Source organism: Oncorhynchus clarkii, chromosome 20 (genome assembly GCF_045791955.1).
Source record: "Oncorhynchus clarkii lewisi isolate Uvic-CL-2024 chromosome 20, UVic_Ocla_1.0, whole genome shotgun sequence".
In the NCBI taxonomy this organism is placed as follows: domain Eukaryota; kingdom Metazoa; phylum Chordata; class Actinopteri; order Salmoniformes; family Salmonidae; genus Oncorhynchus; species Oncorhynchus clarkii.
The window spans coordinates 29,562,883-29,819,649 of NC_092166.1; the positions used below are offsets into that span (position 1 = coordinate 29,562,883).

General features: G+C 41.3%; 5 protein-coding genes across 7 annotated transcripts; 2 read left to right on the forward strand and 3 right to left on the reverse strand.

The window, feature by feature from the left end:
- Window positions 1–10,493: 10,493 nt before the first annotated feature.
- On the forward strand, window positions 10,494–184,600 carry LOC139377376 (acid-sensing ion channel 1C). Its single transcript, XM_071120402.1, has 9 exons — window positions 10,494–11,087; window positions 172,752–172,902; window positions 173,316–173,443; window positions 179,158–179,308; window positions 179,505–179,561; window positions 183,371–183,524; window positions 183,771–183,862; window positions 184,239–184,318; window positions 184,520–184,600. The coding sequence occupies exons 1-9, from the start codon at window positions 10,533–10,535 to the stop codon at window positions 184,598–184,600; spliced, it is 1,449 nt and encodes a 482-aa protein (XP_070976503.1). The 5' UTR covers window positions 10,494–10,532.
- Window positions 184,601–193,836: 9,236 nt separating this feature from the next.
- On the reverse strand, window positions 193,837–208,018 carry LOC139376191 (cyclin-dependent kinase 5). Its single transcript, XM_071118474.1, has 12 exons — window positions 207,355–208,018; window positions 206,733–206,821; window positions 206,303–206,370; window positions 206,074–206,134; window positions 205,808–205,864; window positions 201,050–201,145; window positions 200,850–200,924; window positions 200,639–200,735; window positions 196,717–196,786; window positions 196,463–196,523; window positions 196,176–196,256; window positions 193,837–195,480 (listed from the first exon to the last, which is right to left on the reverse strand). Exons 1-12 carry the CDS (start codon window positions 207,389–207,391, stop codon window positions 195,394–195,396), a joined length of 879 nt encoding a protein of 292 aa, XP_070974575.1. The 5' UTR covers window positions 207,392–208,018; the 3' UTR covers window positions 193,837–195,393.
- Window positions 208,019–209,728: 1,710 nt separating this feature from the next.
- LOC139376173 (mitochondrial potassium channel ATP-binding subunit-like) lies at window positions 209,729–215,589 on the reverse strand. 2 transcript variants are annotated; one of them, XM_071118445.1, is made up of 5 exons: window positions 215,247–215,589; window positions 211,215–211,309; window positions 210,914–211,042; window positions 210,568–210,704; window positions 209,729–210,302 (listed from the first exon to the last, which is right to left on the reverse strand). In XM_071118445.1, exons 2-5 carry the CDS (start codon window positions 211,300–211,302, stop codon window positions 210,186–210,188), a joined length of 471 nt encoding a protein of 156 aa, XP_070974546.1. In that variant the 5' UTR covers window positions 211,303–211,309; window positions 215,247–215,589; the 3' UTR covers window positions 209,729–210,185. The 2 variants fall into 2 exon arrangements, with proteins under 2 accessions (XP_070974546.1, XP_070974544.1); XM_071118443.1 differs by lacking the exon at window positions 215,247–215,589 and adding an exon at window positions 211,405–212,688.
- Window positions 215,590–215,666: 77 nt separating this feature from the next.
- On the forward strand, window positions 215,667–237,203 carry LOC139376174 (autophagy-related protein 9A-like). Of its 2 annotated transcripts, none has more exons than XM_071118447.1 (15): window positions 215,667–216,019; window positions 216,295–216,429; window positions 217,111–217,154; window positions 219,637–219,701; window positions 219,826–219,996; window positions 225,760–225,901; window positions 226,122–226,870; window positions 228,202–228,355; window positions 229,000–229,179; window positions 229,495–229,740; window positions 229,985–230,226; window positions 230,447–230,540; window positions 232,785–232,872; window positions 232,990–233,168; window positions 233,634–237,203. In XM_071118447.1, exons 2-14 carry the CDS (start codon window positions 216,321–216,323, stop codon window positions 233,148–233,150), a joined length of 2,445 nt encoding a protein of 814 aa, XP_070974548.1. In that variant the 5' UTR covers window positions 215,667–216,019; window positions 216,295–216,320; the 3' UTR covers window positions 233,151–233,168; window positions 233,634–237,203. The 2 variants fall into 2 exon arrangements, with proteins under 2 accessions (XP_070974548.1, XP_070974547.1); XM_071118446.1 differs by having other exon boundaries at window positions 215,695–216,019; window positions 216,298–216,429.
- Window positions 237,204–250,992: 13,789 nt separating this feature from the next.
- LOC139377377 (uncharacterized) lies at window positions 250,993–253,050 on the reverse strand. Its single transcript, XM_071120403.1, has 4 exons — window positions 252,840–253,050; window positions 252,478–252,600; window positions 252,244–252,360; window positions 250,993–251,972 (listed from the first exon to the last, which is right to left on the reverse strand). Exons 1-4 carry the CDS (start codon window positions 253,017–253,019, stop codon window positions 251,757–251,759), a joined length of 636 nt encoding a protein of 211 aa, XP_070976504.1. The 5' UTR covers window positions 253,020–253,050; the 3' UTR covers window positions 250,993–251,756.
- Between the last annotated feature and the right edge of the window lie 3,717 nt (window positions 253,051–256,767).

The window sequence follows — 256,767 nt, forward strand, 5'->3', positions numbered from 1 at the left end:
CAAGACTCCTGAACATCTAATCAAATGGCTACCCAGACTATTTGCTCCCCCTTTTACACCGCTACTACTCTGATATTATCAATGCATAGTCACTTTAACAACTCTACCTACATGTAAGGTATTACCTCAATTACCTCGACCCCGCACATTGACTCTGTACCGGTACCCCCTGTATATAGTCTCCCTATTGTTATTTTACTGCTGCTCTTTAATTACTTGTTCCTCTTATTTATTATTCTTATTCGTATTTTTTAAACTGCATTGTTGGTTAGGGGCTTGTCGGTAAGCCTTTCACTGTAAGGTGTACCTGTTGTATTCAGCGCATGTGACTAATACAATTTGTTTTGATATCTAACTTGTGTTATTTTGTTATATAAAACAATGGTTGTTGATGTGTATAATTGCATTTCAGATGCATTTTTGTATATTACCTAGGCCTAGTGTTTGAGCGAGCGGAGAGAAAGAGAACTGCTCATTTTCAGCCACTCACAAGGCTCATTTGAATTTCCTGATGCATCAGGAAAATTCTCTGCTACAAAAGGGTGATCAAGTTCAGATCCAACATCTGTACAGTGTCCAGTTTTTAAAGCAGAGTTTTGGGGCTGTGGAGGTAGTGTCACCATAGTCAAACAGAGGGTGACTTCTTCAAATCAAGGCCTTGCAAGCTGTTCAGGATATCCTCTTCAGAGACAGGAGTGAAGGATCTGGTGTGGAGGGTGGGTAGGGGGGAAGGGCTGGTGGGTGTGGGCACAGGAGGAGGGCAAGGGGCAGACAACCTTCGTGCAGAATTTGAGGAAATCTCTACGATATAGCTGGCAACCGTGAAAGTGCTCATTAAAGATCCACAAAGCCTGTATGGCTGAGGTTGTAACCACACCTCTGAAGGTGGGAGAGACTGGCAGCTAGGGAGAGGGTATGCTATTCTGCATGGATTTCACAGTTTTCCAGAATTCGGATGGCTTACTGATGGTTACGGCAAATTGTTTATGAAATAAGATAAGCTACTTCGGTATGTCTGATGGTTTGAGAGCATTTGTTCCTGATTTGTCTGAAAACTAACCAGTCTTAAGGAAGGTTGGAGTTTCTGGCCTTTACCCATGCGTTGTTCTTTTGGGTGATTAGCTCAGAGAGGTTATGGGAGAACCAGGTGTTGGAGCGAGTTTATTGATTATTTGCGTGAATGTGTTCTTGAAGTAGGACCAGGCATCTCCAACAGAGGGTATCAGACTCTGCCAGCTAGTGTGATCGCAGTCATGCATAAAGGCTTGCTCGTCAAAACGTTTGTAGCCGCGTTTGTGAACTAACACTTCTGATGCAGCCTACGAGACAGTGGTCACTGAGCTCTTGGGAGAATACACCAGACTTACGGTGGGAGGGGCAGCTGGTGAGAGTGATGTCAATGAGAGTTGGGCTCTTTGAGAGAGATATGGGTGGGATCTTTGATGCTCTGACTTAGGCTTAGGGATTCCGGTTACAGGGAGACAGCATCGGGGAGGGAGAGCATGTTCCAATTGAGGTCACCCAGTAACAGGAACTCAGAGGAGAGGAATGGAGAGGCGATAGGAGCAGGCTAAGTTCATGATTTTTTTTGAACATAAGGCTAAGGGTCAGAATGTCAAAGTTCCTAGGGACAGATTTAGCCGGAGATATAGATCAGGGTAGGTCCTCTTTGACATGGATTGCAGCTCAACCACCTCTGGGAGATCTGTTAGAGTGAAACACATTGTAACTTGGGATAACCTGGGGATTACCCTTCTTTATAAGGTGTGTGTTTTTTTGGTTTAGTGCTTACTGTAACGAAAAGTGTTGATGTTTGTGTAAGATGGTGATTACTGATTGATTGACAGCATTACAATGCAAACAAGAGCACCTGTTACTCATGGTTAGAGTACGGACACTAGCAATCTACATCCGATTTATGAGTCCATTAAAAGTATGTAAGAGGTTTTGATACTCAGTATTAAATAGAAATGTCTCAATCATATGGACTTGTTATTGTAAATGTAAAGAGACAATGGCATTTTATTTCCTTTCATGAGGAGGAATTGAATGATCATTGTCCAGCAAATGTTCTGAGGCTTACTATTTGATTTCTTCCTGTAAGTATTCAATATAAATTAGGAACCCGATAATTTCCTGACCATGCTTGGCTGTTATGACAGCACAGATGGGAGCCTGTCTTTGGATTGGTTTTTGACTGAGAGGATGAGTTTGCAAATGCAGATAATGACAGACCTGGAATTTGAAAAGAGGAATAGTGATCCATAGAAGATTCCTTGGCTGGTGAGCTTAGATTTTTACGATGCCTAGCAAGCCTAAAGATCTCGCTGTAGTAGTACAATATGTGAGACACCAATCAGGGCTCCAGAGGAACATATTATTTTGTTCAATGGAGATGAATTTGTCTACATATTTATGTCCATTAATATCATAGGCTAATTTATTTGGGGCTAATTCACCACCTGAGTAAGTGGGAACTTAACCACATTAGCTAGATTGCTAACTGTAAACATAATACCCAATGCTGGTAGCCATGTATTAATCTAACACTAAATTCAATGTCCTTAAAACAACTTTGCAGTTGTAGCCTTCTACCCAATGAGTCCTATGCACTCAATGGCTATGATGTTAAAGTGCAGACTGTCAGCTTTAATTCGAGGGTATTTTCATCCATATCGGCTCAACCGTTTAGAAATCACAGCTCTTTTTGTACATAGTCCCCCCATTTTAGGGGGAGCAAAGGTTTTGGGACAAATTCACTTACTGTATATGTGTAGTAAAGTAGTAAAAAGTTACGTATTTGGTCCCATATTTATAGCAAGCAATGACTTCATCAAGCTTGTGACTCAACAACTTTGTTGGATGCATTTGCTGTTTGTTTTGGTTGTGTTTCAGATTATTGAGCCACATTGAAATGAATGGTAAATAATGTAGTGTCATTTTGGAGTCATTTTTATTGTAAATAAGAATAAAATATGTTTCTAAACACTTCTACATTCATGTGGATGCTACCATGATTAGGGATAGTATTACATGAATCATGAATAATGATGAGTGAGAAAGTTACAGATGCACAAAATATCACTTTTAAAAGTTAATATTCTGTTTCTCATACTCAAATAATGTGGTAAACGTGTCCTATACTTGTCCTATTTTTTGCCAAATCATAAATTTGAGTAATAAAATAAAATGTAAAAAATAAAATAGGCACCAATTATTTTAATACTCCAGCACCTTCCCCGTGCGAGGATAACGACACTGACCCTTTTTCCAAAATATTTTTTGAGATTGGAGAACACTTTGGAAAGGACCTTAGACCCAGATAGCAACAAGCATGCGGCCCTCCAAAATGATTTGTCGCACGGCGATACAGCTGCCAGTCAAGGGCAAGCCACTTTTTTCAGAGTCAAACCAGCAGCTCCCTGTTGCCGTTTATTTTAATATATTTATTGTATGGTCAGATGACATGACAATAGTGCTCTGTGTCCACACACACCAGGGGTGGGTTTGGTGTCCAAAAATGGAAGCATATGCAGAACGTACCTAATATCTACTGTAAAATATGATGGTGGATCGTTGATGTTATGGTGCTATTTTGCTTCCACTAGTCCTGGACCCACTGTTAAGGTCAACGGCATCATGAACTTTACCAAGTACCAGGACATTTTAACCAAAAACCTGGTTACCTACGCCAGGAGGCTAAAACTTGGCAGCAAGTCGATCTTACAGCAAGACAATAAACCAAGCACACTTGATAATCTCCAAAGAAATGGATTAGTGACCAGAAAATCTACATTTTGCAATGGCCATCTCAGTCTCCGGACTTGAACCTTGATAAGCACATCAGGTGCTGCCTATTATAGGTGATCGTCAGTGAGTGTCCTAGCTGACAGAGTCGTGAGGCTGTTTGTTTTGTTTGGTGGCAATGAGGCCTTTTGGTTTGTTTTTGAGTCTTTAATTTGGGCATGCTGTTGTATTTTTTCCTTTCATAAATATTTATGTAATGTCACTATCTGAACAAATAATCATCTGCTTGGACAGGCCGGCCAAGAGGTCAAGAAGGAGCTGGCCCTGGACCTAGTAGTACACGTTTACTTCCCACATTTATGCACACATCACATCAGGTTACAGACCATGTGTATGCGCCTAAGACCCCTAGATATAACAAGTTCAGTGAGATCAGTATGCTGGTTATTGGTTTCGTAACAATTTTAATGATTTGTTTTATAGTCTTTTTTTGCCATCTTTATCAAGGGTACCAATCATTTTGGTGACTATCTTATATTGAGTATGCCACACGTTACAATTTATTGGTGTTGTGAGGCTATCTTGGTTAACTAGCCAACAAACCTTCACCACTCCATCTGTATAAAGTCCAATAAATCATTATTTGTTGTATTCCACTAGGCCCTTCAGCTATGCAGAGTACTGGACATATAGGCTGTATCATTTCAGCTGCTTCCAATCCTGTTCCTTGAATACTGAATTGACCAAGTCAATACGAGGATGACTCCTTGCATTTACAAGCATTTCTCTGAGCTAGTAGAAAATATGAAGACATTTGCGTGGCGCATTGTGCGATATGAAGCCCTTTCTTTGGTGTATTGTGCAGTATGAAGACATGTTATTTGGTGCATTGTGTGTCGGAGCGAGACTTTTGTTATGTTTAGGTTTGGCTATAGCAGTCAGAGCCACATAACTGTGGCTGTACTTACTGTAGTTATTGACAGGCATACACATTCAAAAAGCCCAGCATAAAGCAAAACATTTATATAGCGCTTAAGGAATAAGTGCTTAATATTCACTGCATTATGCCGTGTAAACCACCAGCTACGTGAAAGCCAATTACTAAGGAAAAGTCCTACAAATGTTCCTCTGCAATCTGTAACAAGCAGGCATGGAAGAATTGCAGAAGAAAATGCAAATAATTGCATAGGCCACAAGTGTGTTAGTTGTTTGAATTTATTTTGATTAAATATGTGGAGTTTAAATTATTTATATGAAAATATATGCGAAAATGATATGAACAACTTGAGTTACTTTATTGATTAGGCCCCTATGTCAAACTTAGACACCTACTGTCTGGACATGTCCATGTGGTACAGAAGTAATGTAATGATGGATTGTAATAATGATCATGCATTGCACATTTTGAGCTTTTCAAAGCACCTTACATCAAAAGTGAAGGACAGACCTTACTTAGGGAGGGAACGTTATTTATGCAGGAGTTTTTGAAACGCACAGGGCAAGGGCTTTACAGACCACCATGGACAAGAGTAAGGGTGGAAAGATCTCCATTATAGTAAAAGCATTGGGGTGGCAGGTAGCCTAGTGGTTAAACCAGTAACCGAAAGTTTGCTGGATCGAATCACCGAGCCGACAAGGTAAAAATCTATCGTTCTGCCCCTGAACAAGGCAGTTAACCCCACTGTCCCCCGGTAGACCATCATTGTAGATAAGAATTTGTTCTTGCCTAGTTATTTTTTATTGCATGAATCTGTCATCATATTTGCAAGGCCAGGAAGGTTTTTTCTTTTATAAACATTTTATGCAATTCAACGTAATTTGACATATTAGGAGAATATTTTTTAATACCACTCATTATCGAAATTACAGGCAAATAATATACAGCTTAGAATATACATCATACCTGTTCATCTTATCATATTTCTCCAATGCCAAATCAGTGTGTCTTGTAATGAAGCGGTCCCTGTTTGCAAATAATTGAATCTTAGACAAAAGTGTTCATTTAAGTCGGGAATTCACAACACCCACAATGTAAAGGAAAAAATCAATTCAGGTGTTGATCATTGATCCAATGTTGATACAGTCCCAAAATGTTTTGCATGTCAGCAGTCAAGTTTTTGAGATATTGGACTTTGAAGAAGCAAAGTGTCACTTGTCACATCATCATGATGAGTTATTGGCCTCACAATAAAACAGATGAGAGTAACTCACATTGTGGTGCTGAAACTTGACGCAGTAGTCGTGGCACAATCAGAAATGGACAGCTCATGGTTCTGAAAGTAGGCAAATTCGAGTAGGCATAATTCATTTCAACGTCTTAATTTTGTTTTTAATATGTCGTTTTTCCGTGATATCCAAATGGTTGTTACAGTCTTGTCCCATCGCTGCAACTCCAGTACGGACTCGGGAGAGGCGAAGGTCAAGAGCCATTCGTCCTCCGAAACACGACCCCGCCAAGCCGCACTGGTTCTTGACACACTGCTTGCTTAACCCGCTCAACAGCCGCACCAATGTGTCAGAGGAAACACCTTACAGCTGGCGACTGATGTCATGGTGCATGCAACCTGCCTGCCACAAGGCGTCGCTAGAGCGCGATAGGACAAGGACATCTCGGCTGACCAAACCCTCCCCCAACCCAGATGACACTGGGCCAATTGTATGCAGCCTCATTGGTCTACCAGTCACGGCCGGCTGCGACACAGCCTGGGATCGAGCCCGGGTCTGTAGTGATGCCTCTAGAACTGCAATGCAGTGCCTTAGACCGCTGTGCCACTCGGGAGGCTCAATGTCTTAATTTTAATTACAACAATTTCTTCCTCGATAAGAAATAAGAGGTAGGTTTACCTGTTAGACAGTCAAAAGTAGGCTATATTCTGCTATGTACATAGATTTGTTGGCCAATTCCTCCACCCACCATGCACTCTTTAAATAACAGCCCTTCACTGGAGGTAGGCTAAGTTAAAACCAGGACTCGAATTGAGGTGTGCCATAGGCCTACCTTTTATTAAAGAAAATGGCAAAAAGCACAGGCCTACCCATTATTAGCTTGAAGAAAATAAAACAGATCTGGTAATATAAAGTGATATTTAACAGCACTTTGGTCCGCAACGCTTTGTTCTAGAAACAATGCATATGGGGATAGCATTGGTTTGTTTCTTTGTCATTGAGGCTGATCTACAACCTTCTATAGCAGAGGAAACAAAACATGTACTTTGCTCGGAAAGTAATCTAATTCTGTCACTATCAATTGATTAAGCTATTCACTTTCTGTACAATAGAAGATGTTTAAACCCAGACAGCTTTGAGGGAAACACTTGTGACCTTGTCTCATTGGGCTACACCACAGTAGAAACAGTAGCCAGCAGTTAAAGCTTCTGCATCGGTAGTAGACCTACTTCCAGGCTTTTTCTTCTTTGGACTTTATATGGCGATTTGCATCTAACTTTCATAGTTACCACGACGACCGACCGAACTCAGTTCATATTTCAATCACCCACGTGGGTATAACCAATGAGGAGATTGCACGTGGGTACCTGCTTCTATAAACCAAAGAGGAGATGGGAGAGGCATGACTTGCACCGCGTTCAGCGTCACAAATTGAACTGACTTTTATTTTAGCGCTTGGCAACGCAGATGCTCGTTGGCGAGCGCGAGCAGTGTTGGTGCAATAATTGAATAACATGCATGTTTACATTTATTTTGCAACGCTTGCGCACGCGACATGAGCGGTGTGGTCAGCATGTTAGGGAACAACACATGTAGGGTGTAAAGCCTTATTTGCATATTTCCCAGGGTGCCTTTCGACTTACCCACCCATGACTGTATTTGTTAGTGAGAGAGACATGTTTTTTCCATTGATTAATTTTCTGTCCTGAGGCCTTCACCAAGTGACTGCCTAAGTGAATGTGTTTAACTTTAAAAGTAAACCCTTTGTGACCATATATTATACTTTTCAGTCTTTAGTTATGGCCTAGTTTTCCCCCAACATTGTGGTCTGAAAATCGTGGCTCATGGGCCATATCAGACCTGCAAGTCACAATTTGCTGGCTTGTGAAGTCATTTGAAATTCCTATTAAAATCCAGCCATAGGGAGGCTTTTCAACCATTTAAACGTTTTATCACCCACAATCCGCATTCAGAATGATTGCCATGGTGAAGAACTTGTCAAACATGTCTACCTAATCCATCTTAACTGGAATGGCCATCTCAGTGACAGGTGCAATAAGTCCAACCAATTACAGATTGGATTAGTTTAGAAAAATGTCCGTTATTTATTTTAGATCAATCAATGTGCAAGGAAAAACATAGATATTAAAGCAAACTATTCTAAAAATGTGAAATACGATGTGGCCCCTCCCGTGTCTTTTATTCAGGTAATTAATGGAAATTAACTCAACACATTCGAGTAACAACAGCACTGGTGTAAATGTAAATCCCACTGGCGTTAAACCCACTAGAATCGACTCTCAGATATAGCACTCACAAAACTTTTCTCATCAACACTGAGATTTTAACACCCGCATATTTGCTGTGCACGGATCATGTTGTCTCCTTCACTGAGTGTTTCCAGTTAGCCATTTCTATGACGCCAATATCAGTTTGACATTGCTTTCTTCCACAAGTTGATGGACGAGTATTTTTAGAATGATCTCAAATCACACAACAGACAACGTTAGTATCGCCACTGGGCAAGGGTTGGTTGCTATGCTGTGAGTGTGAGCTCTTGGTTAGCAGGACGCGATATTGATTTTATCCTCCCGGGTTGCAGTCATATCCTTGGTAATGTTTCTATTGTTATGATAATGAGGCTTCTCAGGGCGAGTCAATGAGTGTTAATCTTGTTTGCTCTTAAAATAAATAAAAGGTTTCTCTTTAGGATAAGGTGGAGTTTCAACCTTAATGAAAAGGCTGAGCCCATTATTATTGGTAAAGCCTGGAAACCCTAGATCACATTTAGTGAAACAATCAACAGAGAATGACACCTCCAGGGGTTGGTTGGTTCCTTGGCCCGAAGGTGACAATGAGCTCTGGGGATATAGGACACTTCAATACTAACCTATGTCTACACTTTAGAAAAAAAAGTGCTATCTAGAACCTAAAAGGGTTCATCGGCTGTCCCCAAAATAACCCTTTTTGGTTCCATGCAGAACCCTTTCCATAGAGTGTACTACATGGAACCCCAAAAAGTTCTACCTGGAACCAAAAAGGGTTCTCCTATGGGGACAGCCGAATAACTCTTTTGGAACCCTTTTTTTCTAAGAGTGTAACAGAAAGTAAATGGCAACCAATGTGTTTGGTTCGCTATCCTATTATAAGAAGAGACCAAAATACTATTTTAACCAGAAGAAGATCAATGGATTCAGTACTTCAATGTGTGGATCGTTTGTTTGACTCGTAAGTGAAAATTATCAAATCGAGACACATTTACATTCGCCTTGTAAAGATTTAGGCTCTTGCAACCACATCCCCACTACAGATAATTCATTCTCTTTGTGGTTATGCATTTTACATCCATATCAACATGCAACCTGTGGCATTCCCATAACACAGTAGGAGCTATCACTTGATCACAGATGACAAACGCAGACTGTTAGAACGCATTAGAAAACCATAACACAGTGAAGTTAGCAGCAGCACAGAGTGAGAGACTCCCCCTGTGCACACAGAAACTCAGCCAAAGCAGCCATTCGGCAGAAGGATGAATCCTGACTACTAAAGAGGTAGGGAGCGGGGGCGGGGGGAGAAAGAGAGCGAGAGAGAGAGAGAGTGGTGGGAGGGAGCAACAGCAGCAAGCAAGCGAGCTCGGGAAAGAGAGGAAAAGGCTGGCAGACCGCAGAATATAAACCTGTGTGTTGAGATCGGGAGAAAAGCTAGTGGTGTTGAGCAGGTTTTAGATGCTAGACTGGCATCAAGAGGTGCATGGGCTTCCCTGCTAATTGTGGATGAGAGCGGAACAAGGTAGATACCGTGGAGGCTACCTACAAACACTGGGCTTGTCTGTAAACCACACAGGAGAGGTGGGTTAGTGGGAAGTCAATGACCCCCCTCATCATTTTCATCTGGGGAAAAGAGAGAAGAGAGTGACAGAGAGAGAAAAGAAAGAAAAGGAAGGTGGCAGTGAGGGATAGGGGGCCATCGCTCTCTCTCTCTCTCTCTCTCTCTCTCTCTCTCTCTATTCTTTCCCCCCATTCACAAATTCATTGCATCCCATTATCACTGCGATGTAGTGGCGTTCATGCCAATTGGAGGAGGAAGGGTCCCATTGACTGTTGAGGCTGAACCCCTCTTCAGCCCTACGCAGCCTTTTCATTACCAATCCCCATCTCTCCCTCTCCTCTCCCTCACGCCCGTCTGCTGTTTTCTCCCGGTTGTTCTTTTCATTGTCCATTTCACACTGCTCAGAAGGCATTCCCTTTTGGGTAAAAGTGGGTGTTTCTGGAGCTCATTGTTTGGTTCTGCTACAAAGACAGCTGAGCGGGAGCGAGAGAGAGAGAGAGAGCGCCACAGAGAGAGAGAGAGAATAGAAGAGGAGCCTGAAAGAAAAGGGGGGACCTGGGACTTACATGGAAGAACTGACACCCACTGGAAGAGACATTTTAAAAGCATCTGCCAACCATTTTAAGATAGCGGTTAGAATTTTCCGCTTGCCGCTTATTGTTGGAATAAAAGCCACAGGCTGCGGAGCCAAAGCATTGGCGACTGGTTGGTTTGTGCTACATTCTGTTGCTAAGCAAGTCTCTCTAACCTGAAGTTCTTGTTGAGGATCACTCACCCAAACTGCAACCATGAAGGGGGACTCGGAGGAAAGCATCGAGAGCATCCGGCCTTCCAACCTGCAAGCCTTCGCCAACATGTCCACTCTACATGGCATGAGCCACATCTTTGCCTACGGGCACATGACGTTTCGCCGCTTCCTGTGGACGCTCTCCTTCCTGGGCTCGTTGGCCTTGCTTATGCTGGTGTGCATGGACCGCGTCTCCTACTACTTTGAGTATCCCCACGTCACCAAACTGGATGAGGTGGCAGCACCCAACCTCACCTTCCCTGCTGTGACCTTCTGCAACCTCAACGAGTTCCGCTTCTCCAAGATCACCAGGAACGACCTGTATCACGTGGGGGAGCTCCTGGCCCTCCTGAACTCCAACTACCAGATAGCCAACACTCACCTGGCTGAGCCTGAGGTGCTGGCTGCCCTCAAGGATAAGGCCAACTTCCTCAACTTCAAGCCCAAGCAGTTCAACATGACAGACTTCTACAACCGCACGGGCCACGATATCAGTGACATGCTGCTGCAGTGCACGTTCCGGGGATCGGAGTGTTACCCATGGAACTTCAGTACCGTGAGTCTCTTCAAATCATGTCTGGTTATCCGGTTTGGGGTTTGTTGTGCGTCATCTCTCTGGGTTTATGCTGTGTTCTTTTCCAGACTTAACAGAGTTTGGATTTCAATGGTTTTAGCTATGCAGTTTCTATGTTAATTGAGGCTTGAGAGGAATACCTCAAATCTTTATTCAGGGAACTTTGAACTCATTTGCCCTCCCCATAGAGGCGGAAGTGGACAAATGAGTTTTTGCGTTGACCTATTGTGCTCTCAAGATCCACATAAGGCTACTGTTGAGTGTAGAAATGGATTGTCACAGTAACTTTAGAATGAAACCAACACTTTGACGCTCGTGTTACAGACAAGGTACAGTGAATTCACACTGGACCTGCCGGGGTGTCGCTGTGCTGAAAGTTGTACACGTTTAAAGGTGATCCAAAGCCTAAAGGGGAATCCAGAATTGGACATGATGGTCACATCGATAACATCGTATAGATAATTTAACAATGGCTAGGTGTAAATGCTATTATTTTGTACATGGTAGGCTACTGTGAGAGAATCATTGGTTGTAGTTCAGGCAACTCTAGTGGCCTCGGTAAACAACAAGGTGAGTGGAAGATGGATGCCTTGCAGACAGTATCTTTCATTCCTTTAAGCTGTGGTTTCTGTGAAGGGAAGGAAGGATACATCACTTTTCCCATATATTTTAAAAGCAGGAAACACTGAAACCTTGGGCAGTGATACAGAAATTGCTTAAAATACTCTGCCCATGAGGTGCAGAGTATCAATCTACACACATTACCCCATAATGACCAAATGAAAACAGTATTTTTAATCTTTCTGGTGAAGTCCACAAAGCAGATATTGCATGTAAATAACAATTACATGATCTGCAGCATGGTCAAGCAAGTTGTTTTCAACGGTTTACTAAACAACTACTGATTCAGAACCACTGAGTTACTGCAAGTCAGCAATAAGACAACAGGAGCACTGCCTCCTCTATTCCAGCACCATTTAAACTTAAACGTTTAAACATCCTCAAATCAACAGTGCTATATACAGTGCATTTGTAAAGCATTCAGAACCCTTCCCTTTCTCCACATATTGTTACAGCCATATTCTAAAATGGATTATTTTAATTTTATTTACACACAATAACACATGACAAAGCGAAAAGAGGTTTTTAGAAATACCTTATTTACATACGTATTCAGACCCTTTGCTATGAGACTTAAAATTGAGCTCAGGTGCATCCTGTTTCCATTGATAATCCTTGATGTTTCTACAACTTGATTGTAGTCCACCTAATTCAATTGATTGAATATGAGGCACACACCTGTCAATGTAAGGTCCCACAGTTGACAGTGTCATGTCAGAGCAAAAACCAAGCCATGAGGTCAGAGGAATTGTCCACAAAGCTCAGAGAAAGGATTGTGTCGAGGAACAGATCTGGGGAAGGGTAGCAGAAAATGTCTACAGCATTGAAGGTCCCCAAGAACTCAGTGGCCTCCATCGCTCTTAAATGGAAGAAGTTAGGAACCACCAAGACTCTTCTTAGAGCTGGCCCCCAGGCCAAACTGAGCAATCGGGGGAGAAGGGCCTTGGTCAGGGAAGTGACCAAGAACCCAATGGTCACTCTGACAGAGCTCTTGAGTTCCTCTGTGGAGATGGGAGAACCTTCCAGAAGGACAACCATCTCTGCAGCACTCCACCAATCAGACAACCTTTATAGTAGAGTGGCCAGACGGAAGCCACTCCTCAGTAAAAGGCACCTAAAGATTCTCAGGCCATGAGAAACAAGATCATCTGGTCTGAAGAAACCAAGATTGAAGTTTTTGGCCTGAATGCCAAGCGTCACATCTGGAGGAAACATGGCACCATCCCTACAGTGAAGCATGGTGGTGGCAGCATCATGCTGTAGAGATGTTTTTCAGGGACTGGGAGAGTAGTCAGTATCGAAGGAAAAAGATGAACGGAGCAAAGTACAGAGAGATTCTTGATGAAAACCTGCTTCAGAGTGCTCAGGACCTCAGACTGGGGCGAAGGTTCATCTACCAACAGAACAACAACCCTAAGCATACAGCCAATAAAACACAGGAGTGGTTTCAGGACAAGTCTCTGAATGTCCTTGAGTGGCACAGCAAGAGCCCGGACTTGAACCCAATCTAACATTTCTGGAAAGACCTGAAAATTGCAGCGACGCTCCTCATCCAACCTGACAGAGCTTGAGAGGATCTGTAGAGAAGAATGGGAGAAACTCCCCAAAGACAGGTGTGCCAAGCTTGTAGCGTCATATCCAAGAAGATTCTAGGCTGTATTCGCTGCCAAAGGTGCTTCAACAAAGTACAGAGTAAAGTGTTTAAATACTTATGTAAATGTTTTAATATATTTGCAAAAAGTCTAAATGTGTTTTTGCTTTGTCATTATTGGGTATTGTGTGTAGATTGATGAGGGGGGGGGAAATTATTTAATCAATTTTATAATAAGGCTGTACAGTTGCAAAATGTGGAAAAATTCAAGGGGTCTGATTACTTTCCAAATGCACCGTATATATGCAAAGTAGCAGACACTTTTATCCAAAGCAACTTAGAGTCATGTGTGCATACATTTTACGTATGGGTGATCCCGGCAATCAAACCCACTATCCTGGTGTTGCAAGTGTCATGCTCTACCAACTGAACTACAGAGGAGCTCATAACAATGTAGATATTGGATTAAATAGTGCATGTGCCCTTGGCAGCAACTCCCAATAGCATTGCCATTGGGTATTTTGTAGTTGTGTAACCTAACCAATAGTAAGTGGTGATTATTATGTACTTTTTGACAACTGGCTAAATGATTTATGGAATATTTGTTTGAGAAATTCTGATGTAAAAACATTTACACTGTGACCAAGATGAGCATTATTTTACTTAAAAATGTTTTGTCATTGATGACAGCTACTCTGGTACATGTGATACATATAGCAGGGTCCAAAAGTATTGACATCCTTGATAAAGATTACTGATACTTTTCAATACCTCACCTTGCGTGGATAATGGCACTGAGCCTTTTTCTAAAATGTTTTATGAGTGGGAGAACACATTGGGAGGGACATTAGACCATTCCTCCATATAGAATCCTTCCAGATCCTTGATATTCTTTAGTCTGTGCTTCAAACCACAGGTTTTCAATGGGTTTCAGAGGTTGGAGCCTTGCTGGAGTTGAGGCAGGAAAATAACCTCTCCTTCAACGAAACCCTCCCCCCCCCAATGTAAACTACGCTTTTGTCCTGGGAATGAAAATGGCATACCCATACTCCAATTTTTCACAATAAAGCCTTACGATCTGGGGGGCGGCCTTTTGCATCCCCGCAATGGTCCAAATGTGGAATCCGTGCCCTTACCGATATCATGGACAGTAATGGTTTGAGAACATTCCAAGATTTGAAAGATGCACATTACCATTCCTTATTTACAAGATAGCTGACCTATGAAGTTCCTTTGGAAACCCAACTACCGAACCATCCAATGATATGATTTAGAAATAATTGAACTGGGCTCCCGAAAGGACTGATCTCTATCTATCTATCTATCTATCTATCTATCTATCTATCTATCTATCTATCTATCTATCTATCTATCTATCTATCTATCTATATATATATATATATATATATATCTATATATATTTTAGAAAGCTCATTCTGAGCTAGCCCTTAAAAACGTCTAATTGACTCTGAACAACCCTTTAACTGGAGCAGAATATGGACAAATATTACCTTAGCATCCCGTAATCCGAACAATTAACATATACATTTTAAGTTTGTTCACAGACTGTATTTAACACCAAGGAAACATTTTATAATGAAATTGGCCCCAACGGTTCACTGTGTAACCTAAATCAGATAGGCACATGATTTAATATGATGTGGGAGTGCCCTGCAGTTAAATGCTTCTAGGGCAAAGTTACAAAATTAATTTCAAAGTGTATGAATTTAAAAATGCAATGCTATGCATCTATTATGTTTCTTAACAGTGATAGGCCTTTGAATCTCTCAATCAGAAAAGATTACTGGCCCAAGATGGCAGCCACCTCACTCCTTCCCATTTAACCAGTGGATACAATTACTATTGGAAGTTATTATAATAGAATTAGGGTTGGGAGGCATGGAGGCATTGTTTCTGGGTGCCTGCTCTCCAGGACATGTATAAGCACTCGGTGTCAAAGGAAGGCCAAGAAGATCATTAAGGACCTCAGCCAAAAGTGCTCTATTTTCATGTGTATCATGAATGGTCCACCATCCAAAGGGCGTACAGCCAACTTGATACAACTGTGGGAAGCATGGGAGTCAGCATGGGCCAGGATCCCTGTGGAATGCTTTTGACACCTAAAGGGGGTGCAACTCAGTATTAGGAAGGTGTTCCTATTGTTTTGTACCCTCAGTGTAACTCAGTATTTCAGTTATTTATTTTATACAGTCATTTTTGCTCATCTTCATCCAGGGTGTCAATAATTTCAGGTCCCACTGTATGTATGAAAATAAGGATTTGTGATTCATTACATTGGAAATGTTTTTTGCATTTAAAATGCCTCATCACACATAGGACCAACTTTACAAAATACAGCCAAAAAAATACAACGAGATATAGCAGAATGTCTGCGAGTTAAAAATCCCTTTCCACTGTTACTATGACGCATTGTATTTCAATCTTGCTTGTATTGATATTCCGTCACATTCCATTATCCTATACCGCCTACCAATAACACGGGTACTACTTTGTTCCTTTTTTTTAAAATGATGGGACTAAGTTCTTCTATTGAACACAGTTCTCAAAGGAGTTTATTTTGATCCGGTGTGAATGAAAATAACTCTCACCCCAAGTCAGTAAGCTCATGACTTGAGGTGTCCTAAATTTCATTTATTATTTTAGGCCAAATATAAGCACCCATTTAAGTCAAAATAAAGCTGAGATCTCACCAGATGATACTTTTAGTACCATCAGATGGTCCGGAAATGGAGACAGCGATGAGATGGGTGATGGAAAAGGAAATTAAATTGAAAAAGCTTAGCTTACAATTTGGGGCCTAAAATGATTTTATATCATTTCTCGATGATGCCTGCATATTATTACCTGGATTTAGGATAATCATAGTGCTACAGAAATGTAATAGTATGGTTCCTTATTGATTTATGTTGTGTTGGTGCTGCCCCTCTATGCATCTGAGGGAGAACTGAATGAGGAGTTGAAACAGAAACCCTCTATATCAGGCCAGATGATATAATAGAGCTGTAGACCCAGTAGTTGTATTTACAGTAGGCCCAGTAGCTGTATATACAGCAGACTGTGGATCTGTATATATAGTAGACCCAGTAGCTGTATATACAGTAGACCCAGTAGCTGTATATACAGTAGACCCAGTAGCTGTATATACAGTAGACCCAGTATCTCTATATACAGTAGACCCAATGGCTGTATATACAGTAGACCATGGAGCTGTTGTCATGACGCTGGCCTCTTTGGGTATAGCAAGCCCCATCCCCCTCTCCCTGCCTCCCCCTTGCCTCCAACTAGGTTGCTGTGGTCAGAGAGACGTCGTAAATTCCTGAGGATCTCCTCATGGACACACAGTATAGAGAGAGTACATTTTCATAGAGAACAAAGGAAATCCTTCCACCTCACAGAACTTGAGGTACGAACAAATTTCATGTTCCGGAGAAAGTATAAAAGATCGGTGTAGAATCCAGCTATGAACTGGTCCGTTTGTTACAACTTGGGGAAGCTCATGGGAGACGGTGTGGCCCCATTACCATAACACTGTTTATGTAATAGCTTCAGATATGAGGTTTACATCTAATTGTTGTATAAGATGAATGAGTGAGGATGATACTGTTTGTATAATTGTGCAATATGATTTTGGACTGTTTAATGAAGAAAAATACAATTCCCTTTTGATTTGAACTAAAATCAGAGGACCGCCCCTGAGCCCAGTTAGGGCCAGACATCCTGGACCGCCCCTGAGCCCAGTTAGGGTCAGGCCTCCTGGGACATCCCTTTTTCGGCCCTTCTGAATAAAACCCCCACTCGGGTTTTCGATCAGCAGACCGAGGTTACCTCAATTACGAGACGGCTAAAGGTTGCAGACCATGTTTTTCTCCATTAGGGGAGGACAAAGGACCATTGCTGAATCTTTTAACCATACCACATGGTTAAACTCTTAGACTATCGATACCGACAGAATAAGAACAAGTCTTTGATATTACTTACTAAGCTGTAGCTAGGAATTCGGCATCATTGAACGCGAAGAACGACAACCACTGAAACATCCATTCTATAATGAAACTAATGAATGTCACTCTGAACAATCCACTCTAACCACAACCGAGAGAGAGCTAGAGAGAGACGGACAATTCTTCAAAAGAAAAACTTTTCACCAGCGATCAAGACGACACACTGTGCGTAAATATATATATATTGATTGCAATTGTTCCCGAATGAGTGAGTGTTCATGTGCAAAATATTAATATTTCAATTGTTATAATTATCACTCTGTAGTGACTTCTTAGTCGACTCCCACTTCTCTTTTGTCTAACAAGCCGCCATGCCGGTTTAGCCCACTAGGGCACATTCTCCTATAATTTCTTGTAACCATATTTACTGTTTGTTTATGCATTTCTGTGAATTACTTAGTAATAAATAAATGATTTAAGACAATTGATGTATGGATGACTCATAGTGAAGACTGGGTTCGTGCAGATAACCAACAATTTACGACATTTGGAATGAGACTAACGTGAGGTAAAGTAAATAATTCATTAATTCGAAGACTAATTGATCAGATAAAATATCTAAAAAGTTATTTTAGGAAATTATAACTTTGTCATCTGAATATTTTTCCTTGGTGCCCCGACTTCCTAGTTAATTAGTTACGTGATTAATCAGTTGATCGCGTAATACTAATTACAGAGAATCTTTGATAAAAACTATGTCTTCAGTTTAATGATAGTAAAGACACGACACTGTATATACAGTAGACCCAGTAGCTGTATATACAGTAGACCCAGGAGCTGTACATTCAGTAGACCCAGTAGCTGTACATTCAGTAGACCCAGTAGCTGTACATTCAGTAGACCCAGTAGCTGTACATTCAGTAGACCCAGTAGCTGTATATACACAGTAGACCCAGTAGCTGTATACACAGTAGACCCAGAAGCTGTATATACAGTAGACCCAGTGCTGTATATACACAGTAGACCCAGGAGCTGTACATTCAGTAGACCCAGTAGCTGTATATACAGTAGACCCAGGAGCTGTATATACACAGTAGACCCAGTAGCTGTATATACAGTAGACCCAAGCATAGGGTTTTAAACTGACATCTACATTGTTAGTACTTTAAGATAATGTGAATAGGGTGGTGATGTGAGGTGTTGGTTCAGGGAAATTCTCAGTTTCTCACCCAATAGTTTTGATCTATAGTACATTGCTAGGCTACAATAAGCTGCACAAGTTTTAAACTTAAATGGTTGCAATTTAGTACTGTGCCTATTCGTCCTGTTAAAAACCTCTCATATTGATGGTCAAATTAAAATATTTACAAATAAAAACTAAGTAGCTGAACAACGACGAGATGGCCTACATGGAGGAGGTGAGGGCCCTCGGAGTGTGGTGTCAGGAAAATAACCTCACACTCAACGTCAACAAAACAAAGGAGATGATTGTGGACTTCAGGAAACCGCAGAGGGAGCACCCACCTATCCACATCGACAGGACAGTAGTGGAAAGGGTATTAAGTTTTAAGTTCCTCAGCATACACATCACGGACAAACTGAATTGGTCCACCCACGCAGACAGCATTGTGAAGAAGGCGCAGCAGCGCCTCTTCAACCCCAGGAGGCTGAAGAAATTTGGCTTGTCACCAAAAGCACTCACAAACTTCTACAGATGCACAATCGAGAGCATCATGTCGGGCTGTATCACCGCCTGGTACGACAACTGTTCCGCCCACGGCCATAAGGCTCTCCAGAGGGTAGTGAGGTCTGCACAACGCATCACCGGGGGCAAACTACCTGCCCTCCAGGACACCTACACCACCCGATGTCACAGGAAGGCCGTAAAGATCATCAAGGACAACAACTACCCGAGCCACTGCCTGTTCACCCCACTATCATCCAGAAGGCGAGGTCAGTACAGGTGCTTTAAAGCAGGGACCGAGAGACTGAAAAACAGCTCCTATCTCAAGGCCATCAGACTGTTGAACAGCCACCACTAACATTGAGTGGCTGCTGCCAACATACTGACTCAGCTCCAGCCACTTTAATAATGGAAATTGATGGAAATTGATGTAAAAATGTATCACTAGCCACTTTAAACAATGCCACTTAATATAATGTTTACATACCCTACATTACTCATCTCATATGTATATACTGTACTCTATATCAACTACTGCATCTTGCCATCTTTATGTAATACATGTGTCACGTCCTGACCTTAGTTCCTTTGTTATGTCTCTATTTTAGTTTGGTCAGGGTGTGAGTTGGGGTGGGCATTCTGTTTTTTTTCTTCTATGTTTTGTATTTCTGGTTTTGGTCTGGTATGGTTCCCAATCAGAGGTAGCTGTTAATCGTTGTCTCTGATTGAGAACCATACTTAGGCAGCCTGTTTTCCCACTATGGAGTGGGTAGTTGTTTTCTGTGTTTCACCATACAGAACTGTTTCGTTTTTGTTTCACTCTCTTTGTTATTTTGTTTAGTGTTTCTGTTCTAATAAATAACATGAACACTTACCACGCTGCGCATTGGTCCGATCCATCCTATTCCTCATCAGAAGAGGAAGACAATCGTTACAACATGTATCACTAGCCACTTTAAACTATGCCACTTTATGTTTATATACCCTACATTACTCATCTCATATGTATATACTGTACTCAATGCCATCTACTGCATCTTGCCTATGCCGTTCTGTACCATCACTCATTCATATATCTTTATGTACATATTCTTTAGCCCTTTACACTTGTGTATAAGGTAGTAGTTGTGGAATTGTTAGGCTAGATTACTCGAGGGTTATTACTGCATTGTCGGAACAAGAAGCACAAGCATTTCGCGACACTCGCATTAACATCTGCTAACCATGTGTATGTGACATATAAAATTTGATTTATAACTGGCACTTTTCCCCAGGCAAGGCCCTCCTTATTGGATTGCTTTGTACTGTTATTTTGACAAAAATACCATCAAATGCACCTGCAAGAGCTTTAACGATTAGGACTGGCTTACATTAATACTGGTACCATTCCAATACATTTCAAGTAGTGCTGCAAAATGTAGCAGAGAAAGATTTTAGTCAAATAGTCTTGAAGCTATTTGATTGCAGAGCAACAAACACATGTTTTGAAGGTTTATTAGAACACTCTTTCGCTCATAGCATTTATTCTCCTATCGTGAGTGCTTGACAGCAATGGATGGGAATATGAATTCTCTCTTTGTTTGAGAGTAACCTGGTCTATAACCTTGTCCGTTATTTGTTGAATCCCTCTAAGCCATTTTTATGCTAATGGTCAAAAGTAAATTTGGGATTTGACTCTCAGTAAGTACACCAATTATACAGTGTGTAGTTTTCATGAGGTTTGCAAGAATGAGTAGACACTTTATATTGACAGTAATTTACCACCAAACTATCTAGCATATCAGAAGAGAAGGCAGCAAGTGGTATGCTTATCCTAATGTTGGCCCGGTTGGGTTCCTTTTCTCACACTGAAATATTTAATATCAATTGTATCACTCATCACTTTCACAGATTATGGCAAGAGATGTGCAAACTCACCCATGTAATGTTTGACCATTGACAAGTGAGTTCAAGTGCCGTTCATGTGAACCAACTGCTTGTGGTCATCCAGAAGGAATTGTGTGTCTTGAACGTGTTAACATTGTGCTCTCTGTAGAACTTGAAAGGGTAACTTGGCACATGGCTTGGCACATCGCTGTGGGTTTATATGATTAATCCGGGACTATGATTTGGTATTCTGGTGACATTTAACTGAAGTCCTTCATTGGTCGTGAAGTAGTCAACTGTCGTTTCAATTGCTTGTTCCTTTTTTTTGTATGAAATGGAAACATCTTTATTTCCATGTTTGTTGCCAAGCAACACTCTATGCCTTGGAAAAAGCAAATAATGGGTAATTGCTATTGTAATGCTTGATTGAAAACACTTGCCATGAAAAAAAAAGCGGGTTAGGGTAGTTCCCACTTAAGCACATCTTTGTGAATGCACATTTCATTGGGGCTGGTGGTTGAACGCACCTGTGCAATTACACATTCATTCTCAGTCACCATATCTGATCATGAATGATTGTGTTGAAGCACAAAACACCAGGCAAACAAACAATATCAAACACACACCAGAAATCAGGTATTGCTGTGTTTTTAATGGAGTGAGAGAATCAGCACACTGTACCAACATCATGCACCCCCTGTGAAGAAAAGCATTTGTCACTGTTGGTCTGGATGTCAGAAGAACTACGTACTGTACTGGTGCAGCAGTGAGCCGAGTGCTACATTACATCCATCCCCACCCAACAAACCTTAGCCATTAACCCTCCATGGGGGAACAGCTCTGTTGATAACCTGCTGTATTGCAAAAACACTGATTATGCTCAGAACTGTGCATAACTCATGGGAGTCAGTCATGATTAATTATGAAATGATTTACTTCATTTCAAATCAAATGTTATTAGTCACATGCGCGGAATATAACAGTGAAATGCTTACTTACGAGCCCCTAATCAACAATGCAGTTAAAAAAATACAGATAAGAATAAGAAATAAAAGTAACAAGTCATTTAAGAGCAGCAGTAAAATAACAATGGCGAGACTATAAACATGGGAGTAACCGGGTCAATGTGCAGGGGGCACCGGTTAGTTGAGGTAATATGTATATGTAGCTAGAGTTATTAAAGTGACTATGCATAGAAGGTAACAACAGAGAGTAGCTGCGGTGTAAAAGAGCGGGGGGGCAATGCAAATAGTCTGGGTAGCCATTTGATTAGATGTTCACGAGTCTTATGACTTGTGGGTAGAAGCTGTTTAGAACCCTCTTGGACCTAGACTTGGCGCTCTGGTACCGCTTGCCGTACAATTTTTGGGGCCTTCCTCTGACACCGCCTGGTATAGAGGTCCTGGATGGCAGGAAGCTTGGCCCTAGTGATGTACTGGGCCATCCGCACTACCCTCTGCCATCTGCACTACCCTTGCGGTTCGACGCCGAGCAGTTGCCAGCATTTGAATAATCCTGGCCCTGCGGCCTTGTGAATTTTGACCTGTTTAAAGGTCTTGTTCACATCGGCTGCGGAGAGCGTGATCACACAGTCTTCCAGAACAGCTGGTGCTCTCATGGATGTTTAAGTGTTATTTGTCTCGAAGCGAGAATAAGAGTAGTTTAGCTCGTATGGTAGGCTCGTGTCACTGGGCTGCTCTCGGCTGTGCTTCCCTTTTGTAGACTGTAATGGTTTGCAAGCCCTGCCACATCCGACGAGCATCAGAGCAGGTGTAGTATGATTCGATCTTAGTCCTGTATTGAAGCTTTGCCTGTTTGATGGTTTGTCAGAGAGCATAGTGGGATTTCTTATAGGCTTCCGGGTAAGAGTCCCGCTCCATGAAAGCGGCAGCTCTAGCCTTTAGTTCAGTGCAGGTGTCGCCTGTAATCCATGGCTTCTGGTTGGGGTATGTACGTACGGTCACTGTGGGGACGAGGTCATCGATGTACTTATTGATGAAGCCAATGACAGATGTGGTGTACTCCACAATGCCATCGGAGGAATCCCGGAACATATTCCAGTCTGTGCTAGCAAAACAGTCCTGTAGCTTAGCATCTGCTTCATTTGACCACTATTTTCTTGATCTAGTCACTGGTGCTTCCTGCTTTAATTTTTGCTTGTAAGCAGGAATCAGGAGGATAGAATTATGATCAGCGTTTCCAAATGGAGGGCGAGGGAGAGCTTTGTATGCATCTCTGTGTGTGGAGTAAAGGGGGTCCAGAGTTTTTCCCCTCTGGTTGTACATTTAACATGCTGATATTTACAAAAATACATAGTCCGCTGCCCCTTGTCTTACCAGACGCTGCTGTTCTGTCCTGCCGGTGCAGCGTATAACCAGCCAGCTGTGTCGTCGTTCAGCCACGTCTCTGTGAAGCATAAGGTATTACAGTTTTGAATGTCCCGTTGGTAGTTTAATCTTCTGCGTAGGTCATCTATTTTATTGTCCAAAGATTGCCCGTTTGCTAGCAGAATGGAAGGAAGTTTGGGTTTATTCAATCTCCTACGAATTCTCAGAAGGCAGCCTTTTTCTCTGCTTCCTTTTCACGCAAATCACGGGGATCTGGGCCTGTACCCGAGAAAGCAGTATATCGTTTTCACTTCGGCCTTGTCAGACTCGTTAAAGGAAAAAAAGGATTCTGCCAGTCTGTGGTGAGTAATTGCCATCCTGATGTCCAGAAGTTATTTTTGGTCATAAGAGACGGTAGCGGCAACATTTAAGTACAAAATAAGTAAAAAAACAAGTTACAAACAACACAAATAAACAAACAAAAAACACAAATCGGTTGGGGGCACGTAAAGCGCCTGCCTTCTCTGGCGCCCTCTTACATTCATTGCCTATTTACTTCAGTTGATGCGTTTGTTTTCATTGGTATAGATGTGATTCCCCCCCCCCTATAAAAATCTGTATTCAGTGTCATAAGGTTTATAGACGAATATTTAGAGAAATACCACTTTTGATTATTCAAATGCCCTCCGAGGTCTTGAGAGAGAGATTTACAATGCAAAGGATTGTGGGAGGGATGAGCTTTGACCTTGAGTAAATGAGGACGGAATTCCATTAAAGACTGGAGCGTGATGTGATGGCGCTTGGAAAGCATTCAAGTTTACCTTAAAGTAAAAACAAACCACAATTTTCATTGCCAAACTTTCTCCACCCATCATACAAACTTGCTATATATTATATACAACACACAAAATAGTGGCCCTGACATCCAAGTAAGGTGACTCTTTCAGTCCTGTTTCCTCCATCTATATTCCCCATAGGGTTTGGCTAATAAAAGGAGGGAAATTGAAGCTGTGCTGGTCTGCAGGGCTAGTCTGGAGAGGAGCGCCTCGCCAGTTCACAGGTGAAGGCTGCTGTGCACAAATCGATTTGCTTTGGCTTTTGTGACCTTCCTCTTTTCACTATAATGTTATTTCTGAGTTTAATCCAAGTATGTCCTAGAGCTGTTGTTGAAGAGCTGTCGGTTAGTCCCTCATCATGTAATCTCTATGCAGCAATGTATTCAATGTATGAGTGCTTATAGTCCATCTTATGCCACAACATTCTCAAGAACCAGAAGTGCCACTAACTCAGAAAGGCCAGAGCATTAGTAGGTCTGTGGGTTACAGTACCTTAAGTCTCATGAAGGCCGTAGCGATGCTAATTTAGCCATCCACTACACTTTCAAATGACAAAATCCCATTGGCTATGGCTGTGACATTTTTATGAAGATGTCTCCTCAATACAAATCAAAATTAGTTTCAATTTGGATCATATTCATCATGTCCACACTCCGGCGGTGTGGACATAATAGCATGGAGCCCATTGAGAAATGTAACAAGTGAGAGCCTAATACGCACAGCGGAAGTACCTTGTAACTAGGTAGGACAGTTGAAAACAAGTTCTCATTTACAACTGTGACCTGGCCAAGATAAAGCAAAGCCGTGCTACACAAACAGAGTTACACATGGGATAAACAGTCAATAACACAATAGAAAAATCTATATACAGTGTGTGCAAATGTAGTAAGATTAGGGAGGAAAGGCAACAAATAGGCCATAGTGGCGAAATAATTACAATTTAGCAATTAAAACACTAGAGTTATAGATGTGCAGAAGATGATGTACAAGTAGAGATACTGTGGTGCAAAGGAGCAAAAAAATAAACAACAATATGGAGATTAGGTATTTGGATGGGCTATTTACAGGTGCAATGATCAGTAAGCTGCTCTGACAGCTGATGCTTAAAGTTAGAGAGGAAGATATACGTCTCCAGCTTCAGTGATATTGCAATTCGTTCCAGTCATTGGCAGCAGAGAACTGGAAGGAAAGGCGGTCAAACAAGGAGTTGGCTTTGGGGATGACCAGTGAAATATTCTTGCTGGAGCGTGTGCTACAGGTGGGTACTGCTATGGTGACCAGTGAGCTGAGATAAGGTGGGGCTTTACCTAGCAAAGACTTATAGATGACCTGGAGCCAGTGGGTTTGTCAACGAATATGAAGCGAGGGCCAGCCAATGAGAGCATACAGATCGCAGTGGTGGGTAGTTTATGGGGCTTTGGTGACACTGGGGCACTGTGATAGACTACATTCAATTTGCTGAGTAGAGTGTTGGAGGCTATTTTGTAAATGACATCGCTGAAGTCAAGGATCGGTAGGGTAGTCAGTTTTACGAGGGTATGTTTGGCAGCATGAGTGAAGGAGGCTTTGTTGTGAAATAGAAAGACGATTCTAGATTTCATTTTGGATTGGAGATGCTTATTGTGAGTCTGGAAGGAGAGATTACAGTCTAAACAGACACCTAGGTATTTGTGGTTGTCCACATATTCTAAGTCAGAACCGTCCAGAGTAGTGATGCTAGACGGGCGGGATGGTGTGGGCAGTGATCGGTTGAAGTCCAATGAAGGGCCAGAAGTACACAGAAGGGTGTCGTCTGCATAGAGGTGGATCAGAGAACCACCAGCAGCAAGAGCGACATCATTGAGGTATACAGAGAAAAGAGTCGGCCCGAGAATTGAACCCTGTGGCATGCCCATAGAGACTGCCAGAGGTCCGGACAACAGGCCCTCCGATTTAACACACTGAACTCTATCTGAGAAGTAGTTGGTGAACCAGGTGAGGCAGTCATTTGAGAAAACAAGGCTGTTGAGTCTGCCGGTAAGAATGCGGTGATTGACAGAGTAGAAAGCCTTGGCCAGGTCGATGAAGACGGCTGAACAGTATTGTCTTTTATCGATGGTGGTTATGATATTGTTTAGGACCTTGAGCACGGCTGAGGTAATCCTGAATACATTTTCTCTTCTAGATCAATGGAAGAGCTACACAGTGTTTAGGATTTTTATAGAATTTTACTGCAAGGTTTACCAAAGGTTTACTCAGTTGAAGAAGTGGCCTATTCCATAATACTTACACTATGCTAACCCATTCAATGACAATTGTCCTTCTGTGGCTTATAGAGTATGGTGAAATGATCAAGTTTCCTTAGTTGTATGTACGGGACGTACATGCTTTAAATTATGCAGTATTTAGCTATCACAATAAGAGTCTGGTAGCAGCAGGTGTGTGTGTGTGAATGAGTGTGAATGAGTGTATACAGGTGCTTTCAGAAAGTAGTCCCACCCCTTGACTTTTCCCAAATGTTGTTGTGTTACAGCCTGAATTTAAAATAATTGAAGGTAGATTTTGTCACTGGCATTCACATAATACCTCATAATGTCAAAACTGGAATTATGTTTTTACACATATTTACAAATTCATAAAAAATGAAAAGCTGAAATGTCTTGAGTCAATAAGTATTCAACCCCTTTGTTATGGAAAGCCTAACTAAGTTTGCTTAACAAGTCACAAGTTGCATGGACTCTGTGTGCAATAATAGTGTTTAACTCCCTCTGTACCGCACACATACGAATCTGACCTTATCTGTAAGGTCCCTTAGTCGAGCATTGAATTTCACACACAGATTAAATCGCAAAGACCAGGGAGGTTTTCCAATGCCTTGCAAAGAAGGGCACCTATTGGTAGATGGGTAAAAATAAAAAAGCATGGTGAAGTTATTATTTACACTTTGGATGGTGTATAAAGTCACTACAAAGATACAGGAGTCCTTCCTAACTCAGTTGCTGGTGAGGAAGGAAACCGCTTAGGGATTTCACCATGAGGCCAACGGTGACTCTAAAACAGTTACAGAGTTTAATGGCTGGGATAGGCGATAACTGAGGATGGATCAACAGCATTGTATTTACACCACAATACTAATCTAAATGACAGAGTGAAAAGGAAGAGGCTGACATACAGTTTGGAATTGTTTAAAATGGTCACACTACTATGGACCCTTTTAGGTATTAAACAAATAAATAAATATATATATAACAATTTGATAAAATTTTGAATTTGGACTTTACTACTATAACCCAGAGGAACGCATTGAATAACACATTTATAAATGATGAAAAAGACAAGGTTTTGAAGTGTTTGTCCTATATCTAGGAGATAAGGATATATGAAAGCTCAGGATATATATATATATATCTCATTGATATATCACACACACATAAAACATTTACACATCCCCTTTTTTGGGATAATTTACACATACCCGTTTTTTGCATAAAACAACCTACATACTTCCATACATTTTTAAAGCCAGTACCGGTTACTTTAAGGCAGTCCCGTGACACTAGTGGCAGTCATAGAGGCAAACGGAGAACAACAGCATGTTTGTGAGAGTCTTTCCATAGAGGGGTCATAATAGTTTTCTAGGTCAAACCGTTCTGACATTTTCTTGAGAAGACCAATTTTCGGGATGTCTTATGGTCTGACAAACACCACTCTAGCTCTGCCACCTTTCACCGCAGATGCAAAAGTACGACAGCGCCGGATGTGGTGGATTGAGACTCATCCAAAACATATCTCTAGCTTAAATTGACGTATTTTGTTGGGATTTTTTTTATTATGTTACTTGGATTGACACGCCTGTGCGTCAATCGACTTTAGGGGGGTAATATACAGTTGCTTACCAAGACGACATTGAATGTTCCCGAGTGGCCTAGCTATGGCGTGAAAATCTATGGCAAGACTTGAAAATGGTTGTCTAGCAATGATCATCAACCAACTTGAGCTTGAAGAATTTAAAAAAGAATGTGCAAATATTGTACAATCCAGGTGTGCAAAGCTCTTAGACACGTACCCAGAAAGAATCATAGCTGTAATCGCTGCCAAAGGAGATTCTAACATGTATTGACTCAGGGGTGTGAATACTTAATGTAAATGAGATATTTCTGTATTTCATTCTCATTGTTGGGTATTGTGTGGGTGTGAGTGCATGTGTGTTAAGGTGCAGAGAGTCAGTGCAGGTGGTCAGTCCAGTTCAAGTGTTCAGCAGTCTGAAAAAAAATATTGCTGTTATCGATGTGATTGGCTAGCCACGTTAAAGAGTCTATGCCCAGTAGAGCATGTTAATTGTTTCTCACTCTTTGATGGACATGCCAGCTATAGTGAGCAAGAAGTTGATTATCATAATCTTATAGTGCCGAGGTAATACTAGAGCCTTTAGTCTTGACAGGTCCCTCTAGGGTACAGCCTGCCCTTGCATTTTCACACATACAGTGCCAGTCAAAAGTTTGGACAAGATGTCATCGAGGCAAAGGGTGGCTACTTCGACGAATCAAAAATGTATTTTGATTTGTTTAACACTTGTTTAGTTACTACATGATTCCATATGTGTTATTTCATAGTTTTGATGTCTTCATTATTATTCTACAATGTAGAACATGGTAAGAATACAGGAAAACCCTTGAATGAGTAGGTGTGTCCAAACGTTTGACTGGTTCTGTAGATCTGTCTGCGAATTAAACAGAATCACTATTCATCTGTGTTTTTCAGAAACTTGCTGAAACTTCTTGAAGACCTGGAATAGCCATTCATCTTGAGTGTTCTCTGTGACAGCAGGTGTTGAGGGGGTGAGACGTACAGGAGCTGTGAGACGTAGATAGCTGTTATTACTAGGATTCAGAGGCTGATTGACATGATGCTATGTCTCCTGGATTTAGCTGGCACCCACTGAGCATGTGAAGCTAAGAGATCCTAACAACACTCTGATATGGAACCCCATTCCTTATACAGTAGTATAGGTACTTTACTTAACAAGGTGCCATTTCAGAGGAACCCGTGATATCATATAGGACTTTTTAAAATTTGTATCAAACAAGACACTCCAGTGAGTAATTGATACATAGAATAAGCATGAATGCTGTTTTTGTGAAACAAGCAACTAGTTATTGTTATGGTGTAGTCGGTCAATGGAAAAGCAAGGATTGTGGTAGTATACCCCTCCATTTGCACTAGTGCCTTTTTTCCTATTAAACTACAGCAACAAAACAAGGGTAGCTCAAATGAATGTCGCTCTGAAAATCGATTCTGCGACCTTCCTATGCGTTCTAAATTATTATTAAGGCTAGTCCTCATAAAACCTCTCCTCAATGCACCATCACACACGGAGAAACTAAACTAGCAAAAGTCATTTCACCTGCCACTGACTTGATGCAGTCTGTTTTGCGTAGTCATAAGCAGTGCTGCGGTTCCCCCGAGTCATTTCAATTCATTGCCTGCAGTTAGGTTTATCTTTATCACTGGCCACAACGACCGGATTACTGAGGTTGAGGCCAAATAACCATAAAACAGGTTCTACTGCATGTCCTATTCATGAAAGTAGTCAATCTAGTCCGAGGCCCATTTTCATGCAATGAGAAACTGAATGATGTTGTTAGAAGACTGTTTCTTACAGTCACTGTAAGTGGGCCTTCTAGTCTGCTACTAGGAATTAATGTGATTCAATATTTGGCTTCCAGCAGTATGTACTTAGGTCCCCACTATTTGGTTCAGAAAGACCCCAGTATTTCCAAGGTAATGGGTTCTTATTTTAAGAAGCCAGTTGTCATTCTGTGATGTGATCCAGACAGTTCTGTTCGCCTACTTCATTTGCTGACTGTTTATGCGGACTGATATAAATGTTGTAAGCAGCTTTATTTGCATTTCATGAATATTTAAGACCCTTTGTCTACCGAGAGATACAGTAGAAGACAAAGGATCAAAAGAACCTGCTACAGATGTTCCCGATTATAGACCCATTTAACGTTTGAACAACAATGCCAAAGTGTTTTTAAACATATGTTAGCTGTGTAATCTGAAGACTTGGAGGAACAGAGGAAATGTTTGCTTCCACCAACATCTCAACAAAGTGTTCTGATGTAGCGTCGATGCAAGGTCTTAAAGGTCCAGCGCAGTCAAAAACACGATTTTGCTGTACTTTATACACTGTATATTTCCACAGTATGAGGTTGGAATAATACTGTGAAATTATGAAAATGAGAATGCCATTTTAGTGTAAGAGCAGTTTGAAAAGACCACCTAAAATGTCAGCCTGATATGGCCTCCCTGGTGACATCTGCCTGGTGACTTCACCAGGCGAGAAATTAGTTAACAGACCTATCAGAAAGAGTTCCAAACATCTCAAATAACAGGTCATTTTCAGTTTCTCTCCCCTCTCACACCACTCCCAGACAGTCCTATCAAAGTTCTTGCTTGAGAAATGTATATTTGCCAAGAAGCTATTTTTGTTTATTTTGGACCATATTAATTGAAAACAATGACAGTAAGGAACTTAATTGTTACCCGTAAATGATTTGATATTGAGATAAAAAGGCTGCATCAGACCTTTAACTTCTGGGTGGGGTGTAAACAAAAATAAATGTTATCATTTGACGATAATGCCACCTTTTTCCCTCAGAACTGGATGCAAGTTCCAAAGTTATTTTTAATTGGTCTGTCATGCCGTTTCATCTTCTAGACGAGCGATTCTTCACGAAACCAGGACAAATAAAGACCATGATCTTTTAGATTCTCACAGATTTTATTCCTTGGAAAGGTCCTTTGGAGCTTTTTTTTTGGGGGGGGGGGGGGGGGAGATTGTTGACATACAGTATATTTGACAATTTAATATAAAAACATAGTTGAGAAATAATGTATTCGAAGTTGCCATATGACATTTTGGCCTTACCCAGGCCTCCTTTTAAGACTCCATCATGTTTAATCTGTAAGTGCTACAAAGCAAAAATTGGTGTCATATAAGGTTTTAGTTTACCGCTTGCCAGTAATGGTGCGTGGGTAATATCACTGAGGAAACAAAAAAAAAGAGCCATATTATTGTGATAATTGCGTTGTTTGCTCTATAACCCATTAGTTCATACGCCACCGCACCATGATATACAATAAGGCGGTGAAAACAAAAAGACAACAGTGGCGGAAGAAATTCAACTGCACATATGTTTGTTTCAACACAAAACCGAAGAGCAACATCTGTCCGAAGTCCACAAAGCAAATATTGCATGTAAAAAATAGTTATTTGACCTGCAGCATAGTCAAGCAAGTTGTTCGCAACAGTTTACGAAACACCTACTGATTTAGAACCACTGAGTTACTGCAAGTCAGCACTAAGACAACAGGCCACTGCCTCCTCTATTCCAGCACCATTTCAACTTAAACGTTTAAAATCAACAGTGCTATATACAGTGCATTTGGAAAGCACTCAGAACCCTTTGCTTTCTCCACATTTTGTTACGTTACAGCCATATTCTAAAATGTATTAAATCATTTTATTTCTGCACACATAGCCCATAATGACAAAGTGAAAACAGGTTTTTAGAAATTTTGGCAGATGTATTTGAAATAAAACAGAAATACCTTATTCAGACCCTTTGCTATGAGACTTGAAATTGCATTCTGTTTCCATTGATCATCCTTGAGTTGTTTCTCCAACTTGATTGGAGTCTGTCTACCTGTGGTAAATTCAATTAAATGGATATTATTTGTAAAGACACACATACCTGTCTATAATATAATGCCAATGCTACGTGATGGTGCATTGAGGAAAGATTTTTTTGAGGACTGGCCTAAGTTGCTCCTCTTAAGAGCTTCCTGCACCAATGAGTTATTCGTTTTTTTCTGTCTGAGACAAAATCATTTAGAATGTGTAGGAAGGACGCAGAATTGATTTTCAGAGTGACGTTCATTTGAGCTCCCCTTGTTTTGTTGCTGTAGTTTTTAATACATTTGACATTTCTAAAAACCTGTTTTCGCTTTGTCATTATGGAGGTATTGTGTGTAGATTGAAGAGTAAAAAAATGATTTCATCCATTTTAGAATAAGGCTGTATAAAGTAACAAAATGTGGAAAATGGGAAGGGTTCTGAATACTCTCCAAATGCATCCTCTGCAGCAGAGGTAACTCTGGGTCTTCCTTTCCTGTGGCGGTCATCACGAGAGCCAGTTTCATCATAGCAGAGGTAACTCTAGGTCTTCCTTTCCTGTGGCGGTCATCACGAGAGCCAGTTTCATCATAGCAGAGGTAACTCTAGGTCTTCCTTTCCTGTGGCGGTCATCACGAGAGCCAGTTTCATCATAGCTCGATGGTTTTTGTGACTGTACTTGAAGAAACTTTCAAAGTTCTTGAATCCAGAAACTTGGTCCAGAAACCAATGGGTTGGGCCAGAGCCAGAACACAAGTGGGTAGAGTGGCAGTTTGAAATGTATTATTGGCTTTGATACTCTGATTGGTTAGAGACGATCCAATCGCTGAGGACTTTGCTTTGTTTTGATGGTAGTGGTGCCCCTTGTCGCCACAAATAACTCCAATGATGGCAGTCTCAGACTAAAGTACGTAGCGAATGACAGAGCAGTGGAATAATTTAGTGTGAGTCGTCAGGCTATGACTGCACAAAAATTGTCATAATATGGACTTGGTTTTTTACCAAATAGGGCTATCATCTGTATACCCCCTACCTTGTCACAACACAACAGATTGGCTCAAACGCATTAAAAAGGAAAGAAATTCCACAAATTAAGCTGGTTGAGAGAATACCAAGAGTGTGCAAATCTGTTATGAAGGCAAAGGTTGGCTATTTGAAGAATCTCAAATCTATTTTGATTTGTTTAACACCTTTTTTGGTTTCTACATGATTGCATGTGTTATTCCACAGTTTTGATGTCTTCACTATTATTCTACAATGTAGAAAATAATAAAAAGTTATGAAAGACCTTTGAATGAGTAGGTGTTCTAAAACATTAGACTGGTAGTGTATATTATTTAGTATATGTAAAGATACGATTAAATCAAGAATAGTGACAATGTTAGCCTATGCATTGTGAATGATATATTATCACTTGTGAATGACGCCCAGCATAAGAAACAATGCCTTTTTGGGGGGACTTTTTCTAATCATGTAGCCTAGGCCATAGGCCATAGGCCTATATGTTTTGATAAGGTTTGTATCACAACTAAAGCAACCAAAGAACTTCTTATCTTCATTAATCCGAGTTTCAAAGTTTGGGGAAGATAATTTTCACCATATAAAAGCATTAAATGCATAATTGCGTTTGCAGTCACTTTTCATAGCAGTGTTTTCCTGCTAATGGAACATTTTCACTGCCATGTGCGCATTGCTGAGCTTATAATGTGAAGAAATAGTTCATCAACATTTTAAGATACATGTTCTGATCTGTTGCGTCAGCCAGATTAAGTAAACATGTTTTTGATGGTAGTGGTTGTATTAATTTGGGCTCTATCGCAACCCACAACTGTCCCAGACTATGTTTGTAATATTTATTTCTGGCACAGAATAGAATAGGTTGACTTTTGTACAATGGGAATAGTAGATTGACATAGGCTAGTGCTTTTGCTGTTCGTTAGGCCTACTCGTCTTGTTATCTGACGAAAAGTAAATGTCGACAGTTCTTCCAATATCTTCAATATGCACCTCGGAATTGGATAAAGATGAGAGCAGTTGCATCCCCGATGTGTCTGCCTTCACTTGTAGCCTGTGAGAAAGACCGATGGAGAGCCATGTGATGGAGAGCCATGTGAGTGAGAGGTGCACAATACAGCACTCTGGGCCAAGGGCACAATGGCCACTTGCCGCAAAAGGCATGTTTTTTTTTTGAGGGTGTACTAATGCCACTCAAACAGGATGCCGGAGTGAAATGAATGAGAGACTGAGTGTGTACAGCCTGCGTCTACTCCCGCTCCCCCTCCTCCGGCTCTCGACTTCGCTGGTCTACCAACCAACGGTCCTGGCAACCTGGACTCCATCACTACACTGATTACTTCCCCTTTATCTAGCACTCCTTTGTTATCACCCACCAGGCAAAATGGTTTATGTTTCCATGTAAGACGCTTCCCTTGTTTTGTATCGTTCCATCTTTGGATTAGGCATTTTGCTACACCAGGAAAACCCACAGTTGAGCTTAGCTCAATGCTGATTGTGTCATGTCCTGACCATAGAGAGCCATTGTTTCTCTATGGAATAGTAGGTCAGGGTGTGAATAGGTGGTTACCTAGTATTGCTATGGCTATGTTGTGTTCTAGTTTCTTTTCTATGTTGGTGTTTTGTATGATTCCAAATTAGAGGCAGCTGGTAATCGTTGTCTCTAATTGGGGATCATATTTAAGTCGTTATTTTTCCCACCTGTGTTTGTGGGATCTTGTTTATGTTTAGTTGCCTAATAGCACTTCATTGACTTCACGTTTCGTTCTTTCTTTATTATTTTTGTGCGTTTCACTAAATAAATATGTGGAAACCATATCACGCTGCACCATGGTCTGATGATTCTAATAAAAAAAAATAATGAAATAATTAGCCAAGGGAGGCCAAATACTTACTGGCATCAACCAATCAAATGCAACAGCGGCAACATGTCATACTCTTTTGTTCCAGACAGCATTAGATACATGGGCTACACTGAGACCGAGGGGCACTGTTTCCCTCGCTCGGAAGATTTCTCCCATGAGATTCAGACACTTGCGAATCAATGGAAAATTATGAAAACACAGACAGACGAAAGAGACAATACAATTTTTAAAAATGTATTGGTCAAATATTTGGGAAGCCTGGCTTCCCTTGGCATCCATGAATATACGCCACTGCCACATTCCCTATAATGAGCATTTTGATTTCAATGTTTTTCTTTACATTAATTTATTAATATAAAAAATATAAATATTGAGAACACCATTTTTGATTTGGCTAATTGTTCAATATATTGTAGAACATAATATAATCTAGGGGCATATTTAAGTTCCAGAGTGGGATCTATTTTACTTTTAGTGAAAGTGAAAATGGATTCAAAATGGTCACTCTCTGCTGGTGATTTGCAGGATGTGCAATCATACCAAGTAAAAAGTTACATTGCCTACTTTGCTAATTTCTCTGTATACAATTTTTTAGGGTCATAAAACTTTTTAGGTCATCAAATACCCATGATGAACCATATTAACCGTTGTATTGATATCTTAAAAAAGGAAACTATTAACAATTCACTTTTTTGACTATATAACGCTACTGCTACTTCTTAAGGATCTGCCCCTTTTTAAAAATTTTAGCCTAAAATTACATACCCAAATTTAACTGCCTGTAGCTCGGGCCCTGAAGCAAGGATATGCATATTCTTGTTACCATTTGAAAGGAAACACTTTGATGTTTGTGGAAATGTGAAAGGAGTATAGGAACATATAACACATTAGATCTGGTAAAAGATCATTCAAAGAAAAGAAAAACGTTTTTTGTATTTACTTTGTACCATCATCTTTAGAATGCAAGAGAAAGGCTATCATGTATTATTCCAGCCCAGGTGCAATTTAGATTTAGTCCATTAGATGGCAGCAGTGTATGTGCAAAGTTTTAGACTGATCCAATGAGCCACTGTATTTCTGTTCAAAATGATATATCAAGACTGCCCAAATGTGCCTAATTTGTTTATTAATAACTTTTCTAGTGCAAAACTGGGCACTCTCCTTTAACAATAGCATTGTATACTTTCACTGTAATAGCTACTGTAAATCGGACAGTGCAGTTAGATTAACAACAATATCAGATATGTCTTTGTCCTGGGAAATGTTCTTGTTACTTACAACCTCACGCTAATCACATTAGCCTACGTTAGCTCAACCCCGTCTTATGGGGGACCCACCGATCCTGAAGAAGTTTTAAAATAGTCATGCAAATCTTCTTCTCATGGACTGAAAGTCAGATTCACTCAACAGGTGGTCGGTCATTGGACTCATCACAATAGTCCCTAAAGAGTTTAAGAAAATAATGTTCATTTATTTAAAGATGGCCACATTATGTAGATGCAAAATAGCACATACACTAACATGCTAAAATATGCAAAAAAAATAGTTTGTTTCTGGGGCGGGACATCTGTTTTTGGGAGATAATGGGTTATCACATATCTGGCCCCAAAATGTCCTTTTGTAGGATACCTGGGTGCAAACTAATTAATATCTGTTGCGTGATCAATCGGGACAGTTTCCCTCGCCTCGGATCTGAAACCAGTAGTAAGTACCAACTTCAATTACAGTTAACTTAAAATTAAAAGACCAATCTAACATTCCCGCTCCCAAATAACATCATTGCTGAGAAGGGGGTTGCTACTGTTGTTGCTTGCAATGTTTGTAAAAAACAAACAATCAATTTTTTAAATATATATTTTTGCAGACCCCCTGCCGTATGGAGCCCAGGTTGATTATCCCTGCCGTAGGGTACTAGAGCAGTAACAAGTATATAACTAGCAATAATTAATAACTGATCTTGTGTCCTTTCTGTCATTGTGTGAACCCGATTCATTGCTGCTCACATCTATATTCTTTGTTTATGTTTTTTATATTTATGTAAAAATGTATTTAATGAAATCCAAATACTACTCATATTAGAGCAAGTGGTAAAGTACCATATGAAATACATTTTTTACTGGTTACACCTACAGATGAAACATTATGGAGTCTAAAGAATTCCGCATACATAGGTTTGATTTACTCCTAGAGGAACTCAGCTAAGTGAAGTGAACATCTGTGCTCGCATATTGTCTTGGAAATTCTACACAGGGACACTCAAAGTCAATCTTAAATGAATCATCGTTTATTAACAGCCTGCTTGAGAGGTCACAGTCAAACTTAGATTAATAAAGTACCGATCTGAAGTGAGCTCTCCCAGGGTAGTTCCATTAGTTCTCTTATATACTGCTTACACAGACATTTAATATTTGCATGATTTAGATTTTTTATCATTCATAATTAATTGATCATTAACGTTTGGTTCATGCATGTGACCGACCAATACTGGTTCATGCATGTGACAGACCAATACCTCACGAGGCTTCCTCTCTCCAATCTGAAACCTTGAAACTGAGTTATCCCTTTCATTCTCAAAACAAGGTTCTGGGTGTAATGCCAAATTGCAGGTACTGATAGTGAGGATTCCTCCCAGGCATGTTCAATCAGTCACTTGAACACATAAATTGGTTATGAACACACATGAACACAGAAATTGGTTATTAGAAAAACAATGTGCTCCCTTGAAATACCTTCATTTGAAGAAACTAGAATAAAGCGTCAATATGACTATTTGTCCCTCTTAAGACATTGTAGCAACAAGTACACTTCCTCAAAATAGTCAGAATTAATCTAAGATAACTCAAGAAATCTGTAATTAATTTGTCTTTGGTCTTGGTCGTGCAATTTGACATCTAACTAATACGTTTGGTGCAGTATTTCTCAAGTGAACAAAATGTGCATGAAAACTAGTCTTCTGTCGTTGAATGACAACAAACACTTCAGTGAAGATTACCTACCATTGACTCTTCACCAATGAAGGGGCGTAGACTTCGGCTACTGAATGCTGCCCAACAACAAAACTAACAAAAACATCACAAAATGTTGACTTAATATATGCCTAAACTGTTTCGACTGGGAAGCATAGGGTAAACTTTAAAGGAGGCCTGGGTAAGGCTTGCCTCGAGAACCTAAGGCATTCTCCAAAGTGTTCACAGCTGTGAGCACCAGTTACCGGTAGGACCATGTGAACTACAACCCGACACACTGTTTTAATGTTTAAAAACATAAATCATTGCTTGCGATACGGTTATCTTTCATATCAGCGAGAAATAATATTTCAAATAAAAAAATATACTTACTGTAGGTTTGCACAGATCCATACAGCTGTGTTCCTCCAGTTGACGAGCTACACTTCCGCTACACTTCCTCCCCGGTTACGCTTACACATTAGCTAGATAGCTAATTAGCACAGGTGGTCGCTTCTGTCTGTCTGCCGTAAACAAGTGCTGTTACATGGAGAGATAGCTGTGTGAGAATGCAACCCTATAAAGGTGTGTAGTAATTCAACCTTTTTTTTATTTTTTCCCCTCATATGTAAGATACATTCCTTATGTTTTCAAAACCATACCACAAGCGATACATGTTAACATTCAGAACAAGTGTCAGGGCTCTTAACCTCTCTGTGCACCGAACCCGTTAGCGGGATGAAATTTGACAACATACAGTGATCGCCACATAAATAGTCATATTAAACATTCATGAAAATACAAGTGTCTCACATGTTTCGAAAGCCTAGAATCTTGCTAATCCAACGGCGTTGTCAGATTTAAAAAAGGATTTACTGCGAAAGAATACAATGCGATTATCTGAGGATAGAGCCCCATAGAAAACAACTATTTCAACCAGCACAGGCGTAACAAAATCACAAACTGCAATAAAATAAATAGTTTACCTTTGACGATATTCCTCTGTTTGCAATCCCAATTCTCATTGTTACACAATGAAATGGTCTTTTGCTTGATAAAATCCATTTTTATAGCCTAACACGAAATATTTTGTGAACCGCTTGTGTCGTGAATTTTGTCTCATTCCATTTTCGACGACACATTCGATGTAAATACACACACTAAACATGTTTGGTTTCATTGCAATCAACTGTTGTTTGTAACACAACCAAACCTGATGGGTCATTTCGCGGGACGTATTGACTGAAAGAAACTGTTTTGAAGATAACAAGTAATGACATCATTGTGCACCAATGATATGACCGCTGTTTCGTTGATTGATTGTATTTTAACCCAATGACCACTGATCGTCTTGAAATCTAGCTGGGTAGATAGCCGATGAGCTGTAATGTTTATGTGTTGGAAGACCAACCCATGTAGTAAACTCCGGCATAAAGAGGTTCATTTGCCATTGAAGATTCATACCGGAAGTAGCCACGCATGTTACGTACAGCGTTGTTTTGGTAAAGCGCTTCTTCAGCTGTTTATATATCAAATCAGTATGGTGACTAAGTCAGGGAAAGCTAAATCTAAGTCTAGATATACAGATGTACACACAATTTTAGAAGAAATTGATCGGGAAAGTGAGACAGAGATTGTTGGACGACGATTAATTTAGCGATTCCAAATGGAGGAATATTTTTTGAACAGAGAGGACATCGTTTTGGACTGGTAAGTTTTTTTCATGCCAATGCCGTTGTTTAAAATTAATAATATAATATTATTTGTGAAATGAAATAGCCTATTTGAGGCTGTTGAGGGGAGGGCAGGTCCACAACAATGGCCAAAGTGAAATGGAGACAGTAGATACAGCCGGTCTGTTGTAATATAATAAAGACAGTAGATCTAGCAGGTCTATAATATATATTCAACCTTATGTTCCCTGTACTCATATATATATATACATACATACACACTGCTCAAAAAAATAAAGGGAACACTTAAACAACACAATATAACTCCAAGTAAATCACACTTCTGTGAAATCAAACTGTCCACTTAGGAAGCAACACTGATTGACAATACATTTCACATGCTGTTGTGCAAATGGAATAGACAACAGGTGGAAATTATAGGCAATTAGCAAGACACCCCCAATAAAGGAGTGGTTCTGCAGGTGGTGACCACAGACCACTTCTCAGTTCCTATGCTTCCTGGCTGATGTTTTGGTCACTTTTGAATGCTGGCGGTGCTTTCACTCTAGTGGTAGCATGAGATGGAGTCTACAACCCACACAAGTGGCTCAGGTAATGCAGCTCATCCAGGATGGCGCATCAATGCGAGCTGTGGCAAGAAGGTTTGCTGTGTCTGTCAGCGTAGTGTCCAGAGCATGGAGGCGCTACCAGGAGACAGGCCAGTACATCAGGAGATGTGGAGGAGGCCGTAGGAGAGCAACAACCCAGCAGCAGGTCCGCTACCTCCGCCTTTGTGCAAGGAGGAGCAGGAGGAGCACCGCCAGAGTCATGCAAAATTACCTCCAGCAGGCCACAAATGTGCATGTGTCTGCTCAAACGGTCAGAAACAGACTCCATGAGGGTGGTATGAGGGCCTGATGTCCACAGGTGGGGGTTGTGCTTACAGCCCAACACCGTGCAGGACGTTTGGCATTTGCCAGAGAACACCAAGATTGTCAAATTCGCCACTGGCGCCCTTGCGCTTCACAGATGAAAACAGGTTCACACTGAGCACATGTGACAGACGTGACAGAGTCTGGAGACGTCGTGGAGAACGTTCTGCTGCCTGCAACATCCTCCAGCATGACCGGTTTGGCGGTGGGTCAGTCATGGTGTGGGGTGGCATTTCTTTGGGGGGCCGCACAGCCCTCCATGTGCTCGCCAGAGGTAGCCTGACTGCCATTAGGTACCGAGATGAGATCCTCAGACCCCTCGTGAGACCATATGCTGGTGCGGTTGGCCCTGGGTTCCTCCTAATGCTAGACCTCATGTGGCTGGAGTGTGTCAGCAGTTCCTGCAAGAGGAAGGCATTAATGCTATGGACTGGCCCGCCCGTTCCCCAGACCTGAATCCAATTGAGCACATCTGGGACATCATGTCTCGCTCCATCCACCACAGACTGTCCAGGAGTTGGCGCCACCTCATCAGGAGCATGCCCAGGCGTTGTAGGAAGGTCATACAGGCACGTGGAGGCCACACACACTACTGAGCCTCATTTTTACTTGTTTTAAGGACATTACATCAAAGTTGGATCAGCCTGTAGTGTGGTTTTCCACTTTAATTTTGAGTGTGACTCCAAATCCAGACCTCCATGGGTTGATAAATTTGATTTCCATTGATCATTTTTGTGTGATTTTGTTGTCAGCACATTCAACTACGTAAAGAAAAGAGTATTTAAAAATAATATTTCATTCATTCAGATCTAGGATGTGTTATTTTAGTGTTCCCTTAATTTTTTTGAGCAGTGTATGTTTATTATACCTGCTGACGCAGGGCTCATATGTGAAACTATTCTTACTGAACATTTTCTTTCACAGTGACACTGACTCCGAATGGGAGCCCCCAGTGCCAAGGCGTCCATCCCCCACTGAAGCTAGTTCATCCAGCTCCTGCCACAAGTGGTGTTCATCTGCCCAAATTTATTTCTGCAGGCATGGATGTGCCTCAGGGCCAAAAGGGCACAGCATGGAGGTGTCGCTGTGTTCTTTGCAAAATGAAGTCCCCCATCACCTGCACCACATGCTTGGTGACCCTCTGCTTTACAGCAGAAAGAGACTGCTATGGCACCTGGCATCAGCAGCACAATATTGTGTAGAGGTCTGAGGGTCTTCCAAATATTGAAAGTGTTATTTTGTAAATGTATATATATTTTTTTCATGTTTTTTTCTCCATTATGGGGGAGGGGGGGGGTTGTTAGAATACCATTTTAGTATTTTGTATATAGTCATATATGTCATGTAGCACACTCATTTTGGAAGTTATTATCATGAAACTTTGCACAAGTACTGTTGCCCTCTTATGTGTTTCACTGAAATTGTCCCCATCATCCTATCTGAATGTTTGTTTTGTCTTGTTCATTTTAAAGATGATACAACAATAAAAATGAAAAAACGTATGGTTTTTTCATTGTATTATCTAAACCAGATCTATTGTGTTATATTCTCCTACATTCAATTTACATTTACACAAACTTCAGAGTGTTTTCTTTCAAATGAAACCAAGAATATGCATATCCTTGGTCCTGGGCCTGAGCTACAGGCAGTTAGATTTGGGTATGTCTTCAGGCGGAAATTGAAAAAAGTAGGGGGGTAGCTGTAAGAGGTTTAACAAAACTCCCCCGGCCAGAAGATACTTCAGCTTCTATTCATGAAGGTGTCATAAATATGCAAACTTTTATAAATTATTTCTCAATGCAAAAAATAAATTCTCCATGCTTTTGGATACAAATGTCAAGTATGTGTCAACAATCTTTCCTCCAAAGAATCATTCTATAGATACAATTTTGTGAAAATCACCAAACTGCTTTCACGAGGAATCACTAGGATGTGAGTCTTGAAAAACATTTATCATAAAGCGTCAATCAGCAGTTGAAACAATAACTAACAAAGTGGACTCCCCACCACTGTTTTGGTAAAACGCAGGGGGAAGGGGCTGGAGAAATGTAACTACACTCAAATTCAAAGACAGAGCTATGGATGCAAGGACTGACCATCCATGATATTAAAATGATAGTTTTAACCATGTTTTAGGCTGTATATGGTTTGTTTACATTGTTTATAATCATTGGAGCATATATTTTGGGTTCTGATGGGGTACCACAGTTGAACGAAGCTCATAAGGCCTTATCTAAGTTATATTCTTCAAGAATCAATGGGTACATATCATTCATTTTTAAGTCCCAAAAAAATGATGTAGCAACTACGGATTACCCCTTTTATGAAATGAATCTCTGCGAGAGAAACTGGTGTGTGTGTGTGTGTGTGTGTATGCCTCTAGCTTTTCAGTGGCTCCGTTGACATTAGGCCACCACCAAAATGTATCTTGTTTGTTCTGGGTACTGACTGGCTTTGCTCTGTCATGCATTATTGCCTCTATCACACGAATCTGTGCTCAGTACTATAGTGGTTTTAAGTATTTGTTTCAGACCTTCCCTGCATGCTCTTTGTATAGCGTTTTCATATTGAGCGCAATATCATGCCCTAGGGTAATATGCATGGCACGTTGCATAATTTGCAGTGCCGTGTTGTAATGTCAGCAAGCTTACATTGAACCCCCCCCCCCCTCCCCCCTATGATCCTGTTACACCAATGGAACTCAGTGGAGTGGGTGTTTGTAAAGCAACTAACTGTGAGAAGGCTTTCCAAACGCAGTCGCAGCAGCAATCATGCAGTCAAAGAGCACGCTGCTGGAGTGATACGCAGAGCTGTTTGATAAAGCGAAACACACTATCCTGTGACGAGAGTATGAGGTCATACGCTGTAGTTTCAGTCAATGTTTGTGGGCAGGTTAACAGACCATTCGTGTTTTTGTCCCCGTAGATTACCTTATGGCCTGTAGATGTCAGGCGTTTCTATTGAAACCACATTGCAACAACAAAAACTTAAGGGATAGGCAACCACGTTTCACAAAGGACACTCCTTTTATTATCAACTGCATTTAATTGTTTAGTTTGTTGGGTCTCTTTACTGCAGCTTTAAAACGTTTGTATTCATCTCGGGGGATTAAGAGCGGGTTCATTCTTATCGATTTATTTTCATTTCTTGCCGTCAACAAAAACAAATTAATTAAGTACCAGCGAAACAAAGAACTTGTGCAAATAGACTGACATCATCAGTGGAGTCTAATTGGAACCAAAATCCTATTTCCACACACACACACACACCACACACACACACATTTGTACTCAGAGAATACATTTATTATTTATAACCTCCAATCAGAAGTAAACCATAATTTAATCCATAATCTATTGACCACATGTCACACCCTGACCTTGGAGAGCCTTTTTATGTCTCTATTTGGTTTGGTCAGGGTGTGATTTGGATGGGAATGCTATGTGTTGTATTTCTTTGTGTTTGGCTGAGTGTGGTTCCCAATCAGAGGCAGCTGTCTATCGTTGTCTCTGACTGGGAATCATACTTAGGTAGCCTTTTTTCCCACCTATGTTGTGGGATCCTGTCCTTGTATTGTTGCTGTTGAGCCTCGTTAGTTCTCTTTCTGGTTTTTCTGGTTATCGTTAAAGATAATGATTAACCTACCCCATGCTGCATCCTGGTCTAATTCCCCCAACGACGATCGTTTCACCACATTTCTTATTTTAGCTGAAAATAAACAAATCTCCTGGGAAAACATGCAGGCATAATCAGTTGAGAGTATAATTCTGAAATATTCTAACCAAACAATTTTCAAATTAAAGAAAGTACAACCCACAATGCACTGCAAAGCTTTAGATGCATACATACTCATTACATATGTACTTTCCTGTGCTGCTGGTCTACCTTGAACCCTTCCCCTTCATAGTCATTCTGTATGTATATATTCATGTATGTATATATTCATGTATCTATATAAGGTAAGTGGAATGTTGGGTCAGTGTAGCCATGGATTCTATCTGCTCTATCTAAAGTGTGGTATTGGCATGTTGGATTTTCATAAATAGATTTGTTCAAGGTGTTTTTCACGGTCCAGCCTGTTCTGTTGCCATGGCAGTAGCAGTGTCTTCTGGGATGCATGGCTCCTCTGGCATTATCAAAATCAGAATAACTTTGGATTAAGCATAATTAAACCAAAGATGGTTAATATGAAGATGCCTAGAAACTGCTTCTCCAATAGAAATCCCCAATCAGGCTTGTAAGCTATGTCAGGAGGAAGTTAGCTAAGCTCATGCACAGAAACATCATCGGGTCTAATGGTCGTGTCTCTCAGAACTGCGCATGTGCATGCCGGCACTCCTTCGATATATAAAGATTTTTTTAACAATAATGTAACTTTCACAAGGTTAAGACATTGACTCGAATGTAGGTTGTGCCTTTAGAAATAGAGAACATTTACAACTAAGGAAGAATTTTTCACTTCTCTCATTGACTTCCCATACCCCCGTCTGGTCTCTCGAGTCTGCTTCACAAAGCGTTCCTGGGAAGTATCGCGATGTCGGGACTCTGGGTTTAGAAATTCTGCGATTAAGTAGATCGTTCTTCCCTCTCCTCTCCACCAGCTCTTTAAGACTCAGAGCGGAGGCCCACTCCATTTGGATAACATGCATATTGGGCAAAACGGGGAATACTTCAATTGACACTTTTCTTTAGTTAAAGCCTGTAAGATTTCTAGGCATACTCAATAGAATTCCTGTTCCATTGTCTGATAACTTTCTTTAATTGTGTAGACACAGTCCTGTATGGTTCAGTTGGTAGAGCATGGCGCTTGCAATGTCCGGGTTTTGGGTTTGATTCCCAGGACTACTAAGTCACTTTGGATAAATGGGTCTGCTAAATGGAAATAACTGTGCCTTCAGAAAGTATTCAGATCACTTGACTTTTTCAACATCTTGTTACGTTACAGCCTTATTCTAAAATGGATTTAAAATAATAATAATTCTCAGCAATCTACATACAGTAGCCCATAATGACAAAGTGGAAACAGGTTTTGGGACATTTTTGCAAATGTATACAAAATAAAAAACAGATACCTTATTTACATAAGTATTCAGACCCTTTGCTATGAGACTCGAAATTGAGCTCAGGTGCATCCTGTTTCCATTGATCATCCTTGAGATGTTTCTACAACTTGATTGGAGTCCACCTGTGGTAAATTCAATTGACTGGACATGATTTGGTAAGGCACACACCTGACTATATAAGGTCCCACAGTTGACAGTGCATGTCAGAGCAGAAAACCAAGCCATGGGGTCGGAGGAATTATCCGTAGAGCTCTGAGACAGGATTGTGTCGAGGCACAGATCTGGGGATGGGTACCAAAACATTTCTACAGCATTGAAGGTCTCCAAGAACACAGTGGTCTCCATCATTCTTAAATGGAAGAAGTTTGGACCACCAAGACTTTTCTTAGAGCTGGCCACCAGGCCAAACTGAGCAAACGGGGATATGGAAGTTGGTCAGGGAGGTGAGCAAGAACCCAATGGTTACTCTGACAGAGCTCTAGAGTTCCTCTGTGGAGACGGGAGAACCTTCCAGAAGGACAACCATCACTGCAGCACTCCACCAATCAGGCCTTTATGGTAGAGTGGCCAGCCGGAAGCAACAACTCGGTAAAAGGCACATGACAGCCCGCCTAAAGTACAGAGAGATCCTTGATGAAAACCTCAGGACTGCTCAGGACCTCAGACTGGGGCGAAGGGTCATCTTCCAACAGGACAAGGACCCTAAGCACACAGCCAAGACAGCGCAGGAGTGACTTCAGGACAAGTCTCTGAACGTCCTTGAGTGGCCCAGGCAGAGCTTGGACTTGAATCCGATCAAACACCTAAAAATACCTGTGTAGCAACGCTCCCCATCCAATCTGACAGAGCTTAAGAGGATCTGCAGAGAAGAATGGGAGAAACTCCCCAAATACAGGTGTGCCCATCTGAGTAAAGGGTCTGAATACTTATGTAAATGTGATATAAATTAGCATACAAATCTAAAAATCTGTTATGCTTTGTCATTATGGGGTATTGTGTGTAGATTGATGGGGAGGGGGAAAAACAATTGAATCAATTTTAGAATAAGGTGGTAATGTAACAAAAAGTTGGAAAAAGCCAAGGGGTCTGAATACTTTCCGAAGGCACTGTATATTATAAATTCTAAGGCATACTGGACTGTAATAGCTCCTTTCAATTCACATTGTCCTCGAGGGAGACAGTGGAAGTCTAGTCCTAAATGGTACACAGCACAATGAGGTTTGGAAAACATTTTCAAATACAAGAGAACACTTTTTGTACTTTGAAAATGTGAATCAATACTCTAGTCCCAAGGCCTCAGTAAGAAATTGGACTAAATAATCATTTCCACTTCTTTCAATGTTCATTATATCCTTCAGAGAGATCAGTGAAAGGATAAAGGGACATTTGTTTTGGTTCATGGTTCCTCAACATTTTACTCTGTTAATAAACAGAAGTAATTTAAATTGCCTTTTGAATTAAATGCATACTATACTGTATACGTTAATGGTGCAGAAGGCACATTGATAAGAGCTCTTGAAATCCCCCCCCCCAAAAAGCATTGGTAAAAAAAAAAAAACGTTAGTAACAGCTGATGTCATGTCATTAATGCAGCGTTTCCCAAACTCTGTCCTCGGAATCGAGTTTGGAATCGCTTGATGATTGGTTGATGATTTGAATTAGCTAGCGCAAAAAAACATGACTTTGCGAAACCCTGCATTAATGTAACGCGATTGGTCATGGCATCTCACCGCGTAATCAAACCATATCTACAGTAAATGTATTTGTTGAATTTCAGTGGAAAACAGAAGTCATTTGGATTTCTATTAGATTTTTATCAGAATGCCTGGTTGGTCCATGAATTCAAACCATTCACGCTTCTCAATTTGCAGAATTCATGGTAATTAATGTTATTGTATAGTGTAAATTCAATTAACCGATCTAGACTGGTCAAGGCAAGACAGACTGCCTTGTCACTACTCAAGAAAATGTGCATTTCCTGATTGACATGTAGGCTAAAGCTACCTCTGATATGTGCCTTGTGTAGAAATTGTTAATTTTCCTTCATTTCATTTTAAGCTTTTACATGAATAGAGTTAAGACGTCATCATTGACTTATTTGCATTTGCCATGTATGGAAATTGCTTTGCGTTATGATAACGTTATACACAGGCCCTGCTATTCGCCATCATCCTCTGTCAGGGCCCAATTCCAGTCCTGGAGGTCCTAAACAATTCTTGTTTTCATCCGCTCCTTCCAATCAGGGACTAATTCAGACCTGGGACACCAGGTGAGTGCAATTTAACTGGCAGAAGTGGCTACGCCCTCCAGGACCGGAAATCGGCACCCCAACCCAGTGTTTGATTCACAGCAGGTCAACTGTAACAAGCTACATTTTATTACTGAAATGTCTTCCTGTCTCCCTTTGTGTTTGGAGGAAGACGATGCCTCTTTAAGCCAGCCCTTCCTCGAGACTCATTATGACTCTGAAACTGGAAGATATAAAATAATGGCTTCACAAGAGACTTGAGCCTCTCAAACCCACGCCACGTCTTTGAATTAAGAGAGGATGGTAAAATCACATCCCGATCAAGGTGCTCTGTCTAGATCTGCTGTCACAGTGTGGACACTTGAAAGGCATGTCTGTATGCATGGTCGCAGCCATAGCACTTTACAAGCAGCCACCTCATTATGGTACATGCGATTACGGTGTATATGGTTGGTGGGTTAGGTTTGGACGTCAGAGTGAATACTGATGAGAATCTCCCTTCAGGATGTCAGTGGTCAGTCAGTCGTTGTGTGTAGAATCACGATTAGACCTAAGGTTATTACCAGCGTTGGGCTAGTAAATGGAACGTTGAGTACCCAAAATATGGTGTAAGTGTACAGAACCACATTTGCGTGATGACATGGATTGAAAATACAGGTGGACCTACAGTATCACTACCTGCCTGTCTCCCAACTCTCCCTTCTCAGACTGTGAATTGGTGTGCAGAACAAAACATTGAGACAGCACTTGACTTGCAGTCTCTTTACATTTTTGCGTAATATTATTGCTTGACTGACAATTAGTCGATTATGGATGTGGGGGGAAATGATTTGCGCTTCCTTTTTTTGTGTGCACACTGCTTTCTCCCTGAATCAGGGAAAGGGTATACCTAGTCAGTTGCACAACTTAATACACTCAACCAAAATGTGCATTTAACCCAACACCTCTAAATTAGAGAGGTACGGGGGACTGCCTTAATCGATGTCCATGTCATTGGCGCCCGGGAGCAGTTATTGTTGGGGTTAACTGCCTTGGTCAAGGGCAGAATGGTAGATTTTTCTACCTTGCCGGCTTAGGGACTCAAACCAGCGACCTTTTGGTTACTGGCCCAACGCTCTTAATCGCTAGGCTAGTTTACTGAATGTATGACGAGTCTATCACAGAGAAGAAAGAAGACATGTTCACCAAATCATAGTCTTCATAACTACATATATTACTGCATTAGGCACAATTAGACAATTGCACCACTTTACATTTTTCAATAAAACACTAATTCCATGTGTATTGAAGTAAAATTGGGGTATTTAATAATTAAATCGCTATTACAATGAGATTTGGGCTGCCTGGGAAAATAGAGATTAATACGATAATGTAGTGCGGCATTTACTGTAGTTAACTATCCTCTTTGCCTTGGAAGTTGAACCAATGCAGCGGTTCATATAATTAATGTACCTCAGGACATTTCAGGGCGACCCAGGGGAATCTCCCCTCAGTAAAGGCTGCTCTACACTGTCCTCTCTCTCTGTCTTATCTGCCAATAGATAGAGCCTGTTAGGGACTCTACATCTCACAACCACATGGGGGTGGAGTGCATTCTGAAGAGACTTTAGTGCTGCTGAACAGTTATTGAGGAACAAACCGTTTGGAGTGTTCAGCAGGGACCGTCTCTGATGAATGGGTATGCGTCGTGTTCCTCCAGAAATAATCACATAATGTTACTCTTTGTATTAACCTGCTTCATACCCAGTTCTATCTTACAAGCAGTTCGTGTGTAGGCCATGATGCTAAGAGGAAGTCTTATCGGGATAAAGTGATGCTACATGTCGGTCAAGGCAATTCTGAGCCAATTTGTGGGCTAAAGTAGTGGGTCCAATGCTAGCACCACCTGCGTTGTGTGTTTGATTCTTGTATGTGCCACCTTCAGTGAATAAATGTGTCACATTGAACTGTAAGTCGATTTAGAAGATAAGTGTCCTCTTATTTACCTACGGTATGAGCTGACCAGAGTCTTTCCAGAATGGATGAGGTGCTGATCTCGTCTCCCCTCCAGCCCCTGTCGATATGAGTGTGAGAAGGGTTGCTGCAGACAAGTCAATGTATCTCTCCCATTTCCTCTCTCTATCCCACCTCTTTATCGCTCTTGCTCTCACTCTCTCCCCCCTCTCTCTACCCCCTCCTCTCTCTCCCCCATTCTCTCACCATGCTGAGTCAGGTCCAACACGACAGAGGGAGATCACTTCTCTGACTGCATTTACCTACCCAGACTCCTTGCTCTGGCCAAAATATACGCCACACCCATGGATGTTAGTTTCTTCTCCGCGATGAGTCTGGATCTGAGTACCTCTCTGACCCTTCACCGAATGCAAACACATTCGGTGATTGATTGGTCCAGAAACCGACTGGTTGGGCCAGAGCCAGAACACAAGTGGGTAGAGTGGCAGTTTGAAAATGTATTATTGGCTTTGATACGAGACGATCCAATCGCTGAGGACTTTGTTTTGTTTTGTACAATGCCCCCCGTGCCCCTTGTCGCCACAAATAACTCCAATGTTGGAAGTCTCAGACTAAAGTATGTAGCGAATGACAGAGCAGTGGAAGAATTTGGTGTGAGTCGTCAGGCTATGACTGCATTATAAATTAAAAGAGATTGTCTCGTCCACGCTTTGTTATCTGCTGCTCCACTGAGTGCTTTTTCAAAACTTCTCACAAAACCTTGCCAATGCTCGCTTCAGGGGCCAATGGCAGATTTGAACTCATTCACGTTTCATGCAGAGCAGGGGATGAGTAATGACAATGTGAGGAGAGCATCTGTTTTGATGGGCGGTGTTGCAGTAGGTGAAATGACTACTGGTGATTCACGTTGGACCCACTCGTGTTTCATTTTCATAAACAATCTTGTGTTGTTGACACTTGGAACATTCTGCACACGTGTACAGTACAATATGTCTTCTTTGTAGTAGTAAACAATGACTCGTTCTTCGTAGCCCATATCAGTCATTAACCATTTTCTAAAGATTTTCTTTTAAAGATCAGGGAACTTCAATTCCTTCATGGACAATAATATTAAGCAATTGACTTTTGGAAAAGATCAGTCATTATTCAGGCTAAATGTTCCTGTTTTCAGAGCTCTATAACATGCTTTCCAATGGCAACTAGCTACAGTATTAGGGCAACACATGTTGTTTACAAGTAGTGGCCATGGATTTTAGCTCCCCAGTAAGTGGTTGGTATTTCCAACCCCATGTCTTCTCTGGGCCAATGTGGCGAGTATTATCGGATCAAACCATTTCTCAGACTGTTGGGGTTTTGCCAATCTAAATTGCTCGGGTCAAAACTAATACAGGACTTTAAGATAGAGAATACATCAGTCTCGGCTATTTCCCCATTTTAATTGAGTCATTATAGGGCTGACAATTTACTTCCTTTGGTCAAGAGGATTGGAAAATTGTGTGAGAATTATTAAAGATTATAGCATTGAGGTTCCTTAAAGGTGGAATCCGAATGAGGGGAAGCGGCGTCACTGTCCGCCCCAGCATCTTTATTATTGTTTTTGTTTCGTGGACAAAACTGAGGTGAAGGGAGTAGAGCAGTGTGGTTAAAAAAAAATGGCAGTACATATTCTGCAGTTCTGTCGCCCGTGCAATGACGTACGAGGGGGGGGGGGACACGACGACAGTGTTTGTTGTTTGCAGAAACGTCTTTGTTGTTGTAAAAACCCGAACGGACTTGGCACTTTCACTACTAAGGATTCCAACATTAATTGTTTTCTCTATTTCAATAACTAAGAATGTCAGGAACTGAGTTGTATTGATGATAACTGTTGTTATCAGTAGTGTTGTTTGTTAGTTGTTGTCTCAGTAATGTTGACAGTGGCACAAACTAAGGGCATGAACCAATACATAGACGTGATTGTGAGTTGCTATAACTTGTTTGCATACTACTACCAGAATAGTACCACTTTATTCAGTGCTGTAATGTGGAGTCCGATCTAGATGTACTGTACATAGTCTACCAAAGGCACGTACACCAATTTGGGCCCTGAGCCATGAATGCAGTGTGGAGTGCCAGTTCTAATATAATATGGGGATACTATTCTCATCTGTCTGTCAGACTCCCAACGTGCTGGTGTGTGGTTAGGCGGAAGCGGCAGCGCCTGCTCGGCATTCTGATAGAGTGTGTGTGTGTGTATGGGTTTATGTGTGCGTCTCACTGGCTGTTATAGACCCGTCTCTCTCTTAATTGGCTGGGTTAAGGCTGACCTCGTTCAGGCTCGTCACTGACGATCTCCGCTCCAGACCCTTTAAAGAGGATTTTCACTCAAATCTCCCTGACCCTCACCACCCCTCATGTCATTTACCATACCAACCTCCTCTACTTGTCTGGAAAGAGCAAAAATGTTTAATGTCTTGTCTCAACCATGTACAGTGGGGCAAAAAAGTATTTAGTCAGCCACCGATTGTGCAAGTTCTCCCACTTAAAAAGATGAGAGAGGCCTGTAATTTTCATCATATGTACACTTCAACTATGACAGACAAAATGAGAGAAAAAAATCCAGAAAATCACATTGTAGGATTTTGAATGAATTTATTTGCAAATTATGGTGGAAAATAAGTATTTGGTCAACTACAAACAAGCAAGATTTCTGGCTCTCACAGACCTGTAACAACTTCTTTAAGAGGCTCCTCTGTCCTCCACTCGTTACCTGTATTAATGGCACCTGTTTGAACTTGTTATCAGTATAAAAGACACCTGTCCACAACCTCAGTCACACTCCAAACTCCACTATGGCAAAGACCAAAGAGCTGTCAAAGGACACCAGAAACAAAAGTGTAGACCTGCACCAGGCTGGGAAGACTGAATCTGCAATAGGTAAGCAGCTTGGTTTGAAGAAATCAACTGTGGGAGCAATTATTAGGAAATGGAAGACATACAAGACCACTGATAATCTCCCTCGATCTGGGGCTCCACGCAAGATCTTACCCCATGGGGTCAAAATGATCACAAGAGCGGTGAGCAAAAATCCCAGAACCACACGGGAGGACCTAGTGAATGACCTGCAGAGAGCTGGGACCAAAGTAACAAAGCCTACCATCAGTAACACACTACGCCGCCAGGGACTCAAATCCTGCAGTGCCAGACGTGTCCCCCTGCTTAAGCCAGTACATGTCCAGGCCCGTCTGAAGTTTGCTAGAGAACATTTGGATGATCCAGAAGAAGATTGGGAGAATGTCATATGGTTAGATGAAACCAAAATATAACTTTTTGGTAAAAAACTCAACTCGTCATGTTTGGAGGACAAAGAATGCCGAGTTGCATCCAAAGAACACCATACCTACTGTAAAGCATGGGGGTGGAAACATCATGCTTTGGGGCTGTTTTTCTGCAAAGGGACCAGGACGACTGATCCGTGTAAAGGAAAGAATGAATGGGGCCATATATCGTGAGATTTTGAGTGAAAACCTCCTTCCATCAGCAAGGGCATTGAAGATGAAACGTGGCTGGGTCTTTCAGCATGACAATGATCCCAAACACACCGCCCGGGCAACGAAGGAGTGGCTTCGTAAGAAGCATTTCAAGGTCCTGGAGTGGCCTAGCCAGTCTCCAGATCTCAACCCCATAGAAAATCTTTGGAGGGAGTTGAAAGTCCGTGTTGCCCAGCAACAGCCCCAAAACGTCACTGCTCTAGAGGAGATCTGCATGGAGGAATGGGCCAAAATACCAGCAACAGTGTGTGAAAACCTTGTGAAGACTTACAGAAAACGTTTGACCTCTGTTATTGTCAACAAAGGGTATATAACAAAGTATTGAGATAAACTGTTGTTATTGACCAAATACTTATTTTCCACCATAATTTGCAAATAAATTCATAAAAAATCCTACATTTTGTCTGTCATAGTTGAAGTGTACCTATGATGAAAATTACAGGCCTCTTTCATCTTTTTAAGTGGGAGAACTTGCACAATTGGTAGCTGACTAAATACTTTTTTGCCCCACTGTATGTGAACGTTTCTTGACATGTTTATGTTTTGCATATTATAGGCTCCATCTAAGAAGTTAGAGTGAGAAATTGGACGAGAGGCTATAAATAGTTTCTGACCAGCTTATCATCATGAGGCTCTCAGGACATAAATAGAAGCCTTTAAAACGCCTGAATACCAGCTTTCATAACATAGAGATCGCCATCATCCCTCAGAATTGGAGAAAGGCCCACATTGCCTGAGGCCTGTGTTTGTCAGGATGGAGGGCTTCAGCTTGTATCTGGCTCCCTCTGCCAGATATTTCATGTTCTCCTCCCCTCCAGTCTCGCTGTGTTACACCCCCTCCCCGCTAAGAGCCCCCTGCTAAGAGCCCCCTGCTGTACAGCCACCTGTCTCTCTGTAGAAGGCCTCCTCCCACCCACCATCCATCCATAAGGGAGCCATAGATGCCCACCATGATGCAGGACTCCCACCACTAGGCCTCAAACGTCCCAATACTGACAAGACTGTATGCTGTGACTTGACAGCAATGCAGTGTTCCGCAAACCTAGGTTGTGTTCAGTAGTGAGAAAAAAAGTTTTTAAAACAGTGAAACTGGGAAGTTCTACATGAATTTGTCGAACTAGAATACCGATTTTCATTTTCCTTTGAAAATGTTTTGCTATGGTGTGCTCGTCTATTGAACACGACCCTGTTTTTTGCCAGTACGCTATAAAAACTACATGAAGTAATGAGTGGTTAAATTATTGATCACTGTGCATGCCACTGACTGGCCACTGACACTACCTTCTATGTTGCCAAACAATGTTGCACTTTGCATTGGTAAAGTCAGAGATTTTTGAAGAGATTTCAGTTGATTTTAAAGCATTTAAAACTAGAGGCCAGTGAACCACAGGAACATGGAAAACGCATTTAATAATTCAGTGTGAGGAGTGTTGGTGTGGATGCTGACCTTTTTAGATGGAATTTTCCCTATGAGCCAATCACCAGTGACCAAATTTAAGGTCTTCAATCTTGTAGATGTAAACTCTGACATTCAGAGCCCTTCTGTCTGTCTCATTGATTTGGCAAACATCAAGCACCAGAGCCTCGCAAGCAAATTCCCCTCGCAAGCTGCAGTCCCCCACCATGCCATTTCCCAGCCTCTCTTCTGCTTCCCATGGATGCAGAATACAAATGATGTGTGGTATTTAAACGGCTGTAACATTTGCTTAAATCAAACAGTTGTTGTCCCGGAGCAGGTCGGTCAGTCGGTTCGTCTCCCCACAGCATTTAAAAAAACATGCAAATAGAATATTAGTAATTTGCCCTGCTGTCTGTAGGACGACTACAACACATTAGCCTTATGCTAAGATGTACCAAGTCTGCTGCCAGGGGCCCTCTGCACAACCAAGCCTCTATAGCCAACTGTTGCTGATTTATAAACTACTCACTCACAGAAATAAAGTCAAGTCAATATTGCAGATGCTTCAGTTGAGATTTGTAAAAATACCAGCTACAATTCAGGAAACATTGCTTTTGCATCAGGATCTATAACAGAATCACAGATTGAGATTAATTCATATTAAACTTCCAGTATAATTGAGCTTGACATTAACTTATTTAGTAGGGCTGATTTAAAAAAAAATACTTGCCTGAAAGCTCAAGTCAATTGTCCCCCCCCCCCCCCTCCCAAAAAAGGTCTAACACCATGGGCCAAAATGTGAATGACAATTGTGTTGTGTGATTCAAGGAACCACTTCACAAAATAAAATGTATTGACAATGGAAGGCTGCTGGTCTCCGTTCCCATGTACACTACATGGTATGTGTACACCTGCTCGTCGAACAGCTCATTCCAAAATCATGGGCATTAATATGGAGTTGGTCCCCCCTTTGCTGCTATAACAGCCCACACTCTTCTGGGAAGGCTGGCTTCCATTCAGCCAAAAGAGCACTGATGTTGTTCCAATTCATCCCAAAGGTATTTGGTGGGGTTGAGGTCAGGGTTCTGTGCAGACCAGGCCGATATCAACAAACCAATTCTATCTGGACCCCTCTTTGTGCACGGGGGCATTGTCATGATGAAACAGGAAAGGGCCTTCCCCAAACTGTTGCCACAAAGTTGAAAGTACAGAATCGTCTAGAAAGCCATTGTATGCTGTAGAATTAAGATTTCCCTTCACTGGAACTAAGGAGCCTAGCCAAACCATGAAAACCGCCCAATACCATTATTCCTCCTCCACCAAATTTTACAGTTGGCACTATGCATTCGGGCAGGTAGCGTTCTCCTTGAGCCAATCAGTTGTGTTGTGACAATGTAGGGGTGGTATACAGGAGATAGCCCTATTTGGTAAAATACCAAGTCCATTTTATGGCAAGAACAGCTCAAATAAGAAAAGAGAAACGACAGTCCATCATTACATTAAGACATGAAGGTCAGTCAATACGTAAAAATGTCAGAACTTTGAACGTTTCTTCAAGTGCAGTAGCAAAAACCATCAAGCGCTATGACACTGGCTCATATGAAAACTGCCACAGGAAAGGAAGACCCAGAGTTACCTCTGCTGCAGAGGTTAATTTCATTAGAGTTAACAGCCACAGAAATTGCAGCCCAAATAAATGCTTTAGAGAATTTAAGTAACCGACACATCTCAACATCAAATGTTCAGAGGAGACTGCGTGAATCAGGCCTTCATGGTTGAATTGCTGCAAAGAAACCACTACTAAAGGACACCAATAAGAAGAAGAGATGCAGAGTAGGTGAACGGATGATGTGTGGGTCCCACCGTGAAGCATGGAGGTGGTGTGATAGTGTCACCAGCAAAGCCACACTGTCAGTGATTTATTTAGAATTTAAGGCACACTTAACCAGTATGGCTACCACAGCATTCTGCAGCGATGCGCCATCTCATCTGGTTTGCGCTTAGTGGGAGGATAATTTGTTTTTCAACAGGACAATGACCCAACACACTTCCAAGCTGTGTTAGGGCTATTTAAAAAAGGAGAGTGATTGAGTGCGGCATCAGATGACCTGTCCTCCACAATCACCCAACCTCAAGCAATTGAGATGGTTTGCGATGAGTTGGACCGCAGAGTGAAGAAAAAGCAGCCAACAAATGCTCAGCATATGTGGGAACTCCTTCAAGACTGTTGGAAAAACATTCCAGTTGAAGCTGGTTGAGAGAATGCCAAGAGCATGAAAAGATGTCCTCAAGGCAAACGGTGGCTACTTCGAAGAAAATATATTTTGATTTGTTTAACACTTCTTTGGTTACTACATGATGTGTTATTTCATAGTGTTGATGTCTTCACTGTTATTCTACAATGTAGAAAATAATACAAATAAAGAAAAACCCTTGAATGAGTAGGTGTGTCCAAACTTTTGACTGGTTCTGTATACGCACCACACGCATACTGGACACAAATGGTGGAGCCACTCTTTTTCCGTAGAAGGGAAAAGTGGCAGGGAGAAAGCCACAAGCTCCAAGGCGAGACAACTGTAATTGCCACAGATCTTATGCACAAAGGCAAATATTTCTGTTCGCTTGGGTCAGCAGATCGCTGCTCTGCTCCACAGCATAATCCTGACAGATAGTCTGTGTAAGAGCAGGGAGCGAGTGCCACCCTGGTGGTTGATGTAAGCCACCACCGTCATGTCGTCGGTTCTGATAAAGACGTGACAATTCCGAATGAAGGGTCGAAAGTGTCCCAGAGCAAGAAACACTGTCAGCAATTCAAGGTAATTTATGTGAGCAATGCAGAGTTGTGGGGTCGACACTGCTTTTGTTGCATTCTTCTCGTGAACTGCACCCCAGTCTGAGAGTGGCACGTCGTCACCACTATCCTCATTGCCACTACCCCAGGAGAAGTAGCAAGAACGAGGATCGAGGAGCTCTTCCAGTGACGGAGCCCCGAGAGACATGAGGTCACCTTTATCAACGATTGAGGTGACACTGTGTACACAGACGCTGAAGCATAGCTCAAGAGGGAAGTTGTGTCTCGTATCGCTTACTCTTGGGATGGGAGAGCAAAGCAGGTAATCGTCTATGTAGGCGGAGACTCTCAGCCCCTTGTTTCTCAGAGGTGTGAAAGCTGCGTATATACAGTTGTGGCCAAAAGTTTTGAGAATGACACAAATATACATTTTCACAAAGTCTGCTGCCTCAGTTTGTATGAAGGCAATTTGCATATACTCCAGAATGTTAAGAGTGATCAGATGAATTGCAATTAATTGCAAAGTCCCTCTTTGCCATGCAAATTAACTGAATCGCCAGAAAACATTTCCACTGCCTTTCAGCCCTGCCACAAAAGGACCAGCTGACATGTCAGTGATTCTCTCGTTAATACTGGTGTTAGTGTTGACGAGGACAAGGCTGGAGAGTACTCGGTCATGCTGATTGAGTTTGAATAACAGACTGGAAGCTTCAAGGAGGGTGGTGCTTGGAATCATTGTTCTTCCTCTGTCAACCATAGTTACCTGCAAGGAAACACGTGCCGTCATCATTGCTTTGCACAAAAAGTGCTTCACAGGCAAGGATATTGCTGCCAGTAAGATTGCACCTAAATCAACCATTTATTGGCTCATCAAGAACTTGAAGGAGAGCGGTTCAATTGTTGTGAAGAAGGGTTCAGGGTGCCCAAGAAAGTCCAACAAGCTCCAGGACCGTCTCTTAAAGTTGATTCCGCTGCGGGATCGAGGCACTACCAGTACAGAGCTTGCTCAGGAATGGCAGCAGACAGGTGTGAGTGCATCTGCACGCACAGTGAGGCGAATACTTTTGGGGGATAGCCTGGTGTCAAGAAGGGCAGCAAAGAAGCCACTTCTCTCCAGGAAAAACATCAGGGACAGACTGATATTCTGCAAAAGGTACAGGGATTGGACTGCTGAGGACTGGGGTAAAGTCATTTTCTCTGATGAATCCCCTTTCTGATTTTTTGGGGCATCTGGAAAAAAGCTTATCCGGAGAAGACAAGGTGAGCGCTACCAACAGTCCTGTGTCATGCCAACAGTAAAGCATCCTGAGACCATTCATGTGTGGGGTTTCTTCTCAGCCAGGGGAGTGGGTTCACTCACAATTTTGCCTAAGAACACAACCATGAATAAAGAATGGTACCAACACATCCTCAGAGAGCAACTTCCATTCAGGAACAGTTTGGTGACAAACAATGCCTTTTCCAGCATGATGGAGAACCTTGCCATAAGGCAAAAGTAATAACTAAGTGGCTCGGGGGAACAAAACATTGATATTTTGGGTCAATGGCCAGGAAACTCCCCAGACCTTAATCCAATTGAGAACTTGAGGTCAATCTTAATTCTGACAAACTCCAAGCATTGATTATGCAAGAATGGGCTGCCATCAGTCAGGATGTGGCCCAGAAGTTAATTGACAGTATGCCAGTGCAGATTGCAGAGGTCTTGAAAAAGAAGGGTCAACACTGCAAATATTAACTCTTTGCATCAACTTCATGTAATTGTCAATAAACACATTTGACACTTATGAAATGCTTGTAATTATACTTTAGTATTCCATAGTAACATCTGACAAAAATATCTAAAGAAACTGAAGCAGCGAACTTTGTGGAAATTAATATTTGTGTCATTCTCAACTTTTGGCCACGACTGTAGCATATTAACACAGACAAATAGAGAACAGAGAAGAGTGCCTCTGGTGGGTGGCCCTCTGAGTGCCTGGCCGGTCGGCCGGCTGGCTGGTGTTCTAGCAGCGGGCGGTGCTGTTATTGCAGCGTTGATCCACAGTCTCTGAAACAGCAGTAATTACCCGGTGCTCCTATCGCTGGAATTATGAGAGGGTAAAAATAGTACAGCAGACCGCAGAAGGGAAACAGAGGAGAAGATACTCACGCACACAACCTAAAGCATGGGTGTAAACATTTGGAGCTAATGTATGTGATGGAAGCAGACAGTGCCGCCAGAGTGTGTGTTTGTCTGTGCATGCGTACATGCTTGCTTTCATGCAAGCTTGATCCGTAATGGGTTGAAATGTGAAAGAGTGCAGAATCTCTCTCTCCACCACTACATGCTTTTTAAACACACTGCGTCCGAATGTTGATGCACTGTCGTGATGTGGTTATGATGGATTACTAGCGGGTTGGGTCTGTGGCCAATGGTTTGTGAAGTCAATCTGTCTTTAGTTTCAGCTCTGTTTACAGAGGTCCTATGAGGTTACTTCAATCACTGACCCCCCCAGCAAACTAAAATTGCTTCTGTGAATGTTCCCCAAACATTCATTAGGTTGCCCCAAAGGTTCTAATAATACAACAACTGTCCAGTTGTGCTGATGATAATACAAATGTTTGTACACTTAACACAAATATAAAACAACAGTGTTGGTCCCATGTTTCATGAGCTGATATACATTTCCAAGAAATGTTCCATACAGACAAAAAACATATTTTTCTCAAATTGTGCGCACAAGTTTGTTTACTTCCCGGTTAGTGAGCATATCTCCATTGACAAGATAATCCATCCACCTGACAGGTGTGGCATATCAAGAAGCTGATTAAACAGCATGATCATTACACAGGTACACTGTTTTCTAGGGACAACAAAAGGCGACTCTAAAATGTGCAGTTGTCGTCACACAACACAATGCTACAGATATCTCAAGATTTGAGGGAGCGTGTAATTGGCATACTGATTGCAGGAATGTCCACCAGAGCTGTTGCCAAAGAATTGAATGTTCATTTCTCTACCATAAGCCGCCTCCAACGTTGTTTTAGAGAATTTGGCAGTACGTCCAACCGGCCTCACAACCGCAAACCATCAGTTGTTTGCTGATGTCAATGTTGTGACCAGAGTGTGCATAAGCGACAGACAATTTGAATGCACAAAGATACCATGACGAGATCCTGAGGCCCATTGTTGTGCCATTCATCTGCCGCCATCATGTCATGTTTCAGCATGATAATGCACGGCCCCATGTCACAAGGATCTGTACACAATTCCTGGAAGCTAAACATTTCCCAGTTCTTCCATGACCAACATACTCAACAGACATGTCACCCATTGAGCAAGGTTGGGATGCTCTGGATCGACGTGTACGACAGCAACTTCGTGCAGACGTTGAAAAGGAGTGGGACAACATTCCACAGGCCAGAATCTACAGCCTGATTAACTATATGTGAGGGAGCTGTGTCGCGGTGCATGAGGCAAATGGTGGTCACACCAGATACTGACTGGTTTTCGGATCCACGTGTATTTCCAGTTCTGTGAAATCCATAGATTAGTGCCGAATGAATTTATTTAAATTGACAGATTTCCTTATATGAACTGTAAATAAGTCAAATCTTTAAAGTTGTTGCATGTTGTGTTTATATTTTTGTTCACTATATAAAACATTCACCTGATGTTGCTATAACGTTCCCAGTACCCATTTTGTTATTACATTACCTGGAAACCTAAGAATAACCTTGATACAGATGCTGTGCACAACATTTTAGTGAATGTTAGGAAAACATTCCAAGGATTTTTCATTTAAAACATTTTGTTATGAAAAGCATTATTTGAATGTTATCATCCTAATGTTAGATACAACCCTAACTAGAACTTAAAGTGAATGTTAGCTAATGTCCTGCAAATGTTCCCGGTTTGCTGGGCCACGGCTTCTCTCATCTTCAACACCCCATCCCGATGTTGTCGTCAGACTGCTTGTAACGGCATTCTTCCTCTTCGTCTGAGGAGGAGTAAGGATCGGACCAAAGTGCAGCATATAGGTGTTCATGATGATTTTAATTAAAGAAACCACTGAACACTGAATCAAAACAATAAACAATGACGTGAATTTACAAAAACCGAAACAGTACCGTGTGGCCCAAACACTCACACGGACACAAACACCCACAAACCAAAAGTGAAACCCAGGCTACCTAGGTATGATTCTCAATCGGAGACAACTAACGACACCTGCCTCTGATTGAGAACCATACTAGGCCGAACATAAAAAACCAACATAGAAAAACAAACAGACTGCCCACCCCAACTCACGCCCTGACCATACTAAAACAAATAATAAAATAACAGAACTATGGTCAGAACGTGACAGTACACCCCCTCCAAAGGTGCGGACTCCGGCCGCAAAACCTGAACCTATATTGGAGGGTCTGGGTGGGCGTCTGTCCGCGGTGGCGGCTCTGGCGCGGGACGTGGACCCCACTTCACCATAGTTTGTGTCTGCCTCCTCAATCGCCCCCTTGGCCTCTTGAGTGGCGATCCTCGCCACCTACCTCGGACTGGGGACCCTTGCCACGGGTCCCGAATGGACGGGAGACTCCGGCAGCGCCGGACAGGCGGGAGACTCCGGCAGCGCCGGAGTGAAGAGCGATTCCGGCATCGCCTGGCTGGCGTCTCTAGCGGCTCCTGGCTGGCTGGCGGCTCTGGCGGCTCAGGATAGATGGGAGACTCTGGCGGCTCAGGACAGACGGGAGACTCTGGCGGCTCAGGACAGACGGGAGACTCTGGCGGCTCAGGACAGACGGGAGACTCTGGCGGCTCAGGACAGACGGGAGACTCTGGCGGCTCAGGACAGACGGGAGACTCGTGCGGCTCAGGACAGACGGGAGACTCGTGCGGCTCAGGACAGACGGGAGACTCGTGCGGCTCAGGACAGACGGGAGACTCGTGCGGCTCAGGACAGACGGGAGACTCTGGCGGCTCAGGACAGACGGGAGACTGACGGCGCTGGGCAGGAGGAACTATGGTCAGAACGTGACGCTGCTGTTGTTTTGATGTTTTGATGTTAGGAGATGGAAATGTCTGATCCATCTGAAGCTTGGATGCATCTCAGTAGTCTAAAGTGGTTTCCTCTCCTCACCTCCTTTCCTTCATTTTCAGTGACTTTAAAGTTGAAATTCAGGGAAATTCCTGGTAGGCATCCTTCATATTGCTTTAATATGGCCTGTGTTATCACATTGGTGTAGAATGGAGAGGAGATGAGTAGGGGGAACCACTTTAGAGTATTGAGATTCACTAATGATCTGTTGTCATGGACAGCAGAGCTTATATCAAGGTGAAGTGGGGTTAAAAATGGATTATTGGACGATCATTATAAACACACAGCTTGTTGGGGCTAGGAAGTGGTTGCCATAGCAGCATTCCTAAGTTATTCTATTCACCATGGAATTTTCTTTTTTCACGCTTGGGGAAAAAGACATGACAATGAAATGGAATGTGTTATGCACCATTTCATGATTGCTGCGATTTTACCAAATTGAAAATGACATGAGTGTTACAGTGGAGAGCCTTGACATTTTAATGCAAATCACAGCTACTTCACAATCAAAGAGGACTCCTAACTTTGATAAAGGTCTGGTTACACAGAAGAAAAAGACACGCCTCGTTCAAACCATGAAGCAAGGAGAGAATGCAGCCTACAAAGTTACAATCATAGGGTAGCAAATTTGATTTTGAAATATAATAGAGCCTATTTTCCATTTTTATAATTAGTAGGCTGACTCATATACAGTGACTTCAGAAAGTATTCACACCCCTTAAAGTCAGTTGGAGGAAAAGCGGAATGTCAATGTGCTTGGTGTGACTACACTTTTGTTATTCCTCATACTTTTCATGATTATTTGGTTTCTTCACTATTTGTTGTAAAATATGTAGCCTACTCACTGTGGTTGTTGTTCAAAAGGCCAGTATTAAAAATAATGACAATTTAAACAATTATTGCTAAATAATTGTTAGTAGCATAGTCCTGCACACTATAGCTTTATTTTGTCATCTTAAGGCAAGATTCTCAAGGTAGGCTACAGTAGAATGTTTTTTGTTGAACCAAAACACAATTACATGATGTATGGAGTGCTGTTCTTTCTTTCTATTAATCAAATTTGGTCTACACAACAACAAAATATGCAGGCTGTATACAAGTAGCTCGTGATTTTTTTTGTATGAAGTAGCCTTTAAAAAGTTGGAGACCCCTGCTCTAGCCCGAAAAAAAAGTTTAGACAAACCTACTCATTTAAGGGTTCATTAATATAAATGGGCATATTAAAAGACACTGTCAGTAGTGATGTAATTTTGTAACTGCTATGTGGTGATATTGTTTAAAAAAACGTGTTGCAATGTATATCCTTTAGTATGTTTAATTAATGGAAAATGTAGGTTTGACAAGGTAATTGCTTAATTAATTGGTGTTAATTGTTCTGAGGGGAGGGGCTAGCCCTACAAAAGGAGCCTCTCTTTCAGTTCATGGAGAGGCCATTTTGGATTGAGCTGTGAATGTGGCAGCATTGTTTTTAGCTGTCCCATAAGGTATATGTTTGATGGCAGTACTGTTGTTTTTGTTCCGGAATCACTTTGTAAATAAACACCCTTGCACAGAATAACTTTTGCGGCTCAGCCATCTTTTTATTTTTGATAGAGGTTAGGTTTGCCAGTATAGCCTTCTGGCCTACTCTACGTGACAATTGTGTTTTGCTGCTGTTTGTCTGATATTCAGACTCTGTTGACCATGAGAGCATTTTGCCAAGAAAATGGGTTGAGGCAATCTATTTAGGCTTGGTATGACATGTGGCCCACTGTTTACCTGGTCATCAATGATATATGGCCCATTGTTGGCAACGACCAAAGGTAAGCAAGCTCATGAATATAATGTAAGCTCCCCTCCCTCTCAGCCTGTTCTTTCAGGCTTCCTGATAGTTAGAGATGAGAGAAAGTAACCTTTCTTAAATCTAGAGCACTTTAATAGTGTACAAATATTATGGATGACGTTTAGGATGACTGTGTGGGACTGTTAAGAAACTAGAAATGTCAGAAAATAAAAAAATGCAAACATGATCAGGGGGAGGTCCCCCAGGCGCTGGGTGTTATTAATCTCCCAAGCTCTGTTGTCTTTAACTTCTATTCCTATTAATTTCACTTCAAATTAAGCTTTTCTATTGCTCTCTTCCAGTCTCAAAGGATTATTCTGCTTTTTATTTGTGCATTTATATTATCTACTAAGCATCAATGACTAGTGCTCTGCCTGTTGTTTTCATTCTCATGGCACATTACAACCAAGTGGCAAGGGGATTATGGGTTATTTTTACTCAAGGATTCTTACATCCCCACTTCCCCATCTCCCATGTGACTGTGACTCAGGGATTTGGGGCTGTGTGTGTGAAGCAATCAAAGATCAGAAAACATGATGAGGAAGTTGGCAATTACCTGCATGTTGCAAACAGTTCAAGGCATGAGGAAGGGGAGAAATAAATGTAGACCTAAGACCAATGTCTGTATGGTAGCTTTACAGTATTATAGGCTGGCTAAAAGCAGATGTACACTATTCCTTTCAAGGTACTCTATGCTCTGGTTTGCCTTATTTAAGGTTGTAATAAAACAAGCAAATATAGTGTAGAGAATTATTGTACCATCTAAACTGCAGTGAAAAATGTTTTCCATAACCAAAATATTGTATTTTCAGCTGTTTGAAGTTGGTGTACTGAACCGAATGTAAAAGACTCAAAAACAAAACTTAAAAAGGGAAGAAAAAACCCCCACAGCAGATAGAACAGATCTACTGCTTCTTAGATTTGCGTTCAATGAGAATAACAGATCTTATAACTCATATTCCTACGTGAATTTTGGCAGGTTGCCCAACAAGTTACATATTGTAGCTTTAAATGTATTTTTGCTAGACATATATTTTTTCATATGGTTGCAGGCAGTGGTTTGAAAGACATCAGGAAATGCACTTTTCTCTGGTGGCAAAAGATCTGCCGCCTCGCGTATCTTGCTATTATTCCAAGACTAACTCCTTCTCACAGAAGAAACTGCTGAGCAGGCAGCTTTACATTTGGTTCGGGATTTTAGCCCACATACTTAACAGATATGCAGTGGAGATTTTAGAGTTTTTTTCCCCCTGTCCTTCATTGTCTCATTTTTCGTTCCAATTTGAAGCAAACTCCCTAGGTGGCAGGTGTATTAAATTGGAAACACGTTCGTCTGCCGGCAGGGTTGAGGTCAGTTCCATTTCAATTCCAGTCAAATCAGAAAGTACGTTTGCTAGCAACCGAGCTACATGCAGTTTAAGGCACGCCCCATTTATACAATGGTAGAGGAAACGCTTATTATACCACACCTTCTTGGTGTGTGAGGCGCGTATCAAGGTGAAACCTGGAGGTTGTGAAAAGAAGTGAACTGACTCCCCATGGCTTTAGTTTAGGGAGGGTTTTTTTCCATCACTGACTAGTGATGAAAGGGAATCTCCAGAGCTTGTTAAAGAGACATTTGACATGGTCATCATTTAGCAAAGACAATTCCATTCAAATGGATGTGCTGCTCAATTCTCAGGCATTGTTCATTAACTATTTTTTTTTGACCTTTATTTAACTAGGCAAGTCAGTTAAGAGCAAATTCTTATTTTTTTTACCTTGGGGAATTGATCTTCCAACCTTTCGGTTACTAGTCCAACACTCTAACCACTAGGCTACCTGCCACCCGAGGGGAGAAAGGAGTAAGAAGTAAGGGAGAAAGGAGTAAGGGAGAAAGGAGTAAGAAGCAAGGGAGAAAGGAGTAAGAAGCAAGGGAGAAAGGAGTAAGAAGCAAGGGAGAAAGGAGAAAGGAGTAAGAAGCAAGGGAGAAAGGAGTAAGAAGTAAGGGAGAAAGGAGTAAGGGAGAAAGGAGTAAGGGAGAAAGGAGTAAGGGAGAAAGGAGTAAGAAGTAAGGGAGAAAGGAGTAAGGGAGAAAGGAGTAAGAAGTAAGGGAGTAAAGAGTAAGGGAAGGAGTAAGGGAGAAAGGAGTAAGAAGTAAGGGAGTAAAGAGTAAGGGAAGGAGTAAGGGAGAAAGGAGTAAGAAGTAAGGGAGAAAGGAGTAAGGGAGAAATGAGTAAGGGAGAAAGGAGAGTGAGGTGGTGGGTAGGTGGTGTGTGTGTGGAGGGTGATAGCAGTTGTGGCGAGAAGGCGTATTTCACTCTGAGGCAGAATGTAGAGGGCCAAACGCCAACCCATACGGGGAAGGAAGATTTGCAGTAATGTCATCTCTCAGGGACTATTGCAAGCCATGTCTGTAATTGTGGTGCAACCTGAGGGGTTGTGAATTGCATTCAGTAGATAAAACGGCCCCATAAATCAGCCATTCCATTCAGTAAAGTTTTAAAAAAGCAGAGTGGAATTTTGACTGAGACATCGCAAGCACAACAGGTATTAAAACACACTTGTCCACTCTTCGTCTCTTAATGTCTCTTCTACCATGGCAATCAGAGGTTTCCTCTCCAACGATGGTGTTGCATTTGAACCATAAATAGACCCAGTTGATTCGATGGAGGCGGTTGGCTCTGCTGACCTGTCAAGAGGAAGTTGAAAAGGTCATGCTGTAGTCTGACCGTAATTTGTTTACCCTGGCAACTAGTATAAACAACCACAACAACAACAACCTCCCAGTGTAGACAGACAGAGGATGGAGCAGTGTGTGGGCCTGTCATTATTAATGCAGGATCCTGGGGTTCATTATTTCTAATGTGGGTTACATCCACAGGCAATTTACACCATTGCTGAGAGGTGTGTGTGCACATTGAATACATGGGCTAAATGCAAAAGTGCTTTTTTAATAGATCAGGCTTAATGGGTTGTGTTTAGCAACGATGTTTGGATTTGAATAGGTCAGTCTACCCTAACTTCCCTAATTGCATTAGCTACTGTTGAATATGGATGATCGCAAATGCTATCTATTAGCACTGTCATAAATACAAACACTCTTTTACTAAAGGTATGAAATTGAGCATTCTACCACTGCAAACTAAACAGGTTCATTCACAGAGAGTAGGGGAGATTATTTCGAGTCTCTTTTGTAGATTAGTGGTCAGGTTCAGGCGGAGGGCTAGGGTTTTGGACAAGGATGATATTAAGTTAGTTTCCCTCAGGAAACGTTCACAGTGCATGAATAGAGCTGCCAAGGGAGCATGAGAAACGAGCGAAGATAATTGATCAGAGTCAGAATTTTCATGATCTTTCGTCTGTTTGAAACTGGCGACTAAACTGTGACACACACCTGTGACACACACACACAACCTTAACCAGAGTCCTGAGCGTTTATGTAAAAAGCCAACCTGTCTTTTAAGACTGCATCAGAAGCCCTTTGAAGATTTGCTCTGTTCTCTCCATAGAGTTTAAAGGAAGCAGCTTGTCTCAGATACAATTAAAGAGAAAAATCTAAGTTTTGTGCCTTAACTTTATTTGGACTAGCAATTACAGTGATTTGACTTATCAACACTGCACCTGCTATGATGACTTAATTTTGCCATTGATGTTCAAATGTTATTGATGTGGTTTGTATGTGGTTTAAATGTCTCACATTTGTTGAAAAAAGGGACAAATGGGCATCAACTTCTGGCATCGGATAGCCTAAGCAAGGAATACAATTTAAAAGTGATTCTCTAATTCAATTCTGTCATCAATAATGATAACTTAACCGAGATTTACTGGGATTTATGTAACCAAAACCACTACCTTTTCCCGGGATAAATAACTGCGAGAAACTGGTAAATTATAATCAATTATTTATATGATCAGCATGGCGTGAAATGGAACTGTTAAATGATATGCGCTGTCTAAATCTGGCTTCTCTACGGCCTCTGCATGATGAATCAACGCTCAGGGGGGGACAGACAGCCCATCAGTATGGAGCAGCAGTTCACAACGCATGTAGTAGACCTATCATTTCATCGTGGTCACTTTTTTTCTTGAGACTGGCAGGCCTACACTTGCAGCAGAATAGCCTACACTACAGTAACATAAAGACTGAATGTGCGTCTGATTTACCAATCTCGATTTTGCTTTGGGGGGGGTCAGTCTGTTTTTAAATTGTAAAGATTTTTTTTATTTATTGCAGCTCCAGAGTTTTAAAACAGCCTATCACTCGAATATCATTGCTTGAAATCAGTGCAGCCGCGAGCACTCTTGCAGTATTTCTCTCTCTCCATCAACTCCATTCAAATTGCATCAATTAGATAATTCTGTTTCAGATTGATATATAGCCCAAAATACGTATACAGTGCCTTGGAAAGTATTCAGAACCCTTGACTTTTCCACATTTGGTCACATTAAAGCCTTATTCTAAAACAAATTACATTGTTTTTTTTAGCTCATCAATCTACACACAATACCCCATAAGCAAAAACAGTTGTTAGATTTTTTTGCTAATTTATTACAAATAAAAAAACGAAAATATCACATTTACCTAAGTATTCAGACCCTTTACTCAGTACTTTATTGAAGCACCTTTGGCAGCGATTTCAGCATCAAGTTGTCTTATGTATGATGCTACAAGCTTGGCACACCTGTATTTGGGGAGTTTCTCCCATTTTTCTCTGAATATCCTCTCATGCTCTGTCAGGTTGGATGGGGAGCGTTGCTGCACAGCTATTTTCAGGTCTCTCCAGAGATGTTCGATCGGGTTCAAGTCCGGGCTCTGGCTGAGCCACTCAAGGATATTTAGAGACTTGTCCCGAAGCCACTCCTGAGAGGTCTTGTCTGTGTGCTTAGGGTCGTTGTCCTGTTGGATGGTGAACCTTCGCCCCAGTCTGAGGTCCTGAGCGCTCGGGAGCAGGTTGTCATGAAGGATCTCTCTGTACTTTGCTCCGTTCATCTTTCCCTCGATCCTGACTAGTCTCCCAGTCCCTGCCGCTGAAAAACATCCTCCCAGCAAGATACTGCCACCACGCTTCACGTAGGGAAGGTGCCAGGTTTCCTCCAGACATGACGATTCACAGTCAGACAAAGAGTTCATTCTTGGTTTCATCAGACCAGAGAATCTTGTTTCTCATTGTCTGAGAGTCTTTACGTGCTGTCAAGCGGGCTGTCATGTGCCTTTTACTGAGAAGTGGCTTCCGCCTGGTCATCTACCATAAAGGCCTGATTGGTGGAGTGCTGCAGAGTTGATTGTCCTTCTGGAAGTTTCTCCCATCTCCACAGAGGAACTCTAGACGTGTGTCAGAGTGACCATCCGGTTCTTGGTCAACTCCCTGACCTCACCTCCCTCCCCCGATTTCTCAGTTTGGCCGGGCGGCCAGCTCTAGGAACAGTCTTGATGGTTCCAAACTTCTTCCATTTAAGAAAGATGGAGGCCACTATGTTCTTGGGTCCTTCAATGCTGCAGCCATTTTTTGGTACCCTTCCCCAGATCTGTGCCTCGACACAATCCTGTCTCGGAGCTCTACGGACAATTTATTTGATCCACGTGGCTTGGTTTTTGCTCTGACATGCACTGTCAACTGTAAGACCTTATATAGACAGGTGTGTACCTTTCCAAATCATGTCCACTCCATTGAATTTACCACAGGTTGACTCCAATCAAGTTGTAGAAACATCTCAAGGATGATCAATAGAAACAGGATGCACCTGAGCTCAATTTCGAGTCTCATAGCAAAGCGTCTGAATACTTATGTAAATAAGGTATTTCTGTTTTTTATTTTTAATACACTTGCAAAAATTTCAGAAACTGTTTTCGCCTTGTCGTTATAGGGTATTGTGTGTAAATTGATGAGGGAAAAAGTCAAGGGGTCTGAGTACTTTCCGAAGGCACTGTAGATGTCCTATCCTACCACTTTCAGGTAACACATTCAAAGCATTATTAGCCTTATATTTACCTAATTAATGAAGGTTTATACATGATAAGCTTATATTGTATAGCCTCTGTCTCTTGCGTAATACGCAAGCACCTGTGCTTCGCTTGCCTCTCCCTTTAAAAAACGCTCCTTAGCTCTTGGAGTCCCATGCAGGAAAAGCTAGACTAGAATAGCTTGCTGGACATTATTTTGTCATGTTGTTGCTGAATGTGAAATACAGCAGCCCAATAGAACTCACAGGTAGGTTGAAAGAAGAGTGAACACTCAATGGCGGTAGGCTATAGCAGTTCTTTATTCAGACCAATAACCATTCAATCTTCGAGAAGTGAAAGCATTCTGCATCTAATTCTAGTCCTATATTATTCAAGGATGTCATTAGAACGATAAAGGACAATGAAACATATTTCATTTAACTGTTGAAAGCCAGGAAGGAATGAAGCAACAATCGAGAGAGAAAAAGGAGGTAGGCTAATAACATTAGGGGAAATTTTAGGAAAGGTATATATGCGTCAGCCTACTAATTTTACAAATAGGCCCTATTATATTTAAAAATCTAAATCAAATTCGCTAGCCTATACTTAACCTTGTTATCAGCATGCACCAGAATTGCAGAATTGCATGTTTTCTTCTGCTACATCATGGTTTGAACGATGTGCGTAATTCCAGTCCATATAATACAGTATAATACAGTACAGTTGTACAGGTCATATTCAAAAAGGTTAGCCTACTGGAGCTAGTTTCATTTATTTACCAAAGAGAGCATATGACCATATGACATGACCTTCTCCCATTCCTCCTCTGGATCATCCAGATGGTCATTGGCAAACTTCAGACAGGCTGGATGGAGCAGGGGGACCTTGCGTGCGCTGCAGGATTTTAATCCATGACGGCGTAGTGTGTTACTAATGGTTTTCTTTGACTGTGGTCCCAGCTCTCTTCAAGTCATTGACCAGGTCCTGCCGTGTAGTTCTGGGCTGATCTCTCACCTTCCTCATAATCATTGATGCCCCACGAGGTGAGATCTTGCATGGAGCCCCAGACCGAGGGTGATTGACAGTCATCTTCAACTTCTTCCATTTTCTAATAACTGCGCCAACAGTTGTTGCCTTCTCACCAAACTGCTTGCCTATTGTCCTGTAGCCCATTCCAGCCTTGTGCAGGTCTACAATTTTATCCCTGATGTCCTTACACAGCTCTCTTGTCTTGGCCATTGTGGAGAGGTTGGAGTCTGGTGGAGAACAAGTCTGTAAGATTCGGAATTCTTACTGGTTGGTAGGTGATCAAATACTTATGTCATGCAATAAAATGCAAATTAATTACTTAAAAATCATACAATGTGATTTTCTGGATTTTTGTTTTAGATTCCGTCTCTCACAGTTGAAGTGTACCTATGATAAAAATTACAGACCTCTACTTGCTTTGTAAGTAGGAAAAGCTGCGAAATCGTCCGTGTATCAAATACTTGTTCTCCCCACTGTAGCTAGCAACGTCTATGGGCTTTTATGTTTTTCTGTTGTGCGTAATAGCCTATAGGCTATGTAATGGATAATGGCACAATCATTTTTTGGGCTTAGGCTCATTAAATGTCGTTAATGTAAGGCTCATAATATATATTTAATATATGTCTCATCAGGCTCAGGTAGCATCAGGTTAGAATTTTCAAGTTGATCAAAGCTCTAATCAAACCAGACATACTGTATTTATGTGCTTTATAATGCTTTTGAATTTTACTTCTGGTTTTGGCAGGAAATACCGGGGTACCTGGTAGAAAAGTGATTTATTCTCAGGATGGAACATTTGTAAAATACCAGGAAAATATTCAACCTTAGTACAGATAGCTTTTCAAACCCCTACTGAATGTTCCACTGAATGCCTGTTAGGTTAGGCTAACTTATTATCTGTTCTCTATACTCTATTCTCATGAGGAGCTTTGAATTACTTTGAAATATTGCCATGAAGTAGCTCCTTTTGAGGTACAGATAATAATGGTCTTACATTTTTAGCTTTTGGCCTCTGGAGTGGCGCAGTGGTCTAAGGCACTGCATCGCAGTGCTAGCTGTGCCACTAGAGATTCTGGGTTCAAGTCCAGGCTCTGTCACAGCCGGCTGCAACCGGGAGATCCATGGGGTGGCGCACAATTGTCCCAGTGTTGTCTGTGTTAGGGGAGGGTTTGGCCGGCAGGGACGTTCTCGTCCCATCGCGCACTCGCGGCTCCTGTGGTGGGCTGGGCGCAGTGCATGCTGACACAGTCACCAGGTGCACAGTGTTTCCTCTGACACATTGGTGCAGCTGGCTTCCAGGTTAAGTAGGCATTGTGTCAAGAAGCAGTGCGGTTGGGTTGTATTTCAGAGGATGCACGGCTCTCGACCTTCACCTCTCCCGAGTCCGTACGGGAGCTGCAGCGATGAGACAAGACTGTAACTACCAATTGGATAATACGAAAATGGGTAAAAAGAAACATTTAAACTATTGATTTTATGACCATCTTAATTTAAATTATTTGTATTATTCTGGGTTTATTAGTAGCTTTGATTTGAACCTTGTATATTAACATATTTGGCAGCAACATGAATGACCAAATCTGGTCATTTCTATCCATTTGTTTTGGCAGTGAAGTCTTCAGTAAAATGACACTAACTCCTCTACTGTGGCTAATATGAAACTGATGGGCCTTTCAATCTGATTGGCCAGTGATTTATCATTTGTCTACCAATCAGTTTATAATTTGTGTTCTGATTTGACAGCACGGGTTCAGAGACTGAGATTATGCTCTTACCATTGTCGTCCCAGCTCACCTTAACATTCACCCGTCTTTCCGTAGCTGAGGCGAACACAGAACAGAGCAGCGGCTCAATCTGTTATCTGTTTTAAGCAGGAAAGTCTCCTAATAAAGTGCTGTGTAGCCGGGACAGGTCCACATTAATCATTTTAATTCAACAGCTCCACTGAAGCCTGCTGGAACCAGAGCAGACCAGAGCTCCACTGTTGCGTTGGGGTGCATTATGAGTCCTCTCCTCTTCCTTCATTCTCAAAAACGGATTGCTACCTTTTCTACTGTTGATATTCCACAGCACAGTTAATATTTTTCTCTCAGTTCACCTGCCACAGTTTTTGTGTTGTGCTGCATCGTCTCATTCCTTTCCTTCATTTTCAAAAATGGAATGCTACCTTTTCAGTTGATATTCCCCTGGAACATTTATTTCTTAAAAAAAATATTTGTTAGCCTGCCACAGTTGTGAAGCAAAATTGAAAAGTTTACATTCATCCATAGCTGAGTTTTATTGTGCCTTCAATTATCTGTTTCTAACCCAAACAGCTGGAATCCATGCCTCATGTGTTGATATTTTGTCACATTTCTTTCACTGAATGTCTCAAGTTCTTCCCTAGGGAGTAGAGAGCTAGAAAGCTGTGGTTCCCCATGGGTCTGTTTTGATTGATGCAGCTTCTCTCTGCTGTGTGTGTGTGTGTGCCTATGTGTGATGTGTTTGGTGATGCAGTGGTGATGGAGTAAGAAAAGACTCCTGGCGAGTTCCTGTTGCAAGCTGATCCAGTGTTTTGGCTCTTGTTCCACGCTCACGGTGACTTTTCCTCCAGTTTTTCCTCCTCACACCTTTTCTCTATCCTCATTTTCCTTATCCTCCTTTTCCTTCCAAAAAAAATACCCTGGGGGATGGTTTGTTGGTATAGTTGGGGTCCCCATTTATCCTATTTCTCTTTTTCCCCTAAGCCTTAGAAGTATACACATGGGAAATAAAGACAGATGTACAGTGCATTCAAAATGTATTCAGACCCCTTTACTTTTTCCACATTTTGTTACGTTACAGCCTAAAATGGATTAAATAGTTTTTCCCCCTCATCAATCTACACACAATACCCCATTATGACAAAGCAAAAAAGTTTTTTAGAAATTATTGCAATTTTAATAAAAATAAAAATGGAAATATCACATTTACATAAGTATTCAGACCCTTTACTCAGTACTTTGTTGAAGCACCTTTGACAGCAATTACAGCCTCTAGTCTTCTTGGGTAAGACCCTACAAGCTTGACACACCTGTATTTGGGGAGTTTCTCCCATTCTTCTCTGCAGAACTTCTCATGCTCGGTCAGGTTGGAATGGGGAGCGTTGCTGCACAGCTGTTTTCAAGTCTCTCCAGAGATGTTCAATCAGGTTCAAGTTCGGGCTCTGGCTGGGCCACTCAAGGATATTCAGAGACTTGTCCCGAAGCCTCTCCTGCGTTGTCTTGGCTGTATGCTTAGGGTTGTTGTCCTATTGGAAGGTGAATCTTAGCGCTCAGGACCTCAGACTGGACCTCTGGAGCAAGTTTCCATGAAGGATCTCTCTGTACTTTGCTCCGTTCATCTTTCCCTCGATCCTGACTAGTTTCCTAATCCCTGCTGCTGAAAGACATTCCCACAGCATGATACTGCCACCACCGGTATTCACCGTAGGGATGGTGCCAGGTTTCCTCCAGACGTGACAATTGGTCATTCAGGCCAAAGAGTTCAATCTTGGTTTCATCAGACCAGAGAATCTGGTTTCTCATGGTCTGAGAGTCCTTTAGGGCCTTTTGGCAAACTCTAAGCGGGCTGTCGTGTGCCTTTTACTGAGGAGTGTCTTCCGTCTGGCAACTCTTGTTTTTTTTACCCCTTTTTTTCTCCCCAATTTTGTGGTATCCATTTGGTAGTTACAGTCTTGTCTCATAGATGCAACTCCCATACGGACTCAGGAGAGGCAAAGGTCGAGAGCCGTGCATCTTCCGAAACACAACCCAACCAAGCCGCACTGCTTCTTGACACAATGCCCACTTAACCCAAAAGACAGCCGCACCAATATGTCAGAGGAAACACCGTACACCTGGTGAACGTGTCAGCGTGCATCTGGCCCACCACAAGAGTTGCTAGTGCACGATGGGACAAGGACATCCCTGCCGGCCCAACCCTCCCCTAACCCGGACGACGCTGTGCCAATTGTGTGCCCTTCCCATGGGTCTTCCGGTTGCGGCCGGCTGTGACAGAGCCTGGACTCGAACCGAGAGTATCTAGTGGCGATGCAGTGCCTTAGACCACTGCGCCACTCGGGAGGCCACCGTCTGGCCACCCTACCGTAAAGATTTGTTTGGTGGAGTGTAGAGGTCGACCGATTATGATTTTTCAACGCCAATACCGATATCGATTATTGGAGGACCAAAAAAAGCCGATACCGATTAATCGGCCAATTATTATAATTTTTTTTACAATAATGACAATTACAACAATACTGAATGAACACTAATTTTAACTTAATATAATACATCAATAAAATCAATTTAGCCTCAAATAAACAATGAAACATGTTCAACTTGGTTTAAATAATGCAAAAACAGTGTTGGAGAAGAAAGTAAAAGTCCAATGTAAGAAAGTTCCTTGCTCAGAACATGAGAACATATGAAAGCTGGTGGTTCCTTTTAACACGAGTCTTCAATATTCCCAGGTAAGAAGTTTTAGGTTGTAGTTATTCTAGGAATTATAGGACTATTTCTCTCTATACCATTTGTATTTCATTAACCTTTGACTATTGGATATTCTTATAGGCACTTTAGTATTGCCAGTGTAACAGTATAGCTTCCGTCCCTCTTCTCACCCCTACCTGGACTCGAACCAGGAACACAACGACAACAGCCACCCTCGAAGCAGCGTTACCCATGCAGAGTAAGGGGAACAACTACTCCAAGTCTTAGAGCGAGTGACGTTTGAAACGCTATTAGCGCGCACCCCGCTAACTAGCTAGCCATTTCACATCGGTTACACCAGCCTAATCTCGAGAGTTGATAGGCTTGAAGTCATAAACAGCGCAAGGCTTGAAGCATTGCGAAGAGCTGCTGGCAAAACGCACAAAAGTGCTGTTTGAATGAATGCTTACGAGCCTGCTGGTGCCTACCATCGCTCAGTCAGATTGCTCTATCAAATCATAGACTTAATTATAACATAATAACACACAGAAATACGACCCTTAGGTCATTAATATGGTCCAATCCGGAAACTATCTTTTCGAAAACAAAACATTTATTATTTCAGTGAAATACGGAACCGTTCCGTATTTTATCTAACGGGTGGCATCCATAAGTCTAAATATTGCTAAATAATACTCCCAGATTCATGAGGTGCCTTTGGAAAGTCTAAAATAAAATATATATTTTTCTTCATCAATCTACATAGAATGTGCAATTTATCTTCAATGCGTCTGGGAGATAGAGATACATTGTCTAGATTTATTAAAATATTGTCTGCCTATAATGAGATTAAGTGATCAGTAGATTTGAGTAAAATTGGTGTTATTTCCTTTAATTGATGAATTGCCTGGGCCAAGGGTTCCATGGATGATAAAAATAGCAAGAGACATTGGATCCCCCTATCTGCTGCTTCTAGTGTTTCTGAATGGAGCATAGCAGATATTGCCTGTTACAACTATGGCTGAGGGATTGGTATATAGCATTTTACTCATATTAATGAAATTGGAGCCAATTTCCATATGTTCCAAGACAGTCCTGAGTTTTTTACCATTTTAGCCCATCAAAAGCTTTTTTTTGCATCGAGAGATAATACTGCCCAATTAGCTTTTTCTGATGAAGCATTTAAGATATGTAATAGTAGACAAAGGTTATCCGAGGATAAAAGTTTTTTAACAAACCTGCTTTGGTCCCTGTGGACAAATTTGGGTAAGTAAGTCTCGAGACAGGACGGAAAACAGTCTAATATCTGTGTTTATCTGTACTGAAGACACTGAGTGGCCTCCTTACCTTTTATTAATAAAAGCAAAATCAGCGCTGTATTCACATCTCTCCCAAATTAACCTTTGTGAATGGCTGTGCTAATCATTTTGAGCAATAGTGGACCTAAAAGACCTTTTGCACAACGTAGCAACACCCACTTCCGCTCAACTTTCTACTCGATACATAGCTTCTGCAAAGCAGCCGCTGTGGTTAGCCAATCTAAACAATGTACTTGAAACCACCTGAAATTAAATAATTTTATACAGTCAACGTGTAATAGGATGTGACCAGCTGCAAACTACTATACTGGCTATTAGGGAATACTCACCTAATCCCTCCTTCTGCCATGCGCTTTTTGGTGGGCTTGGTGATGGTCATTTTGCCTATGGGACCAGGTTGCAGACCCTGTAAAAAGACACAAGGGCACTATTCTAAATTTAATTATGAGACGATTTAAGTTTTCATTATGTGGTATAGCTATTAAAACATACCATAGCCATTGGCTCATGCCACTGCTGCTCAGCCTCTGTGCAGCTGTGCACAGGTGGGACAACTGGTGTTTCCATCTGGGACTAGTGTGCAGACTGGAATAGTAATGCAACTGTGTGGTTGCACAATGCAGTGCCAGCAACACATGAACAGTGATGTTGTGTCATTGTTACTGGCTCAGAGGGCTTCAGTACAACCTACGTGGGGATATAAAAATAAAATGATTAGACTATAAAAATCACTCAACATGTGTCACGACCAGCAAACAGAAGTGACTGGCGCAACATGCAACAGCCGCTAAATTCATTACAGCAATACGGGGTTAAAAAACTTTGCTATTAAGAGTATGTGCCCTTGTTAAATTGAATCTAATGCGTCCAACATAGAGCTTACAGAAACAGCAAGGAAGACAACTGAACAATTACTTCACTAAGAACGGTTTCATAGACATGGGTTAAGCCTAGTCCGAGACTAAGCAATGCCTCTTAATGCAGATCTCCATTGACAATAACTTCTTAGTCTAAGACTAGGCTTAATCTCTGACTGTGTAACAAACAGCTGACTTTTCACCCTACACTCAAACTGTGTGGTTTCTCATTTTTCCTCATGGAGCTGTAGCAGCAAGCCCTTATGCTGACCTCTCCTGTCACTTTGTCCCTATTCGAAACTGTTTGGAATAAAAAGAAGGCGCAATCATAATGTTAGCTAGCTACTGTAAAAGGCATGTCTTAAACTAGGTTACAGCTTTGAGTAAACGTCCTTGTCTGGTCAGATAGGCAACTTGGCTATACTTACCTTTATAGTTGAAAAGGTAACTTAAGACAGAATGTAAATCCTTTTTCCAACTTGGAGGTCGGTGCTTTGCGACTTGTCTTGGCCAGACGATGTATATCCATTGCTGTTATCTTTGGCAGTTCTTGCAAGCGCCTTGAGTAAAACAGTGCCATGGTTGGTAAGGGGGGGGGGGGGGCTAATTGCTAGCCACCTTACTAGTTAGCACATTAATAGCTAGCTAGCTAAGAGACAAAAAAAGACACAGAACACAATAATCGAATTACAAAAATCACTAACTGAACGGATGAACAAAATGTTCAACCAGAATGATAAAAAAAACTATCGAAATATGATTATATTAATATGCTGAGATAATGATAAAATTAGCGACTTCGAAGCTAATATGGCTACAATCAGGCTGACCGAACGTGATTGGGAGAGGAAGCTATGTTTCGGGTAGGAAGTTGAGCGGAAGTGGGCAATGCTACGTTGTGCAAAAGGTCTATCGATTCCAAAATGTTAAATTGACCTCAGGAGGAATAATGTCCCATTTTGAGTTCATTGAGAGATATTTAGGCTCCCATCGAGGTGGCTTCCTCAGTTGAGAGAAGATGACTTATTAATTATTTTAGAATGGATTTAGTCTTGCTTGGTGTGGATTTACTACAATCAGAGGTGTCAGAGAATTAGAGAATCTTTGATTGATTCATTTGTTTTCTGATAGTACTGTAATTTCCCCTGTTTCAGATTTAATAGTTGCTATATCAGCTAATTCATCCTTACTGCGTAGCTTGTCGGCCAGTAAATGACTGGGACGATTGGACCTTGGAAGTAATGGTTGAGTCTAATTCTGCTCTCTAACTTAAAACCTGTTGATGCCAGGGGATCCTAGAGGAACGCCCCCCCCCCCCCCCCCCCCCCCCCCCCGTTCAGCTCAAACCGTGGCGCATGGAATGCAAAAATATTCTTAGAAATATTTAACCTCCACACATTAACAAGTCCAATAGCTCAAATGAAAGATAAACACCTTGTTCATCTTTTTTTTGAAATGTTTTACGGCGAAAACACACCACATATTTATATTAGACCACCACCGAAACCAAGACAAGAGGCAGCCATTTTGTCCCAGAAAATATAACATTATAAAAGCAGGATTAAAAAATAAATCATTCACTAACCTTTTGAAAATCTTCATCAGATGACAGTAATAGGACATGTTACACAGTACGTTTTTTTTTTTTCAATAATATGCCATTTATATCCATAAATGTCCATTTACATTGAATTCATGTTCAGAAAATACTCAAAAATGTCAGCAGAAAATGTAGGTAGCGCCGCAAGATAACGTAAATAGACATCATAAACTTTGACTAAATATACATGTTCTACATATAGTTAGAAAGATACACTGCTTCTTTATGCAATTGCTTTGTTACATTTATTTTTAACGTTACAGAAATCGCACACTATTCAATATTCTGAGACGGCGCTCAGATATAAGCTACATTTCTCCGTAATGTTGGAGTCAACAGAAACACAGATTTCAGCATAAATATTTCCTTACCTTCGATGGTCTTCGTTCAGAATGTTCTGGAAAGGTTCATACTTACCCAATACATCGTTTGGTTTCAAGTCTTGCGTCTTTGTATTAGCTACTGCTAATAACATCAGCTGAAATGCACCCAAAATGTCCTCTGGTCCGGAAAAGTTGCGCATCAAAACTTCAAAATTACATATTATATGTCGACTAAACAGGTCAAACTAAGTACAAAACCATGCTTTAGGATGTTATAGACATACAAAACAATTTTCAATTCAACCGGTCATTGCTTGTCCTTCTTCTGAGTACTGGAGCAAAGGAATGGCTGTGACCAATTCGCGCCCTAATGCACAGGTTTTTTCTCGCTGCACTTACTCAAATCACTCCCATAGGGCCAATTCTCGCGGGATTTGAACGATTAAACGCTCTACAGAATGAGGACATCTAGTGGAAGACATAGAAAGTGTCCCCAGATCCATAAGTGGTTGGGAAGGGTGGGGGCGATGACGTCAAAGTTGCTCCAACTTTCATGACCACAAAACTAGTTTGGAAGAATGCCTGCCCTGTGAGTTCTGCTATACTTACAGACGTAATTCCAACGGTTTTAGAAGCTTTAGAGTGTTTTCTATCCAATAATAATTATTATATGCATATATTAGCAATTTTTGACAATTTTTTTTCAGTTTACTAGGGGTACCCAATTCCTCCAAAGGGGGCATAAGTCAGCCATATCCTCAACAGGTTTTAAACAAATTCAGTTCTGTCTTGACTTTGGAAAGAGTAATAGCTACCTGGTCTGAAAATAGTTTGTTGAGAATGCTCTAATGCAGTTAACAACATGTCAAATTCTGATATCGTCTTTAATTGTGATTTATTCAATCTAGATGCAAATGCAGTTGCATTCTTTTTTATAAAACCTTTGGTGGCATCCCATAGAATCCGGGGGTCATCGAGTTAATTTTTATTGATTATAATGCATTTATTTAGTTCAATTTCAAATTGATCACAGAATATAGGATTTTGCAGTAGTGAAACGTTGAAATGCCATTTTTGGGCTCTTTTTATAGGAGATTTGACGTTGGTGGTAGTAAGTGTGGTGGTCAAACAAACTCACAATATGTCGAATTTCTATTTTCTTGCCTCAGACGGATGTTAAGCTCCCATGCCTCAGCCGGCTCGCCAGGCTCTCACGCTCCTTCCGGTTCGTTGGGCTCCCACGCCCCAAACGGCTTGCCCAGCGCCCATGTCTCGGCCAGTTCACCCAGGTGGGACGCTGGGTGGCGCCCCAAGAGGGGTACTGTCATGTCTGCTTCCCTCCTCTGGCGCGTTGAGGGCACCAGGCTGCCCTGCATCATGCACTCCTCTCATCAATTATGCACACCTGCCTTCCCTCGTCACTCGCATCAGCGATATTGGACTCACCAGGACTCACTCACTCATCTGTTTATTTCCTCCCCTATATTTGTCAGTTCCCAGCTCTGTTCCCCGCTGATGCATTAATTGTTTTTGTTTCCTGTTTGCTGACGCTGTTCCTGTCTCGTTCCATGTCCGTTATTTATTAAATGTCAGATCCCCCGATTCCGATGTGCGGCGACCAATTTGCCGTTTGACTTCAAAACTGTGGATTCGTACAATCATAGGTAACCGGTGTGAAATGGCTAGCTAGTTAGCGGGGTGCGCGCTAAAAGCGTTTCAATTGGTGACGTCACTCGCTCGGAGACCTTGAAGTAGTAGTTTCCCTTGCCCTGAAAGGGCCGCGGCTTTTGTGGAGCGATGGGTAACGATGCTTCATGGGTGGCTGTTGTCAATGTGTGCAGAGGGTCCCTGGTTTGAGCCCAGGTAGGGGTGAGGAGAGGGACGGAAGCTATACGGTTACATTGGTGCCGTGACCCGGATCACTGGTTGCTGTGGAAAAAGGGGGTGAGTGTAACCGGAGAGAAATGGTTAGCGGGATGTGCGTTAATAGCGTTTCAATTGGTGACGTCACTCGCTCTGAGACCTTGAAGTAGTTGTTCCCCTTGCTCTGCAAGAGACGCAGCTTTTGTGGAGCGATGAGTAACGATGCTTCGAGGGTGGCTGTTGTCAATGTGTGCAGAGGGTCCCTGGTTTGAGGCCAGGTAGGGGCGAGGAGAAGAACGGAAGCTATACTGTTACATTGATGCTGTTGACCTGGATCACTGGTTGCTGCAGAAAAGGAGGAGGTCAAAAGGGGGGGTGAATGTAGCCGGTGTGAAATGGCTAGTTAGTTAGCGGGGTGCACGCTAATAGCTTTTCAATTGGTGATGTCACTCACTTTGAGACCTTGAAGTAGTTGTTCCCCTTGCTCTGCAAGGGCCGTGGCTTTTGTGGAGCGATGGGTAACGATGCTTCGTGTGAGGCAGTTGTAGATGTGGGCAGAGGGTCCCTGTTTCTTGCCCAGGTAGGGGCGACAAGAGGGACGGAAGCTATACACTGTTACATACACCAGGATCTGTTGTGGAGAGTACCCATGCGGGGCACAATGTTTATCAGCGACATGGGACCCAGCTTCTCCTGCCCAAACAGTTCATAGAAAATATTGGTCATGAAGGAAGTTAGGTTGCCCGCCTCCACACCAATTTCAAGTCCTGTGACCCGCACATTGAATTTAGGGAAAAGATTTTTGACTGATTCTGTTTTATTTTTTAAGAGCTTGATTTCACCTTCTAGTTTAGTTCACGATGTTTCCAGGTCATGGAGTTGTCACACTGGCCACTGTCTCCAAACTTTTTACTTTAGAAGTGAGCAGTGCAAGAGATACATTTACCAGTTTTAATTGCAAGTTCAGGGCAGAGGTCATTTCCTCATGAACAATCTCTTGGATAGTAGTGGCCAACTCTTTCTCTTGTCGGTGTTGAGAGCCGCCATGTTCCCACAGGTGAATTGTGAACAGACAGATAATGCCACCTGCTGGAGCGAAATAGAACTGCTAGCTGTTCCTTTTAATACAATGACGCCTTAATGTGGTGTTATATGTTGAGAATTAGTTTAAAATAAGTGTTAATTCACAGTTATTTGCAAAAGATAGCCACACATTTAAATGCATGCCACAAGAGGGGGGAATACACTGCTCGTCTCTCATTCTCTGACACGTTGACTGATAGTCTCTGGGATGTCCCGAGGTCGCAGAGTTCTGTGGTTGTACAGTTAACTGAATAAAAAGGAACATGTGTTGTATTTCATCCTTCATTTACTGTCTCTAGCTGGCTGAACATTGCAATGTGAGGAATGGGAGATGGAACTGTCTAACCTAATAGAACAGGATAAAGGGCTTCTGTGCGATTCCAGGAAATGATAGAACATTCAGGAAAAACCCAACTCTATAATGTATCTTAAAGATTCATGGTGCAATACACAATATTCTCTCTCCTTGTTTGTATGTGTATTGTATCCCTCCTAATTTGCATTGTCTAGGCCTGTATACCCGTATTGGGATGCATCATCATACCTGAGAAGGCTTTGAGTCAACCTCCTCTTCAGCAAATCTATTTTCTTTTCCAAGCAGATTCTGACTTGAACATCTGATTGTAACCAGACTCAAAAAACCTTTGAGATGTAGATAGCTACAGTGAGTGTACAAAACACTAACAACATCTTCCTAATATTTAGTTGCACCTTCTGCTCTCAAAATAGCCTCAATTTGTTGGGGCATGGACTCTACAAGGTGTCGAAAGCATTCCACTGTTGTGTCAAGTTGGCTGGATGTCCTCTGGGTGGTGCACCATTCTTGCTACACACGGGAAACTGTTGAGTGTGAAAAACCCAGCAGCTGCCATTTTTGACACAAACCGGTGCGCCTGGAGCCTACTCCCATACCACATTCAAAGGCACTTAAATCAATGGCGCACATCCCCAATCCATGTCTCAATTGTCTCAAGGCTTAAAAATCCTTCTTTAACATGTCTCCTCTCCTTCATCTACACTGATTGAAGTGGATTTAACTATTTACATCAAAAGGGGATCATAGCTTTCCCCTAGAGTCACCTGGTCAGGCTATACCATGGAAAGGTGTTCTTAATGTTTTGTATACTCAGTGTACATGTGCAGTGAGACACAAGTGTGTGTGGGTGTGCTGGCCTGTGACATGAGCGAAAATCAAATGTGCACACTCTCCATTAGTATTGACTTGTGGTTGTACATGAACTTACTTTGCAAATAGCTTTTTATTAACATGAAAAATTCAAAATGTTATCTCTGCAACCATCTTGAAGTCAAAGGTATTTCCAGACATAACATTTCTGCTCCATTTTAAGTACACCTTTTTCCCCCCTTTTCTCGGAATAGACACAGCTATATGTCCGTTATGTAGCCGACACAGATACAAATGAAATACTGTGTGTTCCTTACTGTGACTGTAAATGTTGAATTCAATCAACTTTTAATTGCTACAATGCGATTAAGCCAGTGCTCTCCTTCAATGTCATGGAGTAAATGGGGGTGCCATTTTAGGTTGCGTCAGAAAATGTTATTATCTTCAGTCATGAATGTTGAGTGAACTGTCGAGACAAGACTACACCTGGGTGTATAATTAGGAGCTAAAGAAACAATTTCTTCAAAATTATAGGGAAAATCATTATTCTAATAAAGGCCTAAGTAACAGTGACGTCACACTTATTATTTTTGCTGAATTTATAGGCCTACAATTAGGGATGGTACAGTGACCATAATTACTGCCACACCGGCAATCATGAGCGCAGTAAAAGTCCACGTGACCGTTGAATCACAGTAATCTCCTTTTCTGCACTCTGGACATGATTTGGTACTACCCAACTTGCTAACGATCATCAGTTCCTAATGGCCTGTTACTCAGGCCTCTATTGTCCCTCTAGTCACTCTGACATTAATGCAAATGCAATCGAAAGTCACATCAAACACTTATCGAAACTGTATCCTGCTTTTAAAACTCACCTCTCTGTGATGATCAATTTGAAGAAAAGAAGTTCAACAGCAGATGTCTTTGGTATTTAATTGGTTTAGCCTGTACTCCAAAATTAAACAAATGAGGGTAATCATCTTTGAGTGTGGACTGTATTATTAGCATACTGGATGGACTACCTTATGCTACACGCCAACATTTCTATCCATGAGTCTGGGAGGGAACATATAGCCCTAGGCGATGATGTTGGTTCATTGATTGTGCAGGGCGGTTTACAGGCAGCCTACAATTCTAGTGAATTTGTGTTTGATTTTGAATAGCCTAATAATAGGGATTTAAAAATATAGATTTTCATAATTAATTGGGTGGAACATTAACTTTGGCTATACAGAATCTCTCACCACCACGCGTTTCCATCTCCTCCTCTCTCTCATGTATATTCCTTTCTTGAGCGAACAGAGGAGCTGTCAACAGTTTAGTGAAATATGTTTCGTTGCAAAAACAAGTTACTGTCGATGTTCCCCAAAAGAGTTCACTTGGTTTCTCAAATTAAACACTGGGTAGTTGCTAGAACAGGGTTGGAGAGCTCGTGGCACACAGTTTGGGCGGAATATCACCTGTCGCCCAGCGAGAGCATGCTCCTCCAACAGTGATATCACCTGTCGCCCAGCCAGAGCATGCTCCTCAAACAGTAATATCACCTGTCGCCCAGCGAGAGCGAGCTCCTCAAACAGTGATATCACCTGTCGCCCAGCGAGAGCGTGCTCCTCAAACAGTAATATCACCTTTCGCCCAGCCAGAGCATGCTCTTCCAACAGTGATATCACCTTTCGCCCAGCCAGAGCATGCTCTTCCAACAGTGATATCACCTGTCGCCTAGCCAGAGCATGCTCCTCAAACAGTGATATCACCTGTCGCCCAGCGAGAGCGTGCTCCTCAAACAGTAATATCACCTGTCGCCCAGCCAGAGCATGCTCCTCAAACAGTGATATCACCTGTCGCCCAGCGAGAGCGTGCTCCTCAAACAGTAATATCACCTGTCGCCCAGCGAGAGCGTGCTCCTCAAACAGTAATATCACCTGTCGCCCAGCCAGAGCATGCTCCTCAAACAGTAATATCACCTGTCGCCCAGCGAGAGCGTGCTCCTCAAACAGTAATATCACCTGTCGCCCAGCCAGAGCATGCTCCTCAAACAGTGATATCACCTGTCGCCCAGCGAGAGCGTGCTCCTCAAACAGTAATATCACCTGTCGCCCAGCGAGAGCGTGCTCCTCAAACAGTGGTTGATGCGTGGAGTGAATTAAGTGTTATATTTATTTCTCAGCTGCTCATATTAAGCACATGTTCCGCTATAAAACTGAAGTATCCTAATAGGTATCATTGAGAAAATGGAACGGCAGGAAAGCACACAGCCTCCATTCACTATTCGAGTGCATACAGATGATGTGACTTTTTCCCCTGCCCCTGTTCCTGCCCATTTGATAATGGACCATTCCATATTGAAACTAGTTTTACATATTATTACATTGAGTTGTCAACTTACATCAGATAAGTTAAATTATATACTTCTTACTATAAAATCATATAACATAAAAAAAATGGCCCGAGACTTATAAGCATATCAGCTAAATGAACAAGCCTACAGCCTGCGGCATGGAGCATGCAGCTTGCATGCATGAAGGCCTGGAGAATCTAAATGTGTTTATGTTAATTAATGGTCAATTACAGTGAGGCCTGAAGGCTTTTGCATGACAATATCCGGTTGACAAAATGTAATGACCGCCACAGCCCTACCTACCACAATACAAAACCATATAATACATATAACACAATATAGTTTATATGCAGGGTTGGGTAGTATACTTTCTAAATGTAATCCGTTACAGTTACTAGTTAACTGTCCAAAATTGTAATCTAAGGCAGTAACAATCTGATTACATTCAGTTACTTTAAGATTACTTTCCCCTTTAGAGGCATTAGAAGAAGACAAAAATGTATGTTACCAATTGCAGGATAAATCAATGTTAAAGTTTACATAGCTGGCCATATATGGATGTTTAATTTCACTTTATGGGTTGGCCATGTAGGCTTCTTCTAACCCATCGCTTTCTTCTATATATAATAATATGATTCAATTATATCATTGCATTAAAAACAAAAGTCTATCAGAATTCCTGTCATTCCAATACAAGAATAGGACTTGGAAATATGGAAGTATAGATTAGCCAAATAGTTTTAAGTGAGGATAACCCCCAAACTAAGGACTTATTAGCCAGCCCTACTCTGTTGTTTATGACTTTGTTGTCATGGAGGTCTGATTGGGCCCAGCGTCGTCTGGATTAGGGGAGGGGTTGGCCGGGCTAGGCCGTCATTGTAAATAAGAATTTGTTAGTAACTGACTTGCCTAGTTAAATAAAGGTTAAATAAATAAATATAAATAAAATTGTTCTGAGTTGAAAATAAATGCTGCGCTCATGGAATGGCATGCTTTGAGCACTATTGAAAAGTGCTATTTACATGTGAAAAATGAATGCCATATGCTGCATTTATTATAGGCCTATTGTTTACCTTTTTGTTGGTGACACTTTGATATCTTGATAATATAAAGGGCAAATCCACAGATGAAACAATAACAAAACGGACGCCCCGCCTCTGTTTTGGTAAAAAGCTGAGGGATGGGCCTGGAGAAATGTAACCACTCTCAGATTAATAGACAGAGCTATGGATGCAAGGACTGACCATCCATGATATCACAATTATTGTTTTAACCATGTTATGAGGCTATACCATGTTTATTTATATTCACAATGTTTACAAACATTGGTGAAAAACAAGCTTATATTTTGGGTTCTCATGGAGTGTGACAGTTGAACTAAGCTCATGAGGCATTTATAAGTTCTATTCTTGAAGAATCAATGCATATATACTGTAATCGACATTACAATTATTTTGGAGCTCTACGAACAGTTTTTGGGACTTCCTGGTATAGTTTCTGCTCTGAAATGCACTGTCAACTGTGGGACCTTACAGTGCCTTCAGAAAGTATACTTATACTTTAACTTATTCCACATTTTGTTGTTACAGACTGAGTGTAAAATGGATTAAATTGAGATTTTGTGTCACTGGCCTACACACAATACCCCATAATGTCAAAGAGTAATTATGTTTTTGGACTTTTTTTTAACAAATGAATTAAAAATGAAAAGCTGAAATGTCTTGAGTCAATACGTTTTCAACCCTTTTGTTATGGCAAGCCTAAATAAGTTCAGGAGTAAAAAAAATTCTTAAGTTACATCAAAAATTGCATGAACCTACTCTTTGTGCAATAATAGTGGTTAACGTGATTTTTTAAATGACTACCCCATCTCTGTACCCCTCAGTCGAGCAGTGAATTTCAAACACAGATTCAACCACAAAGACCAGGGAGGTTTTACAATGCCTTACAAACACGGACACCTATTGGTAGATGGGTAAAAATAAAAAAGCAGATATTGAATATCCCTTTGAGCATCAACACACCCAGTTACTACAAAGATACAGGCGCTTTCCAAACTCAGTTGCCAAAGAGAAAGGAAACCGCTCAGGGATTTCTCCATGAGGCCGATGGTGACTTTGAAACAGTTCCAGAGTTTAATGGCTGTGACACGAGAAAACTAACTTAAATTACAGAGTGAAAAGAAGGAAGCCTGTACAGAATAAAAATATTCAGAAATATGCATCCTGGTTGCAATAAGCCACTAAAGTAAAACTTCAAAAAATGTGGCAAAGGGCCTCCCGGGTGGCGCAGTGGTCTAGGGCACTGCATCGCAGCTGTGCCACCAGAGACTCTGGGTTCGCGCCCAGGCTCTGTCGCAGCCTGACGCACAACTGGCCTAGCATCGGCCAGATTAGGGAGTGTTTGGCCGGTAGGGATATAGTTGTCTTATCGCGCACCAGCGACTCCTGTAGCGGGCCGGGCGCAGTGCGCTAACCAAGGTAGCCAGGTGCACAGTGTTTCCTCCGGGTTGGAGGCGCGCTGTGTTAAGAAGCGGTGTGGCTTGGTTGGGTTGTGTTTCGGAGGACGCATGGCATTCGACCTTCGTCTCTCTCGAGCCCGTACGAGAGTTGTAGCGATAAGACAAGATAGCAATTACTAACAATTGGATACCACAAAAAGGGGTTAAAACAAAAAGAAACTTTAACTTTAGGTCCTGAATAGAAAGTCTATTTCGGGGGCAAATCCAACACAAAACATCACTGAGTGCCACTTCATTTTTTCAAGCATGGAGGTGGCTGCATCATGTTATGGGTGTGCAAGGACTGAGGAGTTTTTGTTAGGATAAAAAGAAACAGAATAGAGCTAAGCACAGGCAAAATACTAGAGGAAAACCTAATTGTTTGCTTTCCAACAGACTCTGGGAGACAACTGAACCTGTCAGCAGGACAATCACCTAAAACCCAAGGCCAAATATACACTGGAGTTGCTTACAAAGACGACATTGAATGTTCCTGAGTGGCCAGTTCCTGAGTGATCAGCAATAAACTTGACACGAGCTTGAATCATTTTTTTAAGAATGATGGCCAAATATTGTACAATCCAGGTGTGCAAAGCTCTTAGAGACTTACCCAGAAGGACTCCCAGATGTAATTGCTGCCAAAGCTGATTCTAACATGTATTGACTCAGGGGGCTTATCTAATCAAGATATAGTGTTTAATTTTCGATAAATACATTTTAAAAAATCTAATTTTTCTTCCACTTTGACATTACAGAGTATTTTGTTTAGATAGTTGACACAAAAAAAATCAATTTTCATCCCATTTTATAACACAACAAAACGTGGAAAATATCGAGGGGTGTGAATACTTTCTGAAGGCACTGTAAGTGAGAGAGAGAAGGAGAGAGAGAGACTGCCAGTTTCTAAATGTTTTAATGGCTACTGTACATTAAGGAACTGGCAGTAACTCGCACTCCCTTCATCTATTGGATTCAATATACAGTACAACCTTCTGTGTTTATGTGGATGCAGATAAATTTCCAGCTTTGTGCTTCGTTTTGACAGTGCTGAGCACGTATGCATATTTTTCTGCCAAGAAGTTACAAAGTGATGGGCCTTTCAGTGAATGAATTAAGTGGGAGATAAGGAGCACTTTCCAGCCTTCAGTGCAATGGCTATGTAATGTAATCCAACACCAGAGTCACTTGTTACTACAGTTTGAGGTTGACCAAAGACTAGGGCTGTGGCGGTCACGAAATTTCGTCAGGTGGTGATTGTCAAGCAAATAACTGTCGGTCTCACGGTAATTGACCCTTAATTAACATAAACACATTTAGCGTCTCCTGGCTTCCACAGCCATTTTTAAAAAGTCTAATATATTAATGTAATATAGCCGACACCTCCACAATAAATCCATTCTTTATTTTAGACAGGTTTAAAGGAGCATGATATGAAGAAAATGTAGTCTATTTCAGTAGAAAAGAACAGCATACTCTGAGTTGTCATATTAGCTCATGTGGGCTACATTACAGTAGTTCATTCAGCAGGCAAGATTTGCTTACAATTCCGTCGCATTATTTTATATTATTTTATAGTATGAAGAATAGCTGAATAAAATATAAATATTTTCTCCAAATGATTTGAGGGAGTGCTCACATGCGGCTATTCTGTTTTGATAGGTTCTCCTATATGCTTAACCTAGAGTTATTCATGTAACTTTAGTTGTTCTACAACTAAAGTTACAGGCTGTACACACTCCAATAGTCTCTCATTCACAATTTGACAATCACTTGATAATGCCTCGAATTTCACGACGGCATCCCCTTTGTGGCCGTAACGCACCCTAAAAAAAGTCCATGCCTTTTGTAGCCTGGGGTGCTGCGTTGTGCCCTCTCCCAGAGCGTACTGCACAATCCGAAGCAACTCTCACTCACATGGATCTCTGTCATGTGATCGGGTCTTTCTCACAGGCTACAACTGAAGACAGAGACATCAGGGACGCAACTGCGCGTGTATTTATCCAGTGCACATTGAAGATATTGGAAATATTGACCGACGCAACAGGTCAGAACGTTGAGCTTAAAATGTTGATAAACCCTTAGGCTATTTCTTCACATTATAAGCGCAGCAATGCGCACGTGTTAGTAGGCTATAAGATCGAATGTTCCATTAGCAGAAAACACCATTATCAAAAGTGACCGCAAATGCAATTATGCATGTAAAGCTTTTATTATAAAGGTGTATTTTTTATGGTGAAAATTCTCTTCTCCATAGTTGAAACGCAATCGCTGCTTATATATACTACCATTCAAAAGTTTGGGGTCACTTAGAAATGTCCTTGTTTCTTAAAGAAAAGCAAATTTTTTGTTCTTTAAAATATCATCAAATTGATCAGAAATACAGTGTAGACATCCTTAATGTTGTAAATGACTATTGTAGCTGGAAACGACTGGTTATTTATGGAATATTAACATACTGTAGGCTACAGAGGCCCATTATCAGCAACCATCACTCCTGTGTTCCAATGGCATGTTGTGTTAGCTAATCCAATTTTATCATTTTAAAAAGCTAATTGATTATTAGAAAACAATTTTGTAATTATGTTAGCACAGCTGAAAACTGTTGTTCTGATTAAAGAAGCTATAAAACTGGCCTTCTTTAGACTACTTGAGTATCTGGAGCATCAGCATTTGTGGGTTCGATTACAGGCTCAAAATAGCTGGGAACAAATAACTTTCTTCTGAAACTCGTCAGTCTATTTTTGTTCTGAGAAAGGAAGGTATTTCATACTAGAAATTTCCAAGAAACTGAAGATCTCGTACAATGCTGTATACTACTCCCTTCACAGAATAGCGCAACCTTGCTCTAACCAGAATAGAAAGAGGAGTGTGAGACCCTGGTGCACAACTGAGCAGGAGGACAAGTACATTGGAGTGTCTAGTTTGAGAAATTGACTCCTCACAAGTCCTCAACTGGCAGCATCATTAAATAGTGCCCGCAAAACACCAGTCTCAACGTCAACATTGAAGAGGTGACACCGGAATGCTGACCTCCTAGGCAGAGTTGCAAAGAAAAAGCCATATCTCAGACTGGCCAGTAAAAATACAAGATTAAAATGGGCAAAAGAACACAGACACTGGACATAGGAAGATTGGAAAAAAGTGTTATGGAAAGACAAATCTACACTTGAGGTGTTCGGATCACAAAGAAGAACATTCGTGAGATGCAGAAAAAACGTAAAGATGCTGGAGGAGTGCTTGACGCCATCTGTCAAGCATATTGGAGGCAATGTGATGGTCTAGGGTTGCTTTGGTGGTGGTGAAGTGGGAGATTTGTACAGGGTAAAAGGGATCTTAAGAAGGAAAGATATCACTCCATTTTGCAACGCCATGCTATACCCTGTGGACGTCGTTTAATTGGAGCCAATTTCGTCCTACAACAGGACAATGACCCAAAGCACTGCTCCAAACTATGCAAGAACTATTTAGAGAAGAAGCAGTCAACTGGTATTCTGTTTATAATGGAGTGGCCAGCACTGTCACCGGATCTCAACCCTATTGAGCTGTTGTGGGAGCAGCTTGACCGTATGGTACGTAAGAAGTGCCCATCAAGCCAATCCAACTTGTGGGAGGTGCTTCAGGAAGCATGGGGTGAAATCTCTTTAGATTACCTCGAGAAATTGACATCTAGAATTTCAAAGGTCTGGAAGGCTGTAATTGCTACAAATGGAGGATTCTTTGACAAAAGCAAAGTTTGAAGGACGCAATTATTATTTCAATGAAAAAATCATTATTTATAACCTTGTCAACATCTTGACGATATTTCCTATTTATTTTGCAACTCATTTCATGTATGTTTTCATGGAAAACAAGGACATTTCTAAGTGACCTCAACCTTTTGAACGGTAGTGTATGCTGGTTCGGCTCTAAACCCGTTTGTAAAGTGGATGAATGTGCTTAATTTTAAGAAGTTATTTGGCTATTTTAGTTGTGATACAAACCTTATTAAAACATATAGTCCTATGGGCTAGGCTACATGAGGTGTGCGTCTATGAAAAAGTCGCCAAAAAAAGGCTTTGTTTCTTATGCTGGGCATCAGTCACAATTGATAGGCTAATATTGTCACCCATCAGACTATTCTTGATTTAATCTTGTCTTTACATATACTAAATAATATATGTGTGACATTTGTTTTGATTTAGAATGGACCATTATCATGCACCTGTCTCGAAACAGTGGCAACGGTAAAAAATACATGTCATCTATGCACTTAAATAGCAAATGGAGGACTCTCTTACCCGTGGTTTATTTTCATGCCAGCCACGTAGGCTATACTCCTGTTGTAATACAAGCAAAGTGCTTAATATTAGGAAAGTAGAGACATAAATATTGTAGGCCTAGCCTATAGAAAGCGGATGAGATCCTCCTCCTTTTATTAGCGGCCATCACTCTGTTTTCTCCCACAATTGCATAGCCTGTAGAAATGTTGCACAACATGAGCTCATGGGCTCTGATGAAGTGTTTGATTAGATTTTCTAAACTATTTGCATTAATGTCAGAGTGATTAGAGGGACAATAGATAGTCAGTTCGCAAGTTTGGTAGGCTACTATTGACCAGCAGCAGCACCAGAGCTTGGAGAAGCCTAATTAGCTTAACTAAGCGGTCATGTAGAATTTGACAGCCTTCATGACTCGTGACCGCCGGTGTGGCGGTAATAAGGTCACCGCAACAGCCCTAACTACAGCTCTGGGCTGAAGAGACTGAGATTCAAAAGTTAATAAACATTGATAGAATTATTAAAATACACAGACAGTCTCCGAATGTACCTTTAATGTAATACATGACTTGTGTTTAGTATAATGCACTTTATACATGTCTAGTAGATGGCTATTGCATTACCTATGTGTTATAAAAGCCGATTTAACAACTTGTTAGGCTATATTACAAACAGCCTAGTGTCTAAATGCTCCCCCAAATCCCGCTTCCCTTTTTACCCTACTATAGTAGGTATAAAAATATACTTCATACAATATACACCCACAAATGATGGCCTAACTGGCAGTACTAGGATACATGATTTGTGTCAGTGTGTGTGTGTCTTTCTCGGTTTTCTTCCTACCTTGAATACACCACAGCAGATGTAATTTCTCACAGACACAGACCTCGGACCAGCAGAACCAGAACTTTTAGCAAATAAGTCTGTTAGCTTCACACATTTAGCAGCGCTGGCTTCAAGAGCCTTTTTTGGTCTCTCTAACTTTTCAGCACAGCCCTTTTGTTTTTCTGTTTTGAATGAGTAATTGGGAGAGTCAGAGAGGGTCTCACTCTATTCGATGATACGCATTTGTCTCAGAATGTTTTTGTTGTTGTTACTAGCCCACCCTAATAAAAGATGGTCCAGCCCTTCTGGCATTTACCAAAATTGCCATACGGCCAATCCGCACATGACACGGTGTAAAGGCTTGGTTATGAAACCAAGTCTATTTATAGTAGCATGACAATGGTTGGATAGGAATGTGATTTATGGCAACACAGTGCCAGTTCCCTAGAGTAAGATTAAGTAGGGTTTCATGGGTTCAATGGAATTTCTTAGCTGCAGAGAGGGAGACAGGGAGAGCAGTTCTTAAACTCATTGTAGTTTTGGTTGGTTTGTATGGTCAAGCCATGTGTATAATTCTGCTCAAAAATAGAGAAAAATACAGAAATGTGGTTGGTTGGTTGGTTTGTATGGTCAAGCCATGTGTAAAATTCTGCTCAAAAATAGAGAAAAATACAGAAATCATGTAACTATTTTGCTTAGTCCTCACTCACATTATGATTACCATAATGTAAACATGTTTAATAGTTTCTTAAGCTACTGTTTGCTTCATGTGATAAAACGAATCTCCAACATGGGAATAGAAAATAACAAAACAATAAACTGTCAATAGCTCATCCCTAACATCAGTATATTTTCTTAATTTCGTGTAAAAATGTTTGACCATATTCCTTAATTATTCAGTCTATAACCTACTAATCCTCACAATAGAAGATACATTAGTTTAACACAGAGAACACCATTTCCCCAAATCTTCCCTGCTGTTAATCCGTCCAAAGCTTAGTCATTATGCAGAATTTATGACTCATTAAATTGACACTCATCTCAATTAAACAATGTGCATTCCTCATTGTTAACATTGTTTTCATAAACAACCTAATTTAATTTCCCCCTTCTCCTATCTGTTGTAACTCAAGGTTAATGGGTAAACCCATGTTTAATATGCATCTGATGGCAGTCTCAGAGCAGCCAATCAAACTTCCAATGTTAGTGTATTACGGTGTCCGTGTGTGCGTAACGCAGCACTGACACGGTAGTATCTGATAACTGTCAGAAAAACAATGAATCTCATTTACATGGAGGTAATACAACAAACGGGGGCACTCCAAACACTATTAGAATGGGCGTAGTCAAGCACGATGTCCCAAAGACGTTCTGGCAACGTCACAGCAAAACATGACATTGTCTTCATGTCACACTGTATAAACATTATGGTTATCTAAGAATGTTGCTACACTGCTACACTTGTAAGAGGTTAGACTACAAAAATCACAAGCAAAAAATCACAAGCTGTGGAAGTTTTTCCAAGGAGATTATCCTCTCAAACATCCTGGCCGACATTGAGCGACAAAATTACACAGTGATTATACACATACTGTCTTATGATATCATCATACTCCATGGTAAGCTAATAGCAAAGTTCTACGTGCACAGTGCAGTTCTACAAACAAACATCAACCAGGCAACTTGATAGAAAAACATAGCTTTGCTTATCTTCAATCAATAGACCTAACATGAATAAGCTACCAGTAATTTACTGTGTCATTCGAATGTGTCAATGTAAATACCATGTGGCTACTTTCCTCCAAAGGGTTGACAGAGGCAAGATCGTAACAATAGTGGATTTGTTAGGAACACCATTAGGGGTGTACACTCCCAGTAGTAATCAATTGTTCATCATGATTACTCTACTGCACCTGTAAGAAATGAAGTGCATGCAACTTATGACAGCTGAGCTATTTTGCTTTTAATTCCTTTGATAATCTATTAATAGAATTGAGTACACACAAAAAAACGAATCTAGGAGGAAAAAACATTTAAAGCTTTCTTTCTCCAATCAAGGGCAACAATCAATAGAATTAATGAGGTGCATCCCTTAGGGCTCTATCATCAACCAACCCATTTTCTAAATCACTTTATAGTAGCAAAAAGAGGCGAAGCAAGAACTGTGACCAAAGGCTTGATTTGTACACGCTGCAGCTAAATTTTATTTGTCACATGGGCTCCCGAGCTGCGCAGAGGTCTAAGGCACTGCATCTCAGTGCTAGAGCCGTCACTACAGACCCTGGTTTGAATCCAGGCTGTATCACAACTGGCAGTGATTTGGAGTCCCATAGGGCGCAGCACAATTGGCCCAGTGTTGTTAGAGTTTGGCCGTGGTAGGCCCCTATTGAAAATAAGAATTTGTTCTTAACTGACTTGCCTAGTTAAATAACGGTAAAATAAATTTTTTTAAATACACAGAATACAACGGGTGTAAACTCGAAATGCCTTGTATACGAGCCCTTCCCAACAATGCAGAGTTAAACAAATATATATTTGTTATATATATTATAATTCTTTATTGTGGGGAAAAATAGAAATAGCAATACAAGATGAATAAAATACACAAAGATGAAGCTAACAGTGACAGTATCATATCACTGTCCAGGGGTACAAGGTATGTAAGGTAGATACAGAGCATTCGGAAAGTATTCCGACCTCTTGACTTTTTTCACATTTTGTTATGTTACAGCCTTATTCTAAAATGGATTAAATTGTTATTTTTTTTCTCATCAATCTACACACAATACCCTATAATGACAAACCAAAATAGTTTTTTAGAAATTGTTTAATTAAAGTTAGAAAAAAAGGAATTATCTCATTTACATGAGCATTCAGAGTCTTTACTAATTACTCTCTTGAAGCACCTTTGGCAGCGATTACACCCTTGAGTCTTCTTGGGTATGACGCTATGAAGCTTGTTACACCTGTATTTGGGGAGTTTCTCCAATTTTTCTCTGCAGATCCTCTCAAGCTCTGTCAGGTTGGATGGGGAGCGTCGCTGCACAGCTATTTTCAGGTCTCTCCAGGGACGTTTGATCAGGTTCTGATCCGGGGTCTGGCGGGCTACTCAAGGACATTCAGAGACTTGTCCCGAAGCCACTCCTGCTCTGTCTTGGCTGTGTGCTTAAAGTCATTGTCCTGTTGGAAGATTAAACTTTGCCCCAGTCTAAGGTCCTTAGCACTCTGGAGCAGGTTTTCATCAAGGATCTCTCTGTACTTTTCTCCGTTCATCATTGCTTCGATCCTGACTAGTCTCCCAGTCCCAGCCGCTGAAAAACATCCCCACAGCATGATGCCGTCACCATGCTTCACCGAAGGGATGGTGCCAGTTTTCCTCCAGATGTGACGCTTGGCTTTCAGGCCAAAGAGTTCAATCTTGGTTTCATCAGACCAGAGAATATTTTTTCTCATAGTCTGAGAGTCCTGTAGGTGTAGAGGGCTGTCATGTGTCTATTACTGAGGAGTAGTTTCCGTCTGGCCACTACCATAAAGGTCTGATTTAGTGGAGTGCCACAGAGATGGTTGTCCTTCTGGAAGGTTCTCCCATCTCCACAGAGGGACTCTGGAGCTCTGTCAGAGTGACCATCGGGTTCTTGTTCACCTCCCTGACCAAGTCCCTTCTCTGCCGATTGCTCAGTTTGATCGGGCGGACAGCTCTAGGAAGAGACTTGGTGGTTCTTTAATTTAAGAATGTGTTCTTGGGGACCTTCAATGATGCAGAAATGTTTTGGTACCCTTTGCCTCGACAAAATCCCGTCTCAGAGCTCTACGGACAATTCCTTCGATCTCATGGCTTGGTTTTTGCTCTGACATGCACTGTTAACTGTGGGACCTGATATCGACAGGTGTGTGCCTTTCCAAATCATGTCCAATCAATTGAATTTACCACAGCTGGACTCCAATCAAGTTGTAGAAACATCTCAAGGATGATCAATGGAAACAGGATGCACCTGAGCTCAATTTTGAGTCTCATAGCAAATGGTCTGAAATCCTCTGTTTTTATTTTGAATACATTTGTGACAATTTCTAAAAAACTATTTTTGCTCTATCATTATGGGGTATTGTGTGTAGATTGATGAGGGAAAAAACAACAATGTTTAATTTAATCAATTTTAGAATAAGGCTGTAACGTAACAAAATGTCTAAAAAGTCAAGGGGTCTGAATACTTTCCGAGTGCACTGTATGTACACGAAGGCAGGGTAAAGTGACTACGCATCAGGATAGATAATAATACAAGTTAAATAATGAATAGAGTAGCAGAATATGATGAGTGTGTGAGCATGTGTGTGTGTGTGTACGTGCGTGCTTGGGTGTGTGGGTGCATGTGTCAGTGTAGTGTATGAGTGAGTGAGTGTATATGTTTTAGTGCCTTCAGAAAGTATGCATACCCCTTGATTTATTCCATATTTTGTTGTGTTTCAGCCTGAAATTAGAATGGATTAAATCTATTTTTTCTCTCACTCATCTACACACAATACCCCATAATGACAATGAGTTTTGTAAATCTACTGAAAATTGAATACAGAAATCTAAAGTATTCACACCCCTTTGCCATGACACTACAAATTCAGCTCAGGTGCATCCAATTTAATTTGATCATCTCATTGAGATGTCACTACAACTTGTGGCCAATTCAATTGTTTGGACATAATTTAGAATAAAGTACACCAAATTTTATATAGTGCCTTCAGAAAGTTATTTGTTGTGTTACGAAATTATTCAAGCACTTTCAAGTTGATTGTCGATAATTGTTAAACAGCCATTTTCAAGTCTTTTCAAGCCAATTTAAGTCATAACCGTAACAAGGCCACTCAGGAACATTCAATGTCGTCTTGGTAAGCAATTCCAGGGTAAATTTGGCCTTGTGTAATTGTCCTACTGAAAGGTGAATTTGTCTCCCAGTGTCTGTTGGAAAGCAGACTGAACCAAGTTTTCCCCTAGGATTTTACCTGTGGTAAGCTCTATTCCATTTATTTTTATCCCAAGAAAAACGCCCTAGTCCTTGCTGATGAAAAGCATACCCATAACATGATGCAGCTACCACCATGCTTGAAAACATGAAGAGTGGTACTCAGTGATATGTTGTGTTGGATTTGTCCCAAACATAATGCTTTGTATTCAGGACAAAAAAGTACATTTCTTTGACACATTCTTTACAGTTACTTTAGTCCCTTATTGCAAACAGGCTGCATGTTTTGGAATATTTGAATTCAGTACAGGCTTCCTTTTTTCACTTTCTTCTTGATGTTAGTATTGTAGAGTAACTACAATGTTATTGATCCATCTTCAGTTATCTGAAATTACAGCCTTTGAACTCTGTAACTGTCTTAAAATCACCATTGGCCTCCTGGTGAACTCCCTGAGTGGTTTTCTTCCTCTCTGGCAACTGCTTTAGGAAGGCAGCCTGTATCTTTGTAGTGACTGGGTGTGTTGATACACCATCCAAAGTAACTTGATTTATTGAACTGCATTGTTGGTTAAGGGCTTGTAAGTAAGCATTTCACCGCCAGGTCGTGAATACCTGTCGTATTCGGGGCATGTGACTAACATTTGATTTGATTTGAATTAATAACTGCACCATGCTCAAAATGATATTCAAGGTCTGCATTTTTTTATGATTTTCTTCATCTACCAATAGGTGCCCTTATTTGTGAACCATGGGAAAATCTCCCTGGTCTTTGTGGTTGAATCTTTGCTTGAAATTCACTGCTCGACTGAGGGACCTTACAGATAATTGTATGTGTGGGGTACAGAGATGGTGTAATTATTTTAAAAAGAATGTAAAACACTATTATTGCATAAAGAGTGAGTCCATGCAATGTATTATGTGACTTGTTAAGCACATTTTTACTCTTGAACGCATTTAGGCTAGCCATCACAAAAGGGTTGAATTTGACTTTAAGCATTTCTAAAAACATAATTCCACTTTGGCACGATGTGGTATTGTGTGTCGATCACTGACACAATCTAAATGTTATCCATTTTAAATTCAGGCTGCAACACAACAGCATGTGGGAAAAGTCAAGTGGTGTGAGTATCTGTATCTAAAGTGGGCAGGGGGGAACACTTGAAATGCACACATTTGAAATATGTAGTTAGCCTGTTATAAGGTATTATATAAGCCAGTGGTCATCTAAGGCATCTATTCAGTGATTTCACTACTAGGATGGGGAACACTTTATTTTAAGGGTCCGTAATAAACCATTTATAAGGCATTTATAAATTGTGTTCACCCTTTATCACCCACATTAATAAACAATTTGCTGGTCATTAGCAAAGTATTTTTGCAGTCCATTTTCTAAAGTGAGCGCTACTTATACTATATAAATGTTTTGAGTGACCAGTGTAATTTCTCACAATAAGATTGACATGCCATTGGTAGACATTCCTGCAGTACCTGGTAAAAGAACAAAAACACAACACAGGATGAGTAAGGAAATATATATACATGTGTGACAGCCAAGCAATATAAGTAGTTAGGTTTTCATAAGGTATTATGAGCTAGTGGTCATCTATTAAGCATTTATTCAGTAATATTTATTCTTTATCTAATAAATGTGTTTATTCATTTACAACTAGCATGTTGCTGGGCCCAGCACAGGCAGTGTGGCCCCCTGGTCATCTGGTACCAGTGCTGGGAGAAAGGATGCTAGGCTTAGCAGAAACAGCTCAGAGGTGACTGCAGTTGAAGTTGGAAGAAAACATAAATACTCAGATGTACTGGCAGTTCCTTAATATGTTGGCTCTATATGTCATAGCAATTAACACTTAGGAGTGGCAGACAGACAGAGTGAAAATGAGAGCACAAGGAGAAGCAAAGACGGACGGGGTGACAGGGAGACGGAGGGAGAGCAGAGAAGATGCAGAGACAGACTGCCAACATGGAGGCAACAGAGGCACAGTTATTGTGGTGGGATGAATCGCCAGCGCTGCTTTTACATGTTGTATTTCTCTTAAACATGAGCTGGTTAAAAAGTCCTGGTTAAGAAAGGAGGAAGACTATGTTTCACTGGTCACTGGTACAGTAAAAGTTGAGAAACGCTATAGTTGCCTGTGTTATGTGTCAGTAGGGGGGGGGGGGGGTGCTGGTGTGGCTGGTGTGGCTGAAATGCCAGGGCAGAATATTTCTCCCAGTTCGCCCTCCACTGTATTGCCTGGCCTAAAACCGCTCGTCTGTATGGCATTGTGCATGTGCATTGCTTTCACATGACTACAATAGAACGTAACCCCGTGACCTGGACTCATTCAAAGTCTTCATCAGCCTTTTTTCCCCCATTCTAACCAGACTTAGGAAGCTGCATGGGAGGGAGCAAGCACGCTCATACAAAACATGGTTAGGATTTTGTATGAAATGCCACATCCTTCGCTAGAGTGGTGTTTGGTGAGGAGAAGGCATTGGAGTACTTTAGCAGATTGCACATTGAAACCCAGTAGGTGATATTGTTCTTCTAGCCCCTTGCCAATAAAACACACAATATTCATCTTTACTTATCAAATTTTAATGTTAGGTAATAAAGGCTAATTTGGGGTAGCTAATCCTAAAGCAACAACTATGTCATACATTTTTACACACAGCATATGAGCTTATATTTTTTTTCATATTTTTTTATATATAGCCTACCTAAGTAAAAAAACATGGCTAGGATCACATTTTATCTCCAAGAGCAATCACAATTGAGACGTGTTCAATACAATGAGAGCATTGCCTCCGGCACTTGGTTGTATTGTATTGATTTGGGGAAAATCAAGTGGCATCCATTGGGTGGGCTGGGGGAATGAAAAATAAACATTCACTGACTCATAGGGTATTCACTTTTAACAGCAGACGAAGGAAAAGGAAATTCATTTACAACCCCTTCTTCACCAGCAAAGAGGATTGTTCTTGAATTACCATCCCACGAGACATCTTTCCCCCTATTTAGAGGAAATCCAACATCTATTTTATCACTGAAATGATCAAACGTTTCCAAGCATCGCGATCAAACAGTGTGTGAATTTAACTTCTATCATTGAACTGTACAAATGACTTCAGACTGAAAGCTAGCTTTCATTTGCATACACTGTCAATGTATCAACAACCACCACACTGTCTACACTGGCAGCTGTTTTATTGAATGCTAATCCCTATTCCACAAGCTATGGATTACTTCTATGTGAGTAGGTGTTGTGTTTTAGTTGGAGTGCTTCAGCATACAATACCCGTATGTATTATAATGATGATATGGGTGGGTGCTACACATTGTATAGGATGAGGGGAGATACTTTTGTGCATATTGTGTATGTGGACACCCCTTCAAATGAGTGTATTTGTCTATTTCAGCCACACCCGTCGCTGAGAGGTGTATAGAATCGAGCACAACGCCATGCAATCTCTATAGACAAACATTTGCAGTAGAATCCAGGCTGTATCACCACCTGGCCATGATTGGTAGTCCCATAGGGTGGCGCACAATTGGCCCAGTGTCGTCCGGGTTTGGCCGGTGTAGGCCGTCATTGTAAAAAATCATTTGCTCTTAACTGACTTGCCTAGTTAAATAAAGTCAGTTCGTCAAATTTCTGCCATGCTAGAGCTGCCCTAGTCAACTGTACTGTAAGTGCTGTTATTGTGAAGTGGAAACGTCTAGGGGCAACAACGGCTCAGCCGTGAAGTGATAGGCCGCACACGCTCACAGAACGGGACCGGCGAGTTCTGAACTGCATAGAGTGTAAATATTGTCTGTCCTCGGTTGCAACACTCCCTACCGAGTTCCTCTGGAAGCAACGTCAGCACAAGAACTGTTCATTGGGAGCTTCATGACATGGGTTTCCATGGCCGAGCAGCCACACACAGCCCAAAATCACCATGTGTAATGCCAAGCGCCAGCTGGAGTGGTTTAAAGCTTGCCGCCATTGGACTCTGGAGTAGTGGAAACATGTTCTTTGGAGTGATGAGTCACGCTTCACCATATGGCAATGTGACAGACAAATCTTGGTTTGGCTAATGCCAAACCAGGAGAACGCTACCTGCCCCAATGCAAGTGCCAACTGTAAAGTTTGGTGGAGGAGGCCCTTTCCTGTTTCAGCATGACAATGCCCCCATGCATTTATGTCTGGAGATCCAGACATAAATGGTTTGTCAAGATCTGTGTGGAAGAACTGACTGGCCTGCACAGAGCCCTGACCTCAACTCCATCGAACACCTATGGGATCAATTGGAACACCGACTGCGAGCCAGACCTAATCACCTAACATCAGTGCACAACCTCACTAACACTCTTGTGGCTGAATGGAAGCAAATCCCTGTAGCAATGTTCCAACATCTAGTAGAAAGCCTTCACAGAAGGTTGGAGGATGTTATAGCAGCAAAGGGGGGACCAACTCCGTATTAATGGCCATCATTTTGGAATGAGATGAGATGTTCGACGAGCAGGTGTCCACATACTCTTGGTCATGTAGCCTATACTAAAGCAATTTGAACACCTGAAAAATGACCACTGTCTGAAACTAATCCATTATGCCAATTATTGCCCTACTACTGGAGAGGATAGTGTGAGTCAGAAATGCCCATGATAATTAATGCAGAGTAAAGTAAACTCTGTTGAGTCATGCCAACACACTTTCTCAGGTGGTGAGCAACCCTTAATGATGAATAACGCCGAACAGGAATTAAAGAGAGTGCAGGTTACAGTAGCGCAAGTCTGTTTCTTCCCTGCTAGGCATATCCAACTCAGATGTGTACCTCTGTTTACATATATTTAATCTACTTTACATAGTGACTGCAGCATTAAATGAGACCTTGGTTCGACACTTGAAGCCCACACACCTTGCTGCAAGCGTAGGAGTGGGATCCGATGACAAATCCAGGATAAATCAGCTTGGACTTAAAACTTTTATAAAAATCCAGTTGGTTGGTTGGTATTCTTCATCTGCATTTAAACAGTCACATTTGTAAAGCAAGATTTCAACTGTGTATGCGCATAGAATAAACTCTGTTTGTGCATGGAATTGTTTAGCGTAGTTGACAGTCTAAAAGCTATGCATGAATAGTTGCCATCCTTTAAACACAGCTTATTTTTACACGGCTGTGTTTTGACAGCTACTAGATAGATGAGGGGCTTTCCTTGCGCTGCATCCCTTCGATCTCTCGCCCTTCTTCAGAGACACAAGAGAGGGTTTTCCGCTAATGATCCCTCACAAATTAAAAAGCTTCAGCCCTGAAACCAAATCCGTTTCATTTCCTATCCATCAGAGCTTGGCACATCAGTGGTCTATCTGTATTAAAAGCCCACTCCTTGTTTTGGAAAAACAACAACACGGCAGCCCTGCCACTTGGTTTGTTAAAGAAGTTGTCCATTAAAGTAATGATTTTTTAACAATGATGATCATATATATTTTTTTTAACTATGGCACTTATATACCAAATCCTAGACTGTTTTCTAATGAGAATCATGAACGTTGAGTTGTTGAAAATATTTTTGTTTCATTTTTTTCCCTCTTTTTTTCTGTAATACTATTAGCTACATAGCAATTTTATGAAGTTGGCTTTCGCTCGCCCAGACAGGTTCCCGATCTCCCAAAGCTACCAAGATGCCATTTCAGGCAATCAATCAAGCTAGAGTAGCGAACTTGTCTAACTATCTTAGCTGGCATGTGTGCTGGCAAGGTTGACGGACTTTACAAAAGCAAGCAATTACTAAATGTACTGAATAAGACTCACATTCCTTACAACATTCCTTTCAATATTTTACCCAGAGTTCAGCAAAGATGCAGAAAATATTTTGTTTCTTACAAAAAATAAAACACCATTCAGGAGGACATAGACGCACATCCAGAGGTGGCGCTCCTAATCGCTGGGGACTTTAATGCAGGGAAACTCAAATCAGTTTTACCTCATTTCTATCAGCATGTTAAATGTGCAACCAGAGGTAAAAAAAAAAAAAAAACTCTAGACCACCTTTACACACAGAGATGCGTACAAATCTCTCCCTCGCCCTCCATTTGGCAAATCTGACCATAATTCTATCCTCCTGATTCCTGCTTACAAGCAAAAACTGAAGCAGGAAGCACCAGTGACTCGGTCAAAAAGAAAGTGGTCAGATGAAGCAGATGCTAAGCTACAGGACTGTTTTGCTAGCACAGACTGGAATGTGTTCTGGGATTCTTCCAATGGCATTGAGGAATACACCACATCAGTCACTGGCTTCATCAATAAGTGCTTCAAGGATGTTGTCCCCACAGTGACCGTACGTGCATACCCCAACCAGAAGCCATGGATTACAGGCAACATTTGCAATGAGCTAAAGGGTAGAGCTGCCGCTTTCAAGGAGCGGGACTCTAACCTGGAAGCTTATAAGAAATTCCGCTATGCCCTCCGACAAACCATCAAACAGGCAAAGCCTCAATACAGGACTAAGAATCGTACTACACCGACTCATGTGGCAGGGCTTGCAAACTATTACAGACTACAAAGGGAAGCACAGCCACGAGCTGCCCAGTGACACGAACCTACGAGACGAGCTAAATTACTTCTATGCTCACTTCGAGGCAAGTAAAACTGAAACATACTTGAGAGAATCAGCTGTTCTGGACGACTGTGTGATCACGCTCTCCGCAGCCGATGTGAGTAAGACCTTTAAACAGGTCAACATTCACAAAGTGCGTAGGGCCCAGTACATCACTGGGTTCAAGCTTCCTGCATCAGGCAGTGTCAGAGGAAGGCCCTAAAAATTGTCAAAGACTCCAGCCACCCTAGTCATAGACTGTTCTCTCTGCTACCGCACGGCAAGCTGTACCGGAGCGCCAAGTCAAGGTCCCGAACAGCTAATCAAAGGGGTACCCAGACCACTCTTTTACCCTGCTGCTACTCTCTGTTTATAATCTATGCATATTCACTTAAACTCTACCTACATGTACATATTACCTCAATTACCTTGACTAACCGGTGCCCCCGCACATTGACGCTGGATCGCTACTCCCTGTATATGTGACAGGTTAAAGGAAATATTCATAGCCTGTTATACATTAAAAAGTATTAGTAAGTTCATAGTATGTGAGGATCTATTTTTTACCTACTTCTTTTTTTTATTTTTCTTAACTTCCTAAAGCATTGTTGATAAGGGCTTGTAAAGTAAGCATTTCACTATAAGATCTACACCTGTTGTATTCGGCACATGTGACAAATAAAATATAATTTGATTTGATTTAGACCAGTCAAGAGTTATACTGAGGTATGCAGAGAAATAAACATATTTTTGACCTAGAATGAAGCATAATGATTATGGCTCTAGATTTCAGTAAAAAGTAAAAAAAATTCTCTAACTAGTCCCCCTCCCGACCATCCTTTAACTATCCTCACATTATTTGTGCCCCCTAAGATGTTTGGGGTGCATGACGCCCGGGCTGAAGAACTGGAGAGACACTTAAATTCATAGATGGATCTATGTATCTAATGATGGGTATACATAATTAATTTAATGTAACATATAATATAATAATACTGTATATATGCCATTTAGCAGACACTTTTATCCAAAGCAACTTCACCATGCATATAGTACAAACATCCAAAATGTCTGTGAATATGAAGCACATTGCGTTGCATTTCATATCTGAAATGTGCTGTATAAATAGAGCTCGATTTGATATGATATCATAGACTGGTTAAAACAGGGCTGCTATTCCTGTGTATTCTCTCTCTAACATGCTGTCTGACAACCAACAGCTGGAGCCTCACACACACGATCCATTTGAAGACAAAGAGATCAAAAAGCCAATTGATCATTAACATGAACAGGCATGGTTGGAAATGCATGTCATCTTTGACATTTACTGTGTGTATATGAAAGAGGCTATATATATATATGTATATATATATATATATATATATATATATATATATGTATATATGTATATACATACACTAGGGAGCAACCAAGATATTGACTGCATATGATGGCAGCGGTATATTGATGAAATGGCTTATTGCGTAGCCTATCATGCACAGGAATCTTTAGCTTAGCTTAGCGTTGTATTATATTAAATTCCATTCTCTCTCGGTTTCACTCTCTCCTCGACAGTGACAAGGACAAAAGAAAAGATGATGATAGCCGTTCAAATTGCTTGCAGTGTTGATGTGGAGGCAGTAAATGGCAGCTACTGTCTGGCAGACAGGAGCAGGCGCAGCTTTTCCCTGAGAGTATTTATCAAGGCTACACAGGCTGGTTTTCCAGCCTCTATGGTATTGGTCATGGAAGCTTGGGAGCAGGCAGGGGGATGCATAGCCCTTACACGACACTCCCTCACAAAACTGTCTTTCATCCTTTACTGCATAGATCCACTGTGTCTGTTCGTTTTCACCTCTAGTGCAGTCAAAAGCCTAGCACCAAGCAAGGGATATCTTGTGAAGTAATATTTTATGCATCTACACATCACCTGATCGAACAAAATTGGGCCCTTCGTCTCAATGCTAGCATACAGGGAAAATGCATTACAAGTAAGGCTGGAGGAAAATACAGCTTTCCCTAAATATAATCCCACTAATTAGCCATCCAGACCAAAATCATTTATAAAGGATTGAAATACTCTATATTTGCGTAACCTATATTATCTGGATCAGAGAAGGACATGCTGTGTATGTGAGCAGAACTTCTGTCGCTAACATGGCTTTTCAAGAGGATGAGCAATCTGCTGATAATTTCATTTGAATGCCAACTCTTGATACATGTCCCGAACAAAACCTGCCTTCGAGACAGAAACTCAGTTCCCTAATACCCAGGTATTAGAAAACATTGTACCATGAAACTTTTTCAAACCATTAATCAAGCTAAAATGCTCTGGGACCCTGGTTCCAAGGTATATTGGGAGGTCATCTGAATATTCATAGCATTATTTCTAAGAGTGAACAGGTGGAACATTTATTGAATGACTCTAATCTAGATTTTTTTCTGTTTCTCTGAGACATGGCTGAAGAAATCTTCTCCTATTTCTGCTTTAATGTCCCTGGATATTCCATATTCAGGAGGGACAGGAAAGAGGGCAGAGGGGGTGGATTGCTTATGTACATGAAAGATTCCTTTAAATGCAATCCTACCATATGGAAACATGCCAATGACATTGAATGTATGAGGCTGAATGTCTTCCTCTCCCCTCATATGTCTCTCACTATCATTGGATTATATCGACCACCAACATCGGATATCTCATTTTATGACCATCTAAATCCCATGCTTAAAAGGATTGGCGTTCCGTCAACGGGACAGTTGTAAATCATGCAGCACGTTACGTCAAGATCACAGATTTTAGAGAAACAAAATGGCGGTACATATAAGTGTCTTATATTGGCTGAAAGCTTAAATTATTGTTAATATAACTGCACTGTCCAATTTGCAGTAGCTATTACTGCAAAGAAATTCCATGCTATTGTTTGAGGAGAGCTCCCAACTACAAAACACTTTTTTCACTGTGATAGGTTTGATACATTCACCTCTGAAGGTAAAATGTGTACTTACATTCTGAAATCTTGCTCTGATTTATCATCCAAAGGGTCCCAGAAATAACATGAAGTGTTGTTTTGCTAGAAAACATCATTTTTCATATCCTAAAAAGGTCCATATTACATGCACGATCGATTTTGGATTTCCACTCGTTGCAAAGAAAGGAATCTGTGAGAATCTCACCCTAAACGCTGTTTCAACGAGTCAAATCACGTTTGTATGTATTCCTCAGCGATCCTAGAAGGTAACAAGACTTCACTATATCATTAGGGGTGTAGTATATCCTATAGGACACCATATTTGGTCAGAGAGCGACGCCTTCATGGCACGCCGTTGATGCGGGCAGTCATCATTTGAACGACTGTATCTTTGTCAAATAAGCACCAATCGTGGTCAAACAAAGCTAGATAGATAGCGATAGCTAATGAGCTGGGCAATACGGGAGTATCTGGAAACCATTTATATGTCGTAAAATGTAGGTACTAACCTTGTAAGACAGCATGCCTTTTCATTTTGGACAAAAATTATAGGGATATTCAGAGTTATGAAAACTGGTTGTTTTGCAAATGTTGAACTTATAATATGGCTACTAATACTTGGAAAGCTCAATCAAAGTCCAGGTATACAGATTTGACAATATTCTTGCAGAAAAATGTAACATGAATGCAAATGTCTCCTTCACGATTTGCCCAAATGTACCTGTGGACTTCACACTAAAAGTCTTGTAGTTCACTCATACTTCAAGTTATACATCCGAAACTTTGCAGATACACTGCTGCCATCTTGTGGGCACTATTGGAATTACAACCAGAGTGATGGCTAGAACTGTGACCTTTCCGGGTTTCAATATATACTGGGAAAACAAAACTTGCATGGAAAAACTCAGTGATCACAGATGATTTCAACCTGACTCAAATAATACAAGGTCCAACCAGAGTAACACAGTCATTCAAGACTCAAATTGATCAGAAAAACCTGATTGAATAATTATGTCCAGTAACTTACCAATTGGCATATCTGACCACAATATTACATTGGTGGTTAGAAAGCTCAATAAAAATAGATTTAAGAACCATAAAACGATAAAAAAAATCCAGAAAAGTGAGCAGAGTAACTACGATGCACCTATAAGTCAAATTGACTGGTCTGATCTGTTAATTAAGCAATGACGACCCAGAGTCTGTATACAGAACATTTCTGTCAGCTATTGACAAAGTTGATACCTCTAGGACATTTCAAAGTAAGCCAAGACGGAAAACCTCTCTACCATGGCTCAACTAGGACCTCAGGAGGCAGAAAAAAGCCTTGACGTCTGGTAAGAATGGTGACAGACGTAGATATGCATCACTGAGAACTAAGGTGGTTAGGAATATAAGAAAAGCAAAAGCAGAGTAATTTCTTAGAGCGATCCATGAAGCAAAAGGAAATGGCAAAGTGGGAAAATCTCAACAAATTAATAGGGAAAGGAGCTGAAAAGTCCAAAGAACATCCTGAATTAAAGGTTCATGGGATTCTAATTAAAGACTCCAAATTCATATCCACCACCTTTAACAATTTTTTTGTTGACTCTGTCAGGGAACTGGCTCAAAGATTTTCAACCAAGACCACAGTCCTCACTCCCATAGATAATAATAATAAACCATTATTCACAATTCCTGAAATCTCATTGTCAGCAGTGGACAGTATTACTAGCTTCTCCGGGAGCTCTAGAACAGAATATGTATTTGGTCTAAACACCGTATTCCTGAAGAGACACAAATATTCTCTGATTTCCCCTATTGTATATCTAGTTAATCTGTCCATCAAATATGGGTTTTTCCTCAATGCTTGGAAGTCTTCTGCAGTGATACCTGTTTTAAAATCTGGTGACCCAAACACTGGTGGAAAATACCGACCTATAAGCATTCTTCCAGTGCAAGCAAAAGCAGCTGCAAGATGGGTGGCTGGTCATCTGACTGATCACCTCATTCAGGGAAACTCGAAACAGCCAATTGCTATTTTCTGGAGTGCATTAAATCTAAACTGGACATAGGTGGTGAAGTCGGTGCAGTCTTTTTGGATCTTAGAAAGACCTTTGATACAGTGAATCATGAGGTTCCTCCTACCCAAACTATCCTCCCTTAATGTGTCCACTGAAGTCATTAGTTGGATGTATTCCTATCTGACAAACAGAAGTCAAAGGGTTTGTTTGGGGGACACTCAGTCGGACTCTCTTTACTATAACATTGGGGTCCCACAAGGGTCATTATTAGGCCCCCTTCTGTTTACCATCTACGGTATATAAATGATCTGCCACTTGCTTGCCCACATGCTGACGATGCTGACGATACATTTCTGTATGTACACTCAAAAAATAGACAATTGGTTATTCATAAGTTAACTGAAGCTATGGTAAATGTTTCTAAATGGATGACTAATTCTTGCCTGCATTTAAATATACACAAGACTGTTCGCATGTACTTCTCTAAGAAATCCATTGATTCTTCCCAACGAGCTGTTCTTGTTCATGGGGAGAATCTGAAAGTTGTGTCTAACTTTAGGTATCTTGGTCTCATTTTGGACATTTAAGAAACATGTGAAAAAGGTGGTCAATCCAACTTTAGGTTTCAAAGACCTTTCCTTCCCCTGGAGGCCGCCAAACTGTATATGCATGCTATATGATCTTCTCAAATTTGAGATATTACCTCACATGCTGGTCACAAGCAGGAGCTACTATTCTGAAACCAATTGAATCACTTTACAAACAAAGACGTAAGATTTTTGATAACAAATCAAACAGTTACCACCGTTATATCATTTACAAAACATAATTTACTTAGTCTGGATAGCTTAAAGCATTATGTATTGTAGATGCAAGCCTTGTCTTTAAGATCCTGCATGGTCTGCCGCTCCACCCCTATGCCGGCATATCACGCTCAAGGAAAACAACTCCGGGATAACAAGGGCAGAGGGGATTGCGTTGTCCCTTTTCGACACAGTAACATCGGCCAATCGGCCTTCTCTGTTAGAGCTACAATATACTGGAATACAATGCCCATGGACTAGAGTTGTTGCACTGATTAAACTTGAATTGAAAACATGGCTAAAATCTATCCAAACTTGTACACATGAGTTATCTGTGGTTCCTCATATGTAAGACGACAGTTGGTCGTTGTTGTTGTCGTTAGAATTATATGTCATATTATTGGATGTAATATATTTTGTATTTTGTATTGTTTTAGTGAGTAGTTGTATTATGGTTGTGTACATGTCTTTAGCTGCCTTTGGACTACGGGTGCAAAGGAGCTTTTGGCTAACCCCGGCACATTTACATGGATGTTGCATTATTGTAATATTGATGTTGATTAATGTGCATTGTCCCCTATAAATAAATAAAACAAACTCACTTGTCTGTGCTGACATGGGCAGATCGTGAGCTGATAGCGTGTTTGTGAATGTTAACAGAATTAACAGAATGGCTCAATAGTTGCACTATGATGGAATACTTTGGTATTTGTATGAGAATACACAGTGTATGTATGAGTAAAGCCGGGGCTGCCGTCAAATCCTTCCAGGCTGTGCATTTAATCAATGTCATCTGTTGCCTGAGTAATGTTTTAGGTGTGTGCATTGCCATTACGAATAAAAAAACACCATACTTATCCAAAATGTAATTCTCCTCTACTTAGTCTAAATCAAGGATAAGACCGCGTGAGGTATTTAAAGCGTATTAAGGCAACTCTTGAGATTCGGATCAGCCTAGATGGACGATTGAAGCTCCAGTCGATGATGAATCAATCAGTGTACAATTCAAATTGACCACTTATAGTGCACCTTGTGGGCGTGGGAAAAATCCCCATTATCTTGACTTGAATGGCCTACTACATCTTCAATGTTCCCCATGTTAATAACATTAATATGACAAAATACTCTAAATGTCCTGTTTTTGTATACATTTTTATATCAATTAGTCATAGCACGACTCCTATAGGAGTGTCTCTAATGTTTCTCTCTATTCATCGAGCCAGAATCAAAGCAAGGACAGTTTCCACTGACCATGTCCCCTCACTAAATTAACATTGCCACCTGCTGCCAGACGCTATTCATTCAGGTTTGGCAACAAAATAATAGCTTTTTGATTCATCTACAGAGAGATGTAGCAATCGGCAGACTAACTCTCTATCCCCATCATCCACGAATTAACTCCACAGGCTTATTCACTGGATAAAATGTCAAGCCAGTAACTCTGCTAACGCTAAGGTAAATCCTATTAGTGGAGTCCGGAATTATTGGTTCCGTTGATAAATATGAGCAAAAAAGACTGTATGAAATAAATAATGCAAATACTGAGCTATATCGTATGCTAAAAAAACTATTTATACTAATACAATTGCTCAGAGAAATATAAGGGTCAATGATTGGATCCTCTGTTTTCAATACTCCAGAATCCTCCCCCTGCAAGAATAACAAGACCGAGCCTTTTTATCAACTGTTTTTATGAGATTGGAGAACACATTGGGAGGGATTTTAGACTGTCCCCCATAGAAAATATTTCTAGATCCCTCTTCAATTCAAACCACATGTTTTCAATGGGGTTGAAGTCCAGAGACCATTGCAAAATATTGATTTTGTGGTCAATTGATCTGTGCCTGGGGTTATTGTCTTGCTGGACAATTCACCTGTGCCAAGTTTCAGGTTTTTGGCTAAAATGTCCTGATACTTGGTAAAGTTAATGATGCCATTGACCTTAACAAGGGCCACAGGACCAGTGGAAGCCAAATAGCCCCATAACATCAAAGAACCACCATCATATTTTACAGTAGGTGTGAGGACCTCTATTTTCGTGTCATATGATCATAACACCGATTCCAATTCAAGTGCGATTGCTGTTTAGCAAACTCCAGGCAGTCCTATGGTCAGAGGAAAATAGAGCTCTTTGACCATGCACACCAATGGTGGGTTTGGCCTGCGAAAGAACAATGCATATGCATAAAATACCTCATCCCTACTGTAAAATATACTGGTGTATTGTTGATGTCATGGGGCTATTTTAATTCCACTGGTCCTGGGGCCCTTGTTAAAGGGATAGTGTGAGATTTAGGTTGTTTTTCTACTTATCCAGGGAAGATCTCAATTACATACTACTCGCTTCCTTTCTCCTCATCTCCTTCTCAAAACCCATTGGATGAGAAAGACAGAAGTCTCTCCCCTCTGACAATTGAGATTCTCCCCCATTTACCCTAAGCACACATCAAAATCCACAAAGAAATGTATAATTTAGGCTGGGTTTTGGTACAGCACTTTGTGACATCAGCTGATGTAAGAAGGACTTTATAAATAAATGTGATAATGGACAACAAAATCAACATTTTGAAATGGCCATCTCAGTCTACGGACCTGAACCCCATTGAAAACCTGTGGTTGGAATTTAGATGTTTTTTTTCCCTGAGTAATTGCATTAGTTGCATATAGCTCAGTATTTGCATTGTACTTCTTTTAGTCTTTTTTTGCTCATCTTTATCAAGGAATCCAATAATTGCGGACCCCATTGTACGTCTGTAGAAAGAATGGTAATCATTTAGCAAAACCACCCCGGGGTTTATGAGTAGTACATATCATACTAAATAGCATAAAACACTGCACTGTAACATGCTTCAATGTTAATATAATATGTACCTGTAGGAGAGTTGGGGTTGGAGTGGGTGGCTGAGAATGACAGGGTACTTACAGCAGAGGAGTGCGTGTGTGTGTCTTACGTCTTGTGTGGAAGACAGAATTGTATTGAGATACTGTCAGTGTGTTCTGGGCGGATGTACAGTGAAGAAGCAGGATAGCTCTGAGGCTCACTAGAGAGCTTGTTAAAGAGGCATCTCTCAGATGAAGACAGCATTGAAGCCTCACTTCACTGTCTTTCTAAAAGAGGGGTCCAGCAAAACACAGAGATCTGCCCAAATGCACCCAACACAATGAAGGCAGGTGTAAACTAAGGTCAACCAGATGAAACCATATGGCCTCAAGCAACACCGAAGGAAAATAAAATCCTGAACAGAGTAACTGCGTCCAAAATGATTAGTTGTGTTCCAAACTGTCCTCAGTGAGGTTACAGCACCTGGAGTGTGAAAAGAGAGAAAAGCAGTGTAGCAACAAGACTGAGATTTGGAGTGAAACGTCTAATAGTACCTCTTCCTAACTAATATTACTGTAGATTTCCTTTACTGTAGTTGTTAGACAAGCCCACAACCCTGATGTAAACAACACCATACTCTAGCTCTAAACCACTGAGCCATTGGAACTACAGTAAGTAATGTAGCTAGCTAAAAGCGTGACTTTTGTAATTGGGAGGGGGAATAAGGGAAATGATCCCATGAGTGGATGTCACAGGATGTAGCTGAGACAATGTTTACTGGGGCTTTGAGATGGAATTTCTCATGCATTTTAACACACCCATTACAGGGTGAAGTGGGCTTAATTAGTTAACTCAAGCCTGTGGCTGCAGCCCGATGACAGTTACGCCACACCAAAGGACTGTGTAATTGGAAAAAAACTCCCCTGGACGGTCAGTATAAAAACACTGTTTAAAACACCATTGATTGGAGAAGGGTGATCTTAAAGTAACTGTCCAGTGAACATATCACTGTTAAAAGTTAAGATGTTTACTCATACACAAATAATGTTTTGGACTCATCCTATACTCCAGTGGAGGCTCCTCAGTGGAGGAAGGGGAGAACCATCATCCTCCGTGAATTTCAAAATCCTTTTAGATTAAAAACATACTAAATATGTTCACGTTGCCAAATAATTGTTTAAAACAAACTGTTTGTCAATGAAGGTCTACATTTGCCTCAACAGCACTCTGTAGGGTAGCACCATTGTGTAGCCGGAGGACAGATAGTTTCTGTCTTCTTCTGGATACATTGACTACAATACAAAACCTAGGAGGCTCATGGTTCTCACCCCTTCCATAGACTTACACAGTAATTATGACAACTTAAGGAGGACGTCCTGCAACCTATCAGAGATCTTGCAGCATGAACTGACATGTTGTCCACCCAATCAAAGGATCAGATAATTAATCCAGTTCTGACAGCATAAGGTACAGCTAGCAAGCACTGCAGTGCATGAAATGTGGTGAGTAGTTGACTCAAAGAGAGAGAAATATAATAGTTGAACAGTTTTGAACAAATTAATTTCTTTAAAAATTAAGAAGTGAGAGAGAGAGAGCTATATGTTTTTTTACTTTCACTTAGTTAGGGAAAGCAGCTAGCTAGTTTAGCCTACTGAATCACCCAGCTCAAACAGAGAGGTATGCTATGTTAGCTAGCTGGCTATGGCTATCCAACAGGGGACCTCTTCCAAGTCAAGGTAAGCTTTTGGTTTTATTAATTTATTGCCACTGGGGCCTGCTGGTGTAACTGCTAAACTGCTTGCTGACAGTACACTCTACTGTATGATTGGAGTGGGTTTACTAACGCGTTAGTTCTAGTGTCTATGTTGACTATATGCCATAGGTTTCATGCCTTTGATGCCATTCCACCTATTCCGCTCCAGACATTACCATGAGCCTGTCCTCCCCAATTAAGGTACCACCAACCTCCTATGGACTCCACTATGGAAAGGGGAGACTCTCATGCAAATGATGATATTTTCTGTTTTGCTTTACGATCCCCATAAGTGTCACGAGACTCATCTGAAGGTAACTCATACACACGGATGGAAGTATGGAGGTAGTTTTGTGCCAACAAAAATTAGGGGTTAAATACTGTATGTCTCCAAAAAAACACAACAATTTCCTGAGCTTCCTTAAATCTCCTAGATATAGGACAGACACTTCAAAACCTTATTCCTTATGAAACTCTTTTTTGCCTGTCTTTTTTTCCATTTATGATTGTTATTCGATGTATTTCCTGGGCTATTGTAGTAAATGCTAAATTCAATATTTTATCAAAAACATTTCGTATTTTTATTTTCATACCTACATTGAAGGAGGACTAGCTAAAGGATCCATGGTATGACCATCTTAAAATAGCCATGGTCTGTTCCCAAGGAAGCTAAGGTAACTGAGCTAAACGACTATCACCCCATAGCACTCACTTCCGTCATCATGAAGTGCTTTGAGAGACTAGTCAAGGATCATATCACCTCCACCGTACCTGACACCCTAGACCCACACCAATTTGCTTACCGCCCCAATAGGTCCACAGATGACGCAATCGCCATCACACTGCACACTGCCCTAACCCATCTGGACCAGAGGAATACCTATGTAAGAATGCTGTTCATCGACTACAGCTCAGCATTTAACACCATAGTACCTTCCAAACTCGTCATTAAGCTCCAGGGTCTCGACCCCGCCCTGTGCAACTGGGTCCTGGACTTTGACGGGACGCCCCCAGGTGGTGAGGGTAGGAAACAACATCTCCACCCCACTGATCCTCAACACTGGGGCCCCACAAGGGTGCGTTCTCAGCCCTCTCATGTACTACCTGTTCACCCATGACTGCGTGGCCATGCACGCCTCCAACTCAATGATCAAGTTTGCAGACGACACTACTTTGCAGTGGTAGGCTTGATTAACCAACAACGACGAGACAGCCTACAGAGCGGAGGTGAGGGCCCTCGGAGTGTGGTGTTAGGAAAATGACCTCACACTCAACGTCACAAAACAAAGGAGATGATTGTGGACTTCAGGAAACAGAAGAGGGAGTAACCCCCTATCCACATCAACGGGGCAGTAGTGGAGAAGGTGGAAAGTTTTAAGTTCCTCGGCGTACACATCACGGACAAACTGAAATGGTCCACCCACACAGACAGCGTGGTGAAGAAGGCGCAACAGTGCCTCCTCAACCTCAGGAGGCTGAAGAAATGTGGCTTGTCACCAAAAACACTCACAAACTTTTACAGATGCACAATCGAGAGCATCCTGTCGTGCTGTATCACCACCTGGTACGGCACCTGCTCCGCCCACAACCGTAAGGCTCTCCAGAGGGTAGTGAGGTCTGCACAACACATCACCGGGGGCAAACTACCTGCCCTCCAGGACACCTACACCACCCGATGTCACAGGAAGGACAAAAATATCATCAAGGACAACAACCACCCGAGCCACTGCCTGTTCACCCCGCTATCATCCAGAAGGCGAGGTCAGTACAGGTGCATCAAAGCTGGGACCGAGAGACTGAAAAACAGCTTCTATCTCAAGGCCATCAGACTGTTAAACAGGCATCACTAACATTGAGTGGTTGCTGCCAACATACTGACTCAAATCTCTAGCCACTTTAATAATTACAAATTGGATATAATAAATGTATCACTAGTCACTTTAAACAATGCCACTTTATATAATGTTTTCGTACCCTACATTACTCATCTCATATGTATATACTTTACTCTATACCATCTACTGCATCTTGCCTATGCTGTTCGGCCATCGCTCATCCTTGTATTTATATGTAAATATTCTTATTAATTCCTTTACACTTGTGTGTAAAAGGTAGTTGTTGTGAAATTGATAGATTACTTGTTAGATATTACTGCATGATCGGAACTAGAAGCACAAGCATTTCGCTACACTCGCATTACCTGCTAACCATGTGTATGTGACCAATAAAATTTGATTTGATTTGGTAGAGCTAAGACTTTTAGAGGTTGAGCGGGATGAAAAGTCACCTTTTATTTTAATATTGCGCTTGATGTCTGTGTAGTAGCTAATTGGTTTCTCCCACTGCCAGGAATTCATTTTGGAGAGGGACCTTTGAAGTAACCCCAGTGAAGCCTTTGTTTGCCTTTTTGTATTCTTCTATGGCAGCTTTATGAATTCCCCTGTGGTCCCTTAATGAATGACTTCCAGTGCAGATTTAAAGCATTACATCAGCTTGGGGAGGACATTCTCTCATTACTTCAATGTACTAACACACAGGGACAGAGGAATCAAGCTACTGCAGCTCCTAGTAAAGCATATCTACAGTTGAAGTCTGAAGTTTCCATACACTTATGTTGAAGTAATTAAAATTCGATAATCAAACGCTACAAATTTCTTGTTAACAAACTATATTTTTTGCAAGTTGGTTAGGACATCTACTTTGTGCATGACAAGTAATTTTTCCAACAATTGTTTATAGACCGATTTTTTCACTTATAATTCACAGAATAACAATTCCAGTGGGTCAGCGGTTTACATACACTAAGTTGATACTGCCTTTAAACAGTTTGGAAAATTCCAGAAAAGGATGTCATGGCTTTAGAAGCTTCTGATAGGCTAATTGACATCATTTGAGTAAATTGGAGGTGTACCTGTGGATGTATTTCAAGGCCTACCTTCAAACTCAGTGCCTTTTCGTTTGACATCATGGGAAAATCAAAAGAAATCAGCCAAGACCTCAGAAAAAAAATGTGTTGATCTCCACAAGTCTGGTTTATCCTTGGGAGCAATTTCCAAACGCCTGAAGGTACCACGTTCATCTGTACAAACAATAGTACGCAAGTATAAACACCATGGAACCACGCAGCCGTCATACCGCTCAGGAAGGAGACGAGTTCTGTCTCCTAGAGATGAATGTACCTTGGTGCGAGAAGCGCAAATCAATCCCAGAACAACAGCAAAGGACCTTGTGAAGATGCTGGAGGAAACAGATACAAAATAATCTATATCCACAGTAAAACAAGTCCTATATCGACATAACCTGAAAGGCCGCTCAGCAAGGAAGAAGTCGCTGCTCCAAAACCGCCATAAAAAAGCCCAACTACGGTTTGCAACTGCATATGGGGACAAAGATCGTACTTTTTGGAGATATGTCGGTCGGTCTGATGAAACAAAAATAGAACTGTTTGGCCATAATGACCATCGTTATGTATTGAGAAAAAAGGGGGAGGCTTGCAAGCTAAAGAACACCATCCCAACTGTGAAGTACGGGGGTGGCATCATATTGTGGGCGTGCTTTGCTGCAGGAGGGACTGGTGCACTTCACAAAATAGATTGCATCATGAGAAGGGAAATGATGTGGATATATTGAAGCAACATCTTAAGACATCAGTCAGGAAGTTAAAACTTGGTCGCAAATGGTTCTTCCAAATGGACAATGACCCCAAGCATACTTCCAAAGTTGTGGCAAAATGGCTTAAGGACAACAAAGTCAAAGTATTGGAGTGGCCATCTCAAAACCTTGACCTCAATCCTATAGAAAATGTGTGGGCAGAACTGAAAAAGCGTGTGCGAGCAAGGAGGCCTATGAACCTGACTCAGTGACACCAGCTCTGTCAGGAGGAATGAGACAAAACTCACCCAATTTGTTGTGGGAAGTTTGTGGAAAGCTACCCAAAACGTTTGACCCAAGTTAAAGGCAATGCTACCAAATACTAATTGAGTGTATGTAAACTTATGACCCACTGGGAATGTGATGAAATAAATAAAAGCTGAAGTAAATCATTCTCTCTACTATTATTCTGACATTTCACATTCTTAAAATAAAGTGGTGATCCTGACTGACCTAAGACTGGGAATTTTTACTAGGTTTAAATGTCAGGAATTGTGAAACTGAATTTAAATGTATTTGGCTAAGGTGTATGTAAACTTCCGACTTGAACTGTATTTTTACAGTGTTTCGGGAAGTTTTCAGACCCCTTGACTTTTTCCACATTTTGTTACGTTACAGCCTTATTCTAAAATGTATTATATCCATTTTCCCCTTATCAATCTACACACAAAACCCCATAATGACAAAGTGAAACAGGTTTTTAGAAATGTATTATTTATTACAAATAAATACCGGACATATGACATTTACATAAGTATTCAGAACCTTACTCAGTACTTTGATAAAGCGCCTTTGGCAGCAATTACAGCCTCGAGTCTTCTTGGATATGACGCTACATACTTGGACACCTGTATTTGGGGAGTTTCTCCCATTCTTCTCTGCAGATCCTCTTAAGCTCTGTCAGGTTGGATAGGGAGAGTTAATGCACAGCTAATTTGAGGTCTCTCCGGAGATGTTCGATTAGATTAATGTCTGGCTGTGCATCTCAAGGACATTCAGAGATTTGTCCCGAAGCCACTCCTGCGTTGTCTTGGCTGTGTGCTTACTGTAGGGTCCTTGTCCTCTTGGAAGTTGAACCTTCGCCCCAGTCAGGTTCTTAGCGCTCTAGAGCAGGTTTTCATCAAGGATCTCTCTGTGCTTTGCTCCGTTCATCTTTCCCTCAATCCTGACTAGTCTCCCAGTACTTGCTGCTGAAAAACATCCCCACAGCATGATGCTGCCACCACCACCCTTCACCGTAGGGAGGGTGTCAGATTTCCTCCAGATGTGGCGCTTGGCATTCAGGCCAAATTTTCAATTTTGGTTTCATCAGACCAGAGAATCTTGTTTCTCATGGTCTGAGAGTCCTTTAGTTGCCTTTTGGCAAACTCCAAGTGGTTGTCCTTCTAGAACGTTCTCCCATCTCCAAAGAGGAACTCTGGAGCTATGTCAGTGACCATCAATTTCTTGGTTACCTCCCTGACCAAGGCCCTTCTCCCCCGATTGGCCGGGCGGCCAGCACTAGGAAGAGTCTTAGTGGTTCCAAACTTCTTCCATTTAGGAATGATGGAGGTAACTGTGTTCTTGGGGACCTTCAATGTTGCAGACATTTTTTGGTACCCTTCCCAGATCTGTGCCTTGACACAATCCTGTCTCAGAGCTCTACGGACAATTCCTTCGACCTCATAGCTTGGTTTTTGCCCTGACAAACACTGTCAACTGTGGGACGTTTCAATCAATTAAATGTACTACATGTAGACTCCAATCAAGTTGTAGAAACATCTCAAGGATGATCAATGGAAACAGGATGCACTTGAGCTCAATTTCGAGTCTCATAGCAAAGGGTCTGAATACTTATGTAAATAAGGTATTTTTTAAATATATTTATTTAATACATTTGCAAAAATGTCTAAAAACCTGTTTCACTTTGTCGTTATGGGGTATTGTGTTTAGATTGACGAGGAAAACAATTGATGTAATAATTTTTAGAACAAGGGCTGTAACGTAACAAAATGTGGAAAAAGTAAAGGGGTCCGAATACTTCCCGAATGCACTGTAGATACACTTACTATACACAACTTTAAGAACACCTGCTCTTTTTATGACACACCCTGACCAGGTAAAAGCTATGATCCCTTATTGATGTCACTTGTTAAATCCACTTTAATCAGTGTAGATGAAGGGGAGTGGACAGTGTAAAGAAGGATTTTTAATCCTTGAGACAACTGAGACATGGATTGTGTATGTGTGCCATTCAGAGGGTGAATGGCAAGACAAAGTGAATGGGCAAGACAAAGTGCCTTTGAATGTGGAATGGTAGTAGATGCCAGGCACATCGGTTTGTGTCAAGAACTGCAACGCTGTTGGGTTTTTCACGCTCAACTGTTTCCTGTGTGTTTCAAGAATGGTCCCCCACCCAAAGGAAAAGCAGCAAACTTGACACATCTGTGGGAAGCGTTGGAGTCAACATGCAACTCAATATTAGGAAGGTGTTCTTAATGTTTGGTATACTCAGTGTATACACACACACACACACACACACACACGCGCACATGCACACTGTACCTATTGTAGCAGCCCTCTTCTCACCACAGGGACTTCCAAGGCTCTGTCTCTTTTATGCACATACTCGGATAATGAGTCAGTTTGTGTTCAACTTTTCCCTTCCCATCCAAAATCAAGAGATACTTAAAGCTAGCTGCCTTCCTCCTGTACTGAAATCCCAAAGGTCCTGCAGGGTGTGCTCACAAATAATTGCCATTTAGAGTCATGACAGGAAGTGGTTTGAAGCCAGCTACCTTTAAAAAGAGAGGAAAACAACCTCTTAACATATTCCGTAGATGTCATCTGAACGTGGGAGAGAGATAAAAGCAGATGCATGCCAGTACAGTAGTCCCCAACCTGTTTTGAACATCTTTATAGGATACAAAATGCTTTGGCACTCCTTACTTTTTCCTAATCATTTATTTAGTGGTGATGATCTCCATCTCATCTGATACATACTGTAAATCATACTTTGTCTATGAATTTAAAAAAATAGATTTAGTATTTCAACTATTTCCATAGTTTCTTCCTCATTATGGCTAAATTGCGTGTACCCCCTTAAAGAACGACTGCCCCTACAAACCAACTAATCCCATTGAAAACTACCTATGTAGCATCGATTTAGTTTAATTTAGACTAAACAGTCACATTAGCCTTTTGAGGTGCAACCCATGTCTAAGGCACAAATAAATATTGGATGCAGCTATGGTGGTACTAGCTAACTCATGTCTGACTACAACAGTATATGTAAACTGCCATTATTTGTTGCTTATTTCCAAGGCTTAACTTAGCTCGATGAACGAGCCTGGTCGCTGTGTTCACCATTCTATTTCTCTTCACATTTTCTGATATTTGAAGTGAAATAGAAAGGTGAACGCAAGGATCAGGTTGGTTCCACCAGGCTAATCATAACTACCATTGATTGTATATGTGTGAAAGAGACGATCCAGTATCTTTGATGAGGGGCCATGCCCATAAATGTGCCCATATGCCCAAATGTGGCTCTGGCAAAGACCTCACCTCTTGCCTGCTCACCAAAGGTTGTCGATGGGGAGAACAAAATTAGGTAGATTTAGTCTGACCTGATCAAACTTCAACATAGAATAGGTGATATCTGACCAAAAAAAACAGATTCTAACTGCCATTGGTAATAGGACCGAGACTGTGTGCATAGCTATAAACGAAGTTAGCTAGCCAGCTACAACGGCAATAACAGAAACACTTAACCGCTAAAACATATGGACTCCTGTAGAAATCTACGCAGTGGTGAGAAAAGCATAGAGCTAAATATATCAAAGAAAGAAAGTGCCAATCCAAAGATGGATGAAATGAAGCTGAGTAATGAAAAATAAATGAATAGTAAAGTTTAACAGCTTACGTGGATAAAGCCATCCAGGATAATCATACAGTTTTGCTGTATGAAAAAAAACAAGCAGCTACATGACCATATATAGCTCTTGAAGTTGGACGTCTCCAGACTCGTGTAGAATTCCTAGAATCTTGGAGAATAGGCGCTGCCAAAACAACTAAGTTCCACTAAGACGTGTCTGTCATAGTTGCAGGACTGCCAGCTGACGAAAACGAGGACCTAATCTCCAAGGTGAACAAGCTGATATTGGTAGGCTGCGAAACAGAGTTGATTGCAGTTGAGAGGATGAGGGAGAGAGGTAAAGGTCCCGGGGTCGTGAAGGTGGGGTGTTAACCCATGAAGGAGAAAGTGGCAAATAACAATACTAAAATCCTTAAACCCATACATTATCTCAATAAATGAAACATTTGCGTTGGCAAGAAACTATTGATTTTGAAGGGCATGTATGGTATGGACACAACAGAAAAGTTCCTCTGTCCAATGTCTGTGTTCTTTTGTCCATCTTAATCTTTTCTTTTTATTGGCCAGTCTGAGATATGGCTTTTTCTTTGCAACTCTGCCTAGAAGGCCAGCATCCTGGAGTCTCCTCTTCACTGAGTTGAGACTGGTGTTTTGCGGGTACTATTTATGAAGCTGTCAGGTGAGGCATCTGTTTCTCAAACCAGACACTAATGTACTTGTCCTCTTGCTCAGTTGTGCACCGGTGCCTCCCAATCCTCTTTCTATTCTGGTTAGGGCCAGTTTGCACTGTTCTGTGAAGGGAGTAGTACACAGCGTTGTACGAGATCCTCAGTTTCTTGGCAATTTCTCGCATGGAATAGCCTTGATTTCTCAGAACAAGAATAGACTGATGAGTTTCAGAAGGAAGTTCTTTGTTTCTGGCTATTTTGAGCCAGTAATCGAACCCACAAATGCCAATGCTCCAGATACTCAACTAGTCTAAGGAAGGCCAGTTTTATAGCTTCTTTAATCAGAACAACAGTTTTCAGCTGTGCTAACATAATTGCAAAAGTGTTTTCTAATGATCAATTAGCCTTTTAAAATTATAAACTTGGATTAGCTAACACAACGTGCCATTGAACACAGGAGTGATGGTTGCTGATAATGGGCCTCTGTACCCCTATGTAGATATTCCATAAAAAATCAGCCGTTTCCAGCTACAATAGTCATTTACAACATTAACAATGTCTACACTGTATTTCTGATCAATTTGATGTTATTTTAAACAAGGACATTTCTAAGTGACCCCAAACTTTTGAACGGTAGCATATATTACGCTACTTTCGATGATGTGGACAGTATGTGTTACATTACTCAAGCTGATGTTTTGATCACATATCCATTTTACCTCAGATTGGTGGTGGTATAAAAGTTTATAGTCAACATGATGACACAAGATACATTTCTTAAAAACTATCTTATCTTTGGTTTTGTGCTGTTGATTGTGTCATGTGCTGGGGGTACGCAGCTGTCATTTACTTTCTCAAATGGAATGGAAAACTCTGGGCAGTCTCTCCATAAAAGTCGCTTGCCACGCACCAATACAAGGATTTGAAAATCAAACTATCACTTAAATAGCAGCCCACCTTTGTCACTGTTGATATCCTCTGGAGTTCTTTGAAGTTGACTAACAGAAAAAGTAATTTGTTCCCTTTTCCGTGATTGCAGCCTCCCGGAATCAACATTCGCCATTTCAAAATATAGATAGAAGCCTTCTACAAATTCTCATCATACCAACCATGTATAGGTTATTCCAAGTTTCCGTGTGGCCTTTGAATAGTGTTAGTTTAAACAGCACTACAACCCAAACGTCAACCCAAATACAAGTAATATGATTACTATTGCTGCACTGTACTATTGAAGTCAGAAGTTTACATACACCTTAGCCAAAGACATTTAATCCTAGTAAAAATTCCCTGTCTTAGGTCAGTTAGGATCACCACTTTATTTTAAGAATGTGAAATGTCAGAATAATAGTAGAGAGAATGATTTATTCCTCTTATTTATTTCATCACATTCCCAGTGGATCAGAAGTTTACATGCACTCAATTAGTATTTGATAGCATTGCCTTTAAATTGATAAACATGGGTCAAACGTTTTGGGTAGCCTTCCACAAGCTTCCCACAATAAGTTGGGTGAATTTTGGCCCATTCCTCCTGACAGAGTTGGTGTAACTGAGTCAGGTTCGTAGACCTCCTTGCTCATACACACTTTTTCAGTTCTTCCCACAAATGTTCTATAGGATTGAGGTCAGGGCTTTGTGATGGCTACTCCAATACCTTGACTTTGTTGTCCTTAAGCCATTTTGCCACAACTTTGGAAGTATGCTTGGGTTCATTGTCCATTTGGAAGACCCATTTGCGACCAAGCTTTAACTGATGTTTTGAGATGTTGCTTCAATATATCCACATAATTTCCATTCCTCGTGATGCAATCAATTTTGTGAAGTGCACCAGTCCCTCCTGCAGCAAAGCACCCCCACAACATGCTCTGTCAACCCCGTGCTTCACAGTTGGGATGGTGTTCTTCAGCTTGCAAGCCTCCCCGCTTTTCCTCCAAACATAACGATGGTCATTATGGCCAAACAGTTCTATTTTGTTTCATCAGACCAGAGGACATTTCTCCAAAATGTACAATCTTTGTCCCCATGTGCAGTTGCAAACCGTAGTCTGGCTTTTTTATGGCAGTTTTGGAGCAGTGGCTTCTTCCTTGCTGAGCGGCCAATTTTTTTCAGAAGTCTTTGCTGATTTCTCTTGATTTTCCCATGATGTCAAGCAAAGAGGCACTTGAAATACATCCACAGGTACACCTCCAATTTACTCAATGATGTCAATTAGCCTATCAGAAGCTTCTAAAGCCATTACATAATTTTCTGGAATTTTCCAAGCTGTTTAAAGGCACAGTCAACTTAGTGTATGTAAACGTCTGACCCACTGGAATTGTGATACAGTGAATTATAATGGGAAATAATCTGTCTGTAAACAATTATTGGAAAAATGACTTGTCTCATGCACAAAGAAGATGTCTTAACCGACTTGCCAAAACTATAGTTTGTTAACAGGAATTTTGTGGAGTGGTTGAAACACTTAGGTTGGAGTCATTAAAACTAGTTTATGTAAACTTCCGACTTCAACTGTATGTGTAGATGTTTATATTTTCTATATATCACAAACTGTTTCTATGTAATAGTTATTTATTTGGACACTTTAAAACTGTGTTTTGACATTGGGCTACATTCCGCTGAAAAGGCAGCACACGAAATTCAAAAATATTTTTTTGAAATATGTAACTTTCACACATTAACAAGTCCAATAGAGCAAATGAAAGATAAACTTCTTGTTAATCTACCCATCGTGTCCGATTTCAAAAGTGCTTTACAGCGAAAGCACAACATATGATGTTAGATCACCACCAAGTCAAAAAAACACAGCCATTTTTCCAGCCAAAGGTAGGAGTCACAAAAAAGCAGAAATATAAAATCAATCACTAACCTTTGATGATCTTCATCAGATGACACTCATAGGATATCATGTTACACAATACATGTATGTTTTGTTTGATAATGTGCTTATTTATTTTCAAAAATCTCAGTTTACATTGGCGCGTTACGTGCAGTAATGTTTTGATTCCAAAACATCCTGTGATTTTGCAGAAATACTCATAATAAACCTTGTTAAAAGATACAAGTGTTATTCACAGAATTAAAGATAAACTTTTCCTTAATGCAACCGCTGTGTCAGATTATAATTTTTTTTTTTACGGAAAAAGCACAATCTGTGAACGGTGCTCAGAGCCCAATCCAGCCAGAGAAATATCCGCCATTTTGGAGTCAACAGAAGTTAGAAATAACACTAAATATTCACTTACCTTTGATCTTCATCAGAAGGCACTCCCAGGAATCCCAGTTCGACAATAAATGACTGATTTGTTCCATAAAGTCCATTATTAATGTCCAAATAGCCACTTGTTGGTCCACCTGCTCATGAGGCACGAGCACTTCGTCCAGACAAAAACTCAAAGTTCCGTTACAGGTCGTAGAAACAAGTCAAACGATGTATGGAATCAATCTTTAGGATGTTTTTAACATAAAACATCAAGAATTTTCCAACCGGAGAATTCCTATGTCTGAAGAAAAGCACTGGAACGAGAGCTAACTCTGTCGGGAGAGCGCGTCACGAGCCTGAGACACTCTGCCAGACCACTGACTCAAACAGGTCTCATGAGCCCCTCCTTTATAGTAGAATCCTCATTCAAGTCTCTAAAGACGGTTGACATCTAGTTGAAGCCGTAGGAAGTGCATCTTGACTCCATAGACACTGTATTCGGTAGGCCAAGCTTTGAAAAACTACAAACCTCAGATTTCCCACTTCCTGGTTGGATTTTCCTCAGGTTTTCGCCTGCCATATGAGTTATGTTATACTCACTGACATCATTCAAACAGTTTTAGAAACTTGAGTGTTTTCTATCCAATACTACTAATAATATGCATATATTAGCATCTGGGACAGAGTAGGAGGCAGTTCTCTGGGCACGCTATTCATCCAAAAGTGAAAATGCTGCCCCCTATCCCAAAAAAGTTATTAAAAGCATAATTTTCAACTTAAGTTTTAAGAATATAAAATGGAACTTAACATTAATTTCCAATGATATTGAACTTACTCATGTAAAAACTACTGAATGAGTCTGTGAATTATTTATTTTAATGGTATAACCAAAAATCACCAAAACAGGTTTTCTCTGCCTACTCAAGGTTTCCCCTTTTTGTTTTGTAATTGTAATCCAGTATTGTAGAAAGGCAGTTTGTAAGTAGTCTTTCTCCTGATGATGGTGACATTGGGGTCTTTTACACAACTGGTGAGAGGGTAATTATCATGTAAGGAATAGAGAGACAGATTTAGGACCTTTCCCTCAACGTTGCTTATTCAAATGACCTTTCAGCATAATGAAAATGGCAGCTTTATATCTTGCTTATAGAATGAGCTCAGTCAGATACAGATACTGGGTCTGCCTGACATTTCCATCGCATTGCCGGGATACATAGAGGATGATGAGAAGGGGCACTTAGTCTCCGAAGAGATTAGTTACCTCCACACATTTGAAAGCAGCTCTGCTCCGGCTTCCCTCCCTTGCACCGCTGAAAGAGCCAGGGTATTTGTAACGTATACGCCGGGAGTCAGAAAGCAGGTGCAGCAGGTGAGTTTATTAATACAAAGAATTGTTCAGAGAAGTGGAAAGTGTACTGAATGTGAGATAAATCCAATGACACCGAAGGACTGATGACAACTGAGGGCTAAATAAAGGGGGACTAATCAGGGTAGTGATGAAGTCCGGGTGTGCCTAATAATGTGCATAATGAAAGGTTGTCAGGACCGGTAGTTAGGAGACTTGCAACGTTGAGCGCCAGAGCGGGAGTAGACTTGACAACCCCCCCACAGCACGGCTCCAATGCACGCTGCAGGGGGATGCTGGCCAGGGGGGCGGCCCCGAGGGTGAGGAGCAGGCCAGACCGGACGGCTAAGGTGGAAATCTCGGATGAATTTGGGATCTAGAATGTCGTCCACTGGAACTCAACACCACTCCTCTGTACCACCAGCCCGACGAGGGAAATGTGAAAATAGGGTGAGATCCGGTAGTTAGTGGGTAGCTGTAATCAGTAACTTATCTCATTGGGTCTCTGGATGACTTTGAATGGCCCCACAAACCATGGGCTTAACTTCCAGCAGGTGGAGGATGGCGCGTTGGAGCCTCATGTGGGAAGCATTCCAAACCTCTACCGGCACTACTCGTCCACCGCAGGAGCTTCGGTCTGGCTTGGGGTTCACGGATCCAGGTCCGGCTGGTACCCCAGGATGCACTGGAAGGGAGACAGCCTGGTGGAGGAGTGACAAAGTGAGTCCTGGGCATACAATGCCTAGGGAAGTATCCGGGCCCACTCCCCCTGCCAGTCCTGCCAGTGACTCCTAAGGGACCTCCCCAGCTCTTGGTTTGTCCTCTCTACCTGCCTGTTAGACTGACACCAGTACCTGGATGTGAAGCTGACCATGACCCCCTGCTTCTCCATGAAGGCTCTCCATACCCGCAACGTGAATAGGGAACCACGGTTGGCGACGATGTCCTCAGGAAAGCCATAGTGTCGGAAGACCTGCTGGAACAGTGCCTCAGAGACATGGACAGCGGTAAGGAGACCATAGAGAGTTATAAAACGGAAAGATTTGGAGAATCTGTCCACAACAACCATAACAGTGGTGAAACAATCAGATGGGGGAAGATCAGTAACAAAATCGATGGACACATAGGACCAAGGGACTGAGGATTACCTTGTGTGTGGGGGTGATGAAGAAGGCAAGGCTTTCCTGGTGCATGGGTCCAACGGTGAGGGTGAGGGTGAGTGGTGCGGTGATGTGCGTAATTGTGCTGGATCCCAATGGTCACGTATCTAGGGCTTGGAAAGGAGAAGGAGAGAAGAGCGGGTATGAGGTTAAGTTCATGGAGGAGTCGAGGGCCTGGAATACTCGCGCCTACCCTGGGAGATGGAAGGTCAGAGGACTGCCCTAATGCTCTAGTGGACCCCGGGTTAGGGCGCACCGGACACCTCTGAAGCTGGTGCCCCTCCTGGCCACAATAGGGACAGAGCCCCAGCTGTCTCCAACAACGCCGCTCTGCCGCGGAGAGGCGTATGGTCCCTACTTCCATGGGTTCAGGCTCTGCCTCAGCCAAAGGAGGGAGGCGAGTGGTGAGGTGGACACCGGTACTCCCGAATAAGGTTATCCACACGGATGGCCAGCGAGATGAGTGTCCAAGGATATGTTGTCTTCCTGACATGCCAACTCCATCTGTACATCCTCGCATAGTCCACTGCGTAATAAAGTATGGAGCTCCAGCTTATTACATCCGCTGGAGGCTGCCACAGTCCGAAAGGTGAGGGTGTACGCAGCGGTCTGGGCACCCTGCCGGTGCTGGAAAAGTCTCTCACCTCCCTCTCTGGAGGATGGTTGAAGACCACCCTGAACAGAGCCATGAACCTCTCATAGGAACCCAGCACCTCCTCTCCCGTGGCAAACTTGGACCTCTCAGTGGTGGGGGCTCCCGTCTGAAATGCAAACTAGAGGGAGCACTGTAGTAGGAAGCCACGATAATTTGATGGACTGCCGTCATATTTTTCCGGAAGGGACAGCTGGTCATCGCTGACCTGGGTGGATGGCGGGGTAGGCTAGGCGACAGGCTCACTGTGACGACCTGTGGTAGGAGGCCCTCTGATAGGTGTATGGGGACCTCGCAGGTGGGGTCGAGGCGGTGGAAAACGCGTAGGACTTAGTTTCGCTAGCTCGTCGTGGTGTCGATGGAATAGATGACCTTATTCATTAACCGTCTGGAAGAGGGTTGAATCTGCTGCTGCTTCCATATTGTGAGGTGTTATTCTGTAACGTATACGCCGGGAGTCAAAAAGCAGCTTCAGAAGGTGAGTATAATACGGAACAGACACTAAATAACAAACATGGGACGTGTACTGAACATGAGAAAAAAACAATAACACCAAAGGACTGATGACATCTGAGGGCTAATCGTAATCAGGGTAGTGATGAAGTCCAGGTGTGTCTAATAATGGGGCACAGGTGTGCGTAATGAAAGGTTGCCAGGACTGGTAGTTAGACTGGCCTACATCGAGCTCCAGAGCGGGAGTAGACGTGACAGTATTAACCATGCACCTATAGCTAACTTCTAGTATAAGAATATTTCAAAGATAAATACACAACGCAGAGGACGAGACGTCAATAGAGTACTAACGATCAATGGAAATAGTGTTTTTTTCTGTAATATCAATGGTCAGAGACATGGGAGGAATTTCAGTCCGGGACTCATAGCTACAACTCAAGTTCTCTTGGTCCAAATTGTTTATACATTGAACCTGAAATAGGATACTTGTTATTTGGCCATTGACCCAGTTTTATTGCAAGGGATTCAAATTGGTCAACCACAGGCTAGGGCTGGGTTATAAAACTACATCCTGTCCCTTTGTTCTGTGGAGAGACTCACGGAGGAGAATCACTGAGGGCAGGGGAGCATGAACATCTACCATCTACCTCCCCGCATGATTTGTTCTATTTGAATAAACCTGTTTTCCTCCCACTGATTTGATTTGGGGTCTGTGTTATTGAAGCGTAACATCAACTGCTAACACTTGGTGCCGTGACCCGGATGAATTGGCCGTGAAAAAAAACAAGAAAACTCATCAACTGTGTGTTGATCCAGAAGGAAGAGAGAAGGCTGAGCGCAACCCACTTTGGGAGTCAACTCTTAATCTCGTGATTGATGGCATAAGTCCTGGGTGAGTCTAGACCAATTATAATTTTAAAAGAACCAAATCAGGTTCAAATTTGTGCATGCAATGAGTGATACGTATCTGTGATGTATAGGGGTTCAAGTCCTCTATTAAAGGTTTGAGTCCTTTTCTTAAATCCCTATCAGTTAAAATAAGCCATTTTATATTTGGGTTAAATGAATATAGAAAAATATAGATATAACTTTTTAAGTTAATGTAATGCCATTGTTAAGTGAGAACCACTTTGGAAAAGGGCGGAACAGCTCCTCCGGATGTGAGCATGAAAGAGATTTTAAATTCACTGTCTAGTGATTTGAAGAACCATTTCAAAGTAGAGACGTGTAGGCAAGAAATTAATAAAGAAATATTCCATCATTATTGACAAAGATGGAATATGGAATCTGTCTGATATACAAAAAGCTTGGGGGGAAATACAGAGAACTCGTTGACAAAAACAATATGGTCTTTAACTCTATTAGCCGAAGTAAGGAAGAGTGATGAGAAATTGTGTCTTGATAACCGTGACAGGACATTGAATAGAGAAAGAAAGTTTGAGGGCTCTTGGTGAACAGATAAAACCTTGAAAAGTGAAATTCATCAATTACAGGAGGCAAGGGTGGCAGACTTGACCCCCACCTGTGGACCCTTTGTTCCCTCAATCTACCCTCACACTGAGTTGCGCAAGGATGATCAGGTTTCAAGCATCTTGTCAGCATTGCCAGGCTTTGAGTCAACAGATTATGACACCGGTGACGAACTCTGTCTTATTCCAACCAGAACACAGGCTGTAAAAGGTAGTAAAAACAAACCTCCAGTGACAGTAATCACACATAAATCACCATATCCAAAACAGTTGGATGAATGGTCAAAAACTTTTAAACATCCACGAAACGTTGGTTTGATAACATGGGAACATTTGAAGCGTTATGAGAAACTCTACAATCTACATCCTTATGATGGGTTACAGTTATTAGCCTTTGTTTGGAACAACTGTGAACATGGTGTACTTGAAGAGAAGGTTTATAGAGCTGTGGTTGGTGAAGAGAAAGGTGTGGCAGATGGACAGAGAGCCATACATGTTTCACTTAAGGTTTTGACCAATGGGTACTTAATGGTCTCTCCAATTGTGGAGAGAGAAACAAATGTTTTCAAAAACCAAAATAAATGTTTGAATATGAAGAAAGGTTTAGAGCAGAGGTGGTTAGACACAGTGGGTTACCTGACATGGAAGATGAAGATAAACTCAATTCCTCCAAAAATGGGGTATTCACCCATCAGCTGATGCAATCCATACATGATGATTGTCACAAACCTTTTGTTTCCACAACTAATGACTGGGAGAGACAAAACTATGGCGACATCATCAACAGGTTGTCACGACTGGACAGAGACATCAATCAACATAATAAACCGGCTGTTATCGCAGTTGTGCAGATTCTGAGTGAAACCAACAACATTATTCGTTCAGCAAAAGAGAAACCTGGTGTATGTCATTATTGTGTGATTTCTGGTCACTGGCAACAAGAATGCTGGGAAAGAAAACGTGTTCTTATGAGGAATGGCCAGGCGATGCAGGGTCCGTCTAAGGGAAAATGGAATCAAGACAACAGCCCCAACGACACAATGCTGGTGCAGAAATTTAAGAAGCTCTCTCCGGCTCAGCAGCAGAGTTTGCTGGATGCTGTGGAGGTAAACTAATAGACTCCTTCTTACGTCCCATCTCAGCTGGTGTACATATGAAATCGTATGGAATATATGTAAACATGATGGTTAACAACTTTGCGGTAGATTTCTTTAGTAGATACGGGGGCTGAAGTCACTGTATTGCCCATATCTTATGCAAACATATGTGTTTTCAGTACACGGGCAAGAAGATGGGAGCAACAGGATATGAAACAGCCCAAACCATTATCAATGTCTATTGGTCCCATGAAGATTGATGCAGGGGTGTGGATAGGCTCATTTGAACAACCTATTTTAGGCCTTGATGTTATTATGCAACTTGACTCTACATTGAACATTTCTGAAGGAAAGGTGACGTGGCAAATTAGACAACTGCAGGATTCTACAGTTCAGAACAATCTTATTTGAACTATGATGAAAAATGAGTGTGGAACTTTGGATATGGAACCAGTGTGCTTGACAGTTGTTGCCCCACCTTGCACAAAACAATATCCCATTAGCAAGGAAGCTATGGGCACTACTAAAGAATTGATTAAAGATCTATGGGACATGGGTATAGTTGAAAAGACACATTCTGCCTCTAATAGCCCAGTATGGCCAGTGAAATTAATCAAGTGGTGACTAGCGAGTGACAGTGGACTACAGGAATGGAAATGACGCCATCTCCAACTCACTCCACTGGTGGCTGACACTTCAACCATTTTTTCCCTCATTGTCACCTGCTCACTCTGTGTTCTCAGTCATTGATATGGCTAATGGGTTCTGGTCTGTACCCTTACATCCAGAGGTCCATCCATGGCTTGCTTTGTTTGTGGATGGTTAACAGTATTAGTGGACTAGGACTCCTATGGGCCTTGATAATAGTCCTTCGATTTACCATTCGGTATTGCGGAGACATCTCCAAGATCTCCCTCAGATGTCCTCTGTTGTCATACAATATGTTGATGATATATTGTTGGCCTCAGAAGATGAGGAAACGCATGCTAAAATCACTGTTAGAATGCTTGCATGCCACAGGCCATAAAGCTAGTCCTAAGAAGGCCCTACTCATGCAATCACAGGTTGGGCAACTGGTCTCACAGGGAAAAGGAGCGATGACACAAAGTCGTACGGCTGCCATACAAGCTGCAAAAGAGCCCACTACTATTAAAGAACTTCGCTCCTTCATGGGCTTGTGCAACTACAACAGATGCTGGGTGGACTCCTTCACCGACATTTCACAACCCCTTAACGACCTCCTCAAGGGAGACCCTGATTCAAAAGACTCTGTAGCCTTCATAGAAGAACAGAAAGAGGTTTTTGGCAAGCTCAGACTAACTTTGTCATCAATACTGGCTTTAGGCATTCCCGACTCAGGCCAACCGTTCACCCTCTTTGTGGCTGAGAAAGATGGCCACATGACCTCAGTGTTGACACAAAACCATAGTGATTGTCAGAAACCTGTAGGCTACTATTCAAAGAAATTGGATGATGTGGCGTTGGGATGGGGTCCCTGTCAGAGCTATGCAGGCTACTTACGTCGTTGTGTCAATGGTGGCATCGCTTGTTCTCGACCAACATCTTACCATCAAGTGTCCACGTGCTGTTCATGCTCTTGACAATGAATTGAGCTGCACAAGTCACAGCTGCTCATTGGAACAAATGGTCGACAGTGTTGGAGGCTCCTAACATCATCATACAACGCGTGACACAACATGTAATCAGCTACTCTGTTGCTTCCTCCAGCTACCACATTACTTGAACACCACCGTTGTGAGTTGGTTTTGGATCAGCTCTCTGATGGGTTTATTAAGAGTCATCCGTTGGAAAACCCGGAGTTTATCTTCTACACAGAAGGTTCAAGCATTGTGGAGGGGGGTGCGAGGAAGGCAGGCTGGGCAGTTAGGGACAAGATGGGAAGGTCCTTATCAAGTTTTGTTCATAACGAGGTCGGCAGTAAAAGTCCAGGGAAAATCACGATGGATACGTCACTCATTGCAAGGTTGTCCATTTCGATGACAAAGCGGAGCCTGGAGAATAAAGAACTGATTGATTAGCAATCGGGGGTCAATCTCGGGTGAAGAAGCATAGTAAGATGATCAGAACCTGATAAGCTTCTACGTTGTTCACCACAGTCATCATATTAGGGAGATCTAGGTGAAGTGTCCAAAGTTTTCCTGAAAATCAGGACATGCTTACTTAGGGAAATCTATGTAAAGCATCAATTTCTCTTGAAACCAGGACACGTTACCTTCACTTCTTTGTGTCCTTTGTTACAGGTTATGAGAATCTACCATCTGAAGCTGAAGCAATATCCCTTGACCCAAGGGCTGTACTTGAAATGATACAAGATCACCGGTGAAGTGTTCATTAGAGAAGTCCTTATCAACCAGTGGAACAGAAGAAGAATTCCTCACTACCGGCAGACTGTCAGAACATAACTTCTAATAGTTATCTATGTGGGACTGATACCAGTGTGAAAGAGCTGGTCTCTTTTAAGGGACTTGGTGAATGGTTGCCTTGCCAATAGAACGATTGAATATTATTGTCTTGTAGACACTATATTTTTGTGTGAGATTCCTCCTAATACAGGATGTGGTAGAAATCGTAAGGGACATCATCATTACACATGTTAATAATTATTTTCTATCACTTTGAAATCTGTTTGTTATTGCAACCTCAAGTAAAATATGCCCTTTGTGTTTTATAGAGATGCTAGGTGTTTAATGTGAATGATTTTACGCTTACTGCTAATGTTTTTTACATTGTCTATTTTTTTCATGTGTTCTAAAAATAGATTTGAATTATATTTATTTTTAAAATGGACTAGGGGGGGGTGTGTAAGAATATCTAGAAGATAAATACACAACGCAGAGGACGAGAGGTCAATAGAGTACTAACGATCAATGGAAATAGTGTTTTTTCTGTAATATCAATGGTCAGAGACATGGGAGGAATTTCAGTCTGGGACTCATTGCTACATGGCAAGTTCTCATTGGTCCAAATTGTTTATATGTTGAACCTGAAATAGGATACTTGTTATTTGGCCATTGGCCCAGTTTTATTTCAAGGAATTCAAATTGGTCAACCACAGGCTAGGGCTGGGTTATAAAACTACATCCTGTCCCTTTGTTCTGTGGAGAGAATCACGGAGGAGAATCACTGAGGACCGGGGAGAATGAACATCTACCATCTACCTCCCCACATGATTTGTTCTCTTTGAATAAAACTATTTTCCTCCCCCTGATTTGCTTTGCGGTCTGTGTTATTGAAGAGTAACATCAACTGCTAACAGGGCCCTATCGATCGCAGAGTCTCAGGGATTAATTACTGAAATGTGCTTTCACATCACCACAAACTAATTTGGTTTAGTGGCCGCAGGATTAAACCTCCCATGGGTGACCAAGGCGTTTGCTCTCATAATTGCAAAGATAATATTCTGGAGACACAGTAGTGTTGCCCTGTTTGAAGTGAGCATGTATTGTGTGTCTACTCTACCGTTTAAACTGATCTACTTACTGTTTTATACTGTAGGCCATCTTCAATATTGTTATTGTTACTAGAGTAACATTTGGATTATTATACAGGTATAAGAGCAACTCAATGTAAAAGTGTCACTCAAAATCATATAGGCTAATTTATGGGTTCACACAATCTCATTGTTGATTGGAAGTTGAATCAGGTTTATTAATTGTTTTACTCTATGGTCTGCTCTGCCAGCCCAAGGTATAATCGGATAGATTTTCTGACTAAAGGTAGCGTCAGCCACCCTCCTGCACAGTCCTGTCTCTTCCCTGGGTTGGGAAAGAGGGAATAGAGATTATTCTAAGCTCTTTCCCGTTGTCGAAATTCACTTCACCACAGTGGCGTAAAACCAACTCAAGCATTAGCTCTTCAAATACAAGAGGATTATATTCATTACGGTTCACCAAGCTCTTTCACCAAATGATCTCTCCCACCTATGAGTCTACATTAAACTGAATTAGTTTTTAATAAAGATTGAACATGGCTATATATAGCTCTCTTTGGGCAAAATATAATGCTCTTAACAAATGTAATAGAGCTCATCAATAAATGTCTGACTCAAACATTTGTAACAACAAATGTCTTCAACAAATTAATCGCAATGGGAACAGATGCCTATGATAATGGATTAACAAACTTAGGTCTTGAATCACATCAGCCCAGTCCCCACTATGACTTTGTCTGTAGCAGAGATAAACAGGGAGGTAGGCTCATTAATTATGTATTTTGTATTACACATGAGAGGGAGACTGCAGAAAAAGAAAACACACTGTAAACTGCTGATCAAAGTTAAGAGTCCAGCTCCCTCTAGTTGACATATTCGTTTTGGAGAAGCATACAGGCGATGCAGACTTGTTTTTCTATTAGATAGTGCAACAGCCTTAAAGTTAATGGATGGAACTGGTTTCCTAGATGAGCAAGGCCAGACAGAGGACTTGTTAAAATCATTGAAGAAACTAAAAAGTACGAGAACAAAGAACATACATTTATTGATACCTAAACTTCTCCTGTATTTTGAAGAATATGTTGTCTCTGAAAATATGGATTCCAGTGTCTGGCTATTCAATAAAACCATAACTTCATGTTATTTGTGACCTTGTACATCATGTAGAGGAGAACATTGTGATCCAAAGGCGTTTCTTTACTTCATAATGTGGAAATAACGCTTCTAGACTTACAGTACTTTCTTACATGTGCAGCCGGGGCAATTCTATTCCTATAATTGAATTCAATGTGCATCATTGCTGTGGTCTCTGATTGAACCCACTGTCCCACCTAACCCTCTGTGGGACTATTTCTCATATCCCAATGAAACTCTATCTCCTGCTCTTCAATGTGCCTTTAAGATCTCACCAAGGATTGGCTGAATCAACAATCCATCTCTCCTTTCCTGCTTCTGATGATAGCCCACCCCTTTTTGCTGGGGAAAGTGGACCCTTATTGATTCGATTGCTCTCGCCCCCTTTACTTTTGGACAACCTCCCTGCCACCAACAATCTTTCTGAGCTTCACTGGAGCACCAGGAGCTTGTGTACGGTAGCAGAAGTTGTGGTTAAAAGGAACTGTCTTTCAGAGATCCACAAGACTAGCAGAGCTTGCATCGTAGTGATTGTGGTTGTGAAGAAACCTCAACTTTAGCTGCTTGATATAGGAGGATGGGTTCCCCCGACAGTGGAGGACGAGCATCCCCGGGGTTCCTCCTCACATCACGGTGTCCTGCTTCCTCTACCAGGTGGTGGGCATAGATGATTTTGCACTACCAGTACCACCATGTCCCCATCCTGGAAGAGATGGATAGCCATGTCATGCTTTTCCCAGCTATCAATCTCTGTAACTATAATAGCTTCCATAAGTCCCAGGTGTGAAGGAACAACCTGCTCTAGATGGCCTGCATGTTGGACGTGGAGCAGGGAGACTTTGACTTCCTTGCTGCACTGGGGCAGCCCACAGACAACAGCAAGTTCTTCCCCAGCAAGACCTTCAACATACTAGAATTTGTGCAATTGACAAATCACAACATAGATGAGATGCTGCTGGACTGCAGATATTAAGGGAGGGAGTGCGGTCAGGAGAACTTTACAATGGTAAGTATGGATGGATGGGGCAGTCTGAGGCATTCTGGCAATTTATCTTTCACAAAAAGACACAAAATCCCTGTGTCGTTGCCTACTTGGGGCTTGCGGCTGTCATCGATGCTTGTTTAATGTAAGCGGGTCAGAGACGCAATTTCAGGGCTACTGATCCAGTCTTTGAGCTCTCCCAAAAGTCCCGTTATTTTCAAACTCTGCAATGCTCTTGTAGTGGGAGATGTGCAACGACAGGTTTTGAGAAGGGTGATCAGCAATAGCCAACGAGAGATTGACAGAGAAGAAGCCAGTGAGATGACGTTGTATCGCATCACCCAGAATGTGTAGACTCTCGAGCAGGAGCGAGGACTTCTACTAGCATGCGTTTATACTTGCCTTTAACCAAAAGCCAAAGTGTAAAATCGTTACAGCACTGAAGTTCACAAGTAATGTTATTCAATTCCAAATGTATTGGCTAGATATTTCAACTCTTTATGGCAAATGTGAATGTCTGACTGAAAACGTTTATGAGGCTGCTTTGAGCCACAGCTCGAAATATCTACGTTAATGATCTAATCAAATCAGCACATCATTATTTTCAAGAGACAACGTGGTATTGAAAATACTCACGACCAAGTGAAGAATATTTTTTTAGTGCGCGCGCCATTATGTTGGCAAGACAAAAAACGACAAGGAAGGATAGTCGTTTAATGTGAGAGGCTCAGCGATGTTAGGATTATAAAAGTATTGTACTGTGCGCCCGGCATTATGGGGGATCTGTCAGAGTAAAGCAGTAAGCAATGGTCCACGGAGGACTGTTCATCTTCGTTTCTCCAGAGTTGCGGATAGAAACAGTTTGATAACGTTACCAGCAATGTTATAATATATCTAAATCAGGGATGTGTGGGTACGCTCAGATAGGAGAGATGTTAGTTACAGACAAATGATGTCAGTGACATGAGCCATTTTCCTTCATTTAAAAAGTTATGAACAAATGTGAGTATGCGGTAAAATAATTTTGTTGGCACTTTTAGAGTCTGTAGGGTCTTTATGTGTGATTGTAGTAATTAAAGTAGTTTGCTGGGTCTCACTTTCGGGAAATACATTGCATGCATCCATAATGGATCAATCAAGAGATGGTTTTGAAGACATGCCAAAGGACTTGGCAAAAAAGCAAACATGATAGTGAATGTCTGAGGACCATTAAGCACTTAATTCGTGCACTTACCTCCATTCAATTTTCACAGATGGTAAGTTGAATTGTAATGGAATTGTTGTTTATTGGTGTCAGGAGATTTATTGTGGTAAAAGTGATGAGAAATATCACAGAGGATCAGTTTCATGCCGAATCATTCCAAAGGCGGTCATGAGAAGAGATGCCCACCACACCTTAACATGCAGACTACATATTCTCATACAAAGTAATTTACAGTAAAGTAATACACTTTGAGGTAAATATTACTTAACATTCAAAATATGTTTACATGTTTTCATTTTAGACCTGTGAGTAGAAGATGAAAATCCACAGGCCGCTCGTTAGGATTAAGCATTTAGCATTTTTGGAAAGCATTCTTGGCATGTTGATTAAAGGAATATTGCAAGTAGCTCTGGGGTGATACAAATTCCGGTATGAGAGAGTGTGAAGATTTCGCTCTCAAGCAGGATTATAAAGCGGGATTTGGATTCATCGCCAGTGGGCAATGCCAGTTCCAAGGGTATGATGCCAATCCCTATATGGTGCAATGCCAAACAATTTTCTTAAACAGCTGTCACAAGTTTTTACCTCTCTTTTAGTAGCGAGAGTTGGTTTATCTGAGCAGGTGGGAATAATTGCTATTTCAAAAATTGTAACTGCTCTGAAATGTAAACTGTTAGCGTGCTATATGGCCCGGCCAAATCTCTTCTGAATCCATTCATCATGCGTTATAAAGCAAACATGCTGTTTTCCAGCTTTCCAGTCACTGTTATTCTTTTGAAAACGGCCAAGGAAATCTTTTCATCATCACAACGGCTTTGTCAGCAGCAACTAAGACAAGAACTCAGATATTTATATTACCTTCTCTTGGGAACATTAAACGATTCAGTTGCACTTTATATTGACAAGTCTTTTAGCAACACAACATTTTGATTTACAGTAAGCTGAGGAGCATTCCTTTTCTCCAACATTCGGCCTGTCATGTCCGTCTGGTTCTGGGGGTTTTCTTTACCCACAACCCCCTGCAGAGAAGATAAAATCATGTCAGCAGAATTTGAATGGAACTTAATCGTCCTGCTGCAGAGACAGGGGAAGGATGTATTTTGATGAAATGGACCATTGATTTGAGTGATGAAAGCCTAGAACCAGGAGGGGTTGTCATGCGGCATAGTGTCTTTGTACAGGAGCAGAAGTGAAACTGAGAGTCAAATGACTTATCTTAACTAGATAGACAAAGGTCTACATTGAAAAATGATGCCCCACTGTTGAACACGTGCCAAAACAGACACCCGTAGCGTTCCATGCATCAATACAATTCCCATAATGGTGATAATAGAGAAGCATTGGAGTCAGTGTGTGTAATGTCCATTAAGACAGACAATTAAAAGTTGGTGGTGTACTGTCTTTTTGTCACCTCTAGAAATAACTACAATATTGTTTGATGTTAAGCTAAATGAAATGGGACGAGTACAGTTCTAAGCTAACTAAGGCATATAGACGGACTAGAAAAGCCAGGTGATGTGTCTGTCCGTGGTTTAGCAGTCTAATAAGTCTAACCTTGGCTTATGACATCCGCACAAAACGAAGGGAAGATTTCAACTAAATGTCTGAAATTGGAGAAGCTGAGAAGGCCTAAGTATAGAGGAGCCTGATTAAAGATTCATGGAGCTCTCCTCTCTCTCCTTTATCAGCCAGGTCCTGGCTGCATGAATCCCCCTCCTCCTTTCCTCTCCTCCTTCTTCTCCTCTCCTCTCCTCCTCTGCCTGTTGATCTGACAGTAGTGTGAGGTTCAGACTCAGGCACAGAGAGGAGATAAGAGGGGATGGAATTCAGATGACTCTCCTACAACGTGCATCATGGACCCAAGGTTAAATCAAATCGAACCAGGAGGAACAAGGAAGGAGACTTTCTAGGCCTAGTTCTAGTGACCTTGCTGTGTGATATTGCATGAAATGTAAGACTGCTGCTTACGTTGTGGTACTGCTTACGTTTGCTGTCCAGTATAGAATATATGTTGATTTTATTTATAGCAAACGATCAAATTTCACTGGTAACCAACAGACTATAGTAGACGCATCCTATTCTGTACAACATGTTGGTATTCCCTAGCTATAGCGAACCCTGGTTGCTATGGCTGGCAGTGGGTAGAGAGGTGCGTGCGTGAGAGGGAGCATGAGTCACAGCATGACTGCGTCATTTAGGGGAAACTGCAGATGTTTCCGGTAATGAGCTAGATATTGGTGCGATAATATTGAGGAATTTGGGCGACAAATATCAGGGCACCAAGAGTAATTATTCCCTCTGCAAGAAGTGGAGGAATGATCCTGGTTGCCTGAATTCACCGAAGAAGAAACGGTCTCAAGTAGAAAGATGCTGGCAGATGGCAGATACTTATTTAAGCCAAGTGCTAAATATACATTTATTACAAGTACGGATGCTTCAATGATGTTGTCTCTCCTTTGACACTGTTGTAGTCATTATTCGAAAAACAAAAACATATCCCACTGCCTAGTTTTACCAATGTGAATCTGTGAACTTCTTTTTGGTGTCATGTACATTTTAATATAATATACACGCCACATTAAGGACACCCGCTCTTTCCATGACAGACTGACCAGGTGAATCCAGGGGAAAGCTGTGATCCCTTATTGATGTCACTTGTTTGTTCAATCCACTTCAATCAGTGTAGATAGATGAAGGGGAGGAGACAGTTTCAAGAAGGATTTTAAGCCTTGCTTAAAATGCTTCTACACCTGCATTGCTTGCTGTTTGGGGTTTTAGGCTGGGTTTCTGTACAGCACTTTGAGATATCAGCTGATGTACAAAGGGCTATATAAATACATTTGATTTGATTTGAAGATAAATTGAGACATGGACTGTGTTTGTATGTGTGCCATTCAGAGGGTGAATGGGCAAGACAAAATATTTAAGTGCCTTTGAACGGGGTATGGTTGTTGGTGTTATGCGCACTGGTTTGTGTCAAGAACTGCAACGGTGCTGGGTTTTTATGCTCAACAGTTTCCCGAGTGTATCAAGAATGGTCCACCACCCAAAGGACAATCCAGCAAACTTGACACATAATGTTAGAAGCATTGGAGTCTACATGGGCCAGCATCCCTGTGGAATGCTTTCAACACCTTGTAGAGTCCATGCCCCGTTTATGTGTGTATGCCCTTTCTGCTACATTCTTTTACAGTATGCCATCTAGAATTAAGCAAAAAGGTTGTATGAGTCTCCAAACATTTTAACAGAGACAAATAGATCAACCCAAAGTAAATTTCACAACCCCTTATTTAATTATCAAAGTGAACCTACTGTATCTCACACCGCCACCTCATTGTATCAAATAGTGGCAGTTTTCCAGACCTGGATTCAAATACCATTCAAAGTCACTTTATATTGGCTTGATTGAGTGTTTTTAAGGTTAGAGTTAGGTTTAAAATCTGATGTTGTGATTTTTTAGCTGTGCCAGGTAGTGACCACTCTGCAGAGCTGCATTCAGGGCAAGAATCATGATAATAAATGCCAACCTGTGTTTGAAGCAGGGAGAGATAATCCTGATCACATAAATCAGCCAGGCTGTCAATTAATATTTGCTGTGCTCATGCCGAAGTTTGCGTTCAGTAATATAGTTGCTATCGATTGTTGGGTTTGCGCTTCATCATACCAACGATTTGTCAAGATGGGAGAGTAATCTGTTACAGATTATATTTTGTGGTCTGATCAAAGTTTCCTGACCGTTGAGGTCTCAAGTTTTCTCTTGAAATTGATATGTTTTAGTAATATTTTTTTAAATGTAATGTACTGTCTGTCTGTCTGTGGGTGGGTGGATTTTTCTTCAGTGTTCAGTGTTTATTAGTCTGTGACCCCCAGACCTCTGGATATGCTATTCTTTCACTCCTTGCAGTAATTATAGCAAGCTACCTTAATTTACTGTTGGACGGCCTCTGGTTGGGGTGAGTAAAGGGTTGGGAATGAGAGTGCCAACTCTGGTCTGTCTGATGATTGGTACTCTCAGACTGCAGGCACAGGGCAGATGTTCACCTGCCTCCTCCAAAGCATCTTCTTTTGGGGTGCTGCTATAGGCCACCAAGTGTTCACAGTGAGTATTTGGATAATATGTGTGCAATGCTTGAAAGTGTGTGTAATGTTAACATAGGTCTATTTTCTGAGGACCTGAGCATTGACAGGTTAGCAACTAGCTGTCCTCTAAAGAGGAAGCTTTTCAATGTGACTAATGCCTATAATATGACCCAGGTTTTCACTGAACCAACTAAAGTGCATACTAATATTGTTGGATCTGTGACATCCACTTGTATTGATCATATCTTCACTAATTCTGCGGAGATTTGCTACAAAGCAATATCAATTCCCATTGGCTGTAGTGACCATAACATTGTGGCAATAACAAGGAAAGCCAAAGTGCCTAAGGTTGGACCTAAAGTAATTTATAAGGGGAGGATGAACAGAGCCAAGTGCAGAGAGATCCTTGATGAAAACCTGCTCCAGAGCGCTCAGGACCTCAGACTGGGGAAAATTTTTACCTTACAACAGGACAATGACCCTAAGCACACCGCCAAAACAACGTAGGAGTGGCTTCTGGACAAGACTCCGAATGTCCTTGAGTGGCCAAGCCTGAGCCCAGGCCTGAGCCCAGACCTGAACCTGATCAAACATCTCTGGAGAGACCTGGAAATAGCTGTGCAGCGACACGTCACATCCAACCTGACAGAGCTTGAGAGGATCTGCAGAGAAGAATGGGAGAAACTCCCCAAATACAGGTGTGCCAAGCCTGTAGCATCACATCCAAGAAGACTCAGGGCTGTAATCGCTGCAAACGGTGATTCAACAAAGTACTGAGTAAGGGGCCTGAATACGTCTGGACCTGTGATATTTTTATTGTTTTTGCTTTGTCATTTTGGGGTATTGTGTGTAGATTGATGAGGTAAAAAAACGATTTAATCAATTTTAGAATAAGACCGTAATGTAACAAAATGTGAAAAAAGTAAAGGGGCCTGAATACTTTCAGAATGCACAGTACTGTACTGTAAATTGAGAAACTTGGTGACTGAACTTAACAAAAAGGATATATTATTTTACCAAACTAAGATAAATTACATAAAACACATTGGAAAAAGTCTTTGGAGTACCTTAAATTATATCATTGGCAGAAAACCCAATTCATCCCCATCATTCATCGAAGATGATGGGCCATTCATAACAAAATCTTTCAATATTGCCAATCCTTCCAATGAATATTTCACGAGTAAAGTGGAAAAACTCAGAAGTGAAATGAAAACATTGAACAGTGAACCATCATATTTAGTATAAAATATCTAATAATGAAATAGAAGGATTACAATTTTGAATTTGCTCAAGTTAGTGTGGGAGAGGTGGAAAAACTACTGTTACTAGGTATAGACAACCTTGATGGGAAAATATTGGGTATGGTAGCAGACTCTAGTACAACCCCTATTTAATATGTCTTTAACCAAAGCCTAAAATGAGTGAGTGTGTCTACAGGTGTGGAAGGAAGCTAAAGTAAGTCCACTGCCTGAAAGTAGTAAAGCACGCTTTGCTGGTTCTAACAGCCGCCCAATGAGTTTGCTGCCTGTTCTTAGTAAACTGATGGAGAGAATTGTGTTTGACCAAATGCAATGCTACTTTTCAGAGAACAAGCTAACTACTGAATTCCAGCATGCGTATAAAGAAGGGCACTCGACTTTTACTGCACTGACTCAGATGACTGATGATTGGTTAAAATAAATGGATAATAAGATAAAGTTGGAGCTGTATTGTTAGATTTCAGTGCAGCCTTTGATGTTATTGATAATGTATTGTTATTGAAGAAACTCACTTGCTCTGGCTTTACATCACCTGCCATCACATGGTTGCGTAGTTATTTATCCAGTAGAACCCAGAGTGTGTTCTTCAACGTAAGCTTCTCTAACATCAGATATGTACCGTGTGGTGTCTGTCCGTCAGGGCCTTGGGCCTTTTCTCTATTTTTACAAATGATTTGTCAATGGTTTTACACAAAGCTAGAATGACTATGTCTGCGGATGACTCCACACTCTACATGTCAGCACCCAAAGCCAGAGAGCTCACTGACATTCTAAATCAGGAGTTACAGTCAGTATCATAGTGGGTGATTAATAATAAACCGGTCTTAAATACATCTAACACTGAAAGTATTGTATTTGGTTATAAACATTCTCTAAGACTTACACCTCAACACTGGTCACGCCTTTTATGCAAAGTTGTGCATAAAAGGGTGTGACCATTGAGAAAGTTGAGGAAGCTAAACTCCTGGGTATAACACTGGATTGTCAATTATCACGGTGAAGTCATATTGTCAAAGTTGTTGCGCAGATGGGAAGGGGTATGTCTGTCATAAAACTATGTTCTGCATTTTTTTTTTTACACAAAAATGAATTGTACTAGCTGTTAAGGCTCTGCTCTTGTCCCATCTTGATTACTGTTCGGTTATATGGTTAAGTGCAGCAAAGAAAGACTTAGCAAAACTGCAGCTGGCTCAAAACAGAGCAGCACACTTGCCCTGAACTGCACGTACAGCACTAACATCAACAACATGCATGTCAGTCTTTCCTGGGTGAGAGAGATTAACTGCTTCTCTAGTAGTTTTCACGAGAACTATTACTGTGATGAAAACGGCAGATTGTCTGCACAATCAAATAACATTCAGCTCAGACACCCATACCTAACAAGACATGCCACCAGGGGTCTCTTCACAGTCCCCAAGTCAAAATCGAATTCATGGCAACGCAATGGTATTATACAGAGCCACGATCACATCTCCAATTACTCAAGCAGAAAGCTAAATGACCTATACAAAATTGATTAAACAACATCTCATGGAACGGCAGGGACTGTGCGAGGACACACACAAACACACGCGCACACACAGACACGCTCTAACACACATTGTTTTTGTTGTATTGTTCGTCTTCTTTTTTAGTTGTATTGTTTGTATATCATTGCATTCAAATATGTTGTGACTGTCGTTGTCTATTAATCTATCAGTGTTTTGTCGTCATGTTTTGTGTTTCTTGTGGACCCCAGGAAGAGTAGCTGCTCCTTCCGCAAAAGCTAATGGGGATCCAAATAAACAAATAAATAAAACGTGACGCCAGGGTGGCGGAGAGAGACAGAGAGTGAGAAAGATAGAAAGGGGGCGAGAGAAGCAGAGCGAGAGACTAGGTCGTTAGACAGAGAGGTATACAGAGAGAGCTGCATGGTGACACTGGGCTGGCAGACAGAAAGAGAAAGACTGTAAGGGTGGCAGGCAGACAGAGAGATACACTACATGGCCAAATGTATGGTAATACTCCTTCAAATGAGTGGATTTGGCTATTTCAGTTTCACCCATTGCTGACAGGTGTATAAAATCGAGCACACAGCCATGCAACCTCTATAGGCCAACAATGGCAGTAGAAGAACTCAGTGACTTTCAACGTGACACCGTCATAGGATGCCACCTTTCCAACAAGTCAGTTTGTCAAATTGATGTCCTGCTAAAGCTGCCCTGGTCAAATGTAAGTGCTGTTATTGTGAAGTGGAAAGGTCAAGGAGCAATAACGGCTCAGCCGCGAAGTGGTAGGCCACACAAGCTCACAGAATAGGACCGCTGAGTGCTGAAGCGCGTACCGCAACACTCACTACCGAGTTCCAAACTGCCTCTGGAAGCAACGTCAGCACAATAACTGTTCGTCGGGAGCTTCATGAAATGGGTTTTCATGGCCAAGCAGACGCACACAAGCCTAATATCACCATGCGCAATGCCAAGCGTTGGCTGGAGTGGTGTAAATCTCATTGCCATTGGACTGGAGCAGTGAAAGTGAGCTTCTTCCGACGGACAAATTTGGGTTTGGCAGATGCCAGGAAAACGTTACCTGCCCCAATGCAAGGTGCCAACTGTAAAGTTTTGTGGAGGAAAAATAATGGTCTGAGACTGTATTTATGTCCGTTGCGTTATGCTAATGCCTTTGAGGCTATGATTACGCTCCCGGATACGGGTTTGCTCGTCGCAACTGGTTAACAACACTGTCATCTCAGATTTCCAAAATATGCGTTACAGCCAACGCTAGACAAATCAAATCATCAAATCAAATGTATTTATATAGCCCTTCGTACATCAGCTGATATCTCAAAGTGCTGTACAGAAACCCAGCCTAAAACCCCAAACAGCAAGCAATGCAGGTGTAGAAGCACGGTGGCTAGGAAAAACTCCCTAGAAAGGCCAAAATCTAGGAAGAAACCTAGAGAGGAACCAGGCTATGTGGGGTGGCCAGTCCTCTTCTGGCTGTGCAGGGGTGGAGATTATAACAGAACATGTTCAAATGTTCATAAATGACCAGCATGGTCCAATAATAATAAGGCAGAACAGTTGAAACTGGAGCAGCAGCACGGCCAGGTGGACTGGGGACAGCAAGGAGTCATCATGTCAGGTAGTACTGAGGCATGGTCCTAGGGCTCAGGTCCTCCGAGAGAGAGAAAGAAAGAGAAAAAGAGAGAATTAGAGAGAGCACACTTAAATTCACACAGGACACCGAATAGGACAGCAGAAGTACTCCAGATATAACAAACTGACCCTAGCCCCCCGACACATAAACTACTGCAGCACAAATACTGGAGGCTGAGACAGGAGGGGTCAGGAGACACTGTGGCCCCATCCGAGGACACCCCCGGACAGGGCCAAACAAGAAGGATATAACCCCACCCACTTTGCCAAAGCACAGCCCCCACACCACTAGAGGGATATCTTCAACCACCAACTTACCATCCTAAGACAAGGCTGAGTATAGCCCACAAAGATCTCCGCCACGGCACAACCCAAGGGGGGGGGGGGGGGGGGGGACCGGCCAGGCAGGGACAGCAAGGGCGGTTCGTTGCTCCAGAGCCTTTCCGTTCACCTTCCCACTCCTGGGCCGGACTACACTACTATATGACCCACTGAAGAGATGAGTCTTCAGTAAAGACTTAAAGGTTGAGACCGAGTTTGCGTCTCTGACATGGGTAGGCAGACCGTTCCATAAAAATTGATCTCTATAGGAGAAAGCCCTTCCTCCAGCTGTTTGCTTAGAAATTCTAGGGACAATTAGGAGGCCTGCGTCTTGTGACCGTAGCGTACGTGTAGGTATGTCAGGACCAAATCAGACCAGGACCAAATCAGAGAGATAGGTAGGAGCAAGCCCATGTAATGCTTTGTAGGTTAACAGTAAAACCTTGAAATCAGCCCTTGCTTTGACAGGAAGCCAGTGTAGGGAGGCTAGCACTGGAGTAATATGATCACATTTTTTGGTTCTAGTCAGGATTTTAGCAGCCGTATTTAGCACTAACTGAAGTTTATTTAGTGCTTTATCCGGGTAGCCGGAAAGTAGAGCATTGCAGTAGTCTAACCTAGAAGTGACAAAAGCATGGATTAATTGTTCTGCATCATTTTTGGACAGAAAGTTTCTGATTTTTGCAAGGTCCTTCACAGTTTTATTTGAGACGACTGTACAACCATTAAGATTAATTGTCAGATTCAACAGAAGATCTCTTTGTTTCTTGGGACCTAGAACAAGCATTTCTGTTTTGTCCGAGTTTAAAAGTAGAACGTTTGCAGCCATCCACTTCCTTATGTCTGAAACACATGCTTCTAGCGAGGGCAATTTTGGGGCTTCACCATGTTTCATTGAAATGTACAGCTGTGTGTCATCCGCATAGCAGTGAAAGTTAACATTATGTTTTTGAATGACATCCCCAAGAGGTAAAATATATAGTGAAAACAATAGTGGTCCTAAAAAGGAACCTTGAGGAACACCGAAATTACAGTTGATTTGTCAGAAGACAAACCATTCACAGAGACAAACTGATATCTTTCCGACAGATAAGATCTAAACCAGGCCAGAACTTGTCCGTGTAGACCAATTTGGGTTTCCAATCTCTCCAAAAGAATGTGGTGATCGATGGTATCAAAAGCAGCACTAAGGTCTAGGAGCACGAGGACAGATGCAGAGCCTCGGTCTGTTGCCATTAAAAGGTAATTTACCACCTTCACAAGTGCAGTCTCAGTGCTATGATGGGGTCTAAAACCAAACTGAAGCATTTCGTATACATTGTTTGTCTTCAGGAAGGCAGTGAGTTGCTGCGCAACAGCCTTTTCAAAAATTTTTGAGAGGGACGGAAGATTCGATATAGGCCGATAGTTTTTTATATTTTCTGGGTCAAGGTTTGGCTTTTTCAAGAGAGGCTTTATTACTGCCACTTTTAGTGAGTTTGGTACACATCCGGTGGATAGAGAGCCATTTATTATGTTAAAAATAGGAGGGCCAAGCACAGGAAGCAGCTCTTTCAGTAGTTTAGTTGGAATAGGGTCCAGTATGCAGCTTGAAGGTTTAGAGGCCATGATTATTTTCATCATTGTGTCAAGAGATATAGTACTAAAACACTTGAGCGTCTCTCTTGATCCTAGGTCCTGGTAGAGTTGTGCAGACTCAGGACAACTGAGCTTTGAAGGAATACGCAGATTTAAAGAGGAGTCCGTAATTTGCTTTCTAATAATCATGATCTTTTCCTCAAAGAAGTTCATGAATTTATCACTGCTAAAGTGAAAGCCATCCTCTCTTGGGGAATGCTACTTTTTAGTTAGCTTTGCGACAGTATCAAAAAGGAATTTCGGATTGTTCTTATTTTCCTCAATTAAGTTAGAAAAATAAGATGATCGAGCAGCAGTAAGGGCTCTTCGGTACTGCACGGTACTGTCTTTCCAAGCTAGTCGGAAGACTTCCAGTTTGGTGTGACGCCATTTCCGTTCCAATTTGCTGGAAGCTTGCTTCAGAGCTCGGGTATTTTCTGTGTACCAGGGAGCTAGTTTCTTATGAGAAATGTTTTTAGTTTTTAGGGGTGCAACTGCATCTAGGGTATTGCGCAAGGTTAAATTGAGTTCCTCAGTTAGGTGGTTAACTGATTTTTGTCCTCTGGCGTCCTTGGGTAGACAGAGGGAATCTGGAAGGACATCAAGGAATCTTAATAAAATGGTGGTCCGATAGTCCAGGATTATGAGGAAGAACATTAAGATCCACAACATTTATTATTTATTTTTCATGATTCGGGCTAGGCCCTCTAGTTCGAGTGAAGGGAAATCTTAACACTACAACACTACAACATACAATGACATTCTAGATGATTCTGTGCTTTCCTGTTTCATTATGACAATGCCCAAAGCGAGGTCCATACAGAAATGGTTTGTCATGATAGGTGTGGAAGAACTTGATTGGCCTGCATAGGACCATGACCTCAACCTCATTGAATACCTTTGGAATGAATTGGAACGCCGACTGCGAGCCAGGCTTAATCGCCCAACATCAGTGCCCGACCTCACTAATGCTCTTGTGGCTGAATGGAGCAAGTCCCCGCAACAATGTTCCAACATCTAGTAGAAAGCCTTCCCAGAAGAGTGGAAGTTGTTATAGCAGCAAAGAGGGAACCAACTCCATATTAATTCCCATGAATATGGAATGAGATGTTCGTCGAGCAGGTGTCCACATACTTTTGGCCTTGTAGTGTATATCCATACAGAGAGAGAAAGAGCGACAGAGAGACAGAGAGACAGAGAGACAGAGAGAGATAGTAGTCCTCACAGTGAGAAAATAACAAAGGTGCATAAAGTTGGAGGAATTCAGATATGATGTCTTTGTTTGAGAACTATCCAGACTTTTTAAACTACATCGCATGACATGGTTCAATGTGCCTATAAATCAGCACAATCCATTTTATTTGATTTTATTATAGCCACCGTCGTCTTGCTATAATACATTTGGATCATGTAAATTGTGCTTATGCCGATACAATTTTTTTTTTTGTAAAAGAGAGCACTGTGCAATACGGCGAACTTAGCAAATGAGGTGTTTGTGGTAGCCACATGGGGGCCACCATCTTTATGCACCTTCGCCTTTGGGACGGGTGCTCCTGCCTGACAGATACCATGGTGTGTCAGCAGTGGTGAGAACTCATCCAGCCAGCGGCCCAGCAGTTCAGCCATCTAGGAGACTACAAACAACTGGGAACAGGCATTAAGTGAGGTGAAGGACATAATAGAGTGAAGGAGTCTGGGGGTTATAATGCTGTGATGTCTACAGTGTATGCGGACTGAGAGATGGGAGAAGGAGGGATGGATACCAGCAGACAGGACTCAGGCAACAGAGATAGAATGACGGGAACTAGAGAGGGAACACTAAAAGTGGACCGTTGTCCCATAATTGTGCTTCACGAAGGCCAAATAACTGCAAGTTACAGTTACAGTATTGGCAGTTTGGTCAGTAGCACTGAAGACAAACAATAAAGGAATGTCAAGACTGGGAATGTACTCTCCACTAAGGAAGCCGTTTTCTGGCAGGAGGTGAGAGAGAGGGAGGGTGAAATCACACCATTTAACCTCATTAGGTTCTTAGATTGAGACCCAAGCATGAGTTTATTCATCCACGACCAATTGTAGTCACACCGTTATGTTATCATATGAAATGTGTGTTTTATGAAGTGGTCTCAATGTCCACTGTCTACGTTGATAAAAACAGATACATAATGTTTTCTTCAGCTGGACTATCATTGGCCAGAATCACTAGACTGGAGCCTTCCTCATCGTTTGATATCAAATTACCTTTGATCTAGAGTTACCTCCGTTACCTCTTGAGGTCAATATTGGGCTTTGGTTTCCCTCTAATGGCCTCTCCGATCAATACAAAGCCCTCTCAGCCAAAAAGAAAGCCTTTCTAGCACCTTCCGTGGTATTGTGCACCTACTTCCCTGTAAATCTATATTTCCCTGGTATCCCGTGGCCTTGTACTGCGGGAAAGTGGGAAATGAGACAGCAGTCTGAAAGTTCACATCATTCAGAAGCAAAGGCTTTACATTTAGACAATGACATTTAAATATTAGGCCAGGGGATCCCAAACTTTTTGGGCGCGCGACGCCATTTTGATATTAAAAATATTTTGCACCCCGAGTATAAAAAGGGATGGAATCAATGGCCAAATGTTTACTTTTTTAATTGGGGCTATGACAGTCTTTTACAAATCAGTCTGACAGTACTTTTGACAGTATTTTAAATCTGAAGGAAGTATGGTTTGTAGTGACATGCATCGGAAAGGTATTGGGAAGTTCAGAAGATCATCGGGCAATAGTTTTGCATGATCTTCTGTGTAGAAACGAACATAATCATTGGTGATATTCTATTTCCCTGATTTTGTGACTCATCTTATCCAATCTGTTCTGAGTCCTGCTTGGCATGTGGGCATTGTAGAGGGAAACAGAAGACACACATGCTCCTGAGAGTCTTATCTTTCAGTGATCTTTCATAATATGTTGTAGCTTAAACCGTTCAAAAGATAGAGCCACATTTGTCGGAAGAAAAAGTAACCCCAGTTCTATGAACGCGTAACCCCGGTTCTATGAACCAAGCTCAATGTTTTACATTTTATTTCAGAGTTTAAACGTCGCGACCCCTAGTTTGGGAAACGCTGCATTAGGCAATTAAATATATTCTATGTTAAAAGGCAAGATGCGCAGGTTTCAGCATGGCTCTTAATGCCAGGATTGTGGATTCTATTCACAGGACCACCCATAAGTAAAATTGTTTTTTTCAGCAGCGGTGACAAGGTTAGTGTGTCTGTGTGTGTTCTTTTTAGAACGACTGTCAAATCAAATCAAATCAACTTTTATTTGTCACATACACATGGTTAGCAGATGTTAATGCGAGTGTAGCGAAATGCTTGTGCTTCTAGTTCCGACAATGCAGTAATAACAAGTAATCTAACTAACAATTCCAAAACTACTGTCTTGTACACAGTGTAAGGGGATAAAGAATATGTACATAAGGATATATGAATGAGTGATGGTACAGAGCAGCATAGGCAAGATACAGTAGATGGTATCGAGTACAGTATGTACAAATGAGATGAGTATGTAAACAAAGTGGCATAGTTTACAAAGTGGCTAGTGATACATGTATTACATAAGGATACAGTCGATGATATAGAGTACAGTATATACGTATGCGTATGAGATGAATAATGTAGGGTAAGTAACATTATATAAGGTAGCATTGTTTAAAGTGGCTAGTGATATATTTACATCATTTCCCATCGTAGTCGTTTAGCTCAGTTACCTTAGCTTTCTTGGGAACAGGAACAATGGTGGCCCTCTTGAAGCATGTGGGAACAGCAGACTGGTATAGGGATTGATTGAATATGTCCGTAAACACACCGGCCAGCTGGTCTGCGCATGCTCTGAGGGCGCGGCTGGGGATGCCGTCTGGGCCTGCAGCCTTGCGAGGGTTAACACGTTTAAATGTCTTACTCACCTCGGCTGCAGTGAAGGAGAGACCGCATGTTTTCGTTGCAGGCCGTGTCAGTGGCACTGTATTGTCCTCAAAGCGGGCAAAAAAGTTATTTAGTCTGCCTGGGAGCAAGACATCCTGGTCCGTGACTGGGCTGGATTTCTTCCTGTAGTCCGTGATTGACTGTAGACCCTGCCACATGCCTCTTGTGTCTGAGCCGTTGAATTGAGATTCTACTTTGTCTCTGTACTGGCGCTTAGCTTGTTTGATAGCCTTGCGGAGGGAATAGCTGCACTGTTTGTATTCGGTCATGTTACCAGACACCTTGCCCTGATTAAAAGCAGTGGTTCGCGCTTTCAGTTTCACACGAATGCTGCCATCAATCCACGGTTTCTGGTTAGGGAATGTTTTAATCGTTGCTATGGGAACGACATCTTCAACGCACGTTCTAATGAACTCGCACACCGAATCAGCGTATTCGTCAATGTTGTTATCTGACGCAATACAAAACATCTCCCAGTCCACGTGATGGAAGCAGTCTTGGAGTGTGGAGTCAGCTTGGTCGGACCAGCGTTGGACAGACCTCAGCGTGGGAGCCTCTTGTTTTAGTTTCTGTCTGTAGGCAGGGATCAACAAAATGGAGTCGTGGTCAGCTTTTCCGAAAGGGGGGCGGGGCAGGGCCTTATATGCGTCGCGGAAGTTAGAGTAACAATGATCCAAGGTCTTTCCACCCCTGGTTGCGCAATCGATATGCTGATAAAATTTAGGGAGTCTTGTTTTCAGATTAGCCTTGTTAAAATCCCCAGCTACAATGAATGCAGCCTCCGGATAAATCGTTTCCAGTTTGCAGAGAGTTAAATAAAGTTCATTCAGAGCCATCGATGTGTCTGCTTTGGGGGGATATATACGGCTGTGATTATAATCGAAGAGAATTCTCTTGTTAGATAATGCGGTCTACATTTGATTGTGAGGAATTCTAAATCAGGTGAACAGAAGGATTTGAGTTCCTGTATGTTTCTTTCATCACACCATGTCACGTTGGCCATGAGGCATACGCCCCCGCCCCTCTTCTTACCAGAAAGATGTTTGTTTCTGTCAGCGCGATGCGTGGAGAACCCCGTTGGCTGCACCGCTTCGGATAGAGTCTCTCCAGTGAGCCATGTTTCAGTGAAGCAAAGGACGTTACGGTCTCTGATGTCCCTCTGGAATGCTACCCTTGCTCGGATTTCATCAACCTTGTTGTCAAGAGACTGGACATTGGCAAGAAGAATGCTAGGGAGTGGTGCACGGTGTGCCCGTCTCCGGAGTCTGACCAGAAGACCGCCTCGTTTCCCTCTCTTTCGGAGTCGTTTTTTTGGGTCGCTGCATAGGATCCACTCCGTTGTCCTGTTTGTAAGGCAGAACACAGGGTCTGCACAAACATATTCTTGGTCGTACTGATGGTGAGTTGACGCTGATCTTATATTCAGTAGTTCTTCTCGACTGTATGTAATGAAACCTAAGATGACCTGGGGTACTAATGTAAGAAATAACACGTAAAAAAACAAAAAACTGCATAGTTTCCTAGGAACGCGAAGCGAGGCGGCCATCTCTGTCGGCGCCGGAATGGTGTATCAGGCACAGAAGAAGGTAACATATGGTGACTTTTTAAAAGGACATTCTACTCCAAAATACCATCTGAAATATAATTTGCCCGTTAAAATAATTATAACCTGTAGCCTAATTGATGCAGCATAGCGGCTTTACATAAATAGGCTGAAGAATTGGTTTTCCTTCTGCATTTACCTCATTGAAAAAAAAAAAAGACTTTGAATACATCCAATGCTACAAATATACGTTGTGACTTGTTTTTTTTCTGGATCAAAATGTGGCTTAGGTGGTTGGCATAGCGGGGCGTAGTTAATGGCAGGGTCTCCGACCTAATATTTTAGAGACCCGCATCTTGGCCACAGAGATAGCATTTTGCTGTTTTAAAGCTAATTTACTCAAAAATGTTAACATTATAACAAAATCAATGGGGGCACCATGCTATGACATTTTAATAAATACAAAAAATTGGACTGTCTTCTTTTTATTTTGGTGCTTGTTAGTTCTCTACTGAAACCCAGAAGCCCAAGACAAAAATAATAATAATTTGACTTGAACTGCTTAGTATCTCATTCAAACAACTTAATATCTAGTTTGAATGGCTTAATTGTTACTTTTTATCTAATTAGGCCTAATTTGTTATGCAGCTTGTCAGACCATGTAATGCAACGTTTACCAAACTCGGTTCTGGGGACCCCAAGTGGTGCATGCTTATAATAAAGACAGAAAAATACACATTTAAAGTTTAATTACATAAAGGAATATAAGTTGGAATATAGCGATAATATAAACAAGAGAAAGGAGAATGGAATATATTTGAAAAGCCTCAAATTGAAAAATGCATTGAGATGAATCCGAGTCCAGGAGGACAGTGTCACAAGGCTACATCGTCATTCTCCTACATTTCACAGCTACTGGAGAGAATACACATCCATCCTTAAATGTGAGCTAGAATGAAATGTTGGATGACTTGTGTGCGACAGATGAGGTAAACAACAAATTTCCATCAATAGAATCAATGTAGGGAGGAAAAATGACACCATAATGGAATTGCTTAGACCACCCTTACCAGTACGACTAGTTATCTCACATTAAATGAATATAGGTGAAACACTGTCAAAAGTATGCATGCATGACTGTAACTCGCTTTGGATAAAAACATCTGATAAAATGCCATACAGTGGGGCAAAAAAGTATTTAGTCAGCCACCAATTGTGCAAGTTCTCCCACTTAAAAAGATGAGAGAGGCCTGTAATTTTCATCATAGGTACACTTCAACTATGACAGACAAAATGAGAGAAAAAATTCTGAAAATCACATTGTAGGATTTAATGATTTTATTTGCAAATGATGGTGGAAAATAAGTATTTGGTCACCTACAAACAAGCAAGATTTCTGGCTCTCACAGACCTGTAACTTCTTCTTTAAGAGGCTCCTCTGTCCTCCACCCATTACCTGTATTAATGGCACCTGTTTGAACTTGTTATCAGTATAAAAGACACCTGTCCACAACCTCAAACAGTCACACTACACTATAAAATATTTAAAATGCCTTGAATATCCCTTGGAGCACAGTCAAGACGATTATTAAGAAGTCGAAAGTTGATGGCACCATCAAAACCCTGCTTAATCAGGCGTTCCCCCAAATTTGATGACCAAGCAGGTAGGAGACTCATCATGGAAGCTACAGTTTCTTGCAAAAGTATTCACCCCCTTGGCATTTTTCCTATTTTGTTGCCTTACAACCTGGATATAGAAAAATGGTGAGGGAGGGGCTAGATGTTTTATCATTTGATTTACACGACATGCCTACTACTTTGAAGATGCAAAATATTTTGTTATTGTGAAACAAACCAGAAGAAGACAAGAAAAACATAAAACTTGAGTGTGCATAACTATTCACCCCCCCAAAGTCAATACTTTGTCGAGCCACCTTTTGCACCAATTACAGCTGTAAGTCTCTTGGGGTATGTCTCTATAAGCTTGGCACATCTAGCCACTGGGATTTTTGTCCATTCTTCAAGGCAAAACTGTTCCAGCTCCTTCAAGTTGAATGGGTTCTGCTGGTGTACAACAATCTTTAAGTCATACCACAGATTCTCAATTGGATTGAGGTCTGGGCTTTGACTAGGTCATTCCAAAACATTTAAATGTTTCCCCTTAAACCACTCAAGCGTTGCTTTAGCAGTATGCTTCGGGTCATTGTCCTGCTGGAAGGTGAACCTCCATCCCAGTCTCAAATCTCTGGAAGACTGAAACAGGTTCCTTCAAGATTTTCCCTGTATTTAGCGCCATCCACCTTTCCTTCAATTCTGACCAGTGTCCTTCATGTCCTTTGTTTTAAATGTATTATTATTATTATTATTATTTTGCATTGTTGTTTGCTGTTTTCTTCTGTCTTTTCCTTTTTTCTCTTTAGCTCATTCTCTTGGTTGTTGGTGCATTCGGGGGTTCTTGAGGGTGGGGAATGGAATTAATTGTATTTTTTTATGGGTGGGTGGGAGGGGTCTCGAATGGTTGAGAGACAGCTATTGGGTAACTGTGGGGGGATCTTGGAGGGTTCAGGCTTCACAAGATTGTGATCATGAAAAAGTAAACTATGACATATATTTTATATCACTATCATGCACATGCACCCTGACACATAATGTCTCTGTTGCGGAAAGACTGATACATGTTTGATAGTGTCTTGATGCTGTATTGTTTGTCCTTCATGTTTTAAAACTTTAATCTTATCCCTTTCCTTGTGTTTTTTTGTAATAAATAATTACAAAATATACAAAATAAAAATAACATATGACCAGTTTCACAGTCCCTACTGATGAAAACATCCCCATAAAAGCTGAATACTTTTGCAAGGCACTGTACCAAGAGTCCAATGGCAACTTTGAAAGCGCTACAGGCTTTTATGGCCAAGACTGGTCAAAGTGTGCATGTGACAATAATATGCCGAGTACTCCACCAATCCGGCTTAAATGGTAGGTTGGCAAGAAGGAAGTCATTACTCAAGAAAGCTCACCTTGAATCCCGTTTGAAGTATGCAAAAAAAAATTCACTTGGGAGATTCTGTAGAATGTGGTAAAAAACTTTTGGCCTAAATGCAAAGCATTCCAATTGGCGCAAACCCAACAAAGCATATAATCCAAAGAACACCATCCCTACTGTGAAGCATGTTGGTGTGTGTGTGTGTGTGTAGGCTACCTGCCCCTCCCCTCTGAAGCATAGGTTACGGTAGCCTACTGACAATGTTGCATAGGTTACTGTAGCCTACTGACAATGTTGCATAGGTTACTGTAGCCTACTGACAATGTTGCATAGGTTACTGTAGCCTACTGACAATGTTGCATAGGTTACTGTAGCCTACTGACAATGTTGCATAGGTTACTGTAGCCTACTGACAATGTTGCATAGGTTACTGTAGCCTACTGACAATGTTGCATAGGTTACTGTAGCCTACTGACAATGTTGCATAGGTTACTGTAGCCTACTGACAATGTCACAAGTGTAATTAAGAAAATAAGGAGAGATGTTTAATTAGAGAAGAATGGATTTACTTTTTCAATGCTAGTTAATGATACTGTTGTTCACATTTCACATTGGATTTATTAACTTCAAAAAGGTAAGACAGGTTTTTAATTCTCGTGCTGCTCTGCGCACACAAGCTTGTCAGCTAGTGTGTAGATCAGTGGAAACAAATCCTTATTTAAATGCATGAAACTCTAAGGCACACAACATTTTTATGAAACACCTTCAAGGGGTGTAGACTTTCAATAGGCACTGAACATGTTTTGTGATTACAAGTGCAGAGTAGAATCATAACTGTGTCTTACTGGTTTTGAAATAGCTACAGCATATTACGCCCAAGGCAAGTGCTTAGTCCGCTTTATTTTCTGCAGAATGTGCAAAATAGCTTTAACAGTTAGATCTCAAGAAGAACCCTACAAAGTTTATTCTGAACAACCCAAACCCAATGCATTGGGACATTTTAAAGCACTACTGCGCTACCACACCAGAAGGGCATGATCCATGAAATGAATGATCTGTTGGAGAGGATGAGAGAATTCAAGGAATGAGGAGTCTCTCAAAGTGTGACTGTGGTCTGTGGACTATACATTTTTGAGTGACAGAACAGATATGTTTCCTTCAGATGGATGCGGCCTGCTCTGCTGTGCTTGGGGAACTGGGAACAACATGCTGTGTGTAGGCAACAGCTTCTGGTATTCATTGATACAGACGGCCTCTTCTCGGCTCTGCTCAGGCCATGGGGCTCAGACTCAGTCTGCCCAGGGAATACAACAGCACACACTCAGGCGGAAATGTCAGCAATTTTGATTACAAATAAGTAATCCTGCTGGCCGCTGACTTCTGGATTCTTCTTACCGCTCTCTCTCTGGAAGAGAGATCATTTTAGACTTGGGAGCAACCTAGTAATCATTTTGAATTGAAAGTTAAAAGATCATGTCGGTTATCTGAGAGTGTGATATGTACGTCATTGGTCCCAGACTACAGTCTGATTCATGCATTTCATTTAGTTCCCCACTGAATAACTAAATAGGAGATTTTTAAAAGATGGCAGTTTTTATGAAGTCTTCGAAAAGCTTTTAACAAATACTTTCTGCTCTGTATCTGTAGCTTCAGCTGAATCTTAAAAATAGTAACAGTCCGAAATTAATTTTCTGTACTCTTTGTGTGTACCCAAGGGGTGCAAGGGTGGGAATGGCCTGCTTTTGGCCCCACCTGGTGGCTACATGACTCATTACAAGGTGTGGCAACTCTCCACAGAGACGTAATTGACTGCAGCTACACATTTTGAACACTTGGCTGCCATTAGAGCAGTAGCACATAGGGATGCAATGGCATTCAAATGGGGGGAGAGTTGGGAGGAGGGACACACTGAAGCTCTGTTTCAAACATTTGGACCAGTCAACACCCCAATGCCTAAGGTTTGAAGCTCTCTCTGCCCTGGGGTAAAATAATATCTTCCCCAGTGATTTGTTAACGTTCAGTTGCTGCCATAAAGTGCCAGTTGTTGATTTCGAGTATTTTCTGAATTTTTTTGTGAACAAGCTTTTGGGGCATGAAGATTCCCCATGCTACCTTTTGAGTTAATAAACCATTTATTTTGTGCTGAACTGCCCTGTCATTCTCTTTGCTTTTGCACTACCAGATGTGACACACTCCACCTTCGTAGTTGTTAGAGCGTGTATAAAATCTCCAACAACGTGAAATCTCTTCCTTGAAACGTCCTTGATTTTTCTGAGGGAAGATGATTCAATATTCACCCTAACTGTACATTTTATGTGAATAAAACCACAACATTTCAAGGAAGTCTTTGATGTGAATCTATTGTTGGTTTCTTTGCGTTCCATCTGTAGAATGTAGAGTGGTTGTCCTGCTTCCTCTCTGGGCCAGAGGTTAGGTTAATTTAGAAACAAGCCACAAGATGTCACCCTTGATAAAAGAGGCGACAGTCGCAATCTGCAAGAATGACTTTAAGAGGGTTGACGATACAAGATGCATTTTCACTCTTTTTCTTTTCCCTTTTTAATTGTATGTCCTGTATTAGAATTTGATACATCTCGGTACTAGGACAATATTTGAGTGTTTTTCTTTGTAGGTTTGCGGATTAATTTCCAATAATATTTTTGAGGTTCAGACATTGCACCATCAGAGAATGATTCGTCCTAAATAATTTCTTACAACATGACTGTTTTTTTGGCAATCTATTGATTTGGGATTTGTAACCCTGCTTGAAGCTTGTCTTTATAATCACAGAAACTGTTTTTTGATCATACAGGTGGAACTCTTCTTTCATTCTCCACACCTCTCCCTATCTCCCCACCCTCTGTCTCATACTATTTCCCTCCATCTCCCTCCCTCCCCCTTGCTCTATTCCTCACTCTGTATTTCTGAGGTGTCTAATTGGTGCCAGCCAGGGAGGTGATGTGTGAAGCAACACGCGTTCCTTCTCAATGGCCCTTGAAGGAGCTAGCTCTCTCCTCTCCATACAGTCCAAACCATGCTCTGCCCCTCTTCTCCTCTGGCCTATTAATGAATCCTCTGGGTCTTCAACACAGTGGTAAATAGAAGAAAGTAAAGTGGTGTTTCATCTCTAAGGATTCCGTCTTTTTACTGATGTTTTTAACCGCAACCAGGACAGTTGATCATGCATTGATGATGGTAAATCTTCAAATTATGCATACTGTGTAAATGTTTAATTAAATGGAACGTTATAGTTAGACCCACTATGAAAAATTACAGTGCAAGCGCTGAGGCCATAGAAAATGTATTTTCAGCAGCGGTTCCAATTTTATAGAGCAGAAAAGTCATTAACTATTGCCCCTGAGCAGGTAATATTCCTGAATAAAGTCAACGCTGCCTTTGAGAAGATCTCATAACATAACTAATGTCTCATCCGTAAAGTGAGTGTACCAACATAAATATAGTAAGTGTTTGGGCCAATCTTTGACAAATCCACTTTCTAGATACTCCTAACACATGACTTACAGAGAAAAATATATAATTGTCAAGACAATAGTCATTTGGTGTCTGGAGAAAACACAGCAATTGATGTTATGGGAAAAATGTAGTATTAACATTCCTCATATTGTTTATGAAAGCAGTTGTTGGCTGTTCAAATGTTTTTCAGATTCACCATAACTGCAATGTGATAAAGAACATGCGTTATGCAGAGAGGGAGCACAATGTGAATCTTTCACGCTTGCTTTTATGGTACAGTCTGGATATCTAAACTAAGTTAAAAAAAGAAACGTCCCTTTTTCAGGACCCTGTCTTTCAAAGATAATTCGTAAAAAATAACTTCACAGATCTTCATTGTAAAGGGTTTAACCACTGTTTCCCATGCATGTTCAATGAACCATAAACAATGAATGAACATGCACCTGTAACAGTATAAGTTTAAACCGTCCCCCTCGCCCATACCCGGGCGCGAACTAGGGACCTTCTGCACACATCAACAACTGACACCTACGAAGCGTCGTTACCCATCGCTCCACAAAAGCCGCGGCCCTTGCAGAGCAAGGGGAACAACTACTTCAAGGTCTCAGAGCAAGTGACGTCACTGATTGAAACGCTATTTAGCGCACACCGCTAACTAAGCTAGCCGTTTCACATCCGTTACACACCTGTGGAATGGTCGTTAAGACACTAACAGCTTACAGACGGTAGGCAATTAAGGTCACAGTTATAAAAACTTATGACACTAACGAGACCTTTCTACTGACTCTTAATATCACCAAAAGAAAGATGCCCAGGGTCCCTGCTCATCTACGTGAACGTGCCTTAGGCATGCTGCAAGGAGGATTGAGGACTGCAAATGTGCACAGGGCAATAAATTGCAATGTCCGTACTGTGAGATGCCTAAGACAGCGCTACAGGGAGACAGAACGGACAGCTGATTGTCCTCACAGTGGCAGACCATGTGTAACAACACCTGCACAGGATCGGTACATCTGATCATCACACCTGCGGGACAGGTACAGGATGGCAACCACAACTGCCCGAGTTACACCAGGAACGCATCATCCGTCCATCCGTGCTCAGACTGTCCGCAATAGGCTGAAAGAGGCTGGACTGAGGGCTTGTAGGCTTGTTGTAAGGCAGGTCCTCACCAGACATCACTGGCAACAACTTTGCCTTTGGGCACAAACCCACCTGTCGCTGGACAAGGCAGGACTGGCAAAAATTGCTCTTCATTGACAAGTCGTGGTTTTGTCTCACCGGGGGTGATGGTCAGAGTCGGGTTTATCGTTGAAGTAATGATTGTTACACCAAGGCCTGTACTCTGGAGCGGGATCGATTTGGAGGTGGAGGGTCCATCATGGTCTGGGGCTGTGGGTCACAGCATCATCGGACTGAGCTTGTTGTCATGGCAGGCAGTCTCAACGCTTTGTGTTACAGGGTTGACATCCTCCTCCCTCATGTGGTACCCTTCCTGCAGGCTCATCCTGACATGACCCTCCAGCGTGACAATGCCACCAGCCATACTACTCGTTCTGTGCGTGATTTCCTGCAAGACAGGAATGTCAGTATTCTGCCATGGCCAGCGAATAGCCCGGATCACAATCCCTTTGAGCACATCTGAGACCTGTTGGATTGGAGGGTGAGGGCTAGGGCCATTTCCCCCAGAAATGTCCGGGAACTTGCAGGTGGAAGAGTGGGGTAACATCTCACAGCAAGAACTGGCAAATCTGGTGCAGTCCATGAGGAGGAGATGCACTGCAGTACTTGCAGCTGGTGGCCACACCAGATACTGACTGTTACTTTTGATTTGGACCCCCCCTTTGTTCAGGGACACATTATTCCATTTCTGTTAGTCACATGTCTGTGTAACTTGTTCAGTTTATGTCTCAGTTGTTGAATCGTGTTATGTTCATACAAATATTTACAGATGTTAAGTTTGCTGAAAATAAACACAGTTGACAGTGAGAGGACGTTTATATGCTCAGTGAGGCTGTGTCATAATATAATCTCACTGAGATATCATTTTAACATCCTTTTGGAACTGTCCAGAAACAAGCTACTGGGAGTTATCCTTGGAGTTTGTAGCTTGAAAGAAAAATGACACTCCAATTGAATGTCTGTTAAGTTCCGCATTTTTGAGATGCCACTTCGCTTATTAATGACTGAAACAAACTACAAAAATCTTTGAAACTGGAAACACTTATCTCCCTCACTAGGTTTAAGCACCAACTGTCAGAGCAGCTCACAGATTACTGCACCTGTACATAGCCCACCTATAATTTAGCCCAAACAACTACCTCTTTCCCTACTGTATTTATTTTATTTATTTATTTATTTTGCTCCTTTGCACCCCATTATTTTTATTTCTACTTTGCACATTCTTCCACTGCAAATCTAACATTCCAGTGTTTTACTTGCTATATTGTAATTACTTTGCCACCATGGCTTTTTTTGCCTTTACCTCCCTTATCTCACCTCATTTAAGAATTGGCTTGCCTTAGTATGTTGGGCTGAGCTGTGTGAAATGTACAACCGTCTGTCTCAGCCCAAGCCTCGTCAGTGGAGAAAAGTAATTGAAAGATCTGGTGATAGACAGCAATGATAAGATAAGTGTGAATGTTGGAATGTCAGGTGAGTGTGGAATAGTTTAACTTGATTGAATCCTTCTCTTTGTAAAGTGTGCTGGGACCATGTGTGAAAATGCACTTTAAAATTGATACAACTTGGATAGTGAAGCACAAGCTTGGATATATTAATTTTAGCTCAAAGAGGAGCAAAGTGTCTCAACAGCACATCTCCATCAATCCCTGTTCTGTACCATTTTCCAGGTGGTTACTTAAGCAATCAGGTCAGAGGAGGTGTGGTATATGGCCAATATAGCACGGCTTAGGACTGTTCTTATGCGCGACGCAACGCGGAGTGCCTGGATACAGCCCTTAGCCGTGGTATAATGGCCTTAATACCACAAACCCCCAGGGTGCCTCATTGCTATTATAAACTGGTTACCAAAGTAATTAGAGCAGTAAATATAACTGTTTTGTCATACCCGTGGCTGTCAGCCAATCAGCATTCAGGGCTTCAACAACCCAGTTTATTAAATGCCTTATATCAGGCGTTTACAGTAACAGCCTGTAAAGAGAGACAGAAAGAAAGAGAGCGAGGAGAAAGTGGATGGAAAGAAGTGGTGGTGAAGTAAGAGGACCCTAGGGAAGGTCCATATTGGGGGGTGGTAGCAATTATGATTATCATGCATGGCCACAACGTGACCTCTGGTAGGAGGTTCCTAATGGAAGCTGTAAATTGTCCTTTGGTCTCAAGATGCTGACTAGGGAGCTTTTAGAAAACCAAGTAAAGCTCTATGGACCTCTGGACCTGCATGGCCACAATAGGCTTTTGGAACAAATGGGCTTTAGCAATTAACTTCCCTGGTTAAATATTCCAGAGACATCACAGGTTCCCAAAGAAATAGAGTGGGCTGTAAATCAATGCGGATGGTTGATCGATAAGCAGGCAGAAACGGTCAGCAACAACTCTTATAGAGGCGGTATTGCAAAGGTAATTAATTTGTTTACTTTAAAATCAAGACTAAAGCACATTATTAATGCTAAATGAACTACAGTAGTAATGCTAAATGAACTACAGTAGTAATGCTAAATGAACTACAGTAGTAATGCTAAATGAACTACAGTAGTAATGCTAAATGAACTACAGTAGTAATGCTAAATGAACTACAGTAGTAATGCTAAATGAACTACAGTAGTAATGCTAAATGAACTACAGTAGTAATGCTAAATGTGTATCACTTTTGTGTTATTTTATTCCTCTGAATGATTAGTAATTCATAGACAGCCATTGTAACTACTGTAAGAGGTTAACAAAATGATTTGTTATGGATTGCATGTACAGAACCTACCATAGCTAGTGAACTGATTTTGAACCATTGTGCCCCATTATTTAGCAAGGTACTTCAACCAAAAGGGGCATGGCAACAAGCACAAAGTTAACTTGTGTTCCATTTCAGCACCAGAGGTTTAAATTCATTCACATTCAAATTCAGATATAGGCTCCAGCTCCAGCTTCATTAGACACGGAGAGATAGTCAGTAGTCAACCTTCATTCCAAAGATCTTTTCATTCTATTCATTTTTCATTCAACTTGTTTGTAGACAAAATCATCAAAGCAAAACCGTTTTAAATCTGGTCTTGTTGTAGATTGAAGTGTTCTTTATGTAGCAAAACTAATGGGGGGAGGGAAAGCATAATTAAAAGGATGGTTTGACAAGACCCCACAGGAAGGCGTTTAATGATCAGATAAGACATGGTGTTCGTTAAGAACTCAATTGGACTGTGCAAGCAAAAGGTCATTCAAATGCGAGTCAACTCTTCACCTACTCTTTCCCTCCTAAAACAACCTGGTCTCAGAGCATTTCGTATTATTCTGTACATAAATCCGAGACACTCCATTTAGTATGATATGTTATGTTTCCATGGTATGTATTAATCTGTGGTTGTCCATCACCCGTTTTGTATATGTTATGAATTACAATTCGTATAATATGTTACAAATTTGCAAAATATATATATATATATGTCACAAATTTTAGCTAGGTGGCTAACGTTAGCTAGCTGGCTAATGTTCGGTAGGCTAGGGGTTAGAGTTGAGTTTAGGGTTGGGGAAGGGTTAGCTAAAAAAGGGTTAGGGTTAGGGGAAGGGCTAGCTAACATGCTAAGTAGTTGCGAAGTAGCAGAAAAGTAGTAAGTAGTTGAAAAGTTGCCAATCTGCTAAAATTGTGTTAAGTTATCTGTGATGAGATGGATTTACATTTACTATTCTACATCTAGTCAATGAGAGGCTGTCCTCAACAGGAGAGACTCTATCATATCCTGTTTAATATTCAAGACTATGTATTGACGCAGCCTTTTTGCTTGAATGAGATTTGGGGACACGAAGCACATGGTTTAAAGAATGTGTCATGCCAGTTTATGAATATCAGAGTATCTTTGAGAGTTTTATGGATGCTTTTGACATTCCTGGACCACTTATGGCACATTATTGCAGCATTACACTCATCACTGGGATGCTCAACATTACAAACACAGACAGACACCTGGTTCCAAGGGGAATTAGTAGGAAAAAAGGCACAGAAGTAGGCTGAATCTGAGGAATATATGCTGTACCCTAAAATTGATTTGAAAATGATTTAAAACAAGTTTGCAACATTGCAGTAACAAAGGTGTGACATGCTAGCACAGGAGATTGGTGGCACCTTAATTAGGGAGGACGGGCTCATGGTAATGGCTGGAGCGGAATGGTATCAAATGCATCTATCACATGGTTTCAATGCCATGTGATGGATGTGTTTGATGTGTTTGATGCCATTCCATTTCCTCCGTTCCAGCCATTATTATGATCCGTTCTCCCCTCAGCAGCCTCCACTGCTTGCTAGATACAGGTGACTGCCTGGGTAGTCTTTGAACATCTGTTTCAGTGTTTTTGAGCCTCAATAAGTATCTGCTACAATCACTGTAGGACTTTTCCCAATTAGCAGTATATTATGTCTATTATACTCCAGTGGGGAAAAAACCTGTACCGCACTTGCACGAGTGCTGTGCTGACATGGATCTCAATACTCTTGGGTCCAATTTCCTCTGCCTAGCTGGTTCTTGAGGCTCTTGAGAGGCTGTCCGAACAAATCAACAGAACGGTGCTTCATATCTGTTAATTGCGTCAAAGCTCCCTGTGCTTCATTGCACCTTTTTGTGTTTGTTGTGAAACTAACATGTAGAACTGTCTAAGACCCGAAGAACCACAAACAAGTGGTCAAAGTGACATTTGATATTGCCGGGTTACTGGAATACATTTGATTTTCAAATAGAATTCGGAGGGTGTCATTTGAGGTCTTGCCCATTGGCTAGTATCTGGATTGCTGTTCCCTGGTTTATCAATAATACCGTTTCTAATTGATCACGTGGAGGGAGAAAAAACTGCTACTTTTGCGGCACTAGCAGAGTGTAGATATCAGTGGATGGAATCAGCCCTTCTTTGTTGCATTAGGACTTTTTGCTGTGTTTCATTCTGGAGCACTCTTAATATTTATGCGTGAGTGGTGGAAATACCTGTCGCCTTACCCACCCCCCATTTTTGCCATTATTGGAGTGCCTATTCCATCACTGGAGGGAAGCATTTTCACTCACTGGCTCCCCCTCATTCCCATTCGACTGTAGAGAGAAGAGAGTGAGGAGGGGAAATAGCTTTATATTCCTGCTTTAAGTCCCAAGACCAAAAGTATCTCCTCTAGCTGAGCAGGAGGGAGGAGTTGAGAGCTTTCTAGGCAGCTTCTGCACAAATGGCACAAATCACTGGAAACTGGGAGCAGCGTTGCGGATATGAAGAAGAAGGTGATGAGGAGAAAGAGTGAAACAACATCTGAGCAACAGGGTATGTCTTTACAGATTTCCTAAGTGACTGATTGCTTCAGGAATTGAACTAGACCCCTGCACCTGCAACATGTTATTATCACACCTGTTCATCTGTTGATGAGAGACTAGTGTTGGATAATAAAGAGAGGAATTCTGTCGATCGAGAAATTAATGCGTCATTTTTTTATTAAATCGTGATGTAAATCAATCGTGAGGTATATCCCTAAAAAGTCAAATACAGTACGTGCCTTTTTGTTGGTTTGGTTTGCAAAGACTATTCAAGCCTGAGTACTGGACAGCTGTGTGTATCTGGAGCATCGGAAAGGATATTATTTGTATGTTTTGCCTGGGATTTTTGACACCAATTCAACCAGAAAACCCATCATGATTTCTGTATGTAAAATGAATAGCCCGAAGCTTGACTAAAAAGACTGCCTTTTGTCTTGAACCGTATGTGTAGCCTTGGAACAGAGATCATTATGGTAACTGCCCCCACATCAGAATCAATCAGCCCTGGGTCTCTACCTAACGATGCCCAGGAGACCACTATCCAGAACAAAACAGGAAAGAGGAGGAAGAGCATGCTCAAACAATCATGGATGGAGATCACCGTAGCTTTCATGAGGAGGACAAAAGTCCACGGGCTGATGTTCGTCTTCTCCCCAGACAAGACCCTGACCCAACGGATCCTTTGGCTCCTGGCCTTCTTTGTGTGTGTGAGTCTCTTGTTCACCTGGTCTTGGAACCGCATCCTCTACCTGATGTCCTACCCGGCCGTCACCAGGATTAAGATGGAGTGGACTCACAACATGTCCTTCCCGGCAGTGACCTTCTGCAACCACAACCTGTTCCGGGTGTCCAGTCTGACCAAGGTTGACCTGTACCACTGTGGTTACTGGATGGACCTGATGCACCAGAACCACTCGGTTTTGGAGAAGAGCTTGGCACTTCTGAGGGACAACCACAAGTACAACCTTCTCAGCCTGCTGGACTTCAACGGCTACACCCCGCCTCCTCGTTACCATGTCAACACCACCGAGATGATTGGCAGGCTGGGCCACCAACTGGAGGACATGTTGCTGGAATGCAGGTTCCGGGGGGAAAACTGTACTCACCAGAACTTCACCACTGTATGTAAAGTAATATAGCCTAGAGATATCACGAAAGACGTCTGTGTGGGGTTGCTGATGTGCGTTTTGTGTACAAGGTATTAATAATTCATTCAATGGTGTGTTTGAATGATATTCACTCTAGCGGATATTCTCTGGGCAGGATTGAAGACACTGATGTTTTAAGGCTTAGCCACCGGTATGGTCAGATGGATTTGTCTTGACCTTGTCCTTTTCTTTTTGTTTTGCTTATACAACATACTAGTTGTTCAGTGAATTGTAAGAATACAAAAGAATACAGATACGCCTAGTTTATAGGATGGTATTGATCGGGTAGAAATACGGTTATTTTTATTCCTAACATAGATCACAGTTGCGCATTGTTTGCATGTTGGCTGATTTTCGAAGCACAGTGGTACAGTATAACAAAGTCAACCCTCAAAGCTATCACATGACCTCTCGAAACATGAACTTCAGTGAGTGCTATTCAAACCACTCCGCCTTTGTGTCCCTCTCTCTTAGCAGGGGAGAATAATAAAAGCATCGATAATTCCAACATTATAAATGAGTACTAATGACAGTTCCAGCGTTTCAAATGAAACATCTGGACATTCTATTGACACTGTCCATCCATTACATGAGCTTATCCCCCAGAGAGATGGCTGGCTTCATCAGTCAAAATAAGCCCCAGACTGCACTAGTCTATAGCAGTCGGTTGCTCTCAATCATTTTTACCTCAAAGCTATTGGCAGTCTTCAAACAGATTGCTGTTCAATTTGACATGGAAAGAAAATGTCATTGTTAGTCACATTCAAAAGCTCGCTAGACATAACCAATTTATCAACAGTATAAGATTGGACAAAATATGAGTAGACAACTTGGGGCCTGTGTTTAAAGAGAGTTTACCTCAATTACGAAATGACAAATTGGTTTCCTTACCCTGTAAGCAGTCCATGAACAAGGTATGACAGCAATCCATGCTTGGATTGCCGTCATACCTTGTCCATAGACTGCTTACAGAGTAAAGAAACCAATACTTAATTTTGTAATTTGGGTGAACTATCCCTTTAAGCAGCTGACAGACACAGAGATTTGTATCGTGTGTGTCATTTCAAGTTTTATCCGATTATGTCAAATTCCATCTAACGGAAGACTTTTGTCTTCAGGTGCCGTCTTTTGACAGTTTTGACAGAGATTTCCCACAAAGATTAGGTACTTCAATGTGAGGCATGCAAGGCTCGTTATAGGGATTTTATTACATTCGAGCTGCTGTTTTTATAAGGTTAAACCTAAAAGCGTTAGAATTCCAGCTGACATTTTGGTTCTGGCAGGGGCCAGTTGCTCAGAGGGCCTCATTATGGACAGGAGGGGAGAGGAATCTGAAGCCCTGTCATGTCTGTCTGAACCCATGTGAGTCTGAGATGGGACATGGAAGACTGACTCTGATCTCTGGAGAGAGGCTTTGTTATGCTATCAGAGTCATCCCTCTCTCTAAAAACTTTCACCACAATGGATATTGAAAGGAAAATCTTTTGCCCACGCCATAGGATTCCTCCCTATGGGTTTCCTGTTTCTCTTCAAATGTATAGCTGTGGGACCAGAGCATTGAGCCAGGAACAGCAATGGTGATTATTCTAGCAACAGGGCTTGTCTAGACCATGCTCATGTCTGCCAGTGGCTATTAAATACTGACATATTACGCCCCAGCTCAAACCAAATGGGATTTGGCAGTGTAAAATGAGTGGTGACCTTATCCATCGTAAGGCCTTATTAGTTAGATGAGACACAATTCTCCCAACAAACGGGTGTACCTTGTACATGGTAGTTGAAATAGCAAAACAAGAGAGGCAAGCAAGTCTCATCCCATGATCTTGGATGTACAATATGTCCATGTGGACAGATGTAGGGTCTTCATTTGATCACTCTTTTGTTGCTGAGAAGTTTCCTGCACCAGCTTTGTGATTTACATAAATTAACTGAAAACCCATACTTATTAACAGTATTGCACTTTTCATGTAGCTTACTTTTGGCCAGCAAATAGCCTAACCACCGATCAAGCAACGTTATGGATTAAACGTTCAAATCCTGTTGTTGCAGGATCATTTTGCTGTGACATATATGTCCAATTAAGACCCGGCATCTGTGTGTACACTGTATATGCCTATACCTTTGTGCTAAATCACTTTTCATTTCCTGTGGTTACTAAGATACACGTGGAGGATAACTGTATGACATAAAGTACATGCTTAGTGTAGATAAAAACCCTCTGAGCACTCCATGGCCAATCAATTCCACCTCTGTGAAATGAAATCACTTACGCAGCCAAATGGACCCAGAATTCAAAGGCCTTATTGCCTTTACCTATTTTAACTTTGAGTTTTTAGTTATAGCTCACCAGCCATGAGTGTCAGTTATGAAAAGCCAGATGCAGCATTCTAAGAAGCTCCTAAGGCTAACTTCTGCTCTGTTGGCAGACATGAGAGGAAAGTTGCCCATCTCGGAGAGAATTTGTCAAATTGAAGAAAAAAAATACACGAAACGTCAATGTAACTTGTGAGAGGTGCCAAAAGAACACGGTGCTGTTATACTGGGAAATCAGCACCGTACATCTCTGAATCAGTACAACTAGTTGGGTACAGCTACGGGCTAAATATAGTGTGCACCAACAGTTAATATTAGATTACCATTGAGCTGCAATGGCATAAATTCACGCTTTCCTAGGGCCCATAATATAAGTCACTTCCTAATATAAATTGCATTTGAACAACTTAATTTAGTGCTTGGTGGGATGGGAGAGGGTGGGTGGGCTTTGCCTATATTGCTTAATAAAATCTTTCTGTTTTAATGGAAAATAAGTGAAAAAAATAAGTCCTAAATAAGTATATAAATTACTCAGGGGGAATATAAAATGGGGCTGGGTAAAGATTGCCAGTTGCTATGTTACCGGTGTTCAATTATTTATTAATTCATCAATCTATATAGCATCTTGTTTGGTTCAGTGTTTTCTCTGATAATGACCTCCGAAGCTTACCTGCCCAGCAACCCTATCCCCAACTGCAACCTGCAGTAAATTAGTCTTGACAGAGAGCAAGACGGAGAGCAACCATTGCACAAAGTGACTGTGCTGTTTACTCGCTATGTCAAAACAATGTTGTTACGTTGAATTCATGCGATTTACCTTCTTCTTCTTGCAGATTTACACGCGGTATGGGAAATGCTACACCTTCAACTCTGGCCTGGACGGCAACCCGTTGTTGACGACGTTAAAGGGCGGGACAGGAAACGGGCTGGAGATCATGCTAGACATTCAACAGGACGAATATTTACCTGTTTGGGGAGAGACAGGTGAGTACGCAGTCGTATGACATACCTTAGTTAGAATCCCACAATAACTAATCTGTCCATTTTAATGCAGTAATGACTGGATTTTGGGCCATGGTAGAATGAACTTTGAAAATCAACCAGCCAACTGACATGCATTCAAGGTGCCTTCCTATAGCACAGCATTTCACCTGGACAGTATTACAACAACAGATGATGCTGTTCAAACAATTATCCAACACAACATTTAATGTCTCCATCTTGGGAAAAAGGGTTCCTTCTTAACAGTGCATTTCAACATTGGCTTTACCACAACAACCGATATCCAGTAAAAAACATCCCATTCCCAACACACCACTTAATGCCTTCACTCCGGTTAAGGAGAGGAGCAGAGATTTCTGTTGTTACATTCTCTGGCCTGCTGTATGTATCCACAGACGAGACCTCGTACGAAGCAGGCATCAAGGTTCAGATCCACAGCCAGGACGAGCCTCCTTTCATTGACCAGCTGGGATTTGGTGTGGCCCCTGGTTTTCAAACTTTTGTGTCATGTCAGCAGCAACTGGTACCTAATGCTCAGCCTCTCGCACAAACACCTTTCCCTCCCTCCCTTCCTTCCTTCCTCCTCTCGCTCTGCTTTTTGTCCGTGTTTTTATCCAAACCTCCAACCCTTCTTCCTCGTCTTGTCATTGGCTATACCTACTGTGTCTCAGAGCCTGGAGCAAAATCAGTTGTGTTTACCATTCATGCATGGAATAACATGCAGCCAGGGCATTAGCTAATCCTGGAGAACAACAAAAAACAGTCTAATGACTCTGAACTGAAGTAGTAACAATGTGGTATTCATTACCCACGATGCATCCAACAATGGATACAGAGGGAAAGACGGATTGGATGTACCAAGCAGACACTGTCTATACATTTATTTACACTGCTATCGGTGGGCCAGAGCTAAAGTACCCCACACATCTCCGACAGCTCAAAAGTACATTTTCCATATAATGTTGCTGGCAATGACTGATCCCACTTAGGATGGGAGAAAAGTAGTATAATATCGCTGAATGCTGCATAAATTGGATTCAGTGATGCGTAATAACACTGTGTAGAGAGAAACAATAACATTCGGAAGACTTTGGTTTGCTTTTCACAAAATGTGTAGAACCATAGCAAGCCGTTGTTAACTTTTTTTGTAAGAAGGAAAACCATTTCAGTGTGAACTTTACATTTTCCGGTGTAACAAAAAAGCAATGTAGCACAATCACCGTGGCTTTGCAAGAGAGGGCAAAAAATATGACTAAGCTTGAATTACTGGCCGTGATTAAAGTGTAGTCAGAATTGGCTCCCAAGAGTAGCACGCATTCAGCAGAAATGACACGTCTTCAGAAGCTCTCTCGCTTAAATCAACTCCACTCAGTAGAAATACAAATCACGGATAATTGAGCATATCTGGTACAGCGTATCAAACAGATGTTCTAAGGATTTCGTTTACCTTGTGTGGATAAATTTCAGATGATATTGAAATTAGAGCTGAAAAAATACTTTAGGTTATAGGCTACAGTGACTGTAAGCACGGTCCTATAAATTAGCCTGTATCTGATGGGCCCTGTGACCAGTCAAAATGGAGCAATATTCCCTAGTAGGCATCAGCCAGTTGTCAGATACGAATAGTAAAATAAGGCAATATTAGGACCTCAAGTGTCATTTTCATACCGAACTGAACTGAAACGTCCCCGAGAACTCCGCTTTCCTCGTGGTCGCAATGGCCATCCTTTTTTTCAAATCCTTAGGTCATCTATTTCACTGTCCTGCCATTGTCACTAACTGTAACCACAGGGCAGGATAACAGCACCCACAGATTCCAGATTATGCCAATGAATGTCAAACATCAATTTCCTTGATCAAACATTAAAATAATGGAGCCTTGTAGACTTTTAAAAAAAAGATAATCCTGAATCTCAAATAGCTAATTGGCTAATGCTATGGGTTATTAACAGACCCTCTTAGCAGATCTTTTCCCTGTAATCAGTGGAGAGAGAGAGAAGTAATAATGTTCGGGGTATGCTCCAAAAAATTCCCTGGACTTCATTAATAGAACAGGGAGGTATGCCCATAATACCCACATTGATTTTCACATTAAAACCCCAACCAAATCAAAACATGTCATGAAAATGAGTAATCATTTTAATGCGAGAAAAAAAATACTGTAGCATCACACTGTTGAGGAAAACTCGTTCCAAGGAACAGGCAGAGCTCATTATTCTGCTTATAAGAGTTTATTCAAGCAATTGCAGGGAAGCTCACACTCCGGATGAAACTGGAGAGGAACTGAACTATTGCTGATGAATCATACTTCATCTACACAAAGAGCTGTTTACCCTTCCTAGGGGAGGCAAGCTTACATGAGAGATAAGGGGTACTTGGCTGTCGTACAAACAAGAACAGGTTCTAACCAGTTTTCACAGCCTATGTGTGTCTAAGATTGGGGAGTGATAAGATCTTTAGAGCCTAAATAGATATAACAAGAATTCAGCCTTTGCTGGGCCTTTAGACAAGGAGACAGTAACAAATCACTATTTTGTGCAGTGTATGAAGAGGGTACTGGACATTTGTGGAAAATTACCAGTGATATAGGACATATAGTATTATTCAACGAAAGCATTTACATAGCATTAGACTGCAACAGACCATTTTGCCCCAACAACACACTATCAAACCTATTGCAATAACATGCCACTCAGCCTGCAGCCTGAAGTCCTGTGATTATAACTTGAAACAGTGACAGGAAGGTGAAATACAGCTGTTGAAAGATACAGCTGTTGACAGATATTTCCTTTGGCAACCACTTTATTGTGAAGGACCTCAAAAAAAGTGTCATCGGAATCTCAATGTCATGTTTTATACACTCATTGAAGATCCTCAAGTCACAACTTAGTTTCTCTTCAGAAGTTAGTGAAAACTCAGGGTTCAGGGTTTTTATAACTTTTCCTGCTGACAGAGTTACAAAATGTAATTATCAGGATTATAAATAAATACCAGAAAAATATTTGAATGCATGAAAATTACACCTTGACCTACAAGTTATTCAACAAGTTATTTTATCCCAAAGAAGATTTCCTATCAAGGGGCTCTTCAAAACCCCTCTCTCCATTTTCAAAAGAATAACATGAGATGATTGCTTAAGTGCATCTCTAAAACAGACAATTGGACACCACAATCCAAACAAATCTGAAATCAACTGACTCCCTGTAAAATAGCTGTTGTGTATACAGCAAATGAATCTCCTCTAATGACTAGAGCAATTCATTGACATTAATTGTACTGAATTGATTATTGTACCATATAAATCTGGACGGATTCAACTATCATACTAGTATCACCATCTCAAATCAAATCCAAATGGATTGATACATTTTTTTAACCCCATGTCCTTCGACTCTTTATAGCTTTTCAAACCCTTTTCAGAGGAACTGATGAATACATGACTTATCATACGTCCCTTCACCAGAACCAGCCCATATCTACCTCACTACAACCACATGATACAAACATGTAACCCTCTCACAATCTCAGTGGAAGGCAAGTCTGACCTAAAAACCAGTCGTTAAAGGACACATTCATTATATACCAACAAAACATAGAATCACTTGGTGTTGAAATTTGGAGCAATATGTTTACAAACACGTCCACCAATCAAGCTTTGAGCGGGTATGATCAATTATTGCAAGATGGCTGAATGACAAGAAATCACAGTTTCTGAACTAATTTGGGCTGGTGTCCTCAAATCTGGGCACAGCTGTTTTGGGGCTCAGTAAGATGAACACCAATAGGCTGGATGGCTGGCTGACTGCTTATATTCGGGGTCCAAACCCCGAATGTTGTCCTATTCGTTAATGCATCACTGTTACTGCTCTCTGTTAGTTGGTGACGTGTTTACTGGTCCCTCCCCCAGATGAGACGTCCTATGAGGCCGGAGTAAAGGTTCAGATTCACACACAGTCAGAGCCTCCTTTTCCCCACCAGCTGGGCTTTGGGGTCGCCCCCGGCTTCCAAACGTTTGTTTCCTCTCAAGAGCAGCGGGTAGCGTACCGTATGTCTGTCTGGGTATGCTGCATGTATGCCACAAGCTAAGAGCCACCCAATTACATTCCCCCTTCAAGTCTTCATGACGGAATGGACCAATCATCTCCCTCCATGTGGCTGTAGTGACTACATTTCAATGTCTGTCCCTTCCTGGTTAATCTCTGTCTTCTGTCTCATTATAACTACCATCACTATGGATTAGGAACACATAATACTATCCTTTCCACTTCAGCTAACACATCCAGCAGTCATTATCCATTCTTTGTCTTCATACAAGCTGTTGTATATGGTGCAACCAGTATTATTGTGCAGTTGTTTTGTTGTTTAGGGCTTTGCATTTGAATGTTTCAGACTGGTAGGATACTCTTCATCTGCTTAATGTCTCCTAATGGCCAATCGTTGTGTTTAATGTGGCCCTTTTAGAGCACGGTTCTATCCGTCTAGAGGATCTGATATTTCCTCCGGGTTTTTATTTCCTAAGGGGACAATGGTTATGAGAGCCTGTAGGCTTATTGAAGACTTCAAGTTTTACATTTTAAATCACTTCAAGACTTATGCCGGGCGTACACAACTTTCAAAATCCAAACAAAAGGATCGACGCTGGTACAGATGAGAAGCAGGTGCAGGGAGTGAACATTTAATAGCAACGGACAAGGAATAGGACAGGACAGCGTCGTGACATGAACACATAACGACATTAATTGCAGACGCAGGGAACAAACAGTGGAGCTGACAGAAAAGGGGAAGGCAATCAACAAAGTGAAGGAGTCCAGTGAGCGCTAATGCGCGTAATTATGGTGACAGGTGTGCGTAATGAAGGGCAGCCTGGTGCCCTCGAGTGCCAGAGAGGGAGAGCGGGAGCAGGCACGACAGAGCCTCTCAAATTAAACAACCGTCCTTCCTGTCGTTTTTTGTCTTGCACACATAATGGTGCAGTCTCATAAATGTTTTCAGTCAGACATTCATGCTTGCCATACAGTTGAAGTATCTAGCCAATACATTTTGAACTGAATAACATTACTTGGAACTTCAGAGCTGTAATGATGAGACACTTTGGCTTTGGTTAAAGGCAAGTATAAACGCATACTAGTAGTAGTCATCGCTCCTGCTTGAGAGTCTACACATTCTGGGTGATGCAATATAACGTAGCTCTGGCGAGCTATCATTGGCTATTGCTGATCACCGTTCTCAAAACTTGTCATTGCCACATCGTTTAGTGTGCGAACCACTAAGTTGGCAAGACAAAAAAATACAGGGAAGACAGTCGTTTAATGTGAGGCTCAACAATGTTCTAATTTTGAAAGTCGTGTAGTACACCTGGCATTACTTGTTGTTGGGTTGGTATCCAGGTCAATTATGCCTGATTGTTTGTACCGCTGAGCAGCTTTTTTTTTTGCAATACTGTTTGTTGAATGCACAAATTGACTGATGACGATAAGTAGCTAGTATTTCTGGAAGTCTTAACACAATAAGTTTTGTTAAGTAGATTCGTAGTACTGTTAGACTTTCAAACCTTTGAGTGAAGTTTTCTGTACTGTTTGTATCTCATCACACTGCAAATAGTTTATCAGGGAAAGTACCCAATCCAACATCATTTGAATAACATTGTGGTTTTTGTTACCATACAGTACATCATAATCAGCTGCATTCATTCCTAAAATGTAGGAAGTCAAGGTTTGCATAAAGTCTGTCAAGACAACAATCCCATTGTATTCATCTAAAAACCTCACAAACATATCTACATACTGTATACAGTAGAACATTCCCTGGGAAGTATTTAAAACAATAATTCCCCATTAATTGTGGTGTCCAGTCTGAAGTTACACATTTACAGATTATATTTGCCCTGTCTCCATACCCTCCATGGTACTCTGCTTTCCTTTCAGCACGAGACCTGACTTGCATCAGTGATTTACTGCATGGTGTCTGCCTGCTGCTTTCTGTGAGCTGTGTTTACCAGCTACACCGTCGTCTGAGTGGAATATTCTTGTAGATGTGAACAGCATCCAGAAAACATGTATTTCATTACGTTCCCTTATTAAACGTTTGATACTTTTCTGTTTAGTTTTTTTGTCTGCTTGTGTGCACTTTTTATGTTGGGTTTCCCGCTGGGCTGGGATTGACTAGCTGTTATTGACAGTGGTTCCTATACTGTGCCAACATACTGAGGGGAAACCTGTGCTCTGTTTTTTTTCCCAGCTTCAGTACCTGCCTCCCCCTTGGGGAGACTGCAAGTCCACTCCCATCGACTCTGAGTTCTTCTCCACATACAGCATCACAGCCTGCCGTATCGACTGTGAGACACGCTACCTGGTGGAGAACTGTAACTGCAGGATGGTCCACATGCCGGGTACTCACACACATTGGCTTGACCATCACATAGTTCACCAATGGAATAGGATGAATAATGTTGTTGTTGTTGTTGTTGTTGTTGTTGTTGTTCTGCATGGGAATATGTAATTATGTTAATGGGATGAAGTTCACATTTATATTTTACAACCCCCCCCCCATTTATATTTTACCGCCCTCTCTCTCTTGTTGAATAGGGACCTCAATGGTATGCACACCCGAGCAGTACAAAGACTGTGCAGACCCAGCTTTAGGTAAGGCAGACAATGGTCATGATATCTATATTAGGAATATGAACTTGTTATTAGTAGATACACCACACAACATTTTTATGAAAGCCCTGAAGCACAAGGCAAAAAAAATACAAATACTTACTCTTGGAATTATCTCGTTTGAACGACTTAGTATCTCGTGTGAACGACTTAGTATTTCGTTCAAACGATTTTTCAAAAAACTATTTAGTTGTTATTTGTTCTCATTTAGACCTCATTTGGTTTGTGTAATGGTTGCTGCAGCCATTCATTCACTGATTCCATCCATTGATATTATTATTCATTGCCAGTTCTTTGACAGCCGTCTGCTTTGAGTACCAGAGCATGTAAGTGGGCGAGTGTGGAGCGAGGAGCAGAGCATAATTAGAGAACATTTTAAGAAATGTTGTCGGCCTTCTCTCCCACTCCAATTTCGCTCTGGTACTGCTCAGCCACAAACTCGGGGCATGCTCTGCCTAGCATTTTTCATTTCCTTTATCCCCATTCTTTTAATTAGGCCTTTTCGGTTGTAATTATTTAGCCTTTATCTAGTTTACATTCAACTTTCTAACATTGGGATACGTAGTTTATATTTTGAAGGACTTCAAATGTATTAATGGATGTTTTAGGTAGGCAATACATAGGCTACTGTAAAATGTGTTTTTTGTTTTTTTGGGGGGTGGGGGGGTAGAAACACCAAAATATAAATCAATTTAATGAAGCTAAAATATAAAAAATAAATAATGAAGGACCAGTATCAGCTTCTTTTCATAAATTAAAGGGAATAAATCATTTCAAACTTCATCGGTCAAGACTCAAGCACCAACAAGCTGTGCATTGAGCATGGGAATTGTGCTCTACAAATTAATTATTATATAATATACAGTGCCTTGCGAAAGTATTCGGCCCCCTTGAACTTTGCGACCTTTTGCCACATTTCAGGCTTCAAACATAAAGATATAAAACTGTATTTTTTTGTGAAGAATCAACAACAAGTGAGACACAATCATGAAGTGGAATGACATTTATTGGATATTTCAAACTTTTTTAACAAATCAAAAACTGAATTAAACCACAAAGACCAAGAAGGGTTTCCAATGCCTCACAAACAATGGTTAGAATCACCTTTAGTAGTCTATTAATAGATGGGTTAAAATAAAAAGCAGACATTGAATATACCCTTAAGCATGGTAAAGTTATTAATTACACTTTGGATAGTTTATCAATAAACCAAGTCACTACAAAGATACAGCCATCCTTCCTAACTCAGTTGCCAGAGAGGAAGGAAACCGCTCAGATATATGAGGCCAATGGTGACTTATAGTTACAGAGTTTAATGGCTGTGATAGGAGAAAACTGAGGATGGATCAACAACATTGTAGTTACTCGACAATACTAACTTAAATGACTTGTACAATTTTTTTTCTTCTCCAAATAATAAGGCACTCAAGTAAAACTGCAAAAATGTGGCAAAGAAATTCACTTTATGTGCTGAATACAAAGAGTTATGTTTAGGGCAAATCCAACACAACACATCACTGAGTACCACTCTTCACATTTTCAAGCATAGTGGTTGCATCATGTTATGGGTATGCTTGTCATCGGCAAGGACTAGGATGTTTTTTATGATAAAAATAAACAGAATAGAGCTAAGCACAGGCAAAATCCTGGAGGAAAACGTGGTTCACTTTTCTTTCCAACAGACACTGGGAGACAAACTCACCTTTCAGCAGGACAATAGCCTAAAACACAAGGCTTACCAAGATGCTTAACCAAGTTGCTTACCAAGATGACATTGAATGTTGCTGAGTGGCCTAGTTACAGTTTGACTTATATCAGCTTGAAAATCTATATCAAGACTTGAAAATGATTGTCTAGCATTGATCAACAACCAACTTGACAGAGCTTGAATATATTTTTTAAGAATCATGTGCAAATATTGTACAATCCAGGTGTGCAAAGCTCTTAGAAACATACCCAGGAAGACTCACAGCTCTAATCACTACCAAAGGTGATTCTAACATGTATTGATTCCGGGGTGTAAATACTTATGTAAATAAAATCCAAAGTTAATTGTTAAAAAATAAAAAGTTTTCACTTTGTCATTATGGGGTATTGTGTTTAGATTGGTGAGAACAAAAATCTATTTAACATTTAACATATTTTGAATTCAAACACAACAACATGTAACACAACAACATGTAAATAAGTCAAGGGGTGTAAATACTTTATGAAGGCACTGTATTCGAAAAAGCCTGAATGTAAGTAGACCCCTTTCCTTCAATCAAATTACCTAGTGGTCTCATGGGCAGGATGTTATTAATACTTTTCATAATTTCATAATTAATAAGCATTCTTTCTTTTTTTACACCGAAAATATAGTGTTTTTATCTCAAAAGGTTTTTGTTATATTTCAGTCTTCTGTGATGTAATAGTGGGATGCAAACTTCAAATGTAAGACATTTCAAATCTATATCTGAATAGCCTAGTGGTTAGAGGGTTGGACTAGTAACCGGAAGGTTGTAAGTTCAAACCCCCGAGCTGACAAGGTCAGCCCCTGAACAGGCAAGTTAACCCACTGTTCCTAGGCCGTCATTGAAAATAAGAATTTGTTCTTAACTGACTTGCCTGGTTAAATAAAGGTAAAAAATAAAATAAAAAAATACACACAAATCTAAAGGGGTGAATGAGAAAATGTACATATAAATATATGGATGAGCGATGACCGAGTGGCATAAGCAAGATGCAATAGATGGTATAAAATACAGTATATACATATGATATGAGTAATGTAAGATATGTAAAAATTATTAAAGTGCCATTATTTAAAATGGCATTGTTTAAAGTGACTAGTGATCCATTTATTCAAGTGGCCAGTGACTGGGTCTCAATGTAGGCAGCAGCCTCTCTGAGTTAGTGATTGCTGTTAAGCAGTCTGATGGCCTTGAGATAGAAGCTGTTTTTCAGTCTCTCGGTCCCAGCTTTGGTGCACCTGTACTGACTTTGCCTTCTGGATGCTAGCGGTGTGTACAGGCAGTGGCTTGGGTGGCTGATGTCCTTGATGATCCTTTTGGCCTTCCTGTGACATTGGGTGTTGTAGGTGTCATGGAGGGCACTTAGTTTGCTCCCGTTGATGCGTTGTGCAGACCACACAACCCTCTGGAGAGCAATGCGGTTGAGGGCGGTACAGTTGCCGTACCAGGCTGTGAGTTGGAGGCATGCATGGCCACGCTGTCGTGGGTGAACAGGGAGTACAGGAGGGGGCTGAGCACGCACCCTTGTGGGGCCCCATTGATGAGGATCAGCGGAGTGGAGATGTTGTTTCCTACCTTCACCATCTGGGGGCAACCCGTCAGAAAGTCCAGGACCCAATAGCACAGGGCGGGGTTGAGACCCAAGGCCTCTAGCTTGATGATGAGCTTGGAGGGTACTATGGTGTTGAATGCTGAGCTATAGTCAATGAATGGCATTCTTACCTCACGTCCAGATGGGATAGGGCAGTGTGATGGCGATTTCAATGTCTGTGGACCTGTTGGGGCGGTAAGCAAACTGAAGTGGGCCTAGGGTGGCCGGTAAGGTGGAGGTGATATGACCCTTGACTAGTCTCTCAAAGCACTTCATGATGACAGAAGTGAGTGCTACGGGGGTGGTAGTCATTTAGTTCAGTTATCTTTGCCTTCTTGGGTACAGGAACAATGGTGGCCATCTTGAAGCATGTGGGGACAGCTGACTGGGTGAATTGTTTCCAGTAGGCTATATTCTTATCACCTTTTTGAAAACATAGACTCCCGTTCAATTGTCATCCTCCACAGACTTCTTGGTAGAAAAGGACAATGACTACTGTGTGTGTGAGACACCATGCAACATGATACGCTATGGCAAGGAGCTGTCCATGGTGAAAATACCCAGTAAAGCATCTGCCAAATATCTGGCCAAGAAATTCAACAAAACTGAGCAATACATCGGGTAAGTACCTGGAAAGTTAAAGTGAGTTAACATAAGTGGTGTAGGGATCATATGTTTGCATTTTGATAAGAAACCTATCATGAATGAAGTATGATTTTGTTATCCACAGTTCACATTACGATTGAGAAGTAATGCAAAATGTCTCAGAATTGATAAACAAAATCAACCAATTGTTTCTCTAAGATGTACGTTGCAGCGTAACACCTTTTGTAAGTGTTTTTTTAATTATTATTTTTTTGTCCCTAGAGAAAACGTACTCGTCCTGGACATCTTCTTCGAGGCGTTGAATTATGAGAAGATTGAGCAGAAGAAAGCGTATGAAATTGCAGGGTTGCTTGGTGAGAGATTTTCTTCCCTACCAGGCTCATTATCTGTTTTTACAGACAGAGAGGAAACGCACTAGACCTAAAACACAAATCCTCAGCAAGCACTGGGCTAAACTCCTTCTGAGGCTGTTTTCTTTTGAACCTTTTCTTTTCGAGTCTCGGCTGAATGTCTTTTTATATTGTACTTTGAAAGAGCACTCAGTCAGGAGAGGCGGATGAAAAGCAATGTCTGGATGGACAGTCCACAGTCTCACAGTTTCCGCTCAGCTGGCTGAGATACCAAGAGTTCAAGTAAACGTTTCAATAAGGGTTTAAGGCACTATATTATTACCTGACCGACTGGGTTTTTGCCCTGTCCATGTCTGTTCATCTTTCATCCTCTTTTCAGGTGACATCGGAGGTCAGATGGGTCTGTTCATTGGAGCCAGTGTTTTAACGATACTGGAAATTTTCGACTACTTATATGAGGTAAAGTGGAAACACTCAGATTTGTTTAATCACCTTAAAGTATTCTCAAGTAGTACTGTAGAGTTAATGATGATGAATTGTCTGAATTTAATCAAAAATAAGATAAGTCCTTTAACCTAATGATATTGTCTGTCTATATGGGTTGAAGTGTTTGCATGTGCCTGGATTGTTGTGATGTTAACGAGATGTTCTTTTATTTAGGTATTTAAGGATAAGGTTTTGGGTTACTTCATGCGCAAGAAGCGGCCACAGCGTTGTCCGAGCGACAATCTGGTAATTTGAGTCTCCCACACTGCACTGGTTTGTAGTTCTGCACTGCACTACAAACAAAATAACGCAATGTAATGTTTCAGAAACTCAAGCCTTTTTCAAGACCAGTCAATGACAGAGGTGGAACACTAATCAATGTGAGCACTTTTTCCTTAATTATAGACAGTATGTGCCCAAACGCCTGGTTCCAAGGTAGTGAAAAATCCCTGGGTTTCTGTTTCTTGCATGAGTTGTCTGCATGCACGGTTGCTTCAATCTTGGAGTTTGGCCCATAAACTGATGTGGAAGAAAAGGTGAGGGAAAATATGTCCTGGCCCTACTCCTGAGATAACTGCAGCTACATGTTCCAAGAAGGTATTTCCCTACTAATATTTATTTTTAAAACTCTCTATTTTGATAAGACTGAACGGACAGGAAAGCTTTAAAATACACTTTTGTTGTTGCTAGTTAAACCTATCAAATATTATAGATTTGGACACTTAGACATAGTTTTGACTTTTAGTCATTTAAACAGCTGAAAAAGCAAGATGTGTTTGATAATTATATTCATAGATATGGTTCTGTATTTTTGTGTGTTTGTTCAAATAAAAGGATATGTCAGGTTTATTCAGAGCATTCTATGTGACAAAGGATAGAGAAAAGTAAAATTGTTCAACTGGATGTACCCTATGAAAGATCCACTATTGGCATTCAATCCTGTCATTATATACACATTGTGTGAGCACTATGGCTGTGTTACACAGCCAGCCCTATTCTGATTTTTTTTGTCTTTTGACCAATCAGATCAGCTTGGAAAAGATCTGATGTGATTGGTCAAAAGACCAATTATTGAAGAAAATAAAAAAGATCAGAATTGGGCTGCCTGTGAAAATATCAGCTTGGTAGTGATGGAACCCATCATATCTGAACAGTTAAATCTGGGCAGATGGAATAAAAACATCCCTGTTTCCATGCCTGTTACCTTGTTTCATAGTAAGTCAACAGAGTAGAGTTTAAAAAATACATTTTGTGGCATTTCACATCAAGTTTTCCTCAGGCTTTAGATGGTTTAAATCAGCAGAAGCCAACAATGTTATGTTACATACATTACTGGAGGCACGTACTGCAACATGAAACAAGAACAGGGAGCTTTAGGTGGATGTAATGCTGTGTTTCACTACCACATATAGTTTCTCCACCCATGTCATGGACTCATCCATTATTGAAGGCTTTCTTTGCATTAAAACATAATGATAAGCCATTTGTGATACCTTTGACTCTCATGTTCTCCAATCCTCTCCTTCTTTTCTGCCAACTCCATTCACCTTCTCTCCTCTCTAACCACCCAGTGAGTCAATCTGCATTAGATAAAGTGCTAAATGAAAACAGTATGAGCAACGTACTGTACGCTAAAATATAGTCATGCACATGACTGTTAAATGTAGTGGTATAATAGTTCTAGGACTACTTACTTAACATAGTACATTATATGTACTAAAATGAAGGGAGCAAATAGCAACCATTTTCAGAACAAGATACAGTATGTTTATTATTGAATGATGAATATCTACCCTTTTTTAAGCATTACAAAACATACATGGCAGAGACTGGCAATGGTATCTTGCTTTCTCAAATTGATCTGATTTTTGAAACTTTAATTGAATTCAAATGGCTGAACGGAGGTAGCTCTCTGTGACCTTTAAGTATTAGTGTGCAGCGTTCTTGTCTATACTCAATCGATTACACAGGGCTGTAGGCCTAGCCGTTTTGCACAGACAAACTTACTTGGAGCCAATTGTTTTACTTATCAGCTCTGCATTTGATATTTTTGGGGTCACCCTCATCTTTCTATTTTTCATCATGTCTATTCCAGGAGTTTCCAGAGAACCCAACCAGCCCTGGTGTCACGCCTAATCATGCCCCCAGGTAGCAAACCCCATTGATAATAGATCCTCCCTCCCATACTGTCCTTCTTTTTCAGACATTCTGGGAACCATTTCATACATTTCCTTCCTGGTTAACAAGCTGTTGGTTCACCTAAAGCTGGTTTGGTGGTTGATTTTTTTAGAGATACAAGTAGTGATCACTTTATAAATGTTATTTTCCAACACAGCAATATGTCAATGATATTATAGCCAATCAATGACTCTCAATGCCATAAATCACTTTGCCTTCCGAGATTATTATCGGTTTTATTATAAACAATGAGTTGGTTGGATTCTACATCTGTTAAGAACACTTGGAACTTTGCTAGTCAGCAATACAGTCTTGCTTCTTTTTGTTTCTGAAGATGCTTTCCTTCCCTTAGGATAAAATGCAGTTTCCTGAGAAAAATATAGATATAGAAATACAGCACTTGTTGTAGCTAGTACAATAAAAGCCGATCCGCAGGGATCATCGATATTATTTCCTACTAGCTTTCCTGCAGGACCGAGATCCGTTTTAGGGGACCATTTGTACTGGATCCTGTGCCCAATAACATCACTAGATGCATTCCTTAGTGATGCTATCACAGGTCTGCATGCAATGCAGTTTGCACCAAATGAAATGGTTGTTCATCTGCTTGAATAGCGATCTACATCTTTGGCTATTGCTTCTTTTGAACCCACACAACGGCAACATATTAACTGAAACAACCGCAGTTGCACTAAACGAATGCAAACATAATGTGTGTGTGTCAATGACCATGTACAAATGAAGGTACTAATATCGAGACAAGGACTGAAAAAACTGTTTTCTTTTCTCTTTCCCTCCTTCGCCCATGCCATACCCCTCTTATCTTTCTCTCGTACTCTGTCACCTCTCTGCCCATACCGTGAAACATTACTGACCTGTTGCAACTGTCCCCTGCACTACCACGTTAATCATTTTTCTTTATATGTTATCCCATTTGTTTTGAATTATTTTGTCAATGTGTACACTATGCTTTCAACCATCTTCCTGTCTGATGCATCCACGATGGTTAACATCATGTTATGTCACTTCCTTCTGTATTCTGTTTTCCATTTGGTCCCGGTTATGTTGAATGCTCCTTTATTTATTGTTCTTTTTCTCTTGTTAATGTCACATCCTCTCCCATTTTTACTGCAACCTGCATGCCTCTCTCCTCTTCTCCTCACTCTCTCATCACCCACCCCTTAATACGGTTGAACTCCTCTTCCCCCTTACTTTGTCTTCCAGAGCACCTGTGACACCCTCCGGAGTCACTCGGACAGTCTCGGATTCACACCGAACATGTTACCTCGTCACCCGACTCTAGGCAACTTTGAGGAGTTTGCTTGTTGACAACATAAAACAGGGATCTTCGGGGTTTGACAGCAAACTGTGAAATAACTTATATATTATTACAAACATGGTCAGTGATAAATACTCAAAGAGTAGTAGGATCTGTGAATTGCCTGAATAGAAATAGAATACTATCATAAGAATAAACCACTTTTAAAACAGAACTCAGGTGATAGGGCCATATCAAGGCATCGACTCTACACTATGTATTGGATGTTTCATTCATGTTGCATTCACTTTAAACAGGGTGACATTAGAGTGTGTTTGAATCGGGTTTAATCAGCCTATTAAAGTTTCAGCTTAGTAATGTAAATGGAAAGGCCTTCAGAGCGGTCTCATTTTATCTAAATTTATACACCTTTGTAATCACAGTCTGTTCTGGTGTGCTGAATATCGAACCGAGAGGCTAGCGATGGTTAGCACGTGTAGCATCAGCATATCCAGGTCCATTCGTAAATAGAACAAGAGAGGAAGTTGAAAGATATCTTTCTGGTACCACTCTTTCATTTAGTATACCTCATTGTGAGTAAGAAAAATCAGATTTCAGTGATGCCTACTCAACTATGATCACAATGCTCCAAGGAGCTGACTTGAATCCCAGTAGTAGACTGCTGTTGTAATTGTTGCCTTGTTGTACTCAAGTTATTCTGTTCTGAGATTCTTGATCATCTCATTGATTTGAAGTATAATACCAAGTGATGAAAGCCTCTTGTGTAAGGTTCCAAGAAGATACGCTTTTGCAAGATCACTGAATGCCATTCTTGTTTACAAGTTACATATTGAAGAGGGGAAAACAAGTGTATATGTTTGCACAAATGAACAATCACAAACTTTTCCATCGATTTTTAGAAAATACGAACATTGTCCATGGTTATGTATAGTGCTCCGCTCAATGTTTTCTATCTGTTTACTGCTGAAAAACAATTCACATCAATGACTAAATGTTATTCTGTCGTGGTTTCTCATTTTTTTTTGGGGGGGGGGGGGGATAGTGTTATCAGACTGGCTGGACTGTCACTGGAAAAGAGCACTAATCACAGGAGTCTGCTGTAACTTAGCCTCCCTTCTTTTTCACCACTTTCATTAGAATAGATAAACAAGCAAGACGATGCACCCATCCTTAAAGTTAACATATGTGGGTGTTGAAATGGTTTTGTTCCATGGTCATGGCTTTTAACTGCTACAGAAACACTCATTAGCACAAGTCCCCTGTGATAGTAATAGATTCTCTATTGGAAACTAGTGAAATACAAACATTTTCAAGGTGGTGTTCAAAATATTGATTGAAATGTGTAAATACTAGATCAAAAATAAAGAAATGAAATCTTGCTCGTATGTTGATATATTTAAATGCAAAAAACAAAATATAGAAATATCCATTATTGCTGTTGCACCAGAAGGGAATTAGAGGACATTGCATTTGGATGGGAGCAGCTCACTTGCCATACGAACACACAATGGCCTACCCCAAGGATTGCCTATTAATCTGTGTTGATACCCAAGTTGACCTCAAGTGTCTTCCAACTTCCATTTAATTTCAGGATGGACACCGAGACAGATTATTACAGTGCTTCAAAAACATTCTATTCAGTTCAGTTGGTTTGTAACACTGAAATGCATTGTATAACTGCATTATTATATACTATTGTTATTGAAATTTCAGTACATGTAATAAGACTCAAATAACAGTCCGTTTGTGATGTGTAAATGATCAAATATAATAAACTGTATATTTAACCACCTTCCTATGTACACACCTTTTAATCTTTGTTGTCAGTCTAATTGCTCTCATGCTACTGTTCCTGTTCATCACAGTTATCCATGCTATATATATATATATATATATATATATATATATATATATATATACAGTGCCTTGCGAAAGTATTCGGCCCCCTTGAACTTTGCGACCTTTTGCCACATTTCAGGCTTCAAACATAAAGATATAAAACTGTATTTTTTTGTGAAGAATCAACAACAAGTGGGACACAATCATGAAGTGGAACGACATTTATTGGATATTTCAAACTTTTTTAACAAATCAAAAACTGAAAAATTGGGCGTGCAAAATTATTCAGCCCCCTTAAGTTAATACTTTGTAGCGCCACCTTTTGCTGCGATTACAGCTGTAAGTCGCTTGGGGTATGTCTCTATCAGTTTTGCACATCGAGAGACTGACATTTTTTTCCCATTCCTCCTTGCAAAACAGCTCGAGCTCAGTGAGGTTGGATGGAGAGCATTTGTGAACAGCAGTTTTCAGTTCTTTCCACAGATTCTCGATTGGATTCAGGTCTGGACTTTGACTTGGCCATTCTAACACCTGGATATGTTTATTTTTGAACCATTCCATTGTAGATGTTGCTTTATGTTTTGGATCATTGTCTTGTTGGAAGACAAATCTCCGTCCCAGTCTCAGGTCTTTTGCAGACTCCATCAGGTTTTCTTCCAGAATGGTCCTGTATTTGGCTCCATCCATCTTCCCATCAATTTTAACCATCTTCCCTGTCCCTGCTGAAGAAAAGCAGGCCCAAACCATGATGCTGCCACCACCATGTTTGACAGTGGGGATGGTGTGTTCAGGGTGATGGGCTGTGTTGCTTTTACGCCAAACATAACGTTTTGCATTGTTGCCAAAAAGTTCACTTTTGGTTTCATCTGACCAGAGCACCTTCTTCCACATGTTTGGTGTGTCTCCCAGGTGGCTTGTGGCAAACTTTAAACGACACTTTTTATGGATATCTTTAAGAAATGGCTTTCTTCTTGCCACTCTTCCATAAAGGCCAGATTTGTGCAATATACGACTGATTGTTGTCCTATGGACAGAGTCTCCCACCTCAGCTGTAGATCTCTGCAGTTCATCCAGAGTGATCATGGGCCTCTTGGCTGCATCTCTGTTCAGTCTTCTCCTTGTATGAGCTGAAAGTTTAGAGGGACGGCCAGGTCTTGGTAGATTTGCAGTGGTCTGATACTCCTTCCATTTCAATATTATCGCTTGCACAGTGCTCCTTGGGATGTTTAAAGCTTGGGAATTTTTTTTGTATCCAAATCCGGCTTTAAACTTCTTCACAACAGTATCTCGGACCTGCCTGGTGTGTTCCTTGTTCTTCATGATGCTCTCTGCGCTTTTGACGGACCTCTTAGACTATTACAGTGCAGGTGCATTTATACGGAGACTTGATTACACACAGGTGGATTGTATTTATCATCATTAGTCATTTAGGTCAACATTGGATCATTCAGAGATCCTCACTGAACTTCTGGAGAGAGTTTGCTGCACTGAAAGTGAAGGGGCTGAATAATTTTGCACGCCCAATTTTTCAGTTTTTGATTTGTTAAAAAAGTTTGAAATATCCAATAAATGTCGTTCCACTTCATGATTGTGTCCCACTTGTTGTTGATTCTTCACAAAAAAATACAGTTTTATATCTTTATGTTTGAAGCCTGAAATGTGGCAAAAGGTCGCAAAGTTCAAGGGGGCCGAATACTTTCGCAAGGCACTGTATATACACTATTGTTCAAAAGTTTGGGGTCACTTAGAAATGTCCTTGTTTTTGAAAGAAAAGCAACATTTTTGTGTCCATTATAATAACATCAAATTGATCAGAAATACAGTGTAGACACTGTTAACGTGGTAAATGACTGTTGTAGCTGGAAACGGCAGATTTCTTTATGAAATACATAGGAATACAGAGGAACTTTATCAGCAACCATCACTCCTGTGTTCCAATGGCACATTGTGTTAGCTGATCAAAGTTTATCATTTTGAAAGGCAAATTGATCGTTATAAAACCCTTCTGAAATTATGTTAGCACAGCTGAAAACTATTGTCCTGATTAAAGAAGCAATATAAAACAGGCCTTCTTTAGACTAGTTGAGTATCTGGAGCATCAGCATTTCTGGGTTCTATTACAGGCTCAAAATTGCCAGAAACAAAGAACATTCTTCTGAAACTCGTCAGTCTATTCTTGTTCTGAGAAATTAAGGATATTCCATGCGAGAAATTGCCAAGAAACATCTCGTACAGCACTGTGTACTACTCCCTTCACAGAACAGCGCAAACTGGCACTAACCAGAATAGAAAGAGGAGTGGGAGGCCCCAGTGCACAACTGAGCAAGAGGACAAGTGCATTAGAGTGTCTAGTTTGAGAAACAGACGCTTCACAAGTCCTCAACTGGCAGCTTCATTAAATAGTACCCGCAAAACACCAGTCTCAACATCAACAGTGAAGAGGCGAAATGCATTGAATCAGAAATGGGATGATCAAGGTATTCATTATCAAGTCTGGTCAAACTGTACTGCTGCCCTACTACTAAGTTGAAGTTGGAAGGCTTTGATGATCTGAATTTCTCTGATGGGACTGGTGTAAAGGAATTCATGGTTAAATCTCTGCTGTACTGTGATGCCACAACTGATGATGTGACATTGTCTTGGTTTTGACTGTATTTGACAGTGACATTGTGATCTGGTCTGTCATGATGAATATAGTGGGGGTCAATCATAAATTTACCACCAGGGTTTACCACCTTTCCTTTCCAAGCCAACAGGTAAACACAGACATAATGCCTTGTAACAATTATGATGCAAGCGTAAATCAAATCTACAATGAATTCATTTTAAAGTCAGATTAACAATAAAAGAAGTGGTAAACTTGCTATGCTACAGTTTTATGAATACTCTGTACAATGTACTGTCTCCTTCTACAATCCTTACTCATCCCTGCCCTCCTCTCCTTCTCCTTACTGCCAGTCAAACAACAGCAGAGCAGCAGCCACATAATTACTCAGTAGTCTAAAGCTGAATATGGACATTGTCCTGTCATATTTTAATAATACCGGCAATACTGGTTGTGCCTATTGATTCAAGTCTTTTCATGGATATTTTATAGCATAATTAATTACAGCCTAGTAGATGACAGTGTTATATATTTATGTCAACACAATAGTCTAAAGACCTTTATTCTGGCAGCTTAAGTATAATGTGAATTGTTATTGCATCTTACCTCTTTTCCTTCTTGCATGACCATTGTCTCTTGACCACCGCTAGTGCATTATCAGCCTTGTTACTCATTACTTTGCTGGGAACCAGATGGTTCATTTCCGTGTTCTGTGGTAGCCTACTCTACAATCTTCATGGTCATGAAAAATCACCATGACAAAATTAGGCTTGGGGTTGTGCAATATTCAGTGACCATGATGTATTGAACATGGGGATGAGACGCTGGGATATGTTTTCTGACCAATATTTGCAGGTCAAGTTATTGTATGTTATATTTCTGTAAGACTAGAGTTTACAGTTCTGCTTATACCTGGTTCTCATATGCGTCCTTTGTCCTGATCTCGCCCACATTCTGATTGTGCCCACATTTTTAGACAAGTGTAGACGATTAAAGTAGAGTATGGATTATAGTATTCCTCACCCTGTTGGAGGCCCACAGACAGCTGTGGAACTGAACTAGGTTCATCTGGCTCTATGTACTGTATATGTGATATATTATTTGTGATTGACCTTAAGTAGTCATTAAATACTTTATACCCTCTCTTTATCAAGTGTAACATTCTCAATTTTATGTGAAGCGTGATGGATTATCTGGAAATGTAATCAGCATTGTTTGGTGCATCGGTTAATCAGTGTAGATCAGATCATCCACCCCTACACAACACAATGCCTCCCTCCATATGGCTTCCTTCAACTACTTGGACCGGTTGTGTAACTGGGGTCTTGGCAATAATATTTGGGGCTAAAAGGTAACTTTAAATTCATTGGTCTGTAATCATGGTAACAGCTTAACAGAAACTCACTCATCCCTGTTGCGCCTGCTGGTGCGTAGGGCAGAAAGTTGCAACAAAGGCTCTCCACTTGGGACATCCATCTTCTCCACCGTGCCCCAGCTCTGATATTGACAGGGCTCAGTTGACTTAAACAGAAATAAATGGGCAAATTCTAAATCCTTTTCCACACAACAACAAAAAGCAGAACAAGAAACAACTTTTAAGTCCACTTTATTGAACTGTCGAGACCACTGACTGACAGCAAGTGTCTAAATACTTAACCCAAGTCCTACAATAAAACTATGATAATAGGAAAGTGCAAAGTTCACTCGTAATTCTAAATAAAGATTAAAATCATGTCATATTTAAACTAATATTCTACAGTACTCTTTTCTAAAATAAGCACGGGGAATTGCTTGTCTTTACATGTGATAATGGAATCTTGTGATGTCCCAACTCAACTCGGATGCAAACACACACACACACACACAGCCAAAGCATTAAGAACTAAGTGTCACACGTTTCATTATTTTAATAAGGAGAACATTGCAACCCATGAAAGGTAATGTGTTGTATATTTATATATAAAAAAAAGAGACTAAATGCATACATAAGCAGACATTCAATTATCAATAAATACATGCATTCTATTATTTTTTTCTCTTACATCAAAATGAAATATTTTCCCTATTGATCAAAACCAAAGTTTTGGTAGTTGACAGCAACCTCAAAGAGGAGTTAAAAATGTTGGCTTTCGTGGGATAAGTAGCGACTACCTGGAGTAAAACAACACTGCAAAACCTACTAGTTCTTTGCCAAAAATTAAGTTACCCATCTGCGTGAACACAGCTAAAGTCAGTGGTGCAAAACAATCGTAATGTAGTAATATAGGTATCAACGGATGTCCCCCGCTCTCACTTCACTTTCATTAAGCTAGAAGACATCAGGTCAATGAGTAAAGATGGTAGAAAGTTACAAAATGAAACTAAAAAAATAAAAGCAATTACTCAAGTACGTATGGTCCACTGTTCAAAACACATATGTTGACCCCGTCTTCGTGTTCAACTTTACTTGACCGCGGACAAGATCTAAACTATTAAAAAAAGAAAAATGCCATTTACCCAAAGTGCACAAAAAAATGTATCTAATACAAAAAGCTAAATAGAGAGCCTGAGAAGTAACTGATGAATATAAATAAACCTCCTCCTCTGTTTTACAATCTCCTATTAAAGTAAGTGGAAAATGGTTTAGACTATGATGAAGGACAAGGAAGACTGTCTCCAATCTTATCATAAACTATTAATGCAATATTGACACGTTAATAACAGCAGTGGCACAAACACTATTTGAAGAATGTATCCAAATAACTACATTTTTGCCAGTACATTATGCAGCACACTAATGCAATTGTTCAAACCGCTTACTCTGCACTGCAGCTATTGGCTCAGAAGGATTCACCGTTTCTCCGGGTGCAGAATTGTTCATCGCTACATGTTATGTTCCTATGTCAGTGCGCTTAATGTGCTTAACAGACAAAGAGAAGACAAACCGGCTTGCTAATAGAACCTAAAATCTTGCAGAGCAGACAAGGACTCAATTCCATTAGGAGGCACAACAGGATATACTGAAGGGAAGTCTTAGTTAAAACAGGTGCTGGTGGGAGATGAGTCTTGCAGGGAGTCAGGATAGACAGGTCCTGTAGAGATGGAGAGAAAGAGGATTGAGTCCGATGTCTGAGGTTCAGTTAAGTGACGTGTGTTTTGGCATCTCATCTACGGTGGGCAGAAATCAGCAAAGTAGGGGTGCTGCAATGCCTCTTCTGCAGAGATCCTCTGGACAGGATTACACTTCAAAAGATTCTAAAGGAAGAAAAAAAAGAGAGAATGTGACTAAAAATATGCATTTGTACGGAAACATTTCTTGAGCATTCAAGCAGTTTCTAAACCCACAGGCGCAACATCGCGAAACTTCTGGGAACGCTTGCGAAACAGAACAGGGTTTGGGAAGTCCAAAATTCTTCCTTTGTTAGCCAACATCGCTATGACATCGCCAACATGTGTGATCGAGGATTTCTATTGGAGAAGCAAGTTTTAGTCTAGTATCTTCATGGGAGTCCCATACGGCGGTGCAGTTGGCCCAGCGTTGTTAGAGAAGGGTTTGGTCAGGGTAGGCCGTCATTATAAAATAAGAATTTGTTCTTAACTGACTTGCCTAGTTAAATAAATACAATTCATACTGTCTTTGATTCAAGTTAGGTTTGGGAAAAAGCCTTGCACTGGCTCCACCTGGTGGTAAATTGACTTTCCCAGCTAAGCGGTCAACTAGTTACAAACTACACAACTCCAGACACATGCATGTTGTTTTAATGCCACTTGTGTGGGTTTGCAACATATGTATCTGTGCAAACATATGAATTCAGAGCTATAGAATAGAAGAGTGAAGGACATTGGATTGTAAATTGATGTTAACATCAAGGGATGGTATAGCATGATAATACATTGTATACTGAATAATATAAAATGGTCATTTGGGGAGGGGGGGGCGCAATACTAACCTGTAGCAGATCCCGTCCTGTGCTACTGAGTTTGGGGACAACATTCACCAGTGAGGTCGTGGCTGGATACATGGGGTACGGCTGTAGACAACAACAACAACAATGTAAACAAACAGCAGAGCAGAAAATATGTGTTCCTTCTCTTAGAGATGAATCTGTGATCTGGAAACTGCCATTCATCTCATACCTTGTAAATCATATAATCACATTTTTTTCCTGGCAGGCAGTAGAAAACATGGATTTCTATATGATCAACTGTAATTCACAAAATGAGTGGGTTTGACTACCTTGTAGTCTGGGAGCTTTGTCATTGTCTGCCACTGTTCTTCAGTTGGTGTACCCAACAATGTGCCACAACAGCATTAAGGAATGACTTGTCACCACTAAATAGGACTCGTCAAGTTGAGTCATTACAATAGATTTCATCTCAACAAAGTGGACAAACTTTAGTTCATGTGTTCTGTTTCTACATACCACACAACAAAATGGACAGTGTGCTGAACTTGGTGGTTAACTATCGAAAACATCTCGGAAAGGATATCTGAAGATCCTCTTCAGCTGGTCGTCGACGTCATTACCCGGGAAAAGAGGCCTTCCAGCGTTTGCCAACTCTAAAAAATAAATAAAAGATAAGTTATTGTAGACTCAAAAAAAAAAGACATGAGGCAGACCTGCCAACCTTAAATCATTTTTATGAGTACCACTTCAGCGTGGCGTTGGACCCCATGGCAGCGAGCGTGTGACAACCCCACAGATCAAATCATAGGCAAATGCACCTGTTTTTAGCCTAATAAAGATGTTGGCAGAAGACTCCCAGTATGAATGGTAGGCTATAGACCAGGGCTCTCCAACCCGGTCCCTGGAGAGCTACCATTCTGTAGGTTTTTGTTCCAACCCTTATCTAGTGCTCCTGATTCTAATAATTAGCTGGTTGATAAACTGAATCAGGTTGGTTACAACTGGGGTCGAAACGAAAAGCTACAGGAGGCTAGCTCTCCAGGAACAGGGTTGGAGTTCCCGGCTATAGACCGTTATGGGTACTTCATAATTGGCTGGTCTTCAGTAGCTCACTAAACAAGTTAATGTCAGTGGCCCCCTCAGGAGGTTAGAGTATTTTGAAAAACCTGTAACTGCCATAAATTATATCAAACAATGGAGCCAACACAGTTATCTAGTCAAATACTATTTCCGAACTCAATTCCTTGAGTACCACCAACAGTACACATTTTAATTTTAGCCCCGGACAAGCACACCTGATTCAACTTGTCAACTAATCATCCTTCCCTCAATTAGTTGAATCTGTTGAGTTTGTCCAAGGCTACAACAAAAATGTGTTCTGTTGGGGGGACTTGAGGACTGAAGTTGGGAAACACTGGTCTAGTATTTGATCCTAAATGAAATTGAGGTCTCAATGACGCTCACATTTTTTCTAGGTTAAATTTAGGGGTAATGATTATTCAAATTAATAGGTGTATTTATATAGATGGTCTTGTGAAAATGTAAAGTGGCTTCTTCATTTTGTTTGGGGACAAAATTCTAAATTAATTCAATTACTGGATGCAATGTAGTAGTCTGGCTTACTGTAGGCTATTTGGAATATCAATTGCAAAATAGTTGGGAAGAGATTTGCAACGTACTGATTCCATGGCACACTGCTTATGAATTGACACGCAAAACGACACCAGATTCAAAACTTTTTCTGGTACTGTCCTTGTGTAGCTCGTTTTTGGTCACAGGTCCAGGAATGGTAACATTTCCCTAGAGCTAATACAGCAGGTAGCAATACTGCGTGATTTGAAAAGTCATAGTCAATCAATCAATAATATTATAATTATTTAGCAAACATTTTAAAAATTTACAATCTGTAGAAACTAATGAGAATAGAAAGGTTCAGTACTTTTGTGAAGCATCACAGCACAGTTGAAAAATATATGGCAAATGGAAATTAAGGGATAGATGGGAGGAGTTGAATGGAGCTGAAGGGTGGGACTAATAACAAGATAACAAATGTAAAACATACGGGGTCTGTAAAATGTATATATATAGGTTCAGAACTTTTGTGAAACAGCACAGTTACAAATATACAGCAAATAGAAATCAAACTGGAAGTAGAGAAAGGACAGGAAAAAGAAAAGAAGATAACTAACAGATTGTGTCTGTAAAATGTGTATAGTATGCATAAGCTGGAAGTAGTGAAACCTAAGTGTTATTGATTAGTAGTTTACTCCAATTAGGGGAGGGGTGGTAGGGGAGGGGAATAATATAGGAAAGTATATAATTTTTTTTTTAAAAATGCATGTAGGTACACTACCGTTCAAAAGCTTGGGGGTCACTTAGAAATGTCCTCGTTTTTGAAAGAAAATCACATTTTTGTCCAATAAAATAACATCAAATTGATCAGAAATACAGTGGAGACATTGTTAATGTTGTAAATGTAGAAGGAAACGGCTGATTTTTAAATGGAATGTCTTCATAGGCTTACAGAGGCCCATTATCAGCAACCATCTCTCCTGTGTTCCAAAGGCACGTTGTGTTAGTTAATCCAAGTTGATCATTTTGAAAGGCTAATTGATCATTAGAAAAGCCTTTTGCAATTATGTTAGCACGGCTGAAAACTGTTGTTCTGATTAAAGAAGTAATAAAACTGGCCTTCTTTAGACGAGTTGAATATCAGGAGCATCAGCATTTGTGGGTTCGTTGACAGGCTCAAATGTCTACACTGTATTTCTGATCAATTAAATGTGCTTTTTTTTTCCAAAAACAAAGGACATTTCTAAGTGACTCCAAACTTCTGCACGGTAGTGTATACATAGGGGATTGGAAATGATGCAGACAATTACATTGATGGAAGCAACAATCTATCCGCAATATTAAAGCTGATCCACCCACTAAAAAAAAAAGTATCTTCATATTGGTGTCCTTTGCAGCAATTCTAACATGAAGGTCTGATTGACGCAGGTCTCATTTGAACAGTTGATGTGTCTCTTACTTGAACTCTGTGAAGCATTTACTTGGCCTTCAATCTGAGGTGCAGTCAACTCTAACTTACCCTCTGCAGCAGAGGTAACTTTGGGTCTACCTTTCCTGTGACCGTCCTCATGAGAGCCAGTTTCATCATAGCGCTTGACGGTTTTTGCAACTGCACTTGAAGAAATATTCAAAGTTCTTGAAAGTTTCCGGATTGACTGACCTTCATGTCTTAAACAATAGACTGTAGTTTCTCTTTGCTTATTTCAGCTGTTCTTGCCATAATATGGACTTGGTCTTTTACCCAATAGGGCTATCTTCTGTATACCAACCCTACCTTGTCACAAACACAACTGATTAGCTCAAACGCATTAAGGAAAGAAATTCCACAAATTAACAAGGCAAACCTGTTAATTGAAAAGCATTCCAGGTGACTACCTCATTAAGCTGGTTGAGAGAATGCCAAGAGTGTGCAAAGCTGTCATCAAGGCAAAGGGTGGCTACTTTGAATAAAATAAAATATTATTAAAATATATTTTCAATTGTTAAACACTTTTTTTATTACTACATGATTCCATGTGTTATTTCATAGTTTAGATGTCTTTACTATTATTCTACAAATCAGAACTAGTCAAATAAACGAGTTGGTGTGTCCAAAGTTGACTGGTACTGTATCTGAAAAGGTAAATTAAGAACTGATTCATTAACATAGGCCTACTAAACTTTCACAGACCGACATAACCTGTGAAGGATGGTATTAGCGGAACAGCTCTCCGCCATGTACGTTTCCAGCCACGCAGCGACGTGCACAAAACTACCGCAACACTGCACGTTTCCTTGCTTGTCGACGCACTTGTGCCTGCTACTGGTGGGGAGATCAAAGCATGTGCGGGCTAGAAAGTGTTCTCGCTTAGTTGACTAAACTTTGTAGCCAAATACCTTTGTTATAATGACGCCGTAGCGCTTTAACTAACTACAAAATAATATTGGTTATGTGCTTGCCTAACTTATGCAATTTCTTAGTCCGTGCATTTGGCAAACAGTTTGTTCAACTTCACAATTTGTTCTACCCTTTTCCTTATACAGCAGTGGTACGGGAAGGGGAGAGATGCCATCCAGCTCAAAAGAGGAAAATAGTACTACGATTACAGGTGCCGCAGGAGCGGAGGGCTAGAGATTATTTCCAAAGATTGTCTATTAGCCTCTTCCTCCCTGTTTTTTCTCCTCGACCGAGTCCTCTGATTGGTTCTGCTCCAACTTCAGACGGCCGAAGTCAAAAACCACAACGTGCCGACGAGATGCCTCTTTTTGTGTACTTTGGGGTCGTTTTTCATACCAGCATACTTTGTCTTCAAATTACGTGCTTGGTACGCAGCAACATGTGTGGCAGGTTGGCAGGTCTGCAGAGGCCCCAACTTATTTGAGCATTATAAAACACAGGTAAGATCATCCCCCTTGAATTCGCGTCTCAATTTTAACCTTGACGTTACACATACCTGCAAATATGCATCCAGCAGACCACATGTCAATGGAGGTAGAATAAAGCTTGGCACCGAAGAGCACATCTGGGGGCCTATACCACAACGTCACAACCTTCAGGAGAGAGAGAGAGAAGCTTGAGTGTCACCAGTAAGTTAGGCCAGTAATTGTTTGCCAGTATCCCAATGAATCATGTAATTGCATATAAACATGTAGTCAATATCCCACCTCTGCTGAGTAACATCTCACTGGGATTCCAAAGGCTCGAGCCAGGCCAAAGTCAGCCAGCTTCAATTCCCCATTCTAAATTAAGCAAATCATACCACATTTAAAAAGGGAAATACTTTCTCACTAACTAAGCAACAACATTTCTGTTAGGACTTTCTAGAACTAGAAATTAAAAAACGGTCAATATTCCACAGACTTACCCTGTTGATGAGAAGGTTCTGTGGCTTCAGGTCTCTGTGGAGAACATTCCGACTGTGGCAGAAGGCAAGCCCCTTCAACAGCTGGTACATGAATGACTGCACATACAGAAAGTAGGGGAAGACCAAGTTAAGCACAGAGATACAGAAACACAAGGCAGTAATACTACAGTATTCTCACTCTCAATGAGATAGTCATTGGAGGCATTCTTCAAAGTGATACAAAAAAATTGCAATCGCAAACTTTTTGCAAAATCAATAATATTTTGCGAGGGCTAGCAAATTTGACCAATCACAGCATTAAAACAGTCAATTCATCACAATATCACATAAAACTGACTGAAAAAGAGGGTTAGCAATTTCAACCAATCACTGCACATGTTAGAGCATAATATGGTTCAACCAAGCCACACATTTACAAACTTTTCCCCTTGTCAGCGCATTTGTAACAAAATATTTACATATTGCCAAGCAAAAACAAATATATATAAAAAAAAATAAAAAAAATTGCCACAAAATCCTGAAGGGACATCATTAGAGCCATATTCTGCTCCTTATTTGAATCTCAATTAAGGCCGTGACGATTACGGAATTTGGGATAACAATTCATTGTCATCAGGGATGCAAACTGATGAGGGCCCAAAAAGGTGACACTTTTTTATTGTTGCATTGAAACAAATCACAAAAATCCCTGCTAGGGGGGAATGCAGGTTAACTAATTAAAACAAAGAATATGATCTACATGATCAGTCTCTGTGTGTAAAATAAAAAGTGGTTAATGTGAACCTAACCCAACTAAAAACTGTAAGGAAAGCAATCCAATGTCATTTGTTGCCTTGATTTTACTGCAAATGACACTCAAGTCCTGAAAAAAAACAATACACTAATATTGCAGTTAGCCTTTATAATAGAATGCCTGTGACCACACACATCTAAATATTGCATTTGGGAAAAAGAACATCTTAACCCTAGGATGCATATGCCTGGTCATGTTTGTTTTGTTGCTGTATTGATCCCCAAAAATGTCATCATTATTCCAGGAATTACTTAAATAATGTGTCTTTAATGTTCTAACATCCTAGTTTTGTTTTTTAAAATTTCTTAAAAAAAAAAAAAACAATTGCATCACTACCCCAAGTTTTCATGTGGGTCAAATATGACCTGCATGTATTTCCTACGGAAATCACTGCATTGCTTTTTGCTACAACAATACAAATTGATAACATATTTATGGTGTGATGAAAGAGAGCCATGCCACCACCACTCAGAGCAGCCAGGACCAGAAGAGGTGCCAGCTCTGCCCAAGTGCAAAGGATAGAAAAGTCAGCTGCTGGTGTTCTCAGTGCAACACACCCGTCTGTAAAGAGCAGTCACATGCTTGTGGTTTGTAACAAATGGATGGACTAAGACAGAATCACACACGCAGACTTTGTTCCTATTTAGTGTTCATGTTTTCTGAATTCACAATTGTTCGTGGTCGTTTATATTGATGATGAACTTTGGATTTTCAAATAAATGTTTTGAAATATTGTAAAAACATGTTTACGGTGGTTTTACAGTGCCTTGCAAAAGTATTCATCGCCCCTTGGCGTTTTTCCTATAATGTTGCATTACAACCTGTCATTTAAATTGATTTTTACTCAGATTTAATGTAATGGACATACACAAAATAGTCAAAATTGGTGAAGTGAAATTTAAAAAATTACTTGTTTCAAGAAATTCTAAAATAAATACGGAAAAGTGGTGTGTGTGCATATGTATTCACCCCCTTTGCTATGAAGCCCGAAATAAGATCTGGTGCGACCTGGCCAAGATAAAGCAAAGCAGCGCGACAAAAACAACAGAGTTACACACAAACAAACGTAGTCAATAACACAAAAGAAAAATCTTTGTACAGTGTGTGCCAATGTAGAAGTAGAAATAAAGTCCACCTGTGTGCAATCTTAAGTGTCACATGATGTCAGTACACACACACACACACCTGTTTTGAAAAGCCCCAGAGTCTGCAACACCAGTAAGCAAGGGGCAACACCAAGAAAGCGGCACCATGAAGACCAAGGAGCTCTCCAAACAGGTCAGGGACAAAGTTGTGGAGAAGTACAGATCAGAGTTGGGTTATAAAAAAATATCAGAAACTTTGAACATCCCACAGAGCACCTTTAAATCCATTATTAAAAAATGGAAAGAATATGGCACCATAACAAACCTGCCAAGAGAGGCAGCAAAGAGACCAAAGACAACCCTGAAGGAGCTGCAAAGCTCCACAGCTGAGATTGGAGAATCTGTTTATAGGACCACTTTAAGTCGTACACTCCACAGAGTTGGGCTTCACGGATGAGCAGCCAGAAAAAGGCCATGGCTTAAAAATAAAAATAAGCAAACACATTTGGTGTTCGCAAAAAGGCATGTGGGAGACTCCACAAACATATGGAAGAAGGTACTTTGGTCAGATGAGACTAAAATGTAACTTTTTGGCCATCATGGAAACGCTATGTTTGGCACAAACCCAACACCTCCCTTCACCCCGAGAACACAATCCCCACAGTGAAGCATGATGGTGGCAGCATCATGCTGTGGGGATATTTTTCCATATCGGCAGGGACTGGGAAACTGGTCAGAATTGAAGGAATGACAGATGGCTCTAAATACAGGGTAATTCTTGAGGGAAACCTGTTTCAGTCTTCCAGAGATTTGAGACTCGGACAGAGGTTCACCTTCCAGCAGGACAATGACCCGAAGCATACTGCTAAAGCAACACTTGAGTGGTTTAAGGGGAAACATTTAAATGTCTTGGAATGGCCTAGTCAAATCCCAGACCTCAATCTAATTGAGAATCTGTAGTATGACTTAAAGATTGCTGTACACCAGCAGAACCCATCCAACTTGAAAGAGCTGGAGCAGTTTTGCCTTGAAGAATGGGCAAAAATCCAAGTGGCTAGATGTGACAAGCTTATAGAGACATATACAAAGAGACTTGCAGCTGTAATTGCTGCAAAAGGTGTCTCTACAAAGTACTGACTTGTGGGGTGAACAGTTATGTACGCTGAAGCTCAGTTTGTGTTATTTCTTGTTTGTTTCACAATAAAAACGATTTTGCATCCTAAAAGTGGTAGGAATGTTGTGTAAATGAAATGATACAAAACAACCAAATAAATCAATTATAATTCCAGGTTGTAAGGCAACAAAATATAAAAAATGCCAAGGGGGAGGAATACTTTCGCAAGAAACTGTATTTCGTTCTTCACACTAAAAGGTTGAATGTGAAACTTTGTAAGATTGATTGTAAGAAACATGTGCTCATATTTTCAATAGCTGTAATGAATTTTCATAATATATTATCATTGAAATTTGTATCAAACTGTTGAAGAGCGACTAAAAACATTTCAAAACAAAATAATTATTGAAATGTACAAATCACTCAAAAATAATTATGTTCCACAAAATTTATCATATTTTAGACACATAAATAAAACAGATATTATATTATGGGGACATTTTGACCCGGCATATGCATTCTTGGGGCGCCATGTTTACTCTGCATCCTAGGGTTAAAGTAGAAAGAAAGAAACAAACAGGCATTCTGTTTGCTCTATTATAGTGGCCACTATAGTAGACATCGAACAAGTACACAAGGCTACATGTGTGCAAAAATACCCCCCCTAACTCACAAGCAACGTCTCATTTTCACCTAATTCTCTCATTCTGAAAATTAACCACAGAGGGAAAACATTAGTTCGCTAGGAAACATTTCACACAGATTGCCAGGGTCCAGTAAGCAACTACCACATTATAACGTGATGAACAGTGTTGTGCCCCTTTCGCGTGAACGCGCATGCAGGCAAGAAAATGGCACTGCTCAAATCCCCCCCTTCTAATTTCCTTAATTTTGTGGCTTGAGTCAAATACTTTGTTGCACACACACACTACTGGTCACCATGAGCTACCAAAATGATTCATAAGTATGCCAGGCCTTGCAGTCCCAAGAAAGAAGGGGGGGGGGTTTCAAGAAAATGCAGGCAAGAAAATGGCCTTGCCTACATACTTCCCCCCACCTAATTTCCTTCCCCCCACCTAATTTCCTTAATTTTGTGGCTAGAGTCAAATACTTTCTATAGAACAAACTTCACGTCAGGACAGGAAACGGAAATGAATAATTAATGTATGCGTGTTATATTAAACATAGAGGGAGTAAAATGTAGGCAAGCAATAAACATTTCAGAACAACTACTAGTCGAATAAGTCATGGACGAGATGATGAATTTTGGCAAAGAGATTTATTTATAGACTAATACACTTGAAACAGGGGGGGGGGGGGGATTCTGGCAGGGGGGAGATTTTCGGCACAACACCGGCAAGGAGTAGTATACCAGTTAATACTATAGCAAATTGGTTAGGTTACTAACGTAACTCATCTGATGTTGTAACGTTAGCCGTCTGACTTTATTAGCCACTTAATTTTCACACTAACTGAAAGATTTGATCTGCTCATTACGTCACCTATTTTGGACTCAAATTTCACCTAAAGGTCACTAGTTTGCATCCCTGTGTGGTTATTGGTTATTGTCATAACTGTCATTTTTTGTAGAAAAGTATTTTGAGCTTGTCATGGATCATAATGCATCTTAGAAAATGATCTACAACAGAGCTTTGTTAACATCTCGGTTTAAAAAAAACAAATGATAATGTTTGTTTTTGTGTGTGTTGTTGTTATAATTGTCGGTTACACGATAATTGTGCCGGGACCTAATAGCAATGACTCACCTTGACCGTTTCTGGATCTAGGTCTCCATTGCAGCTGTCAAAATACTTCTTTAGATCCTGTGGTTGTAAACGTCAGAAGTTCTATCAGCAACATTACATTTCTTCTCATCATATCAAACTGGTGAAAAGTACAAAACCCTTATAGTTGAACCTGAACATCTACTTTACAACGGTCAGTCAAATCTATTGGTAAATTGTCATAACTACAAACTCCTCTTTATACAATAATGTCATCTGCATACATCTGGCAACAACGCAACACTCACCTGGTCACAAAATTCAAACACCAATGTTAACTTCTTGTCACTGTGCAGAACATCATGCAACCTTGGGAAAACAAAATGAATTGTCAATTAAACTCTTTGCACAGCTAGATATTTAATCTAATGCTAATTATAACACACTTGAAAAGTAACTTACTACTACTTACTGAGTCAGGCCGGTCTAACTATGCTACGGCATAAATACATTTGACAAATTTCACTTCAGACCTACCTCACAATGTTTTTATGCTTCAGTTCTTTCAGGAGGCAAATTTCTCGCAGGGCAGAACTTGGGACCCCCTACAAGAAACAAGGGGTGTAATCATTAGCCAAACAGCTGCTAAAACAATAATTTTAGTTAGGTCCTAATTTCAGGTAGGTCCCTCCATGGCACTGTAAAAAAAACTTGCAGTCGTAAGCAGGTGACAAAGTGGTGTCATTTGAAAACTCGAGTCCTATCAAACAGACCAGTAAACATTTCACACCTGCAGTGGGAGCTCTCTTCGGGCTTGATGCCGTGTGTGTGAAACGTTTTGCAACATAATCTGCTTTATGAATACGCCCTAGCGTACAGCAGCAACCAAATTGAGCCATCAAAAATATGCTAACCAGTTGGACAGCAAACTAAAGTAGCTGTATTTGTAGTCTCAAAAAATGCCTACCTCGTCGTCGTCATCCAATCTCACTCTTTTCAAAGCCACGATTTCATGCGTTTCTCTGTTTTTTGCTTTGAAAACAGTTCCATATGTACCTGGAGAAAGAAATCACAACGTTCGCTAGCTAGCTTGACTGAATGGGTTGTGCTAATTAGCAAGGTAGCTAGCTAACTTGCCCTGGACTGGGCTAACTAGTTTCATTATTTACATAGAATAATGAAAAGCTAACTAGCAGCCAACTTCAACTAATTTAACCAGATGCCGACGAGAATATAACTTATGTTACATATTTTTATTGATACGTCAACATGTCTAGTTGAACTAGCTATATTTTGTTAGCACGCAAGCTAACGCGTCAGACAACTAGCTAATAGTAATGTAGGTAACTAACGTTAGCTAAATGTTGTCGTAGCTTATGCTTGCTGCTAACGTTAGTAAATACTACCAAATATCTAAACACTATCAAACGTGTCACTTAGTAATGACTTGTCATTTAAAATTACGGATATGATTGCTGATAACATTACTATTAGCTAGCTATTATTATTATTAGCTAGTAGCAGTCATAGCAATGCTAACGGAAAACATTATCAGCAAGAGAAATCCTGGGAAAGAAACAGACACTTACCCTCTCCAATCTTTTCAAGCTTTTCATACTTCTGCATATTTTGTCAATAAAGCTAGTCTTTAACTAGCTAACTAGTGAAAAGCAGCCCCAGGGTTTGGGGATATTTGTGATACGCGTTAGCTAGCTGTTCTCAGCTACAATGATGCTGCTACACGGGCATCTAAAGGCCAGATTATGAACTGCATGCAAAAATCGCCCATTCCCAGTCAAAAATAATTATTATGAGCCTGTGTCACTGTCATTCTCATGTGGTCAATCAGCAGAAATGTTTACTAAAAAGCAATACTCCATTTTGTTGCAATGTTCCCTCCTGAATAAATCCCCAATCAGAGGTCCAGTTAAACAGCCTGTTTAAATCCGGTTCTAAGAAGCCTGTTAATGGATTTAGCTAGCCTAGATCCACCATTTTCACATCGTATTATCTGTTCAGACAATGATCATTATAAATGCCCCCCTCAAATTCTTGCTAAATTTACTGAAATATACAGGTCAGGTCCAAGTAACCCCTTTAAAACCACAATCACATACTGTATTGTACAGTTAGTATTCTCTTCCTATTATGAGCACATGATTAACACTTGCAATTTCTGCAGCCTCGAGGCACAATAAAATATGATCGCGTTTGTCCACCCATACATTTGGCTTGTATAAAATGAAATTTGACATTGGACCATTAAACTAAAGCAACTTCACACCAACATCAAACTAGTTATAAGACATATACGTCCTTTTCATTTCTTAGGCAACGGCTATGTCACAAAAGTACATTACGACAAGCATTTTCAGTTCACATTGTAGGTCTACAGTTTTGTGCTATATAAAAGTCAGGGCTGGCAACTTTTGAAGAAAGCTTGGAGTGAGTTTTGCCATGTGAATTCCATTGCCCCCTGACACAATCTCTAGATGGGGGACTGGGGGTCCTCCTCCAGGAAGATTTTACTGTTTTAAAGCTCATTTCCTGCAATTCTATGTATTTTTACATGGCTAAGTCCTATGACCAGGGTGGGAAAATATGTGTATTCGGGATGCTTTGAACATTAAATGAACACCCAATATTCAACGACTTTGTTACTTTTGGGTTTTTAGGTGATGAAATGTAAAGTTTTAGGTGGTTTCACACTTTATTCAGACAGTAATGAAATGAGATAGGGAGAGGCAAAATGCTAGAAACAGTGAGATGTTTGGAAGTAGGAATTGATCCCTGTTCTCAGGTGGAAAGTTGGAAACTTGGCACCATCCCTACGGTAAAGCATGGTGGTGGCAGCACCATGTTTTTCAGTGGCAGGAACTGGGAGACTAGTCAGGATTGAGGGAAAGATGAACATAGCAAAGTATGGAGAGATCATTGATGAACACCTGCTCTAGAGCACACAGAACCTAAGACTGGGGCGAAGGTTCACCTTCCAATAGGACAACGATCCTAAACACACAGCCAAGACAACGCAGGAGTGACTTCGGGACAAGTCTCTGAATGTCCTTGAGTGGCCCAGCCAGAGCACAATCGAACATCTCTGGAGAGACCTGAAAATAGCTGTGCAGCGATGCTCCCCATCCAACCTGACAGAGCTTCAGAGGATCTGCAGAGACAAATGGGAGAATCTCCCCAAATGCAGGTGTGCCAAGCTTGTAGCGTCATACACAAGAAGACTCAAGGTTGTAAGCGCCGCCAAAGGTGCTTCAACAAAGTACTTAGTAAAGGGTCTGAATACTTATGTAAATGTAATATTTCAGTTTTTAATCATTTTCCCCCCAAAATTCAAACCTGTTTCTGCTTTGTCATTATGCAGTAATTGTATGTAGATTGATAAGAGGAAAAACAAATGTATCAATTTTAGAAGAAGGCTGTAAGGTAACAAAATGTGGAAAAAGTCATGGGGTTTGAATACTCTCCGAATGCACTGTAGTCATATCAGATTTCAAATATGTGATTAGTGTAATATTAAAATAAGTGTGGGGAATAACAGTAGTGTTCTTGCTGACAAGCACAGTAATTACCCAATATTTTAGCTCATTGTTAAGAATGAGAATTGTTCTATTGATCAGACTAAACTAAGTAAATAGCTAATAAAATCTCCTGAAGACAATATAACATGAATCTGCCCCTACACTCTACCCAAATTATTTTATATTTAACATTCCCCTTCTAGAATCAAACTTACAAGTTTGGGTTCAAAATCTGGTTTGACAAAATGATTTTCATAATTACAAAGCAAGTCATCCTACCAAACTTCCTTGCTAAAACATACTGTAGGTCTGTCTGCTGCCTTTTTGTTGTCACAGCCTAAATGCCAATCACCAATCGAGGGGACTAATGCAAGTGTGGATTAAATCGACTTTAGTGCATGCTGTCAGAAGACTGCATTCTGCAATAAGATGGGAGTAACAGCAACCTAATTTTATTGAAAACATTGTACATGAAACAGCGCTACCGTGCTGCTCTCTTTAGTTTTATAAACTCAGTAGATCATTTTCTCTCTCCATTCAGCTCCACTCTAATCTTGAGGGGTGTTTCTTTAAAACATGCATCCAATCACCTTGATCCTTTACATAACTAGACCAATCATATGCTTCAATGTGAAGCGGTTCACAGTGCTGTGGCAAGACAGGACAATGATAGTACAATGATAGAGATTCCGCTCGTGATGTTAAATTGCAGGCGCAGATGCTCCGATTTCAAAAGAATTTGGAGTAGTGTCGAAAAGTTAACGTGCTGACTATACAATGGACAAATTTGAAAAATAAAAGCAGTACTTTACTATTTGTGAGATATAAGAGGTGTGCCGTGAGAGCGTGAAAAGAGGGTCAAATGCGTGCGTTTGTCTCATGGCCAATCAAGTGAGAGTTGGCAGCTCTGCAAAGTACTGTTCACATCTGTTCCTCTGATCTCTGCCTGCAGATGAGGTCAGCAGCCCTCCTTTGCTCAGCAATTCCAGCCTAGGAAGAGAAGATACATGTGTGTCCACAGAGATACAATATTAAATAAAAGCACTTACTGTAAAAGCACTTTGTGACAACTGCTGATGTAAAAAGGGCTTTATAAATACATTTGATTGATTGATTGATTGAGAAAAGGGGAATGCATTGAGTATGTGTGTCTGGGGTTTATTAGAGTGGTATAGACTTGTAATAAATCAGGACATTATAACGTTCTGGGCCGTTCTGGGAGACTCACTCAAAAATCTATGTTTTTTTCCTCACTAATGTGTTGTCACTTACCCACCACAGGGTTGTATCCATCTGGAAAGTCTGTGAGGAAGCGGTGGTCGTTGGCCTGCTTGGCAGCATTAATGACCTTAGCATCAGTAGCCCCCGCTTACCAAAGCAAATGTTCTCCATCACAGCACAGTGTCCTGCAAGCATGGGAGGAAAATGTACACAACGTAACTTTGTTTTTAGTGTTATGACAAAATCACTTTAAAAGGCCATGTCATACATACAACTAAGCGTACTAAAACAGCTCCTGAAGACAGATCCTAGAACAAATCCCCCCCAAAAACTATCCTCATATGCACTAGAAAACATATACAGCTGTGTGTGTAGATTACAGTAGGATATTTACCTGAATGATGAATCAAATGACTTGTCCTCTGAGATGGGTCCAGTGTCCGGATATCCCGGCCATCCAACATGATCACACCACTGCTGGGGTCAAAGGAAAGCTCCAGCAAGGAGGCCACTGTAGACTTCCCTGCAGTGTAGGAGAGCCATAACTAATCACATCATTTTCATAAATATATCATTAGGTTCCACATAATTATACTATTTTCAGACTAATGTTTCTACAATCTCATTATAGGCCCTTTGTTTATGTAATCAGATTAATTGAGTGTTTGTTTCCATGGAAACGCATGGGACATTACCTCCTCCTGATTCTCCAACGATAGCGACAGTCTTAGAGAGGGGGATGATGAGGTTGAAGTTCTTCAGGATCTGTTGGCCAGGTCTCATTGGGTAACTGTAAGAAAAACAAAGAAAAAAATGGCACTCACTGATACAAATAATGTGTGTGTCTGTCTTTGTGTTAATACTATCTTTCTGACATGGTCTTGCCTGAAGGTGACTTTCATGAAGTACACCCATCCTGTCAGAGATTTGTCAGGGATGCGGCTGCACCTTGTCCGTGGAAATGGGCGCTCCAAAGACAGGTACTCGAAAACACGGGCCCCAGAGCCGAGGGCTCTCACCAACTGGAAAAAGCGTTAGGATATAGTTTCTCATGGCCATATCAACTGATCACCTTTTGAATCCTAGATGGATAGTAATGTATTAGGTGAAACCTGGCACCATCCCTACGGTGAAGAATGGTGGTGGCAGCATCATGCTGTGGGGGTGTTTTTCACCGGAAGGGACTGGGAGACTAGTCTGGATTGAGGCAATGATGAATGGAGCAAAGTACAGAGAGATCCTTGATGAAAACCTGCTCCAGAGCACTCAGGACCTCAGACTGGGGCGAAGGTTCACTTTCCAACAGGACAACGACCCTAAGCACACAGCCAAGACAACGTATTGAGTAAAGGGTCTGAATACCTATGTAAATGTGTGTTTTTTTTATTCACTGGAAACATTTCTAATAACCTGTTTTGCTTTGTCATTACGGTGTATTGTGTGTAGATTGATGAAAAAAATATATATTTAATCAATTTTAGAATAAGGCTGTAACGTAAAAAGAAGTTGGAAAATCAAGGCTTCTGAATACTTTCCGAAGGCACTGAAGGACCACAATGGAAATAAGACTCCGGCCTTTGTGTTCTTATCCTCAATGATTTCTAATGTATGTAAATCTTGTCTCCAGCTGGAGTAGCCTACTACTTTTAATTATCCAATAAATTCATACGTACACAGCCATACCTAAACGACGACCAGTTTGAAGGAAGACTTGAACATTCAAACGGTTCACAAGCATGCCAGTCTTGTTGGCTACATTTTGCCTGAAACAATAACGGAACTATTGTATTAGCAAGACTGATAGTTGGACAGTAGGTAGTAGGTCTAGTGACATCTAGTCAGTCACTCAACTCCATGTCTTGGAACTGGTCTATTCTACCTTCTGCTTGCAACAGAGAAATAACTGCAACTGTATGTATCCCTGAGTTAAGATTGAAAAAGGGCCTTACCCATGTCTGCTGCTACTCGCTCCCCTGCCCTAGAAAGCAGGACGCTGTAACCAGCAAATATATTTCATGACCATATGTTTTACTATGTATTTGACATGATATAGTTTCTTCAATCTACAGTTAAATTTAAAAAATATATATATTTTTTTTTATTTAACCTTTATTTAACCAGGTAGGCTAGTTGAGAACAAGTTCTCATTTACAACTGCGACCTGGCCAAGATAAAGCATAGCAGTGTGAACAGACAGCAACACAGAGTTACACATGGAGTAAACAATAAACAAGTCAATAACACAGTAGAATTAAAAAAAATATCTAATAATTTTAAAGAGTCTATATACATTGTGTGCAAAAGGCATGAGGAGGTAGGCAAATAATAAACATTTTGCAGATTAACACTGGAGTGATAAATGATCAGATGGTAATGTGCAGGTAGAGATACTGGTGTGCAAAAGAGCAGAAAAGTAAATAAATAAAAACAGTATGGGGATGAGGTAGGTAAATTGGGTGGGCTATTTACCGATGGACTATGTACAGCTGCAGCGATCGGTTAGCTGCTCAGATAGCAGATGTTTAAAGTTGGTGAGGGAGATAAAAGTCTCCAACTTCAACGATTTTTGCAATTCGTTCCAGTCACAGGCAGCAGAGAACTGGAAGGAAAGGCGGCCAAATGAGGTGTTGGCTTTAGGGATGATCAGTGAGATACACCTGCTGGAGCGCGTGCTACGGGTGGGTGTTGCCATCGTGACCAGTGAACTGAGATAAGGCAGAGCTTTACCTAGCATGGACTTGTAGATGACCTGGAGCCAGTGCGTCTGGCGACGAATATGTAGAAAGGGCCAGCCGACTAGAGCATACAGGTCGCAGTGGTGGGTGGTATAAGGTGCTTTAGTAACAAAGCGGATGGCACTGTGATATACTGCATCCAGTTTGCTGAGTAGAGTATTGGAAGCCATTTTGTAGATGACATCACCGAAGTCGAGGATCGGTAGGATAGTCAGTTTTACTAGGGTAAGTTTGGCGGCATGAGTGAAGGAGGCTTTGTTGCGAAATAGAAAGCCGATTCTAGATTTGATTTTGGATTGGAGATGTTTGATATGAGCCTGGAAGGAGAGTTTACAGTCTAGCCAGACACCTAGGTACTTATAGACGTCCATATATTCTAGGTCGGAACCATCCAGGGTGGTGATGCTAGTCGGGCGTGCGGGTGCAGGCAGCGAACGGTTGAAAAGCATGCATTTGGTTTTACTAGCGTTTAAGAGCAGTTGGAGGCCACGGAAGGAGTGTTGTATGGCATTGAAGCTCGTTTGGAGGTTAGATAGCACAGTGTCCAAGGAAGGGCCAGATGTATACAGAATGGTGTCGTCTGCGTAGAGGTGGATCAGGGAATCGCCCGCAGCAAGAGCAACATCACTGATATATACAGAGAAAATAGTCGGCCCGAGAATTGAACCCTGTGGCACCCCCATAGAGACTGCCAGAGGACCGGACAACATGCCCTCCGATTTGACACCCTGAAATTAGATCATGGACAACTTATTTGGAGATCAGCGACATCAGAGCAGGTTCCCTCATCGCTCATGTAATTCCCAGTATGTTCTCTCATGTAGCGTGCCACTCTGTTCACCAGATTGCCCATCAGGGGAATTTGAGTGTTCAAGATGGCAGCACCAAAAGCAAGCTGGGGGAAAAAATACAGGATTGGTTCATTCCATTCCAATTGAGGTGTCTGAAATCACTCAACATTTCAACACACGAGGAAAATAAGATCAACGACCACTGGAGTTTGGCCTACATGTTACAGTCCAGTACCCTTACAAAAAAGATTGCAGTTTTGAAACTGTGCAGAAACTGCAATTGACTGTGGTATTTTGGACGCAGTAATTGCAGAATAACTGAACTGCAGTTATACTGCACTGTAACTACAGTTACACTGCAAAATGACTGCAATCTTTTTTTGTAAGGGTTGTGTTAAGTTGCTCACCACGACAGCACCAAGAAGGGCAAAGAGCTGGGGTTTGACAAACTCCCAGAGGATATGCCAGTCGACAGGATGAACTTCAGCACTGCCCCTTAGTCTTGACGTCCGGCAGGCCGATTTGCGGACTGCTCGTTGAGCGAAAACCATAATGTTAGGTTTAAAATATTCAACCTTTATTCAAAGGAGAATGACTAGCATGGCCTGTAAGGGATCATTCTCAAAAAGAAAACCCCACTAAAATGAATTTCTGGGTGATTACATGTCTAATTTACAACAACCTGTACTATTTGTAGTGCTATCTTTATTGTGCAAGTTTGACAAACATGGACAACATGAGCTTAACAGCTATGTGGTGGGCTTCTCATTACACTTATTGTTTTGTGGCGGCAGGGTAGCCTAGTGGTCAGAGAGTTGGACTAGTAACCGGATGGTTGCAAGTTCAAATCCCGAGCTGACAAGGTACAAATCTGTCATTCTACCCCTGAACAGGCAGTTAACCCACTGTTCCTAGGCTGTCATTGAAAATAAGAATTTGACTTGCCTAGTTAAATAAAGGTCAAATAAATGTGAATCTTACAAGTGCATTGGGACACCTCTGGATGGTCGATTACCACCACTTTTTTTACAACTACTACTTTGGGACAGAGGTGGACTAATTCATCAGGGGCGTATTCATTACGCCGATTATGTTGCAAACGTTTCTTAAACGGAAGCAAACTGAATGAAACGGGGAAAAACCTACCTGAATTTGTGCATTAGAAACTTTTTTTGCACGTGTTTGGCTAACGATTACACACCTGATCAGCTGACTACCGGAATTAGTCGACTAGCAAGTTGTCCTAACGTGGCTGTCTCCATAAATCTTGTGTTGCTGTGGTGTTGAAACATTTGTTCACGGAAATGTAACAAAATGCAAATAAACTGAGCACTTTTTTCAGAAGTGTACAACAGGGTTAGTTCTTTGGCTACAAGCTTGAACAACACACAGGCTGCCATGTTGACACTATCCCAGAATGCATCTAATTTACTGTATATGGCAATAATAACAAAACATGCACTTTGGTCACGAAAAACAATATGGCCATATCTGCATTTTTTAAATAAAAAAATGTATTGCTCATTCTTGATCATCATTGGCAACGATGCGGTCTTCCATTTGTGAAAAGGGGAGTGGGGGGAAATCGTCTTGAGGAAGTGACGATCGTTAAAACCAAGTGACGTCAAATTATGTTTTGTTGAGGTTTGTTTGTGAATGACAGAACAGTGGAAGCCCACCTCAAATGATCCAGCTAGCTAACTAGGTTATCTACCATAAATAGTTATCAACCCTAAATGGTTATTAGTTATATATATATATAACAGTGGATATTCTAGCAAATAGCGCGACAATTAACGTAGAATTTAATCCAGGCCACTTGAAATCAGAATCCAGCGAATGGACCGAGAAGGGAACAACAGCTAGCTAGCCACATAGCTAACGTAACGGTACCGTATCAGCGTTACGTCAAGACAGTCAAGGATAAACGAGAAACGTTGGCTGACTGACTAGCAAGAAAATAAGCTGAGAGAGGTAAGAACAGTTAACTACATACCTTGCTAGATAGCTATCTACTTGCTGGTTTATAGCTTTGTTGGCCATAAGTAACCATTCAACGCCACATTGTATGTAATGTTATTTAGATAACGTTAGCATAATAGTTAACGTATAGTAACTACCTAGCAATCCCCCTCACCTGTCTGATTTCGTTTAAACTAATGTTGTTAACTAGGTAGCAACTGCATAGAAAACCAACGTCACAATAACACTGTGTGTGTGTGTGTGTGTTCCCAACTTGCCTGTTGGAGAAGGTGCAGGGAGAATGTGAAGCACTATGGCCAACTTAGAAACCTACCAGGAGTACCAACGGATTGAGGACTTTGAGGAGGACTCACCTCACGGGGAAGAGGACCTATTAGTACATGTGCCAGAGGGCCTGAGAGGTACTGTACCACTTATATTACATAACATATCTTGTCCTAGCTATCAGTGCTAGACATAACGCTATCTTATGGTACAATATGATTTGGTGAGAAATTTGATTTCTTGTAATGACACAGTAATGGCACGATTCCTGTTTCCTATAAGCACTAGGAATGGGAATTCCCAGGGACCTCGCGATAAGATGTTATCTCGATATTTAGGTGCCGATATGATATGCATTACGATTCTCACAATTCTATATGTATTGTGATTCGATGTTCCAAACATATTGATCACCATATACAGTATCTGCTGCAAAGGGATGAGAGCCATGACAAAACGAGTTTTGATCAGTCATGGAAATAAAAGTGCTGAAAACAAATTGTCTTCCAATTTAAAAAGAAAATGGAGGACAAAGTATGAAGGCAAAATACTGGAGTTTTGGTGCAGGTACAGCCAACTAGCACAAAAATAATATTGCAATATTGTCAAAACGATACAATGTATCATCAAAAATAAGTATCCCTATATGTAACTATCGATTCCCTCCCCCCCAATCACTTATAAGCACAGGCACTAGATTCACTTAAAGTTGTTGTTTTCTTCAATTCATACCTGATCAAAACTGTTGTTGCTGTTTTGTTGAGGGGGTAAAAAGTAATGGTTTCTTTGAATCTCTTTTTTTCACCCCTAATTTGCAGACTCATGGCACCATATCAAGAATCTGGACAACTTTTTCACAAGAATATCCTTTTAACAAATGTTGTGATAAAACATGTTTCTCTGGCAATATACAATGCCTTCGGAAAGTATTCAGACCCCTTGACTTTTTCCACATTTTGTCAGATTACAGCCTTATTCTAAAATTGACTAAATTGTTTCTTTCCTCATCAATCTACACACAATACCCCATAATGATAAAGCAAAAACAGTTTAAATTATTTATTTTTGCTAATTTCCTAAAAACTGAAATATCACATTTACATAAGTATTCAGACCCTTTACTTTGTTGAAGCACCTTTGGCAGTGATTACTGCCTTGAGTCTTCTTGGGTATGACACTACAAGCTTGGCACACTTGTTTTTGGGGAGTTTCTCCCATTCTTCTCAGCAGATCCTCTCAAGCTCTGTCAGGTTGGATGAGGAGCATTGCTGCACAGCTAATTTCAGGTCTCTCCAGAGATGTTCGATCGGGTTCAAGTCCTGGTTCTCGCTGGTCAACTCAAGGACATTCAAAAACTTCTTCCGAAGCCACCCCTGTATTGTCTTGACTGCGTTCTTAGAGTCGTTGTCCTGTTGGAAGGTGAACCTTCGCCCCAGTCTGAGGTCCTGAGCACTCTGGAGCAGGTTGTCATCAAGGATCTCTCAGTACTTTTCTCCGTTCATCTTTGCCTTGATCCTGATTGGTCTCCCAGTCCCTGCCGCTGAAAAACATCCCAACAGCACGCTTCACCGTAGGGATGGTGCCAGGTTTCCTCCAGACGTGACACTTGGCAATCAGAGTTCCTATCTTGGTTTCATCAGACTAGAGAATCTTGTTTCTCATGGTCTGAGTGCCATTCGGTGCCTTTAGAAAACTCCAAGCAGGCTGTCATGTGCCTTTTACTGAGAAGTGGCTTCTGTCTGGCCACACTACCATAAAGGCCTGATTGGTGGAGTGCTGCAGAGATGGTTGTCCTTCTGGAAGGTTCTCCCATCCCGACTGAAGAACTCTGGAGTTCTGTCAGAGTGACCATTTGGTTCTTGGTCACCGCCCTGACCAAGGCCCTCCTCCCCCGATAGCTCAGTTTGGCCCGGCGGCCAGCTCTAGGAAGAGTCTTGGTGGTTCCAAACTTTTTCCATTTAAGAATAAGGGAGTTCATAGTGTTCTTGGGGACCTTCAATGCTGCAGAAATGTTTTGGTACCCTTCGCTACATCTGTGCCTCGACACAATCCTGTCTTGGAGCTCTACGGACAATTCCTTCAACCTCGTGGCTTGGTTTTTGCTCTGACATGCACTGTCAACTGTGGGACCTTTATATAGACAGGTGTGTACCTTTCCAAATCATGTACAATCAATTGAATTTACCACAGGTGGACTCCAATCCAGTTGTAGGAACATCTCAAGGATGATCAATGGAAACAGGATACACCTGAGCTCAATGTTGAGTCTCATATCAAAGGGTCTGAATACTTATGTAATACTTATGTTTTGTAAACATTTCTACAAACCTGTTTTTGCTTTGTCATTATGTGGTATTGTGTGTAGATTGCTGAGGAAATTGTTTTATTTTCTTCATTTTAGAATAAGGCTGTAATGTTACAAAATGTGGAAAAAGTCAAAGGGTCTGAATACTTTCCGAAAGTCACTGTATATGCTGTGGCTTATTGGGTTGCAAAGAATAATTTCTTTCAAGGTGATGTTTAAAATTGCAGCTTTATAATGTGTGTTTCTGTACTCTCACCTAATGATCTAATTTATAAAGAGGCAATTTCAGACACAGTTTTGACATCTTAATCTAATCCAGGCAGTATGATGTCGCTAGATACAAATGCAATTTATGATGCGGTGACTTTAAATTAGGCACTTGCCTCAGGAGAACGACTTTCAATTATGTGTGTTCTTCCAGATCAAATGCTCTGTACTTTAATGATATTGATGCCAGACTGGTTCACTTCAAGTTGCTTTGTTGTTTTTTTCCTTCTCCATGGGTTGTATTAGGTCTACTTAAAAAATTACGAATAAACATGCATTGTTATTATTCGATTAAGCATCAAAGGTTACTTCAGAGTAATTGTTTTGTCGGGTGTGACAACACTTAAAGGGCAATTCCACCACTTTTCAACCTCACTTTCATTATCTCCAGCACAATATCATTGTCTACATATGTCAAAATGCTGAAATTCAACATTTTGTAGAAAATAATCAAATTGAAAAAGTTCTACATGATGATATCAAAGTTAAAACATAAAAAACAAGTGATTTTGAAAATGTTTGATTTGCGGTGACGTGGAGAGAAATAAAATACCCTCCCTCTGGCTAAGCTCATTGCAGGTTTTAAAAATAACTGTCTTTTTTTACTTTTAAATCCTACCCTGTGGCGTTAAAGAGAAGCATATTTTTGGACCTTATTGTCTTTATAGAAACGCTTATGTAGACACTGGTATGGTGTTGGAGATAATGAATATGATGTTATGAGATGGAATTTCCCTTTAAATTCTTTGTTTTTCTTTACTTGAATTTCCACATCTATCAGTTCCATCAGAAGAATGGCTTTGCCTGTATGATGTTATCAGAGTTCTTTGAACTTTTGTAAGTATATCGATTTATTTACAATCCTCATGCTATTGTAAGATATATTTTTTACTTTTAAAACGATATTCAAAGTTTATATCAGCTAATGTTTAACCCCAAAATCTCAAACTCCTTATTGCAGTCAGTTCCTGTTTGTGGTCACATTCACAACATTCCTGTTCAACTGTGTGGAGTATGATATCCTGTTTGCCAATCGGGCAGTGAACCATACAGGACCTGGCCAGAACCCCCTGGACAGAAACAAGGTCACTCTGCCTGATGCCATCCTACCAAGCCAGCAGTGCACTGAGAGGTATGTCAATCAGCATTGTCTTACATGGAACCCAAACCAGCTGCGCGCGTGCGCCATAGTGCATAAATGTATTTTGTCCCCCCACACCAAACGTGATCACGACACACAGGTTAAAATAATAAAACAAACTCTGAACCAATTACATTAATTTGGGGACAGGTCGAAAAGCATTAAACATTTATGGTAATTTAGCTAGCTAGCTTGCACTTGCTAGTTAATTTGTCCCTTTTAGCTAGCTTGCTGTTGCTAGCTAATTTGTCCTGGGATATACACATTGAGTTGTTATTTCACCTGAAATTCACACGGTCCTCTACTCCAAAAATTTATCCAAACATGAAACGGTGAATTGAATCGTTTCTAGTCATCTCCTCCTTCTAGGCTTTTTCTTATCTTTACTTTATATTGCAATTGGCAACTTTAATAAATTAGGTGCATTACCGCCACTGACCTCATTCGTCTTTCAGTCACCCATGTGGGTATGACCAATGAGGAGATGGCACGTGGGTACCTGCTTCTATAAACCAATGAAGAGATGGGAGAGGCATGACTTGCAGTGCGATCTGCGTCACAAATAGAACTGATTTCTATTTTAGCTCTTGCCAACGCAGACGCTCGTTGGCACGCGTGAGCAGTGTGGGTGCAATAATTGAATAATATAGATTTCTACATTTATTTTGCAATTTAGTCAGCCTGTTAATAGATGTATTGGTAGATGGATTGTGTGTGTGTATACAGTTGAAGTTGGAAGTTTACATATACCTTAGCCAAATACATTTAAATCAGTTTTCACAATTCCTGACATTTATTTATAGTAAAAATTCCCTGTCTTAGGTCAGTTAGGATCACCACTTTATTTTAAGAATGTGAAATGTCAGAATAATAGTAGAGGGAATAATTTCATCACATTCCCAGTGGGTCAGAAGTTAACATACACTCAATTAGTATTTGGTAGCATTGCCTTTAAATTGTTTAACTTGGGTCAAATGTTTTGGGTAGCCTTCCACAAGCTTCTCACAATAAGTTCGGTGAATTTTGTCCCATTCCTCCTGACAGAGCTGGTGTAACTGAGTCAGGTTTGTCGGTCTCCTTTCCCGCACACGCTTTTTCAGTTCTGACCACAAATTTTCTATGGGATTGAGGTCAAGGCTTTGTGATGGCCACTCCAATACCTTGACTTTGTTGTCCTTCAGCCATTTTGCCACAACTTTGGAAGTATTCTTGGTGTCATTGTCCGTTTGGAAGACCCATTTGCGACCAAGCTTTAACTTCCTGACTGATGTCTTGAGATGTTGCTTCAATATATCCACATACATTTCCTTCCTCATGATGTCATCTATTTTGTGAAGTGCACCAGTCCCTCCTGCAGCAAAGCACCCCCACAACATGATGCTGCCACCCCCGTGCTTCACGGTTGGGATGGTGTTCTTCGGCTTGCAAGCCTCCCCATTTTTCCTCCAAACATAACAATGGTCATTATGGCCAAACAGTTATATTTTTGTTTCATCAGACCAGAGGACATTTTGAGAAAATGCACGATCTTTGTCCCCATGTGCAGTTGCAAACCGTAGTCTTGCTTTATTAAGGCGGTTTTGGAGCGGTGGCTTCTTCCTTGCTGAGCGGCCTTTCAGGTTTTATCAATATAGGACTTGTTTTACTGTGGATATAGATACTTTTGTACCTGTTTCCTCCAGCATTTTCATAAGGTCCTTTGCAGCTGTTCTGAGATTGATTTGCGCTTTTCACACTAAAGTACATCTCTAGGAGACAGAACACGTCTCCTTCCTGAGCGGTATGGTGGCTGCGTGGTCCCATGGTGTTTATACTTGCGTACTATTGTTTATACAGATGAACGTGGTACCTTCAGGCGTTTGGAAATTGCTCCCAAGGATGAACCAGACTTGTGGAGCTCTACAATTTTTTTTCTGGGGTCTTGGCTGATTTCTTTTGATTTTCCCATGATGTCAACTAAAGAGACACTTTGAAGGTAGGCCTTGAAATATATCCACAGGTACACCTCCAATTGATTCAAATGATGTCAATTAGCCTATCAGAAGCTTCTAAATCCATGACATCATTTTCTGGAATGTTCCAAGTTGTTTAAATGCACAGTGAACATAGTGTATGTAAACTTCTGACCCACTGGAATTGTGATACAGTGAATCAGAAGTGAAATAATCTGTAAACAATTGTTTGAAAAATGACTTGTCATGCACAAAGTTGATGTCCTAACCGACTTACCAAAACTATAGTTTTGAGATTTGTGGCGTGGTTGAAAAACGAGTTTTAATGACTCCAACCTGAGTGTATGTAAACTTCTGACTTCAACTGTATATATAAACTACCTTTCAAAAGTTTGGGGTCACTTAGAAATGTCCTTGTTTTTGAAAGAAAAGCACATTTATTTTGTCCATTAAAACAACCTCAAATTGATCAGAAATACAGTGTAGACATTTTTAATGTTGTAAATGACTATTGTAACTGGAAACCTCAGATTCTTTATGGAATATCTACGTAGGTATAGAGACCCATTATCAGCAACCATCACTCCTGTGTTCCAATGGCACGTTGTGTTAGCTATTCCAAGTTTATCATTTTAAAAGGCTAATTAATTGCAATCATGTAAGCACATCTGAAAACTGTTGTTCTGATTAAAGAAGCAATAAAACTGTTTCTCAGAACAAGAATAGACTGACGAGTTTCAGAAGAAAGGTCTTTGTTTCTGGACATTTTGAGCCTGCAGTCGAACCCACAAATGCTGATGCTCCAGATACTCAACTAGTGTAAAGAAGGCCAGTTTTATTGCTTCTTTAATTAGAACAACAGTTTTCAGCTGTGCTAATGTAATTGCAAAATGGTTTTCTAATGATCAATTAGCCTTTTCAAATGATTAACTTGGATTAGCTAACACAACGTGCCAGTGATGGTTGCTGATAACGGGCCTCTACGCCTATGTAGATATTCCATAAAAATCTGCCCTTTCCAGCTAGAGGACAACATTAGCAATGTCTACCCAGTTATCTCTGTTACCAGTTCAGGTTTATTGTTTTTGTACATGATCTGGCAGAAATGAAGGTGCTTGAGTGCATGATGTACACTTTCCTGATGTACACTTGTCTTACCACAACCAATGTCAGAATCTAAATCCTTTTTCATTTAAATTGTGTATTGACAAGGCCACAGTAATACCAGGGTATATATCTAAGAGCCTGCAGAACTTCATCAGGGTTGAGAAAAGGGATTTAATTTGTACAGCATAATGTAATTTTGACCAGTCATTCCGAGGCTAATATTTGCTTATTAGATTTGTGAGAGAGAGGCTCACATTCGTGGAGCACAGAGCATTGGCCTACTTTCACATTGCCTTTGGGTTATTCTTCCACTCAGAACATTATGATGAGTACATTTAGTTGTGTATCAGAGATGTTAATTGTAAAATAAGCTCTTTTGAGTGGCAGTCCTATTATTGTCATTTCCTATTACCTAATTGAAAGTGGTCATTAATTGAACTCATTTGGATGGCTGTCGAGCACTTAAGTCTAATTCTGTTCAATGGACCGAGGGAATGGCTGCTGTTTTAGTGAAATTTGATCCTGAGTTGTTTGAGTAATGCGTGCTGAGAAACCTTGTGTTAAAGAGCTTAGTTAGTTATGCCTACCAAGCAAAAGCTTTGGTAGTCATGACTTCTCTGTCAAAGACACATCTGAAAGAGAAATTAAGTTCTGTGCAACATACTGGCTTATTTAGAAATAGCCATGGGATGGTTTTTCAATACCGTCAACAGCGTTGAAACAATTTCTTTCAATATCTTTTATACATTTGAATATTTGTAGCTACTTTTAAGTAAGTACCTGCAGTCAACTTGTGCAATACGTTAGGAGAAGATTGCGTGCTTCATTTCACCTGTGACATCATTTTTCATTCTGAAGCTTACCTGTCGTCCCCAGTCACGTGGTGTTTGAGACTGTATAAAATGTTTGCAATGTGCTCATTAGCGTTTAGTGAGCATTCTCTATGGGATTTATACAGCCTAGCAACTACTGTACATTTTAGCTGTTTATTTCAAAATACTACATTTAAGTATAAAAAATAGATTCAGTTAAGTATTTATCCTGCTATGACTGATTTATAGCCCTGCATATTCACGTAGCCTTCTCCTAAAACATTTGTAAACACAAGTTGCAACACCGCCAGCCTGTAGTGGATGACTGGTTCCTGGAGCAGGTTATTTGTGTATCTGTGTTCAGAGTAGTACCAGGGAAAACCATGTAATGGATAGTCCCTGAATGGTGAGACTCAGTAGCTGGAAGGAATCACTGTGAAATCTGGGCAGGCAGCCTGTGGACCACATGACATCCTCTAGTACTGCAGCAAGACCCAGACCCCACCACAGCAAAATCTTTTTCCAAAATGGATAAACCATCTTGCTTGTCTTTTGCAATATCGTTAATCTGATTCTGCACACAATCCTAGACTGCGGGGTTATAGTAGACCCCCCCCCCCCCCCTAAAAACTTCAGTGACTGAATGGGTGTTTATATAGAAGATGATTACACACCACTGCTAGGAATTCTATCCCAGGAACAGCATGTCCCACCATTTTAGAACTACTGACTTAGTCTGCTTCCCCCAACTCCTCTCTGTTTCATCATTGAGTTGGTCTTGAAATTAAAGAGCTGTCACACAAATCAGGAAGTAGCCTAACTTTGTCACAACGCTGTTTGTATTTGGATTTTCATTTCAAAATTAAACTCCTGCATTTGTTTATTCTCCTGAATATGTTTACCAGGATGGCTAGCTAGATAATAACCTGTGTGTGACTTGAAATGGGATACTTTACCAGCTGATTCTTAGTAATTCTCTGATACGCAGGAGAGACTGTTACTGAGACATATCCAAGCAACAAACTGTGAACAGGAGTGCAGTATCTGAAGATACCTCTCAGTAGAGCCTTGCACGGGCATGAATTTTAAGCCCGAGCCCCACCCATGCAAGCGACGTTCAGGCCCTACCCAGGCTCGATTGTTTCTGCCAAATCAGAAATAACTTCCGCCATTTTGTAAGTTAGCTGCTCCTCTGTCACTCTGCATGCACTCAGCTTATGGCGGCCTGTGAGTATCCTATGAGTATCCGTGAGTATCCATAGCAACGGCGCCGCTTGGGCTGCTCCGCTTAATGAAGAGCCATGAGACAGCAGTTAGCTGTTAGCTACTTTTTGTCATCTCTAAACTTATTTTTTGTGAAATAATCTGTCTTATATTTGACAAGGTTAAAGCATTTCTGACACAATGTTATGATCTTAGTCAGACATGTCTACTGCGCAGCAGAGCACGTGCAAATGACTCCGCTTCAAAATGTTAGTGATCAATTTAGTGATACCCGAGCCCTGCCCTTACCCTAGTTATTGATGAAAAAACATGCCCGTCGGGCTGGTCGGGTAGCAGAGCTCTACCTCTCAGGCCCCACAGCTTAATTACAGCATGTGGTTGGTTCAGGTCACCCATGAGGAGTCTTAAAAGCAACAGATTCATTAGGCTCCTTTACTCTCATTTGTAGATGGTTATTTTGATCATACATCAATGGTGAAAATGAATGATTTTGACCTGCTCTTTATGCAGCTGATGAATGGCTCGTGCCATCTTCCCACACGCATGCATTTTCCACTACGTGGAATGAACCACTGAACCCTGTCAAACATGGACCAAAAACACAAATCTCTTAAATATACATTTTCCCCCCTTTTGTCATCCTTTCTTCTCCTCTGTAGGATCCAGGAGAACAGTTGGATCATCTTCCTGCTCATCATGGCAGCCATCTTCTGGGTCTACCGGATGATCAAGGTCTTCTGCAACGTCCTCCACTACTGGGAGATCCGACAGTTCTACATCAAAGCACTGAAGATCAGAATGGTAAGGCGTGATCCCACAGTCTCATGAAACTGTGATCTGCCAAATGGTTCAAGGTTGTTTTAGCAACTGTTTTAGCAAAATAAGATTGCTTGGATTACAATGGTTTCAAAAGACGCCAAGATAAATGTTTGTGGTCGTGCCCACCCGCCTTACGCACGAGTCCCTCCTATCACGGTACAATCTCTGAACACTTTTGACCTCTGCCCTTTCGCCATTTCAGGGCGAGCTGTGTAACTTCACGTGGCAGGAGGTGCAGGACCGTCTGATCAGCCTGCAGCGGGAGCAGCAGATGTGCATCCACAAGAAGGAGCTAACTGAGCTGGACATCTACCACCGCATCCTGCGCTTCAAGAACTACATGGTAGCCATGGTCAACAAGTCCCTGTTACCTGTACAGTTACAGCTCCCCCTGTTGGGCAATCTGGTGTTCCTCACCCAGGGCCTCAAGTACAACTTTGAGCTGATTCTCTTCTGGGGTCCGGGGTCGCTTTTCCAGAACAAATGGAACCTGCACCCCAAGTACAAACGTGCAGGCAACCGTCTGGAGCTGGCCCAGCAGCTGAGCCGGGTCATTCTTCTGATGGGCGTGGCTAACCTGCTCCTCTGCCCCTTCATCCTGGTGTGGCAGGTGCTCTACGCCTTCTTCAGCTACACCGAGGTCATCAGGAGGGAGCCGGGGAGTCTGGGAGCACGCCGCTGGTCCCTGTACGGCCGCCTCTACCTGCGCCACTTCAACGAGCTGGACCACGAGCTGCACGGCAGACTGGGTCGCGGCTACAAGCCCACCTCCAAGTACATGAACTCGTTCACCTCACCGCTACTGACCGTGCTGGCCAAGAACGTGGCGTTTTTCTCGGGCTCGGTGCTGGCCGTGCTCATCGCGCTGACCGTGTACGACGAGGATGTTTTGACCGTGCAGCATATCCTGACCGCCATCACCGTGCTGGGAGTGGTCATCACCATCACCAGGTGAGTGAGGAGACAAAATGGCATCCACAGGGGGAATGGTGACCTCTCGGGATGATCTTGTACTGGTTGTGTTTTGTTCAAAGGAGTCGTTCCTTCCCGCTTCCCATTGCGGATGAGTTGGTATGGAACAGCTGAACCTAGTTTCCAGAATATGGTTGCCACTCCACCAATTCTAATCTAAATCTGATGAGGAATGAGCGAGGGGGTAGAAGGGAGGGAGCTCTCGGGAATGTCTATCCATAAAGAAATTCAGCCTATGTTAAACCCACAAACACAAACGCACACCTATTAAGACGAGGTGCTGGCTAGCGGAGTAGAAGACTTGAAAATAAAAGAGAGCCGCACACTCTAGGAGCTCAGATACAAAAATGTAATTACCAACGTTTCGACAGCCAAGCTGTCTTCATCAGGGTATAATCACAAACACTGCGGGATGACTCGTTTATATAGTGTCAAAAGACACAGGTGTCTGTAATCATGGCCAAGAGTGGCCTGATATCATTGGTTAATAATCAAATATTAAAATGTCATACAAAGAACAGCATACAAACAAATGGATAGCATACGATCATAGATTAATTTGACTACACAAGCTTACAAACAATTACAATGGCAAAGTCACAATAATCACAAGAATGGCTTCAGATCAAAGTCTACGTTGAGACCGAAGGGCGCAAGGGTCTTTAAATTAAAGATCCAGGCAGCCTCTCGTTTTAACAATAAATTATCAAGGTTACCCCCTCTCCTAGGGAGGGTGACATGTTCGATGCCAATATAACGCAGAGACGAAATCGAGTGGCCTGCCTCCAAGAAGTGGGCCGCAACTGGAGAAGTAAAGTTTTTACACCTAATGGTGCTACGATGCTCTGAGATACGTACTTTTAATTCACGCTTTATTTTACCTACATCATTTTTACTACAAGGACAAGTTATAAGATAAATAACTGCCTTAGTGGAGCACGTACTAACACCTTTTATTGGGATCGATTTCCCTGTTTGTGGGTGTTTGAAGGATCTACATTTATAAGTGCCATTGCATTGAGCACAGCCATTACATTTGTAATTTCCATCTAGTAGGGGCGCAAATAGACGTTGTTCAGGAATATCTTGGGGTGGTAAATCAGAGTTTACCAATTGGTCTCTGAGATTTCTGCCCCGCGAGAATACGACCAAGGGAAGGTCCGAAAACACATTGCCGAGACTATCATCGGATTTTAGGATGTGCCAATGTTTGTGAACAAAACCCACAAACATACCAGTCCGTCCATGATCTATGTCATATGTGTTGTGTGAAAAAGAGAGATGACGTCTGTGTGAATATGCCCTCTCAGGTCGTTCATCCCAGACGAACACATGGTGTGGTGCCCGGAGCAGCTGCTGCAGTGTGTGCTGGCTCACATCCACTACATGCCAGACCACTGGAGGGATAACGCCAACAAGAGTGAGACCCGGGACGAGGTGGCACAGCTGTTTCAGTACAAAGCGGTGGGTGAGAAGGGCCAGACAGTAAATAGACGGGCTCATTGGCTTCACCTTAGATGGAAAGGAATTACTGAACTTTATATGGCTTTATGGCATACGGTCTGAGGTTAAATTGTTCTTGTAGCAGACATGTAAGGGCTTAACATAGGCTGACTTCTTTGAATGACTCAATACCTAAACAAGTGCTTTAATTGTAAGTAGTTATTTATGTACACTCCAATTCAAATGAATTCACCATAATATGACACGCCCCACACAGGAATGAATTGATGTTACAGCACTTTAAACATTTGTTTGGGTGACACTATGTAAAGTAGTCAGACTTGAGATCCGAGTGCTTCGCTGTTCTCACAACTCTCTCATTGACGTCAATGAAGGATGGCGCAGGCTATACGCTATCAGACACCCAAGAACGTCTAGTCATTGCTAGTTAGCATTGGCTCGCACAACTACCTCCAACTTCCTGCGTACCGATCACCGAGACGCATAAATGGTATGCGCGAGTTCATCTGACTCTGGGGAAGGAGATTAAGGGCATTTCCAAAATCCCGAAGTATCCCTTTTAAGCGTGCGGATCTGAAGTCTGAACATATCTTCCCAATGCGAATCCCTTTCTAGTGTAACTCACCCGTGTTCTGTCTGTTTAGGTGTTCATCCTGGAGGAGCTGCTGAGCCCCATCGTCACGCCCTTCATCCTCATCTTCCTCCTGAGGAACAAGTCCCTGGAGATCATCGACTTCTTCAGGAACTTCACCGTGGAGGTGGTCGGAGTTGGCGATATCTGCTCCTTCGCACAGATGGACATCCGTCGCCACGGAAACCCACTGGTGAGTTCAGGTCGCCTCTGCGGCTTTACCGTTCGCTCATTTAGGATGTTTACCGTATTGGGGAAGATTTGTCGCGTCGTTAGTGCGGAAAGCGTTTGTAATTTGGCATGTTGAAATGAGAGACTAACGCGGTTAATCGTCAGATATCGCCACGTTATCAGTCATACTGTCCATGCTATTACAAATCAGTTTACACTTTGTGTGTGTTGTTGTTGTCCTGATATTAGTGACCACTTCTGTATAATGGTGTTAATTCATATTTTTGTTGGGCAAAGTTCCTGTGAGTGATGTATAACCACCCGGTTGTCTTTTCAGTGGATGTCAGAGGGCCAGACAGAGGCATCTGTGTACCAGCAGGCTGAGAACGGCAAGACTGAGCTGTCCCTGATGCACTTCACCATAAAGAACCCCCACTGGCAACCCCCACAGGAGAGCTCAGTGTTCATCAGCCATCTAAAGGAGAAGGTGCATCAGGACGCTCAGGGAGGACCCCCCACCCAGCTGCTGCTCTCTGAGGCCCCGCTCTGCTCCTCACTGCTCTCCAACGAGTCCGGCAACGCAGTGAGTGACTAACTCACCACCACCAATTCCTAGTCAGTCACAGTTAGTACACAGGAAGATATTTGCCTCAACACTCTGTATCAGCACCCCTACTCTCATTCAAACGGTTTCATCCAACAATGATGTCAATGTATTGTCATTTCTGAAAGATTTTTGTTTAGTATTGGATTACATTATGTTGTGTTATTTGTCAGCTTTCTTGTATACTGACCTCTGTATCTCTGGGTTATGTTTTCCTGTCCAGCCTGACAACCTATTGGCCAGTGTCCTGGCCCACCCTATTCTGACCGCGTCAGGCCTACCTGGCCGAGACCGCCGCTTCGTCCCTCCCAGCACGGCTGCCTCAGCCGCAGCCAGCGTCCTGGCCTCACTGTCCATCTCCCACTCCCAGCTCCCCCACGCCAGCCGATCCCACTCGCATGTTCTCCTGCCCTCCACCCACCCCGACAGCACCATGTACTGCAGTGACCGCACTGTCATTGACAGGTAGATAAACAGACTCCACGCTCTGCAAATGCACTCCACGACACACAATATTTAGGTTGTTCTATAACACAAAAGTGTTGCTTGATTGGATACTTGCATGCCAAAAGTGTGTTATTGATTTGATATTGAGGTTAGTTGAAAGTGGGTGGATTAAGTGATGAATAACAGTGTATTTAGATGTTTTTTTAGGCTTGCTAATAATAGCTTGTTGTTTCCTCAGCATGTCAGCCAGTGACTCTCGGATCAGGAGCACGACAATGCTTTCAGAGTTTGCCTTGGCCGAGATGAGTCTCCATGCTATTTACATGCATGAGGTAGGTAACCTCAAAGGGATGACCTCAGGGTCCTTATGTTTATTTAACTGGGACACTAGGGCTGACTAAAAAAGAATCTTGGTCCATTCGGCTGGTCGAAATGTTGTGTGTGTTATTCCATATATAGACACAGCCTATGTGTTTTTAATAAAATCAACAATATGTAGGCTACTAAGCTTGTCTAATACTTTAAGCACACCTATTAAATAATTAAGACACAGATATTACACAAGAGGGAGCAAGAGATCAAGGTAGCCTAACCAGAAGAAACAAAACCTGTTCCCGAACCACCACCTCCCGTTGCCGCTTCTGACCTTCGCAGATTCTGCCGTTACACTCCCGAAGTTGCCAGTAATAGGCTATACCAAGGGTCTGCAACCTTTTTCCCATTTGGAGTGCCAATTTATCTTGTCATTTCTACCGATCCGCGTGCCAATTATGATTTTCATATGCACATTTTCGTCGAACAGTTTCATTTATTTTATAATAAAGTTGTCTCAAAATTGTCATGTGATTTAATAAAAATGATATCTAAATGAAAAATTATACACATCTTAATCAAATATTGCCATTGCCAACTTTTTAGTATTATTTTATTTTTGATTGAACCTTTATTTAACTAGGCAAGTCAGTTAAGAACAAATTCTTATTTACCCCGGGCCAAACCCTAACCCGGACGACGCTGGGCCAATTGTGCGCCACCCTATGGGACTATGTAAAATTAGCATACATATAATGCCAACAAATAAAAACGTTGCAGCTGACTACGCATGACCTTTCTGCGAGGAACTTGAAACATTGTATAAAATATTAGTGTTCTGGAGTTTCATGAGCCAGTGAGCTCTGGACAGGCACATCTGTAGGCTATTTGCGCAAGGGATTATTTTTTTATTTTTTTTTCAACCTTTATTTAACGAGGCAAGTCAGTTAAGAACAAATTCTTATTTTCAATGATGGCCTAGGAACAGTGGGTTAACTGCCTGTTCAGGGGCAGAACGACAGATTTGTACCTTGTCAGCTCGGGGGTTTGAACTTGCAACCTTCCGGTTCCTAGTCCAACGCTCTAACCACTAGGCTACCCTAATCAGGTATTTCTATTTTATGACGTTTCCACCGGATCAGAGCATTACTTTTTTCCCCCTTCCTTTCTCGCTGGGTGATTATCAAAAGGGAGAGAGCTGGAAATATTTTTCAAGTATGCTACATTAAGGAACTATTGTCATTCTCAATGGATATAAAAACAGACCTCCCTTTACTTGCTGTTTTGAGGTGAAGATGTCACTCCCTGACCTTAGAGATCATTTTAATTCTCTATTTGGTTAGGTCAGGGTGTGACTAGGGTGGGCAATCTATGTTTTCTATTTCTTTGTTGGCCTGGTATAGTTCCCAATCAGAGGCAGCTGTCTATCGTTGTCTCTGATTGGGGATCATATTTAGGCAGCCTTTTCCCACATGTGGTTTGTGGGATCTTGTTTTTGTGTAGCTGCCTGTGAGCACCCCAGAACATCACATTTCGTTTTCTTCTGTATTGTTTTTGGTGAGTATCATATTTATTAAACACGTGGAACTCTAAGTACACTGCGCTTTGGTCCATTCATTCAGACGAGCGTGACAGAAGAAAAAATTACTTAGAAGCTCCACGGCTCATTAGTGGTGGTGAGTTAAGACGATCAGAAATACTATCAGATCCCCAAATGGGCACATTTATAGGCCTACATTTGCATGCAGGCCCGGCAGCCAAGGCTTACTTCTGTGCGTAATCGGGTGTGTATCCTTCCTCAACATTGACAGGAGCGCTCCAAACAAAACAGTGAATAAATTGACCGCTCGTAAATGGAATGAAATAAACCAAAACTTGTTTCTCACTATTGTAGCCTAAGTTGTACCCTTAGCAAACAGCGTGTCCACCCTGACAATGAGAACTGTAAAAGACTATTATAATAATAATATTGAATGCATTAACAGAAATTACGTTAACCAAACATACATTGTAGATGATAAATTATGGGAATTAACAGTAAATGTACTACTGGTGATACTGGTATGCCATCTCCACGGCCTCCGCAACGGATTAGTCCACTGAAACAGGCGTCAATCAAGACGTGCCATAAAAAAAAAAGATTTGTGCAACTGTTCGACTAAAAAAATTCTCAGTCCACCAACAGCCTATCGACCAGTCGACTAAATGGGGTCAGCCCTAGTACGCACACACAAACACACAAGTGTGTCCTTTTCTGTCTCTAGGTCCACCAACAGAACTCGCTCCCCCACCAGAGGACATCAGGCCAGTGGCAGAACCCAATGCCAATGAGAGATCTAATCAGCAACACGGGTACGTAACAGTCATTCATCTGTTTTACTTAGGATCTTGGCTAAGTCAGATGGAGCATGTCGGGTTATGACATCCAGTTTATCAACTGTCTTATGCGCCGACCCTCTATGCAATCAGGTTCGCAGACGCACAGCGGCCACACAGCAGTCCACCTGTCTAGCATGCCCACCCCGCTGCGTCTGGGAGGCTGGACGGAGGAAGAGGAGGATGATGCAGAGGAAGAGGAAGTCCTCAACAGGGGATCGACTTCTAAACAGGACTCCAGGAGTAGTTGTTAAAGTGCCTTAAATAAAGGGGTGTGTTCCATCTTACCTCTATTTCCTACACACAGACACTCCTCCCTAACCTATAGGCTAATTTTGTCGGGAAATGTTCTATCTAGTAGTACTGTTTTTGCTTTTCTTATGCGAGCAATAGGTAGAAATAGCTCCTCCGTTTCCTGGTTTCTTAAAATGTTTGCCCGGTTGTGTGATACAACAAGCAAACTGCTGTGAGTATCTTTACAACCAGTAGTAACCCAAAATATTATAGTTTTCAGCTGATGACTGAAAGCAAAAAGAAGCAAAAAAGAAACTTAGAGGGGAGGCATAGAAATCTTGCACATAGAATGGATCTATCGCTTATCACACTTGCTTTCAATGAGAATGACAGATCTATAACTCTAATTTCTATCTGAAATGTCGGGTCATACTCAACTACGTAATGGACCTTAAAAAAAAAGGTGTTTGTGGCTCATTGTCTTTTCTTCTCTTCGTTTGCAGTGTTTCCTCTCCTTTCTCGATGAACATTGTGGCCTTAGATGATCTTGTTGGCGAGTATTATGACATCACGTAACACAACACGGCAGTTGGGAGAGCTCATTGGATAACCATTGTCTCAGCCTCCAACCCACTACCATGCCTCTCCTATCACATCAGGAGTTGTTGTGGCATCAGGGAAACTGACCTGTCTTCCATCCCTCTCACCATGTCATCATTTTGTTATAAAATGTATAAATGTTGCTCATAGAGGACTGGAGTCTGTTTGTGTGAGTGTGAAAGAGCATTGTGTGTGTGTGTGTGTGTGTGTGTGTTTAGAACTCGGGGAAAGGGTGGCATGCACAGCCAGGAGACTTGCAGGGCAGGCTTGAGCATGGAACATAGCAACACCTGTCACACTTTTGTTGCGTTTCTTCATGTGTTTATTTTTTTTTAAAATGTTTTATTTGCGCATCTGGGAGTTTTACAATGTGGGTCTGGGTTCACTTTCTCATGGTGGAAATGGTGTCTGGTGCTGAAGAGAGTACGGAGTGAATGCCTGACCATTTTCACTATATGAGGAAAGTTGAGGGCAAAATTATACATTGGCGTATTTGGCCATTACTTATTATTGCTTTACATTTGTAAATACACTTTAGCGTCTTATGTTCTGTCAGTTTTAATGATTGGGAAAGATGCCAAGTAATGCGGTGACCTGAAGTAGGCTGCAACTCTACTACTTAGGTCACCAATAGGACCCCACAAGAAAATCTGACAAAAGCCTACAGATGGACTAGATTCATTAACCACATTTCTAAACTGGACATAATGTCATTAAAAGCTGCTGTCTATGACTTTAATGGGCCTAATACCATGTTTTCGTCAGTATTAAGTTATTTATCTTCTTTTTAAAGTCCTTGGTGACCCTAAAACATTATTTAACAGGTAATAACTTGATTATTCTGTATCAAAGGATCACCAATCTTCTGTCTCCACTGACAACAGAGGTGTATTACTTGAGAAACGCACGAAGATCAAGATGACATATTTGCCCAGGCAGTAACTACTTTGTTGTGGGTAGCTATGAGAATAGGCAGAGATGCATATCATGTACAGTAAATCATTAAGTGTTGTTGATTTTGCATGTACTGCTCAACATGTTGTTCACGGAACACTTCCCCCAATATCCACACGAGAAGTCAACTTTTTAGTATAAGGGCTTCTTCTTAACATTGTCATTGCAGCTGTTGGAGTTTGTGGTTTTACTTTATTTGTAAGTTAATCCTATGTCAGTATTTTACTTTTCCTCAGAGAACAGCCTAAGATGTCATTTTAAATAAGATAATTCTCCCTTTGTCGTCCCAAATATTTAAACTGTCCAGATTTCTGAGATATGACCTATAATTAAATATTTAATTAATTACAATATGAGTAAAATAGTAATTATGTTAAGAAGCAGCTTTTCTGTGTTGGAGTGGTATGGGTGTACCCCAACAACAGAATGTTTTGGATGTATACCGGTCATGCAAATAGACAGCTGATTGGCCAGCTCAGCCAATGAGCCAACATGATATCGTATTATATGACAAAATTGCAAACATTTTTTAATGGTCTGTTTGAGATAGTTTGATGTGGGTTTTTTTAAGTCCTTTTTTTTTCTTCTTCAATTTATGTTTTGTCCACAAATACAAGTATAGTACGAGTCAACAACATTATTTGAGTATGAGTCAACTTTTAAAAAGTGAGATTTTCACTGGACAGTTACTTTAAGTTATGAATATCTTTAGTATTTCATATTTAATTTAGCATTTATTGGTTTCCTTAAGAATTAATCTTTACAGTAAATACATTCATACCAAATATGATTGGGATCTAATTTTAATAATATATTTTTTTTTAATTCTTAAATTTACCCCATGTAAAACACATGTATTTTCCTGGATGTAATTCTCATGCAACATTGAACAACACTGATTTTCTGATTTTTTTGTTGTTGTTGTTTTTGTCTTTGACACAACATTTTTGGATATGCAGCCTCGAAATTAAACAATCCTTCAGGTGTGCTTTAGCACCACTTAGTGGTTTCATCAGTACAGTACAACTCAAAGGAAAGCAAACATGTTTGTGTGTAAATGCTGAATGTAACCCACCCATCACCCCTAGAAATGTATCCTTGTTACTGTAGCCAGAACTGCTTATTGAAACATTACACAAAAGCTCTGTCGCTGCTATCCATGCCCGGCTGATCCAGTAACCTAGAGCACATCTATATGTATATCTCTGTATCCACCACTACTGTAAGACTTTAGAGAGCACGGGTGTTTGACGACTCTTTTCTTCATTTTGTTTTCTATATGTGTGTTTCGAAGGGGTGTGAGTGTAGTCATCAGTCTAACTATGCTAAGCTAACATTGACTCAAACGTTTTGCACTGACTGAAAATAAAATGTCTATTGATCGGTACCTGCATTACACTACATTTTAGATGGGTCCTGTGGAGCCGGGGTCTCAAAGTGATAGCGAGTGGAACTCCCATCCTCAGTGGCCGCTCTCGCAGTATGTATAATGTGCATATAGCATCACCATGCGTAGTATTGTTATCGTCCACACTGTGGGCCTATCGCGTACCTGGTTGTTGTTACCTCTGGTCAGTAAAAGTTCAGCCAGTAGGGGAAATGTCTAAATGTTTTCAGTAACATTTTAGGCTTAGTCAATGCTACAATTGGTATGGCTGTTGGTGTTCCATTTGTCATTACTGATGTATTGCGTTTTAGTTGTGGAGACATGATAGGTCATGTGTCTTGCCAGTTTCCATAGCTAGATCTCACTGCCTCACTTCTCTTTGCTTATTATGTAGCTTTATTTTGAGCAGTGCCTTAGGGTTGGCGTTAGTTCCTTATTAGAAACCATTGTATGTAAACCATCAGATCTAATTTGACTTTGTATTTTAGCAGCACGTGATGTACAGTATTTATTTTGGCAGGTTGGTCATGGTTGGCATCGAATATACAGTGGGAATTGTATTCTAATATTGTGGATGAGGCTTGTGTAACATGAACTACACCAGACTGCTATTTGACATCAAAGTAGTCAAATCACCTTCGCTTGATAAGAGAATGAATCTGATCAACGTTTTTGTTTTTGCACTGTCTGCCTTCCCGATCCAAAAGAAGCTGTTGATGAGGGGAGTGTTTTATACCCTTTTCAATGAAGTTGAATGATTTGTTTTATCACATCCTTGAGTCTCCCCACTCAATATCATTGCTTCTTATCCACTACAAACCAGTAAAAAATATATATATATATTTTGACTGGTACAAGGTGCTACGTTTTCGTATTCTAGTGTTGAATAGTTTGAGGCATCTTGTTTTCTTTGTTACTAAGGTTTTTTGTTTGTTTTGTTTAATTTAAGGAACACTAGCTGAGAAGAAACCATGCCAAAATGACCTGTTTTCAACACAGCTTTATCATACATATTTTGTTTGTTTTCTGTAACTGAATAGAGGCGAAGGAATTCTTATTTCGTGTGTATTTAATCATTGAAGTGTGTTCCAAGATGTAATGTACTTTGAAATAAAAAATGTAATATACGTTCTATTCTATGCATTTATTGAGTTGGAAATGTTTTCGTTGGCACAAACTTTCCAAATGTAATTCCTAAACTGCCATTAAGCATGAAATAAATATACAATTCACAGACGTTAATTTATTTCATCTTTTTTTTCTCAGTTTATTAGTGTGATAACTAGCAGTGGTGATTTTTAGCATGTAAATCGTGGTGAGCAAACACCATTTTATTTTATATGCATGCCAGCAAAGCCACTACACAACAAGGGAACACTTAAACAACACAATGTAACTCCAAGTCAATCACACTTCTGTGAAATCAAACTGTCCACTTAGGAAGCAACAGTGATTGACAAATTTCACATGCTGTTGTGCAAATGGAATAGACAACAGGTGGAAATTATAGGCAAGTAGCAAGACACCCCCAATAAAGGAGTGGTTCTGCAGGTGGTGACCACAGACCACTTCTCAGTTCCTATGCTTCCTGGTTGATGTTTTGGTCACTTTTGAATGCTGGCGGTGCTTTCACTCTAGTGGTAGCATGAGACAGAGTCTACAACCCACACAAGTGGCTCAGGTAGTGCAGCTCATCCAGGATGGCACATCAATGCGAGCTGTGGCAAGAAGGTTTGCTGTGTCTGTCAGCGTAGTGTCCAGAGCATGGAGGCGCTGCCAGGAGACAGGCCAGTACATCAGGAGACGTGGAGGAGGCCGTAGGAGGGCAACAACCCAGCAGCAGGACCGCTACCTCCGCCTTTGTGCAAGGAGGAGCAGGAGGAGCACTGCCAGAGCCCTGCAAAATTACCTCCAGCAGGCCACAAATGTGCATGTGTCTGCTCAAACGGTCAGAAACAGACTCCATGAGGGTGGTATGAGGGCCCGACGTCCACAGGTGGGGATTGTGCTTATAGCCCAACACCGTGCAGGACGTTTGGCATTTGCCAGAGAACACCAAGATTGGCAAATTCGCCACTGGCGCCCTGTGCTCTTCACAGATGAAAGCAGGTTCACATTGAGCACATGTGACAGACGTGACAGAGTCTGGAGATGCCGTAGAGAACATTCTGCTGCCTGCAACATCCTCCAGCATGACCGGTTTGGCGGTGGGTCAGTCAATGTGTGGGGTGGCATTTCTTTGGGGGGCCGCACAGCCCTCCATGTGGTCGCCAGAGGTAGCCTGACTGCCATTAGGTACCGAGATGAGATCCTCAGACCCCTTGTGAGACCATATGCTGGTGCGGTTGGCCCTGGGTTCCTCCTAATGCAAGACAATGCTAGACCTCATGTGGCTGGAGTGTGTCAGCAATTTCTGCAAGAGGAAGGCATTGATGCTATGGACTGGCCCGCCCGTTCCCCAGACCTGAATCCAATTGAGCACATCTGGGACATCATGTCTCGCTCCATCCACCAACGCCACGTTGCACTACAGACTGTCCAGGAGTTGGCGGATGCTTTTGTCCAGGTCTGGGAGGAGATCCCTCAGGAGACCATCCGCCACCTCATCGGGAGCATGCCCAGGCGTTGTAGGGAGGTCATACAGGCACGTGGAGGCCACACACACTACTGAGCCTCATTTTGACTTGTTTTAAGGACATTACATCAAAGTTGCATCAGCCTGTAGTGTGGTTTTCCACTTTAATTTTGAGTGTGACTCCAAATCCAGACCTCCATGGGTTGATAAATTTGATTTCCATTGATCATTTTTGTGTGATTTTGTTGTCAGCACATTCAACTATGTAAAGAAAAAAGTATTTAATAAGAATATTTCATTCATTCAGATCTAGGATGTGTTATTTTAGTGTTCCCTTTATTTTTTTTGAGCAGTGTACAAGTAGTGATGAAGTCTCTCCTCCACTTTGAACCAGAAGAGATTGACATGCATATTATTAATATTAGCTCTCTGTGTACATCCAAGGGCTCGCCGTGCTGCCCTGTTCTGAGACAATTGTAATTTTCCCAAGTCCCTTTTTGTGGCACCTTACCACAAAACTGAGCAGTAGTCCAGGTGTGACAAAACTAGGGCCTGTAGGACCTGCCTTGTTGATAGTGTTGTTAAAAGGTAGAGCAGCGCTTTATTATGGACAGACTTCTCCCCATCTTAGCTATTGTTATATCAATATGTTTTGCCCATGACAGTTCTCAATCCAGGGTTACTCCAAGTAATTTAGTCACCTCTACTTGCTTAATTTCCACATTATTTATAACGGAACATAAAGAACACCCTCTGTCTATGTTAGACAGGTAACTCTTTATCCATAATATAGCAGGGGGTGTAAAGCCATAACACATATGTTTTTCCAGCAGCAGACTATGATCAATAATGTCAAAAGTCGCACTGAAGTCTAACAAAACAGCCCCCACAATCTTTTTATCAATTTTTCTCAGCCAATCATCAGTAATTTGTGTAAGTGCTGTGCTTGTTGAATGTCCTTCCCTATAAGTGTGCTGAAAGTTTGCTGTCAATTTGTTTACTGTAAAATAGCACTGTATCTGGTCAAACACAATTTTGTTGGTAACAGGCTGATTGGTCGGCTATTTGAGCCAGTATTTATTTATTTATTTTATTTTTATTTAACTAGGCAAGTCAGTTAAGAACAAATTCTTATTTACAATGACGGCCTACCAAAAGGCAAAAGGCCTCCTGTGGGGACGGGGGCTGGGATAAAAAAAAAATCTATATAATATAGGACATAACACACATCACGGTAAGAGAGACAACATTACGTAAAGAGAGACCTGACACAACAATATAGCATGGCAGCATCAATGACAACACAGCATGGTAGCAACACAACATGACAACGACATGGTAGCAACACAACATTATTGGGCACAGACAACAGCACAAAGGGCAAGAAGGTAGAGACAACAATACATCACACGAAGCAGCCACAACTGTCAGTAAGTGTCCATGATTGAATCTTTGAATGAAGAGATTGAGATAAAACTATTCAGTTTGAGTGTTTGTTGCAGCTCATTCCAGTCGCTAGCTGCAGCGAACTGAAAAGAGGAGCGACCCAGGGATGTGTGCGCTTTGGGGACTTTTACCAGAATGTGACTGGCAGAACGGGTGTTGTATGCAGAGGATGAGGGCTGCAGTAGGTATCACATATAGGGGGGAGTGAGCCCTAAGAAAGTTTTACAAATAAGCATCAACAAGTGGGTCTTGCGATTGGTATACAGAGATGACCAGAGATGCAGTGATGCAGTGATGTGTCCTATAAGGGGGCAGCAGGGTAGCCTAGTGGTTAGAGCGTTGGACTAGTAACCGGAAGGTTGCAAGTTCAAATCCCCGAGCTGACAAGGTACAAATCTGTCGTTCTGCCCCTGAACAGGCACACTGTTCCCAGGCCGTCATTGAAAATAAGAATTTGTTCTTAACTGACTTGCCTGGTTAAATAAAGGTAAAAAAAAAAAAAAAAAAAAAAAAAAGGAGCATTGGTGCCAAATCTGATGGCCAAATCTGATGGCCTAATGGTAAAGAACATCTAGTCGCTCGAGAGCACCCTTACCTGCCAATCTATAAATTACGTCTCCGTAATCTAGCATGGGTAAAATGGTCATCTGAATCAGGGTTAGTTTAGCAGCTGGCGTGAAAGAGGAGCGATTATGATAGAGGAAACCAAGTCTAGATTTAACCTTAGCCTGTAGCTTTGATATGTGCTGAGAGAAGGATAGTGTACTGTCTAACCATACTCCCAAGTACTTGTAGCAATCACACCTGTGGGGAGAGGGACATTCTTCTTACCAAACCACAACCTTTGTTTTGGAGGTGTACAGAACAAGGTTAAGGGCAGAGAAAGCTTGTTGAACACTAAGAAAGCTTTCTTGTAGAGCATTTAACACAAAATCCAGGGAGGGGCCAGCTGAGTATAAGACTGGGGGCAAACATTTTCTAGTTGGCTTAAGTTGAAAATATGGTAAATATGAGTGGCAATATTATCCACTATTATCATCAGTAATTTTCCATCCAAGTTGTCAAACCCCGGTGTCTTGTCTTTGTTGATAAACCAAAAAAGAATTAACCTCTTCCAGAATCACTTTACGGAATTCAAAATTGCAATGCTTGTCTTTCATAATTTGATCAGATATACATGGATGTACGGTGTCAGAAAAAATCTGAAAAAAAAACAAGGTTGAATCACGATGACGTCAGTGATCTTCAGGGCGTAGCTCTAGAATGAGGCCTGAGTTCCCAATTTACAATTCCGAGTTGGATGACGAGTCAAATTGTATTTTCCCAATCGGAGCTCGTATTTTCCAGAGTTCCCAGTTGTCTTCGACTCACTGAAGTCAGATTTACCAGTTCCGAGTTTCCAGTTGTTTTGTGCGCGGCATAAATCATGCTGGATTGACAGCATGGCAAATGTTGAATGTTTATCCTTTTAAGCTTGGAAAAGAGACCATTAAACCCAGACTTGGGACCACACACCCACTCCACTGAATAGCAGGCTAGTGATTACTTTGCAATGCTTGCAGTTAGCCACTGATTCCTTCCAAACCACTCATTGTTGTATTTGTGATTTCCAACTTGTGTGTATTGTTTATGTCCAATGGCCGATGAGCACTGATACGTTTTATCTATAATTTCAAGGATTAAAGGATTAAAAAGGATTTGCCAGTAGATTGTCGGCTTGATTCATGATAATGACTGCTAAGCTAAGATTTTGGAAGTATGATGTTGACAGGATCAGTCCAATCAAAGCTACTGTAGATATAACGTAATTTAACGTCATTATATCTGTGGCCAATAACCATGAGTCTTCTTGGATGGGCACCTTTAATGTAACTCTATGGCAGCACCCAAGGGGCTTTAATTGTTTAGCTCTACCCTTAGATTTGGAGGTGAAATAGTGTCCCCATGAGTGACAAAACACTGAGCCAATCACAGCGCAACTAAGGAACATTACCAACTCCTACGCTTCGTATTTTCCACTGGCTGCCCAAACCACCACAGAAACACCTGCATTTTGGAGCTGCCTTACTCAAGAAAGCAAAAAAGATTTTTTTTTTTTACATTGTTTGGAAACTGATATATGACACGTGTTGACGCCAAAATAACATGCAAAACAGGCAACCCCCCGAAAAATGTGGGTCTCAAAACAGAGCACAGCCCCACCTGCCCTGAATGACGGGTCGCCACTGAGAACTACTGATAATTATATCCAGTTTAATATTCAACAATTCAAATGTAAGAATAAATAGGTATATCAGCAAATTACAAACAGTTCAGAAGGTTAGAAAATAGCTATCAGCCTTTTAGAAAAATAAGCTAAAGGTTGTTCACCCATTAGCCACAACTTGTTTTTTTGATAGATGGAAGTTGCCATGGAGGTGATCGAGGAGCCACTCTCAGTACTACCTCTAATGACCCCTTGACCTTTGCTGCACCCCTTAGAGCCCTTTAAGACTCCATTGGCCTTGCTTCTACTTATCCGAATCTTCTGCTGCATATTAATGACATTTTTGTGTGAAAAAATCTATAATTAGACAGAAGCACAGACTCGTCTAGACTATCTTTGTGTGCTGTAGCGTTAAGATTTCCTTTCACTGGAACTAAGGGACCTAGCCCAAACCATTACCATGAAAAACAGTCCCAGACCATTATTCCTCCTCCACCAAACTTTACCGTTGGCACTATGCATTTGCGCAGGTACCATTCTCCTTGCATTCGCCCAACCCAAATTAGTCCATCGGACTGCCAGATGGTGAAGTGTGATTCATCACTCCAGAGAATGCGTTTCCACTGCTCCAGTCCAATGGCAGCAAGCTTTACACCACTACAGGCGGAGCTTGACATTGTGCATGGTGATCTTAGACTTGTGTGCGGCTGCTCGGCCATGGAAACCAATTTCATGAAGCTCCCAACGAACAGTTATTGTGCGGATGTTGCTTCCAGAGGCAGTTTGGAACTCGGTAGTGTGTTGCAATGGAGGACAGATGATTTTTACACGCTACGTGCTTCAGCACTCGGCGGTCCCATTCTGTGAGGTTGTGTGGCCTACCACTTCGCGGCTGAGCCGTTGTTGCTCCTAGACATTTCCACTTCACAATAACAGCACTTACCAGGGCAGAAATTTGATGAACTGACTTGTTGGAAAGGTGGCATCCTATGACGGTGCCACGTTGAAAGTCACTGCGCACTTCAGGAAGGCCATTCTACTGCCAATGTTTGTCTATGTAGATCGCATGGCTGTGTGCTCGATTGTATACACCTGTCAGCAACAGGTGTGGCTGAAATATCAGAATCCACTCATTTGAAGAGGTGTCTGCATACTTTTGTATATATAGTGTACGTATCTTTTGATTGACTGTTCTGACACTGTTACTGTTTATAATTATGTTCTAATAACGTCCAGTGCTCAGCACCTGCATGTATAGCATCATCTTCCCCCATGTCTTGGTCTACAGACAATGTCACGACTCCGACCGAAGGTGGCTCCCCTTCCCGTTCGGGTGGTGCTCGGCGGTCGTCGTCGCCGGCCTACTAGCTGCCACTGATTCTTTTCTCCCCCTCCTTATGTGTTTATTGAGTACACCTGTTTTGAGTTGGTTATAATTAGTGAAACTTTATTAGTCAGCCGGCCCGCCTGGTTCTTTGTGCGGGATTCATTATTGTAACCCTGGTGTTTGCATTAGATGTACGTGTTCGTGTATTTAGTGCTAGACTGTTTTCGTTTCCCTGTGTCTGGGGCATTTGGTTTGAGCACCCGTAAGTGGGGTGACCGTAGTTCACCGTGTGTGCATTAAAGAAAGCACTTTATTGAACTCTGCTTTCCTGCGCCTGATTTCATCCTCACGACACCCAGGACCTTACAGACAAGTTGTGTGATTTGTTTTGTTTAGGTGTAGACAGATACAGTTCAGGGAAATACATATTGAAACAGACAGCATCTATTATTAAAATAAACATTTAAAATACTCTTAAAATCCTGAAAGCTACCCCTTGCTTAGCCTGCCACTTCCCGGCTGTTCAGGAGAGGCGTGTATACGTGAGGGACTTGGTATAGAGGGACTTGGTATAGAGAAACGCGGGGACACGCTCTCCCAAAGGAAGGAGGTAATGTAGCGACATCAGTCCAACATCTAGCAACCTTGCTATAGGTTCGGGAAAAAAACTGTAATTCCTAAGATTGTATTCCACGAAGCACTATACCTCTTTTTCCACCAACTGCACACATTCGACTGCCTTCTGCAAGTGGCTCAGCTCGAATAATAAACACTATACTGTATCCCACGCAGATCATTTCCCTCTGGATCCTGTTAAGTGTTTTCCTCTACCGGTGAGGTTGAGTTGAGGCTAGGACACTGTTGATTAGGCGCTGTCTTTTCCTATAAAAAATAATTTTAACAAAGATGCTTTAATGAACATTGTTAGTAGAGGAGTAAGTATTATCTGGGTGTATGAAACCGCAATCTGGACTCAGGGGTAGATGTAACATAGTAAATGTAAATCCGGGACACTGCAATTAGTATGGTATGTTACGTTTCATATGGTAGGCCTATGTGTTAATTTAAGAATGTCCATCATCAGTACAGTATGTTATGAATTTGCAAAAGGAATGATATGTTACGAATTCCAAATTGCTTTAGCTAAGCTAGCTAGGTGGCTGACGTTGGGGTTTAGGGTTAGTGGAAGAGTTAGCTAACATGCTAAGTTGCTAAAGTTGTCCATGATGAGATTCGAACACACAACCTTTGGGTTGCTAGATGTTCACATTATACGTTTACCCATCTACCCCGACCATCCACCCTACTTTAGTTTCTGCCTTCTGTCTTATGTAACCATACCAGTTCTCTGTCACATTTCCATTGCAGTCTTCTGGAGCAGTTTTCTCATGGCTTCTGGAAAGTGTCACTCGTTTAGCCGACAGAAACTTTCACCGGTTTTCCCCACTAAGTAACTAGCCTTCTCAGGTCTCTCCTCCACCCATTACTGGGTCTGAGCCACCAAAGGCTCCCACCAGTAGCTCTGACAGATTGAAAACCTTGGTCATTGGTGACTCCATTACCCATAATATTAGTCTTAAAAAGAATCATCCAGTGATCATACATTGTTTACTAAGGGGCAGGGCTACTGATGTATAGACTAATCTGAAGGTGGTGCTGGCTGAGGCTAAAACTGGCGTGTGTACTGCAGATGGTATATGGATATTGTTATCCATGTCAGCACCAATGGGATGTTAGGATGAAACAGTCAGAGGTCACCAAGCGCAATAACTTCAGCGTGTAATTTAGCTGGAAAGATGTGTTGGCATCAAGTAATTGTTTCTGGTCACTCCCAGTTAGGGGGAGTGATGAGCTCTACAGCAGAGACTCTGGCCCCCTCCCAGTTAGTGGGAGTGATGAGCTCTACAGCAGAGACTCTGGCCCCCTCCCAGTTAGGAGGAGTGATGAGCTCTACAGCAGAGACTCTGGCCCCCTCCCAGTTAGGGGGAGTGATGAGCTCTACAGCAGAGACTCTGGCCCCCTCCTAGTTAGGGGGAGTGATGAGCTCTACAGCAGAGACTCTGGCCCCCTCCCAGTTAGGGGGAGTGATGAGCTCTACAGCAGACTCGCACAACTCAGTCGCTGGTTGAGAGATGTTTTCTGCCGCTCCCCAAAGATAGAATTAGTAGATAACTGGCCCTCTTTCTGGGACTCACCCACAAACAGGGCAAAGCCGGGACTGTTGAGGAGTGATGGACTCTATCCAAGCTGGAGGGGTTCTCTCATCTTACCTATCAACATAGACAGGTCTGTAACTCCTCTAGCTCCACAATGAGATAGGGTGCAGGCCAGGCAGCAGGCTGTTAAACCTCCTGTTGTGTTCGTTTCATGCTAATTCATTCTGTGTTCCCGGTCCAAAATGACCACCCCATTATAGCTGATTATAAATCCAGAATAATACATATTTTATCACCTAATGTTGTGTTAGATCTTTTTATCAAATTAAGTTATTGTGTACATTACACGTTTTGAACTTCTATTTGCTATAGGGGTGTAAAGGTGAACGACAAGGCACTGGAGTGACAAACCGCCCTTGCTGTCTCTGTTGTCTCTGTTCCCCTCTCTCCACGGGGATTCTCTGACCCTATTACAGGGGCTGAGACATTGGTTAACTAGTGCTCTTCCATACCATCCCTAGGAGGGGTGCGTCATGTCGTGCTAGGCTTTTTTCGCTATACTCGACTTGAGTGGGTTGTGGGGTTATACCCTGCCTGGTTGGCCCTGTCCGGGGGTGTCCCCCGACCCCTCTGTCTCAGCCTCCAGTATCTTTGCTCAAGTAGTCTATGTGCTGGGGGGGCCAGTCCTATCTGGTGAAATTCTCCTGTCTTATCTGGTGTCCTGTGTGAACTTAAGTATGCTCCCTCTAATCCTCCCATCTCTCTCTCTGTCTCTCTCTCAACCTCGTCATGTTGCTGATCCAATTTCTGCTGTTTTGCCTATGGCTATGGAACCCTGACCTGTTCAACAGACATGCTACCTTCTTGTGCTGCTGCTCCAGTTTCAACTGTTCTGCCTGCGGCTATGGAACCCTGACTTGTTCACCGGATGTGCTACCTTGTCCCTGACCTGCTGTGTTCAACACTCTCTCTCTCTCTCTCTCTCTCTCTCGCTCTCTCTCTCGCTCTCTCTCTCGTTCTCTCTCTCTCTTTCCCTCCCTCTCGCTCTCCCTTTCTACCGCACTTTCTGTCTCGACCTCTGAATGCTCAGCTATGAAAAGCCAACTGACATTTACCCCTGAGGTGCTGACCTGTTGCACCCTCTACAACCACTGTGATTATTATTTGACCCTGCTGGTCATCAATGAACGTTTGAACATCTTGAAGAATGATCTGGCCTTAATGGCCATGTACTCTTATAATCTCCACCCGGCACAGCCATAAAAGGACTGGCCACCTCTCAAAGCCTGCTTCCTCTCTTAAGTTTCTTCCTAGGTTCCTGCCTTTCTACTGAGTTTTTCCTAGCCCCTGTGCTTCTACATCAGCATCGCTTGCTGTTTGGGCTTTTAGCCTGGGTTTCTGCTGATGTAAAAAGGCCTTTATAAATACATTTGTTTGATTGATTGATTGATTGATTGCTGGCTGGTTGGCCGACTAAACACCTCCCTCTGCAAATGGATCCTGGACTTCATGACGGGCCGCCCCCAGGTGGTGAGGGTAGGTAGCAACACATCTGTCACGCTGATCCTTAACACTGGAGCTCCCCAGGGGTGTGTGCTCAGTCCCCTCCTGTGCTCCCTGTTCACCCACGACTGCATGGCCAGGCACGACTCCAACACCATCATTAAGTTTGCAGATTACACAACAGTGGTAGGCCTGATCACCGACAACGACGAGAAAGCCTATAGGGAGGAGGTCAGAGACCTGGCCGGGTGGTGCCAGAATTTAAAACCCCAGATCCTCAGAAGGTTCTACAGCTGCAACATTGAGAGCATCACTGCCTGGTATGGCAATTGCTCGGCCTCTGACTGCAAGGCACTACAGAGGGTAATACTGGGGTTAAGCTGCCTGCCATCCAGGACCTCTACACCAGGCGGTGTCAGAGGAAGGTCCTAAAAATTGTCAAAGGCCCCAGCCACCCCAGTCATAGACTGTTCTCTCTGCTACCGCATGGCAAGCGGTACTGGAGTGCCAAGTATAGGACAAAAAGGCTTCTCAACAGTTTTTAGCCCCAAGCCATAAGACTCCTGAACAGGTAATCAAATGGCTACCCGGACTATTTGCATTGTGTGCCCCCCCCAACCCCTCTTTTTACACTGCTGCTACTCTTATCATATATGCATAGTCACTTTAACTATACATTCATGTACATACTACCTCAAATGGGCCGACCAACCAGTGCTCCCTCACATTGGCTAACCAGGCTATCTGCATTGTGTCCCACCCACCACCCGCCAACCCCTCTTTTACGCTACTGCAACTCTCTGTTCATCATATATGCATAGTCACTTTAACCATATCTACACGTACATACTACCTCAATCAGCCTGACTAACCGGTGTCTGTATGTAGCCTCGCTACTTTTATAGCCTCGCTACTGTATATAGCTTGTCTTTTTACTGTTGTTTTTATTTCTTTACTTACCTATTATTCACCTAATACCTTTTTTGCACTATTGGTTAGAGCCTGTAAGTAAGCATTTCACTGTAAGGTCTGTTGTATTTGGCGCACGTGACAAATAAACTTTGATTTGATTAACAGTATTTTTAATTTATTTAACTAGGCAAGTCAGTTAAGGACATATTATTATTTTACAATGACGGTCCTGGCCAAACCCTACCCTAACCCGGACGACGCTGGGCCAATTGTGCGCCGCCCTATGGGACTCCCAATCACAACCAATTGTGATACAGCCCAGGATCGAACCAGGCTCTGTAGCTTACTTTAGGCCAGCTAATAACCTAACCACAGATAAAGCAACGTTATGGACTAAGCGTTCAAATTCTGTTGCTGCAAGATTATTTTGCTGTGACAATATACTGTAGGTCAAATGAATATCCTACATCTGCATGTTTACATCCCTTTAATGGTTAAGGTTGTGAATAGTGGTGTGGTAGTTTGACCGTAGATCTGAGGTACGGGGCATTTCCTTCTCTCCTTATATCATCACTATCACTCAAAAATCCACAGGGAAACACAGTTCAAAGTAGTAGGTTTTTAACATGATTTCAAACTGTTGTTTTCAGGTGTCTTGATTTGACAGTAGGTTTTTAATATAGTTAGTTAATATAGTTTTATTCTGTTAAAATAACAATAATTATTCTTATAAAAGGGACCCACTAGGAACAACTGGTTGAATCAATGTTGTTTCACATAATTTCAACCAAAGAAATAAATGTAATGAAGTTGAATCTATGTGTAAAACTGATTGGATTCGCAAAAAGTCACCAACTTTAGGGGATTTTGTCTTTTGTTTACCTAAATTTGAAGCAAAATCCAATGACATGGTGTCATTTGTTGTTCATTTCATGTTGAATTCACGCTAGTTGACATCTCAACCAAATGTCAATCAAAACTAAACATTGAACTGCCTCAACATTCTGTTCTATCCAGCCTCTTCCCTGAGTGCCTTATGCTGTTTTTCCTCACCAGAATGCCTCACTCTACCCTTGGAGGAGTGGACCATCTATGGTCTGTGGCAGGCTAAGAGACCAACCTGTCATGTTCCTTTAACACGAATCAGACCCGTGTGGAAGTGTCCTTAGCATGGTTTTATCTATGCACTGCAGATTCACTTTCTCTTATGTATCCTGCCTGTGACTTCATGTGTTGAATTGTTATATTCACATCTTCTGTGAGCCATTTAGAATCAATATAGGCAGGATACTGTTAATTAATGCAAATAAGGCAAGTACTTGTAACTGAGAGTACACACTGAGTGCACAAAACATTAGGAACACCTGCTCTTTCCATGACAGACTGACCAGGTGAATCCAGGTGAAAGCTATGATCCCTTGATTGATGTCACTTGTTAAATCCACTTCAATCAGTGTAGATGAAGGGGAGGACTCAGGATAAAGAAGGATTTTTAAGCCTTGAAACAATTGAGACATGGATTGTGTATGTGTGCCATTCAGAGGGTGAATGGGCAAGAAGAAAGATTTAAGTGCGTATGAACGAGGTATGGTAGTAGGTGCCAGGCGCATCGGTTTGAATGTGTCAAGAACTGCAACGCTGCTCAACAGTGTCCCATGTGCATCAAGAATGATCGACCACCCAAGGGACATACAGCCAACTTGACACAACTGTAGGAAGCATTGGAGTCAACATGGGACATCATCACAGTGTAACGAAATTCAAAACTTTGTAGAGTCCATGCACCGACGAATCGAGGCTGTTCTGAGGGCAAAGGGAGGTGCAACTCAATATTAGGCAGGTGTTCCTAATGTTTTGTACAGTCAGTGAATATCTACATCTATAGCCACTGATGCATTTAAAAACGGTCTGTGTCACGTGTATCAAGGAGTGTTTTAAAAAAAATAAAACACTTGAATACTTTTCCTTTTTCTCTCTCTTTAAAAATCCATCTATTCTACGTTTGACAGATGTCAGAAGCTATTACATGTAACAGACAAAAACACCCTGATGGGATAAGAAAAGAGAAACCACTTTCCTACAAGCATTTTCCTTTTCTTTTTAAATCTCGGAGGTTGCGTTATTTCACTTGAGAAACCGACACCCATACAGAGAGAGAACACCACCACCGTCCTTATATTTCCAACTCATGATGAGTTCAGATTTTTTTGTGGCCCCCACACCCATGAAAGTTGCCCATCCCTGCCTGAGAGAGAGTTCAGAGGAGGGCCCTCAAGATCATCCTCGGTTCTGACTACACCTCATACGCAGTGGCCTGTCAAACCCGACAGATGCAACCAGTGCAGCAGAGATGAAATGAGCTTTGTCTGAAATTTGCCCTCAAGCTGCAGAGTTCAAACAAATTCTCCAGCTGGCTGCCACCTACAATGGATGAGCGACCCGGAGTAAGGACAATGCAGTGTGGGCAACTACAGGAGCAAAAAAAAGACCAATACGTCACTTACTAGTTTTTTGAAAGGACACTAGATGGGGTAGTTGTTCAAATTGAAACGTTTTTATTAAGGGAGCAATGCAGTCAAAAACATGAGTCCCTGTGTTTTATATATATTTCCACACTATGATGTTGGAATAATACTGTAAAATTGTACAAATTATAATAATAAACTTTTAGTGTAAGAGCTGTTTGAGACCTATAATTTCATTTTGTTTGGCTGGGTGGGGATTTTGGATTTGTATAACTTAATAGACCAATAACAAAGAAAGTTTGCCCTGCTTTCTGCCATTAACAGCTAGTTTTCAGGTTACACATCCCCACCCATTAGGCTCCTCCAATTAGGCCCCTCTCTCAGACCACTCCCAGACAGTCCTTGCTTGACAAATTGCATTTAGCTAAGAAGCTGTTTTGGTTTATTTTTGACCATTTTCATTTGAAACGATCACAGTAAAGTATTTCATTTTTACTCAGAAATGATTTGATATTGACATAAAAACGGCCGCATTGGACCTTTAAAGTTCTCTCTTTTAATCATGTTCATTTTCTTATGTAAGCTGCACTGCAATTCTGTTTTCTTCACTGTAAACTGCCAAATGACTCCATTGTGGCACATGTGTTTGTGTACATAATATATTAAAAGTAGCTAAATGCTCTTTCTTGCATTATGGCTCTTACATTTCGGGTTCCTAGGCGGGCACGTACTAATTACTCTTACTTGAATCTGTGTTCGGTCCTAGATGTTCCAGCAAAGGTTAAACTGCCGGCCTAATAGATCTAACAGAGTATAGATATTTATTTGAAACAGCATAATGAACAACAAACACAAAAACGTTGAAAAAACTGAATTCCTGAACTGCCATGAAACATGAAATAACACATTTTACAGACATTATCTTTTGTAAACTTATTTTGCAGTTTATTGGCGTAAACATAATCTAGAAGTAATTTTCATAATATGCAACAATTGGCATGTAAGAGTTGATACAAAAAAAAAGATCAATAACCTTATGACATTTCTTTGATAGATGGGTTCTTTGCAGTTATCCAGAGGTTGTAGCGTGCTGATCTATGCAAAGTGATTTCCATCAAATTCATCATTGAAAGAGCCACCCCCAGGAGGAGAGCCACCCCCAGGACGACCAATTACGGAGCCACCCCCAGGACGACCAATTAAGCAGCCACGCCCAGGACGACAAATTATGGAGCCACCCCCAAGACGAGAGACACAATTTTTGCGTCTGGAGCATATTCTGACTTTGCTTCTTCTTGTCCGAATCTTCTGCTGCAATCATGAAAAATATTCATTGCATTTTTTTTGCGTGAAAAATCTGAATAATTAGACAAGTATAATCAGAAAAATAAGGTGCATGTTTACTATCTCAAGGAACATGAAGTTCAATCTCCATTAAATTCATAAGCAGATAATGCACTTTCCACATCTACATTTTTAGATTACAGACCAACTGATCTGACACTGTTAGGCTACCATTATCATGACATCCTAACTAATGTCGGTAAGGGGGTGTTGACAAATAACTTGCATTGTTTAGTACCTGCAAAGCATCTTCTGCGTCCATGTATTCACAAACAAATGTAGACAGGTCAGTGTTCAGGTTGTTGCTTGCCTCCAGAATCGGATGTCTGACCTTCATGCTGCACATCATTCGTTTCTAGAGGAAGGAGTAATTGACAATTAGCCATTTGCTAACCTCAGCATATTATTTGTAATTTCCTGCTTCCCATGATTATTATTCCCCCACAATACTGTAAAATCCAATTGTTCTTACCCCATTTTTCTTCAGAGGGCATGGTTTGCCTGGCTGCCCCTGTGATTTACTACAGAAAGTCTCCTGTATGGGGAAGGTCAGCCTTACAGACACCTCAGACTGGTCCACATCCTCTGTATTCAACTGATTTCCGAGAGACAAAGACAATACTGCGACTTATAGTATTGTCATTCATTTCAATTGTCATTCCCCCACATTGAGTCTGTTTCTTTTCCACAATAAAGGACTTGGAAAATGTGTACACGATGGTGCATATTAAACAGACAATTATCCCTTGACTTGACTGAAAGAAAAATATTAAATAAAACATGACACAAACTTTTTTTGAAGGAAGGACACATTCATACTGTCAGAATACTCACAGTCTCGACTTGGAGCTGGTTCAGAATTGGACGGAAAGCCTGCTCTTCCCCAGGAAGCAGCTGAGGCAAAGCAACTGAGATGATGTCTTCATATCTGGTCTCAGCCTGGTTCTGAGATCTGACCTGCAGGACAGCCACAGCGAGCAGGATGAGAGATCTCACCTGGACCTTCATCTTCATGTCTGATTCCTACTTCCTACTTCTGCTGTTTTATAGTCTGTCTGTTGTTCTTACAATGAAATCCAGGGTTGAGCAATCCAGGCTTCTAGGGAAGTGACGGCCTGAAGTGTCGTCATGGTTTATACAGAACTTGGCCTAATCTGTTTCCTGAAATGTTCCTACATGTTTCAACAAAGCCTAATTTGTCTGCTCAATAGATCAATCAGAGCATTGGCCTACCTGTCTGAAGTTTGCTAGAGAGCATTTGGATGATCCAGAAGAAGATTGAGAGAATGTCATATGGTCAGATGAAACCAAAATAGAACTTTATTGCTAAATTCGATATATATTTATTTTAAACAGCATAATGAACAATCATTCTGAACACAACAAATATAACTTTTGCAGCTTTTACTGTCCACTGTTATACTTTGCACTGAAATGCAAGCATAGATTTGATCCTCAAATCTATACAACTATGTTCAATCTGGGTGATCACACCTTAAATACGCTTCAGGGTTAACTATATTGTTGTTGTTACTATGATGACAATAGAAACAATATTGTTGAGGACACAGTTTGTCAAAAGGGCACTTCATTGACATACGGAGTTGAGTGTTCTTGAGTGACGAATGTTTCTGAAGGTGTTGGCCAATTAGAAATAGGAAAAGGTCAGCCAGGAAAGTTGTGAACCGTCTCATGATTCATGTCCCCCCCCCCCCTGTCAATCAAAATGTGTGTTGCAACTCTGGTTTGAAAGACCTTTTATTCCCATGCCTGTCTGCCACTAGGTCGAAGAACCACCAGCTCACATACACAAACTCGCAACTCACAAGCACATACCATAAAACTTTCCAGCTACAGAAACATTTGATTTCTATATCTAGCTTATCTGTACATTTGACTGATTTGTATCATTTTGAACTGACGAGGAGAAGAATATTAGGAAACTATGCTGTTTCACATATTCATTTGGTAATGTGGGTAAATTGGATCTTCTGTTTGCATGTCACACATTTATAAATGGCTTTATATCAATTAGTGGGCATCTATACTGTACATAACAGTAAGCCTATATGCATGTTATGTTGTTACCTTTACTTTGACTGTACAGAGTAGCCATGCTGGAACATTTATTTCCCTGTCTGAAAGTTCCACAAGGTTTTCAGATTTGCACATTACGGTCACCTATGTAACTGTGTCAAGTCTCCTCTTAACGGCAGGTTCTACACTGAGTGTACAAAACATTACAAACACTTGCTCTTTCCATGACAGACTGACCAGGTGAATCCAGGTGAAAGCTATGATCCCTTATTGATGTCACTTGTTTAATCCACTTAAATCAGTGTAGATGAAGGGGAGGACTCAGGATGAAGAAGGAGTTTTAAGCCTCGTAACAATTGAGACATGGATTGTGTATGTGTGGCATTCAGAGGGTGAATGGGCAAGACAAAAGATTTAAGTGCGTTTGAACGGGGTATGGTAGTAAGTGCCAGGCGCACCGGTTTGAGTGTGTCAAGAACTGGAACGCTGCTGGGTTTTTCACGCTCAACAGTGTCCCATGTGTATCAATAATGATCCACCACCCAAAGGACACAGCCAACTTGAGACAACTGTGGGAAGCAACATGGGACATCATCAACGAATTGACGAATCGAGGCTGTTCTGAGGGCAAAGGGGGGTGCAACTCAATACTAGGATGGCGTTCCTCATGTTTTATACTCTCAGTGTATATACGCTAGTACTCCTGCATAGTATACTGCTGGACTCCTGCATCGTATACTGCTGGATCATCACGATCATCACGTGGGACTGTCTCATTCTTGCCACATCCTGGGCATGCAGTGAAATATCTAATCCTGTTATCTTGTCAAAAACACGCGCACGGTGCACGTTTTGAACAGCCAACATGATACAGCCATCTACAATGAGGTCGCTTGAAAGGCCAGAGGAGGGTCAGATCCTCTGCAACAAAGGCATTTCAACCACTTGGTGTCTTTTGGAGAACACTTTTATCTTGTCTATAACAAAATGATAATACAAATAAAAAAATCTATTTCTTTTCACACACATTCCCATTATGTCGTAATCTACACATGGAGATGTGTCATTGCAAATAAACAGTCACTCAATATAGTTCATGGTAAAAACATCACAATGAAAAAAGGACACAAAGATACTGTAGGCAACTACATGCTGTAGTAAGTTCTGCTTGGAGGTGTCACACTAAGTAGATAATACACTGCATTCGGAAAGTATTCAGACCCCTTGACCTTACCACATTTGGTTACATTACAGCCTTATTCTAAAATTGATTAAGGAGTTTTCCCCCCCTCATCAATCTACAGACAATACCCCATAATGACAAAGCAAAAACAGTACTTTGTTGAAGCGCTTTTGGCAGCGATTACATCCTTCAATCTTCTTGGGTATGACGCTACAAGCTTGGCACACCTGTATTTGGGGAGTTTCTCCCATTCTTCTCTGCAGATCCTCTCAAGCTCTGTCAGGTTGGATGGGGAGTGTCACTACACAGCTATTTCCAGGTCTCTCCAGAGATGTTCGATCGGATTCTTGTCCGGGCTCTGGCTTGGCCACTAGACATTCAGAGACTTGTCCCGAAGCCACTCCTGCGTTGTCTTGGCTGTGTGCTTAGGGTTGTTGTCCTTTTGGAAGGTGAACCTTCGCCCCAGTCTGAGGTCCTGAGCTCTCTGGAGAGTTTAAAAAAAAAATCAAGGATCTCCCTGTACTTGCTCCGTTCATATTCCCTCAATCCTGACTAGCCTCCCAGTCCCTCCCACTGAAAAACATCCCTACAACATGATGCTGCCACCACCATGCTTCACCATAGGGATTGTGCCAGGTTTCCTCCAGACGTGATCCTTGGCATTCAGGCCAAAGAGTTCAATCTGGGTTTCATCAGACCAGAAAATCTTGTTTCTCATAGTCTGAGAATCCTTTAGGTGCCTTTTGGCTTCCGTCTGGCCACTCTGCCATAAAGGCCTGATTGGTGGAGTGCTGTAGCGATGGTTGTGCTTGCTTAATGCACACACAATCATACTGTAATATTACTTTACAGATTAGTGTATTTACTATGCCTGTGATATGTGGTTGTCCCACCTAGCTACTTAAGATTAATGCCCTAACTGTAATTCACTCTGGATAAGAGCATCTGCTAAATGACTAAAATGTCAAACAGATTGCTTCTGACAATCTACTGTAATAATATACGGACACTTATTACAGTATTACTTTTATCCAAAGCATTGCATGTCTAAAAACAATCCACATAAAGTGACCCACAATCGGTTTGCGTGATTGTGATTGTGCAACTTTAACTGTCCATCTTGAGTTGTTATGATTGGGAATGCTATCAGAGCTGGCCTTGCTTATAAAACCAGTCGGTCTGGAGGGGCATTGTAGATCTTTTCCACACCCCTCAGTAAATATCCGACCACCCCTTCTCAAGCAACTGAGGTGCCATTTGTTCCTTTACGATGCTGCACATGTATGTCTATGTGAAGTAAAAGATTCATGACATTGAAGTGTCGGTCTCATTGATAATAAATAATAACGGTTCATGTGCTGACAGTCTGTCATTCTAAAAGCAGATATAGTACAAACGTATTTAGTTTATGTGACCCTATCCAATTCACCTAACCCCTATCAGGTGCAGTATTGGCATAAAAATGTATACATCTTGCCTTGTCACCGAAGCATAGTATTAGCCTTTCCATGGTTTGTCAAAAGCATGACTTTCAGTTTACAA

Coding starts and splice junctions, on each gene's coding strand:
- LOC139377376 (XM_071120402.1), top strand. CDS start 10,533: ATGAAGGGGGACTCGGAGGAAAGCATCGAGAGCATCCGGCCTTCCAAC. Junction 11,088..172,751: donor ACCCATGGAACTTCAGTACC/GTGAGTCTCTTC, acceptor TTCTTCTTGCAG/ATTTACACGCGGTATGGGAA. Junction 173,444..179,157: donor TGTCATGTCAGCAGCAACTG/GTACCTAATGCT, acceptor TTTTTTTCCCAG/CTTCAGTACCTGCCTCCCCC.
- LOC139376191 (XM_071118474.1), bottom strand. CDS start 207,391: ATGCAGAAGTATGAAAAGCTTGAAAAGATTGGAGAGG. Junction 201,146..205,807: donor TAGATCCAGAAACGGTCAAG/GTGAGTCATTGC, acceptor CTGTATGTGCAG/TCATTCATGTACCAGCTGTT. Junction 200,736..200,849: donor TGAGATGTTACTCAGCAGAG/GTGGGATATTGA, acceptor TCTCTCCTGAAG/GTTGTGACGTTGTGGTATAG.
- LOC139376173 (XM_071118443.1), bottom strand. Junction 211,043..211,214: donor CGTTGGAGAATCAGGAGGAG/GTAATGTCCCAT, acceptor CCTACACTGCAG/GGAAGTCTACAGTGGCCTCC. Junction 210,303..210,567: donor ATACAACCCTGTGGTGGGTA/AGTGACAACACA, acceptor GACACACATGTA/TCTTCTCTTCCTAGGCTGGA.
- LOC139376174 (XM_071118447.1), top strand. CDS start 216,321: ATGGCCAACTTAGAAACCTACCAGGAGTACCAACGGATTGAGGACTTT. Junction 217,155..219,636: donor TGGACAACTTTTTCACAAGA/ATATCCTTTTAA, acceptor TTGAATTTCCAC/ATCTATCAGTTCCATCAGAA. Junction 232,873..232,989: donor AGATCTAATCAGCAACACGG/GTACGTAACAGT, acceptor CTATGCAATCAG/GTTCGCAGACGCACAGCGGC.
- LOC139377377 (XM_071120403.1), bottom strand. CDS start 253,019: ATGAAGATGAAGGTCCAGGTGAGATCTCTCATCCTGCTCGCTGTGGCT. Junction 252,601..252,839: donor ACCAGCTCCAAGTCGAGACT/GTGAGTATTCTG, acceptor CTCGGAAATCAG/TTGAATACAGAGGATGTGGA. Junction 251,973..252,243: donor ACGCAGAAGATGCTTTGCAG/GTACTAAACAAT, acceptor TCATGATTGCAG/CAGAAGATTCGGACAAGAAG.